General features: G+C 46.7%; 4 protein-coding genes across 11 annotated transcripts; 2 read left to right on the forward strand and 2 right to left on the reverse strand.

The window, feature by feature from the left end:
• Positions 1-34350: 34350 nt before the first annotated feature.
• Arp1 (Actin-related protein 1) lies at positions 34351-45780 on the reverse strand. Of its 2 annotated transcripts, none has more exons than XM_037426770.2 (8): positions 45624-45780; positions 44817-44881; positions 44658-44733; positions 35972-36097; positions 35792-35916; positions 35243-35727; positions 35096-35157; positions 34351-35040 (listed from the first exon to the last, which is right to left on the reverse strand). In XM_037426770.2, exons 1-8 carry the CDS (start codon positions 45669-45671, stop codon positions 34897-34899), a joined length of 1131 nt encoding a protein of 376 aa, XP_037282667.1. In that variant the 5' UTR covers positions 45672-45780; the 3' UTR covers positions 34351-34896. The 2 variants fall into 2 exon arrangements, with proteins under 2 accessions (XP_037282667.1, XP_037282669.1); XM_037426772.2 differs by having other exon boundaries at positions 44658-44756; positions 45624-45682.
• A 136-nt stretch (positions 45781-45916) lies between these two features.
• Su(fu) (suppressor of fused domain protein) lies at positions 45917-48508 on the forward strand. Its single transcript, XM_037426769.2, has 9 exons — positions 45917-46131; positions 46320-46454; positions 46515-46794; positions 46857-47015; positions 47084-47304; positions 47372-47476; positions 47545-47683; positions 47742-47810; positions 47873-48508. The coding sequence occupies exons 1-9, from the start codon at positions 45980-45982 to the stop codon at positions 47942-47944; spliced, it is 1332 nt and encodes a 443-aa protein (XP_037282666.1). The 5' UTR covers positions 45917-45979; the 3' UTR covers positions 47945-48508.
• On the reverse strand, positions 48462-67198 carry LOC119175793 (uncharacterized). 2 transcript variants are annotated; one of them, XM_037426768.2, is made up of 10 exons: positions 67064-67198; positions 66762-66908; positions 66553-66677; positions 66248-66486; positions 57173-58794; positions 56900-57110; positions 56730-56839; positions 56209-56660; positions 56042-56146; positions 48462-48741 (listed from the first exon to the last, which is right to left on the reverse strand). In XM_037426768.2, exons 2-10 carry the CDS (start codon positions 66894-66896, stop codon positions 48639-48641), a joined length of 3102 nt encoding a protein of 1033 aa, XP_037282665.2. In that variant the 5' UTR covers positions 66897-66908; positions 67064-67198; the 3' UTR covers positions 48462-48638. The 2 variants fall into 2 exon arrangements, with proteins under 2 accessions (XP_037282665.2, XP_037282663.2); XM_037426766.2 differs by having other exon boundaries at positions 66985-67123.
• A 3263-nt stretch (positions 67199-70461) lies between these two features.
• On the forward strand, positions 70462-243433 carry LOC119175797 (uncharacterized). 6 transcript variants are annotated; one of them, XM_037426773.2, is made up of 9 exons: positions 70462-70778; positions 70849-70899; positions 109737-109851; positions 143210-143307; positions 173476-173641; positions 196885-197277; positions 197363-197543; positions 208520-208584; positions 243223-243433. In XM_037426773.2, the coding sequence occupies exons 1-9, from the start codon at positions 70608-70610 to the stop codon at positions 243264-243266; spliced, it is 1284 nt and encodes a 427-aa protein (XP_037282670.2). In that variant the 5' UTR covers positions 70462-70607; the 3' UTR covers positions 243267-243433. The 6 variants fall into 6 exon arrangements, with proteins under 6 accessions (XP_037282670.2, XP_037282671.2, XP_075732323.1 ...); XM_037426774.2 differs by lacking the exon at positions 70849-70899; XM_075876207.1 differs by lacking the exons at positions 70462-70778; positions 70849-70899 and adding an exon at positions 75882-76257.
• The last annotated feature ends 360 nt before the right edge of the window (positions 243434-243793 follow it).

Below are 243793 nucleotides of genomic sequence, written 5' to 3' on the forward strand. Positions count from 1 at the left end.
GACTGTTATGTATGAAAATGGCATCCACAGTGGAAGCTGTTCCATCTGCTGAAATTTTATTGCAACATTATTATACTGCAACGCTCGCTTGTATTTTTATGCCACTGTCTTGCGCAAAGGCACCGCCGTAGCGGTTCAGTGGCTAGGTACTCGGCTGCTGACCCGCAGGTAACGGGATTGAATCCTGGCTGCGGCGGCTGCACTTTCGATAGAGGCGAAAATACTGTAGGCCTGTAACGAGCTGTATAGAGAGACAAATCTCTAGACGAGACGCTCGTGTTTCTGTACGGAAACCTGCGATGACTCAATCATCATCGGGCAGTAACGAGGCCGTTTATGCAATAACACAAAAAATGTATTTACGAAAGACATGAAAGATCTAATAATAAATGAAGTAAGGGAAAAAATATAACATGCCTGGAATGCTGGTGCGAGAGTCACAAGGGCATAAAAACAGAAAGAGCTCACCGGAGAGGAAGGCGGTGGTCAAGTCCCGGCGGCAAACTCAACGCTGGGAAGGGACGGCCGACGCTTGGGTAGCCTGGTAAGTGCAATGACAGCCGCGGCCAAGAACGCGGCTCACTGCGGAGGTCGTTAACCTGGAGCACGCATGGCGTTTGCCATGCCTATCTCGAACGCTGGCTGACGCTGGCTGACACTCGCTGCCGTAGGTGCCGTAGGTGCCGGACTCGCCTGGCGGAAACGTCCTGGCGACGTTTCGCCCACGCCAGGCCCGAACTACAAGGACGGCTGGTATGGCCCCAGGTGGGAGCCTGCTGAGACCTCGAGTCTGCAACCCGACGGGTCACTGCTCCCACACCCTGGTTCGTCAACCTTGCTTCTTCCTTCCAGCCACGTCTGCCTCCCTCCTTCTTCTTCGCACCACCACCTGCCCCTGATTTTCCTGCGTCGTCTTCTTCGACTGTCTCTGTGGCACGCACTTCAAACACAATTCTATCTTCACGATCACGCACGGCCACTTCACTCATAACACATGCCCCTCCTTCGGAAAAAGTTTTTTTTTCTAAAAAAAACTTTCTAGCCACGTCTTAGTCGCAATCACCACGTGTCCGCTCAAGACCACTGCACCGCACCAGTGAATAGAGGTGATATATGTCCCCAATAAATGTTCACACACCATCACACAAAAAACAAGGAAAAAACATGTAGTCAGCCAATGGCACGATGACTGTTTTCTTCTGGTGAATAAACCACGTGGTTCAGAAATATACATTGTAGACAAACTGTAAACCAGTTGCAATACACTTCCGTGAAAGCTTAGGTTACAGCCTACTCATGAAATCGGCACCTGAATTATCTGAGCCTCTAATATGTTGAATAACAAAATAATACTCTTGTAATGCCAGACTCCATCTCAGTACTCTGCTGTTCAGGTGTTTGGCCTTAGCTAGATATTGTAATGGTTGGTGATCAGTTTGCACAACAAACTGCGTTCCGTACACAAAGATGTAAAACTTTTCTATTGCCCACACTAGTGCCAGACATTCTCGTTCTATGGTGGAGTAATTCTGTTCTCGCGGCATTAGCTGTCGGCTGGCGTATGACACTGGATGTAACACCCTGTAGGCTTATGCCACAGGAGCGAAAGAGAGACACGCCTGAACGATAACCGATGCCAGCCCGGAACGTGAGCCGTGGCTTCACGTGCCACGGCCTAGCGCCTTCTTTATTTTCTTCTGTCGCCATCGCGCGCTCTCCGGTTTCCGCGCCGCCCGAACGAGGGCGCTACAGGGCCCCCCGTGTAGACTGGAAGTCGGAATGTGACATGCCGTTTGTGGTATTCCAACGGAAGATCAGTCGTAGATGAGAGGCTTTCTAGGGCGGTCTCCAGGTACGCCGGCTTGAGTCGGTCCAAGCTGACTGTCTCTTCACGGCCGTTCCGAAGTAGAGTGGCAGTTTTGGGGGTGCGGTGAAGGACGCGGAATGGTCCGTCGTAGGCTGGTGTCAAAGGTGGTCTGACCGCGTCGTGGCGCACGAAAACATGTGTTGCAGTGGCCAGATCAGGGTGGGCGAATATGGTCTTGTGTTCGGAAGGTCTGGGCGGAGTGGGCCGGAGGTCTTGAACGCAGTCGAGGAGGCATTGTAGGAATTGCTGTGGCTGGTCTGGTAGCTTCGTTGACGTAAAGAAGTCTCCAGGAAGCCGTAGGGAAGTGCCATACTCCAGCTCTGCTGTTGAGCACTGCAGGTCTGCCCGGATGACAGCTCACAAACCTAAGAGCACCAGTGGCAAGGCATCAACCCAGGTGGCTCTATGGTTTACGAGCTGTCATCCGGGCAGACCTGCAGTGCTCAACAGCAGAGCTGGTGTATGGCACTTCCCTACGGCTTCCGGGAGACTTCTTCACGTCAACGAAGCTATCAGACCAGCCACAGCAATTCCTACAACGCCTCCTCGACTGCGTTCAAGACCTCCGGCCCACTCCACCCAGACCTTCCGAACACAAGACCATATTCGCCCACCCTGATCTGGCCACTGCAACACATGTTTTCGTGCGCCACGACGCGGTCAGACCACCTTTGACACCAGCCTACGACGGACCATTCCGCGTCCTTCACCGCACCCCCAAAACTGCCACTCTACTTCGGAACGGCCGTGAAGAGACAGTCAGCTTGGACCGACTCAAGCCGGCGTACCTGGAGACCGCCCTAGAAAGCCTCTCATCTACGACTGATCTTCCGTTGGAATACCACAAACGGCATGTCACATTCCGACTTCCAGTCTACACGGGGGGCCCTGTAGCGCCCTAGGCCCAGTCGATGGTTGGCGGTGGAGAGTCAACCACGGTTATACGAGAAAGGGCATCTGCGGCGGTGTTGTCAGCTCCTTTCACGTGGCGGATGTCAGTCGTGAACTCCGATATATAAGCCAGATGGCGGAGTTCACGGGGCACGTACTTGGATGAGTTAGTGCGGAAAACATACGCCAGTGGCTTATGGTCAGTCAGCACGTAAAACGAGCATCCTTCCAGGAAATGCCGAAAGTGCTGTATTGCAGCGTAGATGGCTAGTAATTCCCGGCCAAAGACGCTGTAGCGGGTCTCAGCAGGAAGTAGCTTCCGAGAGTAAAACGACAAGGGTCTCCACTCGGAGTTAATGCACTGCTGTAAGACGGCTCCGACGGCCACGCTGGATGCGTCCACCATCAACCGAGTAGGGGCGTTGCTGCGTGGATGAATGAGAAGCATGGCGTTAGCGACCGCTTGCTTAGCAGCAGCAAAGGCGGCCTGGACCTCTGACGACCAAGGAATGGCAGAGGACGGGCCGGCGGTCGACCGAAGGAGGTCGGTGAGCGGTCGTAGCAGTTCGGCACAGTGTGGTATGAAGCGCCTGGAAAAATTCACAAGCCCCAGGAATTGGCGTAATTGGCGCAGTGTTGTAGGCTGAGGATAATCCTGAATTGCTTTAACGTGGGACCGGAGAGGGCGTCGGAGAGCTCGCTGGCAACGTCAGGAGGAAGGACGGAGGCTACGTGGTAGTAGCGTGTCGTTTCCGAGGCGATGCGGTACAGGGAGAATTGCGCCTCGACCTTATGAAACCAAACTTGCGGGTCCTGTGGCCAGAAAGATGGGAGACGCAGTTTCACGGCCGAGGCGTCCTGCGGACGTGAGGCTTGTTCGGTTGCGGGTGCATTCGAGTCAGTCATTGTCTTCGTCCGGGTCACCACTTGTAGGCTTATGCCACAGGAGCGAAAGAGAGACACGCCTGAACGATAACCGATGCCAGCCCGGAACGTGAGCCGTGGCTTCACGTGCCACGGCCTAGCGCCTTCTTTATTTTCTTCTGTCGCCATCGCGCACTCTCCGGTTTGCGCGCCGCCCGAACGAGGGCGCTACAACCCCATCGTGGTCCTGCATGAGAACTGCCCCGATACAGGTGTCAGACGCATCCGAACGCAGTACGAATGTGCGTTTCGGATCAGGAGCTCGTACTATTGGTCGTGATGAGAGGGCTTGCTTCAGTGTCTCAAAAGCCGCTTCTCTTTCTTGGTTCCAGCAGATCTTGTTCTTCTGCCTTTTCTTGGTTAGTTTCGTTAAAGGCTGGGCCTTTTCGGCATATCGGGGTATTAAATCGCGGTAGTATCCTGCTAATCCCAGGAACGATCGCAGCTGCCTCTTGGTCTCGGGTCGAGTTGCGTTAGCAATCCTCGCCACTGTACTTTCTACTGGTTGAATAGTTCTGCCTCCCAACCCATGACCCAAGAAGATGATGGATTCCATGGCGATTTCACATTTCTGAGGCTTGATGGTTAGTCCTGCTTCACGGACTCGCTGCAACAAGTGCTGTAAAGTCTCCAAGTGCTCCTCCCAGGTCACTGTAGCTACGAGAACGTCAATGTAATGGACTACGTTTTCCACACCCCGAAGAAGAGTCCTCATTAGTCTCGTGAACACTGCGGAAACCGTCTTGATGCCGAAAGCCATATATATGAATTGGTAATGTCCTGACTGCGTCGAGAAGGCAGTGACTGGTCTTGAAGCCCGATGTAGTGGGACTTGCCAATAGCCTTTCGTCAGATCGAACTTGGAAAAATATCTCTTGGTGCCGACCTCGGTGAACATATGTCCGTTCGTGGTATGGGTTCGGCATCGGAGATTATAATCTCATTGATAAGCCAAAAGTCCACACACGTACGATAAGTGTTATCCGGCTTCTTGACGAGAACCAGTGGTGAATTAGAAGGAGAATTCGATCTCTCGATGACGCCAAACTTCAGCATGTCTTGGACTTCCTTCTCGACGACTTCCTTCATTGTTATCGGCAAAGGGTACTGTGGAGTGTTAATAGGTTCAGATGTTGTCAACTGAAGGCGGCACTCCAAAATGTTTGTCTTTCCTGGGATGTCGGAAAAGACATCGTCATAAGCGGCTAGAATCTTTTCAAGCGCAACACGCTTCTCTTCTTCCGGTCCTTCGGCTATAAGAATTGCTTCCACGCCAACGCTTCGGGTAGTCTTGCAGACTGGTAATGGCGTGTCTATCTCGTCCTCCTCCATGACCACGAAAGATGCTGTTTGAGGGGTTGTCCTCTGCTGCCGATTTTCATAGCGCTTCAGCATATTTATGTGGAACAGTTTGTTGCCATGTCCCAGGTCCAAGAAATGGTGGTGGTTATCTTTCTTTCCAATGACTGGAAAAGGTCCTTTCCATTGCATCAATAACTTGTTCTCCGTGGTAGGGAGTAAGATCAAAGCAAGATCTCCCACTTCTAACAGACGGTTCTTGCTTCCCCGATCATAGTGCTGCTTGTGAGTTCTCCTCGCTTGTGACAAGTTCTCATGGGCTAGTTGCAACGTCTTCTCAAAACGATCTCGAAGATCCAAGACGTAGCCATACGTTGTTTTTACTTCATCACTGGTGTGTTCTCCCGTCCATATCTCCTTCAATATACTGAGAGGGCCTCTAACGTATCTCCCATAGATAAGTTCAAACGGCGAGAATCCCATGCTGGTTTGGGGTACCTCTCGGTATGCAAAAAGGAGTGGCGCGAGCAGCCGATCTCATGATTTCGGATTCTCTTGACATAGTTTCCGCAGCATCTGTTTCAGCGTGCCATTAAACCGTTCTACCATCCCGTTGCACATAGGGTGGTAGGGTGTCGAACTTAGATGTTTGATGGATAACAATGCGTTGACTTCTCTCATCAACTCGGACGTGAAGCAAGATGCCTGATCGCACAGAATCTCACGGGGAAATCCAGTGCGTGAAAACATTTCCAACAGGCCCTCTGTCACAGTCGCCGAATCAATCGCGGGCAGGGCCACTGCGTCCGGATAACGTGTCGCAAAGTCAACCATTGTCAGAATGTATCGGTTACCCTTGTTAGAGACTGGTTTCAAGAGTCCGATAATGTCAACTGCCACTCGCTCGAATGGTGTCTCAATCAAAGGCATTTGGCCAAGTGGTGCTTTGCCTACTTTGTTTTTCGGGTAAGTTCTTTGGCACGTATCACAAGATCGAACATATCTTTTAGCTTCTTCCTGTACTCCAGGCCAATAGAACGATCCTATAGTATCCGATCAATGGTTCTTTTCGTACCTTGATGTCCTGACATCAGACTTTCGTGCGCCATCTCAAGCACTTGGCTGCGCAATTTGCAGGGAACTACCACTTGTTTTATCATTTTGCCAGAGGATAACCAATAATGGCGGTAGACTATCCCCCTTTCTATGGTAAACGAATAATGGGTTGATCCCCCTCCATAATATACTTGTCCTACTTTATTTCTGCAGGTATCCAAGGTCTTGTCTTCTGCTTGCGCAGTTTCGAGATCCTTTCTGGTCATTTTCAAACTGTCGACCTTGAGTGTGGCTGAATCCGGCTTAGACCTTGTGCTCTTGATGCCGCTCAGGAAGTGGTTCAAGTGATGACTTTCTTCCTTGTATCGTTTACGTGCTACGCTGTCCGTCTCTAATTTCGGTACAGCAAGCTTCTCTTTCCATGTTGCATCAGGCTCGTGAGCCTGACGTGATCCGGGCACATTTCCCACGATAATGTCGTATAACGGGGAAATCATGCATTTTACGATGCATACGCCTGAAAAGTATGGTGAAACAATTCCCACCTTTGCCTCTGTAACCTTAATTCTACTTCCATCCGCCAAGAAAAATGTTGCCGCGGTTCCCGTAAGTGCTCCGTCTGGCACGAGGGAACGCCGCACAACCATCGTATTACTTCCTGTGTCCCGTAATACTGAGGCAGTCTTGCCGAATATCACGCCCTGCAACACGGGCATCTGATGCTTCGTCACCCTTGGTTCGGTATTCACTGCACTAGCCATGCTCTCTTCGCTTTTTTCGTTTTCCACCTGCTCGACTTCGTTAAGGTTCTCCCTTTGCAACCATATACATGAGGCTTTCCGGGTAGTGCTGGGTATCTTGGTACACGCTTGGGTGTCGTGCCCAGTTTTACGACAATACCCACAGTATGGTTGCCTTGTCCGAGCGCGGCGTTCTGCAGCTCTGTGACCGGTCTTTTCAAACACAAAACATCGAGTGGAAGCCTTTGAAGTTGAATTACCGCCTTTTCCTGCAGGAGTGTTCTCCCCTTTGTCACGGAAAACAAGCAAGTTTGACTGTCGCTGAGCTTCTAAGAAATTGTTGGCCGCTTCCGCCATCTCTTCAAGCTTACGGCAGTTTTTCTCTCGCAAAAATAGCGCCACCTTATCATGACAGTTGTTTATAAATTGCTCCGCTACTATGAGATTCCGAACTGATGAGTATTCCTTTTCCGTTTTCGACATCTCAACCCATCTGTCGAAGAAGCTTGTTAGCCTCGTTGCGTACTGCACGCCCGTTTCACCATCTTGTGGTTTGCTGTGTCGGAATTTTTCACGGTAGCCCTCCGCCGTGAAACGAAATCATTGCAGTAGCGCCAACTTGGTTTTGTCATAATTGAGAGCCTCTTCTAGCGACAGACGACCAAAGACCTTGAGAGCCTCCCCGCTCAAACACAAACTTAGGGCTGTGGCCCACTTGTCTTTTGGCCATTCTTGACCGGTAGCAACATTCTCAAACCTTTTTAGGTATGCGTCTAAGTCGTCCCGGTTCTCGTTAAAACCTGGCATGAAATTGTGAGGATTAATGGTAGGAGATGCTCGAACTGGTCGGCCTTGGTCAGCAGCCACTGACTCTCCAACGCCTTCAGCCTGAGCGAGTTGAAGACGCAACTGTATAGTCTTCTGGTATTCCTCCTGAAGTCGCCGTTCTAACTCCATCTGCTCCATCTTCTCTTTCCTTGCTTCACGTTCTGCAGCCTTCTCTTCAACGAGCTCGAGACTCCCGATCTTCTACCCAAGCCCTTAACTCAGCTCCCTCTAGCCCCATGCGCAACGCCAGTGCCGTTAAATCCGAACTCATCTTTGATCTGTCTTTTTTTAGTAAAATGTAACCAGGGAACAGTAACTATTAATGCAATAAACGGCTTTGTCCTGTCGCCTTGGACGCCAATGTAATGAGCTGTATAGAGAGACAAAGCTCTAGACGAGACGCTCGTGTTTCTGTACAGAAACCTGCGATGACTCAATCGTCATCGGGCAGTAACGAGGCCGTTTATGCAATCACACAAAAAAATGTATTTACAAAAGACATGAAAGGTCTAATAATAAATGAAGTAAGGGAAAAGAATATAACATGCTTGGAATGCTGGTGTGAGAGTCACAAGGGCATAAAAACAGAAAGAGTTCACCGGAGAGTAAGGCGGTGGTCAAGTCCCGGCGGCAAACTCAACGCTGGGAAGGGACGGCCGACGCTTGGGTAGCCTGGTAAGTCCAATGACAGCCGCGGCCAAGAACGCGGCTCACTGCGGAGGTCGTTGACCTAGAGAACGCATGGCGTTTGCCATGCCTATCTCGAACGCTGGCTGACGCTCGCTGCCGTAGGTGCCGGACTCGCCTGGCGGAAACGTCCTGGGGACGTTTCGCCCACGCCAGGCCCGAACTGCAAGGACGGCTGGTATGGCCCCAGGTGGGAGCCTGCTGAGACCTCGAGTCCGCAACCCGACGGGTCACTGCTCCCACACCCTGGTTCGTCAACCTTGCTTCTTCCTTCCAGCCACGTCTGTCTCCCTCCTTCTTCTTCGCACCACCACCTGCCCCTGATTTTCCTGCGTCGTCTTCTTCGACTGTCTCTGTGGCGCGCACTTCAAACACAATTCTATCTTTACGATCACGCTCGGCCACTTCACTCATCACAATGCCCATGCGCTCAGATTTGGGTGCATGTTAGAGAACCCCAGGCGGTCAAAATTCCTGGAGTCCTCCACTACGGTATATCTCTCATAATCATATGGTGGCCCCACCACGGTGGTCTAGTGGCTAAAGTACTCGGCTGCTGACCCGCCGGTCGCGGGATCAAATCCCGGCAGTGGCGGCTGCATTTCCGATGGAGGCGGAAATGTTGTAGCCCCGTGTACTGCATGTTAAAGAACCCCAGGTGGTCAAAATTTCCGGAGCCCTCCACTACGGCGTCTCTCATAATCATATGGTGGTTTTGGGACGTTAAACCCCACAAATCAATCAATCATAATCATATGGTGGTGTTGGGACGTTAAACACTACATATTAACAATTGTCTTGCGCAAAGCACGCTCGGCTGTCTGCGGAAATTCTAGATTATTTTATAATCTTTATATAAGCTTGAGACACCTACGATATTGGGTATGTTCGATGCCACGTGTATAAATGGCGACGTACCTTCGCGCAGATCCTATTACCGACGACAATTGCTCTGATTACCGCTATCTGCGTAAAGCGTGAATTTCTAGTACTTTGTACTTTCCTAGGCACATGTTCACTCAAGAAAAAGTGTCGTCTTGGGCAACCCAAGTACCATCTTTTTTGCCGTCGCAACCACGTGGCAATACCGTAAGTGAAATGAGAACGGTGAAATTATTGATACAAAACAGTGAGATGGGGCGTAAGTGCACGCCCAAGTTTTGTTTAAGATGCGTATACCACAAGCTATTTTCTTCTATAGAACCAATATGATGCGGATTTGTTAAAATACTGTGAAGTTGAATGTCAAGAAAGGAAGAACATGAACTTATAAAGACGGAAATGTTGTAGGCCCGTGTGCTCAGATTTCGGTGCACGTTAAAGAACCTCAGGTGGTCGAAATTTCCGGAGCCCCCCACTACGGTGTCTCTCATAATCATATATGGTGGTTTTGGGACGTTAAACCGCACAAATCAATCAATCAATGAACTTATAATGAGACAGTGGAGACGAAAAGTGATAGGTATCGACGAAAAGTTTGATCGGTCGTTCCCCGCCAAACGTCCAAAACGTTTTGTCGACTATCTCAGGTGTATTCGAAAAAAAAAAGTCGGGCTGATTTACTCCATTGAAATCAGTCTATCGTGAAAATTCTTTCCAGACAAAAATATTTTTGGTGACCTATATGGGACTGAAATCTCAGCTATAGGCTGGGCCCTATATTGAGTCCTTAGATAAAAGCATATTTACTGAGAGAGGCTATGTATAGGCTCTATTTATTTTGCCGACCTATGGTTTCGAATATTTAAAACCTCCCACTATGGCGTGCCTTGGTGTCGTATTGACGTTCTGGCTTGTAAAGCCGTAAATTTTATTTTTCAAATTATAAACTGTTCATATCTTCCCCCCCCCCCTCCCCTCCCCGGCACTCGTTCTAGGGTTGGTACATTGATAAACACCAGTCACATATCTTTAAAAAATGCTTGAATATCTACTATTCATAACCCTCATTTAAGGATGTGTAAATGAAATGACGTCACTAAATTACCGATGAGGTGAAATATTAACTTTAAAATCACAGTAAACGTGACCAAAAAGCTAAATCAACGCTAAAACAATGTAACCTGAACTAATAATGTCACCACATTTCTAAAACCTAATGCAATGTATATTGCACACCTGCAAGGTGCAGTTATTCAAGCGCTTTTTGCAGTGAAATTTGGCCATGGAGTTAATCCCGTTCATGGTGGTGCTATTTTTAAATTTGACGTTTGAATATCTAACGAGGCATTAGAAGTTTCTTTCAGTGAAATCCGTGTTTGTTTTTTTTTGGAGGGGGGGGGGGGGGTCGATGTAATTGAGGATATTATGCATTGTGCTGGCACGAAGTTTAATGTAGGTGATGTGTTTATAGAGTACACCGTTCAACAGCTGTGGTGAAATAGGAACAGCACTTTATGTTAATTCATAACGTGATCTGCTCCCAGAGAACAGAATACATAACGAAGTGCGTTACTAACGAAAGGAGGAATTAAATATTTCTCGGTCTTTTCATGTTGTTTCTGTAGTCCAATCTACAAACGTTCGTATTAAACGAGCATGACGGTACGAAGGCATAAAATTGGGTTCTGCAGCATGTTGTGAAACATGTGCCACTCCAGGTCACCTTTATTACATGACATCGGAATCCACACTGAGCTTGATCTATGATTATGTACCTAATCAACGGAGAATAAGAAATAAGCTCCGGATTCATTATTAATGTGGCTTCAAAGACGAGAAAACAGCGCGATTCGCGAGCAACCGAGGATCCGTTCTCTCTCTCTATTTCGTTGAACTGCTTGTGCCCTGAGATGCCACTTCATTTTTTTTTTAATAAATGTGGCGATCTGGAAAGTTGTGAGCGCCAAACAAGGCGCTAACAAGAATGAGAGAGACAGGACGGGTGCTTGTGAACGTCGTGTGGAGGCATTGGTTAGCGCTCAAAATTTCCCGATAGCAATGCGCCATCTGGCAGGATTTCAAGTTTTGTTAAAATGTAGCGATGACACAGATCATGGGTTTTTGTCATGTCATTTGCTACCAATTAAACAGTGGCTGCGTAATTTAGGTTACCATGAAAATTGTCGTGGCCATATTTCAAGAAGGAAGGAGGCAGAAATGCACCGTTCATGCCATACGTGATCCTTCATCACTCGTGGAAATAAATTTATTCAAGCTGTAACGTGATTGAAGAATTCTGTTACTTCTCGGCAATCAGAGAGGCTTTTATTTCTCCAGTCTCTTTATGAGATATTGCTGCCATCTTTTTCCAACAAGCCTGCAGTTCTGTTGTACCGACACAACATTGCAACGCCCGTGTTTCTGTTCAAACGTTTTGAATTCCCATTCAAAAACGTTTCCATTCATAGTCATTTCTGAAGTGCATAAGAACTGAATTCCTGTCGTTAGTCACCCGTCGCTGCGTTCGTTCAGTACACACTGCAAAAGGCTTGATGGCAAGGTCGTTTTCCACACTCAAGTTTCTCGTACCGAATCTTTCGCGCTCTTTGTGCACTTCAAGGAATTCAGAAAGACTACAATACAACCCAACGAGCTGTACACCGTGCCGTCGGGACTGGTATGCATGGCGCAAACATGTTGCGAGTGGTCTCGCAGTGTTCTGCCGTTGCACTCCGTTCGCTGTTCCCAGAGCTCAAGTTGGGTCGACACGCGGCGTCGTTGCGGTGCAATTGGTGTCGTGTTTCCCGTGTCTTTTCTTATACACAGTGTTCTGCGAATAAATGCCTCTGTGTAGCCGCTGGTGCGGAGGTCACGGATTACGTTTTTCCTTCCTTCCGCAGCTGTGGTGACAATCGGTGGTTGGATTATCGGTTGTTTATTTATTTTAGTTTTCTCGTTTAGCTAGTTTTCTGTATTCTTGCCCAAGAAAGGTGATCTAGGACATTTTTTTTCTTGTGGGACTGGCCATAGGTATGTGCATACATGGTTGCAGCTCCACATTTACAAGTCGTACGACTCGGCCTGCCCTGCCAACGGCCCCCAATCTCTTTCTGTTCTGGCAGCCATGGCCGTCACGTTCTTCCAAACCTTCTCCTCCTTCCTACTTCTAAACTCTTTTCTCCACTCCCCCCCCCCCCCCCCGCCTCCCTTCAAGCCACTGAGCCCTGCTCTCGCAAGGAAAGATGGTGTCTTTTTCCTTTTCTTCAACCACAGATTCATCCATTCAGGGGAAGCTGGCATGCAGTAACTGGTTTGGAAGGCAGGTAAGGTTCGCGGAAACTCACCTCACCCTGAGCTACTGAGCACAAAACAAAGCTTAGCCGAGAGTCATGAGAAGGCTATAGGAGATTACACAGCATGATGAAAAGAGAAGATATTTTGCCCAATGAAGTATTGCGAAAGCTACTGGGCAATCCTTTCCTTTACCACCATCCCCACTTCTATTCGTACATTGAAGTAATGAGAAAAGTCCAACCAAAACATATTAAAAAAAACGACGTTTTGAAGCCGATCTCTCACCCCTAAGGAAGAAGCCGGACCAGCTTCGAAACATCTGTTTTTTTTTCCTTAAATATATTTTGGTTGCAGTTAATTCTCATTCCATGAGTTGCTATCCAAAACAAACAGGCTTATGTCGAATGTTCACCTTTGATTCCTGTCGTACATTATATCCTCGCTGCTCCGATAAACCCCCTCACACCGAAACATTTAAGGAAGCGATGACAAATGCACAACCGTAAACAGCCCCTCTTCCTTCTTGGGCGCATAGATCTCTGGTGTGCGTGTGTGTGCGGGGGGTGGGGGGCAGAAAGAGGAGTATTGAAAGAAAAAAATGTTGCATCTTGTTTTTTTATTTGTTGCAGCAGGTAGCTAACGACCTAGTCATTATTTTCCTTTTGAGGAATCAGCATACAATACAACACAATCATGCCCACCTAAAAAGACGCAAACACAGGCGCTGTATTGCAACTAATGAGTTAATGTCGAAAGACTCAGCTTATGTAGGATAACACGTACATGTGCACTAACCACAGGTCCTTCCAATGAAGACAAGTTTTTCTTGCAGTGTTTTGCAGGAAGACTTGATGAATAATGAACCATGAATGCACCTTACCTGATACGAAACTCGGGACAGGTAACAGACTTTTTAAAGAACGCGACTCTGTCAAGTCATGGTTCTCAGACTTTCTGCTGACAAAAATTTTATATTACAGCATTCCGCACAATGACCAAATTACAAGCGTGGGCGAATGTATATACCAGCATAGTATCACCAAATTTCAAAATAGCACAGGTATTTACAGCAGCCAATTCATATGGTACTTATTGTATTTAGTGCTATCAGCGCGCATGTAATGTTAAGCTTCTCTTTAATATTAATAATTAGAGGCAGTAGAAATAACTTGTTTTTGTATGTTGAAAGCTTTTATTTTAATATATATATATATATATATATATATATATATATATATATATATATATATATATATATATATATATATATATATATATATATATATATATATATATTGTCGCTAGGTGAAAATAACAGAGCACAGGATGACGGTGCGACCAGAAGAACGAGGTCTGTATTAACAGAACAAAAGAGCAGCCACTTCGACTTCTTCTTTTCTCAGAGGCATCGTGGGTGCTGTCCACGCTCATCACTTCGTCGTCCTTTGTCTTCTTGCCCGGCCTTTAGCCGTGACATTAGCCTCCCATTCAAGAAAGCATCGTCCCGATGCTTTATAATCAAAGCGGTTTGTACTAGTTGGAAACGCATGAGTTCATTCGGCGAAATAAGGCTTCATGCGTACCACGTGCACAACTTCTGGAGCATACCTTCGACGCCTTGAAGAGTGCGCAGTATCAGGAACAACCTCATAATTAATGTCACTGAGACGTCGCAGAACTTTATAGGGACCGAAGTACCGTCTTAACAGTTTTTCTGAGAGGCCACGGCGCCGAATAGGTGTCCATATCCAAACTTTCTCTCCTGGCTCGTAGGAGACTGGTCGGTGACGAAGGTTGTACCGTCTTGAATCGTAGTCCTGCTGGCGACTAATACGTAGGCGTGCAAGTTGTCGGGCTTCTTCGGCCAGCTGAGTGATATAATCAGCATCCGTTTCAGCGTCTTCGCACTCGTGCGGCAGCATAGCATCCAGCATAGTGGTGACTTCACGACCATGAAGAAGGCGGAATGGCGTTGTTCTTGTTGTTTCTTGATAAGCCGTGTTATAGGCGAACGTGACATACGGCAAGATCTCATCCCAGTTTTTATGCTCCACATCGACGTACATGCAGAGCATATCCGCTAGTGTCTTGTTGAGACGTTCCGTAAGACCATTCGCTTGCGGATGATACGCCGTTGTTCGCCGGTGGAATGTGCCGCTAAGTCTTAAAACTGTCTGTAATAGTTCGGCTGCGAATGCAGTTCCCCTGTCAGTTATTACCACTGATGGAGCACCATGCCTCAGCACCACATTCTCTACGAAAAATCGGGCTGCTTCACTTGCCGTGCCTCTCTCCAAAGCCTTGGTTTCGGCGTAACGAGTGAGGTAGTCGGTGGCTACTATAATCCATCTGCGACCTGCTGATGAGGTTGGAAATGGGCCCAAAAGATCCATTCCGACTTGAGCGAATGGAGTAACAGGCACGTCAATAGGATGGAGGAGGCCTGCTGGTTTGATGGGTGGAACTTTTCTGCGCTGGCAATCAAGGCACGTCCGAACATAGTGTTGAACGGTTGCCGTCAGTCGTGGCCAGTAGTATTTCTGCCTCACTCTGCACAACGTACGCGTGTAACCCAGGTGGCCGGATGTTGGTTCATCGTGGCATGCCTGTAATACTTCGCTCCTTAGAGATGTTGGGACGACGAGTAAGTAGTCGTTTCCGTGCGGCGTGAAGTTCATCTTATAAAGGACGTCGTTGCGCAAGCAAAATGACGAAAGCCCTCTCGCAAACCGTCTAGGTACAGCTGAAGTGCGACCCTCTAAAAAACGTATTATGGGTTCTAGTTCGGGGTCGTCTCGTTGCAGATGTGCGACAGTTGCCGTGTTTACAACTCCGACAAAGGCTGTATCGTCATCTTCTGCCGTCGCAGGTTCGTATGGCGCACGAGAAAGGCAATCAGCGTCTGAATGTCGCTTCCCCGATCTGTAGACCACCGTCATGTCAAATTCTTGAAGCTTCAGGCTCCAGCGCGCCAACCGTCCTAAAGGGTCTCTTAAATTCGTCAGCCAGCAGAGGGAGTGATGGTCGCTGACAACATTAAAAGGACGACCATACAGGTATGGGCGGAATTTGATAACCGCCCACTCCACCGCAAGGCACTCTTTTTCCGTAGTGGAATAATTTTCTTCCGCACGTGAAAGAGTTCTGCTCGCGTAAGCAATTACTCGTTCGGCGCCATCCTGCCACTGCACGAGTACAGCTCCTAAGCCGACATTGCTAGCGTCGGTGTGCACTGTTGTCGGTGCGTCATCATCAAAGTGTGCGAGGACTGGTGGCTTCTGAAGGCGTTGCCGCAGCTCGTCGAATGATTTTTGCTGCTCTTCATTCCATACGAATGCGACGCCTTCTCTGGTAAGGCGAGTCAACGGCGAGGCAATGCGCGAGAAGTTCTAAATGAAGCGTCGGTAGTAAGCACACAGTCCTAAAAACCGTCTGACGGCCTTTTTGTCAGTTGGCGCTGGAAAATTCGTAACGGCAGCTATTTTTTCAGGGTCAGGCCGCACATCTTCACTGCTGACAAGATGCTGCAGGAACAGAAGCTCTTCGAAGCCGAAATGGCATTTTTCCGGCTTAAGTGTTAGTCCGGCGGAACGGATAGCTTGAAATACTGAGTGCAGTCGCCTGACGTGTTCGTCGAATGTGGCAGAAAATACGATGACGTCATCTAAATACACTAAGCACGTCTGCCACTTGAGGCCTGATAGTACGGTGTCCATTAGCCGCTGAAACGTTGCCGGTGCTGAGCACAAGCCAAATGGTAGTACCTTAAATTCAAAAAGGCCATCAGGTGTCACGAAAGCTGTTTTCTCCCGGTCTCTTTCATCGACTTCTATCTGCCAATACCCACTCCTTAGATCCATCGATGAGAAATAACGCGCGTGCCGTAGTCGATCGAGTGAATTGTCGATACGTGGAAGTGGGTAGACGTCTTTTTTTGTCACCTGATTCAGCTTGCGGTAATCCACGCAGAAACGTAAGGTGCCGTCTTTTTTCACTAATACAACCGGCGAAGCCCAAGGGCTTTTCGACGGCTGAATAACGTCGTCTTCAAGCATCTGTCGCACCTGCTTTTCGATGGCTTCACGTTCTCGCGGAGCTACCCGGTACGGGTTTTGCCTGATGGGTCTGGTCATGTCGTCCGTTATAATTCGATGTTTCGTCAGTGGCGTTTGACGGACCCTGGAAATCGAAGAGAAACAATCTTCAAACTTGTTAATAAGCTGCATGATACTTTGCTTCTGCGCCGGCAGCAAACTTGGGCCAATATCAACAGATAGAGGTGCAGGGGTGAGATCAGTTGAATTATCTTTTTCAAGAGTTAGGCAGTCTGTCATCTCGGCGAGCTCTTCCACGTACGCGACTGACATGCCCCTCGTTAGATGTCGGCGTTCAGAGCTGAAGTTCGTAATAAGGACGTGCGTGTGTCCGCATTTTATGCTTACGACGCCTCTTGCGATAGATAAACCATGGCTGAATAGCAGTGTTGGAATTTGCTCGGCGATGTTTTCAGAATCGCTCGACGTGTCACATGTCACAGCCACGAGTGCACTCGACCGCGGTGGGATGGTCACGTCGTCTTCGAAGACACGCAAAGGCTGACGTCGCTGGTCTGTACAGGGCACATCCTAAACTTGATCTGGGGCCGTCCAAAACGTAACCGATCTCTCAGGAATGTTGATAATGGCACCGTATTCACGCAAGAAGTCCATGCCCAAGATCAGGTCTTTGCAGCACTCCGGTAAAATTACGAAAGTAGCGACGAAATCTGAACTGCCGATATTAATTCGAGCTGTACATTTGCCTGTCGGCGTCACCAATTGACCCCCTGCGGTTCTAATGTTTGGTCCCGTCCATATTGTTCTTACTTTCTTTAGGCAGTCGGCGAGTTTACGGCTGATAATAGAGAAGTCCGCACCAGTATCTACCAGTGCTGTTATTGGGCGTCCGTCTATACAAATGTCTAGATTGGCGCTTACGATTTCCGTTGATGTCGGTGACGTCGTATCGTCCTTGGTATCGTGCGTCGTACGATCCGTGGTATCATTCGTCATATCACGTCGTAGAGAAGATGTTGGGGGTGTGATAGCATCTCGACGGGCGGCAACCTTCCCCCCAAAGGTCGCAGTTGTTAGTTTCCCCGACGAGGGCTAGGAGATCTGCCCCGGACCACCTCGGAGTACCTGCGCTGCGGCGGCGAGTTCGGTGCAGGTGAAGGAGAGCGGGGTCGACGATACGGCACTTCGGGTTGCTGTGCTTGCGGGCCTGCACTGCTGTCACGGCGGTTATCGAAATAGGCACGAGGGGAGGTTTGTAGAAAGTTATGATGTCTACGGTCACGGTACGGGCAATGGCGGAAAATATGGCCGGCTTCTCCGCAATGAAAGCAAAGTGGTCGACGGTCGACGGTGCGCCACAAGTCCGTCTTACGAATGAATGGTCGACTGGTGGGCATACCTTGCGACCAAGATGCAGATGTCGGCGGAGTGTACATTGGCGCCGTTTGTATAGGCACGTTGGACTGTGGATACGGCTGCGGCGGATTGGGAGCTGGGGCCCACGGCTCGTTGTAAGGCCCTTGGCTCACGTCACGATAAGCCAGTGGTGACGAGTTGTAGGACACTGGAGTGTGTCGACGGACAGCTGATGCGTAGCTCACAGACCGCTGGTCTGAGGGCGATTCGGGCAACGAAAATGCCTGGCGGAGTTCTTGCCGCACAACTTCTGCAACGCAAGCCATGGTATTTTCTTGCGGAGTCACAAGGAGGTTTCGGATCTCCTCCCGAACGACCTCACGAATGAGTTCGCGCAGAGAACACTCACTACCGGCACTCAAAGCAGAGAGACTGGGAGATGTTTTGATTGGTTGGTCATGGTATCGGCGCCGTTGCTGCAGTGCTCGCTCGATTGTTGTAGCCTCTTTGACAAATTCGGCTACGCTTGTTGGTGGGTTGCGTAGGAGACCGGCAAACAGCTCTTCCTTGACGCCTCTCATCAAATGTCGTAGTTTTTTACCTTCAAGCATCTCGGGGTCGGCCCGCTGAAATAGGCGGGTCATGTCTTCCGCAAACATGGCGACGCTCTCGTTTGGTTTCTGTATGCGTGCCTCGATGAGCTGCAAAGCAGAATCACAGCGGTCGGTGTTTGCGAATGTCCCGAGAATTTGCTGCCGAAATTCTTCCCACGAAGACAGCGTTGACTCGCGGTTCTCGTACCACGTACGAGCGCTGTCTGCCAAAGCAAAGTAGACGCGCGATAGCTTTTGTTCAGTTGGCCAGCGGTTGGCTTTGGCGACTCGCTCATACTGGGCTAACCAGTCCTCGACGTCTTCATAAACCTCACCGTGGAAGGTCTCAGGAATTAGAGGCTGATCAACAGTAAGCTGTGAAGGCCCTCCGGTAGCCATTTCTCCCGGTACGGTGTGTTGCTGGAGAAGTTCGAGCGGGATCACCTCGGGACTAAGGCCTCGCTGTCGGCGACTGTAGCGGTGGACAGGAGTATCCACTGCAGGAACGGATTGCGGTGGTGGACTCGATGTGCTAGGACGCGGAGGTGTCCCAAGCATCAGTTGGAGAAGTCCAGCCTCTCCACCAATGTCGCTAGGTGAAAATAACAGAGCACAGGATGACGGTGCGACCAGAAAAACGAGGTCTGTATTAACAGAACAAAAGAGCAGCCACTTCGACTTCTTCTTTTCTCAGAGGCATCGTGGGTGCTGTCCACGCTCATCACTTCGTCGTCCTTTGTCTTCTTGCCCGGCCTTTAGCCGTGACAATATATATATATATATATATATATATATATATATATATATATATATATATATATATATATATATATATATATATATATATATATATAGGTTGCTTGGCAATTGCAATTCTTTCACATGTGTTTTTCAATGGTGCTCCTTCGACGTTTATTGTATGAGCCGGACCAAGTCGAATATCGCTCATTTCCAGTCCAAGTGCGTCTGTTTTAGAAACATTTGGCGAGTCTATTAGTCCGAGTGAGTCCGCTGGAGGAACGTTTTGATCAGTGGGTATATTTGAAGAAAGTATTAGTGGATCCGGCAGACAAAAACATCGGTGAGTCTGAGTCTTAGTGAGTTTAAATAGAGAGAAATCCAGTTAGTCTCAGTCCTAGTGAGTCCAAAGCAAAATATTTTTATATATGGTTATTGAGTTAGTCAGACTGAATTAAATTTATTTTGCCAACCTATGCCGTACGTGGGATATTTCCGTATTTCGCAGAGTGTAGTCTGAGTGTTGTTTGCGAAATTTACTGTAACCTTGCTCGTTTGAATGGCGATTTTGGTTTTCATGTTAAGCAAAATCGTTTGTGCCAGGTGTTAAAAGCTGAACAATATGGCTGCTATTTTTCTGTCATACAAGCATCCAGAAATATTGCCGAAATGTTCTGTTTGCATTTTTTCCAAGTAGCGGCGCAAGTTGTGGGCATGGGTGAGCTGGAGCTCTCTCCCCCCCCTCAATTTTCACTCGCCCTCCACTGCCCCCCCCCCCCCCAAGAGAGAACATAGTCACACAACACTCCTGCCCACCCTTAAGGAACTCACTTATCATGAGTGCCCCACCAGTAAAATAATCCTGACGCTGCCCCTGATTTATTTCTTTGTGTTGTTGCGCTATGCATAAATACCTGAGTAAGAAAATGCTTGCCCTGGGGAGAGTATATTATGCCTATATTTTTAGTAGACTAAAGTTTTTTTTTTTAATTTTGTGAGAAAAAAATACGGGCTTAAGAAAATAGTAATTTGGGTCCACATTGAAACGAAATTTACACCACATGGGGCTCCAAGTGAAAAATTAACTTTATACCTCAATCTAGAGCAAACAAACAGCTTTATGTGGCAAGTGTTATCACTGGGCTATTCCACGCCATCTCTCCAAACCTTGGCGCTTGACCATTAGAGATTAGCTTTAAACAATTGAGGATCATCTATTTATAGAGCAAGAGATTTTCACCCGAAATGTTTCTTGACATACATTTTTCAGTACCGTAAGACGCATGCGAATTGTTTTCGCTAAGCTTGAAGCTTGACTCGTAAAATGTATTGCCGAAAAATCCGTTCTACATTCTCAATAAGATTTTTACTAACTCACTTCTATATTAAAATAGAGAAAAGCTTGTCCAATTGAACAGGGGTGTCCTTTTAACTTGAAATAATTTTTACAAACCCTTTCATGGGTGTTTATTGCTGCCTTAAGGAAGAGAAATATGGCCCATATTGGAAATTTTCCCATAGACGGATAATAGTGAAATTAAATAGATTGTATTATCGAATTGTCAAGTAATTCTCCTGTAGGCGAAAAATAATTTTAAACGTACGTAATGCAAAATAGTGTAGACAACTGTCATCAAATTTTGCTAAAAAAGCTTTTCTTTTTGCTCATAAGTGGTCGTAAGTTTAACATTGACGTGTTCCAGGTAAAATATACTGAACAGTCGATTTAGTAGGGATTTTCAGTGCGTACTGACTGAAAGGTATTGTTTACTTTTTGTTTTATAGGTGAGAAAATCATTCACTAGTTATCTTTGGCTTATCTAAGTTATCTGTGTGCTTGCACGTGTTCATACCTTGTAACGATGGATTCTAGCATATTAAGCTTTGTTCAGGCTAATGGAAGTGATTTATTAGGGAGTATTAGCTTGGATCCCTATCAAAATGTCGAAAATCAAGACGCCGATTTATTAAAAGGTCGAATGCCAAAAAGCTGAAAATTTTAAATGCCATAGAATCAAAACACCTAAAACAACGAATGCTGGAAAATCAAAATGCTGAAAAGACGTATCGTCGAAAATTCCTTGAACCATGCACGCGAATACCCCCGATTCGGAGAGAAATTGACGAAGATGTGGTGGGGTGTGTTACCAAAGAGGAAAACCGATACTTTGTTGCAGTTGTGGTTATGTTTAAGTTGTTGACAAGAATGTGTATCCTAGGCACTATTGGAGGTGCGAGTAGTGAAGAGACTGCAACGCCGAAGTGACCACCGACCTTCCTGTGGAAGGTACTCGCATGACAATCTCGAAGAAAGTGATCTACGACAGCCATGCACTTTCGGCTTACTGCCACCATGAAGAGGAAGCAAGCCAGACTTGAAGACATTGTCAAGGGAGCGACAACCCCACTGCTTACAGAACAAACTGTTTGCGATAAGCAAGAAATCACTCTGATGTGCGACTGGAGGTGTAAAAATTTATAGTTTGCTATTTTTATGAAGGCTTGAGATAAATGTAAAGGGACAACTGGAAATGAGGGTGAATGAGTGTGCTGGCGCAACCTCTAATTTAGCTAGATACTTCATCTTCCAGTATAGCTATGTGACGCAGACATTTTGATATTTCGGCGTTTGGATAGTTAGGTGTTTTGATTTTTTGACATTTTACACTTTCGTATCCTGTATAATCGGCTTTTTGATTTTTCGGTGTTCTAAATTTTGGCATTCCAAAAGTTCGTCATTTTGATTTTTGGCATTTTGAGTGTCACATTATTATAGCTTTAGTATGTGAACCCTACCCAGGTGCATTTAAACCACGTGCAGCTCTTCGCTTACCGGGAAGTGATACCAACCTGTGCGACAAAAGCAAAGAATCCATAAAAATAAAAAAAAAGTGTTGCATGGCAGAGAAGTCACAGATATGAACTAACTGAATAGTATTTGAGGGACCATGTACAATTAACAAGTAATCATGTGTTGGTTTATAATTGCAACTTATCCGCCGCTAAGCATACCTTTTTTTTTATTTTCGCGGATTCTTTGCTTGATCGTTGTGCTCGATCCATTTATAAATCTTCGGGTGTAATTAACGAGGTGCTTGACACGTCGGTATCCTTTCACAGTGTCACGAGAGGTCCACGTGGTTCACTCTAAATGTATTCGGATTCCTCATTGACTAAAACTAATACTTGCACGGAATTAATTGGAATAAGTACTTAGAGAGCTACATATGCTGTCTATGATTCTCGCGTCCGCTCAGCTTGCACCTAATGCTAGGATGCGTTGCTTAAAGTGTAAACTAACCCCCTTTATGTAAACACATGCGAGGACTGAGATTAGTAGAGCACCAATTCAAAATTATTTTTCTGACTAAAACAAAAAAAAGTTTTTTTTTTTTGAAAAACTTACAGTCGGTACAAAGGGCAGGCTAATGCGCTGTTAGAATATTTCTGCCTGGACACATCTATGTTAAATTTAGAACTTGATGCGGCACGTCATTGGCTCAACATCTTTCTGCAGAACACCACAGTCTAGATGGGGATGGTCTGCACGTCCTTCAATTAGCGCTAAGTGGTCTCTTACAATGTACTTTACCTTTCCAAGTGTGTCAGGCGTATAGATATGCAGCCCTCTAGAATAGGTTTAATTGATGGGCTCATTGAAGAAGAGATACAAGAAGGTTTTATTTTTGTACCAGCACCGAATAGCAGATTGGCACTACTTCCGCGTGTTCCACATAGCACCACTCAATGAATAGACAGACGCCATGATAAGAAATACCAATGGGCAAAGTGGTTTAACCCAACACCCTCAAGACTACAGGGTTTCGTTTGACTCACTTTCACGTGACTAGTGTTACTATAGGTGCAGCCAACACCTGCCGTACAGACAATAGCATAGAGGCTTTTGCGTGCCGTCTTCGCGCTCGCGATGATCAAGAATTATATGCAACATCTGTGCACCGGGCCCCAGTGCATAGACCGGGGTTTCAGCAAAAATATGTTGCATCTTTTAATCAAAATATGCCGGAGGGAAAATGTCTGGTGATCGAATGCTTGGTAGTCTGTAGGAAATCCTGTCACTGCGTTGATATGGCTTATTGTACATCATTCTATAGAAGCGGCAGCGGGGCTTAACATTCATGAACCTTGGACAAGTGCAGACAGAAAACATGTACTCCCAAATGCGAACCTAGTTTGAAAAATGTTAAAGCGATTCCCTTTTTCTTGGCACATCATTCAGGAGTATCAATTCCAGAAGTCATGCACGGCGAATAAATATTTGTAGTATTTTAACCCAAATATATGCGACTAACAACCGCCTCATACCTCAGCTATATATTGAAAATATACTAGAATTACAAGACTTTCAAAGAAAACAAGCTATCGCATACACTGCACGCCTTTTTTTAGTAAATGCACGTTACGTACGTCATTGTGACCACTTCCATTTCCCTCTAGGAGTGAAACTGTGCGTCCTTGTGTGCGTGTGTCTGTAGATGTTAAGATCGGCCTCTCTGGCTCGGCGCCACTTGGACGCGGGAGACGATTGCAGCTAAGCCTACCCTAATTTGTTCCAGGTCAATGCTCTCGAGGTGCGCCAAGACGGTCATACTTCAAATTCTTCAACACAAAACGACATTCATACTTTGAATTCTTTAGGGCTGTTGGCTCCCCTCGTCAAAAACTCTTTGGACATGCCTGACTGACTGACGGCCTAGGAAGAGCTGTTTGAAATCGAGGCTGCTTGATTTGTTTGACGTGCCAAGGGACGCGCTGAACAATTAGCCGGGAGCATGAGATCCGTCATCAGGTATGTTTCCCACACCCTGTGGTGCTTTCAAGTCTTCCATTCCCAGAGCCCGTAGCCTACCTAGCACTGCAGACCCTATTCTGCACGTGCGATGCAACGTTATTGCAGTCTGCTGTGACCTACGTTGTGCTTCTCCCTCGCCATGTGACGAACTGAACGTGCACACTCTCTCTTTCCTGGGTTGAAAAGAAGGCAGTGTTCAAATTTCTCTCTCTTTCTCCCTCTCTCGTTTTTTTTTATCCTTATAGGCTGCACGGTGCTCCCTGCTGGGCTGCAGAAATTAGGCGCCTTCTTCTAACCACTACACCCCCCCCCCCTTTTGTGGGGCGGAGATGAAGACGACAATTTCTTTGGACTGCCCTCGGCACTGCACCCTGCTCCCGACCATAATGCAGAAATTAGGTGCCTTTCTCCTCTTCTAACCACTACCACCCCCACCACTGTCCTAGACTGAATGGACATGCAGTCTGTCAGTTTACAGTACTCTGCAAGGCGGCTTTCCTGTAAGACTTGTTTTCGATCCAAAAACTCTCGTTCACAGACTACTTTTCTCCCTCATTGTGCCTTTACTTCTCCGAATTCCAGCGAATGCACGCGAGCACGCGAGTACAAAATGTCACCTCTCCAAATTCCAGCGAAGGCAAGCGAGCACAGCAAGATCTCAAAAAAGGGATTGGCAGAAACAAAATGAGAAAAGTAGTGCGTGAACGAGTGATTTTGGTTGAAAAACTAACCTTAGAGAAAATCTGCCTTGCAGATTATTGCAAACAGTCCATTGTTTTCTCCTGCAGAGAATTTTAGGAAGACCAGAGCTTAAAATGCGAGCACCTAGACGCTCTGAATGAGCTCTCAGAAGCTCCCATCAAGCTTCCGTGATGCTACCATTAACATATAGTGTAACGCTACCTTTACTGTGTAAATAGTGTATATAAACGTTCCTCTTATCAGCCCCGGCTACTCTGCTCGAATTCTACCCGAGAGTTGGCAAGCTGCTTCGAATACATTACGAGCAAGCAAAAGGGCACGGAGTTGAACAGGTGAAAATGTGCGACATCACATCGCTTTATTACGTGGCATATTCGTTCTCCGCTGCATTCGCCCACTCGTGTCCGCAGATAACGCTCCAGTTTTAATAGCGACGACACACCGTTGATTGCGGTCATGTCATTGAATATCAATTAAACAGCGGTTGCATTATTTATTTGCAAAATACTTCACCATAACGCATGGTGAAGTAATTTATTACTTGGCCACCTGAGGAGCTTTCTAACTTGACTTACCTTTTTATCAAGACCTGAATATAATGTTAAGATTTGTTTGGTTTATTCTGAGCCTTACCTTCGCAACAAAAGTACATCACCACTGCCCGCAACAATTATTCTTCATCTCTCCCAGTGCCAGTAGGTCCGTTCAAGTGACGTGATGAAAACCTGTTTGCTGGACTATGTTATATATATGACATGTCGCTCAAGTGTCTGTCTCCGTATTAATTGACGAATACAGCCGTATTTTGTAAACTTTCTACTGGCAAGTTTTTATTTTATTTTATTTTTAAACTGGTGGTCTCAGACAAGCTTATTACGCCTCTGCTCACCACTGGATAGATGTTACGCGCGGCGCCTGGCCCGACGGGGGAGGGCCGCGTTCTTTGTTCATCAAACAAGTCACCGAAGGGCTGCCAGCCTGCTGTCCGCCGTGTTTTGTCCATCTTAACCGGGAAGTGAGGTGGCATTCCGACAACATTAGACGTTCGACTAGACGACCACAATGGCTTCTTTGTGTCACAGGTGCAGTGTGGTGACCACGCCCCAATCAAACATCTTGACTTGAGCGAGTGTGAGCGGGACCGTCAGAAATGGTGTGTGTGTCCCGTGATTCAACAGCGCATTCTAGACCCATTCCCTGATTTAGTCAAAACGCACACTTTATAATGAGCCACCCAGCTCATTCACAAGAAATATCTCGCCCTGTCTGTACAGAATGTAATAAATCCTCTGTTAAGTTTGCCATCCTACTCCTGAGTGCACATGCGTTTTCTTTTCTCTCTCTCTACACCCCCTTTCTTGCCCCTATTTCCTCATCCCCAGTGTGGGGCAGCAAACCGGATGCCAAGGTATGGTTAATCCCCCAGCTTTGTTCCTCTTTCTCTCTCTTGCCGTCTTACTGCCTTGGCATCTCCATCCCGGATATCTGACGACTGGAAAGGCCGATACCAACAGAGGTTAAAGAATAAGACATATGGTGAATATTTTCTGCAGCATGTTCAGACACTGCACATGAGTGATTATCCTTGAAAATTATTAACTTTAACACCGCGGACAGGTGCTGATATACCCTGAGTAGGTTCAAGCATATATTATGCCTCGACCCTTTTAATCTTTATTAAACTTCTCCCTTTCGATGTCATCCTTCGGGGCTTTGTGTAGTTCTTCATCTAACGTGCTGCATTCGTGCTGCACTGCTAGTACTTAATTTCTTCTGTATATACGTCCTGTTTTGGGCCCGAACATAGGCTGCCATCTTGGACTGATAATGATGCCATTTAGCATCCGTATGAATATTCGAATAGTGCTACGGAAAACTCGCACGCATCAAAACGCTGGGCCAGTACATTCAACGTCGTATTACCATAATTGTTGCTAATAACGGCATAGAAAACCAGCAAAAATTGATTTTAAGCCTAAGATGGCAGCGTCTATGCTTTACTGTAATTGTTACATTTAATTTTTGTCAATTGTCCAATATGTCATTTCATGCAGCAGCAGCCGAACTTGTGCCGCTGTTCATAGTGGTATTCTCGGTCTCTGAAGCTGGGTGAGGATAACTAAGAAGCATGGTTTTTGCTGGCTACATAAAATGTGAGACGAATCTATTAATCAAGACGAAAAAGAAAAGACAAATCTGTGAAGAGTCAGTACTGGCGCATAAATGGCGCGCTGATGAAAAACGTCGGCAGCGGCGGCGCGCCGATCAGTTCGCGTCGGCGCGCCGACCAGTCGGCGCACACCTCTAGTACCGTTCCTTCCTCCGTGCCTCTAGTACTACTAGTACACACATTTGTCCACCGTGCATTTGTCTAATATTCATACTTCTGGCCTGCTTTTGGCTCCGTGTGTGTTCGTATGACTTGGAGCTGTTTTCTTACGAAACAAGTATTAGCATATGTTCAGCGGTTGCGCTTCACCGTTTTATTTTTTAAACTTACTTTCCAAATTGGCTCACGAAGTTCAAAAGAGTTCAATTTTTCTTTCAAAACAAAACCGAAACACAGCAATAAACAATGCCGCAAGTACGATTCGCCGCCCGCAAGTACGAATACTAGGCAAATGTGTGTACTACCCATCATTCTCATGGTCGCTGAATGATCGCAGCGCCAGAGCCTCCTCTAGTTAATTTTGAGAAACTCTATGCCTAAATCGCCTGAAAAAAAGTTTTCCAGCTCAGCAATTCTGTCGTCATCTATTCATACACTTCAAGCTAAGTCAGGCCGTTTTCAAGCGGCTATTGGGTGAACCGAGCGTTTTGGCCCTCACAACGTTCGTGCCGCCGGGTGAACCGAAACACTGCCATTCCGTCCTTGCCGCAAAACTGCTTCCCGGAGCAATTATTATAGCCGTACATATTATCACTAACTATCTTCGTGGCAGGCATACAAGGAAATAAATATAATTTTTACTATAACTTGACGTATTTTTGCCGCGCACACACAATTTTAGTTGTCTTGGGATGGCATCTGCCTCACAATGCAGTTTTACCAGTGCTTGGCCTTCACCCCCCCCCCCCCCCCTCAAATACAGGTGGATGTTTCAGCTGACAAAGGCTGGAATGGTCAAGGAAATGCTAGACCAATAAAGCATCAACGAAAAAAAAAAAAGTATGCAACAGAGTACGCACTATTTTTTTAAGCTGTCTGTGCCAATTGTTATTAATTTGATAAACATACCGGCTTTATTGGCTCTCTACGCATGCAGAACGCAGCTGCGACAAAGTTCCTTGAATATCAGCGTGTCATTTGCCCAGGTATGTGCAGGTGGGAGGGGGCAGCTGCCCTCATTAAGAGAGGGGGCGCGCTAAGTCTGCCCCATACATTAGATTAATAGGGAGTGAATTATTAAGCTGCTGCGATGAACCTCTACCCACCTCCAAGAAGGATGTTTGAACTGGCAAAGGCAGGAATGATCATATAAACTGCCGGACGGATAAAGCAACAAGGAAAAAAAAAGTACACAGGCAACAGGCCGCCCACTTTTTTTTTTTTTTTTCGACTGAGTTAATTTGCGAAATGCACCCTCTTCTGCGTACGCCGAAAAGAGCAGCGACAAAGTTCTTTGAAGACCAGTTTGTGAAGCTTAGGTCATACGTGGAAGGGGCTCGGAGTGGGTCTTGTTGAAACTTGGATTTCGTTTCTGCAAAGTCTCGTTAGAAATAGGAGAACTGAAAAATCTAAGTTTGCACCCAGCTATTGCTTGGCTTTTACTAAGTGTTCTTCCTTATTTATTATGTCAATATAAATGCATCTATTTCATTTGTCGCAGCTTCCTTATGTGTTCAATACTTATTCCTCATGTGTGCATAAATTTAAATTTATGGTCTGCTGATGGTCAATTTTAATTATTAGGGGCAAAGCTCCTTATAGCGGCCCCCGTTTGTTCCTGGTAGCCGTTGTATACCCTTAGCAGCCATTGGCATGTACATTGAGCACTATCTTTTATTGTTCAACAACGCATAGAAATCTCTCACCGGCACCACCTTGGAGGTCAAAATGTTATATTTGTTACACACTATACAAATAGTGAGAGCTCAATATATATTTAATGCTCTCAGAAGTAGTAAAATTATGTGCAGTGCCAGTTGGCAAGATTGATAAATACTTGCATTCATTAATTTCAAACGGCATGCAACATGTATTTCTGTCCCAGTGGCAAATGAACTTTAAAAATAGCGGTGCTGTAAAACCGCCTGTAGAGTGCCCTAACTGTAAGAGAACCATCATGCAGCTGTTAGATGCTTGCACGAGTCTAGCACAACATTAAGTGTGCTTTCTGGTGGCTTGCATTAGGATCAGACTGCAAAGCACTGATGGTGATGGAAAAATAAAACATGCAAGTTTTCTGTCCTTGTTTCATGAGTATCTTGAAGGTTTTGTTGTGAGCAGTCAACTATATTACAAATTTACTAGCTTTAATGAGGTGTGGCTGATTAAAAAGGAGGCATTATTGATGAGTCATTGGCCGTTTTATTTAAAGGGACCATAATTAAATGGTTCCGTAAATTTCAGAGAACCTCTTGGGTACACTAAACGCAATAGAGGGGAAAGTAGTTGCGTATACCTGAAAACATAGTCATAGGCGTGGGACTTGCATTGGTGTAGTACCAGGATTCAGTGGCAAAACACTACACATGCCACCATGACACCATAAAAAGATTTATAGGTTTAGCTAGATATCCTTTTACTCCATTTAGCCCAGCAGAATAAGGTGGCCCTGTGAAATGTATTCCTGAAATTCTCCAGAAAAACATCGCATTCAGCTTCAGTGCCGTGAAACGAGAGCTTGGAGCAGTCAATGAACCATGGTATGAATGTTATCCCATAAAAATTAAGCCCCCTCTACTAAACCCTGTCCTGACATTGGGAAAGTCTCCAAGAATACTAATAAATCTTACCCCGTTCCACTCGCATAGACAACACATCATAGTAGGAAGTATGCTTCAAAATGTACAGACATGATATTGAGGCACCACAAAAGGGCAGGATTTTTTTTGTTTCCTTGGCTTTGGGTGGTAACTCAATTCACACACCAGAGTGAAGAACTCTGTAGTTTGATTTTAATTTTTTTTTCTTTGCTGAGCATCTACTAGCCAGTTCCACCGTAATGGACATCAAGATGAAGAGCGAGTGTGCGAACACCACCTCTGAGCCTCTAAGCATGGAGAAAAAAAACAATGCCTCCGAGTTTGCATGCAGCTGAAATCATTGGGTGATTCGCTCATCATTGTTTACATGCTTCACGTACAGCTAAGAGCACAAGACTGAGCTGCTGCTGCTAGTACATCCTCCTATGTGACAGACCTATGTCAGACTGCGTTGACAAGTCACTGTGAAACTGGCCCCTTGACTGTGAAACTTTAAAAGTGCTTTTTAGCGTACCCTTTAGCTTCCACGGCCGGTCCCACCTGCCTGGTACTCCAGGGAAAAATTTTCGCACCCGTAGTCAGCATGGGCTGGTGCATATAAAAATAAATTCTCAAGAAACGTCGTATAATAACAAATTTTGTTTTACTCAGTTAACAATGCTTCACTGCACCAACAGTTTCAGCACGATTTTCGCATGTGAAGAACTTTGAAGCACAAAGGCGCGTCAAGAGCATCTTTACAATTTTCACACTTTCATCGACTCTCGGACTTCTTGCCATGTGCCTTGCAAACTATGGAGAGCCTTGAAGGATTCTTTTTAAATTTGTTTGGCAGGACCTGACGAGAAAAACGAGCCCATTCAGTGGCTTGTAGGTGCATTGGTGAGGCCATAATTTTGCACGACGCCATGTTTCGAAAAAGGTGGCAACGTGCACGCTTCACCGCTAAAAAACCTATGCACACACTCGCAAACAGCTCTAACAACCGACAACCATGCCCACCTAGTGAAGAACGTATATAGCAAACATGAAATACTATTGTGCTACCATCTGTGAAACATTGTCAAAAACACTTTTCTAAGCGGCCGGTAGATCGCTGGCTGTGGAAGCTAATGGGTTAAAGTAGCAGTTTTACATTTTTTTTCAATGAGTTCCAGAAGCTTCAACTACTTTTAGCGTTCTCAACACCAGAGTTTTAGACAGTCGCACATTCCTGCATTGAATGTTGTCTATAATTGACCCTCCCCTCAAGCCATGCGGCACTCTTCTTGTGCCGAGACGAGCTGGATTGACCTGAAACCTTAGTCGTCGAAGCAGAAAAAGGATAAGAATGGAATGAAAAAAAAAATTATATGACTAGATCAGCATGTTGCCTCAAATTACTTGCCTCTATATATCGCCAAGTGAAGAGTCACGTAGTTCCTCATGCATTTCCCGAAGACTACTCAAAGATGAAAGCAGTCTCCTGCTTCTAATCTTTTCTTCTCAGTGGAAAGCTTTGATCCTTCCCCGTTACCCCATGATGCGTTCTACACCTCGCATCGTGTCGCACTTACGACTGTCTGCTGTATCCGAGTCCTAGTGAGTAAACTGATCAGCGTGTTAAAGGGACATTAATGAGCACATTTTAGTATCATGCCTTTGAATACCGGCTATCAGTGGCTGAAGTTCAATAAGGAAAGCCTTATTAAAGGTAGGACTCACACAAGATATTATAGTTTATCAAGAACTTCCTGTGAAAGAGTTTGGGGAAGGAAGTCATGGCACAACCCCTCTCCACTCCTTCCCTCCAGAACTCATGCCTCTGATTATATTGACTCGGCGTACAAATTCTAGTGCATATATTTGTCTGTGAGATGCAAGTATAAACATTAACAGACATCAGGCTGATAGTAATGCTGGCAGATAAGACCACAGCGCCGGTAAAAAATTAGAAATCCGACTTCCCACTTGACCCACGTGAGTGGGTCAGCTCACAAGCGAGTTTATCGAACTGTGATGCAGATGACGCCGATACATGGGCCATCAATCAACATACACAAGATTTCATTTAGTGTATTCTTGAATGAAGTTACATCACTCAACTGAGCCTCACTATCTCCCTATTGATAAGATTAATAATGCAGCTGTTGCCTTGGTGCCAGCTCTATGACAGTTACAAAACTTGATAGTTGAATTTGCATTCTTGAAATCTCCATGATATGGGTGTCAGGACTTAGATAATACAGTTGACCCAAACATGGCATATTCTGCAAATTTTACGTCCCTTGAGAGGTGCAGGCATGCTCACCATGTGTTGCTTCATACAAGCTATGCCAATTTCCCAGGCTGCAACTACCACCTAGAATTCATTCAAGCTGAACTGAAGCAATAGTGAACAGCAGTTAGCCATGCATATTCTGTCAGGGCTGTCTAGCTCTTGATACATACAATTCTATCATGACACTAATAATAAACTAAAAGTTCAAAATACTCCAACTATTGTCACGTTTCAGGTTTCCTCATCTCATTATTGATATGCTCCAACTGACTGTGGCACGACAAAGTCTACAAAATTTCAACACTTGAACAATGCATGGCTCGTGGGACACATGTGCTTAATGGCACAGTGCAACCTGAATGCTAATAAAATGAGGTTCCTGTAATTGTAATAATGATCTAACACAGTGAAAAGTAAACTAGTTTTACTAAAATGGCCAATACATCGCTTGTGCAGTATAACAGCAATGTGAAAATGTAAGCTGATGATCACGAAAGCTTTTGAAACAGAAAATGCAGATGAAGGTTTATCAAAATTTTCCAAGGTGTTACATACCTGTTGTACCCAATTTCCTCGTAATGGAACGATAGCGCAAGCACACTTTTACAGGAATAGAAGATACACGTGTGCCTTCTTTCGCTGTCTGTGTGTGGCTGCACTGCTGTTCCATTATGACGTCTACCTTTTAGCTCAAGTTTTAGTCGTGATACCAAACTACCACTATATTTAAGAAGCAGTCAGACGTGTCGGTCTCCTGAATGCTTGAACAAATCTCCAATCATTCAGTCAACAGCAGTCTTCAAAAGCTAATGAGCACAGAATAAGACACTCGTAGCGCTTCTGCTATAACTTGTCTGTATTTTGTTCTTTCATTTCTGATAATTCTCACTATGTTGCAAGCAATTACATTGATGAAAATGACAAGCCTCCATTACAAATGCCCTTTTTAAGTGAATGGAAGAGCACAGCATATTAAGAGAGCTATGTTGCCATAAATACTAAAGGCATTGTATGGTTGAATATTGACAGCACATTGCGCACAGGTATTGCATCTGGTACTTTGAGCATGATCTGAAGAATTCACAATGAAAGCAAGAGCAAAACAAGGAAGCTGCACAGAGATGTTTAGTAGGAGCTGATGAACTTACAAAGACACCATGCAGTCATTGAACTGACTGATTGGACTTAACATCTAAACATGTGCCAATAGGTTTTAGTTTAGCAGACTTTTGCATAAATGTTCCCTTTTCTCTGGTGTCTCATATAAACTGAAGTAGACAAGCAGATTGGGCATGTTGGTGGGGTTCCATGACAAGAAACGTACATGTTTTTCAATGAACCAGGTTCAATTTCAGTGCCGTGTGTGTCCCTTCTTTCCTGTATCTAAGAGCCGATTTATATTTTTATCATGGTGTTATATAAATATGATGTATTGTTTTAATCACTCATTTTTGCTTTACTGTACTTTTTCTTCAAAACAATTTCCAAGACACATCGGGACAGCTGGCAGGTGTGTCAATTCCATCAAGTAGTTATTATGATGGTCACGTATGATTGACATGTATCTAAAACACATTTCAGATAAATTATCATGTACAAAATGGTTGTGGGCTCTGTTTCCCGTGAGGTTGTTCATCCACTTTGTTTCCTTTATATTTATGACATTTCAATTAAAAACTACAAAAATGATACCCCCCATGCTTTTGTTGACCTCATTGATGTGCTGCTTTTACATAATTTTAAAGAAAAATGAGCTCCTCGATACATTTTCCTTCTGTTAATTCATACATATACGTCATTTTGACTGAAAACTTGAAGCAAATAAATTTGCTCTGTAGAGTTAAATCCTCCTGCATCAAATTAGTAATGCACACTGAATTTACATCATACTGTGCTCAGTGCTGAGGAACATCTAGTGTGTGTCCAAGAGGAAAAAATATGCGGCATCGATCTGAAGCACAAAAGCGCTTCACAAGGCCAATTCGAAATACAGCAAGTACCTGTAATTAAACAACAGGATTTAACTGCTACATTAGGAGCAATCAGTAGACAAACCCAAGCTGCATATCCTCTTCCATAGCACACAAAACTGCACTTCACTCTGTTGTGGAGCTCATGCCTAAACTGGTTTAAGCCATTAAATTAGAATCCTGCGCTTAGTTGCTATTCCCATTTCACTTGCAACCTAAACAAAATATACAAAAGGATTTTCCTCACTAAAACTTGATGTCTGCCCCTTTCCGTCTCTCAATGCCTTTTGGCTTTGAGGTGTCGTAAATGAAATGAACTTATGCCTAATCATGACGCGGCAGCAAGTACATTTCAAGGCAGACTTGCCACACCACCACTCACTAAAGAGACATTGTGCTTAAAAATATGTAATCTTGATTTTAGTAATACTTTCAGATTTAAAAGCATTGAGAAAAAAAGCTCTGGAAAGCTTCACCAAAATTTATTTCATTTGGATGCCAGCAGCAGCCGCTTAAAGCAGTGTATCATACAAGATCATGAATGCCCAAGAAAACACTTGCGGGCTTGGCCGTGCCATTTTATTCCCACCTCTTAAGGCAAAGCTTAATTGCAAGGCAAGCCACGAGATCTTACATGCAAACTATGCAAAACAAGCTTACTTCGTGGCTATGCTGGACATGTGAATGGCAACTGTTTGGAATGTGCCTAGTAAGGCCTGCTACATCACAAAAGTGATCAAGGGCTTTGCAGTTTCAGAATGGTCTCACAAACCAAAAGGTTGCCAAAAGTGGCACTCAAGGTGCAGTGTTGGTATAGAGCTTCCGTCAGTACACACAGACTTCATTGAGTCATCTTGGCCAATCCTGCCTCAATGTGAGGTGGTGCTTCCCACGAGACCAAGGATAATAAATAAAAACCAAACCGATGGCTAACAGAGACTGAACAGCCAGCTTAAAAAAATTAATAAAAAAGGATGGAAGAAAGGAGCTTCATTACACGAGTGGCCACAGTTCAAAATGTTTTGCGATGAAGGGCCCTCATGCCTTCCTCTTCATACTCCTTCTTGGACACCCACATGCGCTTGAACGTGTCAAGAGAAGCCAGAATGGAGCCACCAATCCAGGTAGAGTATAACCGTTCTTGTGGGGCCGATATCTGCAAAAAATAACTATGCATCAGACAGCTCACCAGCAGCCAAATACAAGCTTACCCTGATTTTGATTCCCTTAGGTGATATCTTCTTCACTTCACCAAGCAGACGATCACCAAAGCCTACAGAAAGACAAATTTATACAAACAGTGAAGTTATTCAGAATGCATGCATCGTCAGATTTCCAAAAGTGCTTGGCCTACCTACCTTTGAAAAGTGTAGAGCCTCCAGAGAGAACAATGTTTTGGTATAGAACCCTACGCAGATCCATGTCGCACTTGTGGATGGCAAAGACAAGCACTTGATGCAGGCCCTCAAACTCCTCACCAAGAAGGTCCGGTCGAAAGAGTACCTCAGGTGCGCGAAAACGTGCTGGTCCAATTTCAAGAGTAGTTCCATCAGGCAGTGTGTAATGAGCCTTCTCAGTATCCATTGTCTCTTCTCGTTGCGGGTTATTAGCCAAATAGCAGGCCTTCTCTTTTATCGTCTTGACAATCTCAAATTCTGCTGTCGTGTGGAAGTTAGTACCTTCCTTCCGCAGCAAGTGGCGTAGGTAGGCGGTCACATCCCTGCCAGCAATGTCCACTCGCAGAATGCTGTGGGGGATGGCAAAGCCCTCATATATAGGCACAGCATGTGTGACTCCATCACCGGAGTCAAGCACCACGCCTGTTGTCCGACCTGTGGCATACCTGGTGGAAAAGCAGCACCCACTAAGCACCAACACATCCATCTTCTTACGCAGCAAAAACTTACAGGCTCAGGACGGCTTGCATAGACACAAACAACGCTGGGACATTGAATGTTTCAAAAAATATTTCTGCAGAGCGTTCCCGGTTTCGTAGTGGGTTTATGGGGGCCTCGGTGAGGAGAACAGGATGCTGGAACAAGGCACTGGTAAACGTATGAAGACTGAGTGATGTGATTTACCCATACCTCTTCAGAGAATGTCTGTAGCTGCTCTTTGGAATAGATGTATTGCCATATTCTCTCCATATCATTCCAGTCCGTGACAATGCCATGCTCCATCGGATAGCGAATGCTCAGGAGACCTCTGTGCTCCTACAGGAAAGGAAGAAGCCGTAATTTAGTGGAAGATCATTTGAAATACAGGTCACTTTCCAGACTATCCAAACAAAACACAATTACAAGAAACATTTGTAAAGATGCATATCATATTAATGTATAATTGGAAATGTTAATGTATAATTATTTCTTTTAGCTATCATGCCCTCTTCATTTTTTTTCAATAATTTTTTACAGTAAAGTAACCTCTAATGTGATTACACCTAATTAAAACATGAAATATGTTTATATATTGAGATTTTGCTGAATGGCTATATATTGCACTATTTTTTTCTTGGTCACAACTATGGTGAAATAGAATGGTAACAGTTATAGTAAACAGAATATGTTGCACCCCTTAAATATGAGAAATGGTGTATTGCCCAGCTACCTGAAGCACAATACTATCCATGCTGTGCAATGGCTGCCTGGGCAACTGTTACACTGATTAATTACAACAGTTAGTTGTAGCCAGCTAGACCTTTTCTGGGAAAATAAAAGCAATGGAAAATTGAAATATGTAACAATTTAACCCATTGTGTCATTGGTTTTAGGTTTCTTTTTCTAATTTTGCACGGTGTGGTTACGGACACCGGCGGCGGCAGACAACTGCACATGACCCGAGTTGTGATCTCATAACAGCTTTCGCTGTAAAAAAAGCTAACACAAAAAAGCACCTCTGCCAAGCTTACTGTAAATAGCAAGAGGCTCTACAAGTACACGTAGGCTGCTTTTTAAGATGAAAGCGTTAAAGTTCCTTACCATAAATTGTCCTTAAAAACGCAGCCTGCAGTACACAAACAGTTGTAACTTTGCACAGTAGAAGCATAGAAATGTCACACCATGTGGATTGCTTAAAGGGGTACTGACACAAAATTTCGGGGCATGAGATAGCCTGCAGGGTTGATTCTCGTGAACATTCGTGTATCATCTGCAAGATATCAACAGCGAATATAGCTTGGAAGGTATGTTAAAGTAATTTGAAGTTTGCGTGAGGGACCGACTCCATAGCGCTATAGACACTCTCAAAGGTGACCCCGAGGTGACCCCCTACTTCCCTCACGTCCCCACGCTGCGGTCAACGAAACAAGTTATGATGACGTCATAGCCGCGATTTTTCTTTCGCCGCGTTACTTTCTGAAGTCTATATTTCTCGGCAACTAGTTGCTAGTGCGTGGCCGTAGCGCACGCTTAGAAAGTTTTGTGTTTGGCGACATTCCAGTCCAGTTTCCTATTCGAAGGGAATTCTTGATGCAGACCGTGCGGAAGTGTGTCACAGTTCTGTGTGCTGACGTGGTCAAGAGCTGCACACGCTAGGTGGGGAGAGTTGCACCCAGTTTTTGGAACTCTCTCAAACTGAAACTGACTGATAATGAGGGGCCTGTAATTAATTATCTGTCGTGTGCTACAGCAAACGATGTGTTGTATCATGACTAACAGGCCCTCAGCAATGTATTGCAGCAGAAAAACGTGAGGCCAAAGTTTTTGTGTCAGTACTCCTTTAACGAATAAGTCGTCAAAATTGTTGGGCTTGAAATTCTTGAAATTCAGACGGTGTTTTTTGGAGTTAATTTTTTGTAAGCAATTGAAGATTTTGTCAGAGTTTATTTGTTGTAAATATCCAAATGTATGAAATTAGGTGTTCAATATTGCATTAAAAATTGTTGCAATACCTTCTTGTTGACTTTATTTTCAATGATAATCCCGTATTTAGTTCCTCTCATTTTTTTCTTTTTCTTACTTCCTGTTCATTCCCCCTAGTGGTAAACTTCGGCTGTTGGTATCACTACTGGAAACTCGCCAAAGTAAACTTTTGAGGAAGGGGGGAGGGGACTAAAACTGGTCAAGCTAGCTGCTTCTCAACTTTTTCTCCAGCCTCCCTTGTCTTCATGATAAAAAATAATGAATCTGCTATTGTTAATATTCTGAATACTCCAAAATCACTAGTAGATGAAAAACAGCACTAAAAAATGAGACAAAGGAAGGACACGGACCACAAAGCTGACTTGTTCCAAGCATATGTTTTTTCTATTAGTCCACTACTAGAGATCATGAACCAACCAGCGAAAATGCGTACTCTATTCCAAAATCAAATAAGATAATATCGACACACGAAAACATGTGAAGAACTGATATGTGTTTAAGATCTCTGGAAGTTTTGAACGTGCAAATACAGATGCATACAGTACAAGCACCAACTCGAATTTTTCTCATATTCATATGAAAACACGGAGCCCTAGCTATAATTAATCAGCAGAAGCCACAACATCAAAAAAATGTGCAGCCACTCCAATGACCTCGTCAGCTTTGACGACAACATAGTTACAGTGGTTGGCTTTCTCCTTCCAATGAAAATGGATAAGGGACCCTGGGAATTTTGAAAAATATGCAACTGCAATATGAATGAATCAAGAAATGAACAAATTATGCAAAGCAAAATAAAAAATTATGCTATACATTTCTTGGAGCTTAAACACCTTCATTCCCACACTTTTAGCATGTTGAGTACACGTGTTCATGGCATAGTAACCTTCGGCACAAACTGCTGGAAGTTAACTGCCATTTTTAAGAGTAGCATACAGAAAGAAAAGTACAGTGTGAGCTTACCGCAGTGAAAATGTTGAAATTATTAAACAGCCCTAGCTATGCATCAGAGTAGTGAATGGTATAGTTATATAGACGCTGGTAGGGTCGCATAGCGTTGTGGACATGCTTACCAAGAAAACGTAATTTGCAATGACAACCCAAAGCAGGCTAGAAAATGGGCCTCTTGGAACACTAGCGTGTTATTTTAATGCATCTTTGTTCCCTTCTCTTTATTTTTCATTACGCTGCTTTTATCACCTGGCTGTCAGAGTCATGTTCGCATACTACAAAGGAAAAGGCACCACTTTGTTATCATCATGATTGTGCATGTTCTAGCCTGCTTGAAAGCAATGACTGGAAAAAAGATGTTTCACTGGGTATATTCGTAGCTGTTTCACTGAGTAGCCTTTGTTTAATGTGCATGGAAATAAAAGAATGCATGATTGCTACCTAATGCACTGCATTTTTAGTGGCCTCAAATGTAAGTTAAAGGAATTATCAAAGACTGCTCATGCACGAGTGCTGCTTGAACAGGCGATCAGTGACTACGATAGACGTTAGGAGATGATAGAATGATACCATATTAAAGGAAAAAAAAAAAGACTGCTTGCCACAGGTGGCAGCATTCAATGTAGTACTGGCATTTGTTTTCTTTTCGTGCTAATAATAAACACGACGGAGGGGGAAAAGGCGACATGTTTGACATGTTTATCGTAAGCCCCCCCCCCCCAAAATGTCGATGCTGCGTCAAATGCTGCCTGCGGTCTTGTATCATATTTGCACGCGACAGCTGCTTTTTCGTAAGTTCTTTTTTATTTTTATTGGTACTATTCCACCAATATTTAACAATTACTGTAGTCACTGATAGCCTGTTCAAGCGACCTTTGTTGTGTTAGCAGTCTTCGATATTTCCTTGAACTTACATTTGAGACTACTAAAAATGCCGCACTTTTTATGCGCGTTAGGCGGCAATCAAGTGGTATTTCCTGAATTTTGTGCACTTTGAACAAAGGCTAGAAAAAAAAATTAAGCAGTGCCGTTTTCTGACCACTAATTCCAAATATTATTTCTGGTCAAGTGCTACAAGTTTTGTATTGAAGATTTTTCTCGAGTCAATATTTAAAAAGTTCATTAAGTAATCTTTGTTAATTGCCAAGCTTGGCAGATCCAAAACAATATTCTGACGTGCTCTATATAGCACAGAATAATACTGCACTAATTAGAGATGCATAGTACTCATGTATAATTTTTTATTACTAGGTGCTTTTTAGATGAAACACCTTGCATGTATCACATTGCATGTAGCATTGCTCAGGAGAGGCAATTTTAATGGATTCCTTACAACACTACCCCTTGAGGGGATGCCAACTGTTTCATGCTAGTGAGCAGCTTTTGTTTTAGGGGTGAAGCTTCTTATGGTGTGGCTTGTGCGTCCCCTGTTGTGTGTAACCGCCAGCGGCACATACCTGAAAGAGCGGGTATGTGCCACAGGGAATAGGTGGGTATGTGCAACAGGGGAAGGAGAGACACGATTGGGATGATGAGAAGATGCGAGACGGCAGTGCTTGAAATATTCACTAGGTGGACGGACGAATGGATGCACACATGAACGGACGGAAGCCTGGAGGACTGACGGACGCTTCACCCCACTCATCATCATTCACTTCGTGGGTATTCTGTGATTTTTTTTATTTTCACATCACTATGCCTTAGGGAACCCACCTCAAATAAACAGAACACAGGAATTGAGTGCAATACAAAAATATCATTGTTGCAATTCCTTGATACCTTCAGGTAGCATGCAAGGGCTTATTGGTCTGCTGTCTGCTCGTTACAGGTTCCCGCACTACGTGACGTCATCCGGCAGAAAGCAAGTGTTCTGCACTCGCCATCCTGGCTAAGAGCAGTGCTAACACTCCCAGGGTTTTCATGCACATGAATAATCAAAACAGTGGCGAAATACAAAAGCGCTGGCAGCAAACGGCACTCTGTACTCCCCTACACTGACACACACTAATGAGATAAGAAGTCACGATGGTACCCAGTGCAGAGAACCTGTCTGTGATGTAACGTGACAGTTATGTATAGCTTTGCCAATACTTTGGTCGTGTGCTACATTGTTTGCTTTTCATTTGATGCCGATAATACATAGCTTTAAACATGTGAGCTTAGGACTCAGTGAAATTCTTGCAGACACAAAATCGTGAAGAGCAAACACTGTGTAGTGGAGCATACGCACCAACGGCTATGCGCCTTCCGAAGAGAATGAAAAGCCCCGTGCTTTGATTGCGCAAGAACCTGTGCAGCCTTTGCCAAAGACTTGCCGTACGGCCATTTTTTGTTGTGACCTCGTTGCGACTTCTCTGATTGAATAAATATCACATTTGGTGGAGGCTGCTCAGATACCCCAAGCAGACCTAGAGCTCCGCTCTTGCAAGTTGGCCGAGAGACCACCGCACAACATGACTGACGCAGTCGCCAACCAGCCCATCCCAGCACAGCCAGCACCATCGGCTGCCCCGTCGTCTACCTGCCCCGGCGCTACCCGTTAACTGGACCTACCAATCTTCAGAGGCAGTGGTGAGCAAAGACGTCGAAGACTGGCTCTCCTTGTACGAACGCCTAAGCTCCAGCAACAAGTGGGATGATGACTCTAAGCTCATTTATATTATCTTTTACTTGGCTGATGTCGCTAGGCTTTGGTTTACCAACCGCGCAACCATCATCGCCAACTGGTCCACCTTTAAGACCCTTGTGACCGAAGCGTTTGGCCGACCAGTGGTCCGCAAGCTCCGCGCTGACTAGCATCTACGCCAACAAGCCCAGCAGCCTGGCGAGACGTTTACTAGTCACACTGAGGATGTGCTCGACCTCTGCAGGCTTGTTAACCCATCTATGCCTGAAGAAAACAAAATTCGACAGATACTCAAGGGCATCGAGGATGGAGCATACCAGATGTTGCTGGCGCAAAGCCCGACCACGGTGGCATTCCTCGTAAGCCGATGCCAGAGCTTCGATGAATTGCACCCTCAGCGTTCCATCGCCCGACAGAGTGTCCCACCACTAGATTTGATCTCGGCCGTCGCACTCGCAAATGGCGACATTCGCCAAGGAACTCTGTCCCACCAGATCAAAGACTTCATCAGGGAGGAAGTCGACCGACAGCTCTCCCTACTGCCGCATAGCGACTCGCCCACCACAAGCCTGCCTTGAAGACTGCAGCAGGCCATATGCACTGAAATTTGCGATGCCATCCCTACAGTTCCGGCCCCTTACCCATGCACTTCAGTGCCATCTCTCAACTGCCGGCTACGCACCACCTTCACCTCTAAGCTACACGCAACTGTGGTCGCGCGGCCCCCGCCGCATACCGTCTCCTTATCGGCTCCACCTCTTCAGGCCTCGCCTCCAGTTTACAGTCCCCCACCTCGCTTTTTCCGTCCATCTAAAGGCGCATCTAGTGGCGCACCCATGACAACCGTCCTATCTGCTTTGCGTGTGGCATCGCTGGCCGTATTGCACGCTTCTGCCGCTGCCGTCCCACACCTACGTACGCCTCTTTTGGAACTCCTACCTACGCGCCGCAGCCGGCCACCACGTCTACATATGAACAGAGGCACTCCGACTCGGATCACAGCCCATCAACTGCTCGTTTCCCATCCTCTCATTGCAGATCGCCATCGCCTATGCGTCGTCGACCACCTCCTAAGGAGGGAAACTAATCAGTGCAGTTTCGGAGGCAAGAACTGCAACTTCTGCACAATTCTCAAGGCCTCAATTTTTGCCGCAAAATGTTATTGATTTCGATGTTGAGGGAGCCGCCACACTAGCATTAATTGATACTGGGGACGCTGTTTCTGTGATGAACGCAAAATTTTGTCGGAAACTGAAGAAAGTGACCACATCTCTCTGTGGTATGGTGCTGTCCACGGCTAGCGCGCAACACATTCATGCCTCGGCTGTGTTTACGGCGCGCGTCATCATCCAAGACGTTTTGTACATCGTCCAATTTTTGTTATACCATATAGCTCTCATGACCTCATCCTGGGTTGGGATTTCTTATCACGTCATGAAGGTATCATCGATTGTTCACGTGCAGAAGTGTCTCTTGTGCCAACATATGAATTTCCATCGCCCGACCGTTCTCCTCTGCTCTGCAAACTCATCGCTGACGAAGACATCACCTTGCCTCCGGAAGCTTCCGTCCCTATTGGCCTTTCATGTGTGGCACAACCTGATTCCACGATGGTGTTTACGCCATCTCCAATTTTTACTGAACGCAAGGGCATCGTTTTCTCATTTGCCCCTCTTACAATTGCTTCTGGTTCAACCGTAATGCTGGTTACCAACCACTGCAACTATCCCATTGGCTTACTCCGTGGTGAAACCTTAGGATATGTACAACCTGTTGCCCATAACGATGATATTAATCTTCCCGGTGAAACCCCGTGTCACATTGCCACAATCACTCATGCGTCTGAGCCATCAAGTTCGTCAGCCTTCGACAATGCTATTGACGCAGACCTTCCCCTCTCGCATCGCCGCCAACTTGTTGCTCTCCTTAACAAGTTTCGCTCTTCTTTCGACTTTCAAGAACCTGCTTTGGGCCGCACCACGACTATCACTCATACTATTGACACCGGCTCACACTCGCCTCTGCGACAGCGTCCTTACCGCGTTTCCGCCGAAGAGCGCCGCGTCATTACGGAGCAAGTAGATGACATGCTTAAACGTGGAGCCTTCTCAAAGCGCTTGGTCATCACTTGTGGTTCTGGTAAAGAAAAAAATGGCACCGTTCGATTTCGCATGGACTATTGCCGCTTAAACAAGATTACGAAGAAAGATGTTTACCCACTGCCACGAATAGACGATGCTCTTGACTGTTTACAAGGCACTGAGTACTTTACATCCTTGAATCTGCGTTCTGGATATTGGCAGGTGCCAATGGCTGAATGGGATTCCCCTAAAAGAACCTCTGCAAAGCTGGATGGCCTATATGAGTTCAAAATCATGCCATTTGCGCTCTGCAATGCGCCTGCGACATTAAGCGCATAATCGATACCATCTTGCGTGCCCACAACTGGGAGACTTCCTTGTGTTACCTGGACGACATCGTAGTCTTTTTAGCTGATTTCCCGACACATCTTGGTCATCTACACGAGATTCTGACGTGTCTAACTTCTGCAGGCCTACAACTTAACACCAAGAAATGCCACTTTGCAACAAGAAAACTAACTATCTTGGGACATGTCATCACAAGAGACGGTATTCTTGCAGACCCAACACCTCCACCAAATGTGATGATGTTTATTCAACCAGAGAAGTCGCCACGAGGTCGCAACAGAAAATGGCCGTACGACAAGTCTGGCAAAGGCGGCACATGTTCTCGCGCAATCAGAGCGCAGGGCTTTTCGTTCTCTTCCGAAGGCGCATACACGTTGGTGCGTATGCTCCACTACAACTGGAAGTCTTTTTTTTTATTTTGAGCACATACCTTTTTTATATGCATGCACACTTTAGTAACAATTACTTAGGCATCCAACACACACACTGCATAAATCAAAGTAGCACTTTTTTAATTGCAGTTAGAATTTAACAGGCATGCTCTTTCTTATGCAGCCTGCTTCTGAAACTTATTTACACAGCCTGCTTCTGAAACTTTTTTACACAAACTTGTTCAACTCATGCAATTTTGAACATCCTTGCACCAGCAAAGTACTACAAATATTAGTGTAATCAATAAAGAAAACGAATTTCTTTCAATACTTGATGCAACATTTGTGAAGAAATAACGCAAACAATTTGGCAAGCTTCATGGGAAATTTTGTAAGGAAAGCTCATAACGTGTGCAATATTTGTACTGAGCTGTTCTGGCCTGGCAAGTTCAAACTTTGCTAGGGATCCCTAGTAGTGCATTATACAAACACAGGGGAAGTAATGGTACACAAGTAAGCAGACTTTGAACACATACCTCTGCTTTTGGCCCTACAAATATGTCTCCTTCCAAGGCACCTGCCATAACCCTCTTGTGCTTTGGTCGTCCAATGCTTCAAAAGAACACAGTTGCTTACTGTATAAATGCCGAGGAATCAATGCAAGTTACAGCGTTATAAGATGAACTTGTACATACAAGTTTGGGAAGTGGCATTTTGGTACTTGGTCGCCAGCAAAACCTGCCTTTATGACTCCAGAACCCTATAAGTACAAAAGCATTTCGTGAACTGTAAGACAGGTGTATCCGCATGTCAGCAGGATTAACGAAAATTGAAACGCACTTTTAGTTGCGATGTTATAAGCTACTGAGCGCTAGTCGATGTTTCACGACATACTCGTACACATAATGATTACAATCTAAGGCCGCAAACAAAGCAGTGGCATGAAAATACACTGCACCCCACTGATTTACAGTATACATTCAAAAGCTTACGTCGACCTAAGTACTGAATGAATTACAACAAACGCCCACGCGCCGACCACGAAGGTACCAAAAAACCACTAGTCGGTCGATCAGACGAAAGCGGCCAACTGGAGTGCGAAATGCGACATCTGCGCTGAAAATCACCACATTTCACATACCAGATATGACAGGTAACGTTGACATAAAGTGACTTTAAGAAAAAAAACCAGCAACAGTCAGCAGCAACACTGCTCATGAAATACGTTCCGCCCAGCCCATCTGTCAATAGCTGTTTTTGTCATCCAACAAGCATTGCACAAAGATACGCTTTCGGCTGTTTGGACTCATGTGGGCACTTTCACCACATCAAATTATTTCTGCGAAGTTGTTAGGCGCGCCGTCAAGAAGCACGACTTTCGATGTGACTCATTCACTAAGAACATGGCGGACGTTTTACATTAAAAAAATATGTAAACATATCTGAAATGTTCTGCGCGAGTATATACACACTAAAGGCACACACATAGAACCGTTACTTACGTTGTCTATGACTACTGGTTGATTAACTATCACGTCATATGTTTCCATAATCTGTCACCGACGTTTTCGGTTACTGAAGGTATCGAAGCGGCTTCTATCAAACGTCCTACCAGACACACTAGCACGACACCGTCGTGCGGTAGGATTCCACGCCGCATGTAGTAGATGTTTACTTTCTTACTTTCAAACCTATCTTAAGTTTCCGTGCCAGTAAATAAAAAAGTGTAATTTTCATTTAAAGTGGCATAATTTATTTGTCTGCTTCGGGCAGCACAACTTTCTTCTTAAAGAGTGAACATACGGCGCTATCGCTAAAAGAAGCTACTGCAACTGCTACATGAGAAGGAATTTTCAACATGGAAGCCAAGCGAGGGGTCGGCGCCTCTGGCTTTCCTGGAGTCGGTTTCCCTCAAATTCCACCTGGCTTGGAGGCACTTTATTCAGCGTGCCTACAAATATATAGCGATCAGCCTAATCCCTTACAGGTCGCAGCAGTCTTAAAGTACTGGTATGTTCAACTCCCGCATGCGTTCGTTACACAAGAGCACCTTTTGTGTTTTTGGTTGCGCGCTGCGCTTGCATATTGCGTGCAGGCTTTAGCGGGCGGTGCTATTGGTATTTTTGAATATTGGGGGCCTACTAGGGGGGGAATGTATATTCTAAGCGCCACATGTTAAGGCGGTACTCGTGTTTCAGGCTGGGTGGTCCAGACCCGCTCGACTACATCAGCATGTACGCCAATCAAGGGGATGAAAGCAAAGATATTTCTCCTCACTGGCACTACGTCAGCTTTGGATTGTCGGACCTTCACGGAGATGGCAGGGTTCACGAGTATGTACAGCCACTCTTACCTGTGTCGCGGACTCTCGTCAGGAGCTGGTGATGTCGCAGGATTTCCAGCACAGACACTCCTAGCGGCTTCGGTTTCGAGCTGACATTCCGGCTGCGCAAGGAACCCGACGAGACAGGGCCGCCGACTTGGCCGGCGGCCGTAATGCAGGGTCTGGCCAAGTACGTCTTCCAGTCCGGAAACGTACTGTGCGATGGCGATCACGTCTCCTGGCACTGCCCACTGGACAACAGCGAGTCGCGGATCGAGCACATGCTAATGATGGAGGACCCGCAGCTAGGGACGGTGGCTACACCTTTTGGACCTGTCAGCTTTATTCAAGTAAGTGCCCGTAGCGTGATAGTAGCGAGGCGCTCTACTAAAGCATTCTCGTTGCGCCACAGATTGTTGGCGTTTGCGCGGAGGAGCTGAAGGCGGCCCAGCAGTGGAACGGTCGCAGCTTTGTGGCACTCATGCAACGCGTACCGGGCGCAGGCGGTCCTTGGCTCGTCACGAACATGCGCCGAGGAGAGACGGTTTTCGAACTGGACCCCAGTATCCAGGTGCCCCTCCCCCCTCTTGGACTGCATGCCCACTGCCTGGGGCAGGCACCGAAAGACAACCTTTGCAGGACGCAGTAGACCAGGGGATCGAAAACGAAGGGTCGGACCTGAGTGGCGTCAGTGCCAAGCTCTGCTGGTCAGAGGAGTTCCCCCCTGTTGTGCAGACTGCCAAGGAATCCGGGAGCAACACTTCTGTCGACACGCCCAGCATATCGCATTACGAATCCGAGGAAATCAAGCGGACACTCAAAAAAGGACTGCTGGGCAGTCAACCAAGCAGTGAAACAGAGTGAGTAACTCCCATAAAACTGCCTGCCGAGGCTGCAAGGTAGCTCTAATGCAGCATTCTTTCAAAGGGATAATGGCCTGGAAACACAAGAGTTGGCTCAAACCCGAGCTTTGGATGCAGTTCACCTGCAGCTCAATTTGGAAGCTGGACTGCTCTTTCCATTAGTTCTGAGGTAACTAACTGGTGGGCAAAGGTTGGAGCATGTAACACTATTTCACAATGACATTGAACCTATTTCAGGGGAAGATTAAAACATGGCCGTCATTTTACATTCAAGAGCTCGGTTGACAGTGCTGCAGTGACACTAGTCGTTCCAAGTGTTATTGGTGCCTTTGCAAATGCAGAACAGCCATATGCAATGCAGGGCTCTTGGTTGCAGGTAAGAAATGTCAGTCTTTCTATGCTTATTTGTGTGAATGAACTACCTCATTATGCAGATTCTGCTCACAGAAGACCTCATTTCGGAGATGACTGTAAGCATGGAAGAGTTATGCACTGCTGAAGGCGTAAGTTCAAACATCAGGCGTTTGAAGACTTATTTTTAACATTGCTGTTTTTTTTTCCCCAGCTCACACTGCCGAAAACATACACGTGGCCCCACCGAAAGATGGCTATCACACTTTTGCCTGAAGAGCTGTGACCGAACTGATTTATTTATGATGTGCATCAACTGTGTGACCTTCAGCTGGAAAATCCATCCTACTGGGAAGTGCCTTCATGACCATGTAGAAAATGTGTGAACTGTATAGACTCCTAGCATGATGTGCTGTGCTCTCAAGTGTGTTCGCAATTGGTGTATATGTTAGCTTTTACACTAAACTGCATTTGTAGCATCAAGTAACCACAATGCAATGGTTTTTGTGTTGTGGTTCTTGTAATGTGCCTTTATGCTCATATGCTAGTATGTGTTCATCACATACTGGTATGTGTTCATCAGTTATGTACAGTTGCTTGCATGATACTACAATTGAAAACTGCATGTTTTGACAAAGATTTCAACTTCACTTGCCTTACACTACCAGGAATGTCACAATTCTATTTTAAAGGCATCCTGTTTGAAAACATATCTAGAATGCTCGCGTGGACTTTTAACAAAATGCACACAATGTTACCTTCTCTGTTTACTAATGTCAAGTGGCAGGTTTCTCTACCACACCTTTTGTAGATTCAATGTCTTTATTAAATAAAATGTAGAGGCACATGACTTTCAATGTACAGATGTACAAACATGAGTGTTGGGCTCTTGTGTGATAATGCCACTAGACCTGTAATGGCATTCACGGTGACCTTGAGCGGAAAGAGTGGTGCACACACCACGGCAACGGCTTGGAACTTCACAACCTTTTTTGTCTGGAGGAGCCAGGTGATGAGGCCCGACCTCGCTTGAGTCCAATGCAAACCTTGAGGCCCTGCTGTTTCTTGGGTGCTGCTGCATCCCTGTCCGAAGTAAATGACAAAAGTTTCTCTCACAAATGAACTTTACAAAAGATGAAGCATAATTGCTGTGTCTAGAGAAAGAATCAAATTTAAATCATACACTGTTTTACAACCATAGAAAATGTTCTTTGGAGGCTGATACAGAACTAGAACTTTCAGAGCTATTTACTATGCTTTAAAGGGCCCATATACTACCTCCGATAATTTTTCAAGCATTTCAAGCAAACACGTGCATTGTGTGCAGAATGCCGTTGCGATTAACAATTTCACACGTGGCAGCGCGATGAGCCACCGGCGCACCACAAATTCCAAAAAACAACTCCTTTCCGGGCCTCCGCGTGATGCGCCGTGCCAGATTTCTAACGCGCCAAGTCAAGTATGCTGCGGCTGGTCGAGCAAGAACCTACGACTTCCGGTCAGGCTGCAAGAAGCTGTCCGCGCTGCTTGTTGTTCGTAGTGTTGCCCGTGCGCATGTAACATGTGCGGAGAATGGTATGTCCCTGTATGGGTCCATCGCATTGGTAATCCTTTGAAGGCGTGCGCACAACGTAGGTTCCTTACCGTTACGGCAGCCACGGTTCGCCAACAAGCACGCAACTTACAGAGTCAACAGCCAGAGTCTCAGAAACCAGAAGTAGATTGTGTTTCAAGCAGCGTGTCAGCGATGACGTATGCCTTTTGAGCATTGGGGGGGGGGGGGGGGGGAAGAGGGCAAAGCGACGTGGGGGAGAATACCAGCAGAGGGAAGTGCAGGAGAGAGTGAAAGGTGTGGTCCTCACGGTTTGAATAATCAAACGCGTCAAACTCCGCTATTACTGCTCCGTTTCGAAAAAATCTTGCAGCTCCGTGTTCGTCGTACACCCATGTACAATTTCCCCACCACAGCTAAATTTCGACATCTGAGTGGTTTACTTTAAAGAACTTCTAAACCACCCAGAAGTCAAAATTTAGTTTTGGCTTCTCTCTTCTCCTCATGCAGTGAAAAGAGAGTGGGAAGCGGACAAACTGGTTTTGTGGGTACCGTGTGACGTCACAGCAAACACCGAGGAGATGAGGGTTTCCAAAAGGCATGGAGAGAAGAGTTAGCCTCTTTAAATTCAAGGGGTGCTGCCACATTTGGAATTGCTCATCACGGTGTTCTAAACTATGAGAGAGTTTACTTGAAATATTAAATTATTGGAGGTGGTTTGGGGCCCTTTAACATTTTGCATTCTAACGGTTTCCCATAAATAAATTTAAATTATGCACTTTTTCCTGATACTGCCTGCATTATTATATCTTCTGTCTCTCCCCTCAATCACTAGAATGACCACTTATCCTGAGCACTGCTTTACAATACTGCCACACCTTTACAAAACTAGTGGAATGTGTGTGGTCACTCATTTTTCATTTATCTGTCCTCAGGTGCTGCCTGTTCTATTTTTGTCACTTCTGCTGCATTCAACATTGAGCTTGCGCAAAACATTGCATACATACTCGAAGATTTGATTCCAGAAATTTTAGTCCATTATTGTAGTCAGGGTAATTACTTGTGAGCAGAAACATTAAGAAACAAGCTTACTGTAGCATGATTTCCAGAACATGTGCTATTCATCTTTGTGAAGCCTTTTAGTTTCTGACAGTTTTACATAAAGAAACACTAAATTTCTATAACGTGATTTTTCAAGCCTCCTCCCGCCCCCCCCCCCTCAAAAAAAAATGGTTGAGTGCAGTTCTTTAATAATTTAATCACTAATATAATTTTTTTTGCCTTAATATACCATGAAAGCCTAAAGTTTTCTGAAGAAATTTTCTACCTAGGGTAGAGGAGCAGAGAGTGTGCCAAATTAAGTGCAAAAATGGATGCAATGATACAACACATAGTGATGATTACAAATTAACACAGATCAAGTGTGTTGCTGAGCTTGGGAATTACAAAACAGAATATTATCAACATAAATACTGTGACAATGGGTATGTTAGCTGGAAACTAATAAATTTCAACTCTTTTCGAAAAAATTTTTCCATTACCTTAGGGATGTAACAAATAATATGGCCATGCACAGGCATGCTTCCGTCAAGACTTGCAGATTGTTCTCGGGAATATTTCTTCATGCTTGCTCCAGTGAAGTTAAAAATGGTGACCCAAATGAGCCGATAGCCTAGAGCTTTCTTTCCAAGAATAATAGTCCATACACAAAAATACATAGGTCAGGTCAAAGAGGCTTGCCAGCCATTTTTCTGCTGGCATTAAGCGAGGCGTGTAATACTGCTGCTGGCTCTTGTAACTTATGTGTTGGGCCCTGCTGCAATGTCCGAGGCTGATTGCCAAGTGTGACTGTGACCAAGGTAGCTCCACGATTGACTAAGGTCTGTGCTTGTGTCATTATTTGCTCCTTTTGGCACAGCAACAAGGAGCACTCCCTTGTTTTTGTGCCATTTCACATGTGTCAAAGATGCATGTTTTGGATTACCTTGTGCCTAGCTGCAGAAGCAAGCTGTTGTGTTGCAGCAAGCACATGAGCATTCTGGTTTCTGTGACGCACCTACACCACAAAACTTTTTCTGGTCAATGAAGACTGTTGTCATATTCTTAACCTTTGCAGCCCACATATAAAGCTGTCTGCACTTTCCACACGCTCCCTTTATGTATAAACCCATGCCTTTTCCTTTTCTAGCATTTGTAGAGTTCCGATTGTCGAGGGGTGGATGCGGCCCTCAGTCTTTTGAAGCAGCTCAGGGTGCAGAAATAATGCTGTTTGGAAGCAGCTTTGGAGTGGTAAAAGGGTACTTTTGGAGCATGAAAGGGTGTGCTTGGGAGCAATACAAGTTATTTTTGGAGCATATTTCAAAGTTCAGATATCACTGTTAATTCAATTTTTTTCTATTTTTGGGAAGCACGAGGTTCCAGTGGTTTTTAATAAATATTCAATGCTGATGAAGCAACCATGCTGACCAATATAAGTTTTTGTATGTTTTCTATGGTGAAATAACCCACTTGGAGCAATGCCACATTATCGATTACAAAAACGAATTCTGGCTATTGAGTGTCTGTGCTGAAAGGTTATAAAACACGAAATTCTTTAAAGAATAAAGAAACATGAGCAATTCAAGCTACTAAACTCCCACCGACTACACCAACGTCCGCCAGTGCCTATTCTGAGTGACGGTATGCTTCACCGCACGGTGCTAAAGCATTGCTATAAAGCAGACTTTCAAAATGTGCTACGGTGTGGGAGTGGCGGAGGCTTTGTTGATGCATTTTCAGACACGAAATTTGAATAAAAAGTTGAAACTCATAAGAGTTTCAGTGTCCGAAACTTCAAATGTTGTCATACATTGGCTCTATAAGGCTTGTGGCGGTCTCATGAATGTGCCGAATATTCAAGCATGTGTGTGCAAGCGTTGTGACGAAGCAGCTAAGGCAGAGATGAAACGAGGCAGCAATCTCTGTTGCACGTAATGCGCATGTAATAACATCACTCCTGCATGAGAATTGAAACTTGAGCAAGTTGACAATAGTTATAGCGCAAAAACAGAACGACAACAAAGAGTTCTCGCGCTATAACTATCGTCATGTCATACCAACTAGCCCAAACTGCCACACCTTTGAGCAAGTTGGTACTAATTTATCTTGATTTTAGCAGCGCACTGGGAAACAAAGACTAAGAAGACAAGAATGTGCACAAAACGGGCGCTGACTCGCAACTGGTGATAAAAAACTGAACAGAAAACTGATAATCTTTGTAATTAACATGTGCAAGTGGCACTTAGGTATTGAAATTCCGCATCGCTTAGCGTGATAAAAGGTACACTGATACATTTTTCTCTTTCGGATGTGGAATGCTTCGATGACCACTCTTGCTATCTGCTGTTTATGACGTGACCGGTTAGTATCGGTGAAGAATAGAGTGCAACTGCATTGTTTACAATGCGGTGGCAAGTGAAAATAGTTTGGTGTCTGATAGTGATCGTTCATTCTCTCTCAGACGAATATTGACGCATCTTCCGCTCTGTCCACTGTATGATATTCCACACAATAATAGGACTTTTCTTAATAAAAAAATTCAGTTGCGAGTCAGCACCCGTGTTGTGCACATTCTTTTCCTTTAAGTCGTCATTTTCCAGTGCGCTGTTAAATCAAGATGAACATCACCTATTGTGCGAGGCATGCTGTTGATGGCCCTAAAGGAAAGGCCCCACCTGTTCATAGTCGGCCGAAAATTCGTCGGGGGAGGCTGCGTCGTTTGAGTAGCAACACGAATTTTTTTTCAATCAATCTCAATTTTCTTTGACAATACATAAGCAATTATTATAAACTAGCTGGATCGTTAGCCTACATTGGCTAGTTTGACCATAAGGGCGCGGTTACTTGAGCTAACGTGCAGGCTATCTCGGCAGACATCAGAAAACTGCCCGCTTACTTCGCGTTGAGTTTACCTATGATAACTGCGTTGCTCTATGGAGCCTAGCTTCAGGGTTCAAAAGATTTATTCGAAAGCATTGCAGGGTTTTTGCACATGTGTTGTCTCCCATGTAGTTTCTCTTTTTCGTCTATTTTGCTTCCTTGTAGCGCGCAAAAAGTTGACACTAAAGTTCATAGCGGCTAGCCCTACTTCGTACAATTTAAAACTTGTTCCAACGGCATTCAATGCTTCGTCCTTGTGGCGAGGCTGCTTGTTTTCGCGCCGTCCCCAACGTCAGGTGATGATAGGAGCTTGCTTGGGCTCGCCACGTTGGGATGACGGCACATCAAGACACCAAAGATGACGTGGAAGCAGTTTCGGTGCAATAATGCGTTTGGAAGCAGAATGGCACAATTAGCACGGCACTACCACCCCCGATTGTTGTGTGATGTAGGCTTTTAGCTTTCGAATCAGCCGTCTTTTATGGCAGTTCAATTCACAATTTTCTAGAAGGGAGGAGAGGCCACTGTCACAATATGACCTATGTTGAGTCGACCTCGAAGCATGCCATGCTGTAAAGCCCGATGAACAATACGGGAGTAAATTTCTAGTTCAGCAATCGCAGAGGGTGTGTGTGTGTAGCATAGCTCAATGAAAAGATAGCAAGTCAATGCTGGCAACGGATTGTTGACCGAAGAAATACTTGTAATAACGATGTAGATAAATATTTGAAATTGAAGGCAAAGTTATCAATAAAAGTGTATGATATTAACTATGAAACATCCTGTAATTAGCAGTGCAAATCTTTGAAACCACAAGCATGAAGATAACATGAGAACTAGTCCCTGTGTTGGTACCAGAGCTACAAAAAGGACCTAGACAATTGATTAACCAAAAATATCATCAAGTAGTACTGGTGACAAGCAGCAAGACGATGCCAACTCATACGTTGTGACCTACCGAATAAGCATTATGGTGCTGTGCTATGCCAGTCATAGTACGTGCAATAATCAGGCTCACACAATAGGCTATTCACAAGCCCTGCTCCAATGCAAAGTATAAATCAATTAGACAAAAGTTGATGGTGCACAGTGATGTCATGAGGAGTAAAACGAAATGTGATGCTTCTTGAGGGAAGGATGGTTATAAAGCTGCATGCACAGAGAAGTATGACACATATCTAAATATAAGCGTTCTACCATAGAGTATTGATAAAATGTACCTCAAGGGACCAGAAAAACATGCTCTGATTAACAGGAGTCCTAATTACTGGGAAAGAGGGCCAGCACTATTGTCACACGCCCTCCTTTACACTGTTAGATATGTAAATGGACATAAATCTATTAGCTTATCTGTCTTTTGGTTATAGGACAGGTTCAATGGCTATGAGATTGACGCACTTGTGCATAGGTATTCGGAAACTTGAGCTGCTGGTATTATTCGATAGTCTGGCTGGCAGGGCCACTTCTGACCGACTATTAGTGATGAGCGTTGCTTATGATATTTTAATTTCGTTTTAAATTAAGACTGCATGCTCATCTGAGTATTCAGATCCAATGGTCATTTTCTGTTATTTGACGTATCAGAGGTCAAGAAAGTAATGTCAGTGTCTGAGAACCTTTGCAGGGCACCCACAATACTCCGGTTGACGCAAAACGAGAACTCTTGTTCATCACACCTCTTGCTCTGTTCTTAGCTGCTCTCAACCTGGTTTTGGCTGCTTATGCCAGAAATGCTTTTTTTTTTTTTTTTATTCAGGAGGGACACGCTCAAAGCACCCACATCGTTTCATTTTTCACTGCTCGCAAGTCCCCCTACTTGAAAACAGACTGCCCAGCGTCACCAGAGCTTGAGTACACTAACTTGAGAGCACATAGTCTGAGACGCTGCTCTGCTGTGGGGCGATAGTTTCTTATGGTATTTAGGCGGGTGTTTTGAACTGATGCAAATTTTTTTTTTCTAATTCCAATATGGCATTACCAGACACAAAGCGACAAATTACTGTAAAAAAGTCGCAAACAAAACTGTCATTGTCAGGGGCCCTTAATCTAAGGCTGGAGCCAGTTCAGCATCTAGAATTGTTTCACCCACCTAGACAGATCTCTGCCGAAGATGCTTACACTCAAGAAATCTTTACAGCAGTGGTTTTCAAATGGAGGTCCGCGTAACCCATCCTTGGGTGGAAAAAAAACTTTAAAATTTATTTTGGAGGCATGCTGTATCCTGTGACAGCAGCCCCTTCTGAATTTTTGGTATACTTCAATGCATAGCATTCTTTCATTGCTGCGGAGCTGATTTATTGCCTTCTTCGTAACATGACTGTTGCGGTGTTTTTGCACTTCTCTGACATATGCACGTATTATTTTTCCAGGCTTGCATATTTGTTGAGCAAACACACCTAGAAACAGGTTGAATGTGGCTACTGACTGCAAAACTTATTTTTAAGTTAATGAGATTGAATCGGCATAGTTTGACTGTTCTTTGCCAGGGAGAAAAAAAAAGGCACATACTTCACACTGCATGTTAAGTTGCCTTAACAACTGAGCTGACCAGGAGACTATCAGATGGCAGTGCAAAGGCAAAGTGACAACTCGAAGCACATGGATAATGAATACAGCATATGAGAACGTGACAGACTTTGCAGAGTTCATGGCTTTATGATGGCCGGGATATGTACAAGCCTGAAGTCTGGTAGCACATTGGAAACACCAAACTGCCACATTCCGAGATTCTTGTGAGCTGGCTTTACAGAGACATTTTCTGTAGTTATTTACAGTTACGCTGCACAGAACAGAGTAGCACTCACTTGTGCATCTTATTTAGTAGGAATTAAATAATGCTAACAAGCCCACTGTGCGAAGAAATTTGAAGGATCAATTCCAATAATATTGTGCATTGACCAAAGCAGCACTTACACTCCACCTGGCTGAGGCCGACTGCGCCGAGTTCCTGGCTTGATAACCGGTCGTGGTTTGTACAAGTCGGAAGACTGGTAGCACTTCGAGGACACCGATTCTGACCTGCAGATTATACAAGAGCAATTACGTAGATGCTAGCCAAGACAGGCACTTTTTCACCTCACCTAGCTCGTGGTTCGCTGCCACTTGGTCGCTGTGTAGGCCTCCGTGATCGATCATTAACTGATGTGTCTGAAAGCTGGTCAGTCTCATCACATGACATCGCTGGTGCCGTATCCTCGGGAGCATCCTCCCGAGAAATCTTGCGATATTCTGTTCTTGATGAAGACCGTTCATCATGATGTTTTTCCTTCCTGTACTTTGCAAGCTCACTGAAGTTTATGATTCCTGCTGGTCGCTTGCCTGCCGTAAAAATTGATGAGAACTCTTCTGAAACATACTTGGGGTTAATTTTACGGGTCCGCCTAAGCCCCATCTTTGGTTTAGCCATTGCTTCAGAAACATCTGTGGGTGGAGAGTTTGAAAGTCCCTTGGCACTGTTGCTGCTCTCATAAGGTTCTGGGCAGTGGGGCTGGGACTCCTTTGCCGATTGAGGCACTTCACGCTGTTCTATAGCCTGCAAATGTACCAACAAAAATTTAGTTTGCTTTCTTCAGTGATCAACATGGAGCAAAAATGCCCATACCTTTTCTATAGGTGGTGCTGTTGGCACAACTCCATCACTTGTACAATGCTCAGTTTCAGATCTGCTCATGCGGTCATCATCCTCATTACTGCTGCTTGTAATTTTTTTAACTGCAAATTCAAAGTCGGCATATCAATTAACTACACTAAAACTCACCTCTAGGCACTCACTTTCTTTTAGTGGTATCTTCTTTTTCTCCCTAGATGCAGCACTGTCATCCTCATCTGCCGAAGACACACTGATGCAGTCATCATAGGAAGACAGATCGCTGGTATGTACTGAACTGACTGTCACCTCGGACCAGGCACCATCTGAATCATGACCATCTGAAGCATCTCGCCTCGGTCGCTTCTTCTTTGGCGAATGCGTTTCAGTAGCAGTCTAAAAAGTTAAGAAACACAGTTACTTGTATTTTTTTATATCACAATGAAGGAATAACATACCTTTCTTCTGGCTGTTTCGTGTCTGTCTTCCACTGTGGGAAATTCCTGCTCAAGTGATGCTGCATAGCTAGAGCTCCTTGCTTGCTCACCATTCTCAAGCAGCACTCTGTCAGCTAGTTTCTCTGTGTCAGTACTCACCAGCTGCAAGTCAGTTCCACTGATACCCAACTGCTTGTCATTAACATAAGAAAACCTCAAGATCTCAGCTTCCTTCGCTTCAACTAGCTGCAATGGACCGTGGGAACTTTCATCATTAACTGTTAATGAGATTTCCCGAGAAAATGCACCAGGCATGCTCTCACAAATTTTTGCTCCTGTCTGGTCTGCAAAGCAAGAAACATTTTCTTCTGAATTTTCTTGCAAAACATCTGTTGGTATTTCCAAGGAAGCATCATGACGAACATCTGCGTGGTCTTGCTGTGATGAACCTGAAGCACTGGCATTCATCTCAGCAAATGATGCATCATCAACAGTTTGGAATAAAGAGCGAGATACAGTTTGCAAAACGTTTTTAGATGACATCTTTTGTGAAGTTTCACCATCTTTGCCATTCGATGAACTTTGCTTACTGTGAGCTTGCTTTTTTTTCCTTTCATGGCTTCTCTCTTTCTGAGAACTTTCACCATGTTTCTCAGATGACTTACTTGACTTGTTCTGCCTGGAAGAATCTCTTGTGGAAGAGCGGTCTTTGTCTTTTCTACTCTCACCATGTGACCTGCGACCGTCGGAATGATCCCTGGACTTGTCTTCTCGAGAATGCCTGTCATTGTGTCCTTTTCTGTCATCATGGCGCTGGCTACTGCTGTAATGACGATGTTTATCATCTGGCCGCTTTTGCTCATTCTTAATGTCACTCTCCTTTGATCTACTAGATTGACTTGAGTACAATTTGCTCCGCTCACCTCGCTCATCCTTTGTTGCATCTGTCCCATTGTTTTGGGTTTTCTCTCGTGAAGATCCTTTGTTTTGAGATATGCTGCACTTGTCTCGTTCTTTCACTACATCTTTGCTTTCCTTACTGTCACATTTATTAGACTTCTGAATTTTCGATTTGCTTGGATTAGAGGTATTTTTTGATGTAGAACACTTTGAATGCAAATCTGATCTTCCAGAATGTGAACTGGATTCTTTGCCCTTCACAGAATCCATTTTCTTTTCTTTTTTGTCTTTGCCCACGGTCTTGACCTTTGTCATGCCAGCTACTACACCAGTATCCTTACTGTCAAATTTATTACCGATGGCTTCTTTCTTCAATGGGTCAGATTTTATGTTGTTTAATGACGAGGGTAGCTCAACATCTTTCGTGACATGTCTGTCATTTGCACTTCCACCCTGGCTGATTGCTTGCATGTCTGACTCCAGACTGTCTACTGGCCTAGGAGCAGACAGCTCAGATGTCTCAATTGGAGCATTATCAACAGGTTCGGCTGAAGTGTCACACAATTCGTAACTTTCAGCTGTCTCAGCTGGTAGCTCCACAGGAACGTCTTGAGTATGCTCATTGCTCTCCGTCACAATCATTAGCTGATGTTCAGATGACGAGTCCATTAAGCCATCAGGCATCAAGGCTTCTGTGTATGCTTTGGGGGAGCAGCTGCTAGGGACGTCCTGTGTTGTCTCATCTAAAGGAGAACAACAATTACACCAGCTTTTACTGCTTCAACAAAGCAGTGAGCATTTTCACACCTAAGGTTCTGTTCCAGTGCAACAACTGCTCACTGACCTAAGCAAGAGCAATCTACAGGCTCTCAGTCACAGGGAAGCATCACATGATTGCAGTGCCACACATATATAAATATGTATGCAGAAAAACAAATTTTGATACAGCTGCTGCATTGTGGATCACATTCACCTCCATTAAAGATTGTCTATTTTATATTTGCAAATTAATAATTACTATCTCCAAGGAACACAACCAAGCTTCTAGCAAACATTGCTACAGTCAATAAGAACAGTGTCACAATGTGCCCAATTTTTTTTTTTTTGTCCCGAAGACCACCTACAGTACCTCAGATCAGAAATTCTAGACACAGGGTTCGTACAGGTTTCCAAAGCGAAAATTCAAGGATATTCAAGGACTTTCCAGGACCTGTCACGGGTTTTTCAAGGACCAAAAGCGGCACGCATTGTTAAATTTTTCGTTCTGAATTTTTCAAAATTTACTCATTTTTATAGCGCTCATATAGTACATGCATACATCAATTATAACAAACATGTCTAGTCTGCACTCTAGTTCCCTTTAGCTTCACTGCTCGCACAGTAGGAAAGGAGCCACCACCAAAGAGCATAATGAGTATCTCACTTTGTTTGTTTGTGGTTTGACGCAGTAAAACTTTATTCCCCGTGCCATTTTGGAAAACTAAACCATATCAACTCACGCCGAATTGCTGTTTCGGAAATGGAGAGCTGGTCAGGTAGATGCCGATCCATACCTGCCAAGTTCAAGGATTCTGAACCTGGGAGATTTCCGCTGATATTTATTTTTCCCTTTCTTTTTTTAGCACCAAAAGAAAAACATTGCGAAAAAAAAAGGGGGGGGAGTAAACATTGGCATTGCGCGGTCTCATACCGACTTGGAGTGGCTAAACACCCAAGGGTAGGGTTTCCCAACTACACTAACAAGAGCGAGTCTCAAAAGGGAGCGAGCATACTACTTGTATCTCTAAAAATTTCCAACATTAAAACAACTAGCAAAATCTATTTCTGTCAAAAGAACTTGGGTATGTTTTCCTGAAACACGTGCAAACAGACGCAGTCGGTTGCTGAGAAAGCGTGAATCGAAGCTTTGCTTAAAGCCGACTAAAGACTTAACATCCAAGTATACCCAATGTACTCAGATCGGCAGGAACAACGTTACTTATTTTTTTTACTTATTCATCTTTATCGTTACTTATTCTTTTTACTTATTCATCTTTATCGTCTCTTCCGCTGCGCTAGCCGCTTCATCAACCGTGTTTTCGCACGTGGCGGTTGCAGAAACCGGTAGATTTGTTTTCAATTCACCTGCGCTGGCTGTGCATGTACTTTCAAAACCTTGTCGTTTTTTGCAATATATGATCGCATCTATTGCGATTTTGTCCACTGCGTTTGTGGAACGCAACGTCGCTTCAACTGGTAGAGCGTTGAACGTGTGTGCACTTTCGGAGTTCGGTAACGTCGTCACCACACTTGCTCGTGTCAAGAGCGACCATGGTATCGTTCACAGGTGCTGTGGCAAACAATAACCACAGTTGTGACAGTGCGTGCGCTGGCCGCGTGTGTCCTTCCGAAGCTTCGAGCATGCTGCTCTCGGCCTTCATTGCATGGTTTCGGCCCTCAAGTTTACAGGACTTGCCGCCATGAGGAAAAGAGCTCGCAACATCCGAATTTTGGCCTAATGAACACAGCGGAACTTGGCTGGGAAATTTCACGAATTCCTATATTTGCCGGCATCACATCATTGAGATTCTACTGTATGTTTCGATGAACACCTTTTAAAATCATTCACAATAAAATGCGAAGGGTTCGCGAAAAGCCTGGATTAAATTGGGCTGCATTTTTGTCAATGCAGCCAGATTACTTACAGAAATTTCAATTTCTGGGAAATTTTCCTAGCAACCGTACGAACATACGAACTGGTCGAAATCCGGGAGACTTGGCAGGTATGCCGATCTACCACATAAAGCAGGCCGCAATGTTGATTGGGAGTGCCCAAAAAATTCACGGATTTTCAAGGATGGGAAAAAATTCCAGGACTTTCAAGGGCCTTGAAAATGCATTTTTCAAATTGAAGGGTTTTCAAGGACCAGTACGCACCCTGTAGACATAGCTCGTTCTTAATTAGGCCTCCTCACCTGTCTTAAAGTCAACACAGAATGCCTGCTATCGGCCATTGAGCAGTTGCACATGAACTGTAACCTTCATACATGCATAATTTTTAATTACCTCCCCATTTAAGCCAACGGTTTTACAAGTCTGGGATGGTCATCAGCAGAACACCATAAGCTACAATAACAGTACCTTAAGCAGCATTTGCACATGCTTGTCACAATATTACCATTACATTTTTATACTAAGCCATTATCAAACTTAACTAAGCATGCCAGGAAAATGCTTATTTGCAATATCCAATGTTGATGGCAGCACTGTAAGAGGCAACTTGTGCATTCACTTCAGAGGCAACGCTAAAGTAGCACTGTAGATATCTTGATGATATCACCAGTTCAGTTATTTTGATGATGCCTAGTGATTGTACTTTAATGGAATGATGCTTAATGCCTATTACTCCCTATGTCAATGTGCTCTGCTGATCGACCACATACACATAAGGTAGTCAACCAAGCACATGCTTAGTTAACCCCCCTGCCATTCCTCTTTATTTCTCTTGCATAAAAAGCAACCTCACTGTAATGTTGGCAACTTATGTCAGAGTAACTTTTCCTGCCCTGATAATGTCCAAGACAGCAATGCTTCTCTATGCTGGACATGGAAAGTATGCCCGTGCACTGGACTCTTATGATTTAGAAGTTCTGAAGTTGCATGTAGCGTGCTTGACTGCTATGCTGCAGAAACAGTGCCAGTTCAACAGCAGAGTGTGCTTTATTGCATAAATGCTATCTAAGACACCAATTAAAATGCTCCAAAGACCAGAAAATTTAATTGAAGATGTTTTATTTCATGTATCAAACAAGTTCTTTGCTTCCACTTAAAAAGAAAAGTATGAACACAGGTCTTTTCATGATCACGTAGCACGGTATATTTTTAATCAACAACTTAACATTTGTAAATCTTTATAACAGAATGACACTTCTAAAAAACATCTCCCAAACAAATTTTGCATTTTAGAACTAAAATACACACACAGGTGCTTAAAGGATATTTTAAGGTGACAACAATTGCATAATTACCATCTTTACTCGCATAATTTGTGCACTTTTTTTCACGATTTTGGGGCTCTTAGAAGGGGGTGCGCAAAGTAGGCAGAGATTTGGGGAACGCATACAAAATAATGTGCAATAGTCCTAACATGTGACAATATATAATTTTTAAAAAGTTAATAACTTGGAGCACAAATGAAGTGCCCCTGTTTATTTAAAAGAATTAGCTCGTACTTAAACCAGTCAGATCCAGTCAAGCGCAGTCTTGTAGGAATCACTGATCCAGAGGCCCTACTGAGAATCATTGTCGCGGCCGCCCTCACCGCCCTGCCAAAGCGCATCCCCCTCGGTTTTGTTGAGCGTGTTCGAATGTCCCATTTTCTTGAAGCTCTTCTCGGTAATGCTGGGAGAAGCTGGGTCCCAAGACAGAGCAATACCGGAGGACCTAAGCGTTCGCACATAACTGAAAAGACCTTCAACGGGCAGGAAACTTGTATTAGCAAGCGCAGACTTTCCCGCTTTCTCCCGCACTGATCGTGCCAATCGTCACATGCAGAAGCACTCTATGCTGAAGTGCTTGACAGTGGCACGATTCCCGTTTTCTTCGGCAAATTTTACAGCAGCGAGCTTGAATTTTGTCGTATATATAATTACTGTAGCCCGTCGCAAGAAAACAGTCCAAATGCAACGGGCAAATGGCAAAACCTATACTTCCAAAGTTGATGATGATTGATTGATATGTGGGGTTTAACGTCCCAAAACCACTATATGATTATGAGAGACGCCGTAGTGGAGGGCTCCGGAAATTTAGACCACCTGGGGTTCTTTAACGTGCACCCAAATCTGAGCACACGGGCCTACTATACTTCCAAAGTTAACCAAGCATACGTTGCAGTGCAGACGTAGAGAACGAGAGGAACAGTTGGCGCGACAGGCCCTCACACGCCTCCGGTGCCAAAAGTTATTCGAGCCCTGACGCAAGCAGATACACCCATGGTGGTAGAGATGGAGAAATAGAGGAGAAAAACCATGAAGGAAAGAAAAGAGAGAAAACGCTCGAGCGGTTTTGGCGACCCGTCAGGTTAGACTCGTGAACAGGTTTGGGTACGAAATTCTAGTAGCACTAGTTCGGGGGAAGTCCTCGGAAAAAGGGACTTCACACTCGCAGCTCATTTGACTGCACTCGCCTGATCGGCGGGGAGCACCGGGGCGCGCCCATCTACATAATCTAAAGATCTTAAGTTTTCGTCCGCGTGCCGGCGAGCTGGCTCGGGCGGGTCAAGGAGCGCAAAATATGCAAGTAAATATTTTTTTCCTATAAAGCTGACAATATATTATGGGTGTGCAAATTATGCGAGGGTGCAAATTATGCAAGTAAGTACAGTATTTGTTTACATTATTGCACTTTGCCCTTGAAATACCATGCACATTAAATTACACACTTTCAATATTCAGCATTAAAACTACCTCAAATCATTCATTTAGCTCACTACTTGTCAAGGCACTGGACAATATAAGGGTTCAGTGCACTTGCAAGTCTTTCCAGCAGCAATAAAGCATTCCTGTCATTGAATATATTTTCACTGTCACTCTTATTTTTCCTATAACAAAAATGAAAAATTTTTTTTATTGTGTGTGTGTGTGTGTGTGTGTGTGTGTGTGTGTGTGTGTGTGTGTGTGTGTGTGTGTGTGTGTGTATTCCTTCTATACATGTTTGCATTGTGCACCGTTGCTAGACAATATTGAGATCTAAAATGACATTCATTACCGCTATGACAGTCGATGCAGTAAGATATTATCATAGCCAAGAGAAGGATACATTATGAAATTGTGTATATTTTCAATGTGCAGACTGTGTCATCCCCAAAATTAGCTACAGCAGTACGCATGGTGTTCATGTGATGTCACTTCTGCCGTTGTCGCCCTCTTCCGCCATGCCCGGGTACCTCCCTGGGTACCTATGGCAGTTCGCGTGCTGCCGCGCGGTTCGTTGAGGGCTCGTCATCTGTTGCTCTGTACGATGTTGAAAGGGAAGCATTGTGGTTTTTTGTTGTCATACTTTAACGAGCTCATCGGATCAGGAAGGCCTCGTTTGTGCACTCATACAAGACCATAAAATCAAGATGTGCGACACGTATACCAGCCACCGCGTACACCGGCTGCCCGCCACAACCTACGAGGGCCCAGTATCCCGTTTTCACAACAAACAATACAAATTACATGGCGCAAGAACAAGTGAAAGCCCAAAGTCACTCGAGCCGCAATTTTAACAGTGGATGAGCGAAGCGCAGCAGCTCCCTTAAAAAACGAGTCATGCAGAGCTAGGCAAGTTTACAAGAGATATAATATTAATATATTGCTGCGGCCCATGCCACCGAAGTAGCAGCCCCCCCCCCCCTCCAAGTATTTTAAACAGTGCTGATGTTGAGCCTCTTTGATTGAAATATGTGGAAACAGCCGAGGAAAATATTATGCGAGGCCGATAGAGACTGCACGTGGTGCGTGCCGCGGTAATGCCAGTCATCGCTTTTTTTTCCGCGCATGTTTTGACATCTTTTTCACCTTGTATTTTACTTTTTTTCGTACACTAATGTACAGTGGAGTCCCTGAAAATGATGGAGACCGTGTTAGAGAATGAATTGACCAATTTTTAAAATTCTGACCCTCGAACCGATCGGCTATACTTACCGATCGGCTAAACTCGAACCGATCGGCTATACTTACCGATCGGCTAAACTCGAACCGATCGGCTATACTTACCCGGAATGAAGTTGCACCTGAAGACGCAAACAATCACCGAGTTTCTTCAAGTAGTTTTTTTGTTAATCCGCGCCAGCCAAACACGCCGGTACATTTCGGAAAATCACAATGTGCGTTCTCAATTTTAGGTAATAACTTTCGGTGAAGAAACACCCCGAAGCTCTGCTCCCTCTTTGGGGACTACTAAATCAACTTGCCTCACTAGCAGCCCTCAAACTTGCATCGTGAGGCAAAACTTAACGGGCGAAAGCACGAGGAGACAACACGGCAGCGGTAGGCGATGGAGCCGGTAGGTACCCGGGCATGTCGGTGACGCATTTCGGAAGTGATGAAGGGGCGCTGCGTGACGCACGTGTACACTATGTACAGAAAAAGATGAAGCTGCTAGCATAAGAAGTTGTTATAAGCCATCATTGAAAATCATGCGAGCACAATCTACACTTTATGTACACATGTAATATCACGATGTGATGATTGTAGGTTATCACACGATCGACTCGAATCAACCATGGCTTCCCACAACATCAAGCATGTGTGCTGCTGGTGCCCCAAAAGTTGCCGCAACATAGCAACCAAATTTTTTTGTCAGATATGAGGCAGTGCTAAAAAAGTGCCACACGACACAACAAAAATTTTTTCTAAAATCCTGCAGTGGAAGCTCTCATAGCGCCTACCTGCAATAATGCTTGCCTCGACTTCTTGGAAACATGGACTTGTTGGGAATTGTCCATGAAGAGAGAAAGTAGTTTTGCTCGGCTAATGTAAATGCTTGTTTAATTGACAAACGAAAAATCGCTGTTCCCAACAAAGGTAACATATCAAGATGAGTACGGATTATCGGATCTCCAATAAAATTTGCTGGGACTTTGAGGCTTCTCAATAAAACCAGCAACACACACATGTTGAGCAATATTTGTGTGAAAAAATTACCCATTTAAAATTCACAGGGCTGGTGGAAAACACAGCTTTTTCTTCACTTTATGCCAACATGCTATTGTGCCCCCAGTAAACTGGCAGAGACTTAGCCCCACTTTCAGGGTAAAATTTCCACTACAAAATTTTTCTTAAATCCTTTTTGTGGAAAAACACTGAGTGTTGTTAGGCTGTATGAAAAACGGCCTACTTCTCCGGCTTAGGCTGTATGAAAAACGGCCTACTTCTCCGGCAGTGCTGTTTTCTGGCATCAGGGTATTCCCACATGCATGCACTAAAATTTAGCTATGAGGAAATGACTGCCATTAGCCCAATGCACAGTGCTCACGACATGACACCTATGCGCAACAGCTTTAGTGTGTACTCATGCCAAGACACTTCTGTTGCTTGCGCAAAATGAATTCCCAGATTATATATATATATATCTTCCGAGCCACTCGGCTTTCACAACCACACCATACAATAGCAAACATGCATTGCTGTTAGCACAACGGGGCGGTTAGTAGTCGAAAGCATCGTCAAATACCTATGCTGAATTCAGACTTTGGCGGCAGTGGTGGTAAGGCCGGCGTTTGAGGCGGCGGAGGCTGGTTGATGAAGTCTTTCTGGGCAGCCGGCTGCTGCTGGGCCGACAAATCCTTCTCCGAACTCAACCCAAGATACTGACGCACGCCGTCCTCCACCTCGGGTGTGAACACGTGGTATATCTTTGGATTTACTATCTGGTCGACCAGATGGTCCATGCCAGCTGACAGCATGCCCGATCTGTGAAGCAGGTACACCGTTATCAAAGTAGACGCGAAGCGAGAAACTAAAGACGTCATTACTCACTCGTTTATTTCCCGGCGCATTATGTCTCGAACATGGTTTTTGTTCATGTCAGGAGTCCATGTTTGCGTTGACAGGAACTTCGTAATGTAGCCCTCGATTCTTTGCTTCAGGTTCAAATAAGCAGGCTGCAATAGACACAAGCGACGGAGTTGCATTGGCATGTTAGTTATTTTCATCATGCTAGGCTACATTTCTCAAAGGTGGCTTACCTTCGTGTCGACATCGCCGAGGCAGTCCCGCCTTAATTTGTCAAAAAGGCCACGGGATTTCAAGTGGCTTACAATGCTTGCTGTTAAATTGGGGTCGCCTGGCGGCAGTTCTTTCACGCTCGAACTAGAAGCCATCCTTGCGCTCAACTACAAAGTATCCAAGTATACGCATCAAGTTCAGCAAAACATCTTGACTACGCATTCCAAACGTCTAGCTACGAACCATTCATGTAAGGAGATGCGAAATGAGAAAAATAGTTCATACATTCCCAAACATCTAACGCTACGCACACTGAACGTACCGAATGGATGGATTGATATGGCTGTACCACAGAACACCTACTTAAAGGGGTGTAGGTAGGTGTTCTGCAAGGAGGTTATACTATATAGTCTATATAACCTCCTTGGTGTTCTGTGGCTGTACCGCTGTACCCTTTAGATCGGGCGGCGGCTAACGCCACCTAGCCGTTATACTTAGGGAGCCAACAACTAGATTCATCGTTTTTCCCCCTTTAAATAGTGAAGTTGAGGACTGGCACTTTGCAGTGAAAGATTTAATTTTCACTCGTGCCTTAATTTCAGCCACCAATCAGATAACCTCCCTCTAGTTAAGTCTACCCGCTTAAAGTCTATTTTGCCCTCCCTGTTCCTAAACCCCAGTCCTTTGCAAAACTCTGCGCCATCATCCTGAACTATAGGGTGAAACCCTTTACAGAGAGAGAGAGAGAGATTAATGAAAGAGGAAGAGACAAAAAGGACGCTATTTTCTGCCTCCCATCGCGGGGGCACGGCTCAGCGCCTTTAGGGATCGGGGAAGGGGAAGTAAAGATGATAGGAAGAAGAGAGGAAGGAAAGAAAAAGTGAATGTCATGGCAAGAGAACGTCTTGTCAGTACAGTCAGTAGTGCGAGTGAAAAGAGTCCGTCTATAAGGCGGCGAGGTCCGCGCAAGCACAGAACTCGAGGAAGGCTCGAAGGGCTTTCGTCTTCGAGCGCGCGGGAAAAAGTATGTCTTCCATTGTTTCGGCAGGTAGTCCAAGCAGACGATAGCGGCTTATCAGTGCGCAACGCTCAGTGGCCAGGTCAGGGCAGGAGCAAACAATATGCTGCAGCGTTTCGTCATCACCGCACCTTCGGCACGCTGGCGATGAAGAGCGACCCGCGGAATACATGCGTGCCGCAGGCCAGACGCTGCCAGTACGCAGGCGAAGCAGCAAACCCTTTACAGAACATTATCAAGTGTTCGGCAGTTTCATCCTCCTCTCCACGTGCACAGCATACCGTGTTTACCCCTTCGTATTTGGCTTGATATGTCTTGGTTCGCAATACTCCCGTCCTGGCCTCAAACAGTAGAGAACTACCCCGAGTATTATCATAGATCCTTTCCTTGGCAATTTCCTGCTTAAAAGTTCGATAGATCTCTAGTGCGGACTTCTTAATCATGCCAATTCTCCACATGTCAGTTTCCGTTTCCTTCACTTTCTTGTTAACCGATAGTTCTTTTTGGCTTGGCCACCTGCTGTTTTCTAAGTATTTACCAGTCAATTTCCTGGTTCGCTTCCTCCATTTTGTATCGATATTCTTCATGTACAAGTAGCTGAATACCTTCCTAGCCCAACGCTCCTCCCCCATTTCTCTCAATTGCTTCTCAAATTTTATCTTGCTGCTATCTTCCCTGCCCTCAAATGATGTCCGTCCCATATCACCTTGTACTCCCTGATTTGGTGTATTCCCGTGAGCTTCTAAAGCAAGCCTACCTTTACCACGTTGCTTAATTTCTAATCTTGCTTGAACTTCTGATCTCATGCACAAGACCGCATTGCCGAACGTTAGACCAGGAACCATGACCCCTTTTCATATTCCTCTCACAACATCATACCTATTGTAATTCCACAGTGCCCTATTTTTCATCACTGCTGCATTTCTGTTACCTTTAGTGTTCACGTATATTTCGTGTTCCCTTAGGTACTCGGTCCCATTGCTTATCCATACGCCCAGATATTTGTATTTATCTGTTATCTCTAGCGTGACTTCCTGTATCCTAAGCTCACAACCTTCATTATCATTAAAAATCATGACAGCTGATTTTTTTTACTTAATCTGAAACCCAGCTAACCTATCTCCCTCATTAACGCAGATGTCCGTCAATCTCTGCAAATCTTCCTTGTTGTCGGCCATTAGCATTATATCATCTGCTTACATTAATGCTGGTAATGCCTGTTCAATGAGTTTTCCTTGTTTGACGAAACAGAGGTTGAATACAAGTACACTTCCCTCTAATTTGGCCTCTAATCCTTGTGGTACATCATGAATAACAAGAGAGACCGAGGACACCCCTGCCTAAGTCCCCGTTTTACCTTTGTGGGCTTGTATACCTGTTTTTCCCACTTTTTAACTACCTTGTTACTTTTATAAATATCCTCTAAAAGATTAGTGACTCCATCTTCCACACCTAGTGTGTCCAGTATTCCCTACAAGTCCTCTTGAACCACGCTATCGTACGCTCGCTTGATATTCAAAAATGCCAGCCACAGGGGCCTGAGTTCGTTTTCTGCTATTTCGATGCACTGCGTCAGTGAAAACAGATTGTCTTCCAACCTCCTGTGTTTCCGAAACCCATTCTGCAGTTCCCCAAGCACCTCCTTAGCCTCTATCTATGCCTGCAGTCTTTCCTTTATAATCTGCATCGCCAGCCTGTAGACCACTGATGTCATTGTTATAGGACGGTAGTTGTTTATGTCAGCTTTTTCCCCCCTTTCCTTAATTTATAGATCATGCTCATCCTGCTAAGTTTCCATCCATCGAGGACTTCACCATCGATTATTGTTCTGCTCACTGCCTCTCTCAAAGTCTGTTTAGACTTTGGACCCAACGTCTTTATCAGCATAATTGGAATGCCATCTGGGCCTGTTGATGTACTACTTGGAACCCTCTTCTCAGCCATTTCCCACTCTCGTTGTGAAAATGTAGCCATTGCGCCACTTGATCCATTATTGTCTATTGTGGTGCATAAGGCACTTCTTTGTTGAAATTTTTCTGTCACCCTTGTTCTTATATATTGAATATCTTCTTCGTCCCCTTCTTCGCCCCCTTCTAGCCTAAAACCTTGAGCTGTAGTATACCTCTGCTCTAGGCTTGTTTCATTTCTTAGGGAGTTTAGATGGTTCCAAAATTTCGCAGCTGCCTTTCAGTCCTTTTTATGTACTTCTGCCAGCCACTGAGCACCATTTCTTCTAATTTTTTCATTGATCAGGAGGGATGCTTCTCTTCTAGAGCTTAGAAAGATGTCCCATTTTCTTTCAACATCATCTGTCGGTTCACCCTGTTGCATGCTTAGCATGTCTGTGTTCCCTAGAGGCTTCCTGACGTTTTGCTATGGCTCTCTTAACATCCTCATCCCACCAACTCTTGGGCTTGTGTCTTCTTTTCCAGGGTGACTTGTCACGTGCCTTAGCAAGCTCTAGCTCAAACAGCCTAATTACATTTGTGTATGTCCACACTGTTTTATTATCCTCAGTGATTACTTTCTCAATTTGTACTTGCTGAATAGAGGGATGAATGAATGTGCTCTACTCTTTAGATCGGGCGACGGCTAGCGTCACCTAGCTGTAATACTTGGTGAACGAACGATCGCAGCGCCAAAGTCCCCTCTAGTTAATTTTAGGAAACTATATGGAGGCTGCTCAGGCTGGTACTGCATCGCGCAGGCATCGCCATCGCCCACTACTCAGTGTTCTGTGTCGGAACGTGCATTGCCTGTGTAGTTTCGTTGAGGGTGGATCTGCATTTCGTGGTTAAAAAAGTTTGGCATATTGAATCGGCAACTTTTTGTTGCTTAGGCTGTAGTCATGGATATTGAATATTCTGTAATAAGCCAGCCTCCGGTCGACGAAACCGATGACACCATACCACTACCATGCTGTGGTAATGGTCTTCCGCTGATCCCTTTGCCAGAACTACCTATATTTAATGTTCTAGAAAAACAGTACCTAGGAAGTCTGCATCAGCCCGGGCTCACTGTGAGTTTCTTGTAGTCACCTTGAGCGTTGTGTTTCTTTGAGCGCTTATGCTTGTTTGTATGTATCGCAGAATGAAGTCCGCTTCGGCATTGGACGAGGAAAGATATCAACGCCTTCCTCTGTGAGTATCGCACCTGCCATTCACGCACTGCATTTGTGACGCTTCCTCAATTTGTCTGGACTTTGCGTACTAGCTCGAAAAGTTGTGCGCCTGCCTTTGTTTTGACGATGCCATGAGCGTCGCTTGCAGTGTAGGAGTGCCGGGCAATATTCATACAAGCTATTCGGAGGTTAGAATACCTGACGCAAGTTTGGCTTGCCTACTAGTCGGTATTGCATTGTAAGTTCGCGTACTACACCTCGAAGACCATGGTACAGAAAGTTAACACGAGTTGTGTCGCGTTACTGCGCCATGGTGTCTCGGCGCAGATGTTCAATATATATATATATATATATATATATATATATATATATATATATATATATATATATATATATATATATATATATATAGTTATAAACTTCGAGAATAGTGCAGTATAGGAAACAAAACAATAAAATATTTATTTAATCCTAACAGTTTCGGCTGGTGGACCAGCCTTCTTCGGAGGATGTAAGTGAAATGATACAAGTTCCCGTAGCAGAGGGTCACCCTCACAGTTTAAAGACCGTCCAAAAAAAAAAAATAGAGAGAAAAAGACAAGCGGGCGAACGAGGTAGCAACAGACAACAAGAAGCAGAAGAAGGAGAGGAACTAGAAAGGAGCGACGGAGAGCCGCCGGTCGTCGCTCCTTTTGTGGTGGGTAAGTCATTGATAAAAGATGAGAAATAGTGCAGGAGCCAAAACGCTACTTTGAGGAATTCTGGAGGTGACCTAAATAAGTTTAGAACGGGTGTAGTTAACTTGTACAAATTGCGTCCGGTTGGATAGGTAGTTCTTTCATCATCATCATCATCATCATCAGCCTGACTATGTCCACTGCAGGACAAAGGACTCTCCCATGTTCCGCCAGTTAACCCGGTCCTGTGCTTGCTGCTGCCAATTTATACCCACAAACTTCTTAATCTCGTCTGCCCACCTAACCTTCTGTCTCCCCCTAACCCGCTTCCCTTCTCTGCGAATCCAGTTAGTTACCCTTAATGACCAGCGGTTATCCTGTCTACGCGCTACATGCCCGGCCCATGTCCATTTCCTCTTCTTTATTTCAACTATGATATCCTTAACCCACGTTTGACCCCTAATCCACTCTGCTCTCTTCTTGTCTCTTAAGGTTACACCTACCATTTTTCTTTCCATTGCTCGCTGCGTCGTCCTCAATTTAAGCTGAACCCTCTTTGTAAGTCTCCAGGTTTCTGCTCCGTAGCTAAGTACCGGAAAGATACAGCTGTTATATACCTTCCTCTTGAGGGATAGTGGCAATCTACCTGTCATAATTTGAGAGTGCTTGCCGAATGTGCTCCACCCCATTCTTATTCTTCTAGTTACTTCAATCTCGTGGTTCGGCTCTGCGGTTATTACCTGCCCTAAGTAGACATAGTCTTTTACAACTTGAAGTGCACTATTACCTAGGTAGTTCTTTATCAATCCACAAACGGGCCCCTTGCCTAATGTGTGTTCAAATTTTAGCATTAGTTTTTGGTGTGATATGCGATCAAAGGCTTTTCAAAAGTCAAGAAAAATAAGGTCTGTCTGATTTTGTTGATCAATGCTACCCGAGATGTCATCAAGTTGAGTGACTGTGGATGATCCCTGTCGGAACCCATGCTGCGCTGGTGATAGAATGCTATTCTGCTCGAGGTCAGTATATGTCTGAGGATGATGTGCCATGCCTGATGTGATGTTGTCAGCCACGTTTCAGTCACTGCTATGAAGTCAGGCTCAATGCTGAGAAGCAAGGTTTCAAGTGATGTTATTTTTGGAAGTATACTGCGAGCATTCAAATTGAGGAAACTTATTTCTGGGTTGAATTTAGGCGGTGAGACCGCAATGTGCGTCTTTCTGGTTCTCAGTTTTTTTAGCACCAGGCATGTCAGATGTGTTTTCAACGAGGATTACCTTATTAATCTGTGCGTCCCATCGGTAGGTGGAACCATTAATACAAAGTTTACTGTTTCTTTGTTTTCACGAAGTTGCACAGTTGTTTTCGAATCTCGCCCACTCAAGGGGAAAAATCGTCCCCGATGGAAAAGTTAGACCCTTTGAGCTTGTTAGTTTTTTTTAGGACCTTCGTTTTATCACGGAAGTCAAGTAACTTCATTATCACAGGCCTTGTTTTCCCAGATGTAGGTTTTCCCAGTCGGTGGATTCGTTCAATTGAAACTGGTTGGAGTTTCAGTGTCTTTAACGATTTTGTCGTTAATTATTTCTTCAATAGATTGGTCGTTTTTCCCTTTTTCTTCTGGCACGCCATAAATAAGTAGGTTGGATCGCCTTGTTCTGTTTTCTAGGTCGTCTATCTTTAGTTCTAGTGAACATACTACTCTTTGTAAGTGTGCAACCTGGTTAGCACACTGTCGAAATTGCACTGTCCAGGCATATCGATTTTTCTAGCTTTTCATTGAGCGAGTTTAGCTGGTTTTCTTCGATGTTTTTAAGATCATCAGCAATTTGCTATATTTGTTTTGCTAGTTGGGACATATCAAGGCCAGGGTTAGTCTCAACATCTCCCGACAAGAGCAATAATTCCTTTAGATACCAAGTCACATATAGCGCCTAGTCACGTATAGCGGGGCATAGCAGCCTAGGGCACGGCAGCACAACCAAGCAAAGATTATTCGAGCGGTAGGAATTGCCAAACGTTTCCTCACCTGCACGATATGAAGGAATGGATTATTTCACATGTCTGCAGTGCCACCGTGCCCTATGACGAGCTCGAGATGATTCTTTGGTTTTGTAGTGGTACAGTATGCCGGGAGCGCCGCCATCACGTAGAAAAATCTGGTGTCACACAAGGCAGTAGAAGCGCTGTGCTCCAGTCGCCAGTTGCCTCCGTCAAGTATAAGCCGCGCAGTCAGTCTGTTCGGCAGAAGCGTGATGGTCGTTTTCGAGGCTGGGCCACTTCCTTTCCGAGCTGTTGGTATCAGCACCAGTGGGCCGATAAGCTGCGCGTTATAAAAGAATGGATTATTCCGCATGTATATAGTGTCACGGTGCCCTATGCTTAATCTGTAACATGATGTCCAGCATGGATAATTTAGTTCTGAAACCGATCATGGTATTTATTTATTTATTTGATACTGTCAAACCGTGCTTGGGTCATTACAGGGAGGGTGTCACAAAGTACATAACGTTCAAACAAAAAAGAAAAATTCAAAAGCACATATAAATACGAGATGAATAACCAACAACAGAAAAATAAGAAACAAACAACAGTGACTATACACATAAAAATCAAAGAATAAATGCTGACAACAGAATTCAGCATGCATCACTACAAAGAAATCTGTCTCATGCATTTTTAAAATTCACTGATGTTGTTTGTTGCACAACCGCATTGGGTAAACTTTTCCACATATCTATTGTGTCTGGGAAAAATGAATGGCGTAAAGTATTCGTGCATGTGAAATAAGGTTTAATTGCTCTACTATTATTAAGACGATCACATCGCCTTCCAGGGGGCTGAAGATATAAATCCTTTTTTATTTTTGTTTGCCCACTTATAATCTTAAAAAGAAATTTGAGGCGATGTGCGCGCCTGCGATATTCTAAAGACTCAAGCTCACAGGACTTTAACAAAGCTGTGACTGAGTGTGTGCGTCAGTATCTACCGCATATGAAACATACTGCTAATTTTTGTATTCTTTCAATTTTTGTCCACAACACCTTCTGGTGAGGCGACCACACAATACTAGCGTACTCTAAGACGGGACGTATGAATGTTTTGTAAGTAGTTAGTTTTACATCCGGTGTGGCATGTTTTAGTTTTTTCTTTAGGAAATAGTTTCTTGTTTGCCTTAGAACAAATGTTATCTGTATGCGAGTGCCATTTCAATGTGTGCATAATACTAGCTCCTAGGTATTTGAAACAAGCGGTATTATTTAAAGGGTGACTTCCAACGTGATACATGAATGACAATTCCCGCCCACTGGAGTGAATATGCGTAAATGTCGTCTTGCTATAGTTTATTTCCATGTCTCATATTATACACCACTGATCTAATGCCTGTAAGTGCCTGTTCAGATTAATTTGGTCACCTTCGTAAGTAACTGGGGAATAAATCAAGCAGTCGTCTGCAAAAAGTTTCACTTTAATAGGAGCCTCAACTAGTGAACATAGATAATTAACAAATATCAGAAAAAGAATTGGTCCTAAAACAGATCCTTGGGGAATGCCCGAGTACACGGCCAGTGGTCTTGAAATGTAATTATCAATTTTTACAGCCTGTTGACGTGCGGATAAATAGGCCTCTATCCATTTTAATACTTCTTTGCTTAGTCCTAATCTTTCAAGCTTGAAAAGTAATTTACGATGAGAGACCTTATCAAAGGCTTTCCTAAAATTGACACAAATTACATCAGTCTGCAGAAGAAATCGTTGTTTTTATTGAAATCGTGGAGCGTTTCAGCTAATTTTGTCACAGTAGAAAGACCATGCCGAAACCTATGTTGGCTTGCGCAAAGTAACTGGTTAGAATCAAGAAAACTGAGAATATGTTTTGCTATTATATGTTCCAGAACTTTACAGCAAACCGATGCAAGGATATGGGCCGGTAATTGTTTACTAACGAACGGTCACCGTTTCTAAAAATCTGAATCACAACTGCATTGCACCAGTTTTGTGGAAGTGATCGCGTCTCAACCGATCTCACAAATATTATTTATAAATAAAACGAGACCCATTCTGCATATCTCTTGAGAAACTCTGTTGGTAGGTTATCCAAACCACTTCTTTTCTTCGCATCTAGCTGAAGCAGTAACTGAAAAACATCTTCGGGGTTGATAATAACAGTGGGAAGAGTCAGTTCTTCTCCATGTAGGTAGTGAGATGCGCAAGGATGACATGCTCCATGAGTTTGCCTCTACATGAACTCGGTGAAATTGGTCTAAGGTTATCTAACTGTGCTTTCTTTCCCGGCTTCGGAATCGTAATGACCTGAGCAGTCTTCAATTGACGTGGAATGGTTCTACTCTTCCAGTAGTGATCCAGCTGCGCCATTTGCGCCAATTTGCTACAATTATACCTTCCTGCGCCTTACTGCGCAAGTGTTGTTTTGTTTGCGCCAAATGCGCCAAATTGCACGAAAGAACCCGACTTTAGCGGATGTTCATTTTGCAGTTGGCAACAAGTGAATTTTTTTCTAGGTTGGCAACTGTTTACCATGTGCTTTGCAGCTTTGGTATTCGTCGGTGTCGTTCGGGTGTTTTCTGTAGGTTTTCGCGCTCATGCACAGCACGTCGTGTCGTTGCATGTGCGCCATGTGCTTGTGAACAACCAGTCAGCGAATGTTTGTCATCCCCCCGCTGTTGAAATGGACAAAAGTAAGTCGCTTTCTTTTTAAATTTTGTGGCATTTCTTAATAGCGCCCGTGAAATACTTTAGTGAATGCTTAGGCGATCGCGTAGCGCTGCTGGCATTTATTACCGGCCGCACTTTGCTATTGAATCAGTACAGAAGTTGCAACTTGCCTATAGTTCTTCCGATTTCTCGCTACTGATGGTTTTTGTGTTCGGAGTGTCCGAGCGCTGTACGTAGGCTTAGGAATGTGCGCCGTGCCTTGTTTCGTAGTGCGGAATATCCGCATTTGAAACGCGCAATCGCTCGTACGGCATGCAGCAGTTACACCTCCTACATGCTACCGTTCGGAACATATAATAGTGCGAAACGAACGAGCGAGTGACGCGGAATACACAAAGAATTTCTGCAGGCGGGTCGCTTTTGTTGACGTTAGCAGATCGCTAGATGGGCCGTATGTGCTGCCGGCGCGTCACGGATCGGGCGCCCCACCGTGCGAGCTGCTTGTAGAATAGTCGGAAAAGAGTGATTGAGCGTCGACCATGTCAACACAAGCAAGTCAATAAGCACCGTAATGTTACCGCATTAGCGGCCGCCGATCGTTGGGAATCCGCTATTCGTGACGTGCCGTTCCCAATCAGCTTTTTTAAATATTTAATTTAAGGAAAACATTGCTGTCGATTTCTGCTCTGGTCATCGCGCGCCGCGCCGGAAGGAAGCAAACCTCCAACATACATTAGCGCCTTATGCCGCCTTGCCAGCTGGGGCAATGCGTTTGTCTGCGGCCGTCAGACCCACGCGTCATCCGCATGGCAACTTCCTGTAAGTTGGTCGCGAGTTTTAGGTGTGAATGGTCGACAGACAACTGGCATCCCGATTCGCGCCATTTGTCGAGGCTGTACCCAAAATGCTTGCGCAAATATTTGGTGTTGGCGCCTTAGAGTTGGTATTTAGATCTTCCAATGAAGTAAGGTTGGCATTATGTTACGGGCTACCCTAAAAATAAATCTAGTAGTTACGTGCTCTTTTTACTAGCGTGCCTTTGTCGTGGGAAAATTTACAAGAGCGGAACCTTGGGCTAGTTGGTGCGTAGTCACATTTGCAAGTTTTTTATACTGACGCATTGACTAGGCTTGTATTTTGTCATGTTTTTAATCATCCTTTTTTTGGGCATATATATTCTTGCCACTCTGTGATATAAAGTTAGAAGTCAGTGCTCTTTCTGTCTACCCTGTTGCTTTTACCTATATTCACGCTCTGAAAAAAAACTTGGCAAAGTTTACTGTCATAAAGTTCGTTTCGCTCATGTTTTCAGATCGCAACACCATGTTCAACGCCTCTGTACTCAACGAGGTGGACTCCAATAATGATCCGATCAGTCGGTGGTGCAAGAGTGGAACCCGAAATACAGATGCATTTTGTATTCTTTGCAACTGCACCATTTCTTGCGCACAGCATGGAGCGGCAGCAGTGAAGCGTCATGCTGGGATGAAGAAACATATTGATGCAGCTGCTAGACACAGAGACAAGGACGGGAATCTTCTTCCACCCAAATTGGTGCAAGGCACCCTGGACTTCTCCAACGGGTCTGCTAATACATCACTTGAGCACCAAGTCAGCAAGGCAGAAACTACTTTTGCTTTGTCTGTTGTGGCCAAGGGAATTCCTTTTTCATGGGGAGACACGGCAACTTCGATTTATCACTGCATGTTCCCCGACAGTGACATTGCCAAAAAGTTTAGTTGCGGCAGAATAAAGTTGGCCCGCATTGTATCAGATGGACTGGGTCCCTACTTTAAAGGACAAGTGGTGACTGAGCTGTGCCAGCCAAATGTCTATTTTTCCATTATGATTGATGAGACGCCAAAGCCAGAGCTAAGGGTGCAGCAACTAGATGTGCTGGTACGCTATTTTTCCAGCAGCCAACAGGAAGTTGTTGTTGAACATGTCCAGTCATTTGATCTTGGGCGTGCAACCGCTGAAATAATTGTTGGCTGCATAGAAGAAGCAATAGCAGATCTTCCAAAGCAAGGACTTGTTTGCTTTTTCAGTGATGGCCCTAATGTTATGAAGAGCGTAAGAAACAAGCTTCAGAAGCATGTGGCACCAAGTTTGATTGATATTGGCAACTGCAATCTTCATAAGGTTCACAATGCATTTGGCAGAGGCCTGGATGCATTTGGCTTAGATGTAGAAGAAGTAGTGAGAAATATTTACTACTACTTCAAAGGTGCTGTCCGCGCTGAAGCACTCAGAGAATGCCAGGATACTTTGGGAATCTCTTGTCATGTATTTCTGCGCCACGTTTCTAATCGCTGGCTGACGTTACAAGACTCACTTTGCCGAGTTGAGGAACAGTTTGAAGCGCTTCGCACCTATTTTTTTAAGGGCAATTCATCTCGTCAACGACCTGACACCCAAAGCCTACACAACAAGCTTGTGTCGGCATTTTCTGAGAAACAACTTTTGGCCAAAGTGTTGTTCCTTAAGAACTGTGCGCAGCTTTTCAGTGGATTTCAGCTGCTCTTCCAAAAGCAAGAGCCGCTCTTGCACATACTTCACGTTGAACTTATTGTTCTAGTCCAACGAGTCCTCAGTCGGTTTCTTCGTCATGAAGCCTTTGCAGACAAGACCGCTGAACAACTGAAAAGGCTAGATGTGATGGATGCATCCCTTTGGAAATCAAGGCCGGAAGTTGGTACAGATACTGAAAAATCAATGCTTGAGTGGGACTCTAGTGAGAAGAAGCGGTTTTATCTTGGAGCACGTGCTTTTTACTTGGCCTGTGCCAAGGATCTTCTTCAGAAGCTTCCACTCGACAATAGAGTTCTTCAATCTGCTAGCCTCCTCAATTGGCAGTCAACAAATGTTGAATCGGAAGTGCGAGCACTGAAGTACCTTGTGTCTCAGCTTCCACAGGTAATCAAACATGAAGAAGTTTCCTCAGCCATCGATGAGTGGCATATGTTAAAGTGTGACTCAAACAGTGACCTCCTGGCACTTGGAGGTGAAAGAATTGATGTTCGTTGGGGCAAAATATTTGAACTGAAGTCTCCTGGAGGTCAACCAAAGTATCCATTATTGTCGAGGCTTGTCAAGTGTCTGCTGTGCCTGCCACATGGCAACGCAGACTGCGAACGAGGATTTAGCGAAAATAAGCGCTTTTATGAGAACCGCTACTCATTATGCATTGCAAGCATTAACGGGTTGCGCCAGACAAAGACATACCTCCGCAGGTATGATGGAGATGCCACTAAAGTTCCCTTGTCTACAGAGCTTCTGCAAAGTGTAAGGAGATCTAGAGCCCGATACACAGAGAGAACTGCAAGTGCACAGCAGTCAGAAAGCAGGAAAAGGCTTGGAGACCAAGACACTGGTGCTGATGTCGACGAAAAGCGACTTCGTAAGAACTTGGAAGAAAAGGTCACCTCAAGTAGGGCATTGCTGAAACGAGCAGAAGACATAATTTCTTCTGGTCTGCGTTCTAAGAGCCTGGAACAAGTTGAAGCTGGGCAAACTTTATTAGCTGAAGGCAACTCCGCTTTGAGCCAAACCCTCTCACAGCTGGAAGAACTAAGCAAGAAGGTGAGCAAGAGGACGTAAATGCTGCAACATGCACATCTTTCTTCTGTAAATAAATGAAAGTTCAAAACTCTCCTTACAGTTCGGTTTCTGGGAATTTTCGTCGTAGCTTTTAGTGTACTTTAATAAACTAATGCTACACCTGCACTACCTTCATTTTCAGTAGTGCATTAAATCTGATGGACTGGTCCATTTCTTGGTGGCTTTTAAAATCGGCATGCACGTGACACTCTAATTAATAATTGAGAATTGAGACAAATACGGTTTTATAGAACTGTGGTTGCTATCACAGCTTTAGTTTCAGCAATAATGAGAGATGTATTTTTGTAAAATAAGTTGCTGCTACAATTGCTGCTCCAAAATCGAGTGCCGATACAAAGGTGCTCCAAAAGAGCATTTTCTCTGCTCCAAAAATTGCTCCAAAAGTTGAAGTGGCTGGATCACCACTGACTCTTCCAACACTTCTCATGTATTCATTGAGGGCCTAAATGGATTTGTCGTCCAGGTTTCTGAGCGTCTTATTAGTTATTTCATCAGGTCCTGGAGCAGACCTCGGGATTAGTCGAGCGAGCTTGAATCTAACTTTGGCCTCCGTTATATTAGCATCGAGTATAAGGTTGTCCTGGCCCTTGTAACCGGGAAGTGGTTCTATTGTTGCGTCTGCGAATTACTTTTTTCGTAGCTCGTGGAAGAGCTCCTCCTCTTTTCCTGCATAGTTATGTATTACTTGTTCCAGCTTACGCCTTTGTACAGTCTTTGTACTTTGTAAGTCTAGGAGACTTGGAATGTTCCAAGTCTTTGGCATCTTGATTTCTCTATCCATCATGTTACACGGGGCTTCCCACGGTTGTTGGGTCAGCTGATTCACATGGAGCTCCATCTCCTTGTCTAATGCAGCTACCTTCTTTCTTAAATTACGATTGTATTTTTGTGTTTCCCAGCGCTTTTGGATGCTAGTCCTTGCCCCCCACAGATGCAACAGTTTTCTGTCCATCTTCACCATTCCCGCTTCTTCGGGAACAATTTTAGTGGCTTTGACACACTGTTGGAGCTTCTCTACTCATTTTTGTATATCTACTATGGTACCATGCGAATCCTTCTCTCGGATCTTGCGGAAATAGTCCCATTCTACAAGTGCCAGTTTTCTGCCTTTCTTTTTTTGAGGGCCTGCATGCATTATTGTTACTAAACTATAACGATCACTGCCAAAATTTTGCTGCGTGTTTACCCATCGCTAGTTCGCTACGTTCTTCGTAAAAGTTAGGTCCGGTGTTGTGTCATTACTAACGCTGTTGCCTATTCGTGTGGGCTCTTCAAGATTCGTTATCAGCATAAGGTCCTCGTATTGAGCGTCTGCCCATAAGTTGCGTCCCTTTGTATTCTTGACAGTGTATCCCCAAGCCGTGTGTGTTGCGTTAAAGTCACCGACTATGACTAGAGCCTGTTTCTCCGCTATGCTTAAGGCTTTGCGGAAAAGTGGACCATACTGGAGCTTCTGTCGCGGTGGGCTGTAAATGTTAAGCATGAAGAGGCTTCCTTCTTTCTTACGGGAGGGTATTATTTTTATAAGGAAATGGTCTATGCTGTGCATTCTGGTATCATGCTCAACAGCTGTGAGGTTTTATGTACCAGAGTTGTGACAGTCGCCTTCTCACCAGAAGCACTATACGACTTGTACCTCGATAACTTTGCCGTCCCCCCGGTATCCTGCGGGGCGATGACATCTGGCGCCTCCCTGTTTATCACGAATTGCTGCAGGTTCCCTCATTTCCTTCAGTACCCGCAGCAATTACACTGTCAAATAATGTACTGGTTACGTGGCGCCATGTTTATTTATGGGATCCTCCCCGGTGACCTTGCTGGTTTCTACTGTGGGTGTTCTGCTATACGATTTTGATTCAACCGGCCCCGCACCAGACGACCTAACGGTCTTTGGCGTGCTTTCTATTGCTAATACCCTGTGCTCGAGTCCATCAAATTATTGCTTTATTTCAACGTACATGCATGTAATTTGGTTTGTTAGTTCATCAAACATTTCTTTAAACAATCCCTTAACCTCGCTATTCAAAAAGTTGCCGGCCTTTTCTGCTTCTTCCTGCGCCCTCCTTTGAGTGAAGGTGACTCCCCGCTCATTTGCGAGGGAACAGATGTTGGGGCTCGATTAAGCATCGGTATTTTACTAACAGAGGGGGTGTTAGTCATTGTACCCGCTTTCCCCACTTCCTGAAGCTTCGCATTTTCTTCTTTCAGTTGCTTAATCTCTTCTTTAAGCGTTAGATTCTCTATAGTAATCTGTTCTAACATTTTTTTAATTTGCATCATTTCCTTTTCTAAGGCAGACCCTATAACAATACTTGGAGGGGCAGTGCTGAAGACCACACTTGCAGCGTGCTTGGTATAAAAAATTTGTTGGAACCATTAGATGAAACTAAAGCAGATGGTCTGGACGGCATCTTGCCTTGCGGGCTAAGTGCTGTGTTACACCAGCCTGTCTTTACTTTTTTGTTAACTTTTATGCATTTTCTCTGTGCCATTGACCTGCCACACGATTGCAATAACGCACACGTACCACTTCATAGTGATGGTTTGAGAAAAGATGTCCTTAATTATAGGCCTGCTTCCGTGACATGCATGCAAGTTAATGGAACACAATTTGCACGGCTGTCATGATTCATCTTGCCAAGAATAATATCCTAACTAAAGAACAGCACGGTTTCCGTAAGGGCTTGTCTTGCACTATCCAACTGATGGAATTTTATCATGATTTAGGGTGTGGAATTTTTGTGAAGGCCAGATAGAGAGTTTTTTTTTTAGGTTTTCGAAAAGCCTTCCACACGGTTCCCCATTCACTTCTTATTTGCAAACTTTATCAGTTGAGTATGATGTTATCAAACAAATTAAGAATTTCTTGTCTGAGTGCAGCCAGTGTGTTGTTAATAGTAAAAGCTCAAGGGACGTGCATGTCACATCTGGATTTCCACAGGGCTGTGCATGGGACCTATATTACTTTTTGTGTTTATTAATGACATAAATTCAGGTATTAGATCGTCCTTACGACTATTTGCCGATGATTGAGTAGTGTACCGAAAAATATCTTGTGATCAGCGATGTAGCAGCACTTCAGAGAGACTTGAGTAGAATACATGACTGGTGCAAATAATTGAACATTGGTTTAAATGCTGGAAAGTTCATTCAGATTTTTCACTAAAAGGCAAAAGCATTTATAATTAGCTATCCTATTGATAAGGAATTGGCAACCACAGTTGATATATCTAAGTACTTAGGCGTCATGTAACCCGCATATCAGCGAGATTGTGGGTTAAGCTGGAAAGGAGTTGAACTTTGTTCGATGAAACCTGAGATGTCGCCAGATTGAACTAAAGCGGAATACATTTACTACATATGTAAGACCTATATTAGAATATGCCTGTCCATTATGCAGGGATCGCACTTCTGCCCGAACTGCACCAAAGTGCGCCAAATGATATTTGCTGCGTCGACCTGATAAAATCTATGTAAATTGCGCCAAACTGCGCCGAACCGTCCATCTCAGGGGTCCAAAACCTGCGGCCCGCGGGGGACATGCGGCTTGCTGGGCAATTTTATGCGACTCCAGGCACAACATCAGCAACCAGAAAATCGCTAGACACTGTAATTGCAGCAGTATTCAAGTAACAATGATTAATGTTTTAATTACCTGGGACAGCAGTAAAGTCTAATGAGAGAATTCTTTACTTTCCCGTGAACAGGCCGTTGTCGCTTTGAAAAATTGGCAGCCAGTATTTCTGCGGAGCAATGAAGTTTGTCATCCTGCGGTGGTATCGTAACCAAAGCTCTCATGAGCGCAACTATAGCAGAAGGCTAGAGATATGTCACTGTTAACGATGGCGATTGCAGTGGTGTTAGTTTGAATTTACTTTACTCACGTACGCCAATGCCATATATATGTACTCTAATCGCAAACGAAACCCGTTTGCGAACATAACCCAGTTGCAGCAAAGAATGATTGCACATAGGAACAAAACCAACGTGCAACAATCACGACATATTGTTTATTTTGTAAAATAAAATGGTGATAGACAGCAAAAGGCCTCAAGTACAGGTTTGATAACCAGATTTTCCGGTTTAAGGACATCACGCTGCCATTGAAGTTAGAATCTGATGCAACGACGATATCCAGGGCATCCAATAAAGTGCACACGCGTGTGCATATGTATAGCTCTTTGTAAGAGCTCTATATTGAGGGGACACAAAAAAAAAAATATTTTTCTCGTATAGTCTAATCTCGATTTTTGAACTCGAAGGGGCCCGAATTTGTTTGAATTAAAAGAAGTTTGAATTAATGAAAGCTAAATGAACGGATGGCTCACCATGCAGGGGCGCATGTGCGTTGAGCTAACACACAAGGGGGAAGTTTCAGGAGACTTGCATTTATTCACAAATCGCAGGACATCCGTCATCAATTGAAGTAATCGGTGATGTGTGTATGCACACGTTTGCCTTGCAGCGAGTCAATCAATTTTGCACACAGCCTGCAAAGAATTTCTGCTTCGGCTTCAGCATTCTCTTGGCAAGAGAAGCTGCACGCAGCTATGTCCACAACGACTGCGTCTTCGCTGCTACCCTCTGTGCTGCAGCCGCAGCGTGGCTAGCACGGGATGAAAAAGAAGGAGCATCTTTGCGACCTTTTTTTTTTTCTCCTGCGCGTGGCGTTGAAAGGAGTAGGGTCTCTACGTGGCAGGGATGGAAAAGGGAGAAGCGTGGCACAGGCGCGTTCCAGATTGGCATTTGAGAGAGAGCAAACATTCCGCCCCAGCCTTTCCTTTTCTTCTTTTCCTACTTCGCGCGCAGCGTTGAGAGGTGCCGCCACGAGATTGGGCATGGTGCTGAGAGCATTTTCGGAGCGCGGTATGTTGGAATTAACTGTCGCAAGTGCTTGTGCATTCAAACTACAGGGTGTTTTCGCGCATTGGAATACACATAGCTTTTACTGGACCACAACGTCAGTTCTAATTAACCAGAAGCTTGAATTAAGCGTCTTCAAATTAATGAGATTTGACATTAGTAACTTACATTTTCATAATTCCAAAATCACCATGCTTGCCACGAGAACTCTCTTGGTAAGCAAGAAAACGCGCAAAAAGAAAATTCGGCTGGCTTCACATAGTTGCAATAATGCATCAACTGCCGTGACTTTATAAATCTTGCCGTTTTTTTAATAGGTCCTACATAGCTCTTAAGTACTAAAAACAAAGTAAACTGACTTCTGAGATGGCTCTAGACTTAACGTACTAAGTCGTGGGAAACTACTTTGAGCAAATGTCGCTAAAGTAAGAAATACACATTGAAATTCCTGATATCATGTGCAAAATTTCAGCATTAAATTCCAAATTAAATGTTTTATCTATATTTTCTCCCCAATTAATAAACCTGAGATGGGGAAAAGAACGACATAAAAGTTCTTGAAGCCCTTTTTAATCTTAAAAGATCCTTTGTTCTAGGTCGGCATTCATTTAATATTAAAGTGTTTGAGGTACTTTCTTGTTTGAAGGGCTTCATTATGAATATATACCTATGTGAAAGTGCTCCTAATAGCAAAACTGCTCCAAAACTAAAATTTTACTGCTCCAAAGTGCCCCAAAACTAATATTTTACTGCTCCAAAGTGCTACAAAACTAAAATTTGACTGTTCCAAGAATTGCTCCAAATCGGCGGTCCCTTGTGGGATCACTGCATTATGAAATCCATTGGAAGCAAATCTGATATCTTTGATAGAAAGTATTCAAAACGGAGTGATCAGGTATGTCCTGGGCAGGTACTGTAGAATGGAATACATTTAGTATTCATTTAGATAGTGTGAATACATTTAGTGTCACAAGGATGAAATGAGAATTGAATTAGGCATTGTTGTCTTCACGTTGACAAAAGTTAAGGGTGAAATTGCTTTTTCAGATATTTTACAACAAGGTTGGCATTACCAAAAAAAGCTTGGATAATGATACCTTTTTATCTTTCTAGAAGGAACGAACACAAACTTAAAATCCATGAATACTGGCACATGTTCACTAATTCTTGTTTTTTTTTAAAGTACATAGCAAAATGGAACGAGCTGTCTGAAGATTATGTATGTTGTGCAAATGAAATCTTTGTATCCATGTTGTAACCCCCCTTCCCCCCACACACATTCTGCTGTAACACTGAAGGGCAGTGCAGTGTCATTCTAAAATAAAGGGAAAAAAAACATCAAGTTGTTTGTGATGTTACAGTCAATTGTGTGTACCTTTACCGAAGTGGTGCAGAGTTAGATTCGCTATGTCCATAGACTGACGCACCGCCGCACAGAATTTAGAAGCGTCCTCTCAAGTAGGGTCAGTAGACACAATGTGAGCACTACCCAGTAGCTCTCTTGTTCGGCTGTGATAGCTTCTGTATTAATGCAGCAAGGAACAAACATCACTTCGCATGTTTCCTGAACCAGTGATCAAAATGGGCCCCCTGTGGTACAATAATCTGGTTAGTTCTTGTGAGATGCAAAATTTTTCGTGAAAACATAGGTAATTAAGAGCATAGTTTTGTTCTCATATTCATTTCAGTGCAGCTCATGTCATTGTCTGGTGAAAGTGGCACGGGCTGTATGTCTGCACGTCCTATCTGTTGCCATGCCAACAAACGGGTTGAGCCTCTCCCGGCCGCCATCTTGAATTGGACAGTGTGCCACCTATAGTTTGTGGGCATTGTGATTATTGGGACGAAGATAGCCCAACTTAGATGAAGACAGGGGACACGTAATGCACAGAGGAGCTCCATTTTATGTGTATCCTGTCTTGGTCTAAGTCACATTCATTTGTTCAAGTAGTACGAACTCGCCGAAGTCGAGATATTAGGGCAGAGTTTGAATGCCTGCTTTCCTTCTAAAAGGGCTCTTCAACATTATTTAACATGCCACTTTTTACTCAGAGATTTGTAAGGGCATGAAGAACCTTTCATACAGCTCGAACAGATAAGCCTACATTTAACAGCAGACCTGTTTTAGGCTTGGAGTAAGTCCAAATAGTGTACACATTAGCTTAGCTGTGTATGCTTCACAGGAATTGGGCAAGCCCCATTACAGAGTACAGCAGGGGCAAGGAAAAGCAGACATTAGAGGGAGAGGGTGGAGCGAATAAGAGTGAAGCAGGGGCAAGGAAAAGCAGACATTAGAGGGAGAGGGTGGAGCGAATAAGAGTGATGGAGAGCGGTGGGAAGGTGGTTGGAGCCTGGGATGATAAGGCAACAACTTGGGAAGGAAGGAGGAGGCTTTCTGCCAAGAGAGACAAAACAGCATCCTGCAAGCAGGTTGCAGGACAGTGAAAAACCAGTCGCTAAGTCAGGTCATTTCTCGCCTGAATCTAAAAGTCTGGTCACTTAAGCCATAGTTTCAATACACGTGTCACCCAGGCATTTGGAATACCGTTAAACCGACAATCTACTGACTCAACTGTCAAACATAAGTTGCCACACGGGTGATTTCTATGGCTATTGAGTCGATAATCTATAGAGTCACAGTATTAGTACCGCACACCTCCATTTTAACTTCTATGGCTATTGAGCGACGGAAGTCGAAACAGGGCGAACGTGCCAATGTTGGCAAGTGGTGACACGTGGCCACAGTTTTGCTGCTCAGCAACTTGAATACCAAACATGCATTCATAATTAGGTACAAAGTGCTTATAAAGTGCTTATAACACAAGAATAACAGATGCATGTGTGCTTTTAAGTGTTTTTATATTAGTATTTGAGTAAAGTAAAAAGTTGGGAAGTTGGTTTTGGTTCATTATAAACTGAGTTGCGCGGAAATAGGGCCCTCCAGGAAAAGGACAGATTGCATGATGGTTTAAATATTGTCACTGTGGTGTGACGCGGATGAAGGGAGCAGACTTAACGTTCAGGTTCAACTGTTTATTGGGCTGAACTTGTGGCCATGCAAAAAGAAAGTCAGATTAGAGCAAGACACTGGCACTAATAACGATGAACAGAGTGTTGGCCGTCAATCAACTGACATGCGGCAAAGCGCGTTGGCATTTATACATGTGCTGTGAAATACTCCAGTTTTATCACTGTTTGTCTTGTGTGTCTTGCACGCAATTTTAACCGAATAATCTACAATGATCGGGAACCTACTCAAACAATGAGGCGCAGTTTGCGCTGAGAATTCTAACCGAATGATCTACAATGATTGTGAACCTTCTCAAACAATGAGGCGCAGTTTGCGCGGAGCATTCCTGACAGACTTTGTGGGTGAAAGTTGAATGAAACAAAAGAGAAAATAAGAAATGCGCATAAGGACCCCTCCCCCCCTGAAAAAAAGCATCCTCCCGATGCTTAAAACGGAACAAGGGGGAAAAATACTGAACAGTAAAAATAATAAAGTAAGAAGGTACAGTAATAAATAAGTACAAGCAATGAAGCGCAATAAGAGAATAACAAATAACAGTCTTTAGGTTCGTTAACGCACATGAAATGGCTTGAGGCACACGACATGAACGACTTCAGGTTGTGCACGGCGCCGATGATAGTTCGTGATGCCATTGGGAATAACCTCATAGTTGGTGTATCTGCGTTCACACCCAAACAAGGTCACCTGGTTGGTATTCTGCGAAGTGTCATCGAAGATTGTAACGGCGGCTGTCGATCGTTGGTTAGTTCTTGTTGCGAAGGCTGGTGAATTGTCGTGCTTCTTCGGCGTGCTGAAGCTAGACAGTCACGTTGCGGTTTTCTTCGTCAGCGATGTCGGGCAGCATGATATCGAGGGTCGTGGACGGGTTCCTTTCGTAGACCAGCTTGTACACTGACATCTGCGTCTTCTCCTGCATTGTCATGCTGTATGTGAAGGTCACGTATGGAAGGATGGCTTCCACGTTTTGTGTTCAATGTTGACGTACATGGCCAGCATGAGGCCATCGGTCTGTGGGTAATACGCTGTCATCCGCTGGTGGCTTGTGTGGTGTGTGCCAAAATCGGCTGAATTAACTCTGCAGTGAAGGCTGTACCTCTGTCAATAATGAGGACCTTAGGAGCACCATGACGCAGGACAATCTTCTCGACGAAGAACTTGGCTACCTCGGCGGCATTGTCTTTGGGCAGCGCCTTTGTCTTGGCGTAGTGGGCGAAGTAGTTAGTAGCTACGGCATGCCATTTGTTTCTGGAATTTGATGTTAGGAACGGTCCTAGTATGTCCATGCTGATTTGAACGGTTGACAAGGTGGCTCGATGAGCTACGGTAGTCCACGGAGTTAATCGTCGCTGACAGTCTCTGCAGGTTTATACGTAGTGGGTGATGTCGGCAGTGAGGCAGGGCCAGTAGTACTTTTCCTGTAGCCTCACTAGCCTGCGGAAAAATTCCAGGTGTCCAGCACTCAGGTCATCATGCTCAGCATAGAGAAATGAGTTATTTGTGTCTTTGCATCCCACAAAGTATGTTTTACTACACATATGTCAATGACGTCCAGCGTGAATTTAAATCTTGTAACCTGGCAATTTGTGAGCGGCAAGTCTAGCTTGGCTTGAACAAGGTCTCCAAATGGGCTGAGGAAAACGGATTGCGATTGAACCCCCAAAAAAGCTCGTGCGTCTTGTTCTCTAGAAAGAGAGGCACTCGCCCTAACCCTGTCATTTAATTGCATGGTGAACGCCTGTGTGTTAATGCTGAATACAAATTCTTAGGCCTAATTCTGGACACCAAGCTAACCTTCGTACCACACATTATCTAAAAAACAAGTGCTTCAGAGCCATGAATGTTCTAAAAGTGTTGTCATGCACTACACGGGGGAGTGACAAGAAGTGTCTCGTGAACTTCTACAGGAGCCTTGTACGCACTCACTTAGATTATGGAGCAATAAGCTATCAGTCTGCGACACCTACCGCCCTAAAGATGCTTGACCCTATTCACCACCTAGGCTGTCGCCTCTCTACGAGTGCTTTTCGCACTAGCCCCATTGGAAGCCAGTACGTGGAATCAAACAAATGGTCCCTCCACCTACAGAGATGCTACATGTCTTTTCTATATTATCTCAAAGTGAAGGCAAACAAGGACCACTCTTCACATTTCACAATTGATGACATGTCTACTTCTGTTCTGTTTGAAAACCGGCCATCTTTGAGACAACCTTATAAGTGAATAAGGTTGTCTCAAAGATGGCCGGTTTTGGCCAAGCATATGCAATCCTTGCGGCTTTTAAACACATTGCACGTGTAAAACTACAAGAAGTGGTAATTTACAGGGATTTTCTGAGTGTAGTGAAAGATGGCCGGTGTGAGGGGCCTTTCTGAGGAAACCGGTGTGTCACTCGAATATTGTCTGATGGCTCCCGCAGCATGTCTGCCACCATAGCAGTGGCAATTGATAGATTGTGATGTGTCTTTTTTAGATATTACACAGCACGCACTCATTGCACATATCCGCACATACTTCTTAGAACTACAACAAAAGTACACAGGTTCTGAGTTCTTTATAGATGCTTCAAAGGCCAATACTTCTATTTCGTACGCAGCCGTTGGCCCATCCTTTTTAGAAGCCGGCATTCTGCACCCTGATACAAGCATTTTCACCGGTCAAGCATATGCGATCCTTGCGGCTTTAAACATATTGCACGTATAAAACTACAAAAAGTGGTAATTTACAGGGATTTTCTGAGTGTGGTGAAAGCCTTGAAAACACGTAAATAACACAAGAACCCTGTTCTTGTGTCCCTTTATTCATTGTTATGCATAGTCTATTCATCCAAACAGCATGTTGTCTGCTGGGTGCCGGGGCACTATGAAATATAAGGAAATGTCTTGGCGGACCAGCTTGCTGCATCTGCCAGCAACGATGCCGCTAATGCATCAATACCAATCTCTGCACTTGACACGAAACCTTTTCTAAAACAAAAGCTCAGAGGTTATTGGCAAAAGACGTGGGGTAGACACATGTAATAAACATGTTAAGCCACAACTTGGTCATTAGCCACCACTATCAAAATCATGACACACAGAAGTAACACTTATGAGACTAAGAACAGGACATACATACTCTACACATTCATATCTTCTGTCTGCCGGTGATCCACCATTGTGTGAGAGATGTAGAGAACCCTTTACGGTTCTCCACTTCCTCGTCCAGTGCAATGAGTTAGATGCTCCAAGAAATAAGCACTTTTTACTGCCCTACAGACAGCAGCTCCCACTACACCCTGGGGTGCTTATCGGTAGGGATCCAATTTTTCAAATTTACTCATTGTTCATGTTTTTATATGATGTACGTAATTTTCACTGCATATTTCAAGGTGATACGTAGCATGACCTCTGTACCCAGGTCGCGGCTGTGGTGACTGTATCTCCGCGATGGTTTTATTATCATGACCTTTTGACAACCATTTTCACTGCACATATTTCACGCCAATGTCATGATTTTAACACTTATATGTTTTTACCCATATTAGTGCGAGGAATTTTACAGCCACGCACCATATCATCGTTCACATTTCGAGTCACTGAAATGACTCTCTTTGGCCATCAATTGGCACTTGCGCCATAAAGCACCACACATCATCATCAACTTTTGACATAACGCCGAAGGTACTAGGATGAGGTAGTTCCAGATGTGGCGAGAAGTTTTTCTTGATGAGGATACCATTACGCAAGGAAAACGATGCCAGTCCTCACTTGAATACCTTTGAAACAACGGCAGCCTTGCCCTTGAGGCATTCCATAAGGCTCTAGATTTCAGGGTCAGCTCACTGTTGTTCTGCAAAGTCATTGACGTCAAAGTTCCCAAGAAGCAGTTGCCATCCTCATTGTCCTGTGGTGGAGGCGGAGGGTCAGCGGGGGCGCCATACAGGCAGTTGGCAGAGTGCCTTCGCCACGCCTTGTAAACGATGGTGATGTGAAATTCCTGAAGTCCCAGACTCCTCCGTCCTGAAGGGTTTATAAAGTTTGCTAGCCAACAGAGGGCGTGGTGGTAACTCACAACTTTGAAAGGCCAGCCATAAATGTTGAAGCGAAACTTCGGGGTAGTCCAGATGATGGCAAGACACTCTTTTTTTGTTGTGGAATAGTTGACTTCCGCCTTAGCGACTGGCTCGCATAGATGGCCATTTCAAGTTTGTTAATCTTCTGCACCAGGACAGCTCCGAGCCCTACAGTGCTTGTGTCGGTGTGGATTTCTGTGTCTGCATATTCGTCGAAGTGCGCAAGTATCAGCAGTGTCTGCAGGTGTCGTTTTAGTTCTTGAAATGCTTCCTCCTGTAGCGTTTCCCATTTGAACTCGATGTCGGTCTTTGTAAGGTTAGTGAGTGGCTCAGCGGTATGAGCAAAGTTTTTGACGAAATGCCTGTAATAGGCACACAGGCAGAGAAATCTATGCACGGCCTTCTTGTCGGCGGGTGGTGAGAATATAGCGATGGCTGTTGTTTTCTGTGGGTCGCGTGCTCAGGACTTGCTTATCGTCTGGCCCAAGAGCAAGAATTCCTTGTATGCAAAGCGGCACCTTTTTGGCTTCAGAGTGAGTCCGGATGTCTTGATTGCTTGAAGTACAGCTTCAAGGCGCCAGAGATGGTTGTCGAAGCTTGAGGAAAATGCAACGACATCGTCTGAGTACACGAGGAAAGTCTTCCACTTCAATCCAGCCAGCACGATGTCCATAACATGCTGGAACATCGCAGGCACTGAGCAAAGACCAAAGGGCATTACCTTGAACTCGAAGAGGCCGTCTGGTGTAATGAAGGCGGTCTTTTCTCGGTCTCGCTCATCTAGTTTAATTTGCCAGTAGCCTATCTTGAGGTCCATCGATAAAAGGTCTTTCGCGTTATGAGGTAGATCAAGGACGTTGTCTATTTGGGGGAGAGGGTTTAGTACATAGTTCTTCGTGATCTTGTTGAGGCGCCGATAGTCGACTTAAAAGCGTACTGTGCCATCCTTTTTCTTCACTAACACCGCCGGTGGCACCCATGGACTCTGTGTAGGCTGGATAATGTCGTCGTGTAGCATTTTGTCGACTTATAGCCTCACATTCTCGCGTCGAAGCTCTGTACGGGCTCTGACGAAGTGGCCTGAAATTTTCTTCTGTTACGATTCGATGTTTCGCGACAAGGGTCTTTCGAATTCTCGAAGACGACGAAAAGTAGTTCTTGCATCGGTGAGCGCGAGAAGGGGTGCTAAACAAGCATCTTTTAATGACCATATTTTTTCAGCCTCTATAATCTCGTGTGTGGTGCGAGCCCTGCTTGTTGCAACAATAGTACACTCTGAATATATTGGCCTGCAGCCACACGTGCTGCAGTGAACGGACAACCATCCTTGTTTATATTGATCCACATTGTACAGATGTTCCTTCAGCCTCGCATTTATACAACGACCTGTTTGGCCGACGTAGTATCTCTACACAATAACAATAGCTGATATACTCTATTAAAAATACAGTCTCCAAATTTTTTTGCGGGGTTCGTAGTGCAAACGAGGGTGGGTCTGGACGGTAGAACGAACAGTTCGCACAGTCGACTCAGTTTTCGTCAAGCGTATAACTGCACAGGCGACTCAGTTTTCGAGGTCAAGTGTATAATTGCCAACGTGTTTTGCCACTTGTCATTTGATCGACAGCCGACGCTCTGTTCGCCACTATCAGTACCAGTGGGCATCGCTGTAATCTGACCTTCAGTTTATGGGCCTTTAGTTTATCAGTTCTATTTTACGGGAAGAGCTGCGTGAATTTTATTGTATGGGAAGAGCTGCGTAAATTGCTGCCAGCCTCCGAGCATCCAGTGGATCCAATCGCTGTCGTTGTACTCCAGGAAGTCCAGCAATTTCTTTGCACACCCGAACCAGCGCAGCCTGAGCCACAAGCCATGAGCTACACTGCTGTAGCCCGACGCAATGTTCCCCGGCCTCGTGCATGTGAAGAGGCTGCGCCACCGCATTTTCGTCGCCAGACACCACCGCGACCACCGCCGACGCCATACCGACGTGTGGTGCGCCCCCGACCACTCTGTTATCACTGCGGAGAGGCTGGCCACACCTACCGCCGCTTCCAGTACCGACAAATAGGGCTACGCTGTTTCGACGTGAACGCGCCGTTTCCACAGTGGGGTGATCGCCGACTACCTGGAAGGAGCGCAGTGGACATCCTGATGACCTTACCGTTCGAGCCCATACTCGGAAAACTAAGGGCAGCAACTTATGGAGGTGCAGTTGCTGTACGATGAAGCACCGAAGAACCTCCGCTGCTGACACCGCCCAAAACTTCAAGAACCCCCGCAACGTCAATGTAGTCCTGACGTCGAAAAATTGTGGCCAGAAAACAACTTGACGACGCAATGTCAAAGCAGCAGTACAGACTGTCGCAGCCGGGATCCGACACCACGATCCAACTGCAATGTGAGGCTACGAACTAGCGACCTTGACATTCTTATCGACGGCCACAGTGTCGCAACTCTCATCGACACCGGAGCCGACTATTCTATCATCAGTGGGACGTTCGCCGCGAAGTTGAAAGTTAGGACCGCTTAAAAAGGCTCTGAAATTCGTACAGCTGGAGATTACCTAGTAACACCGGCAGGAATCTGCGTAGCCAGATTAATCGTTAACAGCTACATTTATCCCACAAGCTATGTCACACTACAGCACTGCTCGAGAGATGTCATTCTTGGAATGGACTTTTTGAGCCTCTATGGCGCGGTCATTGACCTGAGAACAAAGTCGATAACACTATCCACAGAAAAAGCACTGCCGCCAGGCACGCCATCCAGAAGCCATGCCCTGAATGTGCTGGAAGAACAAGTCACCGTCCCTCCTCGCCCAAGCGTTAATTTCCTTTGGCATTCCGAAACCAGAGGGCTTCGAAGGCATCGTTTGAGACAATCAGCACCTGTTGGTCAGCCGTGACATTTGCGTTGCAAGAGGAATCGCCAAGGTGCGGGGAAGAAAAGCAAGTTATGCTCACAAATTTCAGCAACGAGTAGAAACACATGAACAAAGGTACAATGGTCGCTTTCATCGGCGAAATTTTAGAAGCCACCAATGCTTTCGTCCTTGCCGATTCTGCAGAACCTACTCCGAGAAGCGAAGCTCCTCACCCTGCTTTTGACGCCAATTCGAGCTTTCCGAAGCATTGGCAAGAACAGTTCAAGGCCCTGCTTCTGCAATACAAGGACTGTTTTTTGTCATCAAAAATTCGCTAGACCCCAGTCGTGAGACATCGCATCATAACAGAGAAAAGCGTCAGACCCCTACGGCAGACCCCTACAGAGTTTTAACGCGAGAACGCGAGGCCGTAAAAACACAAATCGATCAAATGCTATGCGACGACATTATCCAACCGTCTAAGGGCCCGTGGGCGTCACTCGTGGTGTTAGTGAATAAGGATGGAACCTTACGTTTCTGTGTTGATTATCGCCGCCTCAACAAAATCACAAAAGATGTTTATCTTTTGCCACAGATAGACGACGCCTTGGATCGACTCCACAGCACGAAGTACTTTTCGTTGATGGACCTCAATATTGGCTACTGGCAAATCGAAGTCGACGAGAATGACCGAGAGACCCGACAAGAAACACCAGACAGCCTTTTAGAGTTCGAATTCATGCCCTTCGGTTTTGGCTCAGCACCAGCGACTTTTCAACGCATTATGGACACAGTGCTAGCAAGATTGAAGTGGCAGACTTCTCTCGTTTACTTGGTTGTCATCGTGTTTTCGTCGAGCTTCGATGAGTATCTTGGCGCCTTGAACCTGTACTTAAAGCCATCAAGACCTCGGGACTCACCCTGAAGCCAGAACGAGGAACTTTTGTTCTTGGGCCACGTGATAAGCAAGTCCGTAGTAAGACCTGATCTGCACAAGATAGTCGCTATCGCTACATTCCCGCCGCCCGCCAACAAGAAGGCTGTGCATCGATTTCTTGGCCTGTGCACCTATTACAGGCAGTTTGTCAAAAACTTAGCCTGAATCGCCGAGCCACTCGCTAACCTTACGAGGATCGACGTCGAGTTCAAGTGGAAAACGCCAAAGGAGGAAGCATTTCAGAAACTAAAAGGATGCCTGCAGATGCCTTCATTACTCGCGCATTTTGACGAAAACACCGAAACAGTAGTGCACACTGACGCAAGGAGCATAGGACGCGGCGCCATCCTTGTGCAGAGGACTGACGGACTGGAAAGGGTTATTAGTTATGCTAGCTGGTCACTATCCAAGGTAGAAAGCAATTATTCCACAACAGAAAAGGAGTGCCTTGCCCTCATATGGGCGACGTTAAAGTTGTGTCTCTACCTTTATGGCAGGCCGTTCAAAGTTGTGAGCGACTGCTACGCCTAGTGTTGGCTAGCTAACTTGATGGACCCTGCAGGTCGCCTTGTGCAATGAAGCCTGAGACTTCAAGAATACGACATTACCGTCATTTACAAGTTCGACAGAAAACACTCTGACGACCTGTCTCGAGCCCCCGACAACCTGAATGACAACTGCTTCTAGGGAATGATAACTGCCGACGACTTCACTGAACGAAAGCGTGCCTACCCGGAACTTAGGGGCCTAATCGAATACCCCGAGGGCAGGACCTCCGTTGTTCCGAAGTTATTCAAACGGGTACTTACGTCGTTTTCGCTGTGAAATCTTCTCAAAAAGAACTTCTCGTCACTTTGAGCCAAGTACCTTCTTGTGGTGCCTTCATCTCTGCGAGCAGAACTCCTGCAGGCCATGCACAGATCAGCCCACATCTAACAGCAAAGCTGTTTTAAGCTTGGAGTAAGGCGGCTTAGTATATTAAGAAACTTGGGCATGTCTTCTTCACAGTAATTGGGCGATTCCCAGTATGGAGTACAGCAGAGTTGAGGGAAAGCGAGGACATTTAGAGAGAGAGAGGGAGAGACAGAGAGTGGAACGAAGAAGAGTGATAAAGAGCAGTGGGGAAGATGGTTCGAGTCTGGGATGACAAGTGTGCTGTATTGGGCTAACTGGGGAACTGCATCTAGGTGCATCCTTGCGGTGTGTGCACACAGCTCTTCGTAGACCGAAGATGACGATTTGATGTCTCGGGAATAAAGCCTCTTTTCACTTGTGGTCTTGGCCTGTGTCCGTTACGTTACTTCAGTGGTGACAAAGATGGGATATTACTCCGGTATAACATTCTGCTGAAGGCGGACGACCTGAAGGCGTTGCGACAGGTCGCATGATTCCAACTTGTGCCGACATCGAAACACCAAATGTCATCAGTGCGGGAGGAAAGGTTTCCTGGCCAGGGTATGCTGCAGGAGTTGTTTCCAAGCGTCAAGTGCATATGTCGTGGAAGACGAAAGTGAGGGCGAAGAGTTTGTGCTTGCCTTGGTGGCAAACAATGCAACTGACAGAGACACCTCGTGGCCTGTCAAGAAAGTTTTGACATGGGGAGTGCAAAAACTGAGAATGATTATCAACACTGGATTGCTTGTGAGTGTAATTTCAATTACTGTATACAAGAGACACAGAAGGTGGTGGCCAGCTCTCGCGAAAAATGTCCTGCGGCCGTCTTGCTTCTTTAGATCCCGGCCCATCATTGGCAGGTCAATCGTGGACGTGATGTTTGAGACAGTAACCGTGACCAGTACGTTAGTGGTGGTGGACTGTAAAGGACCACTGCTGCATGGCTGGTGTAGAATAGAGGAATTTTGCAAAGCCGCTATGAATTTTTTGAACACCAAAAGTGCTGCATGTGTAAACTTTGCTCAAGAGAATGTGCAGTTGGAAGCCTTTCTTGATGAATTTTCGCAGCTCTTTGACAACCAACTGGGTTGTTGTAAAGGGCCTCCCATCAAACTATACATGGAAGAAGGTGCTCAGCTCGTTTTTGCAAAGCATGGACCGTGTCTTATGCAGTGCGTGCACAAGTCTCAGTAGAGATTGATTGCCTAAAGGAGTGCTTTCCCAGATCAGCATTCCTGAATGGGCAGCATTGGTAGTTCCCGTGGGGAAAAAGAATGGTGACATGAGACTCTGCGGGGACTTGAAGTTAACGGTGAATCAGGCTACTTGGAACAGTATCTTGTGCCGAAGGCTGACGATATCATCGCAGTGCTTGCTGGAGGTGAAATCTTAAGCACGTTAGACTTGCATTCCACATACAACCAACTTCCTTTTGACGCCGAAGCTAAAAAATCACAGTGCTGAACAATTGCCTCGCTTCTGGAATTGCTTCAGCCTCAGCTCTGTTCCAAAGGTGCATGGAATCAGTCCTCCGAGGCCTGCCAAAAGTGAAAGTCTACCTAGATAACATTCTCCTCATGGAAAAGAAGCACAATATGTCTGTATTGGGACAGGTCTTCTGTCTGCAGGACAGCAGCCTGAAGCTAAACAAAACCAAATACAGATTCCGAGAAAAACAAGTGAGATTTATGGGCCACCACATCAATGAAAAAGATCGGCATTCGTTGCAACACATTCTCGGTGCCATACTAGGGGCACTGGCGCCAACCTCAGTGAGCCAGTTTAAATGTTTTCTTGGCCTAATCACATGTACACCAAACTCTTGCCCAATCTCTAAACCATGCTAGCACCACTGTGTGCATTGCTGACGAAGGGATTGGCCTGGAAATTGGGACAGGTGCAAGAAAGCACATTTTAGAAAGCAAAAACGGCTATGAAAAAGGCAAACTTTCTAATTCATTGTGATTCTCGTAAGCCACTTCATCTTGAATGCGACGCTTTTATGTTTGGTTTGGGTGCAGTGCTGTCTCATTGCATCAACGGCAAAGATTACCTGATAGGTTTTCGATCGAGAAGCCCATACCCCAAATGGCAGCGGCAAGGATCCAGCGCTGGGCATTACTCTTGTCAGGGTATCAGTATGAATTGAAATATTGAAAACGACAATTGAACAGTAACACCGATGCTTTGAGCCATTTACCTCTTCCTATTCAAGAAAACGCAGGAGAAAACCCTTCGCAGAAATGACCCAAGTGCACCAATAATGCCATTTTGCTACAATTCCATATCCCTGTGCCTTACTGTGCACGTTCGAGTACAGCTTGTGTCAAGTGTGCCAAAGTACACTAGTTCACCTTTTTACCTGACATTGGACCATTTATAGCCCATAACTGTTTTTGATCTCGCAAACACTACAGCTTTTTTTATAATGCCACTGGAAGCCTAAGTATCTGAGCCGCTGTATCTGTCTTCGTTGTTGAAAGTTGAGCATGCCATCGGTAGCCTATCTTATTCGTTATGGAACAGGGGATAACGCATAGGAAAGGTGACTTTTTTTTGTTTGCGAGTCGCTCCGGGTACCGTAATATAGTCACTGTGGCCAGTGGGAAGGTATCGGCACTGCGGGATAGAAAATCTCTATTCCTGCAAATTGAAATTCGGCCATGTTTGTTTGATATTTCCCCCCCAAAAAAAGTGGACGTCTTTTGATCACACTGCCCAAATTTTTTGTCTATGCCTATCGTAAAAGTTAAGCCTGAATATCAAAGTAGAGCATGTCTGGCACGATACGGTGCAACTGCTGCTCGTGAATGTCCAAGGGCTTGTCGCGCGTCTTGATTTCCAAACAGACGGATCTAAACCAGTGCACATAGAAATTGAGCTGCCGATTCAGCCGCAAATAAAGAACAAATGCTCTCATGCCTTCTTAACGCCGTTCAGTCAATGTTGTCAGTCGACCAAAAAACAAAAACAAAAAACAGTCAGTTTCACTGCAAGGTTGAAGTGATTAATGCGATACGGTAGAAACGAATTGCAATGTTATTCGAAGGGAAGCTGGCAGCTTACTTTAGGATCCGATTTCGCGCAAAGCTACAAAGCGCTGGTTTAAAGAGAGTAAAGCCGCTTCAGGAACACTCTTCGAATATTCTCTTCACGCTGACTGCTGCCGAGAGAGGTTAATGAAAGAGGAAGAGATAAAAAAAGGAGGCTATTTTCTGCCTCCGGTCCTGGGGGCACGGCTCAGCGCCCTGCCCAGATAGCGAGATAATGCATGTGGCAGGGACAACCGTGCTCAACAAATCAAAGGTTGCAGGTTCTGCTGGATGGAATCCCCTTTCCTCTTGGGTCTTTTGACGCCAGTTGAACATTTGACTGTCGGTCTAAAACGCTGGGGATCTCATTCGCCTCGGAGTGACGGAGATGAAGCGACATGATGGTGATGGTAGAAACCCCATCGATACTGTCCGTATCGATGGGGTTGAAAGAGCTGGAAACTGGTTGAAAGAGCTTAATCTCTGGGTATCTTCTAATAAACTAAAAATAAATGTTAAAAAGACAAAGTTCATGCTTTTCTATTCTAAAAATAAAGAAGTAGATTACATTATGAAACTATACTACGGCGATTCGCAACTAGATCTAGTGCACAATCATTCGTTTCTAGGCGTTTCTTTTCAATCAAATTTAAGTTGGTCAATACACGTGAACAATGTAAGGATGAAGGTAGCGAAGTCTATAGGCATGTTGAACCGTTCACGTAACTTTTTAACAACTAACTTAAAGAAGGAATTGTATTTTTCCGTAGTACATTCTCATTTTAGTTACTGCTCGTTAGTGTGGGGAACAGGAATTAAGACTGATAATGAAAAGCTTTCTTCTTTACAGAGGAAAACAGTTAGACTACTTAATTCGGGGTATAATGTAGATGCGTCAGCTCTCATGTTAAAGTACAGAATTCCACAATACTGCCTTGTTTACAAAATGAAATTGTCGATGTACATATATTGCGAAGTATCGGGAGACTGGGGTTCATTTAGCCATTGCTATTTAAGCAGGAACACCGGCCACGACCTTCGTAAAACACACATAGTTGTGGAAAGAACACGCACAAACTATGGAATGCAAACAATAGACTTCCAAATTATGAAGTTATGTAATGAGCATCCTGCAATAATTGAACTAGCACGATCGTGCACCAACTCAAAAAAATACAAAATGAAAATTCGGTCCCTCTTTAACACTTAGGATAAATGCACTCTCAGCACGGTAAGGTGAGCTACAGTCTCTCATACTATTTGTATGTATATATTTTTGTGTATATATATATATATATATATATATATATATATATATATATGTTTATGTCTGCTCAGCAATGAATACTATTGTTATAATAGTTATTTCTATTGCTCTTTTTATTTGTATGTATATATTTTTGTGTATGTCTATATGTTATGTGTGCTCAGCAATGATTTCTATTGTTACAATAATGATTTCTTTTGTTCCTTTTTTTGTATGTATATATTTTATGTATGTATATATGTTTATGTGTGCGCATTGCAATAATTTATATTGTTTCTATTGCTACTGTTACGCCCAGCGTGAGCAGGACCATGTCAGGGGGCTAACCACCTCCTTTTGTCCTGACCGCGGGCAATGCTTTTTGTACTGTCCGAAAAATGAATAAATAAATAAAATGAATAAATAATTTCTCAATAAAAGGTAAAATAAGTCCCCCGAGCTTGTAAATATTCTCAAGTGTTTCCCTCGCACTTGTGAACTAGGCTTGCGAGCGGGCTCACCGGATCTGCCATTTGTTTTGAAATCGCACATCAACTTCCTTTTTCCTCCTTCCCCCAAATGAGAGCAAAAAAATTGTAGCCTCCCTCCTACCTAATGAGCCAGTTGCCATACGTTATCTGGCCTGTTCGCAGATCCCCATCGGTATTCTCCAAACTTGCCAGTAGCATGGGGCTCATACCCACCCATAGCACCTTGACAGCATATTTATGTGTGAAATTCGTGAACACGTGGCGTTGCAAAAGCCAACATTTTGACATACAACTCTTCTCCTTCATGGCTGCTTTGAATAAATGCATCCCCCACCCCTTTGCTTTTACATTGATCACTGACCCCACCCCCTTCGTACCAGCTGTTTACATCATGCCAGTTTCATTTTTAGAATGCTTTGTTCTCTGATTCTGGAAGACAGGGAGTGCTGAGCCCAGAGTCCTCTAAATTAAAGGAAAATGTCACTTGTTGCTTACACCTATAGAAATTACTGGTTAAGGTGAAGCATCATCCACAGTGAGTTGTGGCGATTATTTGACGCACTACCTACACAAAAATTTCACTTGCAGCAATCGAGTTTTCTTCGTCATGGTTCTTTAATTGTTCGATTGCTGGTTTTATAATTAGGTTCCCTTTGTATGAATATATGACACCTGTATGAATATATGACACAAACAGTATATGTCATGCTTACCTTGTCACTAACACACGTAACCATTCTTGTCACTAACTTTTCACTTTTGCACATTACATACATCTTGTGCAGTGCAGCAAAACTAGAATGTTACAAATTGGTGCTAAAAACCTGATTAATGGCTGCTCTTTGTTTCTGTTTTGTCTCCTTGTTTACATTGCAGCAGCATTTCTAGTTTGCATACTAATAATAATATTCACCGATAATTTATACATGGTTTGCAACAAATTATTATAAACTCCATTTTGTCTGCTCCAGATCTGCTTCAAACACAGTCCTGCCCCGAATCTGCTTTTTCTGCTCTAAAAATTGCTCCAAATCGTAAACTGGCTGGATCACAACTGCCTTCGGTAAAATACGTCCTGCGTGCGCAAGCATTAAATGAATTTGCTCTGTATCCACAGGAGCTAGCAGAAAACACCCCTGAAGATGGGGTGCTTTTTCGATGCGACGGGGCTGGCTAGGAGAACTGATTGCGGGATAACAGTGTTTTCGACATTTCTTCACTCGTAGAGATGAGCTGACAGTGAGCAATGAATTACTTTTTGGGAGTGACTGTGTCATTTTGCCGGAGAGAATGTGTTCTTTGGTTTGATTAATGTGTGGTTTAACGTCCTAAAACCACCATATGATTCTGAGAAATGTCGTAGTGGAGGGCTCCGGAAATTTTTACCACCTAGGGCTCTTTAATATTAAGTGCACCCAAATCTGAGCACACGGGCCTACAGCATTTTTGCCTCCATCGAAAATTCAGCTGTCGCAGCTGGGATTTGATCCTGTGACCTGCGGGTCAGCAGCCAAGTACCTTAGCCACCAGACCACCGTGGCATGGTAGTGCGTTCTGTCATATTGGAAGAATCGCACAAAAGCCATCCAGGCATCATGGCTGCGGCGGCTGCATTTCCGATGGAGGCGGAAATGTTGTAGGACCGTGTGTTCAGATTTGGGTGCACGTTAAAGAACCCCAGGTGGTCAAAATTTCCGGAGCACTCCACTACGGCGTCTCTCATAATCATATGGTAGTTTTGGGACGTTAAACCCCACGTATCGATCAATCGAAAGCCATCCTGGCGTCATGGCAATAAATAGCCTTGCACCGCATTGTTTTTCGTATTCTTTTCTGGACCATGACATAGTCTAATAAAAAGTTGTCCGCACTGTGTGCAGTGTCTGCCGCTAATGGTTCAGGTCCCGCTCAGGTTCCTTCAACTTGGTCTGAAACTGACAAGTGCTGGTCTTGGCTGCATGTCGACTTCGCTGGTCCGGTGGAACGTCACATAATGCTTGTGCTAATGGATGCAGGTATGAAATCGATAGAGGCAGTTCCACTCAAAACGACAGCTCATACCACAGTGGAAGCCCTTCAAAGTATTTTGGCTCGTTTCAGCCTGCTTCACACAGTTGTATCTGATAATGGTCCCCAATTAACTAGTGTAGTGACAAAAGACATTCTTTTGGGGTAACCATGTTCATCACGTGACAACTGGCCTTTATTATCCGCAGTCAAAACAGAGTGAGCAAGCAGTATGCGCTGTAAAAGACGCACTATAGAACAAAGTAGGGTTGCTGAATTGTCTACTTGATAAATTCGTGCTTCGTTTCAGAGTAACGCCGGTAAAGAACGGCAAATCACCTGCAGAGATGTTGCTTGGTGCCCGCCCAAGAACCAGACTAAGTGCTCACTTCCCGGAGTCAGAGGGCATAAAGTAGACAGTTAGTAGCAAGGCCCCGTCACCGCCGTCCCACTTGTTTCTGCCCGGAACACAAATTTCGACACGACAGTATATTCACGGATGGCTGAATGGTACTGTGATGGTTGCCAGTGGTGGTCCGCTGCTCACTGTTAATATGAGAGAACAGCGACGACATGTTGATCAAGTGCGACTTCAGAAAGCGCAGCAAGCAGCCTGTTTGACTCATTCAAGGCAGAGTGAAATGGACATCGGCGCTGAAGGTTAGCTGCCTCATTGACTCTCCACAGGGGAACTCAGCAAACTGACAAAGGGGTGAGTACTAAGCAGCCTGGAAGCGCTGTGGAAGATTCATTCCTATCCAGACGTTCAACTTTCAAAAGAAGATTCTCGGAGAGGTTTTGAAGGGAGTGAAGTTTCGCACCAGACTTTTCAGGCAAAGGAAGTGCTGTATCGCGCTAACTGCGGAACTGTGGTGCGTGCACACAGCTCTTTGTAGACTGAAAAGGACGACGATCAGATGTCTCTGGAATAAACCCTATTTTTACTTGTGGTCCTGGCCTGTGTCCACTACGCTACTTAAGAGTGCACATTAAGGAACACCAAGTGGTTGAAATTTTTGGGGCCCTCCACGCAGTCTCTCATCTTGTGATTTTAGAACATAAAACCACAGATATTAGTGTTACTAGCTTTTACTCTTTGTAAAACTTTGGCATTAATTTCCTATGAGCATCGCTAGGTGCTCCAGAGTATGCGAAAGAGTTTGCTTTGGAAGTGATGGTATTAGGAAGGTACAGTGGTGTTTAATATGAGCTGCGATGTCATGGCCATGGTTGAAAGGGCCACAAGCCTAATCTCTAACACCGGCAGACACCAGTTTCGGATATACCAGCAGCCAAAACAGTATAGACATCTGCAAGTTCTCAGTGTCGGCACATCCGTGTTGTGATGACCCTGCTTTTACCGTGGGCGACATGTTGAACTTTGTATTGGGTGTAACTGTACATATTATATTCCGGTTCCTGTGAACACGATGCCAATGAAATTCCATTGTGTATGATCAGTAAATTGTAAGTGCACAAACAGACGGGGGTGTTAGAATGCACTGCTAGGCTGAGCAGAGAGCGGAAATGAGATAAGCCACACAGGTCCCAAAGAACTGAAATTTTATTTTCCTTGAAGTATATGAAGAAAAGTCACGTGGTTTCCCGTGCTTGCACTGTTGGCATTCAAGCACTGCCTCCGGAAAATGTATCAACACCACATTGTGGTTCATAAGTTCATTCGCACCGGAGGTCTTCTGCACTGTCTACTCCGCGTGAACCTTTCAACGAGTAGGTGAGCTGGTTCAGTCTGCTCTGCTGGTAGCCTTTATGGCTGTGGAACTTGAGATAGTGCACGCACTTCACTGTTGCTGTTCACGTGTGGTGGTTTTACGAGGTCAAGCGAAACTACGTCATGACTGCCACCTCTGTTGATCGTGATGGACTTTTCTCCTTGTTTCACCTCCTTGAATGGCCTATCATAAGTGGGCTGGAGTGGGCGCTGTACAGTGTTGTGCTTCACGAACACGTGATAACAGGAGGAGAGATCACTGGGGATGTGGACAGGTCGTGGTGCTAGCAGACGTGGAGGGATAAAGCGCAGCTTGCTTATAATGTTCCACAGTCGCAAGGCGTACTCGTCGTTGGCCTTGGTGTTGGTGCTTTTACTGACGGCGACAAACTTTCACGGAAGGTGAAGTGTTGTGCCATATACGAGCTCAGCCAAGCAGCAGCCAATGTCCGCTTTTAGAGCTGACCTAATTCCCAATAAAACCAGAGGTAGAGCCTCGACCCATCTCTGACTTGAACTAGCTGTCAGGCTAGTCTTCAGTTGGCGATGTAACCTTTCCACCATACCATTGTTTATAGAATTGTAGGTTGTTGTTTGGATGCACCAGATTCCTAGGAACGGCGTGATGTTCTCGAATAGGGTAGACTCGAATTGCGTTGCGCAATCGATTGTCACGGTCGATGGAACTCCGAATCGCTCTACCCAGCGTCAGATGAAAGCATGAGCAACCGTATCGGCAGTCATATCTGGGATGGCGACGGCCTTCGGCCGTCGCACATGAAGTGTTTGACGCAAATTAGCTAGTAGTTTTGCCTTTGACAATAAGGCAATGATCCCATAATGTTCAAATGTACATGGGAAAATCGAGTGTCCATCTTGTGGAAAGATCCTAAGGGGGTAACAGTATGGCGCTGCACTTTGGAGCGCTGACAGGATAGGCACACCTGAGTGAAACGCCAGACATCTCAGTTTGTTTCAGGCCACATGAACCTAGCTGTGTATAGCTGTCGCATGGCTCGGATTCTTGTATGCGAGAGGCTGGGCAGCAATTCTTAAATGTTGTGGTGAAGGTATGGAAGCACGAACAATCTGGCCCTACCGGTGGACATGTCACAACATTCAGATCTTGTCTGTCTATCCACCCATTGCAGCTTCAAGGTGCTGGTTGTGGACTTCAGTCGGTGCTCCAACTCCGGATCGCTGCGTTGAGCCGTAGTTAATCTGGTGAGGTCAACGCTGCTTGGTAGGCTGACGGTGTTCACTGGCCTGCGCGAAAGAGCATTGGCCGCTGCACATCCCTTTTCACTGACACGGCATATATCCGTTAAGAATTCTGCAATGTAAGACATTTGGTTGGGCTCTCGTGCCCCGTGTGCATTTGTATCTGAGTTGATCGCGCGCAGTGCGCAAGTTAGCGGCTTGTGAACCGTGAGCACGAAAATTCTCAAACTTCTACATAGTGGTGGAAATGTCGTATAGCCGCGTATATGGCCAGGAACTCCCTACCGAAGGTGCTGACAGATTGGCGTTAGGCCAGGCTGAATTTTCTGGGGAAGGAAATTGGTTGCCACCTTCTGCTTGACTTTTGCTGTAGTACAGCTTCAATAGCTGCATTTGAGGCGTCCACCATGATGCATAGTGGTACCCCACATTGCTGGTATGCAAGCAGGGTGGCATTCGTGAGAGACTCCTTAATATGTCGAAACGCGTCTATAGCTTGGTCGTTCCACTGAATATCGCTTGCTTTCGGATGTGGGCGCACTTTGAAACGAACCTACAGTAGAAGTTTACGAGTTCTAGGAACTTTCATAGCTGGCGGATAATTTTTGGTTGTGGAAACCGCCGTATTGCATTGACCTTGTCCGGATGTGGTTGCACTCCCGCTCTTCAAATGAGGGTAGCGTTGGTACCCTGAACACGCACTTGGCTGTATTGATAACACTGCCATGTTTTTGCCAGTCGCTGTAGCAAGCAGCGTAGATTACTCTTGTGCTCTTTGACCGTGCGGCTAGCAATCAGCAGGTCATCCAGGTAAACCTTGCAAAAGTCGAGGCCCCGGACAATGCCATTCATGAACCATTGAAAAGTTTGGCCAGCATTCTGCAAGCCAAAAGGCATCAATAGAAATTCAATCATTCCGAATGGCGTTGTTATTGCGGTCTTGGGAAAATCCTCTGGTGCTACAGGTATCTCATGGTATGCTCCCACCAGATCTCTTTCTGAGATGTTCACGCCGTGCGGGCAGGAGGTCAGGTTGTGAACGTGCGGCACTAGGTAACAGTATGGTACAGTCACACGGTTGAGTGCCCTATAATCCCCGCAAGGATGCCAATCACCACCTGTTAATTTGGGGACCATGAGAAGAAGCCCCTGCATACCGGCTGGAAGAAGGGCGTACTATGCCGCGTTCCATCGTAAGCGAAAACACCTGCCGGGCTAGCCGTAGCTTCTCGGGTGAAAAATGCCAAGTAGAGTGGTAGTCCTGTGGTTTCTTTGTGATGCTGAACATCATGTTTTACTTCAGCAAATGCCTGTGGCTGTTGCGTTAGCTCTGGGAACTCTTGTACTTTGGTGAAGTCTGATTCTCTTAATGGACGGAGTTAGGTGCGGCTGAGCGGAGGACGCAAACACGGCTTGCTTTGAACTGCTGCACGACACACAGGATCCTAGAGCCGTTTGTTTCGAACATCAATCATAAAGCCAAAGTATTGCAGAAAGTCGGCGCCCAATAAGGTGAACTTGACATCAGCGGCTATGAACACCCATTTGAACGTTATGTTGTAACTGAAGTTCAATGTGAGTGAACGATCTCCATATGTTTATCACCGTGTTAGGACGGCTTGGATTGGCGATATACTAGGGTTCTTCCTTTCGGTTTGTGATGCGGGTGTCAAGTTCACCTCGGTACCTGTGTCGACTAAGAAACAAGCCCCATTGTTACAGTCGGTAACGAAAAATACCGAGGGATGACTTAAAGGGGCCCTTCAACACTTTTTGAGCATGGTCCGAAAACTCTGCCGATCGGTAGTAGTGGCTCCCAACAACACGCGGGCCAAATATTATAGCACAGCATGTGGCCTGGAATTGACAATAAATTACCAAAGTCAGCTAAAAATTGCTTTCTCTTCTCGACATGTGGCAGATTATGCCCAAAAATCACACGTGAATTACTCATCTATCAGCCATTAGCCGATTTGAACATGGCACGCTCGCTCGTTACAGAGATCGCTGTGGGAGGCCGCGTTTTGTTCACGCATGCAGGTACGATCACACCGAAAGAGCGGCATATTCGAAGAAAAAAGTAAAAGAAGATGTGCTCAAGGCCACGAGGCACGTGTGACGTTTTTATGTGGCCCTGCCATCCCTCCCTGCTTAGCTTCCAGTGCTTTAGTCGGGACGAGAGAAGAGAGAATGCAATTGCAGCATGCGACAAAGCTTTGTAACTCCACTCGCACTGGACGTATTCTTAAAATTTTTGTGGCATTGAATTTGTGAGGAAATAAGCTTTTCCAGTGAATTAATTTCGTGGTTACTTGAAAAAGCATTTCAGGGCCCCTTCAAAGGCAACTTAAAGCATTTCCAAACCGCCAAAGCTGATAATGTCTAGGTGAGTCGAGAAATATCTGCACGCATTCGCTGAAGTTCATCCTGAGCTTGTTGTTCTTGCATGGCAGCCAGTGATGTGGGCGTGGTGACCGTCATGAGCCGATCAGCGAGCTCAACAACTGCAGGCAGGTCTTTCTTCTGTGACACCTCGACAACCAAGCGATTATTTGATGGCAGCTTTTGCAGAAAAATGTTCTCGAAACAGTGCTCTAAGCTGCTTGTTTCGCTGCCCAATAGTTGCATGTGCCGCAACAGTTGACTAGGAGTACGGTCGCCAAGGTTCATGTCGTGAAGCAATTTCTGTAGTCGTGATTCGGGGGACGTGACATGGTGAATGAAAGTTTCATTTAACGTTACATATGCTTTTTCGCAGGTGGGTCAAGTAAGAGATTCCGTATTACACTGGCTATTTGCTAGTGGGAGGCTGCTTGCGACGTGGTATTTGGTCAAGTCTGTTGTGATGCGTCACACTATCAACTGGGCTTCTACTTGAATAACCAGAGTGCGGGATCCGCAGTCCAAAAGGGTGGCAGCTTACTGTCGATTGAGGAGTCTGTTGGCGCAGCAGTCGTTGTGGAAGTCAGTCATAGTCACGGAGTCTGTTGTTGACGTTGAAGTCATAGTGCTGTTGATGCTCGACTCCAGTAGCTGCACCACAATTCTGGGTCACCAATATTGGAACGATCTACTAGGCCAAGCTGGGCGAGCAGGTAGCACAAGCGAGATAAGCCACACAAGTCTCAAACAAAAACTGAACATTACTTTCTTTGAAGTGAATGAAGAAAAGTCATGTGGATCTCCGTGCTTGCGCTGTTGGCATTCGCGCACAGAAGCGCCGTTTCATGGTGCTACAAGGGCGAAACAAAATACACGCATGGCACACTACTATATGTCATGTGTCATGTCATGTGACGCTATATGTCATGTGTCTGTGTGTCATGCGTGTTTTGTTGTTGCCTGTGCACATCAAATTTAATGATCATGTCCTACAAACACTTTCAAAACACAATTGTGAACCCATTGTATATGTTTATATTTATTACAGCCTGCTAACCTTACTATGAGCAGTTTTGTGGATTATGGTCCAAAATAACTGATTTTAGTCTATGGTGTTTATTTCAACAGGGCCTTCCAGCAGGAGATGCTAATTCTGGGTGCAGTGACAAGGTTGGTTCCTATTGGCACAATCAAATACCGCTAAGGGTATCCAGTTTGGACGCTGGCTTGGAGCCTCCAAGTTGTAAGTAGAGCACCTAGTCAGGCTAGTTGGTTAACATTCGTTTCAAAGGTCTATTAACTGCACTAGTGCTAGTAAACACGGACCATTGACGAGGGAAGACGGGACATGCAGATTCGCATCTATTCCTTCTTTTTGTCCTTGTTTAGAAGCACAGTTAACAGGCCTCTTCAAGTTGTAAATAGAATCCTGGGAAACTCTCAGTGCCTCTTAATTGAAGCATTTTCTCAAAGTATTTTATAGCTTTTACTGGCCACCTGTTCTCAGTGGAAGATGGGTTGTGGTGCTTGGCTGATGACTCGAAGATTGCGAGTTCCTTCTAGGCTGTAGCGGTCACAATCTGATGGATGTTGTGGGAATTGAGGCTGGCCCGCTGCCTTTGCGCGGGCTTTGCCGCCTCTTTTCTCATGTCCCGACATGCCTACCCTCCTTTGCCGTCAGCCGCGCTGGGAAGGGCGGAGTGACGTTTAACTCCCTCACCCGGTAGCGGATGTCGACTGTGGCGCCGCGCGCGGGGACCCCCGAGAGGTTTTCGCGCGCTGCGTCGGGAGCGGCGAGTACAGTCCGGGACTTCAAACGGTGAGCCACGCATTCTTCTCCGTCCGTCGAGTCCCGTCGCTCGGGGCTCGTCGGACTTCGCTGACGGCGCCTCGCGCCCGATGCGAACGCTCACCTTTTTGTTGCCCCGCTGCGTACTCACGGCCGAAGGGCAGTACGGTGTCCTAGTGCGTGGCCTAGCTACGCCGACCCGTCTCCCTTCGTAGCCAACGCGAGCGCCTTTGCCCTCGCTCGAGCAACCGGGCCCCCTTTGTCCCGGTGTCTCCGTGGATTACCTTTACCGCGGAGACGTGCTCGTGGCACCCTGTGTAGTACTTTGTGCCCGTGGCGTGGATAAGCCTACTTGCTTTCCCGCCGCGCCTTTTTGCAACGGGCTGTACTGCGTTTGGTGTTGCCACAATAAAGCGTTGCGACTTGAGCAGTATCGTGTTTCCCGCCACGGCGACGGTTAACGCGTGCCCTGCGGCTCGCTAAGACCGGACCCACGCTGGTGGCCGTACTCCTTCGGGATACGTGTACACCACACTGGCGCCCAACGCGGTATCAAAAGCTCTAGCTTTTGATTGCTCTTTGCGAGTCAGTTCGCCTGCGCGATTCGGGCTCGTCGGAACATGGCTGCTTCGCGGGACTTTTGTCCGCTGTCCTTTTTAGCGGATGCCGCGTTGCACACGGAGGCCATTGCCTCTATTGACGGGAACCCTTCTGCACCCGTCCGTGTCGGCACCCCCTATTGCGGTGACGACACGAGGCGCCTAGCCGCTCCCTTTGGAGATGGCGCGTCGCTTCGGAATGGGCCTCTTGCCCTACCCGAACGTTACGCACAAGCGCCTCCGACGCCCGTCCGTGTCGGCACCCCCTATTGCGGTGACGACACGAGGCGCCTAGCCGCTCCCTTTGGAGATGGCGCGTCGCTTCGGAATGGGCCTCTTGCCCTACCCGAACGTTATGTCTGCTTCGTGGCATGCCGCGTTGCACCAAGAGGCCACCGCCTCTATCGACGGGCGCGCTTCGGCGCTCGCCTGTGTCGTCACCCCTTTTTGTGGTGAATACACTCCTACGTGGTAGCTGACGCGCTATCTCGTGCCCCCTGTTGTCTGCCGAGAACCTGGATTTCGGTGCGACGGCCGCTCGCGGTGCCTTAGCACATGCAAGCGTCGGGGGCGAAACAGCAGCTTCGCCGCCATTCGGCGAGAAGGGTGAGTCCCCATGCGGACAAACCTTGGCTGCTAACCAGGTAAGCGGCGCACCGCGAAGCGGCCGAGCGGGGGAGCTTTCCGAAGGCCACGAGGCCGAGAGTGAACCCGTAACGCCGACTCACGCGGCGGTTGCTGCGGTCCTGAGTGGGCGCGATACCAGACTCCCCCATTTGGGAGAATGGGAATTGCTTTCGGCAGCGAAGAGCTACTGAAGGCTCAGCAGAGTGATCCGTTTCGAGTCTCGGAGGGACGGAGCGCCGTATACGCTGCTTGCTTTGCGGCGGGCGCCGTTAAACCGTCCTGACGAGGCGCGGAGCGCCGTTACGCTGCTTGTTCTGCGGCGGGCGCGATTAGGGGGCTGAAACAGCGTGTGTCGCTGAGTCCCCGGCGGATTCATTTTGCTGGACCATGACGGGCTCCTGCTGAAATATATAGCCACTGACGACGAGTCCATAGACCCGTTTAAGGTGGTTATGCCCAAAAGTCTGAGAGCCGCACTGTTGCGATCCTCTCACGACGAATCGATGGCCGGTCACCTGAGTGGCTCGAAAGTTTTTGCAAACTGAGCGATGTTGTGACCTGGCCCGGAACGAAGCGTGGCTTTTATCGCTATTCCGTGCCTGCCACGTCTGACAAACGGTTGAGCCAAGGGTTGGAAAGCCGCCCGGTCTTATGAACCGATTGTCAGTGAGCGTCCGTGGCGCGTACTAGCTGAAAGATCCCCTTTGGGAAAACTCAGCCGTGCCCACATCGCAGACCTGAAGCCCTTTGTCATGGTCTGACGAGCTTGCGCCAGTGCCCTGCGGCACTTCGCGCAAGCGACGGGCACACCCGGAGCGGCGGACCGCATTCGGACCCCGCGCCGGTATAATCTGAGGTAGCGGTCACCTTTGTGATTTCGCGCCGGACGGCGGACTTCTCCGCAACCGAAGGCCCTCAGTTTACTGTCTAGCCTCAGTATAGGTTAGCTTCTTTACGGCCTTTTCTCGTAAAGAAGTTGACCCCGCCCTGTCTGCTGCCAGTGTTTCTTTTTTTTTTGAAGTGTTCATGTGTATTTTGTTTCTTTTGCCTAATATTAAGTGTTATTTGTGTTTTATGTTTTTCGCCAGATGTTGAGTGTCGTTTTGCTCTGTTTTTACTTTTTTCGTGTTCGTTTCGTCTACCGCGAAGGGAGCTGTGTGTGACCTTGTGTGTCGGTGCTTGCCGGGAGAGAGAGAGACGAAGGACGCTTTGCGCCTACGCTCGCGCAGCTGTCGGCGGTGTGTGTGTGTGTGGGTGCGTGACGCTTCGGTGCGAGCCCGCGATGAGTGCGTCATGGCTCCCCCCCCCCCCCCCCATCGACGCGGACACTGGGGGGGCATTGACCCATTGACATCGGACCGTCTGGCTGTGCTCTGCTCTGGGCCGGCCGTCGAAGAAGCCCTGTTGCCGTTCCCACCATGGCTCCTGCGCGAGGCCAGCTGAAAGCAGCTATATGCTGCTGGCCAACGCCAGGGCGCTTCGCAGCCAATTCGGGTTCGGCCTCCCTGACCACTGGAGAGGCCCGGCTTCCCGCAACGTCGAGCTCCGTCATCGAGCCAGAAATGCGGGGCGGCCCCGAACAACCGAAGCGGCTTTCGTCGGACTCGCGGCTTATCAAGAGCAGGAACAAGCCATCAGTCAGCCCCCCTTCCGGTACCTCTGACCTCGCACTCGGGCATCGCACCCAGCGGACACTGTCACGCCTTTCCGCCCCTCCGCGCAGTGGACGCTATCCCCCTTCAGCACCACGAACACTAGTGCCACGTTTCTGTGCTCCCTTCTGCAGTATTTGTATAGTGTCGTGTGTTTATTTTGTTATTTATGTTTTTGTTCCTCATTTGTAATCTTTTTTTTTAGCAGCAGGGCTGGACTGAGGTTAGCTGTCGCTCATAGCAGTGTCATTTTAACTGCATGGGTGACGTCCGGCTGCCTTTTGCAGACCGGTAAAGGGCAAATTTAGGAGAGGGGGATGTGGGAATTGAGGCTGGCCCGCTGCCTTTGCGCGGGCTTTGCCGCCTCTTTTCTCATGTCCCGACATGCCTACCCTCCTTTGCCGTCAGCCGCGCTGGGAAGGGCGGAGTGACGTTTAACTCCCTCACCCGGTAGCGGATGTCGACTGTGGCGCCGCGCGCGGGGACCCCCGAGAGGTTTTCGCGCGCTGCGTCGGGAGCGGAGAGTACAGTCCGGGACTTCAAACGGTGAGCCACGCATTCTTCTCCGTCCGTCGAGTCCCGTCGCTCGGGGCTCGTCGGACTTCGCTGACGGCGCCTCGCGCCCGATGCGAACGCTCACCTTTTTGTTGCCCCGCTGCGTACTCACGGCCGAAGGGCAGTACGGTGTCCTAGTGCGTGGCCTAGCTACGCCGACCCGTCTCCCTTCGTAGCCAACGCGAGCGCCTTTGCCCTCGCTCGAGCAACCGGGCCCCCTTTGTCCCGGTGTCTCCGTGGATTACCTTTACCGCGGAGACGTGCTCGTGGCACCCTGTGTAGTACTTTGTGCCCGTGGCGTGGATAAGCCTACTTGCTTTCCCGCCGCGCCTTTTTGCAACGGGCTGTACTGCGTTTGGTGTTGCCACAATAAAGCGTTGCGACTTGAGCAGTATCGTGTTTCCCGCCACGGCGACGGTTAACGCGTGCCCTGCGGCTCGCTAAGACCGGACCCACGCTGGTGGCCGTACTCCTTCGGGATACGTGTACACCACACTCCCAACGTCCTTCGGGATACGTGTACACCACAATGTGAAGTGCTAAAGGCTTGTGTGCTGCTAGATATTAGTGCAAGTTTCAGAACACCAAGTGGTTGAAATGGCTGAGGCCATACCATACGGAGTCACTCATATCTAGGTTTTTGAATGTAAAACTGCAGATATTACTCTTATTAGCTTTTACTGTCCATGAAACTTTGGTGCACGTTTCCTACAGAGGCATTGCTGGCTGCTAGATGCTTCGCAGTGTTCGAAAAAAAGCATCTTGAGTGGCTGATAATTGTTAAGGCCTTGCTCTCCTTAGATAAGCTCCGCAGTGAACAGTGCTTGCACTATTTTTGCTACTTGTGATTTGCACTTATATTTCTTATTGTAATTAGCTAGAGCAGAATTATGTGCATCTTCAATTATGATGCATTTGTTTTTTGTGAAACTGATGCAAAAAGACTGTGCCAGAAAAAGTAGCCACTTCGCAGAGACAATCACTTTACTGTGCCTTCGCGAATCTGGATTATGCCAGTGATTTTTGATGGAATCTTGTAACAAATTTTATAACATGTGCTTGTCAGTGCAACTTCATCAGATATTACGGGTCAGGAACAAATTGGGGGAGGCTTACAGGCCTTGTTATATTAACAATGATGTGACCTTGGGGTTGTCACGAAATCACTCACAAGTGGTGCAATAGCTGTGCCAATTTTGCCAATTTTATGTACTTCGTTACATACCTGCCAAGTTTCCCGGATTGGCCGGGAGACTCCCGAATTTTGACCGTTTTTTCCGGTTGTACGGTTGCAATAAAAATCTCCCGGAAATCGAAGTTTCTGTGCATAATCTGGCCGCATTGACAAAAAAACAGCTCAATCCGCTCTAGGCTTTTCGAACCTACCCCAGTTTATTATAAACGAGTTTAAGAGGCGTTCCTCTAAACGTACAGTGTAATCTCAGTGATTCGAAACCGCGGCAGATATGAATTCTCGAAATTCCCCAACCAAATTTTACTATGTTCATTGGGCCTCAATTCGAATGTTCCGAACACATTTCTTAATCGCAGCGGGTGATATGAACTTTAGTATGAAGGGTCGAACGAAGGCCACGAGCAATGTACCCGAAGCTTGGGAAGTACGTATGCGACCGGCGCATGCACTGTCTTGTACAGTGCGTGTGATCGTCGTTGCCACAACCACTGTGGCCGAAACCGCGGTCGCTCTTGACACGATCATGTATGGCGACGATGTGACTGACAGAACCCCGAAAGTGTGCGCTCAACCAGTCAAAGCAACGCTGCTTTCCGCAAACTGTGCAGACAAAACTGCAGCACATGCTACCGTAGATGGCATAAAACGACTTAGTTTTGAAGCTGCGTGTGCATCCAAGCGCACGGGGATTGCAAAATGAACTACCATTTGCTGCAAGCGCCGCGCACAAAACTGCGGTAGCGGCGACGCGAGAGCAATTTACAAGCTCCGAGGCCACGCTGCTGTAGGTTAAAAATAGTAAATACGTAAAAAATAAAAAAATTGTAGTTTTGCCGCAAGGGGAATCAATAAGTGCGACAGCAACAACTTGGAATGTAACGCTGAGAATGGCAAGCAGATCGAAACAGCAGCGCGCTGCTCACACACAAATGACGCACGAAAACGATGCTCGCAGGACGAGAGCGAATGAACAACGTTTACTGCTCAACACGTAACGCGCTGTTTAAACAAAAACGATGCACGATACGTAATCACAGGTACCAATGAGTACAAATTGACAAATGTCCCAGTTGTTATACCTCGCTGTGTATGAAACGCGCGCTGTTTTCGCAAAGGGGCCCTCCTGTGCAGAGACAAAAGTGATCTTTGTGAGCCCGGCAACTAAGGCTTTTGTTTCAGTGAAAGCCGAAGGCACACGATTCCCCCACCAAAAGATAAGCGCGCGTGGACAGGCACCTCCCCCCCTCTTCATTCATGGGGCAAAGTACACGTGAGAGATAAGGAGGCGGCAAGGAGGTGTTGGCGCATCGCGACGAGCTTGGCGCCGAGCGCCGGCGGCTTTATTTCTTTGAGTGTTCATATATATATATATATATATATATATATATATACACGTATACACATACAGTGAAGGATGGCGGCGGTAACGACTGCAAAAAAAAAAAAAAAACTAGCCTGGACTCTTCATATAAATGCTATCGCAATAAAAAAGGGCCAGACGCATTTTGGCGTTCCTGTCAAAATAATCTAGTATTGAGCAAAGCTTTGACCCGCATGTGACAGTTTGGGCTAGTTGGTATGACATGACAATAGTATTATATAGCACGAGAACTGAACGACGACAAAGAGACTAGAAGGACCCGCGCTTTTGCGGCAGCCAGCTGCGCCCTCCCGTCCGTTCACGTGTGTCCCAGGAAGACACACGACAGACGCAAGTTGTTTTGACCGAAATAGATTCTGCTAGTTGGGTTGATTCTTTGAGACTTTCACCCTGGTGAAAAACTCTACCCTCGAAGGTTCGGCTACTTCTAGCCACTATAAGACTGCAACCCTGATGTTGGCGCTTGCGATTGAGACCCTCCTCCCACCCCCTTTTGTTTTTCACGATGTTTTTTTCGTTTGTTTGTCCTTGTGTGTGTCGTTATTTGTGCGGCAAGTTGAGCAAAAACTGTAATATTTGTTGAAATTTCACCAAGCTGTGCCAAAATGCCCAACCAACCTGGAAATGTTCTTTCTTAAATGCGCTAATTTTAGCAAAAAATGGAGGCAATCTTTGGCCAGCTGCAGTTAGGGCGACATCCTATCTAATCCTGTGATGTCTCGGCAGAGTCAGCGCATCGCAGCGTCACTACAAGGGCCCTAAATATATCGACAGCACCTACCACTGCTTGCAAACATGGAGTAGATCTATACCGATGATTCTGAACTGAAATTGTAATAGCAAGTGGATCTGTCAACCTGGGATTTTGCTCACAAATGTTCCAACGTACCATAATGTTTGTTAAAATATGTTCAAGACATCTATCCTTGTAGCACTGCCTACATTTTTTATTCCAGATTGTCATGTACTGATTTATTGAGTAACTCTCTGTTCAGGAAAAATTTTGCTCCCAGAAAGGCACGTGGTATGTTTTACATTTTGAAACTACAAAGAGTCTTAGAGCAGAATTTGCATGTTTGAATTAAGGACACAGATATTCATACTCAGTTAGCTTTATGAAACAAAGAATTATTAAAATAAATTACAAGAGCAGTTTCCCCTTTAACTCTACATATGAATAATTGCCGTGCAGGTATTTATGCTTTTCATACATTCTTCAGTACTTTGATGCAAGAGAGATGCCTTTCTGGCTAACTCCGCTAACATGGTGCGTTTTGTCGAAAGAAATCAGTTTCACCTGAAAGACTATTGAGATACTATGTCAACCACTTGAACACAAGGACACAGTATGCATCATAGTGCAACATAACACACCAAATGTACCATGAATGTGGCATTACCGACATTTGTTAGTCAGGATAATGAGGCCATTTCTCGCAGACTTTTTGGGATAGTGTGAGCTCATTCATTACGGGCTCTTGAAGGAATGTTTCTTAATTTGTTGGTTCATAACGCTATTCGGCATAGTGCCGATTCAATATAGCACATAGCAGAGCCCACATGCATCGTAAGAACTATGCTGTATGTCCTCTTCTATGTTCTTTACGGAATGTGCACTCTGTAGTTCAATGTTAAAATCGCACACATTCATAGCTGCTAGCAGAGGCAGTCTCAAGGAGGTGTTGGCTCATTCAGTCTTTGAAACAGCCGCAGATTACTTGCAAGAAAGGGTTCTCTCGCTACTACAGCTTTCGTAAACTGTGCTTTCTTACCCAACTACTTAAGGCCACGCTGAGTAGATAACGGGATGGCTGCTCTCCCTCCCCTCTTTTCTGCTTGTGGGGTGCAACAGGATATTATTGCACTTTGAATTTATCCAGAATGCCGTCAAGTTTTCTTATCAAGCATTATGATAATTGCTATCGCCATAAGGGTAATCTGCTGTGCTTCCTTGTGTCATTACCGAACTTATTGACATTTTTATTTATGCGTGGTTTAACTGTGTTCTTGATTTGCACATCTGGATACTGTATCTTTCTTGGCATCTGCAATAGCTCATTGTTTAGTGTTATCGGGTATCTGTCCTATGTGCATCTGACGTAGAAGCTTAGTTGATGTTCTAGCCGCACACAGTCGTACCGTGCACGATTAACATCTTCTTTCCGTAGCTTAAGTCATCGCAGGTACATGGGTTTGGGCGAATAAGGCGACAGGCTAGATCAACAAAACAACACTTTATCGCTACGGTAGCAATAACGCGTAAATGTCGCGTAGAGGCACTTTCACTCTAGGCAGATAATAAAGGGTAGACGCTTACACCTCGATTGTTGACGTCCTTGGCTCTCCAGGGAGTTCTGTGTTCATCCTTCCTGCTTGGTTGCCGGTGCCAGAGAAAGCGTCCGGCTGTCGGCAAGCTCGTTTTCTTCACCGTCCCGGTTTCCCTCTCCCCGACGAGGGTTCGTTCTTTCGCTGAGGGACCCGGTGGCTGAGAAACTGTTCCGTGAGCCCGGAAAAGGGAATCGCATACACCGGCCGCGGGGTGCCTCATCCCTTCTCAAGAGACTTCATTGACTCGTTTCTTGAAGGGACAGACATGTTATCGCAGCTGGGCCGCGGTGCTGCCGTAAAAGGAAAAGGGTGGCTGGGCGCTCATGCTCCCCCACATCCTCCCCACCTTAAGAATGTTCCCGAACGATAAGAGACTGCAAGAAAGGAATAATTACTTTATTATTCCTCCTCCAAGAAAGCCATTAGGGCCTGATCAACGCCCATGCTCCCCGGCCTGCTCATCTCTGCCGCGGGCACCGCCGAAGCCCCCACCGATCTCTCTGTAGCTCCCAAGGTCACTACCGCCACCTCTGGCGTCGATGTGGTCGCCACCTGTATCCCATTCCTTCGAGGTAGCCATCATGTGCAGCCGCTCAGGCGGACTCGATCCGGCCGCATGGCCTGAGGCTACTTTCAGGAGCCACTACATGAAATCAATCTCCCGGGCTGCCCGCGCCAGGATGGCCTTGGCCGCATCGCTGGGGCGCTCCTGTGATGACTCGCGGCTGGATGGCTGGGTATCCTAGGTGCGGCACCGGTGTGATTTTTCCAATTCTTGGGAGCTATGTACCGCCACGACGCCACACTCACAGAGCCGTGTCTCTGCTGGCACCGCAAGGCAGGCCCTATTAACCCTCTGGTCCACTTCCTCTACCCTGTGTCCCTGAAAAGGGTGGTACAGGTGCGCCAGTGCCACTCCAATGCGGGCCCTTTCTTGCCGGCGCCAGGGCCTCGAGGAGACATACGCCACCGGAGAGTCGACGTCATCTTGGCTGATCCTGGTCGCCACGTCCCGGTAGCTGCGGCTGCGAGGTGAGGTGGTCGGCTCTCTGGGTTGGGCGCCTGGTCTAGTGCCTTGTGAACCAGCCGGGCGTGATGATGAAGGCGAAGCCGAAAGACGGCAGTCAGGTGGCGGCGCGCACAGATCGCGTTGGTGATGGCGCCCCAAGTTGCTTCGTGATGGCTGCCACGTAGATGGCGGGGGGTGTGGGGGCTGGCCATGAGGAGGCAGTCTCCTTTCTGAGCTGTGCCGGCGGTATTCTCTTCCCCAATGGCGCTACATCTGTTCGGTGTAAGTCGACACAGAAAAAGGAAAGGTTAACACTCGCACATGTGTTGCGCGCGAACCCTTGCACCTCGCGTTGAACATATCAAATGCAGCCTGCCGTTCAAAGTTGTCTCTGCCTGTTATGCAGGAAGTAATGTGGTTTTGGGTTCCTCAATGGGTGTCGAGCGTTCTCACCCGCCGCCTGCGGTGTTGAGGGGGACTGCCTGTAGACCTCGTGCTCCTCCCGTGGCACGTAGCGTTTTAAGTCGCATACATGCACCGGTCCGCTGCTCGATTTTGCTTTTCATGTTCGTGAGCCAACAAACGAGCGAAGAAACTTTCTCTCGCACTCGGTACAGCCCAGTTCATTTCAGTGCCAGCGAGGCTACGAACTGTTTGCTAGCATTGCTGAGAAATCATGGTGCCGCAGCACTAAATAGCCCATTCGTAGTGTTCTGATGCGTGTAGTCGTATTGCGCCTTCTGCTGTGCCCTAGCACTGCTGAGGTTTTTTCGTGATTTATGTAAAGCTTCCTCTTGCTTCTTGTGCATTGCGTATTCAGCGCGTGCTGATGTCACCACCGGCACTCCACTGCGATATGCGAGAACGGTCTCTATCGGATTCGGCAGTTCTCTCCTGAGGTTCAGAGAAGGCGCATACCCAGTCGATTGGTTCACGGTCAATCTCAATGCAAAACCGATCTCTGGAAGGTAGGTATCCCAGTCTTTGGACACGTCTTTCAGAGAACGCAACAGGCGTGTGCTTTATGTTGCAAATTACTGGCTCTGTGAGCTTCGACTGAGCATGGCAGGTGGTTATTTTCTTGTGCTTAATGCCCAACACAGCGCACGTGTCAACAAACACCTTCGCAGTGAATTATGACGCGTTGTATGTAATCAAGTGCTCAGGGAACCTGAACCTGGTGAAAACCTCAGTGATCCCACTCCTGTGCTAACTATGCCAGTGCATCAAATCAGATTTACTTTGCCATCCTGATAATATTGTTACGGGGAAGATTTATTCGTCGACAGCAGGTCTTGCTAACGTGGTACAGAGTGCACAGTCATGCATGCCAATGGGGAAGCTCGAGAGTCCAACCCACAACAGGCACGTTGTCGTCTTTCTCCTTTTGGGTGTCATTTCAGTGCTTGTGCCAGAGCGACAGTTTCATACACGCATCATCACCCCGGCCGGTAAGGCATCATATCGGTGCCTGTTAAATGAGCGAGTCGGCGTTGTAGGGCTTACGACGAGAAACGTGGACTATTTTCATTCTGGGTTTAGCAGCCAATGAGTTTGTGGTCGCGAAATCTTATAGGTCACAGAGGTGTGACCTTGACGAAGGACGCTGTAGGGCTTGACGTATCGCGGTAGTAGTTTCTCGTAGAGGCCAACTCGTTGAGATGGGAGCCGCAGAAACACAAGAGAGCCCGCAGAAAAAACGGCTTCTATATGTCGACAGTTGTAAAGAGACTTTTGTGCTGTCTGCAACGAAGATAACAGAGCGCGGGCTACCGAGCGTGCCATGAGGGCCCGGATGATGGCATCCTGACCATACGAAGTGGAGGATGGTTGGTCAGATGAAAGCGGGGTGTCGAAGGGCAATGATAGATGACGTCCGAAAAGTAGATAAAATGGGGAGTAGCCAGCTGTTTCATGACGCGACGAATTGTAGGCGAAGGTGACGAACGGCAAAGCTATGTCTCAATCAGTGTGGTCGCTAGATACATACATCTGTCAATGTGTGGCTGGGGCGTTCCGTAAAGTTGTTAGTCTGAGGGTGGTAAGATGTGGTGAAGTTGTGACAGGTAGCACAAGATAGAAGTAGGTCATCAATCACACGAGATAGAAAGTAGCGGCCACGGTCAATGAGCAGGTGGGACGGAGTGCCATGCAGGAGAATGATGTCGTAGAGCAGGAAGTTGGCAATGTCAGTCGCGCAGCTGGTTGGTAGCGCTCGAGTGATTGCATACCAAGTGGCATAATCTGAGGCCACTGCAATCTATTTATTTTCAGTTGTTGAAGTGGGAAAGGGACCTAGCAATTCCAACCCCACTTGATAAAACGGCTCGACTGGAACTTCATCAGGCTGAAGGAGACCGGCAGGGGGGAGTCGTAGGCTCCTTTCTGCGCTGGCAGAGATCACAAGATGCAACGTAACGGCGAACGGAGCGATAGAGACCCTTTCCGAATACCTGTCGTCGAACACAGTCGTAGGTTCTGGAGACGCCTAAATGTCCTGAAGTTGGGACGTTATGAAATTGTTGCAGAAAATCTTTGCGCAAGTGACGTGGTACGACGAGTAAAAGATCCGTGCCGTCGGGGTGTAAGTTGCGGTGGTACAAAATGTTGTCAGTGATGGCGAAAATGCAGGCATTGGATTCCAAATCGGTGGAGTTAGATGGATCAGCAGGGTGTCGCGATAAATTGTAAGCATCGCTGTGCAGCTTTCCAGATTTGTACACAACCGAGAATGTGTACTCGTGTAATCGTAGTGCCTATCAGCTGAGTCTTTCCATTGGGTCCTTAAGTGTTGACATCCAGGAAAGCGCATGATGGTCCGTGATGATTGCGAATGGGCGTTTGTATAAGTACGGATGGAATTTCGCGATGGCTCTGACGAGGGCTAGCCATTCCTGCTCAGTGATGAGAGAGAGAGAGAAAACATTTATTGAATTAAGCTTGTGAGTGAAGGTGGGAGGGTTTCTTATTCCAGGAACCCTCTGGCCTGGACAGCCCGCCGTGCTCGAGTGACGAGTTGACGCTGTTCGACTAGGTCCGGGTGGGAGATCGCAGCCTCCCACGCTTCACTGAGGAGGTTCTGGTCTGCATCTGGTGCTGCTGCTTGGAGCCTTGGGACGCTTACTTTGCACTGCAGTGAGAGGTGTGCCAGAGTGTCTACCACATTGCAGTGAGGACAGATGTATCTGTGCAACGTTGGTCTCGTATGGTGCAATAGTTCGGCGTGGGTGAACGTGTTGCTTTGAAGACGCCTGTAGTCAGTGTCTTCGTCTCTTGTGAGTGTTGGATGTGGTAAACGGTATGACCTGCGTTCGAGCCGATAATGTTGCAGCCTCTTGTGAGTGTTGGATGTGGTGGACGGTATGACCTGCGTTCGAGCCGATAATGTTGCAGCAATGCATTATACGTTAGTGGTACGGGTTCTCTTGCCTCTGATTTTGTTGTTGAGTGGGAGGTGCCTCGGATCTCGTTCGGGAATGCCCGGTTGACGCATTCACGGGCTGTAGTGTGTGCCGCTTCATTTCCCTCGAGACCTTCATGACCCGGAGTCCACATGATGCATGTGTAGGGAGAAAGATTGTCTATGTGCTTTAGTAGCCTAATCGCCATCGTTGAGACCCTGCCTTTCAGGTAGTTCCGTGCCGCTGTTTGCGAGTCGGTAAAAACCACGATAGGATCCTCACTCGTCTGGGTGGCGAGTGCTATAGCAGCCTCTTCAGCTGTTTCTGCATGTTTGGCGAGGATAGTCGCTGATGCCAGTACCACGTCCTTGTTATATGTGACGGTAATCGCAAAAGCGTTACGTCCCTGATATTCGGCTGCGTCCACGTATCGCGCCTGCGGGTCATTGCCATGGTTTTTTCGGATCATGTTAACCCTGGCGAGCCGCCTTGCTTGGTGATGTTGAGGATGCATGTTTTGAGGGATCTGCTGAATTTCAAGGCATTCTCGGAGCTGGGACGGTATTTTGCCTTTTTGTTCTTTGTTGGGTTCTAGGGTGGTCTCGTATCCTGTGCGTCGAAGGACGGCTTGCCCCGTGAGTGACAGCTTGAGTCTTTTGACCTGGTTGATGAGGTATGCTTTGGTGACTTCTTCCCAGGTATTTTGAACTCCCATGCGAAGCAATCGGTCAGTGGAGGTGGCTGGCGGCAGTCCTAGAACAAGCATTGTAGCCCTTCGTATCAGCAGATTAAGTTTTTGTTTCTCCGCTGTCTTCAGGTTGAGGTAGGGAGTTCTGTAGGTTATGCGGCTGTAAAGGAGAGTTTGTACCATTTTAGGGTGCCGTGCTCTTTCAAGCCAGTGCGGTGGTTAGCCACACCTCGGATTAGGTGAGCTGTGTCACAGTGTTCTGCAGCCGGGGTAGGACAGCGGAGCCAGACCCATCTTTATGTATATGTAGTCCAAGGATTTGAAGTGTGTCAACTTGTGGTATTTGGACTCCTTGTAGAAAGACTGGTGGGTCAGGTGCGTCGTAGCTCGGTGGTCTACCCCGGGTGCGTGCCGCAAGTACTACAGTTCCGACTTTTCCGGAGCATGCTGGAGGTCTCAGGCCTTAAGATATTCTTCAGTGATGGTGACCACATATTGAAGTCGGTCCTCCTGTTCACCCGTGCTTGCACTTCTTGTCCACATAGCGATATCATCGGCGTATAACACGTGATGTATCCCAGTAACAGCATCCAAGAGACGTGGGAGCTTAAGGAGGGCCAAGTTGAAAAGTAGTGGTAATACCACTGAGCCATGCAACGTGCCTTTTTTGTTAGGGAGTCGAAAAAGCTCGCTCCAGATATTGGCCATCCCTATAGTGGCTGTGCGGTTGGTGAGAAAAGCCAGCATGTAGGCGTACGTTTTGGCACCGCAGCCGACATCTTCAAGGCTACACAGAATGGCTTCGTGGCTCTCATTGTCAAATGTGCCCTTTACGTCCAGAGCTAGAACAGATGACTTACTGTGCTTGCTCAAGCGGAGAAGAATATCTTCCTTTATCTGCAAGAGGACGTCTTGTGTGCTGAGCATTTGGCGGAAGCCGAACATGGTGTTTGGGTAGTGACCATTGTCTTTGAGGTGTATGGTGAGCCGCTCGTTTACCATGTGCTCAAAGAGTTTCCCAACGCAAGACATAAGGGAAATGGGACGAAGATTCGCAATCGTGATTGGCTTGTTTGGCTTGGGTGCCATGGTCTCCTTCGAGTGCTTCCAGGCTTGTGGTAGCTCGCCCTTCCTCCAGCAGTCGTTATAGTGCCGAAGGAGTGCCGTCAACGCCCAGGGTGGTAGCTGTCGTAGGTGCTTATTTGCTCACTCTGTTTTTTCCTGGGCTCGTGTTGCGCGTAAGCTTAGCGAGGGCCGCGTGTAGCTCTGCCTGCGTGAAAGGCTAGTCTAGTGCTTCGTTCGGTGCTCCTCTGTGCTCCTTGGGTGTCGAAGTGTTGATGGAGGTAGCTTGCTAGTTAACAGAGCCACGCAGCTTTGTTTGAAGTTCTTGGAGCAATTGGTGCTCTGTGCCCTCATAGTTGTGCACAAGCCGCTGAATTGTATTTCTTTGATTCGTTTTGGTGTGGGTGTCGTCGATCAGGGCTCGAAGAATACGCCAAGTCATCTTTGTGCTAAATGTCTTTTGAAGTTTGTCGCAGAAGGACCGCCAGTTCTGGCTCGCAAGGTTTTCGGCGTGCTCCTGTGCCTGCCTGGTTGGCGAGTACGGCGATGCGGCGCTTGAGCATGCGGTTGAGCTTTTGCCGTTACCACCGTTTGATAAGCGATCTTCGAGCTTCCCATAGCAGGGTTCGTACAGGTCCTTGAAATCCTTGAAAATCCTTGAATTTGAAAAATGTATTTTTAAGGCTCTTGAAAGTCCTGGAATTTTTTGCCATCCTTAAAAATCCTTGAATTTTCTGAGCAGTGCACTCTCATATCGACATCGTGACCTTCTAAATGTGGTACATGGGTGTGTCAATTTGTCAAACTCCCAATTTCTGAAGCAGTAATGCGGCATGGTTGCACATGATCCCATTTTGCAAAAGTGTATATGAAAAAAAAGTTAGTTTGTGGCAAAGGTGAAGCAGTGAATGTGATAGTGTGATGTCCCCGCAAACACGGACTGAACCCCGGTCCTTTCAGGATGTTTTCGCTCGTTTCTTAATCCCATGCATAAAAAAAAGGAAAAGAAAACCTTCGGTGTAATGAATGGGCATTCCGAAGTGGAGTACCTAGAAAAATTATTTCGACTGTTCTCACGGCCCCCCCCCCCCCCCCGCGCTAACACGAGGACCGGGCGGCGCCTTGTCGTCTACAGACAGTGTGACAGTGTACGGTGGAGATAATCCGCGCGCACCCTTCAGATTTGTGGCATGGGGGAGCAGCAGAGCACTTTTTGTTGGTTCGGGGAATGCGACCCTGCCGCAGTGCCTGTGCCGGGTCCGACCCGACTTTTCGTCAGCCTCCGTGGCTCCAGGGCTCATTACTGCGTTCTGAGCGGATGACCACCCGCGGCGTTGAATGACGAAGAAGCGGCGGCTACGGAGAAGTTCGCGGGAGACACCGAGCTGCATGGAGACGTCGAGACTCGTTCTGGACATCGGCTTGTCAAGTACCAGAAACTGGGGCAATCGGTTCGGCCGAAAACTTTTCAGCACAACACTGCAAACTCCGGACGTTGGCCATTACAGACGACGCACTTTGTCGGAAGCATTGGGACCATTGTTCGCTTGAATCAAAGTGACTTGGGACAGCTCACCCATCTCTCTCTCTGAGGCTTGAGTTTGTACATTGTTACTTGCTCGCCTTTGTTTGGGATAGGGTATTCTACTGGTGTGAGCCGCGGGGGCGGCCGTCCAAGATGATACACTCCGACTGACAAGAAAATATGTCGCGTCGATAGTGGCGATTGGTTTGGGGCCCTGGTAGGGCGGAGTTGGGTCCTACAAAAAGGGACTACGAGACGATACGGGGGGAGTCAGAGATACGATGCGATGAGCTTGAGATGGTAGAGAGACGGATGGAAAAGGAAGATGGCAAGGACGGTACGATGAGGAATGAATACTAGGGATAGGAGGCGAGCCAATGGAACGTTACGAAAGAGGGCTAAGATGGAAATCATTGAGAGGCACGACGAAGGCAACGATGACGAAGACGATGAAGACTCTGACGAATTGGACAATGACCCCAGGGAGAAGACCTGAGCCCCGACTCGAACGACCAGCTTTGAGGCCCCCGTCAACATAGACCTTTCGTGAGACGGACTTTATGCACCTTATTTAGATTGGCTTTGCGGGAAGGGGGGGTGGTGAATTGAGACATTGCACGGTTTTATTAATTAATGACTTTATCAGTTGTGTCGTCGTGTGTTTACTCTGTATTGAGGCATCCTTGTATTGTCACAGTTACTTTCTTTATGTGCCTGCCCTGTGTCGAATGCTGTGTCTAAATCATGTGTTACAATTTTGTGTAGTGGCTGAGGTACGTGGGTATACGATGTTTGCAGTTAGTGATAAATTAAATGAATCAGTAAGCAAAAAAGATCGTGACGTCTCTTACTTCCCGGCTCCAGCACGAATCCCTGTATGTGGAAAGTGATTGAGACACGTAGCCAAGAGGGAACAGGATAGACAAGGGGTTGAGTGGTCTTCCCTTTCTTTGGCAATCGGTGGTCTAGCTGGGGACGTCTCAATCGCAAGAAATTAGAATGTCACAAGAAGGGCAAGCAGCCCTATACATGCAACGCGCAGCTCAAGCACGGAGGACGCACAAAAGGAAAGCGCACCGGATAAGTACTGATGAACGACTGTCACAGCTCGACACTGGAAGCGTGCTGCCTAAACAAACCAGAAGGGTGCTAGAAAAGAATACACGTGTATCCGCAGGATGAGTGTAAATTAACCATTGTCACAGTTGTTACTTGGTTGTTGAGCAACATGCTGCGAGTGTCAACTGTGCTCAAGCCGACACTCTTGATTGGGTGGTGCCATCAAATTTAGAGGCTATTGCAAAAACTGTGTGGGTTTAAGAATATATTTTAAGTCACTTCCCAAGTATACCAAAAGGCTCATTCTCCTAATCGAGGCCCATCACGAGTGCATCCAGCACCGACGTAGCTCTATAAGAAGGGCAACGAAAGTTCTAGTGACGTTACACCAGATCTGTAGTCAGGTGAGTGACCTCCGGACTTTTATTCCGTACATACCGGCAAAGCATCGCAGCTGTTGCAGGCAGCGGCGAGTTTGTTTTGCAGGTGCTTGTGTGGCACCTGTGTGCGAGAGCTAACAATACTCAGCATGACGCATGAAAAGCTTTGTGATCACGTTACCAAGTCAGCTACACTACTACGTAGCTCCGCAATTCGGTCCCCACAAACGGGTACTGAAAATCGTTCATATCGAAAAGGTGACAAATCATATAGCGAGAATAAATTAATCTTGGTGCATGTATCGTGCTTATTGGAGCTATAATTAAAGCTTGCAACAAAGAGCATGCAAGCCACAAATATTGTGGCCTGACCCCTTTAAGGCCTCACTACACATGCCCGTTGAAGCCCATCAGCGCATAACTTCTCGACATGGCATCATGCCCTCAGCCTATGGAGAGTGTAGGACAGTGTGCAAGAAGTTATTAGGACTATGATCTTTATTTCATAATTGCCATATCTATATATTTATTGTAAGTGTAATAAAATAGGTCATTTTTGAAAATTTTAGAATGAAAAATTTCAACTTAGCATGCCGCTTTGAGTCTTTGAAAAACTTGCAACAGGTCCTGGAAAGTCCTTAAATATCCTTGAATTTTCGCTTTGGAAACCTGTATGAACCCTGTATAGGTGAAGGAGATGGTTATCGACTGCCAGATTGTCCTCGTTCAAGTGTATTGTTTTGGTATGTCCGTCAGCAACACTTGCAATACTGTTTAACCAAGCTTCAGTGTCTTCGATAGTAGAGTCATTATCAAGGTCATTGCTGTAGGCAGTCCAGTCCGTCAGCCGAGCTTTTCCTGTCTTGAGCGAGCGGTGAGCCTGTTCGGCCTCTATTTGAATGTTGTGATGGTTGCTCCCTAGGGTGTCCGGTAGCCTTGTCCACCTTGCGTTGTGCACGTCTCTAGTGAACGTGACATCAGTATTAGTATCCCTCGACACGTCGTTGCCCACTCAGATTGGAGCAAGTCATTCCAAAGCGTCGAACCGTGTTGCTGTGCAGCGTCGTGAACACGCGCCCTCTTCTTGGTGGTGCTGTGATAGCCCCAGGCCGCGTGTGGAGCATTGAAGTCCCCAACTAAGACAAGTCGGTTGCCGTTAAACCATTTGACGGAGCTTGTGGTGAGGGCTGTAAAGGTTGGCCAGGTATAAGCTCTGTTGAGTCTTCTGAGTGGGAATTATCTCCACGATGGTGTGTTCGATGCCAATATCTTCAATTTCATGAGCCTGTGCGGTTAGTCTTCTCGACTAGAATTGTGGTGCGGGGTGAGCATGTGAGAGTGCTGTAGCCAGGAAGCTTGATTTTTTCTGTGTGGGTTTGCTGCAACGCGATCATATCTAGATTATTTGTTTTAACACATTCTTACAAGTTTGCAGAATGAGGTCTGTAAGATCTGCAATTGCAGTGCCAAATTCAAAGAGCGGGGAGTGGCTCAGACTGTCTACGTGTGGGAGCTGCCATTCTGGCAGTTGATTTCCGCCTGGTGCCGGTCGTTTGGTGCTGTCGATCGAAGTTCCGCTGCAGTTTGTTCCCCCAAAGGCTTGCTCATGGGTAACGAAATTTTTGTATGCGTATATTATGAAGTTATGCTGCCGAGCATCTTCGCTTCATGTGCTTGCAGCCTTTCTTCTACCCACTTCATTATTCTGGCTTCCGTCTCTTTTAGTATGCTGTCGTCAAGTTCTAGCGTGCTACACTTGGCTGGTGGGCGTTGTTGCATTCTCCGTTGTAGATCTTGGACGTTATTTTCTAGAGCACGGATGGTAGCTGTCTGAGCAGGCGAAATGGTCGAGGCACTTGTGGTATTTAGAGAACTGGGCCTGTCACTACCGGTCACCGCGGTGGCTTAACTGATTCCCCTAACGGAGCGAGGCCGTGATGGCATGCGGGATCCAGAGTGACCTTTTTTCTTAGAAAGAGAGCGACTTCGGTCAGATTTTTGGTGAAAAGAGGGGGCTCGTGAAATTTCTGGTGTGATAACCGACCCGGGTAAATCATCGATGTGAGCACTCGAGTGATTGAAGGTGGTCGATGATGTTGAGCAGCGATGGATCTCGGCGCTGTTCGTCTGCCAGGTTCAGAAAGTCGGTGATGGCTAAAATGCAGGCATCGGTTTCAGAATCGGTGGAGTTAAGTGGATTGACGAGGTGCCGGGATAAGCAGTGAGCATCGCAGTGCAGCTTTCCAGATTTGTACACAACCGAGAAGGTGTACTCCTGTAATCGAAGTGCCTATCGGCCGAGTCTTCCTGTAGGGTCCTTAAGTGTCGACAGCCAGCATAGCGCATGATGGTTCGTAATGACTGCGAACAGACGTCCGTATAAGTACGGACGGAATTTCGTAATGGCCCAAACGAGGGCAAAGCATTCCCGCTCAGTGATCGAATAATTTTTTTCCGCTTGCGACAGAAGGCGACTTGCGTAGGCTATCACACGGTTGGTGTTATTCTGTATCTGAGTATAGCATCAATGCCATGGCCGCTTGCATCGGTGCGAAGCCCTGTTCGAGCGGCTGGATCAAAATGAGCCAACACAGGTGGTGATGTGAGGGCGGTAATCAGCGACACTAAAGAATATTCTTGGTTCTCACCCCAAGAAAAGGCCCCATATTTTTTTAGGAGATCCGTGAGGGGCCTAGCAATATCCGCGAAGTTGATGACAAAACGGCGCAAGTATTAGCAGAACCCGATAAAACTGCGAACTTCTTGTGTGGAACCCAGAACCGGGAATTCGCGGACTGCATGGACTTTGCCAGGGTTGGGTTGGACACCAGTGGCATCAACAAGGTGGCCAAGTAGTTTACTCTGCCGGTGTCCAAATGCGCATTTTGACGAGTTGAGCTGGAGGCCAGTGCAACGAAAAATATCGAGAATTGCCGAGAGACGAGGCAGGTGGCTTTAAAAGGAAGGCGAGGAAATGATTACGTCGTCCAGATAGCAAAGACAGGTCAACCATTTGAAACTGCGCAGAAGAGAGCCATCATACATTCAAAAGTTGCTGGAGCATTGCACAACCCAAAAGGCATGACTTTAAATTGGTAAAAGCCATCGGGTGTGATGAATGCTGTCTTCTCACGGTCGTGGTCGTCAAGCGAAATTTGACAGTATCTGGATTGAAGGTCAAGGGACGAGAAATACTTGGCACTGTGCAGGCAGTCGAGCGCATCCTCGATTCGGGACGAGAATAAACGTCCTTTTTGGTGATCCGATTCAGGTGGCGATAGTCAACGCAAAAGCGCCAGCTGTTGTCCGTCTTTTTAACCAAGACAACCGTGAATACCCAAGCACTCGAAGGCTCGATGACATCTTTGCTGAGAATTTTCTCGACCTCCCTTTGAATAACTTGGCGCTCAGCATGAGACACGGGGTGAGGGTGTTTTTGGAGTGGACTGGCATCGCCGGTGTCGATGCGGTGGGATACGGTACTTGTGCAGCCTAGGGGACGGTCTTCGATGTCGAAGATATCGAGGTAAGAAAATAGAACATCCCGGAGCGCTGCAACTTGGGAAGCTAAGAGGTCGTTGGATATCATTTTGTCGAGGAATGCCTTATATTACGGGGTGATGACAGGTTTCGCCACGGTCTTAGTGTCAAAGGTGAAAGAACAAACCGAACATTCACCCAGGGTGAAAAGTTCGGCTAAATTGATGCCTTGAGGACGAACTTGGGTCGACGTAGAGAAGTTCAAAACGGGAAGTAGCGTCTTGTTAGCAACAACCACTATAGTATGTGGTAGTGCGATGTAGTGCGTAAGGGTCAAATCAATGAGGGGAGCCACCAGATAGTCCCATCAGGAATTGGACGGAAAGGGCGACATAGGAACGTGCATGGCTGCCTGGGGCGGTAGCCGTAGAGACTCCACGAATTTTAGGCGAGTGCGACTTGGAGGATTGAAATCTGTGCACAAAGGCAACTCAAGCCGTAAGATGCCGGTAGAATAATCGATGAGGACGGAGGGGGCGGTTATGAAGTCAATTCCAAGGATGACATCGTGTGGGCAAGTATCGAGGACTGCGATGAGAATGGAAGTGTGGTGGCGGGCAACAGTAACGCGTGCAGTGCACATGCCAGGCACCGATGTTTGGCTTCCGTTGGCCACTCGAACGGCAGAGAACATAGCAGGTGTGAGAACCTTCTTCAGGTGAGATCGAAGTGCAGAACTCATAACAGATATTTGGGCACCAGTGTCAATTAGAGCAGTAACCGCGAGGCCATCAAGAAATACTCGAAGTAAATTGCGTGTTGAATTTGTAGCCGGTTGAGGGTTTTTGTTCCGAGTCGTCAACGCAGCGCCATCTTCAGGAGCTGCACTCGTCAGTTTCCCGGAGGATGACCAGAATAAGCCGGTGACAGAGAGTGGCGGCAATGAGGGGAGCATGACTGGTGACCCTGAGGTGACACCGAGTGGCTAGACCAGTTTCTCTGGGCAACGTCAGCGTAAGACTGTTCGGAGCGTGGAGATAAACGACGAGGTGAAGGGTCCTGAAGGTGGTCATTTGGAGAAGCGGGTTGCGAATAGTGTCCACAATGCTGTCGGCGATCATTAGGAAAGCTTGGCTGGGAATACCATCTGTTGCAGCAATAGCGGGAGATGTGCCCAACACGATAGCAAGTGAAGCAGATGGGTCGGTCGTCTTGCGTGCGTCACTCGGATGCATTTTCGGTAGTGTGGTGGAAACCGAGGAGCCGAAGCTGCCGCAGCGACAAGTGGAGCAGCATTAAGGACGGGAGTGCTCATGGGCTGCAGCATGTGCCTGCCGGGCTGGGGAACCTGGACGCCCAGGTTGGCAAACTTCTGGCGTACGACGGCTTGAATAAACGAGACTGTTGCCCAGTTGTCTTGCACAGGGGTTGATGGAAAGTGGGTGCCATGGCCTCCAGCTCCTGGCGAACAATCCCTGTGATATTGGCAGCAGGCGCAAGTGGACGGGGCATTGCAGAATCCTCACTGGACGAAGTCGCAGCGGTGTTCGGAAGTCTAGAGAAGTGGTGGGTTATTCGCCTGCTTTTAGCCTGTTCAAATCGTTCGCATTCAGATATGATGGAGTCGACAGTGATGCAGTTCTTACACATAAGTATGTTGAAGGCATCATCAGCAATGCCTTTCAACACGTTGCTGATCTTGCTTGCCTCCATCATGTCTTTGTCTTCTGGCACAGTGCCAGTACGTCTCGGATGTATGCGACAGACGACTCTGTTGATGATTAAACACGGGACGCGAGTTCCTGCCTGGCTGCCATCTGATGATCGAACAAGTCATGAAGCTTCTGCTTGCACACGTCCCAGCTGGTTAATTCTTCTTCATGACTCTCATACAAGGCGCGTGACATACCACATAGGTAGAAAAGAATATTTGCCAGCGTAAGCGTCCCATCCCACCTGTAGTGCTTGCTGACACGTTCGAATAATGCGAGCCATTCTTTGACATCCGTGCTGTCCGTACCGGAAAACGTGCCATGGTTGAGAAGATGTAGGCGAATTACAGGTGACGGAGCCGGCGGGGATTGCGAGGACTGCGGGCCGGTTTCAGGCATTGCGGCTGGACGAAGCTGGCGTGCCGCACCTTCCACCAAAGAGATAAAGAGATGTTATGGGGAAGATTTATTCGTCGACAGCAGGTCTTGCTAACGCGGTACAGAGTGCACAGTTGTGCAGGCCAATGGGGAAGCTCGAGAGTCCAACACGCAACAAGCTTGTTGTCGTCTTCCTCCTTTTGAGTGTCATTTCAGTGCTTGTGCCGGAGTGACAGTTTCATACACGTATCAATATCAACGAAAATTGTGCCTAACTGTGCCAAAGTCCGATTCGAAAGCATCTTATCACTGGCAATAGGCACGCCGGCGTGTCAAAACCTGCATTATGTGCATGCCTAGAATTATTTCACTGAATTAATAGCAGTTGCATGTGTGTCCTAAGTAATTCACAATGCTATGTTTGGTGCCGACACAACTTCTGTTGTGCAAGTCCGCTTCACGGTGAAATGCACTCTCTGCAGGGGCTCGTGAGTACTTGAAATTGTGGCGGTGACTCGTTAATGGACTTCTTAACATCGCAGTATAATTTGCCGCGCTTTGCGTCCAGAGAAGAACACGAGCACGGTGGAAGCGCGTTGACACTTTTCCTTTAATATACTTTATTCATGGCTCTTCATTCAGAAGTTATTTTCATGATTCATTCCACCAGCACATCCGTGTTTGTAATCGCTGTTGCGGTAAAAGCTCCTAAAACACCCGTATTCAATATTTTCGCATGCTTTTTTTAATGTCATCTCATTATTAAAAGCATGCTTTCTGGTCGGAGCAGCCGGAATTCAATTTTAATACACGCGGCTTTTAATAGGGAGGCTATCGCTGACGGCTCTGGGGTAAGAAGGTCCACGGTAAAGTGGCTACGTCATGTTACATGTTCGCCTCTCGCCTTCCAAGGTTAATAGCTAATGGTTAAAAAAATTAAAGCATCGCGCCATCGAATTCATTGCTTTGTTTTTTGTTTTTGGGGTGGGGGAGGGGGGAGAGGGAGGGGCGGAAGCTGCGCCACTTGAAGGGCGCATTCGTGAGCGCGCTATCTTGAGGTCTAATGAGACACGTAAACTTTCTGTGCTACTATAACCTCTGGTTCACGTTAAGATAACTGACAGTGCAAAAACCGCTTTGGAAATTGGAGTGATCGTTATTCCTTTTGCCAGTGTTCATCTGAGTTATGCGACATCGTGTCCTAAAGATACTATTTGTTAGTTTCACTTACGTTCTTAAGAATGAATGCAATACCAAGTCTGTTTGCATTGAGAGAGTGTTTAATGCCTGCCGAATTAGTGCGAGTGCCAGTGGTCACACTCAAATTCATAACAACGTCCCCTCCCCCCTTGCGTCCCTAGTTACTTCCTGCTTTTTTAAAATTGCTGGTCCGTTCCTCTCTGCTTGAGTAACAATCGGTGGCAGACGTGGCACAGAGGGTGATGCTGTCGCATCTGCACTCCGTGCAAAGGAGGTAGATTGGCTCTTTTATTCAATTATATGGACAGTTTCGGCTGGTTTCTTGCAGTCGCCGCTGCCATTTACCGTGTGTGTGTGTGTGTGTGTGTGTGTGTGTGTGTGTGTGTGTGTGTGTGTGCGTGCGTGTGCGTGCGTGTGCGTGTGCGTGTGCGTGTGCGTGTGTGTGTGAAAACTGAAGAGAAAAGCCGCTCGCGTTTGGCGCCCAGCTCCTCACGATGCACCGATGTGCACTTATCTCCCACATGTACTTTGTCCCGCAAATGGGAGGGGGGGGGGGGGTGTAGATGCTTGTGCGCACCTGCTCATAGCAGGATTCAAACGAGGGAGAAATCCATGGGATATAAAGGTGGAGCCTAGTAACGTCAACAGGCGAAGATAAGACCCCCCAAATGCCTCTCCCTCACACGGACGAGGCAAATGGTGGGGGGATCAGTGTGGCCAGAGTCTCCACCATACAATGGTGTGGGAGCACTGCAGAATTCTTTGACCCCCCAACCATAGATATCGGCAAGCTTTCGTCTTGAAGGCTGGGGGAGGGGGGGGGTTATTCTTATCAGAATAACCACTTTAAAACTAAACTAAATATCACTCCTTAGAGATGGTAGCGCTCCATCATCTGCTTGGCTATCGTCTCCCACACACCATTTTTCAGATTACTATAATCGTCGGACGAGATGTCCCACAAACAAGGATATTGTTCCATGAGAGAAAAGAAAAAAAGTTGCTTCGTCACACATTTTCGCTATGACGGTGCCTGCAAGTCCGGAGTATAATATTGAAAGGCTGCCGCCAGGTTTTGCGGGAGAGAGGGCTACATTGTGGCATAAGACCCATCCGAAATTCCGCTGCATCCCCCACTGCACCTGGATCATTTGACCAGTCGGAGAAATGATCCCCGCCTTCCCCGAGGAGCCGCGAGGAGGGCGCATCGACACACTAACCCGTGACGTCGTTGTCACGTGATGCGCCATCCTCGCCTCTCCTCCGAGGAGTTCTCCCTCGTGTGATTTCGCTTATTCTTCAGTGGAGAAAATTGTGCGCCTTCGGCTTCCACCGGAACGATTGCGTTAGTTGCCGGGCCCAACACAAAGGTCACTTCGCTGGCTGCACAGGCCTTGTTTGCGAAAAGAGCACGCTTTTCATACACAGCGACGTAAAACAACTGGGAGACTTAGTAGTTTGCACTCATCTGTACTTGTGACTACGTCTCGTGCGTTGTTTTTGTTTAAACAGTGCGTTAAGTGTTGAGGGGTAAACGTTGTTAGTTGGCTCATGTCCTGTGTGTGCTGTTTTCGTGCATCATTTGTGCGTGAGCAGCGCGCTGCATGTTTCGATCTGCTTGCCTTTGTCAGCGTTACATTTCAAGTTGCTGCTGTCGCATTTATTGCTTTGCTTTTGCAGCAAAACTGGCTTTTTTATCTCTGCTTTAGGTGCATCCGTCACCCCTGCTCGTGCGCTTTTGCCCGCTTGTAAAACGCGATGCGTGGGAGGATGTTATTGATCGGGACGTTACACAAAACATGAAGGTGACGGCCAGGGGCTCAGCCAGGGGGGGGGGGGGGGGCAAAATATTGTTTTGCCATGGCACATATATAGCTCGACTGGTCTTTGCTCCAGGCGATGGCAAAGACCGGTTGAGGATGCCCTTGTAATTGCTATGGCAATAAAACCAAAATTGCTCTTGCCTTCTAGTCGTCTGAGGCATTTGCATAAGGTACCCTGTGAGGTTTTTTTTCCGCACATAGCACAGAGAGGCGAGTGCCGGAGGAGGTTGGCTTTATGAGACTAGCTAAATGACGTCATGTTAAGCCCAGCAGTATAATCAGCTGTGAAGAATTATAATCTTTCTATAGCCTTGGAGTCATCTAAGGGAAATGCAGTTGCGACTGCGTGTGTCTCTAGTGTTGTATGTCACAGCATTTGTCTACCTTATATACTGATTACCTGCTAACCCGCATGTCGCGGGATCGAATCCCGGCTTCGGCGGCTGCATTTTCGATGGAGGTGGAAATGCTGTAGGCCCGTGTGCTCAGATTTGGGTGCACGTTAAAGAACCCCAGGTGGTCGAAATTTCCGGAGCCCTCCACTACGGCGTCTCTCATAATCATATGGTGGTTTTGGGACGTTAAACCCCACATATCAATCAATTATATACTGATTACCACTTAGGTGTATTTATATGGTTATTTCTTGAAGTACAATTTTATTCAACCAGTATTCTGTTTATTTGCTACGAAAATAATACTGAACAAGTTTTTTCAGAATGGCCAACATAATGATGCCATTATTTTGGCATCATCAACTAAAATAGGGAGTGCTCCTAAGATGACTGGCTTCATGAGATTTGAAATGAACGGAAATACTTTGAGATCTTCACAGGAGATAAGAGTCCCAAAATAATTATTCATGCCCTTAAATGTAAATGCAACTTGCTTCTCCTCCAAGATGTGAAGATAGCTGCTCCAGATTGCTCCAAAATAAAAAATTTTTTTGCTCAAATGTGCTCCAAAATGAAAAAATTTGCAGCTCCAATGTGCTCCAAAATGAAAATTTCGCTGCTCCAAAAATTGCTCCAAATCGGAAGACCTCAGTGGGATATATAAAACCTCCATCAACTTCTGTAAGATCACTCCAGCCATCAGCTTCCTAAGGGCGAAAAGTTCTGCCCATTTAGTGAAGTGATTCGTGATTGCCAGCAAGAACTTGTTTCTACTAGGAGTTGGGGGGTACGGGCCCATTACGTCACATGCCTCTATTTGTCAGGGAGTGTGGCTGTTAAAATGAAGTTGAGCATTGGATGAAATCTTGTCTGGTCGGGAAGTAATGGCATTGTAGACATAAAAAGACAGGATGCCGACCAAGAGGGTGTCGAAAATGTTTTGGCTTCCGCGCGGAAGCCTTGTTCACTAAGCTGAGAAGGCACTATCTGGAATCTTTATCGATTCAGACAACGAGCAACACGCTCAACCGCAACGCCGACAGTCTATCTATGATGTATGCAAAATGCCTCAAGCGATTACTTTAGTGGATTGATTGATTGATATGTGGGGTTTAACGTTCCAAAACCACTATATGATTATGAGAGACGCCGTAGTGGAGGGCTCCGGAAATTTAGACCACCTAGGGTTCTTTAACGTACGCCCAAATCTGAGCACACGGGCCTACAACATTTCAGTCTCCATCGGAAATGCAGCCGCCGCAGCCGGGATTCGAACCCGCGCCCTGCGGGTCAGCAGCCGAGTACCGTAGCCACTAGACCACCGCAGCGGGGCACTTTAGTGGATTTAAGTTGGAAGCTTCGCCTTCTTAGCTTAGTGAACAAGGCTTTTGTATGGAAGCCGAAACGTCTCTTTTTGCATTTTTGACACCCTCTTGGTCAGCGTTCAGTCTTTTTATGTCTACAGCCTGGCTGCTAATCAGTTGCGTGATGTAGGGCGGACGTCCGTCTCGTGGCTTGACGCTTTGGCACACGCGACACGAACGGGCATAGCGAATCACATCCTGCTTCATGCCTGGCCAGGTAGGGAGGCAACACAACTTAGCGTAAGTCTTAGGGCCGCTCGCATGCCCAGCAATGCATGAGTCATGAAAGTAGCGAAGAAGTGCTCCTCTCAATATGAGCGGTATCACGACTTTGAATGACTCGCTTGTGTCATCGTCGCATGGGATATACCTCAATAGGACGCTGTCAGAATCCAGCAGATATTAATCCAGCACCCTCGCAGCACTACCAGCTGTTGCCGAGCTCTCCACACCGACAGCAATACCACCTGCCTCCACGCGTGTGGTGGTCTCACTGCCACCCAGCTCCTGGAGCCCATCAAACACCTTTCGACAAAATGGATCTTCTTGCTGAGCTCCTACTGAAAACAATATCTGCGCTAACGACAGCTTCCACGTGGTTCACGCTTTTGCCTTGAACTAACCTTTCCTCCACTGTTTCCATCACTGTGAGTGTCTTGCTCTCAGTTCATTCCGAGGTAGTCGTGTGACTTGCCTCGTGTCGTACTGGAGCACACGATGATGCGTCGGCCGCGGCATTGTTCTTACCCTTGCGGTAGCGAACGGGGAAGTCTTAACGCTGCAGCAATGCGCAATGCGCCAGGCGGCTACTTGGTTCGTTTAAGCGCCTCATTCACGTGAGTGCCATCTGGTCCATCTGAATCAGAAACGCAACTCCATTGATGAAAAGTCAAACTCATGGAGATCCAAAACTATCGCGATACTCTTTTTTGGTAACTGAGTAGTTTCTGCCGGCGTCAACGAACGCCTTGCGAACATGATCGGTCGAAGAGCACCACCATGCTCCTGAATCAGAATTTCTCCTAAGCCTAGGTCGCTTGCCTCTGTGTGAATCACAAACTCTGTTTAAATCGGGTAGCCGTATTGGCCAACAACTTCGTGAGGCAACGCAGTGCGGCCTCTTGCTCTTGGCTCCAAACCCAATGCTCGCGGTTCCTCGAGAGCTTCATTAAAGGTGCCTGTACTGCCGCACTGTCTGGAATGAACTAGTGATAAAAGTTCACTATCCCCAGAAAGTGCCTCAGCTCATCGATATTGTTCAGTGATGGATAGTTGACTATCGCTTCAAGCTTACTCTTATCCAGCAAAATGCGACCCTCGTAAAGCGTAAATCCCAATAATGTTATTCGGGTCGATGCTATCTGAGCTTTGTTTGGGTTCAGAGTGATGCCCGCAGACCTCAGCCTTTCTATAGCGTCTCTCAAATGGCGAAAGTGCTCCTCGAACATTTTGGAGTAAACCACTATGTCGTGTAGATAAGCGAGTGCGTGCTGCCACTTTGAATCTCTCAAAACATGGTCCATTAGCCCCTGATACATAGCAGCATTCTCCTTAATTAGAAAAGTCCTCTGTGGCATATGAAAGCCGACTTCTCTTTATCCCTCTCGTCCATCTCAACCTGGAGATATCCGCGGCTAGCATTGGAGCGTAGTGAAGTACTTTGCTCCGCCTAGGTTGGATACTAAAGACACAAGTTAGAGAAGAGGGTACGCGTCCTTGTTTTTAACCTCATTCAGCCTGCGGTACTCTACACAAAGGCAATATGTATCATCTTTCTTTGAAACTAGAAGTTCCGGGAAACACCATGGGCTGTTTGACCTCTCAACTACGCTTGTGTCGATGAGTTCGTCCAATGCGGCATCAAGTGCTTTCCGCTTAACCAAGCTGATCGGTCGGGGATTGCACTTCCAGGGTCGTACATCACCCGTGTCAATTCTGTGCTTGACCAGTGCAGTGTGGCCGGGGCGATCAGGGAACATTGCGTCGTATTCGTACAACAGTGACGACAGCTGCACTCTTTCTCCTTCTGGCAGGCTCTGTGCCTCTATCAAAAGCGGGTGATCTTCCCTGTAGCGCGACACATTGTTCCGGCGGTGTGGTTACTCGCTTTCTTGGCGCTCTTTCCTCCTCGCGTACTTGCGCCTCTCCCTGCGATTGACATGTCTTTGTCAATGCGGGGGCCTTCGAGAAAAGCTTTAGCAAATATACGTTGTGCTCTCGGTAACCGCCGTTTGCAATGTCAATGACAACATCCGACTTGAAGTCTCGCCCCAGGATTAGAGACATTGACAGCCCAGAAAGATCCACGAAACGTCGCCTCGCACGTCTTTCCTAGCAGATCATTAGCCTAGCCATGCCGCTCGATTGTGCTGCGCCCATAGTAAGGCGGAAGATGGCGCTTTGTCTCAAGCGGATAGTGTTCTCGTGGTGATGGTGCTGAATAAAGAAGCACTTGCCCTCGTGTCCAAAAGTACTACAACTCGATTAGCGATGCAGGTGAGTCTGCGGGATCACCTGTGTGACACTCAGGGTGCAAGTGATCTGAATGCATTGGTGGAATTACTTATAAGTGCGCGATGTCCGATGTGGTTCACTGGCGGCGCCGTCCATTTTTCGAACCGCGCGTTTCCTCCTGACCCGGTGTGCGATCGCATTCGCAGGTGATGTGCTTGGGCGCGGCACACTGATAGCAAGGACCGCGGAAACCATGCCGGCTCAATCGTAAGTCATCGCGGTTCGGTGGTCCTCGCTCCGGGTTGTGCCACTCGTTAGGCCTCGTGTGAATCGTGAGCTCCTGCCGTGGAGTGGCACGTGTAGGAGCGGCGTGGGCTGTAAGGAGCGCATAAGCATAGGGGTCCAAAGCGCCGTCTGACAGCTCCCAACCGCGTGGTACGTGCTCATCGGTGAACGATGCTGAAGTGTTATCCCTAAACGCTTCTGAAGCTACTACACCACTATTCCACGCACAGCGTGGCTCGATTGACTGCGCTGTGGGTGGAGGTGGGCGATTTGCTCTGGCTGCGAGGATGTCCCCTTGTGTGCGCTTTGCTTTGGGAGCAAGCTCTTATAGGTCTGCGAACTTGCATATCATGAAGTGCGCTGCAAAAGTCGGGTGCCCCTGTCACGTAACGCGCTCGACTTTTTCTGTGTTGGTGGTGTGAGGGTTAGCGAGACAATACAGTTTGTTCATCGCCCGTACATACTCCAGCAAGGATTTGTCCGGATGCTGGTTGTGTAGCTCCAACTCCCTCCGCAATCACCACTTATTATTAGCCAGAAGGAATTCGCCATGAAAGCTGTTATGAAACTCTTCTATTGTGCGGGCACAATGGCCAGTTGGAACTATCGAGCCGCTTGGTCTCTGAGCGACACTGGGACCACACGCTTGAAAAGTTCGGCGTGAGAAAGCCCCGTTTCCTGCTGATAGTGGAGCAACCGGTTGAGATACTCATTGGAGCTCTTGCAGTAGTGGTAGCCAGTGTAGGTAGGCATGTCTACCTTGACACGTGGATGTACATTCTGCACGGGGGCCTGCGCTGTGTTCTGCAGGGCAGTCGCCAGGCTTTGCATAACTGACAGTGCATTCTGCAAGAGTACCTCACTCGAGGGTAAATTGCTGCCCGAAGACTTGGCTACAGTTGCAGCGCATGTCGGAGCAACTTGTGGCGGCGCCTCTCTGTTCGCGTCGCGAGGTGACGAAGCGCCCGGCGTGGCGCTCTCCGTCATAGGCCTAGTCTCTGCTAACGTGGTGTCTGCAACATTCTGGTCGTGCCGCGTGAAACGACCAAATTTGCACTGTTGGAAGGTCCTAACAGTGCCCCTGCGTTAGCCAGAGGATTGTCACTCTGCGACGCGAGATCAGACAACATTAACAAATCTTGCAATTCTGACATGCCTGTTGCCCTACGTTTGGAGGAGCGTCGGTAGTCGCTCGCGTCCACAAAATTAGCGGCATTGCCAAATTAGTTACGTTGGGCGCCGGATGTGCGGTGTCCACCGTGGTCTGCCCTATGTACGGCTGACGCAAAAGCCTAGCTAATGTTCCAGCCGCACAGTCGTACCGTACATGATTAACATCCCCTTTCTGTAGCTCGAGTCATCGCACCTACATGGGTTTGGGCGAATAAGGCAACAGGCTAGGTCAACAAAACAACACTCTGTTGCTACGGTAGCAATAATGTGTAAACGTCGCCTAGAGGGACTTCCGCTCTAGGCAGGTAACAAAGGGTAGACGCTTGCACCTCGGTCGTTGACGTCCTTGGCTCTCCAGGGATTTCCGGGTTCGTCCTTCCTGCTTGGTAGCCAGTGCCAGAGAGAGCATCCGGTCATTGACACGCTCATTTTTTCCACCGTCCCGGTTTCCCTCTCTCTGACGAGGGTTCGTTCCTTCGCTGAGGGTGGGGAAACCTGTTCTGTGAGCTAATAAAGGGGAATTACGTGCGCCGCCCGTGGGGTGCCCCGTCCCTTCGCAAGGGACTTCATTGACTCGTTTCTCAAAGGGACAGACATGTCCTCACAGCTAGGCTCTGATGCTGCCGTAAAAGGGAAAGAGTGGCTGGGTGCACGTGCTCTCTTACAGTGTGCTCAGCTGCCGACTTGAAAGATGCAGGTTCGGTGCTGGATGCATGGCCATTGCTTTATATGGGGGCAAAATAGAGGCCTGTGTTTTGTGTCATGCCATCGCAAGTTAACTCCAGTTGGTTCAAATTATCCGGAGCCCTCCGCCCTTGTAGCCATTGTCATTTTGTGACATTAACTGCCTTAAACCAATCTGCACCTATCTGAAGGAATTTGTACTCTGGAGTCTAATTCATTTGGTGTATTTTAATGAAAACCCTGAATAATGTGACAATTGCTCCTGGCATTTATTATTGTATGAAAAAAGTATTGCTGGAAGCTCTGGCAAGCTATTGGGACATCCCAGGTCACAAATTTTACAGTGCTGTAGACTGACTTGACAAATGTCTGCACCTCGTTTACATGCTCCATTTTTTAACAGCTGATGCCGCAGGAGTAAATGAAACAGCATGTAGGCCACCTGGTTTTGCTACAAGAAGCACCCTCAGACGAGGTCGAGGCATTCGTACTTCTGGAAAGGTACGCTTGCTTATATATTTTTTCTTGCTTTCTTGCTGGTCTAGCAGCTTGTATCATGCGACTGATGCCTGCATGTAAGTGAATCGTTACTGCTTTCACTACTAAAAAAAAAGTGCACAGCTAGCACTAGTGGGGCTGCAATCGTTGGTAGAGGTAAGGTTCCACCTAACTTCTTCTAAGTTTTGCTAAAGATGCTAAGTTTTTGCTACTAGCACTAAGTATTGCTAGGTTTAAGTTCTTCTTTTTGGTTGCTTTTCCACGCTATGCACGTTACATGGTTTTGGCAGAAACATGTCCCGTGACTAGGTGTTATGCAATGTTCAGTAAGTCAAGGAACTAGCGGGATTTTGTGGGAACCTGTCGAAGGACTGCTGTTCCTGATGCTATGGGATGTCTCTGGTGTCTAGTTGTTTTGTTATGTTACATGATTTTAGTTGCGTTACTAGTGGATACGTGAATTTAATTGATTTTGGTCACATGAGTAGCTATGTGATGTTACATTATTGGTGGTCACATGAATCGGATGGTTATGTGATGCTACTCGAGTGTATTTACATGACCAGTCATTTTCAATGATTTTGGTTCCGTGACTAGTACCATATGTAGTCTCATAATCCTGGCATTTTTTTTCATCGAAAACTGGTGAAAAGGTGGGGGTAGGGGGGTGTGAGAATTAAGCGGGTTAATTTTTTCGCAAGAACACACAAAGTGCCTAGAAAAAAAACCCCCCTTTGCCTAAAGCGGCCTCAAATCAGGGCTCTCACACCAGCAACTAACCAAAAGCTTTGAGATGTACTATTCAAGACTTACCTTAACAATAAAACCATAGGTTAAACACAAAGGAAAGATTTAGTTGCAGACACTGAAGCCACTAGCTCAGGATGTCTCAAAGGTCACCACGTGGAGACCCTTAATGTAATGAAGTGTTTCCTCAACCTGTGGATATTTCCCAGTCTTAGGCCAACGGAAGGGCCATCGCGGCTTGTTGGTGGTTTTCAGCTGTTCATGCTGCAGTTGCCAGTAGCGGAAGCAAAAACTTGTCAAATCTTCAGTGTCTTCTGGCAGCCCTGTTGCCATTTTCTAGTGCATGATCAATCACTTTCAACTTTGAAGCTACCGTGTAGCTTCTGTATCGATCCATAGCATAACAGAACAAATGCTACGTGCGCTACATGGACTGGCACTAATTTGCCGCAACATGCCTCCATGCGTACTTGCAACTTGTGGCTTGCCTTGGATTAAGGCTCCGTGCGTTGTTAGTAGGCAGGATGCTTAAGAGATGCCGGTAGGCTGTCGTGTACTATCATCGTTGGCTGGAAGTAAAAGACGAAATTATTGCTGCATTTTCAAGGGTGCGATAATTAAATACTTGTGGGAAAAAATGCATTTTTTTGGGGGCAATGCAAAGGGGAAAATATTGAAGTGCGGGGATTATGCGAGTAAATATACAGTCGAATCTCGATAACTCGAACTCAAAGAAGCCCGAAAATTTGTTCGAATTAAAAGAAGTTGAAAGCTTAATAAACGGAGGGCTCTCAATGCACTGGCGCATGTGCATTGAGCTAACACTTGAGGGGGAAGTTTCAGAAGACTTACATTTATTCACAAATCACAGGAAATCCGTCATCAATTGAAGTAATGGTGATGCGCCTCTGTACACGCTTGCCTTGTAGCGAGTCAATCAATTTCACACGCAGCTTGCAAAGCATTTCTACTTCGGCTTCAGCATTCTCCTGGCAAGAGAAGTGCGCGCGGAAATATCCTGCGCTGACACTTTGTAAAGACAAACATCTAACGTGGATACTGTCAGTCCTTCAAGTTATATGGTCCGCTGGACTCGCACTCAAACTGGAAAAATGCCACTTTGGCTTCGAAGAACTCCAGTTTCTGGAACACGTAATCAGTCGTGAAGGTGTGAAGCCTGATCCAGATAAAACTGCAGCCATTGCAAAGTTCGCAAGGCCTGTTGATAAGAAAACGGTCAGGTGTTTTTTGCATCTCTGCGCCTATTACCGGCGATTTATAGCAGGCTTTGCACAGATCGCCTCTCCACTTACCCGCCTTACAAGGGAAGACGTTGCGTTTGTATGGGGTGAAGAGCAAGAAGCTTCGTTCAACGAGCTGCGAAAGCGTCTACCAACTCCACCCGTACTCGCTCACTTCAACGAGAATGCACCAACAGCCATCCATACAGACGCCAGCAATGTGGGCCTAGGTGCTGTTCTTGTCCAATGCGAAGATGGTGTAGAGAGAGTAGTTGCCTACGTTAGCAGAACGTTGACACGCGCTGAGTCCAACTACTCAACAACGGAGGAGTGTCTGGCTGTCGTTTGGCAGTTGCGAAGTTCCGCCCGTACTTATATGGCCGCGCTTTCCAAGTTGTAAGTGAGCATCACTCTCTTTGTTGGTTGACCAACATGAAAGACCCATCTGGACGTTACCACGATGGAGCTTACGGCTCCAAGGGTACGACATGGCCATAATTTACAAGTCCGGAAGGCAACACTTAGATGCCGACTGTTTGTCAAGGTCACCGATTGAATCATCGGCTACAGAGGATGATGAATTGACAGGTTCTTTGGGAGTTGTTGATGCAGCTATCATTTCTCGGCAACAACAATATGATCTGGAGCTCAGCTCGCTTATAGCATTCTTGAACGGACGAGCCGCCAATGCATCAAGAGTGTTTTTGAAGAACTTATCGTCATTCTGTTTACGGGACGGAATTCTGTACAAAAAAAATTTCTCATCAACAGGCAGAAGCTGCCTGTTGGTAGTTCTTGAAGCTCTCCGCAGCGAAATTTTATAAGCCTGCCATGACGAAGGCACTGCGGGCAACCTCAGTTTCACAAAAACACTGACACGCGTCAAAGAAAAATATTACTGGCCAAGAATCGCAGCAGAGGTGGAACATTACGTCCGAACATGCATTGACTGTCAGCGGTACAAGGTACCACCTGTCAAATCCGCTGGGCTATTACATCCTGTGCCCGTGCCAGAAACTCCGTTTCTCCAAATCGGAATGGATCTGCTGGGCCCACTCTTAGCATCAGACAGCGGCAACAAATGGGTCATAGTGGCGACAGACTACCTCACCAGATACGTGGAGACCAAGGCAATTGCGAGTGGCACTGCAGCTGAAGCGGCCCAGTTCTTGATTGAAAACATTGTCCTGAGACATGGTGCTCCAGCTGTCGTCATAATGGACAAAGGTACTGCGTTTACAGCCAAGCTTTTGCTCACTGTGCTTTCGCTCAGTGGCACAGCGCATAGGAAGGCGACAGCTTACCACCCACAAACGAATGGGCTTACACAACGTCTTAAGATAATCGCTGACATGCTTTGCATGTACGTCGACGTGCAACGCAAGAATTGGGACCGAATATTGCTGTACATCACATTCGCGCATATTACGACGTGCCAGGAAACAACAAAAATGATGCTGTTCGCACTAATTCATGGCAGAGAAGTTACTACAATGCTTGACGCCATGCTGCCTTACGATTGCAATGATTCAGAGACAGACCCCGCAGACTTCACTGAGTGTGCCGAGGAAGCAAGGCAGCTTTCTCACGTCGGAATAATGAACCAGCAGCAACTTGACGCCCAACGGTACAACCTTCGCCATTGATTCGTCACTTATCAACTAGGAGATAGAGTCTGGGTTTGGTTTCCTGTACGACGGCGAGGCCTCTCAGAGAAACTCCTATGGCGCTACTTCAGACCCTACAAGGTTTTGCGCCGCCCCGCCGCGGTGGTCTAGTGGCTAAGGTACTCGGCTGCTGACCCGCAGGGCGCGGGTTCGAATCCCGGCTGCGGCGGCTGCATTTCCGATGGAGGCGGAAATGTTGTAGGCCCGTGTGCTCAAATTTGGGTGCACGTTAAAGAACCCCAGGTGGTCTAAATTTCTGGAGCCCTCCACTACGGTGTCTCTCATAATCATATAGTGGTTTTGGGACGTTAAACCCCACATATCAATCAAGGTTTTGCGCCGTCTTAGCGACGGGACGTACGAAGTCGTGCCTGACGCCTCCCCCTGTTTGTAACGTCGCCAGCTTCTGCCTGAGACAGTGCACATGGTCCACATGAAACTTTACCACTCTCAGTGATGTAAACACCCGCTGGTCGCATCTCTACCTGTTGAGCATCGGGAGGACGCTCACTCTGGCGGGAGGGTAATGCCACGTGCATAGCTGGATTTAGCGGCGAGATAGCGACGACAATGAACGCAGATTCGCTCGAGAGGCGCAGCGCAGGCCAGTGAAGATGACGACACTCATGGCGGCCTTCTTTTGAGAGCGTTTCTACGAGTTCCACTGTCCGTGTTTTCAAATAAACTCCCTGTAATTTATAACCCGCGGCAATACGTTATGTGGCTTTTGACGAAGGCCGGGATTAGACTAATTACGTGGGCTCCTTTCATGCCTCGGTGTTTATTTGTGACCCTACGAATGAGTCTCATCGCTTTTGTGACTTTGGCATTCAGTCTGCGTATAGTGTCGCCGTTGGTGCCGTTAGCCTCAATGACTAATCCCAGTACCCATATTTTTTGGACGATCAGTATAGTTGTGCCTTCCTGTGTATGAATCCTAATTTCCTCATATTGCCCCTTGTTTTCCTCTAACTTGGGTGGTTTGCCTCTGATTGCTGGCCTGTAGAGAAGTAGTTCAGATTTCTCCAGGGAGCATGCGAGTCCTGTGCCTTCCAGGTATCGCTCAACTGTTCCTATTGTTTCTTGGAGTCTCTGTTCTATGTAGCCGTCGCTCCCGTCACTGACCCATATTGCGATTTCATCCACGTATGCAGAGTGATATATTCCTGGGATTTTATCTAGCTCCTTTGGTAGTCCAATCATGATTTGATTAAAGAACATTGGTGATATTATAGAGCCCTGTGATGTGCCTCTGCAGCCCAATTCTTGGAGATTAGATGTAAGGCCTCCTAAGCTGAGTCTTGTTTTCCTGTTGGTTAGGAAGTTTCTCACGTAATTGTAGGCTCGCTGACTCATGTTTAAGCTCGATATGTGGCTAAGAATTGTTTCATGTGTCGCATTGTCAAATGGTTTCTTGAGATGTAGACCGAGTGGCTTGTGTGGATATTGCAGGGTAGTCTATGATTTGGTGTTTAATCTGTCAATTAAATGAATTAAGATGATTGCTGAATAAGTACGGGAAGAAGAGACGTTGACAGGAAAGACACCTTTATACAGTGCATTTCTTTTCCGCCTATTGTCTTGTTTTTTAACCAAGTACCCATCTTTCTCAAGACTACTCGAGACGGGGACTAGCTCACGAGGGCAGTACGGGAGCTCAATAAGCAGCTAAACAGATGTTCTGTTATTATCCGGTACTGAAACAAACACGTCCAGGGACGCTGTTCCCAATAATTTTTTGAACGCACTTCCGCCTTATCCGGGGTACTCATCACTGCAGATGAGGTGATGAATCATCACAATCCTTGACATCTGCTCAAACTGGACATTTGAATTGAAGTGGGTGCCGTTTTCAGTAGGTCGTTGTGCCATCCTGCGTAGCTCTCCTTTTCTCCGCATCAGGATCGCGAATCGACGCTGCTGTCAGTAACGCGTTCTCTGAGGACAAGTGTACCGCACCGTCTACCGCAGCGTCGGTGACATCCACATGTGCATGAGAATTTTTTTTTGGGGCGAAGTTCCTCTTCCCTGTATACGGTGTGGCTCTGAGGAAGTGTGAAGTGCAGGAAATGCTGATGAAATGTTTTATTTTTAAATATGAAAAGTCAATTTTTTATGGTATGCCTATGGACATCGTCACTACAGGCAAAAGAAACTATTGGGAGATGAAATAGACGCGACATGCCTCCGTTGCAGATTTTCGAAAGACTGACGTTTATTGCGATGAGAATGACTCTGGTAAGAGTTCACTATTAAATGGTTGTCAGAGGACTATCGAAAACAAGCTTGTGGTAGTACGTACTCATCCTATGAGCTTCAGCTCATTCACGCCAAGATTCCAGAGCATACAAAAGTTGCACCGGCCTTCGGATCACAGTCCCACTTGGTAGGCGCACCATACAGGCCCTGATCCAGTCGTCACATCCGATTAACACCTCTCAACCACTTTTATCTTCCATAGATGTCGTGGAAATATAGATGCTCGTAGACGAGCACCACCGTGCTCGTCTGTACGTAGAAATGTGCGTAATGCAGACTGTTCAGGTATTCCTTCGCCCATCGTTACCAGAAATGATCTGTTATTCTTTGTTGGTGTTTCCGACTACTTTCAAAATTGTTAGGCCATGGTGAAGCATTTTCGGAATTCAATGTGGGCAGCGACATCAGACGCTTGCCAACAAGAAAAAAAATGAGAAGGGGTGAGAGGATTCATTTCGGTGGCCTCTGCAGAAATATATGTCAGAGGCCTACAATTGATCGCTGCTTCAATTTCGGTGAGGATTGTCGCAAGCTCTTCAAATGTGCAGTACCTGTTCTTGAAAACTTTCTTGAGAGAGGACTTTACAGATCGTACTATTGTCGCCCAATATCCGCCCCACCATGGGGCTCTTTTGGAGATGAAGTTCCACTGGATGCGATGCTCAGCAAAATAATTTGGGAGGTCTTTCCCACGTATGCTTTTCCACAACCTTTGTAGGTCATGTGGCACTCATTAAAAGGTTCTTGCATTGTCTGAGAAAATAACTCTACACACTCCTATTCTTGCCACAAATATTTTGAACGCCTTGAGAAAGCTGTCGATTGACACGTGTGTTACCAATTCAAGATGGATCGCTCTTTTACCACACATGTAAAGAGGATAATGTAAAACTTCTTGTTTCTGCCCTGATCCAGATATTTTGTGTAGAGCGGGCCAGCGAATTCTATGTCTGTCACCTCAAAAGGCATTGCTTTTGTTACTCTCTCGGGAAGCAAAGGGGCCACTAGTTCAGTAACGGCTCTGCAGTTGAAGCGGTCACAGGTCATGCATCTTTTCAGCGTTCTTTTTACTACCGGTCTGCCCTTAATAATCCAGAACTCTTCTTTTAGTTTTGTGAGCGTTTCCAGAGGCCCAATGTGTAAGAGGCACCTGTGCGTTCCTTCCGCTAACTCTTTTATTACCACGCGAAAATGGTTATGTTTCATTGTTTCATGTCTCGGGAAAATAGCTTCTGCTAGTTTGAAAAGTGTGCCCACATGCATTGCAGCATTCCACCTTTTTTATTATGAAATACTCTTTCCAAGAAATACAAAGCACAAAAATATTTTGGTATGAGTAAAAATGTGAAAAGTGTCACATTTTCAGTTGCCTGCTGGTAAACAATACAATAAAAAACACTAAATATGCAAAAATATTGAAAACAAATAAAATTAAGAATATACATTTTGAAGATAAATGACCTAGGAATAGTGTAAAAAATGATCAATTTAGTACAAAATGTTTCTATTCACATAGACAGAAAAATGGCAACAGAGGTGCTGCTCTATTGTTCATGCCATGCAATGAAACATTGCTTTGTTTTTTTTTGCGATAAAAGCCTGCAGGTGTTCTATTATAGATGGATGCGCATGATGTAAATAATCCCTCTATAAATCAGATGTGCACTATACTTAGCTATTTCGTCTAGCGCACCTCTTTCCATGAGTCACATCACTTCGCATAGGTAGGCGTTCTAATATATACATTCAAGCATATTTCTTTGTATTTTTGCACATCATACAAAAAAAGAACAATATTGCACACAGTTCTAAAATGTTTTGTGCTGCTCTGTATTGAGGCCCATGATGTGCTCCGGTGGCCTTCTTTTTGTTGGGAGAAGGTCTGTAGCGGGCACCAGCACACTGTGCCTCTGTGATGTGGAGATCTCGCACGTGATCAGAGTAACTATAAGAATGTGCACAAAGGTCAGAAGCTATAGCACGCACTAGCAGCGGAAGAGACAACTTGAGGCCGTAAACAAAACAAATCCATACTGCCATCCTCGACTCTTTGCTCGCCCTCATTCACTTCAGGTGTGGTTGCAAGGCAGGTAAGAGTGGCGCGTGTATAATGTAGCACAGGTGCTGTGGTGTCCTCGCTACTCACCGTAAGGGATGGTCACTGTGGGTTTAGGCTTAGCGAGCCACAGGGCCGCGTCTCCATTCACATGTAGCACACCGCTCCTTGCGCGCCCAATTAACAAAGCGTTTAGCGTGGCGCGGCAAAACTGACAGTGTTCGATTAACAGAAATACACACACTTTATTGCCTTTGGCGGCACCCCGAACAACAGTAGAACGTCCGCTCCCAGGACGCAAAGAGCAAAGGTTCCCGCCTGCGGATGTTCACCATAAGGGGAAACAGCGAGCACGTCGCAGCTGGCACTGACGAGCTTTGACACGCCAGTCGGAAAAAGGTCCATCGCGGCTATGCTGCGCACTTTCACGATGGCCACTGGGCCTGGTCGCGAAAGTTAGGGCAAACCTCGTACACGTAGGCTTACGGCTAGTGCAGCTTGGTGCGGTGTGACCACTACAAGCACTAGGCATCGGTGTTGGCTTAACATACGGTGCCGAAGCTAACACTCAGGTAAACACGCTTGCCAGGGATGTCAAGACACCCAGGCAGGCTACAGTCCGGCGGTTCCCAAAGGGGACGTGGACAAAGGAAGCGTGCGCTCACCAGGCGCCGATCAGCAAAGGAGAGACCCTTTCCGGCACGCATGTGACTCGGCCTCCCGATTATCGCAGTGCCCGAAAACACGTGCCGCGCCCACGCGTGGCGCAATCTATCGCCACGCGCCGTTACCAGTGCAAAGGAAAAGAAAAGGAGAGCGGCCGAACGGTGGAATGCCTGCGAAGTGATGACAGACACGCCCCAGATCCGCACATCCTCCTCTCCTTAATTTACCCTATATACCGGTCTGCAAAGGCAGCCGGTCGTCGCCCATGCATGCAAAGACACAATGGGCAACAACTAGCCTCAGCCTAGCCCTGCAACTGCTGCTGAAGAAAAAAAATGGAACAACACAAACAATACACTTATACAAGGGTGCCACAGAAAAAGGGTTAACGGGAGTTCATGATGCCCACGCAAGAGCGCGTCTGCGGGGCGGAGGGGAACATCATGTAATGTTTGGGTTGGGTGACCGTGTGGATGCGAGAGGACTGGTTGAAGCCCTCATGCGAGGAACAGGCTCACCTTCGTCTCATCAATGTTGACGATTGGCCCGCGAGTCCCACGAATGCCGCCTCGGTGGTGGTAAAGTCTTACTGCATGTGCTACCTTGACGACATGGTGATTTATTCACAAACCTTCGAAGAACACTTGGCCCACATTGCCGATGTGCTCGAGAGGGTGAGAGCCGCCGGGATGACGTTAAATCTCGCAAAGGCCCAACTAGCGCAAACCCGAGTTCAGTTATTTGGCTTCACGCTGGGCGAAGGCTCCACTGAGCCAGACTGGGAGAAACTTCAAGCAATCCTCGATTTTCCCGCGCCCAAGGACGTACGCGGCCTGTGCCGCTTTCTCGGAATGGCTAATTTTTACCAATCGTTCATTCCGTCCTGTGCCCGAATGCAGGCGCCCTTGACCAAGCTCTTGGGTAAGTCAGCTTAGTGGCGATGGGGACCTGAGCAGCAAGAGGCGTTTTGTCGTCTGTCTTGTGCCATCGTGGAGACAGTGCAGCTCAAGGTCCCCGACCTGACCAGTCTGTTTGTTGTCCAGACTGATGCAAGCGATCTGGGATTAGGAGCAGTTCTACTACAGGGATATGTTGGTGTGTTGCAGCCGTTGGCCTTTGCCAGCTGCTCGTTGATACTTGCGAAAAAGAATTATTCCATTACTGAGAGGGAGTGTCTCACAGTCTCACCATCGTGTTTGCAATGTGGAAGTTTGATGTCTACCTTGATGAGACAAAATTTGTGGTGCAAACAGATCACAGTGCGCTTAGCTGGCAGATACGGCTCTGTGAGCCTGTAGGCAGGCTAGCGTGCTGGGCTCTTCTAATACAGCATTATGACTTTTCAGTGCAGTATCGGAAGAGGAGCACTAACGTGGTAGCTGACGCGCTATATCGTGCTCTATTGTCTACCGGGAGCCTGGATCCCAGTGCGACAACCGCTAGCGGTGCCTATGCGCAAGCGAGCGACGTGGGCGAAGGCCACGTCACTCGCTTGCGCAAAGATCCCCGGAGTTTGATGTTCTCGCTACTCACCGTAGCGGATGATCGCCGCGGGTTCAGGCTTAGCGAGCCACACGGTCGCGTCTCTGTCACCTACTCACGTGTAGTGCACCACTCCTCGCGCGCTACACTAACAAAGCGTATAGCGTGGTGCGGCAAAACACAGTGTCCGATTAACAGAAATACGCAAACACTTTATTGCCTTTGGCGGCACCCCGAACAACTGTACGTTCGCTCCCAGGACGCGGAGAGCAAAGGCTCCCACCCGCAGCCGTTCACGATGTAGTGACACATATCCTGAAGCAGTACGGCCACTAGTGTGGGTCCGGTCTTAGCGAGCCGCAGGGCACACGTTAACTGTCGCCGTGACGAGAACACGATACTGCTCCAGGTCGCAACACTTTATTGCCTGTGGCAACACCAAACGCAGTACAGCCCGTTGCAAAGGCGCGGCGGGAAAGCAAATGGGCTTATCCGCGCCACGGGCATAAAAGTACTACACAGGGTGCCACGAGCACGTCTCCGTGGTAAAAGTGACTCACAGAGACAACCGGGACCAAGGCCCGGTTGCTCGAGCGAGGGCAAAAGCGCTCGTGTTGGCTTCGAAGGGAGACGGGTCAGCGTAGTCTGGCCACGCACTAGGACACCGTACCACCCTTCGGCCGAGCGTATGCAGAGAGGCAACAAAAGGTGAGCGTTCGCTTCGGGGGCGAAGCGCCGTCAGCGAAGTCCGACGAGCCCCGAGCGACGGAAGTTGACGGACGGAAAAGATTGCGTGGCTCACTGTTGGCTATCCCGGAGAATATCTGCCCGCTCCCGACGCACGTGCACAAAACCTCTCGGGAGACTCCACGCGCAGCCTCAATTGAGGCGGGCTAGCCTCAATTCCCACATCCCCCTCTTCTAAATTTGCCCTTTACCGGTCTGCAAAGGCAGCCAGACGTCACCCATGCAGTTAAAATGACACTGCTATGAGCGACAGCTAACCTTAGTCCAGCCCTGCAACTGCTGCTGAAAATGATGACAAAGGAGAAAAAAAAACTTTAATAACAAAATAAGCACATGACACTATAACATGTTCGCGAAAGGGAGCACAGGAAAGTAGGAGTAGTGTTCGTGGTGCTGAAGTGGGATAGCGTCCACCGCGCGGAGGGGCGGAAGAGCGTGACAATGTTCGCTAGGTGCGATGCCCGAGTGCGAGGTCAGAGGCACGGAATGGGGCTCTCTGATGGCTTGTTGCTGCTCTTGATTAGCCGCGAGTCCGATGAACGCCGCTTCGGTTGTGGTTCGGAGGCCCTGCATTTCTAGCTTGATGACAAAGCTGGGACGTTTAGGAAGCCGGGCCTCTCCAGTGATCAGGGAGGCCGAACCAGAATTGGTTGCGAGGTGCCCTGGCGTTGGGCGGCAGCATATAGCTGCTTTCAGCTGGCCTCACGCAAGAGCCACAGTGGGAAGGGCAGCAAGGCTTCTTCGGCGACGGCCGAGAGCAAAGCACAGCGTCAGTAGGTCAGTGCCCCGAGCACCTCTAGTGTCCATGTTGATGAGGCGAAGTCACGACGTGCACTCTTCACGGGCACGCACTGAAGCGTCACGCACTCACACGCACAGAAGCATGCACGCGCACACACCGCTGACGGCTGTGCAAGTGTAGGTGCAAAGCGTCCTTCGTCTCTCTCCCCCAGCATAAGTACTGACACTCAAGGTCACAACTCCCTTCGCGGTAGACGAAATAAACATGAAAAAAGTAAAATAGAGCAAGGTGATACTCAATCTCTGGCCAAAAGAAAATAAAAACATAAAATACAAATAACACTTAATATTAGACAAAAGAAACATAAAATACACATGAACACTTAGAAAAGCAACACTGGCAGCAACTGGTTGGGGTCAACTTCTTTATGAGAAAAGGCCGTAAAGACGGTAACCTATACTGAGGCTAGACAGTAAACTGAGGGCCTTCGGTTGCGGAGAAGTCCGCTGTCTGGAGCGATATCACAAAGGTGACCGCTTCCTCAGATTATACCGGTGCGGGGTCCGAACGCGGTCCGCTGCTCCGGGTGTGCCCCTTTGCTTGCGCGAAGTGCTGTAGGGCTCTGGCGCGAGCTCGTCAGACCGTGTGATACAAAGGGTTTCAGGTCTGCGATATGGGCTCGGCTGAGTTTTCCCGTATGGGAATCTTTCAGCAAGTACGCGAGTGGAGTGCAAGCTATTTGCACTCGGTACGGACCAAGCCACTTAGGAGCGAGCGAGGTTGAGAACCCCTTACTGGCATGGCATCGCTAAGAGCATGGTTACGCTTCAGGACAAGATCGCCCACCTCAAAAACTAGGTCGTGATGCTTGCGGTCATATTGGGCCTTCTGCTGAGCCCTGGTTGACGCCAAACTTTGCCTTGCTTTGCAGAAAGCTCGACAAAGCCTGTCCCAAAGTGTTGACGCGTAAGCAGAGCAGTCTGCCGGCGTCTCCTCGTCCTCGAGCTGGATTTGAGTGATGCTGGTCACCGGATTTGCCAACTCCCTTCCCAAATTTAAGAAGGCAGGCGAGAAACCAGTTGAGCAACTCTCGGATGTTCGAATAGCGAACGCGAGCTCGTTCAAATGGTCTCCCTGTCTTGTTGACTTTCGACAAAAGCCGCCATCATCACTTTGAGCGTACGATTGACGCGCTCCGTCAAATTGGACCGGGGATGGTAGGGTGAAGTGGTGCAGTGATCGATTTCGATGAAACGGCACGTGACACCAAACACCCGAGCGGTGAAATACGAAGCATTGTCTGTAATGAGCCTTTCCGGGAAGCGGAACCGGCAAAACACTTCCTGCAGCTTCTCAAGCACCGCTCGTGCTGTCACCTTCCGAAGAGGGAACAATTCCACCCATTTCGATAAGTGATCAACGATTATCATCAGGTGAATGAACCCCTGCTTACTTCTGGGAAATGGTTCCATTAGATCTCAGGTGGCCACTTGCCACGGACGCTCACTGGCAATCGGTTTCATTCAACGGGGCGGTTCGCCACCCCTTGATTTCACCATTTGACAGACGCGGCAAGAACGGCAATAGTGAAAAATGTCTCGCTGCATGTCGGGCCAGGTCACAACGAAAAACTTTCAAGCCACTCGGGTGACCGGCCATGGATTCGTTGTGAGAGGATCGCAACAGTGGGGCTCTGACTTTTGAGTATAATCACCCTAAACGGGTCGATGGACTCGTCGTCAGTGGCTATATACTTCAGCAGGAGCCCGTCATGGTCCAGCAAATATGAATCCGCCGGGGGCTTAGCGGCACACGCGCTGGTTCGAGCCCCCTATTCGCGCCCACTGCAGGGCAAGCAGCGTCGCGGCGCTTCATCTGAGACCGTCGCACATTTCGCGACAAAATGGATTACTTTGCTGGTCCTTCAGAAGCTCTTCTCTGCTGAAAGCGATTCCCATTCTCCCAAAATGAGGGAGTCTGGTATCGCGCCCACTCAGAATCGCAGTAACAACCGCTTTAGTCGGTGTTACGGGTTCGCTCTTGGCCTCGTGGTCTTCGGAAAGCTCGGCCGCTTCGCAATGCACCGCTTACCTGGTTAGCGGCCAAGGTTTGTCCGCATAGGGACTGGCCCTTCTCGCCGAATGATGGCGAAGCCGCTGTTTCGCCCCCGACGCTTGCATGTGCAAAGGCACCGCTAGCGGCTGTCGCACCGGGATCAAGGTGCTCGGCAGACAATGGGGCATGAGATAGCGCGTCAGCTACCACGTTGGTGCTCTCCTTTCGATACTGCACTGAAAAGTCATGGTGCTGCATCATGAGAGCCCAGCGCGCCAGCAGTCTCACGGAGCCGCATCAGCCAGCTGAGCGCACTGTGATTCGTTTGCACCACGAATTTCGTCCCATCAAGATAGACGTCAAACTTCCGCAGTGCAAACACGATGGCGAGGCACTCCTTTTCGGTCACGAAATAATTTTTCTCCGTGGAGACCAAGGAGCGGCTGGCAAAGGCCAACGGCTGCAGCACATGCCCCGCCGCGGTGGTCTAGTGGCTAAGGTACTCGGCTGCTGACCCGCAGGTCGCGGGTTCGATTCCTGGCTGCGGCGGCTGCATTTCCGATGGAGGCGGAAATGTTGTAGGCCCGTGTACTCAGGTTTGGGTGCACGTTAAAGAACCCCAGGTGGTCAAAATTTCCGGAGCCCTCCACTACGGCGTCTCTCATATTCAAATGGTGGTTTTGGGACGTTAAACCCCCCACAAATCAATCAACGGCTGCAGCACGTCATCGTATTTCTGTAGGAGAACGGCTCCTAAACCCAGATCGCTCGCATCAGTTTGAACAACGAATGGTCTGGTCAGGTCGGGGAGCTTGAGCTGCGCTGTCTCCGCTATGGCGTTAGACAGTCGGCAAAACGCCTCCTGCTGCTCAAGACCTCATTGCCACTCAGCAGACTTACCCAGGAGTTTGCTCAAGGGCTTCTGTAGTTGGGCACAGGACGGAATTAAGGAACGTTAAAGTTGACCATTCCTAAAAAGTGGTGAAGGCCATGTACGTCCTTGGACACGGGAAAATCGAGGATAGCTCGAAGTTTCTCCTGATCCGGCTCTATGGAGCCTTCGCCCAGCGTAAACGCGAGTAACTGAACACAGGTCTGCGCTAATTGAACCTTGGCGAGATTTAATGTCATCCCGGCGGTCCTCACCCTCTCGAGTACATCGGCAACATGGGCCAAGTGCTCTTCGAAGGTTCGTGAATAAATCACAATGTCGTCGAGGTAGCAGTATGACCACTTTGCTTCCGCGAGGACGCGGTCCATGAGTCTTTGAAACGTCCCAGGAGCATTGCAAAGACCAAAGGGCATACGAGTAAACTCGAACAACCCTCTGTGGGACGTGATCGCAGTTTTACACTGGTCACAGTTACCCCGGAGCGGACAGGCATCCTTACGAGTCACTCAATTCAGACGGAGATAGTCGTCGCAAAGGCGATGACTGCCATCTTTCTTAGGCACCAACACAATTGGAGAGCCCAGAAGCCAGACGAGCAGCGAATAATGCCACTCGCAAGCTTGTCGTCGAGCAACCCATTGATAATCTGCCTTTTGGCGAGACTGATGGGCCTGGGGTTGCACTTCAAAGGGAGCGCGTCACCAGTTTCGATCACATGGCTCACTAAATCGGTCCAGCCAGGTTGATCGGTGAAGAGTTCGTCGTACTGACGTAACAGTGTGGACAGATGAGCCTTCTGTGCATCATCCAACTGAGTCGCGCAGGCGACCAAAGGGTGTAGTGCTTCTTCGTGTCGTGTCGGTCGATCCACACAGGGGTTTCGAGCCGATGAGCCCGGAACGCCAGGGTACGACCCCAGAGTTGGCACACGACACGGTTCTTGCCGCGCCTCTCATTCTGAAAAGGACTGTGAGAGGGCAAGTTCGTTGAGCAGGGGCTTGGCCTCGAACTCTGCGCAGGGCACGTTTCCGACGCTTCTGTGGCAAAGGAAACGATAAGCGCCGGTTGGCTGATGAACGGCTTGAGTTGGCAAAATGGGCTATCAGGATAGCTGCCATTCGCAATGTCCATAACGATACCGTTTTTAAGAAGAAAGTCCCGACCGAGCATCACTGGAACATTGAGCCCTGGAAGATGAACAAGATGGCAGCGTCTCATTCGATCGCCCCATCTGACAGTCAACCTTGTAGCGCCTGCCGAATGGGCCACGCCTTTCGCAAGGGTGAATGTCGTTAGACTGTCCTGCAAGTGCACTGAGTGCTTCTGCAAGTGGGACAACACCTGTTTGCTGAACAACAAGGCGCTAGCGCCCGTGTCCAGCAACGCCGGAAATTCACGGCCAGAAATGTTGACCAGAATGAACGGCGCGTGTGTATCAGCAAGAAAAGTGCTTGCCCTGCACGCAGAGGGAAGAAACAAAGGTTGGGTCGCTTGTGCATTCACGAATGACCCGGAAACCCGCTTCCCTGCCTCGCAGGAGGCCTGGATCCGGTGCATTCCCTTGCTATGTGCCCTCGTTCACGGCAGCGGTAACAGCAGACTCCATCACGGTCTGTTTTCTCACATGGAGCAGCCCCAAGCTGTCGTGATCGGCTCGCTACATTATAGCAGGATATGTTTCTGCGAGCCGCACCTCCCACTTACGCTGGGTCGGAAAGCATCCCTGTGTGGAGGTTTCAGGTGGAGCAGCGCAGGCTGCCGGCCTTTCACGCGTAAAGGGGTCAAGAGCGCGAACGCTCAACTCCCACACACAGCCGGTTGCAGCCGCAAAGGCGGTGCCGAAAGGCTGTTGCCGTTGGGGAAGGGTCATGGCCCCTCTCCAAGCACAGCGCACCTCAAGGGCATCGCTGACTGGCAGCGGTGGGCGATAGGCACGCGCAGCGAGAATGTCGCCTTGAATGCCCTTCGCTTCAGCTCCCAACTCCAAGTCAGGGAAGCGGTTGTCGCGCAGGCATGCCGAAGAAGTCGGATGTGCCTGCCGTATCACCCTTTTGACGCGTTCCTCGTTCGACGCTCGGGGCTCAGCGATAGAAATAAGTTCACCCATCGCACGTACATACTCCTGTAAAGACTCGTCAGGAGCTTGTGTACGGAACTCGAGCTCTCGCCGCATCCTACTTTCGTAGTCAGCGGGTAGGAATTCGCGCAAAAAGCCCGCACGAAACTCCTCGCGGGTTGCTGCACGGTAACCGGTAAGCCGATACGATCTCACCGGCGTGTCAGTGCAGCTGGTACAACACGTTCGAGCACCACCTTATCATCCAAACCCATTGCTCTTTGATAACGGTACAGAGAGTCGAGGTAATCTCAGGTGATGAGCTGATCACCGTATCCACTGTAGGTTGGCAAAGGCAACATAACAGCAGGTTGACCGCTTTTTGGACCAGCCGAAAGCATTTGCACAGCTCCTGAGAGTGCTTGGATGATCTGCACGGCGTTTTGCAGCAACGTCTGCGTCGTCGCACCGGCTTCGTAGGAAGCTGTTGGTGCGTTAGTGGCGCGGTCGAGCGAAGGTGAGCAGTCGCCCATCTCGATCAGTGGGGCGGTTTCAAATGGACCACCGCCCTGTGCGTCACTCCCAGAGTAAAAGAGGCTCCTTGTGGGATTGGCCTGTTGTCAAACAAAATGCGCACTTGGTATGGCTACCATCAACAATTCAGGTTCCTGCGCCCCGTCAATTCCGCAGGGAACCGACTACGAGCGCTGTTCGGGTAGGGCAAGAGGCCTATTCCGAAACGACGCGCCATCGCCAAAGGGAGTGGCTAGGCGCCTCGTATTGTTACCGCAATAGGGGGTGCCGACACGGACGGGTGCCGATGGGTTACCTTCAAAAGAGGCAATGGCCTCCTTGTGCGACACAGCATGCCACGAAGCAGACATGTTGCAATGAGCCCGAATCGCACAGGTGAACTGACTCGCTAAGAGCAGTCAAAAGCTTAGCGCTTTTGATACCGCGTTGGGCGCCAGTGTAGTGACAGGTATCCCGAAGGAGTACGGCCACTAGCGTGCCTCCGGTCTTAGCGAGCCACAGGGTACGTGTTAACCGTCGCCCTGGCGAGAACACGATACTGCTCAAGGTCGCAACACTTTATTGTCTGTGGCAACACCAAACGCAGTACAGCCCGTTGAGAAGGCGCGGCGGGAAAGCAAATGGGCTTATCCACGCCACGGGCATAAAAGTACTACACAGGGTGCCACGAGCACGTCGCCGTGGTAAAGGTGATTCACGGGGACAACCGGGACCAAGGCCCGGTTGCTCGAGCGAGGCAAAGGCGCTCGTGTTGGCTTCGAAGAGAGACGGGTCGGCGTAGTCTGGCCACGCACTAGGACACCGTACCACCCTTCGGCCGAGCGTACGCAAAGCAGCAACAAAAAGTAAGCGTTAGCTTCGGGCGCAAGGCGCCGTCAGAGAAGTCCGACGAGCCCCGAGCGACGGGAGTTGACGGACGGAAAAGATTGCGTGGCTCACTGTCAGTTGTCCCGGAGATTATCTGCCCGCTCCCGACGCACGCACCCTCTCGGGAGTGGTTTTGTGCGCAGCGCCACAGTCAACATTCGCTACCGGGTGAGGGGGTTAAACGTCACTCTGCTCTCCCAGCGCGGCAGACAGCGGAGGAGGGGAGACATGTCCGGACATGAGAACGACAGAAAAGGCGGCAACCCGCACAAAGGCGGCGGGCTAGCCTCAATTCCCACAACGATAAGGGGAAACCGCGAGCACGTCACAGCGGGCAGTGGTGAGCTTTGACAGGCCGGTCGGGAAAAGATCCCTCGCGGCTATGCTGCGCATCTCACGATAGCCACTGGGCCTGGTCACGAGAGTTAGGGCAAACCTCGTATGCGTAGGCCTATGGCAAGTGCGTCTTGGTGTGGTGCGACCACTTTAGCACTAGACACTGCTGTTGGCTTAGCGTACAGTACTGAAGCTAACACTCGGGTAAACACGCCTGCCGGAGATGCCAAGGCACCCAGGCAGGCTACAGTCAGGCGGTTCCCAAAGAGGACGTGGACGAAGGAAACACGTGCTTGGGGACGTGGACGAAGGAAACAGGTGAGGCCTTTTCCGGCGCGCACATGACTCGGCCTGCTAATTCTCGCAGCCCTAGAGAGCACTTGCCGGGCCCGCGCGTGGCGCCATTTATCACCATTCGCCGTTACCAAAGCACGGAAAAGGAAAAGAAGAGTGGCCGTGCAGCAGAGTGGCCGTGCAGCAGAGTGGCCGCGAAATGATCGCGGGCGCGCCTCAGATCTCCACAGTGCACACCTATGCGCGCGTTACGACGTCATAGGAGCGAATAGTGGCGCTAAATGCGACCCTGTGTCTGATATAACGATATATGCGAAACCAAAACTGCTGGAAACTGGCTGAGAAGGCCACCTCCACACATTTTACATGTGGCAATATTTTTTATTAAATACATTTTTTTGACGTCCTAGCAACAGCTCTGTCTAGAATGAGTGGCATAAATTTCTGGAATATATTATTGATAAACACTATCAGATTGCAAAGCTGACTCCTTAAATTGATATTTGACTTGCAAAGGTTCTTTTAATTACTAAACTTTGTTGCTGTAGCGTAACCATGAGGGGCCTGCACTTCTCTAAAGTTCGCCAGACTATTGCATTTTCTCATCAACACATGCACATTTGTTCGCGCAAAAGTGTGTAAAAAATCATTGTGTTGCCAAGACGGGCAAATTTAAATTGATTCTGCAAGTTAAGTGACTGGACTAACTACTAGAAAGTGCCAAATGCACGAAAAAAAAATTCGACATGCCAAAATCGACGAACAAAAGCGTCAGTCACTGGTGATCAATTGGAATAGGCATGGTAGTAAAAGAGTTAGTCAATATAAGAATGATTCAGGGGGAGCACAATAAAATGCCTAGTGTTGTAAGGTATTTGGGCATTTCTTAGACTTCCCCCAGCTCGCAATACTCCGTGATTACGTAAGGATGCGCCCTTCGGTATTCTTGCCAGGTGAAAAATACACTGAAGTTCTTTGGGAAAAGCCTCATGTTGAACCTATCTGATCAGACATATCTGAGTTTTGTTCACTTGTTCTCCGGTCGGAAAGCCCTACTCTTTCTCGAGGGAACACATGGAGCTGTGCATAAATCGCTTCATCTGTGCGACAACTCTGATTAGTTTATTCAAGGAACTAAACAGCTTAAAAGGCAAAGCTGATGTTTCCACAGACTGCGCAACAGTGTGAACGTTAAACTGGCTTTCTTTCTTCTTCTGCAGTTTTGTCTTCATAGACAGTTTTGTCTTCATAGACAGTTTCGCTGCGTGTCCAGTCAGCAGAGGGCTGGTACAGCCATGACGGTCCATGCACCAAACCATAATTGTTTTGAGCACTTTAGGCAGAGCTCTTTGTGTTATGTGGTCAGCTGCACTTCTGCACCTGGGCAGGGGTACCGTTAGTCTGTATCTGTGAGCTGTTGGATCTCCATCATTTGGTTAGCCACGAAGGGTTTCCACTGCCTCGCAGAGCCTTCGATCCAGTGAAGTGTGATGGTTAAATCCGTCCACAGAAACCACTGTTCCACTTGTAGTGTTAATTTTCGGGCCAGGTAGTGTTTCAATTGGGCATCCATTAGCATGCCCATCAATTCAAGTCATGAAAGAAAAAGCTTTTTTAGTGAAGCTACTCTCGATTTTGACATTATCAAGTTTGCATCGGGAATGCCCAGTCGACAAACACGCAAGTAGGCAACCGCTCTGTATGCCTTGGGGCTTGCATCAGTAAATATATGAATCTCTCTTTTGTCATATTCAGCTGTGACGCATCTTGAAACGGTTACCGCAGTTGAATGATACAGCGCAGTATGCCACTGCATCGACACTGCTTGCTCCTCTTCGGGCAATGTTGTATCCCAGCCAACGCCTACTCTCTAAAAAAAAGTGAGTAAAAAGGGCGTCTTTCTGTCTCATAACAATAATCGTCATGTATATTGGGTATGTATATTGCGCTATTGCCCCGCGCCTGGTACATTCCGGTCACGATCGACATGCCCATTATCAGGGTTACATTGCATTCTCGATAGGAAAGTGGCCAGCGCCGAGTTTTCAAGAAAGGAAGCGCACGCAAGCCTGATGACAATTATTGTTGTGGGACAAAAAGACACCCTTTTTACTCGATATTTTTTTAGAGTGTAGTTCCCAGAGTTCTTGGAACAGCAATTTGGCACTAACAGTTACTGGAGAAAGCAGACCGAAGGGATAGAAAATACACACTTAGGCTTTAAGAATGAATCTTTTGGTGTAGAAGTTTCAGTCAAAGAAACCTGAGATAGGTTTTATAGAAAAGGAAAGGTGGTCCCTTTCTTTATTCTATACAAGTCCTAACACACGCGTAGTGCTGCTTGTGGGGCACTGCACTATGTTCATGGGACATCCAGTTCCTTCATTATGGAATATCTCTTGGGACGTTTTGATATTTGAGCTCCGTTTTCGAAGGGACATGCCTGTGCCTTTCATTATGCCCAGTGCTTCTCGATGGAATTCTGCAGCCGTGTTGGCACCTGAAATGAGGCCGTCAACATAAAAACACTTGGCCAGTGTTCGTGCTATGCCCGAACAGTTGTCTATTGTCGGGAGATAGTGACGCAACTTGGCAGCAAATAGAAATGGGCTACTGGTCACTCCGAAAGGGACTTGTGTCATCCTCCAGACTCCAAGTGGGAGATTCGATTTTTTTTAGTGTGTACTTCTTCATACCAGAGGAAGCGCACAACATCTCTATCTTCCTTTCTTAGAGATATTTGCAGAATTGCCTTTTCGGTATCTGCACTGACTTCGATGCTGTGCATTCTGAAATTGAATTGAGCATGACCTTTAAGATATCTTGGTTTAAGATTGGTCCTGAATCTAGTGCTTCATTGAGTGACAGGCACCCAGTTTTTGTTGACATTGCATCAAAGACCACTCTGAGGCTAGCCAGGCGCAACACAGCCCAATGAAGCATGTAATACGATCTGTTCTCAATGCTTACTGCGTTTTTTGGAAGCTGCTCAGGGAATCCTTGGTCAAGGTACTGACGTATGGCCTTGTCGTACATCGTCAGCATTGTTTCATCTTTCAATAATTTCTTTGTGAGGCTGGCCAAATGCTTCTTTGCAACTCCCTTGTTGGCAGCAAACAAAAATCCATGGGCTTCCACGAAAAAGCTATTTCATATCTTCTATTGGTGAGTTTAATGGAGGACTCAAAAGCCTTATGAACTTCTTCATGCTCCTGATTATGTGGTACTTGGGCCGCAATACACATGCTTTCGAGCTCCGAGAAAGATTACAGCTGAGTCGTCAATGCACATTTGTTTTTCTCCAAAATGGTTCGAAGGACAGCTACCATTCTTCTGGTGTTGCTGTACGGCACTGTGCCTTGCAGTGTCCACCCGAAGTGTGTTTAATTGCACCTAAGCTATCCTGAAGCTTCTGTACTTCGCCGGTCACTAGACTCCAATAGTAGTCTGCGCCAGTCATTATACCGAAGCCATTCTGCTCTAATTGTGCAGGCGGCAAGGTAACGTCAGCTATGTCAGCCACTTTCAATTTGACCTCAACCTTCTTGAGCACAAGAAGCTCGTCAGAACAGATCTCTGGTATCTCCAAGGCCTTGAGACACTGCTCTTTTTTGTCATACTGCCTCCTCAACCAAAGCCGTATTCACATGCACTTTTTTTTAATGGCCCTGTCTGCTCCTCCAAAGGGAAATATAGTAATATCTTCCTCACCAAGTACTTCCAAATTCATCTGACTTGACAGTTTTTTGTCACAAACGTTCTATGACTTCTGCCTTCAAATGGCGCATGGGTGAGCGGTCTTCGCGGGGTACCCTTTGCCTACATTTGAGCTGTCTGTAGTAGTGCAGTTGTCGCTTTGTCATCTTTGCTATCTGTTGCAGAGTGCATTTCGGTTGCTGTGTTAGCAGCAGACTTCCACGCTGGATTGCACATTTGAAAAAGGTGCCTCTTACTGCATATTTTACACTTCACTCCTTTGTTGTGACATTCTCGAGATGTATGCCCTTTTATAGAACAGGGGAAGCATCTGCCAGCTTGGAGAAGTGCCCCTTTTCATTCTTCTAGAGAAAGCCACGTCTGGCATTCCTTCGTTACGTGATTCTTAGTGGCACAAAACACACAAGGCTTTTTCTGCTTCGATTCACTAGCCATTAAAAGTGAAGCTGTTTATGCCCTTGGAGCTCTGGAACTTTCGTTATCAAAATGTGGTTTGGTACTAATGCCTTTGCCTTCTCTCTGCCCAACCTGCAATTCTTTTTTCCGGCTCTCCTCTTCGTTTTTACAAAACATTGCAAATTTGCAATGCACAAGGTATCCTTTTTCTCTGCAGAGCAATGTTTGTGATATTTCACCACTTGTTCGCCTGGCAGCATTCGCAGAAGTGCGGAGGCGAGCATTGCTCTGTAGCTGTCTCTCTGAGCTCCAAGTGTCGTGAGAGCAGCTATATTTTGCTGCATGTATTCATAGAGGCGACGTATGTCTCTTACCTCCTGCCCGCTTCGTACAGTGTGCAGGTCCAGCAACTGCGTGAGATGCTCCTGAATGAGCACATTAGCGTGTACAAAATGCTCCTTCAAAAGTTCGGAGACCATATTATAGTTGGCTGCGGTCGCTTGTATACTGGCTACTGCCGCTGCCGCCCTCTCGGAAAGAACTGAGTCCAAATACAAAAATTTCTCTCCATCGAAGAGCATCATTGGCATGTATAGCTTGCTGGTACTGCTACCAGAAGGGCTGCCACTCCGTGGCGGTGCCGCTAGAACGCTGCAGCTCGAGTTTCGGCAACTTCACCTTTGAACCGTTGGCTCTCAGCTTCTCGTTGGGAGCGTCCTGAGACGCCTTGGCTGCTGTAATGGCGTTTGCTCGTTGAGCTCCGGCTTGTTCGCTGAGCCTTGTGACGGAGATTACTATTCTGTCATTGTACGTGCTGTTATGCCCGAGGCCAGGTCCCCGTTCGGGAGCGCTTCTCACGAGAACGAGTGCAGTTTGGGCGAACTCTCCCCCCCCCCCCCCCTCCATCGCCACCTTCCACGTAGACGCCGCCGGGACACGTGCAGTTCCCGGGAAAGCTGTGCTTCCTCCACGAGCCACCGTGCAGTTCCGGAGAAAGATGCACCTCCTCCGCCGAGCCCCAGGAAATGGTCCCAGAGGAAAGACCAGATATGTTATTTAAGGCCGTGCCGGCCCGATGTTTGAGGATTTTACCCCCAGCCGACGTCGTCCTGGCCGGCTCTGTACTAACGATAAGCTGCTGTTAGAAATGTTGCTACCCGTTTTGCTTTTCGAAACGATTGCCTCCCTATTTCCACTTCTGGGCGAAGTGTTCAGTGACGTCCGACCGCTCTTGGCTACCGCTACCATCGCAACTGAGTGAATTCATAACAATGGTGGCAGCGGTAGGATGCCATCAAATCCGAAATCCTAACAGTGTAGTTCTCCTTGACATCTTCGTCTGGCACAGGCAGCTCGACAACAGCTTCCACCTCGTTCAGCTGTGTTAAAATGGCACCGAGGCTTGCTGACAGCACGTTCAGTGTCACTTCGTTTGCTTGTGCTTCTAGCGAAGAATCTGCTTCGGACATCAACTTCGCCACTTGGTTTCTCAGAGAACTCAGTTTTTTCTTAAGTGGCTCCTCGTACCTCCATCGTTGCAATGCTTTCAGCAGCGTGGGTGTGGTGTCATTAGGCCTCGTTGTTGGAACCGTCAAGTCCAAGGTGTTTGCATCTCCAAGGATAGTTGAGCTAACGATAGTCTGTCAGAATGTCAACGCCTGATGGCCTCCTTGTAATGCTGAACTGATGGTCGCTTCAGCTTCGGGGTTTAAGCACGAAAATAAAGTTTTGGGAAACAAGAGACGCCACACACCTTCATTGTTGATTTTCAAAATACTGATGTTTATTGCGATGAGAATGACAGTGGTAAGAGTTTCAAATTACATAATTGCCAGAGGACTATTGAAAGCTGGCTGCTGGTGTTTAAGATTTTATATAGGCTACAGTCATGCTACAGTACTAATTCTGGGGACTTCACGTAGCAGTCTGGCTAGCTGTTTGAATATCACACTTCCAAAATGGTCGCTTGTGCATTACAAAAACACTCCAAATGGCTGCTTGTGTGTCACCAGTGGCACCACAGTGCATAGCGGCCATTATTATTATTATTTGGTTTGTATACATATAACACGAATACATAGAGAAAATAGGGAGGAAACAAGCCATGGAAACTTCATGATATCTTGTGGACGTCATAAGCTGGATGGCGGGTGACCTTAAAGCCTCTAAAGCTTCATAAAGTAGCGATGTATGTGATTATTCACGTGCCTCCTTACTCTTCCCTATCCTCCGACCTCTTCGAGGTAGGCGCCGCGTAGGTATTGACCAGATGCCGTCGCGTGGGACCGCTCGCAGTGTTCGTTTCTTTACAGTCGCTCGCGGCAACTATCTTTGCTCTGGAGGCGCGGACTCCTTGGGGCACAGCGCATCAGTTTTAACGGATACGAAATAGTCCTTTCGTGCGCGCTGGGTTGCGAAATATTTTTCATCCGAGAATGACGCCGCTGTTCGTCGCCGCCGGCGATTGTTGCGGCTTCTGATGGCAGAACTAGTCTAGAGACGGCCGAAGCTCTTTATGATACAATGTGTTAAGCGCAACGAGTTGTGACAAAAGACATAGTTGCAAAGAATTGGAAGTGAGAACTTCAGGCCGTCATTTTCGAATCCACTTTGTGAAATGAGTTGCGCATCTCTATGAGTATGGTTTGATGTTTGCTCAGTTCAATGCCTGCTTTGACACCGTAGACAAGTCACAGTTAAATGTGCAGGACGTCTTGATCTCTCGCCGAGGTTTCATTAACGCTTCTTCGAGGGCTGTTTTTTTTTTTTGTCAACAATACATGCTTACGGGTTCTGCTTGTCGTTATGCGCCGACTGGTTTGAGTTCGCGATACTGGTTGGTGCACCTAAAATGTACACGGAAAGACTCTCCAAATTGTGATTGCGGAACTTCAGAGATTTCGCGTTGCTGTTTTGAATATACAAAACTGTAGTGAAGCACCTCGCATCACTAACTAGCCCAAGCATCTGTCTTATCAAGTCTCATTAAGATCGGTACTCTCTGTTGGGGTTTGTTGCAGACTCGTACATTTCAGAACAAATTGCTCTCTGTGGCTCTTTTACGTTGACTGATCAGCTGGGGGACTCGCAATGCGAGGGCAGCTATGCAAAGCGTGCATGCTTTCGAGTCATTGGGTGCATGCATCATTTACGAACCTCAGACATACATGCCATTTCATGTGATATGTGATAGTTTATTTTCGGCTTTATAATTCGTATGTGAGATACGTCCACAAGGCGCACTTATGAAATATGATTGATGCGTCTAAACACTTCACGAAACGACCACAGCTGTACGAATGTATGAACTATAAATGATGTGCGCCTTCTTACGCATCATTAAGGACTTCAATGCTTCATCAAATAAAATTGGCAGTTGGCGACATCGCTGTCCCGCATCGACAGCGTCAATGCAAGTTGTTGCTTGCACTGCATGACAGTCACTGAGAATGCTCTCTTTGTGGGAATCAAGAGCGCCCCCCCTACCAGGCGCCTCGTTCCCCAGCTGCCACGCGCCCGCTGACCGCGTAGCCCGACCACGTATAATCACCGGCATTCGCCTCTTGGTCTGGGCGAGCCAAGCTTTGGCTTCGTCCTGCGCTGGCATGTCCGGGCACGCTACGCTGCGTGGGCCTACGTCACAACGCAGCGCCATTTCCCTTTGGGCGCGCGTGACATCCTCCTCTCCTCAAGCTCTGTTGCGCCCAACGATTCGCTCGTCGCGGCAGATGCTCTCAGGCCTCCACGAGAGGTTGACGCGCTGCTTAGCAGGCGGCTTCTCGTTCGTGCGTTTGACTTCGGCCCTTGTGCGGGAGTCGTCGCGCCCTAGGCAAGCGTACTTGCTCGGTCTTGCGGAGTTCCCTGTACGGCCTTCAAGCCCGTGAGTGTCGCACTGGGCTGCATCTTGGGTTAATAAACCCGTTGTTCTTGTTTTCCTGCCTCGTGCGTGGTTTCTGCGCCGTGTCGGAGAAAACGACGAACCCGGCCGCAGCATCGTCGCACGCAGCGGCAGTGGAGGACGTCGCATCCTTACACGGTTGCGCTTAGTAGGTAAGCCTAGTGCAAACCTATCTCCACATCTTGCACACATTGTATACTCTATATATGGCCAAGCTTGCTCCACCCATGCGCTGAGTAAGGAAAGACAGTCGCACTATCCCATCGGGTGCTATCGCGCCAGCTAACAAAGGTAAGCCATAGAAGCTGCACCATGAATGTTTGAGCGATGTTATTTACAGTGTAAAGCTTATTCGGAGGCGCCTTAAACGATGGGCCACGAAAAAATGGGGGTTCTCAGTAACGAGCACATTTTTATGTTTAAAAACATGCATACTAATGGGTGGTGCGCACAAAAAGTTAACATCCGGTCACTGCGACGCCGAGTAACTCGATCAAGGCCTGATCACAAGTATGTGTTGCGCATGGCACTAAACAGAGCGGATATGGCCTTACGCTAAACTTGTTAAGATAAATTTAGGATGAGTTAGACGGCTCGCGCGAATGCTCTAAGCGCGCTCCCTGCCGAGCAAACGCTCTCTTCGCGAAAGGTTGGCTTCTACGCAGGAGCAAGGCAAGTGGCACCACGTCCGAAATCGGAGTGCGAAGGTACATTGCGAAAGAGATCGAGGAAAATCGCGAGCGGAGGAGGAGCGTGTTGCTACTTTGCGAAGTTCTAGGGGCTTTAGGTGACCCTGTCTTTGGAGAACGTCGCATGCGTCAGTGTGACTGTCTTTAGTTAAATGGCTGCCGCACTTTGGTCGTCTGGGCGTTTCTTTTCTGGAATTTTCAAGTTGTATCCGACTGTATATTTTAAAATCCTGTTGTAATTTTTCTTGATGCGCTCGCACCTTGCAGTAAATTTTGTAAGATTTGAAGGCTTGGACTTTCACTTTATGTGAAAAACAACTGAAAATTTCCGGGTCAGTACCCCTTTAAAGGGACCGACAACTGCCCAGAACATGAAATGAGATGATTGCACGAGTGGAAAGATTGTCCCTCATGGTGACTCAAACCAACCCTGTTTTTCTTGTGAGAAGCGGAGTTGTATCTTCATTTCTCAACTGAAAATCTGGAAAATAGCCTGTGGCACCACCTGGTGGCGGAAACCTCTATTATCGGATCTGCCCTGTCATGTGACTGTAAACTGGTGTACGCAGGTCAACAATTTTTCTTTTATAACTGAAATATTGTTTTCGTTTTTATAGTAAAAGATATTACTCCATAAAAATGTACTTATAGGCCTGCGTTAGTAGTGCGCAATAAAGTGACGTTATGACGTAAGGATTTTTGCATGGCATAATTTATTATTTTTTATTCATTTTAGCATACTTCAGCCTTGATAGGCTATCACAGGAGTGGATACAGAATACAAGAGAAATTGTTGTACAGCGCAACAGGTACAGAGCATGAAGATCAGTGGTTATTCGTGTACAAAATGAATTCATCATGTGATGAAGATTTAACGTGGCTGGGCAGTGCATTCCATAGTTCAATGTTGCGTATAAAAACAACTATTTGTACGAGTCTGTTCGGTGTTTTATAGGAGACATGTTCAACCCATGATGATGTCTGGTGGAGGTCGGTTTGGCAGGTGGGATGTAGTCGCTGAGTAAAGGAAATCGTGGACTGTGAATGGGAGTGGAAAAGAACTTTAATGATTCGATGTGATGACGAAAAGAGAGAGTACTAAGCAGTGATGAAGTGCTGCTCCAAACTGCTCCAAAAAAGAAATGCTGTTCCATGCTGCTCCAAAGTGCAATATTTGCTACTTATTGTTCCAAACCTGCTCCGAAAGGATGTAGGCAAACTAAAAAAAAAAATGAACCATGGGACTATCTCGTGAGTGTAAGCGAAACTAAAAGCAAGCTCTATACACTATCATCCTAGTTCGATACAGTATCGCATGCTTTTGAAAAATCAATGAATATCGCGTTGATATGGTCGCCTACATCGATAGCTGCGATGATATCGTAAGCAAATTTACTGAGTTGGGATAGGGTGCTGTGGTCATGTTAAAAACCATGCTGAGATCGCATAAAATGTTATCTGATTCCAAAAATTCAATAAGGTGTTTGTATATTGTGTATTTGAGCATTTTGCCTGAATGAGATGTAAAAGAAATTGCTGTATAATTCAGTAAGGACTGTTTGTTTGCAGATTTAAATGAAGGGAGAATTTTAGCGGACTTTCATGTTTGAGGAACATTCGAGCTTGATAGGGATCTTTGAAAAATAATAGTTAAATAGTGACTAGTCCATAATGAATATTTAGGGAGGAATGCATTGTCTATATTTTGTGGACTACCCTTCTTTTTGGAAACTAATTTTAAGGTCAAGTTCAATACTTCCTGATTTGAAACAAAAGTATTAATAATTGAACTTTGAGACTGTTGTGAAGGAGGAAGAACGACGAGGTTGTCATGGGTGAAAACAGGTGTGAAATAAGTATTAAATGCATTAGCAATGGCAGAATCATATCTCGTATTTCTCGTTATAATCCCGTGCTCATCAACGCGTCTTGAGAAAATTTTTGCGTGCTCATAAAACCGTGCATGGTTTCCAAGTCCCTAAGATTTTGGAGTGATGTGGTTTTTTTATCTACTGTATGTCTCAGAAATAACTCACAGTGACGTTTCTGTGACTTGGCTTGGCTCGTGTATTGAGGGAGTAACGACGACGAGACAAGCCATCCACAAAAGAGGCAATTGAACCTTGGGCACAGGTGTACGCACTGCAGTACAAATACAGGGAAGCTGTATAAAGCCACATTGTCTCATTGTAACGGCTCGTTATTTTTAAACAGAGATGTAAAGCTCAGAAGAAACGTGGTTAAGCATAGCTACAAGAACTCCTGCGAAAGCAAAATAAGACTGCATGGACAAGCCACTAGAAGGACCACTTGCATTGCTATGAATTCTCAGCGTTGCTAGACAAAAAGGCACATCGGTGTTCAGAGCCATAGAAATTGAAAAATACTGCTTATGAGATAACTACGTGTTTCGGGGGCAAGTACTGCAGCTGCGAACACCGTGAAGGGTAGGCTTATGGTCGCACCGGAAAAGCTGGGTCGAAAAAAAATTGGTTTCGGTCCTTTTAAAAGACTGGAGAGACAAGATTCTATTTGTGGTGATTTTTTGTAGAAGACAAAGTAGTGTTGCACTCTTTCGTGCGCAGCCATCTGCATAGATACACTTGTGAAAGACAAAACTAATAGTGGTAGATTATTTATTTATTTACTTTGCCGGTAAAATACTACTGCTGTTAGATCATTGGATTACTAGGCATTTCTTTGATGCACTTTCTTCTAATATAAAACATGACGTACTGTGATTTATGTGTGTTCATACAAGTTTTGTCTGTGCTTTTTATGATAACAGCTTCGAATTCAGCAAATGGTTAAACAACTAGGACAATTACAGCCTTTCAATAGTGGTGCCAGGCCCCTCTGTCCTCGAACCATGTCCGGTCCACCACCAGAGTCCGGTCCACCACCAGAGTCTTCAGATCAGGCGGAGACAGCACGGTCTCATCAGCCACCACTGCCAAAGTCTACGAAGGCCATCCCAAGAGGTGCACCGGCTGCAGGTGATTTGCAGGCCCAATATCCTAGTTTGGCCGTAATGGGGCACACACTATCATTAAAATATGTTGGGCATGATGCTGGCGGCAAAATGTGAGCCTCCAAATTTGCTGCACTACATCATTTTCGTGCCGCGGAAAGGAAGGGTCCATGTGCCATTGTGGCTTGCTGATTGCTGAGCAGGCCAATAAGAGCGGCTCTCTCGCCTGTTAATGTAGGTACTTGATATAATGGAGGAGCTGGCTAGTCTCTGATTGATGGGGAGGCTCGTTTAGTGTGTGGGAAGGGTTTTCAAACTCATTTGTGCGTGCCACACTGTCTTCGACCAGTAAGCTTCACCTCTTCAGCCTGTTTTTAGTTGGCATGACCCTCAGAAAGGTGCCTTGGAGGAAGGGATGTCAGCCTTTTGTAAAAAGGGGGCTTGCTGTGAGCTGGTGTGGCTGGATTGGAGCAGTAGCATTTCTCTGCCAGTGGCGCTCTGTGCGCATTTTTACACTAGTGTGTTTACTAGTGTGTTTACTAGTATGTTAACTAGTGTGTTATGATCTGCTTCAGCAACTTTTGGAGTGCCAAAAGCTCATGCGAAATAGGCTGGACGTAATTGAATCTAAATACAAAAGGTTGAGACGTCTACGTCAACGCTAAAAGAATTTGGTGCCAAAATCACGGGACTTGAAAAAAGCATTCGTAACTTGGAAATGAAACTCGTTGACCTAGACGACAGAAGCCGTCGCAATAATCTTCTTGTATTTGGCCTTCCAGAGGTGGCGAGTGACACGCCACAATCGCTTTTCGCGAATGTGGTTGATGACTTATTTGCGACGACACTAAATGTCTAAGTGAAATCTGTTGAGCGAATTCATAGAATAGGACGCAGACAAGCAAACAAATCGCGACCGGTTGTCCTAAAGTTCATTGACTACCGCGAAAAAATAAATGTTTTAAGAAATTGCCACAAGCTTAAAGGCCAGAACGTTTCAGTCAGTGAAGATTTTTCTACTGCCACTAGGATACTGCGCAAGCAGTTGTGGGATAGTGCTGCAAAAGAGAGAAACGAGGGAAAGAAAGTGAAACTCACATATGACAAGGTAAACATCGATGGTACTCTGTTTCGATGGGATAGCAGCCTAAACAAGAGGGTTCCTATTCTTACAGATAAGGTGCCTTCTGCTTTTGAGGTTCAGAGCACGAGTAGGCTTAGACGCAATCGGTGAACTAGTAGAGGTTGCAGGAAAAGTATCCGTTGCCTAAATATCAATGCTCGTAGCATTCTTGACAAGTTAGCTGATTCGGAAAGTATTATTATGGCACACAATCCGCACATCATAGTTGTAACCGAAACCTGGCTCCATCAAGACGTCAGTGACCACGAGTTAATACCAAAGGGCTTCAGAATCTACCGTAACGATCGTGACGGTAGGGGAGGTGGAGTCTCCATTTTTCTCAAGGAATCGCTGCGGGCGTCGAGATTACCGAATGTGCCGGGCATTGAAAGTGTTGTGCTTAAACTATTCCTTGAAGAATGCAACCTGATTGTTGTGGGTATATACCACCCACCGAGCTGTGATAGTTTCTTTGCTGAAAACCTAAACGAGTTCTTGTGTTTGAACACTATTCGTTCCGGCAACCTGTTACTCGCGGGTGATTTCAACTTACCAGCAATTAATTGGTCAGACTATTTCTCAGAAGCTCTTACTGACGCGTCTCAATCATTCGTTGACCTCGTTATCTTGCACAATTTAACCCAATTAGTTAAATCCCCCACACGCACTCAACAAACAGCGTGGTCTATTTTGGACCTTTTTCTTGTTTCTAATGAGCTTTTAGGAGGAATCCAAGAATAGATATTTTTGAAGGAATGTCTGATCACAAGATGGTATCCTTACTTTAGAAGTGCAGTTTTCTTCGAAACTTCAAATAAAAGAAAGTATAATCCTGTTGTTTACACATGCTAGTGACGTCGACGTACTAGATTTACTTGGTAGTTGGTTCTCCGACTTCAGCACTGTACGAATCAACTGATGGCTCCGTCGAACAAATGTGGCGTTTCTTTAAGGAACTGGTTTTTCGATGCATTGTGCAGTTCGTGCCAAGAAAACAAAAGATTGTGCGCAGCTGTAACCCTTGGTTGACGAGGGACCTCGTTCGAATGGGGCGTAAGCTTAAAAAGGAGAGAACTAGGCACAAACGTCATCCAACAAACGCTAACGCTGAAAAGATTACTGAGCTACGCACTATGATAGGAAATGGTATCAAAAAAGCAAAAGTGCACTTCCAAAACGTGACCATGAAAAACTTTCTTCTCTCATCCCCTGATAAGTTCTGGCGACACTTGTCACCGCGAAAGAAGTCTCTGCCGCGTCTGTCCGCCGATGACACAGTACTCGACGACAAACTTGAAATAGCTCAAGTACTTAACACATATTTCTGTTCTGTGTTCACTCAGGATAATGGCAGTGCTCCAAAAACTTCGCATCTCGAAGAAATACTGCCGATTGATGACATATTCATTAGTGAGGAGGGGGTCCGGATGTTGCTTCTTAAATTAGACACAAAGAAATCTCCTGGTATTTATTAAATACCGAACGCTTTCCTTGTGTGATATGCTGAATGGTGCGCGAAGTATTTAACTCTGCTATATCGCAAATCACTGATTCGTGTGGAACTTCCAGATGACTGGAGATTTGCTAAAATTACCCCCATACCTAAATCAGGCGACCAATCATCACCTTTTTCATACAGGCCTATATCGATTTTATGTACTTCTGTGAAGCTGCTTGAACATATTATATTTAAGCACATATCTTCCTTTGTTGAGAACAATAATTTGATCGACCATCGGCCACATGGATTTCGTAGAGGGATGTCTGCAGTAACCCAGCTAGTCTTAACAATACATGACCTCGCTTTAGCATTAGACAGACAATCAGGTAGATATAATATTTCTAGACTTCGAAGAAGCCTTTGACCGGGTATCCCATTCCAAGCTGATACTAAAACTGAAGCCCATTCTCAAAAATGATCGCCTTTTGGCCTGGATTGCTGCGTACCTCTTGTCAAGGCGGCAATGTGTAGTCATTGATGGCACAGCTTCTCCTTCAGCTCCAGTGGCATCTGGTGTTACGCAGGGCTCCATTCTCGGTCCTCTATTTTTCCTGCTATATATTAATGATATTGTTCAGAGCATAGGCATCCAAATTCGGCTATTCGCAGACGACTGCGTAATATACCAGGAAGTATCTAGCCCTAATGATCAGGTCCTACTAAATCAAGCATTAAGTGCAATTGCAAATGGGTGTTGTACATGGCAGATGACAGTTAATAGTAAAAAAACGGTAGCAACGACCATAACCCGCAAGAATAAACCACTTGAATTTACCTACTTCATCAATAATCAACCTTTAAGCTTAATGCAAAGCTATAAGTATTTAGGAGTAATGATAACCTCAGATTTGCGCTGGAATGAACATGTCACGTGTATTGCTAAAAAAGCCTACAGACAACTGGGATATCTTCGGCGCATGCTGGGTCACTCAACAACGAAAATAAAACTATTAGCCTACAGGACGTTTATTAGACCCATATTGGAGTATGCAGCCGCGGCCTGGGTTCCCTGGACAGCCTCTAATAAACTAAAGCTGGAAAGTATCCAAAGAAAATCTGTTAGGTTCATTTATAATAGTTATAGTTGGAAAACATCCCCGTCCCACCTCCTACAGAAAGCAGGACTAGAGAAACTTGAAACAAGGTGCTGTCATGACAGGTTAAAGTTATTTTATTTGTTCTATCACAAAATGCTAGGAGTTGATTCATCCGCATTCATAAAACCGGCCATTAGCCGCTTTACTCGGTCTCTTCATGCAAAAAAGGTGGCCGAGCTGAAGTGCAGAACAAACACTTTTACGTACTCTTTGTTTCCTCGGACAGTCGTCGAGTGGAACGCCTTATCTGCTCATGCGGTAGAACGTTTCAACATTGATTCTTTTCTGCAGGTGATCAGAAATGAAGTTCTTTAATCGCCACTATGCTCGAAGCGTCATGTAAAGTCATGTACTCACATGCATTCGCTTTCACTTTGCTGTGTTCGAATAAATGTTGAAACCTTCTTTTTTTTTTTCCTTTGACTTTTTGTGCTATGTAAGTACAATGTCAGTACCTGCAATGCTTTCTGCTATGTAAATACTTAATGTTGTAAAGAGGTTTATTGGGCAAACCAAACGGGCAGGTGGGAGATTGGAGATAGCGACCGGACGAGGAAGATGGAGGAGCTCGAGCGCCGATCTCGTGGTGCCTTACTCTGCGATGATGCTTGCTGTTCTCTTTTGTTGTCATCATTCCTTCATTATAATTGCCACCGTCGAGAAAGATCAAGCCATCCTGGCGATCTAACAAGGGGGAACGAGCGGGTCGAAGTATGGCTTCAAGCGGTCCACGTGAACAATATCGTGTCCACGCCGACGACGGTCACCGGGTGGCGTAAGCGGTTCAATGGCGGTTCAATTGACGGGCAATGTGCGCTCTACCACGCGGTATGGGCCATGGTAATTTGAAAGTAGCTTGGTAGACAAACCAGGTGCACAGGGTGGTACATAAAGCCATGCAAGGGTTCCAGGGGCGAACTTGGCGGCAGGAGGGTGGTCGTCATCGCGGGCCTTTTTCTTGCGTGTCTGGTCAGCCGTAGTAAACTGCTTCGCTAGTTGGCGGCATTCTTCGGCGTGACGGGCGGCTTCAGACATGGTCGTGCATTCAGATACATCTGGTGCGTATGGCAGCAAAGTGTCAATTGTGTGCGATGGTTGACGTCCGTATAGAAGGTAGAATGGAGAAAAGCCGGTGGTGACTTGGGTAGCGGTGTTGTACGCGTAGGTCGCAAACGGAAGAACCAGGTCCCAGTTCGTTTGGTAAGATGCCACATGCGTCACGAGCATGTCACCCAGGGTCCGATTAAACCGCTCAGTCAGGCCATTCAACCGAGCAGTACTCATCCGGTGTACAATATGGCACTGACGGAGAAGTGCTTGGATTACGTCGGATAGAAATACACGGCCCCGGTCACTGAGGAGCTCGCGAGGAGGGCCGTGACGCAACACAAACCGATGGAGGATGAAAGATGCGATGTCCTGAGCGGTCGCCGTAGAAAGAGGAGCGGTTTCGGCGTACCGTGTCAGGTGATCTACAGCAACGATAGCCCACCGGTTACCTGCTGTGGTCAATGGCAGTGGTCCATAAAGGTCGATTCCGACGCGATCGAATGGGCGGTCAGGGCACGCAAGCGGCTGTAGTGGAGCTGCTCCTGCATTCGGTGGCTGTTTTCGTCGCTGACACTCGTGGCAGCCGCGAATAAACTGTCAAACAAAAGTAAACATCCCACGCCAGTAGTACCGCTTCCTTAAACGCTCGTAGGTCTTGAAGACACCGGCGTGAGCGCATTGCAGGTCGGAGTGAAATGATGCACAGATTGTAGAGCGCAGCTTTCGAGGAATAACGAGCAGCCACTTCCTGCCGTCTGGTGAGTAATTGCGCCGGTACAAGAGGCCACCTCGAATGGTGAAGTGCGAAGCCTGGCGTCGCATTGCTCGAGTGATGGGAAGTGTCGGTACCCCAGATAAGACGTCCAGAAGTGAAGTTATCCATGGATCATCGCGCTGTGCAGAGGTCATTGTGTCGATGTCAAGAGCGGACAGCGCGTGTTCCATAGAAGATATAGAGGCAGCCTCAGTCGACAGTGGTGATCGCGAGAGCGCATCAGCATCGGCATGTTGGCGGCCGGAACGGTACACGACGCGGATGTCATACTCTTGAAGTCGCAGAGCCCAACGAGCAAGGCGACCTGATGGATCCTTCAGCGACGACAACCAACATAAGGCATGATGGTCTGTAACTACAGCAAAGGTGCGGCCATATAAGTATGGGCGAAATTTCACAATTGCCCAAAGTATGGCTAAGCACTCTTTTTCGGTAACACTGTAGTTTACCTCAGCCTTGTTGAGCGTTCTGCTGGCGTAGGCGACGACATATTCAGGGGATCCAGGCTTGCGTTGAGCGAGAACTGCACCGAGACCGACCCTGCTGGCGTCTGTATGGATTTCAGTTGCAGCCGTGGGATCATAGTGGCGCAATATAGGCGGTGATGTCAGGAGACGGCGAAGAGTGGTAAATGCGTGATCACATTCGGAAGACCATGATGAGATGTCGTCAGCACTGCTTAAAAGTTGGGTCAAAGGGGCAATTATGGAGGCAAAGTTGCGCACAAACCGACGAAAGTAGGAGCACAATCCTACGAAGCTGCGTAACTGTTTTACAGTCGTTGGTTTGGGGAATTCAGCAACAGCGCGTAGTTTAGCCGGGTCGGGAAGAACACCATCCTTTGATACGACGTGATTGAGAATGGTGAGCGTCCGAGCAGCGAAGTGGCATTTCTTGAGATTCAGTTAGAGCTGCGCATTCTTCAGACACGTGAGGACACGTTTCAGGCCTACAAGGTGTGTTGCGAAATTGGGTGCAAAGACGACGATATCGTCGAGGTAGCACAGGCATATGTTTCATTCCGAACCCCGCAGAACCGTGTCCATCATGCGCTCGAATGTGGCCGGCGCATCGCAGAGGCCGAAGGGCATGACATTGAACTCATATAGCCCGTCCGGTGTCGCGAATGCTGTTTTTGGACGATCACCATCTGCTAAGGGCACCTGCCAATACCCCGAACGCAAATCTAACGACGAAAAAAACTCGGCACCTTGTAAGCAATCAAGGGCGTCATCAATACTGGGCAAAGGGTATACGTCTTTGCGAGTGATCTTATTTAAGCGCCTGTAATCAACGCAGAAGCGAATTGTACCATCCTTCTTCTTAACAAGAACGACAGGTGATGCCCATGAACTTTGGGAAGGTCGGATAACGTCGCGCTTGAGCATATCGTCAACGTGTTCGGTGATAACCTGACGTTCCGTGGCGGAAACGCGGTATGGTCGCTGTCGTACTGGCGCGTTGGAACCTGTGTCGATGCAGTGGAAAAAACTTAGAGTTCGGCCAAGGGTAGGTTGAGCAACGTCAAAGGATTCACGAAACTGGTAGAGCAGCTGAAGGAGCTCAGAGTTCAGATGGCGATAGTCCGTCGGCAATCGATGAATCGAAAAGCTTGCAAGGTGGTATATTGGAAGGGTTGAGGGCACTGATGGTGTCGTAGTCACCGGAACAATCTGGCGGCATGGTAAAAATTTGTTCTTTATTAATGGCATGCACATGTCGAAGAGATTCACCTTGAAACAGTTCGACGGGATACGGAAGGGGATTGATGAGGCAAAGAGCACTGTTTCTTTCAGAACTAGAGAGGGTTGAATAAGGCAGAAAAAGTGATCTTCGACTAAGGAAGAGGCTTAATGGCTCAAAGAATGCAGCTTCGTTCCTAATGCCGTCACAGAACACGGGGAGCAACACAGCTGCTGTCGGAGGAATTTCAGTGCCTTCTTTGACGACGAGTTTGTGTACGGCGGGCTGAATGCGGCTGGTTGGTTGGTCGTGAAACGGGAAAAGTTCAAGCTCCGATCTTGCACAATCAATAACGGCATGGTTACGCGATAAAAAATCCCATCCAAGTATGATGTCGTGTGAGCATGACGGAAAGGACAATAAACTCAACTGTGTAGTGGACCTTCGCGATCATCAGTCGGACAGTGCAGGCGGCTACAGGCTGAACCGGGTCCCCATTCGCTGTTTGCAAGGACATCATATGAAGAGGCGTCGTCACTTTTCAGAGCTTGCGGCAAAGTTTAGCGTCTATTACGGAAACGGCAGCACCAGTATCCACTAGAGCATATGCTCGAGTACCTTCTACAAAAACTTCGACAATATTCAACGGCAATGTCCGAGGACTTGAGCATTTCGACAGCGCAGTTCTTGCCTCCTGAACTGCGGCGGTTAGTTTCCCTCGTGTTCAGGAGCTGGCCGACGACGCATGGGGGACAGGGAGCGACGACGGGGTGAAGGTGAGCAACCAGACATAGTACGCGGACATTCCCGTGAAGACGAGCTTGACTGAGGGTCAGAATTTTCCAGACGGGATGGAGAAAGGTCCATGAAGCTGTTCTGTGTCCGGGCGTCTGTGTATCCCGGCACGCGACGACGGCAGTAACGGGCGATATGGCCAGGGCCGCCGCACGCAAAACAAATGGGTTGGTTATCGCGCGTTCTCCAAGTATTGGCGACAAGGGGACCAGTCCATGCGGCAGACGGGTGAGTCGAGGCTGTGGTGGCAATGGGAGGAACCCAGGCGGTGGACGGCTGAGTCGGGGCTGAGGTATACAGCAGTCCATGGAACGGCGGGGGGTGGCGTGGCTTCTACCGCATTAGTGCCTTAGCGTAAGTAAGAGGCGCGGTGACGGGGGGCTGCTGCAAGGGCACCGGCATAGCCTCGGAAATCTGCTCCTGGACCACATGTCGGAGCATGAGAGCCAATGGTGGTGGGTGCCGCAGTGGCTGTTGGTGCGAGAGCTCCTGGCGTTGAGCAAAAGGCAGCAGAGAAAGCTGCCGAGCTGCTTCCTCTTGCACGAAGTCTTTCATTTGTGCGAGAAGGTTTGTCTGGTCAGTCATAGCGTCCAGTGCGGTCACTGGTTCGATTGTCTGGAATGAGCGTCGCAACTGAGCTCGTTGCCTCCGCAATTCATCATAGCTTTGGCACAAAGTCACTACTTCTGCCACAGTGCTAGGAGACTTCGCGAGAAGCATCTGGAAAACGTCATTGTCGACCCCCTTCATAATGTGCTGTATCTTCGCACTCTCGCTCATAGAAGCATCGACGCGCCGGCAGAGATCGATCACATCTTCTATATATGATGTGAAAGTTTCACCTGGCTCCTGTGCCCGTGTGCGCAGACGTTGTTCGGCGCGTAGCTTCCGTAAGGCAGGACGACCAAAAACGGCACATATTGCCTCCTTGAAGGCGGACCGATTCGCGAACTCGGTTTCGTGGTTCATATACCAGAGCTTGGCCACGTCGGTGACATAAAAATTGACAGTGCCTAACTTAGCAGCGTCATCCCACCTGTTGGGTCCACTGACTTTCTCTTATGACGACAGCCAGTCCTCGACGTCCTGGTCTTCGGTGCCGGCAAAGATCGGGGGGTCTCGCTGATGAACCGGGCCGGGGCAAGCAGCGGCCGCGAGAGGTATTGTTTGTTGGGCAGCGTCAACTTGCATGGTCGACGGCAGGGTGCGACGGCAGGGTGCGGGATCGGAGTTCCAGGTTGTAGGCGATGTGGTTACCCAGCACGATCCACCAAATGTAAAGAGATTTATTGGGCGAACCAAACGGGCAGGTGGGAGATTGGAGATAGCGACCGGACGAGGAAGATGGAGGAGCTCGAGCGCCGATCTCGTGGTGCCTTACTCTGCGATGATGCTTGCTGTTCCCTTTTGTTGTCATCATTCCTTCATTATAATGTGAGTACCTTGTGCTATGCGAGTACTAACTGCCGTGCAATTGGTTCCCTTTCGTTGCTTTTGCATATTTTGCCAATGCCGTTGATTTGCAGAATACTGTCATGTATTTCTTTTTTGTTTGTGCAGTTCTATTCAATACTTCGAGCTTGTTCTGTGTTGTGTATTTATGCCCCACTCCTGCCTAAGGCCTCCATATGAGGCCGGCAGTTTGAAATAAATAAATAAATAAATAAATAAATAAATAAATAAATAAATAAATAAATAAATAAATGAACGAACAAACGAACAATATGAGTGGGGCAAGAGAATTGGAACATTTTGATAGAACAGCACCAAAAAGAGCACTGTCAAATGCCATTACTATGAGCACCTGTTCTTCCCTAAGGTTATGTGTATTGTGGCATTGTGCAACTAGCACTCTATCTTTACACCTGTATTGTGAGTGCCGCAGCACTAAGAAACTTGACATGTTTCAAGTTTTGAAAAGAATCTGCATCTCTGTAGTCTTATTTTGGCCTTTCAGTTCAAACTACATGATGGCGTTATTTTTTTGTGCTGGCAACACACAAGTTTAGACAATGAGCCATAGTGACTGGTTCAGGTGCCGAAAATATTTCATATTAACATGCGACTTGTTGGTTTTATGGACCACGCTTCTATATGAGCTCAGTATTATGCTGAACAGTAATAAATTGGTAATGGTCAGTTATTAATTCAAGGAATACATAATAGGTACCTGATTCTTGAACCTAAATATCAAAAATTTTAAATTTATATTGGCATACATTATGTGGACTAGCTTTTCAATATTTATTAGCCATTATAATAAATTGACTTGTGCAAGAGTACTGCTCACTCGTTGTAAAGGCATGTTGTTGGAACCTCAGCAGAATAGGACTAGTATTTAATGTATCCCTTAGTGCCTGATTGCATTTCTCATCTTAGTGACGTAATAGCTGCGACAACAGATGAAACCTACTACATCGTGCTACATTTTTGCAAAAATCTCTTGATTTGTGTTGAGCATTTGCTAGTACATCATTCTTGAAGTTTTTCGAAGACAAAGAATACTGAACATGCTTGCAAAGCACATAAAAGTTGGGTGTAATTTAGAGTGGTCATCAAAGCATACTGGTGAGTGCCGTGTGGTTGAAGTATTTTCTAGACGCAACTCTTTCTGGTGGACCCTAATGTGTAAATAGTTTTGTTCTACTACTAGACCATACTGCAAGATTGCACTTTTTGTTAAAGTAAAATAGCTACTGTTGTAGACCAAGGTAGATAAAAGTAATAAGTGTTGCAATTGCGTCTTCCTGGACGAAAGTCTTCTATTTGATTGATTCTATTACTACAGCGAGCAGTATGTATATGTTCAAGAGACTAATTCCTTGTGGTTAGTCAGCCTTACAAAAAAATTTCATTATTTGTTGTAAATACTTCCATAAAAGTTCATGCAGAGTGCTTAATTCTTTAGTTCAGTCTGAACATACAATCGCTGCACTTCATCAAGAGTTCACGTGCTGCAATGGACTGTGGCATTTTGTTGTGAAAGCATAGTGTCTCGGCATTCCAGTGTTTAAGGTTCTGGGATGCCATGCACGGAAATGTGGGTGTTTCTGAAGCTTTGCTATAATGATACTGCATTGCCACCTAGCCAAGGCCTAATTACGTAGGTAAATTAACACAACTGGAGCGTGAAACAGGTGCCTTTTATTGCTACCAAAAACATGGAACGGTTGATCACTTCATTTTGGACAGTTAATCAATACGTGGCACAGTCATGCTTAAAGAAAAATGCGTGTGAGGGTTTCGCGGTTTATAGAAATAGCTTCGCGGACCCCCTAAGGTCTGCGGACCCCTATTTGAGAGCCATTGCACTTACACATCTTATAATTCAAGCTGGGGTCATTCATTCAGAAGGATTTTACGTCAGTTCGATATGCCCACGTAAATGCCAAACAAACTAGTGCCACAAATGCCTGTGTAAGCTCAAGCTTCAGTGACACTGAGCGCACGATTTTCAAATTGGGGAACGTGTGGGTGCGGTAGAATGAAACAATGTGGGGGCTTTGAGCAAGTTTGCCTTTGGGGGGGGGGGGGGGTAGGGGGGGTAGAGGGTCGGTCGGTTGGTCCTTATTAAACTGGGGCACCAGACCATGAAGGATTGGCCATGAAGAAGGCAGTGCCTTGTTATATAAATGAATTTATTTATATTCTTGAGATGTTTAGCAATTGGCCGTTTTCGAAATTGTGCTGTAGGTTAATTCACATAAAAGACTAATATATTGTTGGAGAGTAGGCTTGGTTTGGATAACCTTAGTATCTAATTCGTTTCGTCTCGTGCAATAAATCGCAAACAGCATCGCAAGCACTTCGTGGCTAAAGCCCGGAGCTGTAGCTCCAAAGGAAAGAACCACCAGAAGTGATAAATTGAATCCCATCTCTCGGAGTGGTTGATCCAAAAGTATTTTTCTTTGATTGGTAAAAAATCTGCATGTTCGGAAAAAATGACGCAGGGCGTAAAGTAGCAAATATGTGGTGAAAGAAAAAGAAGCTTCGCGAATGCTGCAGTGATTATGGTGCTTTCTTTTTCTTGGCCAAGCCTCAAGCTCTTAGCATGAGCTGTGCGAGTGCTGAGGTAAAGACCATGAGCGATGATGATGCTGTTAGCATTTTAATCGAAACACTTCGCGAGACGTGTTGTCTGAAAACTGCCATGGCACGAAGCCACAACAAACACACCGCCCAGCCTCTCACCATGATTCCCAAAGCGAATGACCGTGGAACCATCGATATTCCTGAGTAACCAGAGTATTTTGCAAGTACGTGGATAGTGGGCACGCACCAATAATACTCTTAAGTGTGAAAGAATTACTGCTTACCATGACTGTGCTGAAGTAAGCATCTTGTATTACGCACACGTGACGCACGCATTTAGCTGTCAGTACTGACGACGGGCAGCAAGGCACTCACTAACATGGAAAATGTTGCCGCTTTCGTGCACGATTTCCCATTTATTTATGGTGGCATGGCGGAACAATGTTCCTCTACGACTGGCTCGAACTGCTCGAGCCAGTCCTCGACATCTTCATATGGTTCTCCACGGAAGACTTCGGGAACACGAGGAGTCTCAAAAGTTACCCGGTAAGGATGAGTCGTCTGGGCAGGAGGAAGATTCGCAAACGTTGAAGGGGCCGCCATGTTGGTAACAGGAGATTCCGTCAAGCATTCTGGACTTAGGCCAAGTAGGCGCCAGCTGAATCGGTGTACTGGAGTCATAACAAGATGTTGAGGCTTCGGACTGGGTGTACGGTCCCGAACAACGCTTTCTTGCATCAGGTTGCAGGCCCCAGCACCTCTCGCACCTCGATGTGATCTCCTGCCGAGATCTTGCTGCCTTGTGTCGGTGTTATGTGAACGGCCGTGCCGTAATGAGGTGATAGTGGAGCGAATGGACACGCTATTGCTTACGCAAGGTGTTTCAATAGCGAGAGGCGTCCTGGCACTAATTGATGGGCGGGCAGAAGTACCCAGCACCTCCACCAGTGTTGCGACGTGAAGACAGAGGTCGTATTTGAAGACTCTGAGAAAACAGCAGCGGGTCGATCTTTTTATTAACCGCGCGCACCAGAGAGTTCCTCGTCTTTCTCGTTGTTGCGTTCTGCATAAAAGCGTGCAGATGCGCGTATGCGCTGTCGCCTTCGTCTTTTTCGCGGGACGCACGTGACGATATGCCCACTCGGCCTATGGTCTGATTTATACAGTACTCAAAAACAAGCTTCAATTCCAAAAATAGCTCAACTTTACCTGTTTTCGCTTCTTGCCAAGTGATGGCACAACACATCTTTCGCTCTATGGTTGTTTCACAGAAACTTCGTTTAAGTGAAATCGCAGCCATGAAGAAGTTCGTACTGGAGGGAATTTCGAAGCATTATACCTTGTGGGACTTCGACTGGGAATGAAAAAATCTTCGTCCAGACGAAAATTTTGTTGAAGCAGACTTCGTTATAGCGGGATTCGACTGTAGAGCTTTGAACACAAGTGCTGGCAAATTATAAAGAAGCCTCGAAGTAGACTCCCCATTTTTTGCACGTTCTGCATTGTGCTAGCACCAAGACTCTGAGCAGTCAGAATGACATTAAAAAAAATTACCACTTCTTGGTGGGTTAAAATTTGCAGAGAGATAGAAAAATACTTGCAGAAACCAAATATGTCAATTTTAAACAATTAATTTTTTCGTCACTTTTCCAAAGATCAGTCTGTCCCCTTGAGATGGCCACACAGCCATGCGCGGTGCGCATGGCTGTGTGGCCATCTTTCAGCTGCTTGAAACAAATCGTTCGGACAGTCCCGGGACGCCCACAGGCCACCAGGCATGCGAAAAATGAACATGCGTTCCAGCGGTCTCGGACAAGTGGGTGGAGTTTCCAGTTGGTTCCCAAGAAAAACAAATGCAGCGCCGGTGTCCAGGGCAGTCCAGAGCCGCCCGGGACGTGTAAATCGAAGAAGCTCACTGATGTCTTTATCTCCACCAATGAAGCCGCTCACTGCACCAGATGGTGCCTGAAAAGACTACCAAGTCGTGGAGTTCACTGAGGCACTGTACGCTGTTGCAAGTCATGATGGTCATGATACACGCCAAGTCGTCACCTGGCACCTAAAACAATTTACAACGGTGGTTTACTTGACATCACTCCTAGCACCAGTCAATGACCAATGTGTAGTTCCGACTCCTAAATGATGTTTTATTAGGAACAAGGCGAGAAGTACACAAGTTTACCAGCCGCAAAAGACAGTGGTGCTTACAAACAAACGCGCAAACTCCCACCGTCGACATCTTGGTGATAGTGATGTTACTTGTGGCTTTGTTGTTTTGTAGCAGGCAGCCGCTGCTTTGGCGTGGAAAACTAGAAAAAAGTTTAGCCTCCGAGATGTGCATTTTAAAACCAACCAGACACCAAAACATGTCACAAGGTTGCGCATCTCAAAAGCCTTGCTTTTCAGTCATCATGCCATCGTGCACGAAGCAATGCTAACATGGCAACGAGATGGCTGAATCACTTCGTTTTGTGCCTTCGGCAATCAGTCTTTTTAAAAAACGCCATGCTTGCATGTAAAACCTGCAGATTGCGTGTCAAACATACTGGTGCACTTGTAAGTGCTGCCCAACAGACTAAACACGATGGAGTTTCACCTTGTCACTTTACAACACAGCCTTTTTGTCACCTGTGCGCGAAAAGTGATCGAATTTGTTCGAAAGCTGTAGAAAAATGATCAATATTCGTGAAGAAAAAAAAAAATGCTGTTTCCGAGCTTTGGTGTGACTCAGCGTTCGATATAGCGGATGTTCCGCTGTGCGGGAGTTCGATATGTGAGCACCCGTCCCACACACTTGCATAGGAAATTCAAGGAGATTTCTCAACTGTTCAATATAGCCAATAATTTTATTTATCCGAGTTCGATATATTTGGGATCGACTGTATAAAAATCATGGAGACATCCTCCGCGGACCAACTGCCACCATATTGCTCGATAAAGAAAGTGTCAGAATACCAGTAGAAAAGGGTGTAAGACAAGAGGATACAATCTCCCCTATGCTATTTACTTCGTGTTTACCGGAGGTTTTCAGAGGCCTAGAATGGGAAGAGTTAGGCATAGGAGTTAATGGAGAGTATTTTAGCAACTGGCACTGTGCTGATGACATTCCATTGCTGAGTAACTTATGAGATGAATTGCAATTCATGATTTATGAACTAGACAAGAAGAGCAGAAAGGTATGTTTTAAAATTAATCTGCAGAAAATGAAAGTAATGTACAACAACCTTGGAAGAGAACAGCACTTTGAGATGGGTAGCAGTGCACTTGAAGTTGTAAAAAAGCACGTCTACTTAAGACTGTTAGTAATAAAAAAGCCGAACCATGAGAATGAAGTAACTATAAGAATAAGAAAAAGGTGGAGCACATTCGGCAAGCATTCTTAGATCATGAATGGTAGATTACCATTCATTATCTCTTATGGGGAGGCTACCATCAGATACCAACTTTTCTGTTTATCGAGATATCTTAATGAAATTTTCAGGATAGACTAATAGCAAAAGCATTAGTACTACAAAATTTCATGAAGTTATGTTCACTGGTTCTCCAGTTATGGCAGTATGTCAGAATAGTGCACATGGTTCTCTTATTCCACGCCTGGAGAAATTTCAAAAGATGCTGGAACTGTGAAATTAACAATGATGATTCCATAGGCGTATCAACCAGGGGCGAGGGGTAAGGGGGTGCTTGAGACCCCTCCCCCACTGAGAAAGGTTGGAAGGGCTGAGCCCCCCTCCCCTCAAGTTTCGACAGTCGGTGGTCACTCTTGGCTGCACGCTGGAAAAACCAAGTAAGGCATAGTTTTCCATCACAACAGGAATCACTGAATTATGTTCTTACGGGAGAATGAAATTGTTGGTAGGCTATGTTACAACATAGTGAAATTTTGCCACCATTGTTGCTGTGATGATTTTCTTTGTAGGCTCTTATATATATGTGTGTGTGCGTGTGTGTGTGTGTGTGTGTGCGTGTGTGTGTGTGTGTCCCGACTCGTGAGTGAGGTAGGTTAGCCCCCCACTCGCGAAAGAGTTGGTACGCCAGTGGATGATTCTCATATTGATGCCTGAGGGGGTACTAGAGCTCTTTTTTTTTTTAGTTTTCTTACTGGACAGTTTTAGCAGATCATCAAATTTATGGTTGGTGATTGGGATATTATTCATCAAATTTTGGTTAGGCATCATAAATAACACACAATTTATTAAAAAAATGGGCTTGTCTCCCCTTTAAAATTTTTTTCACGTACATAATAAAAAAAAAAACTTGTGTAAATAGGATGAGTGGTTCCCCAGATATTGCTGGAACAAGCAGCCTCACTAGCTAAAAAAGTCATTTTGAGAAAATGACATTTGAAAGTTTTGGGCACAGATGCAAATCTAAAACAACCCTGCAGCATAACTGGAGGTGTCCTTTGGCACTCTTTTCCTTCCCCGCCTTTATGTCTTCTCCAAGGATCTCTTGTTAGCCTTTTTCAGGCACAATGAATCCTTCTTGGCTTCCTGTTGAATTGCCAGGTGGCCAGGTGTTAGCCCCACCTGGGTGGTCCTGTAGCAGCCGGCATTGTATTGTAGCACTGTCTCATGCAATGCTGTCTCCACAGCAATCAGTGATGCATGCTGCTCCTTAGGCATCAGGCACCATAGCACTGAGTGAAAGGCCTCTGATGGATTCTGCGTCTTAGCTCCCTAGCAGTGCCGTATAAGAGAAGCCTGTAAGAGCCGTTCATAAATAGACAATCTGCAACATAGCGTGGCAGATTGTACGGATGCTTTGGAGGTGGAACGCCGTGAATCTTGCTGGCATTGTGACGACACCAAGAATCTGCACTCTCTGGGCACAAGTCTTGGTGGGGCTCCTTGTCCGTTAATGTCACGTGGTGGTACGATGCCGTCACTGCCCACCGCGTTGCAACCACATCATCGGAGTTACTCCCTAAGGCCCAGCCATAGCCAGTCAACTTGTCGATGAGGGCCTTTGTCAGCACGGCCTTCCCTCCCAAGGCCTTGTCACTTTTCTGCACAAGGTTTCGAAGTGCTGTCCCCATCCTCTTCTGCATGTGGTTCAGGCATTCCTCTTTTGAAATAGAGACCAGCCCATAAACATTTTCTTGTACAAGGGCAGAGAAGGTGGCAGTATCTCCATCAGACAAGAGCGTTATAACGGAGATTGTGCTTTGAGAGTGAGCGTGAAAAGATGATAGCTGCCTCAACTTCCATTCTCCCCGATTTAGAGCCGATGTTTTTCTGGCACACATGATTCTCCAGCCAGCATGCATAGTCTGCGTCTCCAGGCTTTGGCCCTACTTTGCAACCAAAGCACTGGTTAGACAGAACAACAGCGTCCAAGATGAGGCCCGTATGATATTCAATTACTGTCCCAACTCCAATATGGGATGTGGGTTCACGCTTCTGCCACGTTTCATCATAACTCATTGTTATATCATTAGGGAAAGATTCATCCATTTCTTTGTAAGTGGCTTTTACCGCAGAAGCAGATTGTGCATAGAAATTTTCTATGCCTTGTGTCTGCGGTACCCTGAACTTGCTTCAGGTGTTTCTGGAAAGTCTTGTGATAGATGCCATGATGGGACACGTTCATTGCTGCCCAAAAGTCGTTGAGAGCTGTTTGCTCCTTGCCTATCAGTTTTGTTGCCATCATGGCTCTAACATTCACATTAAAAGGCCTTGAGTCATCCTGACGAGCAGAACTCCACGAACTTTCAACTACTCCACAATGCAAGCATACCAGCTCAAGCTTTGTAGCGTCCAAGCTTGGTGCCTCCTCGTGCCTTCATCCCAGTCTCGGGGCACCGCTGGCCCGGGGTTCGAGATAGAAGGTTGTCTAGGCATATCATTTGCACAAGAAATTCTTCACCTTCACTTGTTGTGCTGGCAGCTTCATGATTGCACTTCATTGCCTGAAATTTCCGCTCTGTTGCTAGCATAGCGCCGAGTTTTTTTTAAAACAGCAGCGCATTGTTGATCCGCCACCTTTTTCTTTTTGCGCGTCAGAAAACGTGTTCGCAAGTGCACAGTTGACACGATCGCACTCTCGGAGGCTGATGAAAGAGCGGATGTGGAATCCTCTATCGATGAGGACGAGACACCAGGCGCACTTGCAACATTAAATTTTTGCACTGATTGAGCAGGAGTCCCGTGTCTAGGCATGTCGATGCAACCACACTCTTGCGTAGATATAACAAAGGCTGCCCTACACTGTTGGCGCACGTGCGAGCGGAGAGCCTCGCCATGCAGACAAGCTTCATATATCGCTTCCTTGCACCAAACAGTTTTTGCGTTTTCCTTTTCGTTGGACGCATTGTGGGCAAATGCAACAAGAGTCTCATAAAGACAGTTGAAAATTGTCAGTTTGAAAATAGTTTCGTAAAAACGTTTGAAACGCGGATGGTCTGTGAACGGCTGCAATGATAGACGATAGCGAGCGGAACTAAAAGAAAATGCCGGGGACAGAGAAGCAGCAGACAACAGAAAGCCGCATTATGTTCAAGAGTACTACGCCATCGCACACAACAGCCAATTGCAGTCGCAAGATCCCTCTTGTCCTTGAGGAGCGTGAGCATCACCCAATCCCGGTGGCCTGTCTCTGCTGCGGGAAACTTAAAAGGTTTTCACTACACCTCCAATCATGTGCAACTTGCTCCTCTCCTGTGCTGCCGCCGTCACCGTGGGTGGTGGGAAAAGAAAGTGTAAGAAGTCACAAACAAAATAACACCAAAATAGAGGAGCTCTGTCAAGCGCTCGAGAAACTGCGATCGCGCCAATTTAGGCTATTTTGAGCACTCTCGTATCACTCGAGGGCTGCGGCGGCTTGTTGTAAACTTTATTTAAAACAGTTTTGTGATGAGTTAGTTAATATTTACAGAAAAAGTTGTTTATGGCACGTACTGCCTAAATATGTGGCTTTCCAAAAGTAGACTTTTTCTCGATTTTTTTATTTTCAAAGGCTGCCACTTTCCGGCACTAACCTGTGGAGCAGAAACCTGGAGGGTTACAAAAAGGGTTCAGCCTAAGTTTGGGATGACGCAACGAGCAATGGAAAGGAAAGTTACAGGTGTAACTCTAAGCGACAAGAAAAGAGCCGAGTGTATTGGGGAACAAACAGGTGTTGAGGACGTCATAGTCCAAATCAAGAAGAGATGGTCATGGGTAGGGCGTAGTCCAAATCAAGAAGAGATGGTCATGGGTAAGGCGTGTAGCTCGAAGGCAAGATAACAATTGGTTTTTAAGGATCACAGACTGGATTCCAAGAGAAGGCAAGGTGGTTTGCTTTATCAACGTCCATGTGCATACATACTGCGCATCGGCAATACATACCAGGACAGAAGAAACATTCATGCAGCTATATACGGGTCTCTATTTTTCCTACTGCAGAAGTGGGCAGTGTGGTATCGACGCAGCACACACATATCAATGGAGGCATGTCGGCCTGCACTTTCACAAAAATTCGAGCCAGAAATCGGAAAAGGTTGATGAGGGAATCTCCATTGACACATATCACTGTCTGTTGGTCGCTGTAAGCATAAGTGCAGTCCCAGTGCAGAGATTCTCTCCATTTTCAAGAGATTTCCTGGGAGGATAACCTTCAAAGTTGTTTTTTATCTAAACCACAATGCAGCATTTCTGGTGCAATGACTGCACGAGCTGTTTTCTAAAATTAAGCACGGGAATAGCACGCGCGTACTCTCTCGCCGCGGTTCACTGCGGCAGATGCACACTGAAAGCAATATTGGGATATTTACAACTGTGAATACAGCCCCAAGTTATAAGTGTTGAAGTCTCCCGAAAATAGTTATATGTAGACTTATAGGGCTTCACATTATTTCTGGAGCATTTAGAAGTGCTAGTGTATGAGGCCTTTAGTGTCTTGAAGGAGCTTGTGAGTGTGCAGATATTAACTAATTGTTATATTCCAAGAGAAAGTATTAAAAAACATATTCTCAGCGCGCCTTGGTGTTACAGTGTCCTCAGTAGAAAGAATTCACCGCATTGGTCAGAAGAAAAGCAAACAGGACAGACCAGTAATTGTAAGATTTTATGACTACAATGAAAAGATGGCCATATTTAGGAGCTGCAAAAAATTGAGAGGTACTAATATCGCAGTCTCTTACGACTACTCAAAAGAAACATTAGAAAAAAGGAAGTCCCTTTGGCGCTCTGCTCTTGATGATAGGCGCAATGGTGCGAAGGTGAGGCTTGTTCGAGATAAGCTTTACATCGACGACGCTGCTTATACGTGGGATTCCCGTTCCCATACACGCGTGAAAGTTAAGAACGCTCAAAGCGAAGCACGCAGCCCGGTCTGACAAAAGAAGCAGTGCGACATAAAGCTGATAAACGTGAATGCACGAAGCGTTTTGAAAAAAACGGAAGAACTAGAATCGTTGACACTAATTTATGACCCTGACCTCGTGGCTGTAACAGAAACTTGGCTAACAGAGGATGTTGCAGATACGGATGTTTTTCACATTTCATTTCATGTACTGCGTAATGACAGACTAACCCGAGGCGGAGGCGTTGCTTTACTGATTAAGAAAACTCTTCGGTACGAATTATTGCCGCCCATTAAAGACTGTGAAAACGTGTGGTGCAAATTATTTATGGGAGATATCACGTTACTTATAGGGGTTCTCTATAGGCCCCCCGGAACTTCAGTTGATATTTTTGAGAAATTGGATGACTACTTGCTAACAATGACAAACAAACGAAGCAGAGTAATAATCACAGGCGATTTTAATTTACCAGGTGTTGACTGGAATGCACGAGTTGCTGGGCCGCTTAACAGGCCTCTTGCAGAAAATCTGCTTGACATCATGATCAAGTACGATTTGGTTCAGGTGGTTGACAAGCCCACTCGAGTTCAAGGAGAAACCGAGACATTGTTGGACTTACTATTTTTGTCACAGGAAGTGTTTGATTATGAAATAAGTATCGAGGATGGAATCTCGGATCATAAGGTGGTTGCAGCAACTCTTAAACCAAATAAAAAATTAGAAAAAATAACCAAAGTAAAGGTGTACAATTTTCAGGCCGCAGATGATACCTCAATTCTTGATTACTTAGAAATGGCTTTTGACGCTATCCCGCCTACAGATGATGTAAATGACCTCTGGGAATACTTTAAGAAGGTAGTAAACGACTGTTTGTCCCGTTTTGTTCCCCAAAGAGAAAAGAGAACTGCAAAAGCTAACCCATGGATTACCAGAAGCATCATTCACCTAAAATGACGACTATGTCGCGCCCGTCAGAAAATACCAAGAAACTCGTCTGTTATTGCTCACATTAGTGCTCAGGTACGAAGAGAAGTCAAGCAATCTAAAAGTAATTTTCTAACTAATATATTCCCTAATATAACTAATATATAATACATATCCAACTCTCCCCAGAAATTTTGGCGGTACCTGTCCAGTTCGCAGTCTGAAATAACTGGGCTTTCTATAGACGGGACCTCCTATAGCGAACCGATTCAGATTGCCGAAGCATTCAATCATTACTTCAGTACCGTTTTTTCTCCAAGTATTGATCATTCAAAAAAAGGCTGTACGTTCGATGATACTAGTTCCAATCTTCTTACCGTATCTAAAGAGGGCGTAATGGCTTTACTGCTTGAATTGGATCATAAAAAATCACCTGGTCCGGATATGATTCCCATCGAATTTTTGAGGCGCTACTCTGATTGGGTTTCTAGTTTCTTAGTTAAAATTTTTAATTTATCTTTGTGTACTGCCGCTGTTCCGATTGATTGGTTATTAGCAAGAGTTGTGCCCATTTTCAAAGCTGGTGACCGCCTTAATGTTTGTAATTACCGTCCAATTTCTATCACATGCACGGCATGCAAAGTAATAGAACATATAATTTCAAAATATATATTTCAATATATAGAAAACAATAATCTGTTTTATAATAAGCAACACGGTTTTAGAAAAGGCCTTTCAACCGTCACTCAGCTTTTTGAATCTGTTCATGCTTTCGCTACAGCGATAAACTCAAAAGAACAAGTCGATGTCATAGCAATTGATTTCTCTAAGGCCTTTGATAGAGTATGTCATCAGAAGCTTATTCAAAAAATGTTAATACTTGGTATTGATCCCGCAATTGTAAGATGGGTTGAAGCGTACTTGCGCAATAGGTTGCAGTTTGTTGAAATAAGTGGCGCACGTTCTTCTCTTTTACGCGTATCCTCAGGTGTGCCACAAGGCTCCGTGTTGGGACCTCTACTCTTTTTAATTTATGTGAATGATATTGCAACGGTTGTGCCTCCTTTTGTTGATGTAAGGTTATATGCAGATGATTGTCTCTTGTTTTGTCATGTGAAAAGTGTTTCTGATCAAATGCTCCTCAATGATGCTCTTCAATGTATTGACAACTGGTGTGAAAAATGGGACATGAAAATTAATTTTGATAAAACTGTGTGCATGACAATTTCAAATAAAAAAACCCCCCTTAACTATAAATACACAATAAACAATAGAGAAATTAAGAGTTCTAATGAGCTTAAATACTTAGGTGTTACCATATCCAGCAGTTTAAAGTGGGACAAGCATATTGACAATATTACAGGACTGGCGAAGCGAAAGCTGAATTTTCTGAGAAGGAAACTCCGTAATGCACCGCCCTCTGTTAAATTGTTGGCGTATAAGACTATTGTTAGACCAACGCTGGAGTACGCAGCTATCATCTGGGATCCGCATACTAAAACTGAAATTAACAAACTTGAACGAGTACAAAGATTGGCCGCGAGGTTTATTTATTCAAATTACATGAGAACACAGTCTGTATCACTTTTGCTTGCTAGGGCTGACCTTCATTTGTTAGCTACACGTAGAAAAATAGCTCGCTTAAAATTTATTTATGACCTGTATCATAAAAACTACAAGCTGGATCCCAGTGTATACCTGCGCCCCCCAGGACGAGTATCGGCTCGTACCAATCACTCATTTTCTGTCCAAGCTTATGTACCGCGGGTGGATGTATTTAAGTTTTCGTTTCTGGTGCGATCTATTGTTGACTGGAATGCGCTTCCTCCCGAGGTACTTACAGGATGTAGATCCTCACAGGATTTTCAACGACGGCTGGACTTGTTTTTTGCCTAACATTGTTTGTGTATTGTTAACCTGTTCACCTCCCACCCCTGCTACAGCCCGCAAGGGCTAGCAGTATTGTAAATAAATAAATAAAAAAATATTGTTCCTCTCTTACAGTGCCATTTGATCCGGATTCTGTTTATGAATCATGCATTTCATCATCGGGATCGAGTTCAGACCTGGTGTATGAAAGTGCAGTTGAAGTAACGCCTTCGAATGCAACTCCAGAGCCTGGGTGGGTGACGCCTGTCTCCAGTGCTGTACTTGCTGCCCCTGATTCTTTGGTTCCTGATTCCATCAAGTTGGTTCCGGAGGCATCCATTCCCAACTCAAAAACAGCCGCTGCTCTGTCTGAGAAGCAGAAGATGACAGCCTTAAAAAAAACCAAGGTCCTAATTATGGTTGATCCTGATGCCTCCGATTCTGTGCTGGAGAAGCCAAAGAAGACGTCCTCAAAAGAAGCTGATCCTGACACTCTGATTGCTCCGTCTTCAACAGCTGCTGAAAAGGGTAAGATTACTTCTTCTAAGAGAATCTGAAGTCCTGCTCAAACAGCTTCTTAAAGTGGTTCTATGTGCTGACACTGCCATCCCAGATGCTTCCGCTTCTGTCGCAAAGAAGCAAGATGTTACTTCCGGCAGAGGAACTCGGGTCTGGATTAAGGGTCTACCTAAAGGAACAACTCCAGAGCTCATCTACTACAACACAGCCTCATTTGCTTCCATCGATGATGTGATCATCACTGCTGATGAGCATGGAGCATCAGCAGAAATAGCGTGAGTTTATCAAGGTTGCCTCATATGGTTTTTGCTCAATATCTGGCCGGAGTAGTACCAACCCCCCCCCCCCCCCTTTTTTTTTTTCAGACTTTACTAATACCATTTACCGTTCTGCACACTTCTATAATCAGTAGTGGAGTTTGTGCTCTGTTTTCAGCACCCTGCTCCACTACCCCTGTGTGATTAGAAGTAAAAATCCAGCTAATGATATAGACTGGTAATTAAGAGGTGAATTTTCATTACCTGATTTGTGCATCAAGAGCACCTTCCCAATTGTCCAGTCAGTAGGCAAAATACCAGTGTTGAGAGTCTGCTAAAAACCTTAGAAAGCAGTATAGAACAGTAAGTTCTAGCACCTTCCAGTTATTTTTAGTTAATGAATGCATGGGCTGGAACATTATTTCAGCATGTCGATTATTAGATGCGAAGCAGCTCTTTGGCTAGCCTGTGTAATGCTGTCCCTCCGTACACCCCCACTGCGCATGTTGGCGTCTAGTGCCGCATGCTCACATCTCTCGCCGGTCCAGAAAGACACGCGCAAAACTGTCGCTCCCCTCCCCCTTTTTCATCTCGCATGGCCGGCACAGGCAGTGTCTGCTAGTAAATAATTGACTGCTCGCGCTCCACAACCATTCACTGGCCATCAGTATATGTAGGCAATGGATGGTGCATTCGAAATTCAGTCAAGGGAGTCTTTATTTCGCTTTCGCTTGATAAGCGCCAGCATCAACGTCGCCGCCAGTGTACGTGTTCGCACCCGCTGCTTCGCATCTACACATTGTTTTTTTTAGCGGGAGATTGTCCAAGATGTTTTTTTCTATGCTGTAAGGTACGACTATTATAGGGTTCAAAGTGAAATATTTGTTATGTGTTTTTGGAAAAGTGGTGTTGGTAAATTGAACAAAATTTCTGCAGGAAGTGGAGTTCAATACTGTTGGGCATTCTGCATCTGTTGTAGCCAAACCATTATTGCTTATTAAGTAATAACATCTGAAGGATCGGGTTCATAACTCATTTAACGTTTTGGTATCAGTGGTAAGAATGTTAGGCAGAGTACTTTCAAGAAAGTTGTGTATATCACTTGCAAGGGTAGATACGTAAGTGTAATTGGTATTACGCTAGGCTTCCTACCTTTCATTAGTACCAGATATTTTAGCAGAGCCGTAAAAATGTCTCTTCCTGTTAGACAACCTTTTAAGGTATAAGTTGTACCATGGTGCTCGTGAGATTGAGATTTTTCATAGCTTTATATGCTTGTTCGTCATTTCCTTAAGTTTATCTGCGGAAAGATTTTAGTTTACTCTTACTGAGTGATTATCGAAACCGTCAGTGAAAAAATAAAGAAACTTGGCAAGCTCCAGGTTTATGCTATCGAAGTTAGCTTTCTTGTAGTTACGGATGTGTTCACGGAAGTGACTTTATTTGAGCCGGTGGAGAAGTGGTGAGAATGTCGAAGGAAAGCGATAAATGCTGACTGAGCCCGTGTAAGTACGTGACGTCTAGGGCGAGGTAGGGCTGAGTAGGAAGCACTAAATCAAGGATACTTGCAGTGGTTTCAATAATTCTTGTCGGTTGAGGTACTAGTTTGGGAAGGTGAAAGCAGAACAAAGGTCGTCGTGTGTCGTTTATACGCTGCATTTATCGTGTCAAGCAGATTATTTATGAAATCGACAGAAATATTGGGAGGGTGGTAGCATACTCCGGTAGTTCTACAGAAGCTCAGACAACCTCAAGATCTGTTATGTTAACAGCGTAAGACTTTTGTAAACAGCTACATTGAAATCTAATTATAACAGTCACATGTGCTGCAAAAATAGTTTGTTCTATTCAAAAATTCGTTATAAACATATATTTCCTGCTCTACCTATGACAGAGCCATCCCTCACTTTGTTCTATAATCTATAATTCGTTATATCCGAGTTCGTTATACCAAGGTTGGAGTGTAGGACGCCCCCACTATGACGAGATGTGTGGTCACAGCGATAAGAGTACTGGGGTGAATCATTGATAGCTTAAGTGTTATGTATATTGGAATGAAACCAGGTTGCAGTAAGTGCTATGATCTGTGCATTACATGTGTAGGCTATTGAATGAAAGGAATCCCGCTCACCCATTATGCTTCTTACTTTAGCCAGAAAAAGAAATATGCACGGTGTAACCATGATTGCCAAGTGCAAAGTAACCATGATTGCCAAGCTTTTATGATAGAAGAAATCATCTTAAAAACATATCTTTTCTTTGTGAATGAGCTATCTCTTTTACCTTTAAAATGCATTTTCCTCAAGATCCATTTTTGGGCAACTTCTTGAGCTTGGACAGCATGTTTTGGGTACATCTGATTGCTTGATCGATATGAAACTTTGCCCACATATTTTGTTGCTTTGAAGGGTGCAAGCATCTCTTTTAAAACTTGACATTGCCTGTATAACTATTAGCTAAAGTAAGCAATTAATATGGTCTAAGGATTCTGAGAATTTCATATTAGTACAAATTTTTTTGTCTATTAAAATGTCTCATATGTACTTCTATGATAGTTATTTGCATTCTCCAGTTATGGTAGAGTAGTATGGGCTTTTAATGGCTTAGGACGATAAGAGTTGAGTAGCATAAAATGAAAACTTTGCAACTTACTATAAAACTAATTACATATTTGTAATCAACACAAAAGCCTATGTATATACAACAAAAATTTCATTCACCTAGGCTACAGACTAACGCAACTTTTTTTTTTTAGAGTCGCATCTGCCCGTAATACTACTTGATAATAGGAAAATAATGCACTGAGCCGGTGGCACCGTGCTGCAGGAGTGAACGAAAGGAATTGGCGAGCTCCTTACAGCAGAACACCCAAAAATGTGGAGCCATGTCAGATTGTTGGCGGTGCTTCACAATGCCGTGTATGATTGCTGCATTGTAAACTGTGCCATTAACTATTCACTGTAAGAGCTACGCTTCTCAAAAGCTTTTCTATTTTCTGCCGGGGTCATACTTGAGAGACCGGCGAAAACACGGGATTGTTTTATGCTGCGTGGAGCAAATGATCCTGCAGGCACGTTTATGAACTACGTATGCTCTAGCTATAAGTTCACTGTGAATTTACTCTCCGTGCTGCCAAAGGAATAGATTGGACTGTCAGTAAAGTGATCATGAGTCTGCAGTCAAGTCTTTGGCAGAAAGCTATTGACAGATGCAGCAATTCTCATTTGTACGCTGCTGCTGCGTTTCCATCGTATCTTGCAGTTCGTAAACAATATTAGTAAGAAATAAGTTTCACATGCCAGGCAAAATTTCTCGTGGACTACGAGAATTTTAAAAATTATTCCCACTGTATTGTCGTTGCCATTAACAGCTAGCATTGTTCTTGCAAGCGAAGCCATGTCACGCCGTTTTATTGAGCTATGTGACCGCTGAGATATCACGCACAAAGCTGGCATGTTGCAAAGTTACTCAATGACTCATGCAGCCCTAGCAACATCTAAAAACGGAGCTAAACTACTGCACAGAAAACGTCGCCATGCAATACTAAGTGCAACCAAATCTGAGCACACGGGCCTACAGCATTTTCACCTTCATCGAAAATGCAGCTGGGATTCAATCCCGCGACCTACGCATCAGCAGCAGAGTTCTTAAGCTACTAGACCACTGCAGGGAGGGACAATGCGATTATACCACAGGAACTGTGGCATGGAAGAACCTTTGATGGAGAAATGCAACAGCTCTTAGTAATAAACACAGATCTTGGATGGCTTACTTTCGCTGTCTACATTGTCGTGATAGGTACCATTTTGGAATACAGATCTCGAAAGCCATTTGCTCACGGCATTCTGAAAGTCGTCCTGCGTGTATTGGATTAAGCATGAGGTGCGATCATTATGCGTGCCAAAAAAATTAAATTTTGAAGACAAATTTCAGGTGCTTAGAAATTGAGCAGCTGCGTAGAATTCGAGGATTTAAAAGCAACTCACTGTGGATGTGCTGCTTGATCGGGTGTGGAATGACAGAAAAATTTGAAATTAGCTGTGGCATGGGAAGGCGGGCTGACAAGATATCTGTACGCTTGACAAAAGGAGCCTTGGCTATCCGAAAAAAAAAAAAAAAAAAAAAGTCTTTCGGGTGTCAGTATGCCACCACTAGTCCTCAAAAGGGCTTACTCGGGTAGGGCTGCTTGCTTGGAATTGTTAAATTGCAAGATTATTCAACCGTGCAGTTGATTACATGTAACTGTATGCAGTTGATTTGATTATATACAATTCTGCGGCTTAGCCGTGTAATATTGAAATTATTATTTACATTTGAATGGCCTCAATGCTGCCTCTAGCAGCGATGGCGTAGTAGTTAGAGCATCCGCCTCGCATGCAAAAGGTCCGTGGTTCAAATCCCGGTGCCGCGCAGTTCCCAACCGAATAAAAAAAAATCCGCGTGGTGATGGAACAACTGCATTACGAGGCCTGGGGTGCGGCCTCACCGGCAACCACCGCCGGGAACGCACTCCCTCACCAGAGAAGGATTGGCCACCCTGGTGCAGTATCTGGCCACTACGTCCCACATGCATACGTCAAATAACTCACGGCCCTCAGTCCGTGAGGGCCGTGACCACGGCGGCGGTCAGATCTGCAACGCAGCAGAGGGTGCTAAGAATCTCTGGATCCAGACAGGCCGCCATTGGAACCTGAACTTGGCAACGTTTAACGCTAGAACCTTATCTAGTGAGGGAAGTCTAGCTGTACTATTCGAGGAGCTAGAGGGTGTTAAATGGGATATAATAGGGCTCAGTGAGGTTAGGAGGACAGACGAGGCTTATACGGTGCTACAGAATGGGCACGTCCTTTGCTATAGGGGCTTGGCTGACAGAAGAGAACTGGGAGTGGGGTTCCTAATTCACAGAAACATAGCTGGCAACATAGAGGAATACTATAGCTATAATTAAAGAGTGGTAGGTATCGTAATTAAACGGAATAAAAGATACAAGATGAAGGTGGTACAGACTTACGCTCCTACATCCAGCCATGATGACGCTTCAGTTGAAAGCTTCTATGAAGACGTGGAATCGGCAATGAGTAAGGTAAAAACACAGTATACCATACTGATGAGACACTTTAATGCAAAGGTAGGGAAGAAGCAGGCTGGAGACCAGGCAGTAGGAGATTATGGCATCGGTACTGAAAACGCCAGAGGAGAGCTACTAGTACAATTCGCAGAATGCAATAATTTACGGATTTTGAATACCTTCTACCGAAAACGAGGAAACCGCAAGTGGACATGGAGGAGCCCTAATGGCAAAAATAAGAACGAAATAGACTTTATAATGAGTGCACACCCAGGCATCGTGCAGGATGTGGAAGTGGTTGGCAAGGTACAATGCAGTGACCATAGAATAGTACGGTCTCGAATTCGCCTAGACTTGAGAAAGAAACGACAGAAACTGATACACAAGAAGCCAATCAATGAGCTAGCACTGAGAGGGAAAGTACAGGAACTGAGAGTCTCGCTTCAGAGCAGGTACTCGGCTCTTAGTGAGGAAACCAACCTTAGCATAGATACAGTGAATGATAATCTAACGAGTATCATTACGGAGTGTGCAGTGGAAGTTGTTGGCGGCAGGGTAGTTAGACAGGACACTGGCAAGCTTACCGAGGAAACGAAGAATCTCATTAAGAAGCGTCAAATCATAAAAGTCTCAAGTACAACAGACAAAATAGAACTGGCAGAGCTTTCGAAGTTGATTGATAGGCGTAAGGTATCCGATGTAAGAAGGTATAAAATGGAGAAAATTGAACACGTTCTGAAAAACGGAGGAAGCGTCAAAGCCGTGAAGAGGAAACTTGGAATAGGCAAAAATCGGATGTATGCACTAAGGGACAAAGAAGGCAAAATAACTACCTATATGGATAGGATATTTAAAATGGCAGAGGAGTTTTACAGAGATCTGTACAACAGCCGGGACAACCACGACTTTAATACTATAAGAACTAGCAGTAACCCAGATGACACCCCACCAGTAATGATAGAAGAAGTCAGAAAAGCTTTGGAGAGCACGCAAAGAGGCAAAGCTGCTGGTGAGGATCAGGTAACATCAGATCTGCTGAAAGATGGAGGACAGATTGTGTTAGAAAAACTAGCCACCCTGTTTATGAGGTGTCTCCTGACGGGAAGAGTACCAGAGTCTTGGAAGAATGCTAACATCATCTTAATACATAAGAAAGGAGTTGATAAGGACTTGAAAAATTTCAGGCCGATTAGCTTGCTCTCTGTAGTATACAAGCTATTTACAAAGGTAATTGGTAACAGAGTAAAGAAAACATTAGAATTCAATCAATCAAAGGAACAAGCAGGATTTCGAACGGGCTACTCAACAATCGACCACATTCATACTATCAATCAGGTAATAGAGAAATGCTCAGAATATAACCAACCACTATACATAGCCATCATAGATTACGAGAAGGCGTTTGATTCAGTAGAAATATCAGCCGTCATGCAGACACTGCGGAATCAGGGCATCGATGAAGTATATATAAACATCCTGGAAGAAATCTACAGGGGATAAACTGCTACCATAGTGCTTCATAAAGAAAGCAACAGAATACCAATCAAGAAGGGTGAAAGGCAGGGGGACACAATCTCCCCAATGCTATTTACCGCGTGCTTACAGGAGGCTTTCAGAAGCCTAGAATGGGAACAGTTAGGGATAAGAGTTAATGGAGAGTACCTTTGTAACCTGCGCTTCGCCGATGACATTGCATTGCTGAGTAACTCAGGGGACGAATTGCAACTCATGATTACGGAGTTGGACAAGGAGAGCAGAAAGGTGGGTCTTGAAATGAATCTACAGGAAGCGAAAGTAATGTACAACCTCGGAAAAGAGCAGCGCTTCGAGATAGGTAATAGTGCACTTTAAGTTGTAAAAGACTATGTCTACTTAGGGCAGGTAATATATCTATGCGTCATAGCGAGGTTCACTAATGATGCGAGTGTAGAGATATCGTAGCTGACAAGCACACAGCGAGTGAAGGTCATGAAGCTTCCTGCGCCAACCGACGATCGCTTCCTGCAAATTCGAAACTTGAAGGTCCAACCACATGCATGCAATTTTCGAGTGACGACGACAGGATTCGCTGTCGCTATGAATGTCGCAAAGGGCCATTCGTTGCCATCACGTCGCAGGTTTCTGTAAAACCAGAAAGAAATCGCTTGTCGCCCAGAAAAAAATCATGACTGTTTCCGCAACATGGTCCCCGATTCTCACTTCGGTTGCAAGCGAGAATGCCGCCGTATCTTGCCATTAACCTTGTTACTGACAGTTTGTCTTGATGCTTCAGTGGTAGCTTGCTGCACTGTTGGTTGCTTGCTGCAATGTCAACAGCATCGTCGCCTTGTCGTGCGAGGTTGTCACGAAGTTGGCAAAGTGCGTTGTGGCGTTGTAGGGCACGCTTCTGGGCGCCGTAGAGATCACAACAGATAATACTGTTGCGGTTATACGATTGCGAGAAAAGATAGTCACGAAAGGCTTTTATGGCATGCACAGGCGGCGCAGGAACAGCTTGCAGGAGATAGCGCCTTCAACCACCAATAAAGAAGCTTAGCGACATAACTTTTTTTGCATTACCGCATTTTTTCGCTCATACCGAAAAAGTTTTCATAAAATTTTCCCTGCATAATAAACGCAATCCCAACTTTGCCCTGATTTTCTTATAAAGAACAGTGAGTTCATTACGTGAGTAAATATGCTATTTGCTAAAAACCCCTCACACGCATTCTTCCTCCATGCTCATTTTTCCCCTTAGGGAAATCTTCTTGGTTTCACTGCGCATGCCTCGTGCACCTACAGTGATGCTAGCTGCGCTAATAGCGCCAAACTGACACCAATCACCCTGGCTGCTACACGCTACTACGTTTCTTCCACATTTGGCAAGCCTGTGCCCAACCTGTGCCAAAGGGCGAGCTCTGACTTTCAAAAACGAAACTACTTGAGGTTCTCCCGTTGAAAATGACATCGCGGTGCACCTGCGTAAAACGCAACCTGTGCCAAGCCAAGCCAAACTGGGCCAAATGTCACTGTTGAAACCATGGATGGTTGGGACGCAATGAATGCCCATTTTTTGACTTTCTAGGGACCGGGAAATGGTCTGAAAAAAGATTCATGACTTTTTATTCTGCTCAAGTAATCAAATCACCACAGCCCCATCTGAAATAGCTTCAATGCCTTCAAGCACATTGTAATTTTATCATTCGTGTGTCATGAACACATAAAAAAAACGTCGGGAAGGAGTGGATGAAAAAATCCGTAAACAGAGGTGTTGTCAGGCCGACGTTTCAACTAGCAGACTCAAGGCTAAAACGGAACAGTTTTGTTTTGAGGAAGACAAGACTGCTGGTAGGAATGTCGGCTCTACACGGCTCTATGCAACACTTGTTTACAAATTTATTTGTGAACACTATAAGTGCCTAAAAATTGACTCTAGCAATATCTGCTCCGAAATCCAGTTTCGCTGCCCCGCCGTGGTGGTCTAGTGGCTAAGGTATTCGGCTGCTGACCCACAGGTCGCGGGATCGAATCCGGGCTGCGGCGGCTGCATTTCCGATGGAGGCGGGAATGTTGTTAGGCCTGTGTGCTCAGATTTGGGTGTATGGTAAAGAACCTCAGGTGGTCGAAATTTCTGGAGCCCTCCACTATGGCGTCTCTCATAATCATATAGTGGTTTTGGGACATTAAACCCCACAAATCAATCAATCAATTCAGTTTCGCTGCTCCAGAACGCATTTTTGTTTGCCCCAAAAGCTGCTTCAAAGCAGCTTAAGCCAGTAGCACCAGTGACCTAGCTTGGAGAGTCTTTTAGTGTTCTCAGTTTATGAGATGTTATGCTGGTATTCCTGATGCTTGAGACACTCTTTTGCTTAAAAGAGAGCATGGACATTTTGTTTTGGTTAGTTGGTTAATGGTGAGTTCACGAACACACCTTCCCGCATGCGCGACTGACTGGTTGTGAACAGCTGACAAGTGGCTCTATCAGTAATGTATCCTTCAAATGCAAATAACTTTTATTTTTATTAATCACCAAGTTATGACTATTGAAGTAAAGCTAACAAATTATTGTAGTGAATAGTAACGACTCTTTCTCATTGACAAATTTTCATATGAAATGAGACATTGCAACAAAACAACCATTGTACATTATGTCATAGCACATTTGTAATTGTTATGTAAAGTACAGGCACTCCTTTATAATCACAAGTACATACATACAACTACACAGGGAGGGAACTGCATTGGGCTTTAGCTTCTTGCGGCCAGCTCTTTCCAGAATGACTGGCTCGAACTCATTGCCCATTAAGTGTTTTTTAAAAATACATTCTCCATTGCACCGTCTGTAATTTGTCTAACGAAATATGGGCAAAGTATGCTGCAAAAGATTTTGCTTCCTGCGTAAACAAAAATGCAAACTAAAACAGTATGGCATCCTTGCTCTGGATATGTTCGGGTGTACTTACAGAGCAATTGTGCACTTAAAACGTGAAACGAAATGATAAAGCACATCGAAGAGCAACAATACAGCAACTGTTTTACAATAATTCTTATTCAACACAAAAAATCGGTTACAAAAGGACTGAGAAATTTTGATTAACTTAAGAGCATGAAAATCGACAGCACAAAAACTAGATCACTTACATGCACCTGAAATGAACATATAGCTCATGATAAAAATAATCAGAGATAAAGAACAAACATGCGTTCAAAATTATAGTTTGTATACGGACCACTTTGTAGCATTGCTAAGTAAGGTGTGCCCATCATACGATGTTACTTACTTGCCATGTCTCTTCCTTTAATGAGTGTATCCCATCACCAACTTCTAGTTATGTAATTTGGCAAAATTATTGCTTAAAAAAAGACTTCCAACTTTCCCAGAGTAAGCTTCAATGGCTTGTGACAATTGAATTTCGTAAAATCTACGCCGTGCCAGAGCTGAGTGAAGAAGCAGAGTTCTTGCACAATTTTTTTTCTGAAACGTTGCAGTAAGTTTTCTCAAAACGATTGATAAATTGCCAACTCTAAGAATCGTGATGTTGATGCTGTTTTCGAGAAAGCGTGACCAGTAATGTCATGCTGTTCTGTTTTGTTTTTTAACTTTAGGACATCAGTATCGAGCCCTAGCTTAATCTGAATGATTTTGATTGCAAAGTATGCATGAAAGTATTTAGTATTGATTGACTAAGCAACAAAGCTTCCCTTTGTGGCAATTGAAGTTGTTTTTCTCGATGTGATAAAACCATATTGCTTGCCATTTGAGGAACTTAAAAATTTTGTCTCCCTTTGCAATGCTGTTCGAGCAGCCAACAGCGCAGCATGTTGACATGCAAGTGGCGAAGCAGAGCAGTGGCAACAGCAGAGGGGTCATCCAGGATAGCAAGTCAGGTGTGGGGCCTGGCCCAATAGGAGAGCACAGAAGGACGAAGAAGAGGGGAGAGATGTAGAGGCGGAGAGGAAATTCACCCTTTCTTTTTTGCACAATGGTTTGCGTTACCTTGGAAAAATAGAGAGGTCTTAATTCATGCAGTAAACGGCTGCGCCACCTGTAGGTGCCGCACGTTTCCCAAAATGCTACGTTTATGGTATTAATGCTAGATTGTTAATTTCTGTTTGCTGGCATTTTAAGGAGCCATTGTGAGATGTGGTTTGTTTAGCTGAGATCAATGTACCAGGCTAAAGAGTTCTACTGCATATGAGTGATAACATGCTGGCACTGATAGTTGTATGTAAGACAGCTGTTGCACTATCTTAAGAGCTTTCTGTTCAGCATAGAATAAAAAATTACATGAGGCATGTGTTATGTTGACTAAAGAATAGGCCATTGTTAAATGAAAATCGTAAGCAATTTGTATAGGGAAGAGCACAAAAACTTTTGAATTCCACAAAGACCAAGCATCCTGTGCAGAACACACTTGTTTTGTGACAGTAGAATTTGTCTCTGCAGTTTGACCAAGCCGTACTGTGTGATGAAGCTGTGCCAGTGTTTGCAAGAAGCATTGACACTTGAGGGTAAGTTGTGGTTATGGCAGCTACCAACTGTCGATCTCTTTTAAAGGGTTCATGCAGTTCAGTTTGAGTGTTGAATCATTATCTTGATAACGAGTACGATAATCAAATTGGAAGAAATTCAATCAGCAAATCATTCCAATCATCAGTAATCATTACCAATCGGGAAAATGCAGCAGTTGCCATGCTTTTCTTTGGAAATTGCACCAAAATATATGTAGTAACAAAAAAATACTTTCCTTCAGTTCAGCCAGAGTATTCTGGCAGTGAGTCTTGCTCGTACGCGGAAAAAAAAAAAGTGCACGCTGGAATCCCGTGCACTCTCCTGTCTGTTACGGACTCCGCCACCAGCAGAATTTGCACCCTCTCGCTGTAGCCGGGCACGTGATGTTGGGGAGCGCGGCGATTAGGACGGCCGGAGAGAAACGAGCCTTGCTGCTTCCATCTTGGAGGCCATGCCTGCCCAAAACTAGTTGCAGCAGCCGGTCAGCGGTAGTGCCAAGCAGATTAAACATGCTCCGCTGTTCCCTCTGTATGGCAGATCACCTCGCATGGTTAAACATAAAAACTTTTGAGCACAACAGCAAGGAATCTGCTATCCATTGAACCAGCTTGTTGTTGGCAAAAAGATTTGTGAAAAAGTTAAAACTTCAGCATGGTAAAGTAGGTCAACACCTTCGAATATTCAATAAATACGACATCAACCTGTTTTCGGTTGTTAAAGGAAGAACCGATGTCATGCGTAAATTTAAGCAGCTGTGTAACACCAGAATAACCAGCACGAAAGCCATGCTGTAATCGTGAAGGTATATTTCGTGTATTTAGGTATTCACAATGAATTTATTAATGATATGCTATAAAAGCTTAGAGCTGATAAAAAAGAAAAGATGTCGACCTATAGTTTGGTATTATTTCCTTGTTTCCGAACCTAGTCAAGCTTAGTCAAGCTCGCAGGAGCTTTTTCTTCCCATGCCCTCTACTTGCTAAAGTGGAAAATAAGATGATTGATTGATTGAAATACTGGCACGATGTTTGCTAATTTCAATAGCTGGGGACTGCAGAATTTTTAAAAAGTATTACAGTGAGATAGTCAACACATCATTCTAAATACTAGTTTAGAAACATATGTGGAATGCCGTCTGGACCAGATTCTTTCGAAACTCCAAGATTTAGTATAAGGTTATGTACTCCAGAGGAGCTTAATTCAAAATTAGATACATGGAGCAGGTAGTTTGCTGCATGTGGAAAATGGAGTGATGCCGTTCTTGGTAGAAAAAGAAAACAGTTTTAGTAATTATTAAAGACATTTGCTATAGCATCTGGATTTGAAGAGGATTGGCCATCAAGAATAAACTAACGCATGGACGATGCAGGACTAATCGGCCTCTAGAACCCATATTTATTTTTTTCGTAAGTGTAGCAAAGGCATTGTTAAAGTAGTAGTTTCTAGTCTCTTGATTTAAGATTGTAACTTACTTTTCAGTGCATTAAATGAAGAAGCATTGTCGTTACACTTAGAATAATGATTCTTACATAAGCGCTTCATGCGACGAGTGAGATAAATAATATCTTTATGGCAGCATGGGTGTCTTCAGTTCCATTTAATATATTTTTGTGGAACATACTTCAATAGGCATTATCATAAGAAGGAGCACATCTACATTGCAAAATTCGCCACAACATTCAAATTCCTCAAAAGATGAGGCTAAAGTGTCTTGTATGGAAGTGTCATCAACTTGAAGGAAGTTCAAAACAGGTTTGATCTCAAGTCTTTGAGAAGAACACGCTAAGTTCGAGGCGACTTCAACAGTTTTATGTTCAGAAAACCCTTTGATGCTTTCATATTTCAGACCCCGATAAGAGCACGCAGTCCCACAACGAACTTAGGCTGCACCTAACCTTTTTTCATCTTATATCTCAAAACTGTAAAATGCTACTGTATGGGAATTCGGCTGCTCCCGGCAAAAAAAGCATAATTCGCACAGTGCTAACATAGCGTGTAAAGGGGCACACGAGTTGTTTGATGATGTTTGCGGAAAGATCCCGTGCTACAGTAGCATGCGCGGGAAATATCCCGCGCATGCCAGCACTTGCGACCCTGCCCTTATAATCAAAGTTCACAGTTGCGGATTAAGCCACACAGCCTCCTACATGTGTATCTCTTCATACTTCTTTGTCCAGCAAAAAACAGACAGTGCTTTCTTTCCGGTTGAGGAGCAATCGACAGTAGGCATCGCGGGGGAGTGATGTTATCGCATGTGCCCTCCGTGCAGTATGCTTCAGCAGTGTTCTTTGCTAGTGCTTGCGAGAATTTATCCACAGGAACAGCATACAGTGAGCATACAAAAAGTAATTGATTGGGACTTAACAAGGAACATGACTGTGACAACGAAAGCCTGTAGAAGACAGCGAAGATGAATGCCTCTAGAAAGTGTCCCTATAATTTTTCTCGGAATCGAAAAATATACAAAAACCGTCCAAGGGGGTGGCCTTTTGTATGGAAAGCTACGTTGTCTTCACAGTGAAGAATTTGTCTGTTGGGAAAATGAAATGAATTGGTGCCTTTTCCTTCATTTTGGTTCTTCATTACACTGCACTATACTCCCTTCACTACAATTCTTGAGGCTGTTTGACATTAATGTCTTCATAAAGCACGTTGGCAATGTGAGCGCTAAGGGTTTAGCCTATCAAAATTTTAGCTTTTATTTTCGAGCACTGTTATTTCCACTTGCGCAATAAGACAATAAGAAACTTACAAAATGCAGCGAAATCACAAGTTCATCGCGCATGATAATCGTGCGAGACATGAGAGAGAGAGAGAACCTGGGGAGAGGGAGTTATGGCACAGCAGAGTTGAAAAGAATTTACAAGTGATATTTCTCGTATACGAACTATATTAGAGTATGTGCACCAATCATGTCACGTGAATCACCATTCTTGCATCACGAACGGTACCAAAAGAATGAGAGACATCAAGAGACAATAACACGCTCGACTGTGGTACTTCAGAAGTTGTTTTAAGGCCCTTATATGGGCAGGGTATGCAAACACGAACACATGAGAGCAGTAGAGACACCACAAATGCCGCTCTGAGGAATCTTAAAGCTGCAGAAAAGAAGGTGAAGTTGTGTATTTTGTGCCCAGATTCCCTGCTCGAGCAGTGCGCCGCATTTATTGTGTGGTGGCGGCATGGTTTCTCTCGGAACTTCTGCGGCAGGACGAACAGCATGAGCAAAAACGAGTGGTGGCGCACAGTTCTACTAGCAGCGGTTATTAACAGAATTGCAGGGCAGTGCCGGTACAGTAGATGCAGAGACTCCATGTGGCTCCTGCACAGCAACAAAGCTTACCCCGATAATGAAACTTTCCTAGTAGGCTTTTTCATGTGCTCCTGTTGATGGGTTGGGAATAAATTCCTATTTGTGAGGACAAAAAGGAATATCTGCCAAAGTGGGGTCGCCTATTGCCGGGAACCTCCTTCCTCGTTGGAAGGATTGCCAGACGGCAACAAGCTCATCAGAAAGTTCTGAGCTTAGCAGCACCAAGGCACCTCTCACATTAATAATATTCTAAGTTGACAGCAGAACTCACCTGCTCGGCGCACCGGAACGTCTTGCTTTCAAAACATATGTTGAGGTGCCTAACAACTTTACTGCAATGAGTGACAAACATCTAATGCACAAACTTTTTATTGACAGATAGTACTTTGAAAAGAAATTAGTGATCAGCGTTTGATGAGTACCCTTGAGGGATGCTGTTATCACCTTGCGCTGCACTTCACTCAACTGTAACACTTCAACACTGCAGTTGTCTAGCTGCAGCCGAAAGTATTCCTTCACTTCATCAATGGGGTCAATCACCTGCTGCGAAGTCAGCCTGACTGCGGGGGACTCTTCTTCGTGCTCGCTGTCGTTGTCTGATGGCAGCTCAGAACGACCTTCGATCGTAGCTCTCGCCTCCTGTCAGTCGGCTCTTCATTATCAAGGACGTTGTTGTCAAATGTCATGAAGTCGGAGAAGCTGTCTGCCCCAAAAGCCTCCTTGACTTGAGGCTGCTTTCTGAGGGTCATCACTTTAAAATTTGCAGACAGAACAGTCAAGCATGGGAACACAACGACAAAATGGCGTCAGCTAGCTTTGTGCGTGCATGACCAACTGTGGGAGCTAGGAGGAGTGGTGTCCGCATTGTGGCGGCGGAGAGAGAGCGAGAATTCGTCCAGATTGTAGATTGGGTGGCGCAGCTCTCGGCTTCGAGATGCCTTCCTCAGGCGTGCGTGCGCATAGCAGTTGTTTTTTGCTGCTATTTTGCAATACCATGAAGATTAAAACTAAGGCTAGTTGGCACTTGTCTAGCAGCTCACTGCAAAGCATGTATTTGCACCTAAAAATATGTTTTGAACTTGCTTTCCTGTATATTAGCTGCGTGTGCTTTCCTGTATATTAGCTGCGTGTGCCCCCCGCACCTTGAGGCGCTGGAAGATAGACCTGCCGTGAGCTTGGCATCAAAATAACGTTCGTGCAGTTTTCACTTTGGTGTGGCAGTGTTTTCCGTGACGTTTCAGTTCATGTAGAAGCGTCAGCAAACATACTTGACCGCTTCATTTTGTGTAACTTAAACATCGAAAGGCAAAGTGTATTTTGCACAAGCTTTAAAAGTGCATTTATTTTGACACACCCTTACAGTTCAACGGGAAAAACATCGTATATGCATATCAAAATGCGCTCAAGCATCCACTCTTGTTGAGATATCATCCCGTTTGTTTTTATTTGTTTCGATGCTCCAAAGCATTCACGTACCTGCACAATTCCTGCTTGGTAGGCTTTGTAGCTTTTCTTTAAAACCAGAGCTACTTCTTTGTTGTCCTGTTGCACCTTTTGTATTGTATCGCTTCACTTAGCATTGCTGCACTTTGGCCGTTGCAGATGCACATTTCTTTCGCGTCAACTTCTGTGTTAGGCTAGCTCTCAACTGTCTCACTCTTGTAGGCTTATAGTACATGACATCTCTTTTATCAACAGCCTTCGAACCTGCACTGCAATCATCAGGTTCAGTTCTGGGCTCTAGCACAACATGTCAGGCTGTGCAGTTTCCTTCCAAGGAGTGTGTTTTGTTTTTATTTGTATTTCTATTTCTATCTCAAACCCCTCGCAAGGAATAATGGCATACATTTTGAACTGGAGGTCCTGAATATTAGTAATGCTGTTAACATCCTCTGTTTTTACAAGAACACCCTTTACAGTCGTGCAAAGCGTTGCCAGCACTGCACAGTGGCGTCGACATAGAAAATAATCACTTTTGTGAGAACTGTTTGTACTGCTGATATTCACAAAACCAATTTCACTTTTGCCGGCATTACAGCGTTAGCTGGGGCGCCCTCAACCATGGCTTCCATGTTGCAAGTCATATTGAGCACCACTGTACATATATCATGCAATGAAGAGTGGAAGCATTACCTGAACACAGTTTATTTTTAAAAGCACAGTTCAAGCAATTCATGCACACCTTGAGAATCATACAACAGTATCGTATGACGTGTTTGACGTTCTATGACGTTCGGATGGTGTGCTTCCCCCAGTATTTATCAAAAGGGTCATCTTGCATCATGCCCTCTGAGATATTGTAGCTGCTGTTACAGTTAGTCGAACTTGCGCAACTTCCGTTTAAACACTGTGCAGTTCCTCGTTATTGGAGTCAACCTTTCTTCGCTTAGAAGTCCTACTTCTTATATTTGGAGACATAAGAAAAATAAGTATTTTCTCGCCGTAATGAGAGAGTTAAAAGCAATATTTTCAGCCAACTCATCAAAGATGAAACCACCATGATGCTCAACTTCAGTAATTTTGTACAGAGAAAGTCCTTAGGAGATCACAAGCGTCGTTTTTAGTGCTGTAGCTGCTCGCCACTGCTACCAGTGTCCAATCACTATTGTGCAAAATAAGAAAAAAGAAAAACTAAGCAAATAGAAAACACCGACACAATGAGATTCAAACTCGACACCCCTGCGTGCCAGTCCAGTATTATACCACTGATCTATGCCAGTGTTAACCCCGAACACTTATTTAGGGGTCTTATTTGGGCACTCTTGGCGGGTTTTTGCCCCCGCAGAGTCGTCGGTGCAAGCAGGCATTTGGTGTGTAGCGACACTACGAATCAAAGCTACCAGGTGGGTTCAGACCTCTCCCACGCCTAGCCGTGTGTGGCTTTGCCGTGTCCAGGGGAAAGGGGAACCTGGGGGTTGAGCCAATGCCGGGTGATTGGACCTTGAAGGCCCCCCGGTGGAGGCAACACACCCCTTTGGCCCTGGCTTCACATAGACGGCACCCCTGGGCTGACCCACCCAGGGGAAACCGGCAGTTGCCTTTTCCTATCTCTCTCTCTCCCTACATCTTCGTCTTTTTTCTTTTTCAATATTTCCTGTGATCTCCTCACTTCTTTTTATTTCCTTCTTCCACACAGCAAGGGTGAACCTTGTGTATGTGCCCTCTCTTGGTCACATAATATTGGGTTATAGTGGCTTTGTACAGCTGGAACTGGCATGCCTTTTTACATTTGCGCTGCCACGTCCCCATGTTGGGCTTCATGGTGGGTGGCTGGCATGGCTGCTGAATTTATAGTTATTTTATGGCCTCTTTTTTTATTTCCCAAGCTGTCTGATTGCCCCCCCTCCCTAAGAAGGGGCGCACTGAAAGAATGCTGAATGTCTTCCTAAAACCCGAAGAAATCTTCCCGCGCTTCCATGTGATTCACTGTAAAACACAAAAAAACGCAAGAACAATCTCTTCATTTGTTGTATCAAAATGCCTCACCAATACTTTTGGTCCAGGTTATCAGGCTACACGCATGGCTAGTGGCGGCATTCTTCTCGAAGTCCAAAACAAGGCGCAGTACGAAAATCTTTCAAAACTCACCTCTTTCGGAACCACACCTGTATCTGTCACACTGCACCGTTCCCTGAACAGTTCCCGAGGCATAGTGTCTGATCAAGACTTAATCGACCTGACAGTGAGCGAACTTCTCGAGGGCTGGAACGAACAGCATGTAACGCATGTACAGAGAATCAAGATCAGGCGTGACAACAAAGAAACTCCGACAAAGCACCTCATTCTTACATTTTACACAAGCACACTTCCAGAATATGTCGAAACAGGCTACCTGAAGTTTTAAGATTCGGCCCTACATCCCCAACCCACGCCGTTGCTTTAAGTGCCAGCGTTTCGGCCACGGCTCTCAGAGCTGCCGCGGCCGTCAATCCTGTACAAAGTGTATATCGCACAATCATGCTGGAGACAAATGTGAAGAAACTCCCCACCGCGCAAACAGCGACGTGGACACCCGCTTACTCCCGCACAAGTCCTACATGGAAACATGAAAAAGAAATACACTCAAAGTAAATGAAAACATCTCGTTTAGGGAGGCACACAAGCATCTATCTTTGCAGGGTCCTTCACTCGCGGAGGTGCCATGAAAGAGGGCAGTGCCACCAAAATCCGCGGCGCCCACACGTACCACACAAATTGGACTGGCAACAGTGCAATTTACCCCCTCAGCAGAAGTAGCACAGGCTCTTCCGCCACCAAAAGGCGTGCAGGCCTCCGGACTTGAAGCCGCAGGGTGGATAGCCCCAGGGGGATTTTGACGGATAGCCCCAAGACTTCCGTGCCCGCACGCGTGTACGGCGAGCGGGCATCCAGCACCTCGTCCGAGGTGATGGACACAAGGACACAGCAGCAAGTCTAATGGTGTCTTCGGCTCCGAAGGCCAGGCGCAGCTCTCTAGATCGCGCCAGAAAGTCAAAAACCATCATCACGGGGGCCTGACAAGGGCTCCTGACTTAATCCAACAGTTGTTTTATTAGACACAGCACTCATTTACATTCATATTGGATACAGAAATTATATAATGTAACGTCAGAGGACTGCTTAGAAACATCGACGATATCCAGGAACTCTTACACAAACATTCACCTAAAGTGCTGTGTGTACAAGAGACACACTTAAACTCTAAGAATACCAATTTCCTACATCGTTATGTAATATACAGAAGGGATCGCGATGATGTTGTAGCATCATCTGGTGGGGTGGCCATTATAGTTGATCAGAGTGTTGCATGTACACATTTACCACTGCTAACATCCCTTGAGGCAGTGGCTGTTCGAGCAGCTCTTTTGAACAAACTCATCACCATCTGCTATCTTTACATACCTCCACTGTACCGCCTTGAAAAACACGAATTTCAGTCTTTTATAGATGAACTACCTGAGCCCTATCTGGTTATTGCAGACTTTAATGCACATACAGTGAAAGCTCGTTAATTCACACCTCATTTATTCAAAATTTTGGATAATTCGAAATGGTCGCCGCAGTCTGGTCCGCAGTGCATAGGAGACCTTGTGTAAAACGATTCGTTAATTCGAACAGAAATTGCTGCCTCTACGGATAATTCGAAGCGCGCGCCGCTGAGCGTCATCATCATCAAACACTAGTGGAAGCTTTTACGGTCGAACGATAGGTGGCACGACCAGTTTTTTCGAGCTTCAAGTGGCCTCCGAGCAAAGGGCGAGCAAAGTATGGCCTCCAAAATCCAGGGAGCAATTTTTTTTTTCATAGCCCCGCTATCTTAGCGCCTGGCGCCACTTGTACGCGGGACCCACGGGACGCTGAGGAGTCGGCGGAGTAGTCCTAGCAGTCCTAGGCTGCTCCGGGCAGCGTCACTTTGTTCCTCGAGCACATTGTTTGTTCACGAATGATTTTGTGCACGGGCGACAGGAAGGACTTCGGCATTACGCTGCTCACTGCCATGCACATGTTTGTGCGCGCATGGGAACAGGTGACCGCGACCACAATCGCAAACTGTTTCCGCCACAGTGGATTTGCAGCTGGAAGTGCGCAGGATAGTTGTGACGTCGACGTGAATGGGGCTGAGGAGCTCATGCCAGCGGCATTGCGCGACACTCTTCGGGGCGTACGTTTTGCCGATTATGTTGAAGTTGACACCGGTGCATCGGTGCGTGGTGCCCTGACTGATGAGGACATTATCGCTCAAGTAGCCGGTGAGCAGCCTGATGCTGAAGAGCCAGAAGGTGAGGAAGACGAAAATGACGAAGTGCCTGTGCGCCCGTCAGCTTCTGCGGTGATGGAGGCACTTAATGTGGCGCGTCTCTTCTTCAGCTTTGAAGAGGGTGAAGAAGATTCCCTGCGCCGTGTCCGCGCGCTGGAACAGGGAGCCGCAGCTGTGGCATTCAGAAAAAAAAGCAGATGGTCATCACCGACTTTTTTGGCCAATAAATATTTTTCGTGCCCCCACCCCCGAAATCCACCCATTTTTGCTCACTTTCATTATTTCGAATTTTGTTTAATTCGAAATTGCTCAGCGTTCCCGTGGAATTCGAATTAACGAGCTTTTACTGTAGTAGTTTATGGGGTGATTCTCGCTGCAGTGCATGAGGTTGTCTGATTGAACAGTTCCTTTTCTCATCTGGCACTTGTATTTTGAATCAGAAGCAACCAACATATTACAGCTTGGCCAACAACACCTACTCGTCCATAGATATCAGCATTACATCCCCTTCACTGTTATGCATGAAAGCGATCACTTTCCAATGACCCATAACACATCAATAGATAATGCATGTCCTCCTCAGATTCCCAGATGGCAAATTGGCAAGGCTGACTGGGAAGAGTTTCGAAAAGCTACTCACCTAAGTTGGCCCAATATACGTGGCTTAAGCGTAGATGCAACTGTCGACTTTTTTACCACTTTTCTAATTGATGCTGTAACAAAATGTATCCCACAAACGGCACTCTGTGCAAAACGACAGGTTCTTTGGGTGGATTAGCGAGTGTCGAAATGCAAGCAAAAAGCAAAATAAAGCGTGCAGGCTGCTTTGGTACTCACCGACAGCCGATAATCCTGAAAGTTTCAAAAAAATTAAGTCCCAAGGAAGAAGAGTGCATCAACAAGCTAGAAGAGATAGCTGGTAGAAATTTTTCATGGTATTAATTCATATACATATGAGGCAAGAGTCTGGCATATGGTTGGTAAATAGCAGGATGACAAGCACACTCACTTTCACTAGTGAACACACAAAGCGACAGCTTGTAGGACTAGGTTAACTTCCTTGGGGCGCACTTTGAACAGGTCTCCAGCTCGTCGCACCATACTCAAGCGCTTCAGCAACATAAAAAAAAAAAACAGAAAATAGAGCGCAAATCCATGAAACATGAGGCATACAATGAACCTTTTTCTTTAGCTGAACTACAGGCTTCTCTTACCTGCTGCAATAAATCTGCCCCAGGCTGCGACCGAGTAGTATATGAAATGTTAAAACGTCTGCCATCCGAAACTCAAAAAGCGCTTCTCTCCCTGTATAATGCTGTATGGTTTTCCGACGAGATCCCCTCAGCCTGGAAAGAAGCCATCGTTATTCCTATCCTAAAATAGGGCAAGGACCTGTCCTCTGTGTCAAGCTACAGGCCCATCACTCTAAGTAGCTCCCTTTGCAAGGTTTTTGAAAAGATGATAAATGGGCGACTCATGCACTTCTTAGAGACAAATAATCTACTTGACCCACATCAGTGCGGGTTAAATCTACTACTGTCCACCTTTTCCATATCGAGGCACAAATTTGGGACGCTTTCGCCTATAATCAATTTTTTCTCTCTGTGTTCATCGATATGGAAAGGGCCTATGACACTGCGTGGCACTTTCGCATCATCCGAGACCTGTCACATTTAGGTTTGCGGGGAAGAATGTTGACTATAGTTAAAAGTTACCTGTCGAATCGTACATGTCGTGTTCGAGTAGGAACTGTTTCATTCCGAACATTTGTCCAAGAAACAGGAGTGACACAAGGTGGTGTACTGAGTTGCACACTTTTTATTGTAAAAATGAATTTCTTGCCCCTATACATCCCTCGCAATATGTTTTATTGTACAGGTTGATTTGTACAGGCCTACTCGGGTCGAATTGTACAGGCCTACTCAATGCGTGCAAGGAGCCTAGCTCAGGAAATGGGTGTGCCCCGTCTCGAACATCATCTGGCAGCCCCCGCTGCAAATCTCCCACCGTGGCAGTGGCAGCTCGTACACTGCGATGTTTCATTCATAGAGGTTACTAAACATGCACCTACTGCACAAATACATACACACTTTCTTGAACTTTAGCACAAATACACTTTCTCGGAAATCTTTACCGATGCCTCGAAATCTCATACTTCTGTGTCCTATGCTGCCGTTGGTCCACCTTTTTTGAATGTAGGTGTTCTGCACCCCAATACGAGCATCTTCGCTGCTCTTCACTGCGTTTTTCTTTCTTATTTCGCTATAGTGGTTATGGACACCAGCGGCGACAGCGAACAACTACAGCACCTTGTGACCCGAGTATGGATCTCTTCACAGCTTTAGCTGTAAAAAAAAAGATTGGCAGATCCCATGTACAGTGGGAATTGATGATATGCGAAGCACGAATAAGGAAGGTTGATATGTCACTTTAAAATTAGCACAACGTCATGAGGCGCACAAATGTAGTACACAGTAAACACAAGTAGAAATATTATCCGCACTCAGTTATTTAGATAAGATGCAAGTATGTTGTATAGAGTCGCGTAACGACGGCACCACTAACATCTGCAATACCAGCACCAGCAATCGTCGGCATGTAAATTTAACCGTACATGACTTTTATGTCATGATTGTCATGTTTGGGCTTTGAATTTGTGTTCGTCGTCCATTCACATTATGTAATAGACGTCTCTCATAATCATACACAGGTTTTAGGATGTTAAACCTCATATATCAATCACGTCATGTAATACCAAATTTGGCATATGTGAAACTATTGAAACTGTCGCGAGCGTGCAATGAGCGTAGCATGTTACCCAATTTTACATGACATGCATGTCATGATTATCATGTTTGAACATGTCATTTCCGTCGTTGTCCATTAACGTCGCATAATACCAAATTTGGTATATGTGAATCTAGGGAAACTGCCGTGAGCGCATCATGAGTGTGGTATGTAGTCATGCTCTCATTTGACAAGCATATCATAATTATCATTTTTGCACAAGCCATATACCTTCGTCATCCATTCACGTCACGTAACACCAAATTTGGTATATGCGAAGCTAATGAAATAACCATGAGTGCATCATGAGTGTGGCATGTAGTCATGTTCTTACATCACATGCATGTCATGTTTATCATGTTTGTACCAGTCATATACCTTTGTCATTCATTGATGTCACGTAATACGAAATTCGGTCTATGATAAGCTAGCGAAAGACCACGAGAGAACCACAAGTGAATGGTGTGTAGTCATGACTTACATCAAATGCACGTAATGATTTCCACGTTAGGGCTTATTACTTGTGTTCGCCATGCAGTCATGTCATACCATATCAGTTTTGCAATATGTAATGTGAATGCAACCACTGCAAGAGCAGCAAGACCATGGCATGTAAATGACATTCATGACTTACATGTCATCATTTTCATGTTATGACTAGTCACTTATGCTCATCAAACTGTCATGTTATGCCATACCAATTTTGGTATACATCCCATCATCCGAACTGCTTGGAGAGCTTAAGTCATAGGTGGCTAGATAGAGATGGATGGGTCGGTCGGTCGGTCGCCCTCTATATTCAGCGCCGGCCTACAAATGTGACACAAACTAAAAGTGAGGACTGCCATTGGAAGAGTTTTCTTTTTGGTTGGGAGGGAAAGAACACACCTGTGCATGTGCCCACGGTGGCAAGAACGGCGGCATCGCCGTCATAGGGCGCAGGCCCGGCTGCCCGTCTCGCGCACACTTTCCCACAATAACGAATGCTCGTTCTCTCTCGCCTGGGAGCGCGTTGTGCGCGCCGCTGCCGCATCGTGTTGTCGCGACGGGGCAACTGCGGAAGACGTATGCTCGTCCCAAAATTACAGAATGTGGGGCAGAATTCCTAGACTAGTCGTTGTGAAAATTCATTATATCAAGGTTGTCTCCCACTGTTACTTCGTTACATAGAGGTCGCAAATACACATGCTTCTATGGAGTAATGGTGGGTAACAGAAAAACTTTGTTATATTGATGCAAGGTAGGCTGGCAACTATAGTGGCCAGCCTTTGAGGAGGATAACAAAGTGCTTCTGTGGGCGCGTGCGCTGGTCTTGGTGCTTTTGGCCTTTGGTCACGAAAGTGAACGCCCTGCTTTGTGCCTGCGACCCTGTGCCTTTGTGACATTTTCTGGTGGAGGTGCTGGGTACGGTAGATGATACGGTCCTCAGAAAGCACCCCTGAAGCGAGCCCATCGAGTAGCTCAGCCAAGCTTACCCCTGTGCACGTACGTTCCAGCCGTCGTCTCCAGGGATTCGAGGTACTGCACGGTTTGCTGCCTGAACGTCAAAGGACCATGAACCAAACACCACCTAACGTCACCGCGCCAGCGCCAGCGCACCTGGTTGTCAACCAGCCCAAGATCCCGAAGACATTTCACGGAGCTGCTTTTGAAGATACCGACGACTGGCTCGAGCATTTCGACCGGGTCACCATCAACGATTGGACCCCAGAGCGTAAGCTACGCTATGTGTACTGCTTTCTTGAGGACTCCGCGAAAACCTGGTTTGAGAACCATGAAGCAACGCTTATGTCATGGGATGAGTTTCACCGGCAGTTCCTCAAGGCCTTTGCCCGAGAGGACAGGAAAGAGACAGCGGAGCGTGCTATAGAGTCAAAGGTTCAAGGCCCTAACGAAAGGGTGACAACTTCCGTAGAGGACATGAATCGGCTTTTCAGACGTGCGGAGCCCTCTATGTCTGAATCCAAAGAAGTCCGTCACTTAATGCGTGGTGTTAGAGATTTTTGCCGGCCTGAATTGAAACCCACCTGCGACACTTGCGGAGTTCCATGAAGACGCCACTGCCATGGAGAGGGCCCTTCAACAGCGTGCCAGGCAGTATAACCGGGGTCTACATCCGAGTGAGGTCACTTCTGTCACTCTCGGCAATGACATCAGCTCGTTGCGAGGGCTCATTAGAGCTCTCATTAAGGAGGAGCTACAAAAGATGCCGGTGACTGCTTCATCTGTAAAGCAGCTCTCCGTTGCGGAGATGGTACGCGCCGAGCTACGGCAAGCCCTTCAAGCTCCCCCACAGTCCGAGGCGCCACAACAAAGCCAATGTGTCGGAATGAGCTACGCAGAAGCAGTGCAACGTCCTCCATCGTGCAGTTCAGCCAGCGTGTTTTACCCCAATGAGCGATGCGCTCAACAAATGGAGGTAGGCTTCCGTCCTCGCAGCCCGCTGTTGATCGCCGAAGCACGACCGAGGAAGAGTGACATCTGGCGTACACCCAACCACCGGCCCCTTTGTTTCCACTGCGGGGAAGCCGGACACGTCTACCGAACATGTCCATACCGCCGTGTGGGTCTCTGTGGGTTTTCGCCTTATGCCCCTCGTCCACGACCTGGCAAGCAACCACTGTAAACAGAGGGCTTCATCTCGAATCATCGCAGTATCGAACATCGGTCGCACGAGCCCCGCTTGTCGTCGCCTGCTCGCTACAGGTCACCGAGCCGCGCGGCGCTCCGAGATCACGCGGCGCTCCGGGACGCCGTTCACCCAGTCCTGCAAGTCGGGAAAACTGAGTTCAGCGACCTCCGAAGGTGAGGCCGCTGACGCTCACTCTATGGAAGATCCTCCACCACGACGACAGCGACGGCAGCAAAAAGATGTAGACATAGTCAAACGTGGTACGAGGAGTGGTGACATCGAACATTGCGGTAACCGTGGACAACGAAGAAGTAATGGCACTAATAGACACTGGAGCAGACACTCCCGTAATGAGCATGGGTCTTGTCTGCAGGCTAAAGAAGGTTTCTACCCAGTGGGCTGGGTCGCAGATACGTATGGCAGGAGGCCATCTTCTCACTCCAGTGGGACGGTGCACAGCGCAAGTCAGTATTCATGGATTTATGTATCTCGGAGAATTTGTAATACTGCCCAGTTGCTGAAGAGACCCGATTCTTGGACTGGACTTTCTCCCGATAACGGTGCCGTCTTTGACTTGCAAGAGTCGCAGGTGACGTTTTCTACGGCACACGCTTTAGCGCACAACCCTCACGACAGTTACATCAATGCTTTGAGAATTGTTGACAATGACCTCATGTTACCGCCGAAGAGTAGCATGTTGACCCTGGTAACCTGCTGCGACATTTTCGATGAATTCAATAACTATGAAGGTATTACGAAAGGAAATATCCCGCTGCTGCTCAAACGAAATATCTGCATAGCCCGATGCCTTCTTCGGTTAGAGAATAAACGCTCTCGAGTCCTGCTGACCAACTTCAGTGACAAGTTTCAGCACGTACCTAGAGGCACCACTGTCGCTTTCCTCAGTGAAATCGCCGACTTTTCCGATGTCAGCGCAATGGATACGACATCAGTGTATGCAAAATCTTGTGCTGACCTGGGCAGCCGCATTCACGTTAATCCGTACGTGCCAGATTCACTAAAAGAGCGGCGGCTGAACCTTGTGACGGAATTTTCGGACTGCTTCTCCACAGCATCTAAAGTTCAACGTACTACCGTTACAAAACACCGCTTTGTTACCAAGGAGTCGGCGCGGCCTCTTCGCCAACATCCATACCTTGTGTCCCCGAAAGAAAGAGAGGTGATTAAGAGTCAAGTACAAGAAATGCTGAATGATGACGTCATTCAAACCTCGACCACTCCGTGGGCTTCACCTGTTGTCCTAGTAAAGAAAAAAGACAACACACTACGCTTCTGCATCGACTACCGACGGCTTAACAGTCAGAAAACGCGACGTTTACCCCCTGCCGCGGATTGATGACGCCTTAGGCCGTCTATGCCATGCCCAGTTTTTTACATCATTAAATCTCAAGTCGGGGTACTGGCAAATTGAAGTTGACGAGGGCGACCGTGAAAAAACTGCGTTCGTGACTCCCGACGGGCTCTACGAACTTAAAGTGCTGCCTTTCAGTCTCTGTTCCGCTCCCGCCACCTTTCAACGCATGATGGACACTGTACTCTCTGGACTAAAGTGGCAGAAGTGTCTTGTATACTTGGATGATGTCATTGTGTTTTCAAGCACATTTGACGAACATCTTTCAAGGCTAAAAAGTGTCCTCATTGCAATAAAAAGAGCGAACCTTACTATCAAGCCCAAAAAGTGTTACTTTGGCTATGGTGTTCGACCAGATCCAGAAAAGTTGGCTGCTGTTGCAGATTTTCTTCGTCCTGGAGAGAAGAAGGCTCTTCAGCGATTTCTTGGACTCTGTGCCTACTACCGCCGTTTTGCCAAAGGATTTTCAAAAGTTGCGGAACCTCTTACAGCACTGACACGGCCAGATGTACCCTTCGTATGGACGGAAAAACAACAAGCCTTCTTAGAGCTACGCAATCGACTGCAGACAGCTCCAGTGCTGGCAAATTTTGACGATACTGCCGACACTGAGATTCACACGGACGCCAGCAACGTAGGAATCGGAGCCATTCTTGTTCAATGGCAGGACAGCGCAGAGCGTGTGATCGCTTACACGAGTCGCAGTCTCACAAAAGCAGAGGCTAACTATTCTACCACCGAAAAAGAGTGCCTAGCAGTTGTTTGGGCCATTAGCAAGTTTTGACCCTACCTATACGGCCGGCCATTTCGAGCGGTCAGTGACCACCATTCGCTCTGTTGGCTTGCCAATCTACGGGATCCATCAGGCCGCCTCTCCCGCTGGAGCCTCCGCCTTCAAGATTACGACATAACGGTGGTCTACCGATCAGGACATAGGCATACAGATGCTGACTGCCTGTCTCGTGCTCCTATTTACCCGACGTCATCTGACACTGTACAAGATTTACCGTTTCTTGGCATCGTCGATGTGGTACGGATGGCTGAGCTTCAACGTGAGGTCACTGAGCTACTACCTATTATCCAGCATCTTCAAGGAGAAGACGGTAGGGTCCCACGTGGGCTATCACGTGGATTAACATCGTATTGCCTGCGGAACAATGTTCTCTACAAGAGAAATCTTGAGAGCAGCCAGGAAACTTTTCTCCTCGCCGTTCCAACGGCACTGCGTGAGGAAGTTTTGCAGGCGTGCCACGACGATCTTTCTGCCGGTCACTTAGGCTTTGCTAGGACATTAGCGGGCATCCGACAAAAGTACTACTGGCCACAGCTGTATTCGTCCGTTCAGCGCTATGTCCGCACCTGCCGTGACTGTCAGAGGCGTAAAGTACCAGCCGCAAAGATCCACCTTGAGCACCGTTTCAGCAAGTGGGAATGGATATTCTTGGTCCATTCCCTCAACATCCTCAGAAAATGAGTGGATAATCGTCACAAGCGACTATCTGACTCGCTATGCAGAAACCAAAGCTGTGCCTAGTGGAACTGCAGTTGAAGTCGCCAGATTCTTCGTCCACGCCAATGTTTTGCATCATGGTGCACCTTCTGTTCTCATAACCGATCGCGGAGCAGCATTTACAGCAGAGTTATTGCGACGAGTCACCAAGCTGATGCACACTAACCACCGGAAAACAACAGCTTATCATCCCCAAACGAACGGCTTGATGAAGTGGTTAAACAAAACAATGATTGACATGCTATCTATGTATGTTGATGTAGAGCACAAAACGTGGGATGAAATTTTGCCGTACGTAACGTTTGCTTATAATACCTCTGTGCAAGAGACCACAGACCTAACACCACTCGAGCTTGTTTATGGCCGTCGCGTCACAACACCGTTAGACGCTATGCTCCCCGTAGACCAGGACACCAGCGGAAATGACAGTGTTGACGACTTCGTTGAGAAAGCCGAGGAAGCCCGCCAGCTTGCACGGAACCGCATTCGCACTCTGCAAGATATCGACGCTCGCCGTTACAACCAAGGCCGAAAGAATGTCCACTATCAACCAGGGTGTGGACACCAGTTCGGCATTGTGGGCGTTCAAAGAAGCTATTGCGATGCTACTTTGGGCCTTACGAAGTTGTGCGCTGCCTCAGTGACGTGAGTTATGAGGTAGTTCCTCAAAGCTCAGATACCAGTTTAAACCGAAGATGTCCACGTCCAGAAGTAGTCCATGTAGTATTGATGAAACCGTACCACGCCCGCGAGTTATGAATGAACACTTCGAACTTTTTTTTACTATTCACAACAGCGCGGGCTTATGTTTTTTTTTTTCGTTGACGTGACCATTTTTTTTCATGGCCATCTCTAGCATTTTAGTCAATCGACCGGGACGGTCGCTCTTGAAAAGGGGGAATTGATGCAAAGTAGGCTGGCAACTATAGTGGCCAGCCTTTGAGGAGGATAACAAAGTGCTTCTGTGGGAGCATGCTCTGGTGTTTGTGCTTTTGGCCTTTGGTCACGAAAGTAAACGCCCTGCTTTTGTGCCTGCGTCCCTGTGCCTTTGTGACAATATCGAAGAATTCGTTTAATGATAATTTATTATAAGGAGGTTTAACTCTATATGCATTGATGCATATTTATCAGTGTTTTGGCAGATAGTATTGAAAGAAAAACGTTATCACACACAGCCTTCTTGCCGGTCTGTATTGCGGTGCCGAGATGTGCCCTGGCGGCTTTCCTGCCTTGAGAAGAATCTCTGCAGCCGGCTTTAGCACACTGTGCCTTAGTGACGTGGGGACCTAGCATGTAATCTTAGTAGCTCTAAGATTGGGCACAAATGTCAGCAGCTATGCACTTGCTGCGGAAGAAACCACTTGAGGCTGTAAACAAGACCATCCCTGAACGACTGCGGATGTCCCAGGGTAATGCAAGACGACATTGTTTAGAGAGCTTGAACCTGACGTGCTGTCGTAGTTTGGCTTAAAGCTCATCTTCACTCAATTTAGGTGCAGCTTCAAGACAGTTTCGTGGCGTAGGTGGGCACTCTTGCGAGACTTCTTCAGACCCCGTGTGCATTAAAATGCACAATTGATCTTTGCCGGTATTGGAAATCTGCCCCTGTATTAGAGGCGACATTTTTGGTGCTATCGAATTTTCGATCATGTAGTGTCATATAGTGAGCATTTAAGGATGCACACTTCAGGGGAATCCCTGTTTTTTTGCTTTGAAACATGGTGGTTTTCCTGTCTTCGACGTTCTACTGATGGTGTCTGACAGAGTCTCAAGTTACTGAATTATCACGCAGTCATATTTCTAATGATTGTTTCAATCTAATTAGGAAATGTTGACAAATAATTCCCATATTTCATGTAACCTTAGAGGCAAGTATTTTTGTTATCACGAGCCGTTTCCTTCAAATGTGCATTAAAATGTCGCACTGTTGTATCGTCTTTCGTTAGAATCTTGCTCAGTGTCGAGGGACTGTCTTCTGGCGTCGAATGCGAGAAGGGTGAGAGCTCAATTTCGGCAGCGGCACAATGGATGACGGCGTCATGGCAGCGTCATCCGGCGTCATGGATGATGGCGTCATGAGAGCATGCCAGAATGATGATGAACTGGGCGACATACAGAACGTCCTGGATGACAACGCGACCTGTGCACCCTGCTGTAGGATGAATACGATGCAAACTTGCAGTACGGAGGGACAACCCAGAAAGTGGCGTCGTCACTTTTCGAAGTAAGCGGCAGAGTGTTTCGTCCATAACTGATACGGCAGCTCCAGTGTCAATAAGAGCCGATGCACTAACACCGTCCACAAGCACGTCAATGACATTCGAGGGGCTGCTCTGAGGGCTTTCACATTGCGATAGCGTCGCAGTCCTTGCCTCGGGGACTGCGACGACTAGTTTTCCCGCTCATGCATGGGGGACAGGGAACGACGTCGTGGAGACAGCGATCTTCGAGATGGACTTGGGCGAGACCGAGGTGTCATCGCGATAAGGACGGTTGAGTTGGCCAGCAACAGGTGAAGAAATTGGAGCCGGCTGTACGCGATGGCAATAACGGGCCACGTGACCGGCGTAACCGCAGGCAAAGCAGATGGGCCGGTTGTCGGGTGTGCGCCATCTGTTCACCGGGGTAGGTCTCACCCATGTCGCAAGGGCCGATGGACGGAACGGTGGCTGCGTGGTGGACTGAAGCTGAGGCTGAGGGGTTACGTCAACATACGTAGTGGGCATACTCGCTGCAAAGGACGGAGGTCGAGCGGCAGCTTCGGCGTAAGTCAGAGGGGCGGGTGCTGGAACGACTTGGGGCGGCCTGGCGACCACTTGCGCGTAACTCAGGGGCGCAGGAGCCGGAGGCTGTGGTGGGTGGTACGCAGGCATTACCTCCGCTATTTCCTGTTCAATCGCTCGACGGATGGGAGGAAGAAGCGTAGTAGGCGATTGTTGAACAGTCGGTTGGTGGGCAAAGGGCAGGAGCGAGAACTGACGTGCGATTTCTTCACGGATGAAGGACTTTAGGTCTGCCATCAAGGCCACTTGGTCACAACTGGCCAGCAAGCGTTGCAGCTCGTGGTGGGGAGCGTCAGGTCATCGAACGCTGCCGGCGGAGCTCCTCGTAGCTCTGGCACAGTGTGATGACCTCGGCCACTGTGCCGGGGTTTTTGGGGAGCAGCATCGTGAAGGCATCATCGTCAATGCCTTTCAGGATGTTTCGGATCTTGTCACACTCGGACATGGTGTGATTAGATTTGTTGCATAGGTCCAGGACGTCTTCAATATAGCTGGTGAATGACTCACCAGTCTCCTGAGCACATTCACGTAAGCGCTGCTCGGCTTGCAGCTTGCGAACAGCAGGGCGGCCGAAGACATTGATGATTGCGGTCTTAAAATCGGACCAGGTGGCAAAATCGGACGCGTAGTTGTTGTACCACAAACTGGCAACACCTGTAAAGTAGAATACCAAGTTGGTCAGCTTGCCGTCCTCGTCCCATTTGTTGGGGACGCTCACGCGCTCGTAAATGGCGAGCCAGTCCTCCACGTCAGTGCCATCAGCGCCAGTGAAGATGGGTGGATCGCGGATTCTGGGGACACCGGGACAAGGGGGTGGCAATGGAGGAGGCGTTTGCTGAGAAGCGTCGTGGTACATAGTAGATGGCAGGGTACGTGATCGTAGCTCCAAAGGCATAGACGGGGATCGCAGCACTCTCCACCAAATTGTTAAGGCGTTTATTAGCCGGCGACGAGCGAGAATATACAATGGGGACAGTTACGACCAAGCACGGGCTCTCAGCCCGAGCAGCGTCCTTGTTGGGTAGCCCCACTAGGAGGTACTCAAGAGTTCGACCCATTTCATAGTTCGGAGGCTTCGCTACAATGCTTTCAATGTATACGTTGTTTCGAATGACAAGAAGTAGGATGTCGTCTCACTGTTGGTCACGTACGCCTTTAATACTGCCTAACATGAGACCCGTTCTTTCTCCTCAATGTTCTACCCCCACGTTATACTCAGGATACGATATTTTTCATTTCTGATCATGACGCTACTTCTTTTACAGACACTCTCTATCTCGCCGAAGAAGCTCGCCGCCTTGCCTGTTTATGCACAATAGCCTTGCAAGCCAGATAGAAAGTTCATTATGACAGCAAGCACCGGCAAACCATGTATAATCCGGGAGACCTCGTGCTGGTGTGTAAGCCTTTGCGCAAGCGTGGCTTGTGCCAAAAACTGCTTGCCCACCACACCGGAGTGTTGCAGTAGACTACCGCGTTGCACGCTAGTAAGAGGTGCTTCAGCAAGACAGAGGTCATGCATAGGGCTCGTCTCGTGTGAAACCTTTCAGTCGGCGAGACGCTGCATGAAATGCGCAGCACGCTTCCTTTGCGAAGGAGGGAATGTTACGCGGCGGATGTGCCAGACTAGGAAGATGAGGAAAAAGCAAGGAGAGTGAAAGATTTCTCTTGCAGCCTGGTCCTGTACAGCTCATTATCCTAGCTAATCAACCCCAAACGCCTACTGTCGACGTAACAATATATTTTTTTCATTTTTACCGTTCACCCTCAGAACATTCTGGGCTCACGTGGGGTAAATATGTTTAGTTATTTTATATAAGTGCCTGATTATTTTTTTTAGAGGCGAAGCTCCTTAGGGCGTGGGCTGTGCGTCCCCTGTAGCCTGTATGTAGCCACCTCTAGTTTAGTTCTTGCAGTGTTCACTAGATGGCGGTATCGTCCCCTGTATGTAGCCACCTCTAGTTTAGTTCTTGCAGTGTTCACTAGATGGCGGTACCGTCTCCTGTATGTAGCCACCTCTCGTTTAGTTCTTGTAGTGTTTACTAGATGGTGGTACTTGTAGCTGATGATGAAAAGATGCAAGATGTTATAAACTAGAAAGCGGTACTTGTGGTTGATGAAAGACGCGAGATCTTATAAAATAGGAATGATGTCACATATGGCGCATGTCATTGGTTGAAGGCAATCGTTCGATTTAGTGCGGCGACGTACGCTAGGGGGAGCGATGTAATAAAATCGAGTGGGCAAAATGTACAGAGGATTCATGGTTTACCAGGTTTACCTCCGGAGCTTCGCCCACTCATCATCATTCACTTCGTGGATATGGCGGAATTTTTCTGACCACTCGAGGGTTCGTTTCCAGTGCACTGAGTTTTCCAAGCAGACGTGACAGTCATGGAATTTAATTTTCGGCATCATGGAAAACCTGGAAAAGTCAGGGAATTAGGAAAAATTGAATTGATAGACACCCTGTTACTGTTGGCGTTTATTCGCCATATTATTTGAGGCAAAAATAAGTGAGGCTTTTGTCACGATGTATGAGTAGATTCGTTAATTTCCATTCATATTTAAAAGCGGCAGCAACAAAGCGCCGGGCATCAGGTACCGCTTTAGAGAGCGCACATGTTGTAATGAAATTACAGACAGCAGCAAATACTGCCTAAGAACAAGTCCTGCCAGGCTTTCTGTTTGTTGCTATTTATTTTGATAACTTGATTTTTTCATAATCCAATGGCAGCGTTCAGAAAAAAAAGATTGATGTTAACAGAAGTGGGCATGGTGTCTCGTTCCCAAAACAACCTGTAGCATAGAAGGTTGCACAGGACTGCTCATCGAGCACAAGCTTGTGTTCTTGTTCATTTGGCTGCTGCGAACCGTTCCCAAAACAACCTTTAATACTGCCCAACACGAGACCCGTTCTTTCTCCTCAATGTTCTACCCCCACGTTATACTCAGGATACGATATTTTTCATTTCTGTTCATGACGCTACTTCTTTTACAGACACTCTCTATCTCGCCGAAGAAGCTCGCCGCCTTGCTTGTTTATGCACAATAGCCTCGCAAGCCAGATAGAAAGATATTTACCCCACGTTTACCTCCGGCTCACGTGGGGTAAATATGTGTAGTTATTTTATATAAGTGCCTGATTATTTTTTTTAGGGGCGAAGCTCCTTAGGGCGTGGGCTGTGCGTCCCCTGTAGCCTGTATGTAGCCACCTCTAGTTTAGTTCTTGCAGTGTTCACTAGATGGCGGTATCGTCCCCTGTATGTAGCCACCTCTAGTTTAGTTCTTGCAGTGTTCACAAGATGGCGGTACCGTCTCCTGTATGTAGCCACCTCTCGTTTAGTTCTTGTAGTGTTTACTAGATGGTGGTACTTGTAGCTGATGATGAAAAGATGCAAGATGTTATAAACTAGAAAGCGGTACTTGTAGTTAATGAAAGACGCGAGATCTTATAAAATAGGAATGATGTCACATATGGCGCGTGTCATTGGTTGAAGGCAATCGTTCGATTTAGTGCGGCGACGTACGCTAGGGGGAGCGATGTAATAAAATCGAGTGGGCAAAATGTACAGAGGATTCATGGTTTACCAGGTTTACCTCCGGAGCTTCGCCCACTCATCATCATTCACTTCGTGGATATGGCGGAATTTTTTTGACCACTCGAGGGTTCGTTTCCAGTGCACTGAGTTTTCCAAGCAGACGTGACAGTCATGGAATTTACTTTTCGGCATCATGGAAAACCTGGAAAAGTCAGGGAATTAGGAAAAATTAAATTGATAGACACCCTGTTACTGTTGGCGTTTATTCGCCATATTATTTGAGGCAAAAATAAGTGAGGCTTTTGTCACGATGTATGAGTAGATTCGTTAATTTCCATTCATATTTAAAAGCGGCAGCAACAAAGCGCCGGGCATCAGGTACCGCTTTAGAGAGCGCACATGTTGTAATGAAATTACAGACAGCAGCAAATACTGCCTAAGAACAAGTCCTGCCAGGCTTTCTGTTTGTTGCTATTTATTTTGATAACTTGATTTTTTCATAATCCGATGGCAGCGTTCAGAAAAAAAAGATTGATGTTAACAGAAGTGGGCATGGTGTCTCGTTCCCAAAACAACCTGTAGCATAGAAGGTTACACAGGACTGCTCATCGAGCACAAGCTTGTGTTCTTGTTCATTTGGCTGCTGCGAACCGTTATACAGCGCTTTTGTACTTCGTGGTGTGAGCTCGCACTTTCAGGTTAAAAAGAAAATGAAATGGGTGGCTTTGCATAGCTGCCAAAGTCTGTTTAACCGCAAGGGCGAAGCAGGGAAGGCAATCTGAAAAACTTGTACTATTTGTGGAGATAGGTTTGCGCTAGGCTTACCTACTAAACGCAACCGTGTAAGGATGCGACGTCCTCCATTGCCGCTGCGTGCGATGACGCTGTGACTGGGTTCGTCGTTTTCTCCGACACGGCGCAGAAACCACGCACGAGCCAGGAAAACAAGAACAACGGATTTATTAACCCAAGATGCAGCACAGTGCGACACTCGTGGGCTTGCAGGCTGTACAGGGAACTCCGCAAGACCGAGCAAGTACGCTTGCCTAGGGCGCGACGACTCCCGCACAACGGCGGAAGTCGAACGCTCGAATGAGAAGCCGCCTGCTAAGCAGCGCGTCAACCTCTCGTGGAGGCCTGAGAGCATCTGCTGCGACGAGCGAATCGTCGGGGGCAAAATAGCTCGTAGGAGAGGTGGATGTCAAGTGCGGCCCAAAGAGAAATGGCGCTGCGTTGTGATGTAGGCCCGCGCAGCGTAGCGTGCCCGGACATGCCGGAGCGGGACGGAGCCGAAGCTTGACTCGCCCAGACCGAGAGGCGCCCTGACAGCCATCTTGGCGAATGCCAGTGATTATACGCGCCCGGGATACACGGTCGGCGCGCGCGCAGCAGTTGGGGAACGAGGCGGCTGGTAGGGGGGGGGGGGGGGCTCTCGATTTCCACACCCCCCCTCCTAAGACCGAGGTCGCCCTAAAGACTCTGTAATAAAAGCATCCACCGACACCGAAAAAACTGAGGTCCAGCTCAGTGCCGTCCACGAGATCGTCGGGACTCCAATGCCTTCGTTCGGCAGCAAAAACTGGGGCCGCAAAAGGGCGGCGGACACCGCAGCAGCGATGGCCGACTTGAATGAAGAGTCCGTGACGAGCGTCGCCATGACCGCCTGAACGGAGTCGGTCGACAGGGCAGGTTGAAGGCCCGGGCCAGGCGGCACCGCCGGAGTGGACAGAACCGCAGGGGCACAGCCAGACTTCGCTCGGTGAACCCGCGAACGGGGGAGGTGGGGTAGCCTCGTGCATCAGCAGGGCACCACAAGCGTCCTAATAGGAGGCCTCAGAAACAGGCGGCATCGAGGCACCTCCGGAAGCGTCGAGCAGGTCCGAAAGGGTGTGTCCGCAGAAAGGACGCGGGACGGACTCGGGGTCTAACCCCACCCAGACTTTGCGTTGCTTGGACCAGCGACGAGTCGACACGAAGGTGACTGGGGCCTCAGTACCTTATTGGAACGTCCACGTAGCGACTTCACGAAGAGGCGGTGTCTTGTTAGCCGGGGCCGGGGGAGCATTCGACGGAGGGGGCATGGACGCGGCCGGTGCCTGCAGAACGACCGAGCACGCAACTGGTCTCGCGGGCATTTTTCTTGGAAGAACGGGCCACCAAGAAGGACATCACGAATGCTGGGTTGTCGGTGAAAAGCAGAAACGCAACTGAAGGTGCGGCCCCGGAGGCGCGACAGGCTGGCGCAATAAAGAGAGCTTACTCTGTCGGATTGAAGGTTGCGTGAGCCAATAGGGCGCACGCTTCCCAACTCCCACCGACTACGCGGACGATACCCAGTGAGAGAGTGAGCCACCGGGGAAAGGGCTTTTTTCTCTCGAGCAGCTTCCGGGAGCGCTTGAAACCGGGTGGATATTCCACGCGCAGCGCGTGTAATGGTGTTCCCAGGGAGAAAGCTTGCCAGGTAGCCGTTACTGTTGCTGCTGGATGGGCTCTCGCACAGCAGCTATAATCTCCGCTCCCTTACATGGAGGGGATAATATCCCGCTTTATGCCGGGGGCGAAAATCAGCCTAAGTGCGTTTTCGCAGATTGTACCGGTGGCATGGTTAAGAACCAGCGTTATCCATGTTTACCTATGGTTCAGTGACTGCCTCCCCCTCCCCGAAGTCGTTGCTGCGAAAAACGAAAGGTTTGAGGTCGGAGACGTTAACTGGACCACCGACTGGTCTCCCTTGGGAGTCAGCCAGCTTGTATACCAGGGGCGACACTTTGGTGTGCACTCAGTATAGGCCCAACCACTTGGCCGAAAAGGAGGCCGAGATTTCTTTGGCGGCATCACTCAAGATGTGATTACGCCTGAGGACGAGATTGCCGACATCGTAACGGACATCCCGATGCGACCGGTCGTATTGAGCCTTCTGACCAGCTCGCGCTTTTGTAGGTTGGAACGTGCCAGGTCGAGGGCCGCGTCCATCGGTGAGCGCAGTTCCGCTGCATAGCCAGGCGGGCTAACCTTCAGGGTGCTTGCCCCGCCCCGTAGGACGCGGTCCATTGGCTTAGGCAGCTCTCTTTCAAAGTTGAGGAAGGCAGGCGTGTACCCTGTCGAGCAATTGACCGTAGACCGCAAGGAGAAGCCTATCCCTTTGAGACAGGCATCCCAATCCCTGTGTTGCTACACAAAGGCTGTCAGCAAGGGCTTGAGGTTCCGGTTGATCTGCTCGGTCGGGTTGGCTTGTGGGTGATACGTGGTTGTTTATGGTGGTGCTTAATGCCAAAGGCAGCACACGCATCCACAAACACCTTGGCCGTGATCAACTCCGCCGGAAAGCCAAAGCAGGTAGAGAGCTCGGTCAACTTGTCCCAGATTGCGCGTGCCGTTAACTTCTGAAAGGGAAACAGTTCGACCCACTTCGTGAAGTGATCTGTGACAGCCAGGAAAAAAGCATGGCTTCTCCGGCTTCTTAGGAAAGGTCCCATAATGTCACATGCCGCGACCTGGCAAGGTTGGCTGTCGATCGGCTGCATGAGCCCGAAAGGCTTGCCCCCGCGAGGCTTCACGCATTGGCACACGCGGCATGAGCGGGCGTAGTAGGCCAGGTAGCGGAGCGGCACAACTTTTGAGAAGTCTTAAAGCCACTCGCGTGTCTGGCCTACCGCGAGTCTTGGAAATAACCTAGGCTGGCTTTCCTTAGACTGCGGGGTATCACCACCTTGAAAGACTCCTGGGGAGCTTCTTCAGATGGGACGTAGCGCAGGAGAACGCCGTCTGCATCAAGCAGGTACGAGTCCAACGTGCCCGCAGCAATACCAGCCTGCGTACCGCACTCGGCGCCGACAGCAATACCAGCTGTCTGTTCGCGCCCGGCGGCTTGACCGCCACGCTCCACTTGGGAGCTCAGCTCTTTGTCAAAGATGTGTTGACAAAACGGATCGTCCTGCTGTGCCTTGAGCAGATCCTCTCTGCTAAAGACGATACCAGTGGACGTGACAGGGTCTACCAGGTATGCGTCCTCACCCAAGGCTGTCGACTCGAAAATCACTTCGCCATTGAGGTTCGCGCCTTTCGACCCTTTGAAGCCAGAGGGCCCGGGGTCTACTTGATGCGACTGCTCTCGGGAGTGGGGGACACAAGTGCCGGACGCCAAAACGGGGGCACCCAATAAAGCGTCAGCCACGACGTTCGAACTCCCTTTCCGGTAACGCTCAACAAAGTTGTACCGCTGCAAGGTCAACGCCCAGCGGGCGAGGCGGCCCGAGGGCACGCGCAAGCGCTTAAGCCAAGTGAGTGCCATGTGGTCCGTTTCCACCACGAATGGCACGCCGTCGACATAGTAGTCAAACTTCTGGAGAGCGAAAACTACAGCCAGAAATTCCAGGCGTTAAGTGACCGGCTCGCAAAGGTGACTTGCCGAAGGACGCCGTCGTGCTCCTAAAGCAGTACCGCGCCGAGACCCAGGTCGCTCGCGTCCCTCCCTGTTCAGGTCGGGCAGCTTTAACTCGGCTTTGGCCACTAGAGTTTCGGAGACTGCCTTGAAGGCTCGCTCTTTTTCTGGCCCCCAGCTCCATCGTACCGACTTTTTCAAGAGTACAGTCAAGGGCGCTTGGAGGGCCGTACAGTTTGGGATGAACTCGATAGTAGTTCACCATGCCCAAAAAGCGCCTCAGGCCCTGAATGTTTGCCGGCATCGGGTACTCCACAATGGCACGTACCTTCTCCTTGCACGGCAGAACACGACCGCTCTGAATGGTAAAGCCTAATAGTGAGATGCGAGTCTCAGCTAGTAGAACTTTCTTCGGGTTCAAAGTCAACCCGGCGGCACGCAACCTCCCGAGGACATCCTCCAAGTGGTGAAGGTGTTCCTCGAACGTTCAACGAAATGTTGCCATTTAGCGTCCCCTAGAACGCGGTCTATCAATCTCTGGAACGTAGCTGCAGCTCCAGAACAGCCAAACGTCATGGGTGTAAACTCGTACAAACCTCTTAGAGAGGTGAACGCAGTTTTCTCCACGTCAGCCTGCTCCATCTGAACCTGAGTGTAACCGCGGCTAGCATCCAAGGTGCTGAAGTAGCAAGCACCGCCTAGAGCAACCACGATCAAGTCAACCTTAGGCATAGGATAAGCATCCTTGCTCGTGAGCTCGTTCAGCCGGCGGTAGTCCACACAGAGCCGGTGAGAGGTGTCTCTTCTGGGGACCATTACCACCGGTAAACCCCAAGGACTGTTTGAGCGTTGGACAACTCCGGTCTCAATCAACTCATCCAGTGCCTGGTCAATTGCTTTCCTCTTTGCCGCACTAACAGGGCGAGGACTGCATTTCCACGGTTGTGCATCGCCTGTGTCAATCCGGTGGGTGCCTCATCAGAGAGGTGTAACCCGGGCGTTCCGTGAACGTATCGCTGAAGCGTGTCAATGGCGGCGACAGGCGTGCTTTCTCGCGTTTTGTCAAGCTGTCCGGCAAAGGTGGCAGCGAGCCATTCGAGTTGCTGCTTAGCGGGGAATCACCGGCATAGCCAAGACCTCGTTCACCGCGGTAGCATTATCCTCGAGGGAAAGCCTGTATGCACGGACCGTTTTCCGCTGCGCCGGCCAGCCAAAGGACCAGTCTTGGCGTCGGAGGGGAGACGCGGGCCGCGGGGGCAACACTTGGTCTTCTTTCCTCCTTCCTCCTCGTGGTGGCGTCAGGCGACTTACTGGCAGCCAAGACCATGGGAGGTGCATCGAAAGGCCGTAGAGCACTGGAAGGGCCTTCCCTGTAGCCTCCGCTTGCGACTTCAATCACGATACCTGTGCACGCGAGAACGTCGCGGCCGAGAATCACTGGCACGGAAAGACCAGGGAGATGCACAAAGCGCTGTCGGCGTGCGCGATTCTCCCAACGCACAACCAAACGTGCAGCGCCGCACGAGGTGGCAGTGTCGCAGGCGAGGTGGAAGGCATTGTCGCAAGCTCGTATGCGGACAGAGCGGTCGCGCAAATGAGCCCTAACCTCTTCGCTGAACAGCGAGATCGAAGCCCCGCTATCCAGCAGTGCCGCAAACTCTCGACCAGCAATCGTAAGGGCGATGAGCGGCGCTGGCACGGCATGTCCAGCGCGACACGCCGTCGGTGCCAGGGGTTGTGTTACGCTTCCGTGCTCTCTTATTGCTGCAGCCGCCGGCAAGGGGGAGCTCACCGACGGCTCACCCCGTTTCACGATGGGCGAGCAGGCCCTTGTGTCGGTTGGGGCGCGTTGCACTCACGCGCGGTGTGACCACGCTCACAGCAACGAAAGCAGACAACGCCTTTTCCTCCAACAGAGGGAATTTTGGCGAACCTTTAGAGCTACGAGGTGTCCATTCGCTAGCCGAAGTGGGGGCTCCGCGATCGGATATCCCCTCGTGCACTGGAGCACGGGGTTTCCGTTCTTGTTCACACTGCCGGGCAACAGTGGCCGCCCAGGTGTACGAGTACAGGTCCAGAGCGCGGTCCGACACGTCGAGCGTGTCTGTCTCTCGCTGCAGAGGCCGCCTCATGGTTTGGGGAACCCCGGTGTGACGAGTCACGACCAGCCTACGCGCAACGAGGCTCGAGAGGTGCGGGCGGCGGTGGCGGCGGGCGATAGGCTCGTGCCGCCCAAATATCGCCCTGAATACGCTTCGCATCATTTGCAAGCTCGTTTAGGTCATGATAACGGGCGCTCCGAAGGTAAGCGGCTAAGGTTGGATGAGCCTGACGTATGGCTCGCTCCACCTTCTCGGCGTTTGATGCCGTAGGATCGGCAAGGAAGTAGAGCTCCTGCAAAGCCCGAACGTACTCGAGAAGAGATTCGTCGGGATGCTGTGTGCGAAGCTCTAACTCGCGACACATGCGGCGCTCGTATTCAGGAGGAAGGAATTCGCTACGGAAGAGCGCCCTACACTCCTCCATCGAGCGAGCTTGGTGGCCGACGAGCCGGTACCACCTCACCACTTGGGCTGTCAGCGACATAGGCAAAAAACAGAGCCTAGCATAACGCTGTCGCTCAGCCGCGTAGCCTGCTGATAAGGGTGCAGCACCTCGAAGTACTCTGTGGCACTTATGCGGTCCGAATAACCGTTGTACTTAGGCAGAGGTACCTTTAAGCTAGTCAGAACGCTTTGCTGAGGGGACTCGGGGTCTCCCTTTAAAGTACAAGGCTGCGAGCACGCCACTTTCAACAGAACGTTTAGGAGCTGCGCCGCAGTTGCGTGCAGCGGTGATTGCTCCGAGGCGGGTGCGGCCGTAACAGGTGTGCGCCCCTGTTCCCCAGCATGCAGGTCCGACTGAAAAGGGCCAGTACACGCCATGGAGGAGGGTAGGGTTTGCGCTCCGACTGGTGCTTGAGGCCTCACGCGACTGGCAAACGGGGTGACAGCGAAGCACGGTGGGCAACGTCCATCGAAAGCGTCGCCTACGCGAGTCTCAGGCCAGCGAACGTCGGTGAACGCGGCGACGTCGGTTAAGCGAGCTGGCTCGCGAACGACATTGTCCACCCTTTGCGCTCGCGGCCACAATGGGTCAGTAAGCGCGTTCCCGCCAACACCCGAGTGCCCTCGGTAGGAAGGACTGGGTGCGGCGATTTGAGCTGTCAACCGTGCTGCTGACGGGGAAAGGCCAGCGAGCAGAGACTGCGCCGGGGACGGGCTCGTAAGCGCTTGAGTCTCGAACAGCTGATACAGCCCATTACTGGCTTGGCTAGGACTGTGGTCCTCGTTCAAGCGACTCGCATCACTGTACGGGGCCCCGAAAAAGGGATACTCCCGGTGAATGAAAGCAGAGGGTCGCCGAAAGTGCAGTACCCCATGCTGTAGCAGCCGTCCGCCTAAAACGAGGTCAAGTCCGTTGCCACAGGATCGAACAGGAACGAGCGCCTCGAAGGGGTCTGCTCTGAAGCCATGCTAAAACCACGTTGGGCGCCAGTTATGTGGAGATAGGTTCTCACTAGGCTTACCTACTAAGCGCAACCATGTAAGGATGCGACGTCCTCCACTGCCGCTGCGTGCGACAACGCTGCGGCCAGGTTCGTCGTTTTCTCCGACACGCCGCAAAAACCATGCACAAGGCAGAAAAACAAGAACAACGGGTTTATTAACCCAAGATGCAGCACAGTGCGACACTCACAGGCTTGCAGGCCATACAAGGAACTCTGCAATACCGGGAGGAGAAGGATTGAAAGAGGAAAGACAGGGAGGTTAGCCGCAATACCGAGCAAGTTCGCTTGCCTAGGGCGCGACGACTCCCGCACAAGGGCCGAAGTCGAATGCACGAACGAGAAGCTGCCTTCTAAGCAGTGCGTCAACCTCTCGTGGAGGCCTGAGAGCATCTGCCGCAACGAGCGAATCGTCGGGCGCAACATAGCTTGTAGGAGAGGAGGATGTCACGTGCAGCCCGAAGGGAAATGGTGCTGCGTTGTGACGTAGGGCCGCACAGCGTAGCGTGCCCGGACATGCTAGCATGGGACGGAGCCGAAGCTTGACTCACCCAGACCGAGAGGCGCCCTGACAGCCATCTTGGCGAATGCCGGTGATTATACGCACCCGGGCTACGCGGTCGGCGTGCGCGCGGCAGCTGGGGTGGGGAACGAGGCGCCTGGTAGGAGGGCGCTCTCGATTCCCACATGTTACACAAAACGAGGCTGGCAGCCTTCTTAAATCCGTTCCCGCTTCACTCTGCAAAGTGCTGGTGTAAGAGAGTACGGTTGTGCCAGTGAGAGATGCTCGTTTCGCCCAGTCTCTTTTCGATAAGAGCGCAGCACGTGGTAGCTTTCAGGTCCCTGCAATATTGGCAGTATTCTGGGTGTGTGAACCGCCCACTGATGGCTGCCAAGTTAGCGTGCGCGTCAGCTGCTCGAGCGACACCCTCCTTCCCCTGTCTCTTGTGTCTTGTATCTTGTTCTTAACAAGACGGGTAGGCCCCACCGCGGTGGTGTAGTGGCTAAGGTACTCGGCTTTTGACCCGCAGATCGCGGGTTCGAATCCCGGCTGCGGCGGCTGCATTTCCGATAGAGGCGGAAATATTGTAGGCCCGTGTGCTCAGATTTGGGTGCATGTTAAAGAAACCCAGGTGGTCGAAATTTCCTGAGCCCTCCACTACGGCGTCTCTCATAATCATATGGTGGTTTTGAAACGTTAAAGCCCACATATCAATCAACAAGACGGGTAGGGCTCTTTCTCTCTGCTCTGACGGCCAGCGCTCCTTGAGCGACTGAGATATGGTGGCTCATTTTATCACGGCTTCAGCCGTGTTTGTCGCTGCTGCTTACATGCTTTTACCTGCAGGTGGAACATACGATTGCGCGGGGCATGTTATGAATACATGCGTTAACATAGGAGACATGACGGCGAAGGCAAGAGTGTCCATATAGTTGCTGTCACAATGGTAAGGCTGTTGCACAATTTAGCTTAGTGTTTGAAAAAATGCTGTATTGGACAAGCCCCGCGGTGGTGGTCTAGTGGCTAAGGTACTCGGCTGCTGAACCGCAGGTTGTGGAATCGAATCCTGGCTGTGGCGGCTGCATATCAATGGAGGCAGAAATGTTAGGCCCATGTGTTCAGATTTGGGTGCTTGTTAAAGAACCCCAGGTGGTCGAAGCCCTCCACTATGGCATCTCTCATAATCATATGCTGGTTTTGGGATGTTAAATCCCACATGTCAATCAATGCAGCATTGGACAAATGTTGCTTCACAAGTGCTAACGGGGGGCTATAGCTGCTCTGAATGTTCTGACTGCTCCAATACATCTTTTTGGATGCCTTCAACGAAGCGCACTTTTGTCTGCTCCCCGGACTGCTCCCAAACCACTGTAACCTGTTCCACTTGTGCATTTGCTGCAAACTACACTTGCGAGTGTTCTCAGCGCGAAATTAGGGGCAGCAATGAATCTGGTGGGCTGCTGCCGCACGGATTCCTTCCGTTCTGACTACGGGAATGCACATACAGCCTGCGGTGGTGTCGTCGTGATATCTGAAGTGCAATTCAAAATTGTTTTACAAATATTGAACGGTATACTAATGAGAATCAAGTGAACTGTATGTATTCAAACTAGTTTTCTGTAGTCGCAGGTTCCTAATAAAACTTTTTTCACAATTTCGAGTAATGATTGTTGGGCGGAGGGGGCAGTACCATCTTTTCTTTCTCAAAACTAGAAAGGAATCGCGTGTTGACCCTTGTCGCTTGCAGGAACTATATGCTGCCGATTGAGTAGCGAATTTTTTAACACGGAACAAAAACAAGAAAAACACGACACTTGATATGTCCTTATAGTCCCTGTTGTTCGTGTTAAAAAGTGTGCTGCTTAACCTTACGGCATAATGATTAGTCACGAACTAGTCCAGCTCTCAACCCTAAATGCTTCTGGCCTTTTCACTACTGCTCAACAAAGAAAGCATGCCTTCGTGTCGGTAAAGCCTGCACACATTGTTTGTTAATGATGCTGATTAATAATCAATGTGAATCAAAAACTTGCAGACTTACTGTTGTGATACTCTAAGTGATCCCAAATTCTATTGCTCCAGACCTGCTCTGTAACAAATTCTGTTCAGCTCGGAATCTGCTCGTAAATACAGTTTGTTCGGGAAAAATGTTTCTCCACAAAATCTTTTTTTCTGCTACAAAAGTTGCTCAACCCTAAACTGGCTGAACTGCCACTGGTATAAGAGACCAGTCTGAAAAAACAACAGCGCTTCAGCTTCAAGCTCTGACAGCAGCGACATGTGTGCAGTCTTGTTACCAACCCCTCCAACATTTTGTAGCTCACTAAATGTCAAAATAACGCTTATTGTAGAGATTCATAGTATTCAGAATCGTTTCTTGTTGATTAATGTGATGTGCACTACTTTTTTTGTATCGAGCTTAATTTGATACATGTGCAGTTTTCTTTCTTCCTCTGCTATATAATGCATGCTGTGTTCATCTTAATTAGTTGTAAATGAGAGACTTCTTTGTTTTTTGTTCTCTGCAGGCTACAAGAATCAGCTCGAGTTTTCGTGTCTGAATCCAATGTAAAAGCTGTCACTCGGAGTTGGACTCGTCAGTGAAGCGAGCCTGTCGTTATCTTGAAAAGCAACGCGTGGATCAAACCGTGTGAAAAGTTTTTTTTAGTTTGAAGTCATTATTTTGTTGCTCTCGAATGCAGTCAGTTATTTTTAATAAAGATTCAGCTTTTTCATAGACACCTTCACAAGAATGCGACAATGGTTCAGCACTCTGTTCTTGGTTTGTACATCTTGACCATGACCTTCTATATAAACTTCCGACCTGCTCACCGGCGCGCTCTCTTACGGCGGCGCATGGGCCTGAAAATTGAGTCGTGCAGAAGACTGTTTAAACGATGAAATTGGTTATGTGCCCTGGCTCCCACAATTCGGCAAGCTGATAGAACCGGAAATAAGAATATACAAAATTTAAGTGGTGAATATGGTGGCAGTGAACTGTTTCAATACTCAATCTTGCTCCAGATGGCAGAAGTTGGCTTTTTTCAGGAGGGTAGGATATATAAACTGAAAAAAAATTGTATTAGGAGGTCAAGTTTT

This window comes from Rhipicephalus microplus, chromosome X (assembly GCF_043290135.1).
Source record: "Rhipicephalus microplus isolate Deutch F79 chromosome X, USDA_Rmic, whole genome shotgun sequence".
Lineage (NCBI taxonomy): Eukaryota > Metazoa > Arthropoda > Arachnida > Ixodida > Ixodidae > Rhipicephalus > Rhipicephalus microplus.

Excerpts from the sequence above, each read along its gene's own strand:
- Arp1 (XM_037426770.2), bottom strand. The coding sequence starts at position 45,671 with ATGGAAACATATGACGTGATAGTTAATCAACCAGTAGTCATAGACAAC. Across the intron at positions 35,728-35,791 it reads ATGCAAGCCGTCCTGAGCCT|GTATGCCACAGGTCGGACAA; the intron begins GTAAGTTTTTGC and ends CTTTTCCACCAG. Across the intron at positions 35,041-35,095 it reads CTAAGGGAATCAAAATCAGG|ATATCGGCCCCACAAGAACG; the intron begins GTAAGCTTGTAT and ends TATTTTTTGCAG.
- LOC119175793 (XM_037426766.2), bottom strand. Across the intron at positions 66,487-66,552 it reads ATGCGCCGGGAAATAAACGA|ATCGGGCATGCTGTCAGCTG; the intron begins GTGAGTAATGAC and ends CCTGCTTCACAG. Across the intron at positions 56,840-56,899 it reads GAAGATACCACTAAAAGAAA|TTAAAAAAATTACAAGCAGC; the intron begins GTGAGTGCCTAG and ends TTGAATTTGCAG.
- LOC119175797 (XM_075876206.1), top strand. The coding sequence starts at position 76,098 with ATGTGCTTTGCAGCTTTGGTATTCGTCGGTGTCGTTCGGGTGTTTTCT. Across the intron at positions 76,258-77,546 it reads CGCTGTTGAAATGGACAAAA|ATCGCAACACCATGTTCAAC; the intron begins GTAAGTCGCTTT and ends TCATGTTTTCAG.